This window comes from Ochotona princeps, chromosome 15 (genome assembly GCF_030435755.1).
Source record: "Ochotona princeps isolate mOchPri1 chromosome 15, mOchPri1.hap1, whole genome shotgun sequence".
NCBI classification, from domain to species: Eukaryota; Metazoa; Chordata; class Mammalia; order Lagomorpha; family Ochotonidae; genus Ochotona; species Ochotona princeps.
Genome location: NC_080846.1, coordinates 40,851,836 through 41,140,193, shown reverse-complemented (window position 1 = coordinate 41,140,193; position 288,358 = coordinate 40,851,836). Strand labels below are relative to the sequence as shown.

Sequence of the window (288,358 nt, the reverse complement as noted above, 5' to 3'; positions counted from 1 at the left end):
TGGTTACAACCACCATCTGTGATACCAGCATTCCATATGGGCATTGGTTCATGACCCAGCCACTCCACTTTGGATCCAGTTTCCTCCTAATGGCCTGGGAACAACAGTAGAAGGCGACCCAGCTGTTTGTGCTCCTAAAACACATATGGGAGACCTGAATGAAATGCTTGATTCCTGGCTTCAATTTGGCTTAGTCCTGGCTGTTGTGAACAACTGGAGAGTAAAACAGCAGATAAAATATTCTCTGTCTCCCTCTCTCTCTAATTTTAACATTCAAAATAAATAAATAAATCTTAAGAAAATCAAGCAATCCTCTGACTCAATCTAGTTTCTTACAGCTTTTGCAGGTTCATCAGCAGTCTATGCCCCTCTTTGGGATGAAAGCTAAGACCTCCTCTAAAACCCTCTGAAAGGAAAATGGTTTCACATTCTGTTTCCTTGTTCTTGTAACCCTCCCTTGCCTAAATCTCTTATCTTGGTTATAGTTGCTAGTATTTTCTTCCTTTAATACTCTGGGCAAATGAAGCAGAAAAAGAGTAATTCATAAATGGCCTACTGAAAACAATCTTGGGATTCAGCCTCAGCCTCATGTAGTATGGAGACTAACATATATTTAAGTGATAAACAAACACTATTTTCCTACATCTTCAAATGTAAAGTTGATTATTAACTTGATATGACCCGCCTTTTGCATTGATATAGTTACCTTTAAACTATATGGATTCATTTTATCATGTTGGTCTAAGTCAACCCTTTATTTTTGGTTACTATTTCATGTTTTATAGAAATCTCTGATTGAAGAGCAGTGATTGTATATGTTATAAACAAAATATTATTGATAAAATGTGATGTTCTGATATATTTTACAATATGGAATGATTAAATCAAGGTGATTAACAAATTCTTCCAAATGAAATTAGTAGATTTAGCCTTCATTTAGTTTATCAGTTAAAAGGATGTAGACAGGGCCAGCACGTTGGTTCAGCTAGCTAATTCTATACCTCCAAGTGCCAGCATCCCATATGGGCACCTGTTCATGTCATGGCTGCTCCACTTTCCATCCAGGTCCTTGCACCTGTGTGGGAGACCCAGAAGCGGCTCCTGGTTCCTGGCTTTGGAATGGCTCAGCTTTGGCCATTCCGGCCATTTGGGAAGTGAACCAGTGGACAGAAGAACTTTCTCTCTGGCTCTCCTTCTTTCTGCCTTTCCAATAAAAATAAAGCTTTAGAAAAAAAAATAGAAGAAAGTAGACAATTTAGGATGCCTTACCTCTGTTTCTCCATCTGTCTTGTCTCTCTATCTCATATAGCTGGGAGGATAATGGAAAACAAAAAGTAAAGAAGCTAAAGAAATAGCTTCAAATAATTACCACCATTCCTACCTTTTTTATTATTATTATTTTTAAGTGGAATATATTTAGATCTTTGTTCACGGAGAAGTTACACAGCCTCAAACCCTGTCAGGCCACAATATATTTAATCCAGTACAAATGTCTGAGCATACACAAAACTCCAATCCCATTAATGATCTGAATTTTAAAATAGACTTTATGTGATGGCTTTCTTTAATTAAGATTTCTTTTACAGAACTCAGGCTTATATAAATGTTATCGAGTTCCAAACAGCTTTTTTTCTAAACAAACATAATACTTTTTGGTGAATCATCATTAAAAACAAAACAAACAAAATAAAACAAGCAAAAAAAAAGTAGCCTGTAGAAGCTATTTCACATAACAGAATTTGAATTAGAAAGTCAATATACATTTAGTTCATAAAATAATTTGGTTTGGTACACATATATTTTCTTTGCTCACAATAATTATCTATGAAAGTTTGGATTTGACTTTTAATGTGTGACATAAAGTAATTTGCAGTGAAATTTAGAATCGAAAATGCCTGATGCTTGTTCAAGTTTAGCAATCTTGAAGTATTTCAAGGGTGTTTTCAGAAATTCAATTTGGTATCAAGCAAAAATTCACATACTTATGGGGTATTTGTTGCCAAAAGGAAAAGAAAAGAAAGCAATACTGGTACATCTCCATGGTTAAGGTGACAATTTCATCTAACATCCAGGTAGTTCAAAATCTTATTTAGCAAGTGATCCTGTTATAATAAATTATGAAGCTGTTTTAATTTCCTTCCATATTCATAAAATGAGTTAATAATCATACTTATTTTATAGGCTCTCATTAGTTGTGTTTTATTTATTTATTTATTTATTTATTTATTTATTTTACTTTGAGGTAGTTAATCATGCACACAATTAGGAATTGTGATGTCTCATACAACTCCAGTGATATCAATGGTGAGATGCTCAGGGTATCTGGGACACTGCCATCAGGACCCCTGTGCAACTGTAGAGTCGCATTCATTTTATTCACTCTTCCACATCTCCCAAACACTAAGCTGTGTATATAACTTTTTGTTTCACGGCCTAACTTTCAATACATAACTTTCTGATTGGTTTTGTTGTCCACTCAGCAAAATCTCCTGAAGGTTAATTTAGGTAGCGAATGATATCAAGAGCTATACTATTTAGCATTTCAGGGTATATAAATACCATTTAATCACCTGCTAAAAGATATCCATATTGCCTCTAGTAAAGAGCCAGATAATGCTTCTATATTAAGATTTTATACAAAAGTATGTTGTTATTTCTCTTGCACAAGTGGCCAGAATGCAATTTCTATTTTATACTGTCCCTGCTATTTATTTATTTATTTAATTAATTAATTTTTGAAAAATACTGGTCTCACAGCAGTTGTTACTTGCCAATTGCAATACATAAGCAACACATATTCTGAGCATCCTCACTGACATTTAGTGTTACTATTCTTTGATTAGTCATTCTGATAAATGTGTTGTAGCATCTGATGTAATATAAATTTGTATGTTCTTTGTTGCTAAAAATATCTTTTTAATTATTACTTTTGCATCAGTATATATTTTGGGGAAAATCTCTTTTCTGGTACCTAATCATCGTTTGGATTGTTTTGCACTGTTGAATATAGACAAATTTATAGAATATACTTTCTCTCTCTCACGCTCTCTATTTCTCTCTGTCTCTATTTTTATATAACACATAATACATATTTTGACACTAGTCCTTTGTGGTATACATGATCTACAGAAATTGTACCCAAATCTATACTTCATGTTTTTCATATTTCTAACAAGGTGTTCAGAGAACAATCTTATTATATTAATGAGATTCAATTGATGAATTTTCTTTGTTAGAGCTTACTTTTAGTGTCAAACTTCATACCTGTTTACCTAGGCCAAGATTCCTAATATTTCCCTTATTTACAAAAGTTAATTATTTCACATTTTTCCCTTTAGACCAAAATCCACTTGGAATTCAAAATGTTTTTCAATTTCTTTGAGATTTCCTATTTGTTTAATGGAGTATTTAGAAATATTTAGTTCAAAGAATTTGCAAAATTTCTTAGTATCCTTGATTCTACTGTATTCATAAAAAATTTTCTCACCTGCGCCGGTTTTAATCCCAGCAGCCCCACTTCCCATCCAGCACCCTGCTTGTGTCCTGGGAAAGCAGCTGAGGATGGTCCAAACCCTTGGGACCCTGCACCCACGTGGCAGACCTAGAAGTTCCTGGATCCTGGCTTCGGTTCGGCTCAGCACCGGCTGTTGCAGTCACTTGGGGAGTGAATTATTGGACAGATCTTCCTCTCTGTCTCTCCTCCTCTCTGTATATCTGACTTTCCAATAAAAATAAAATAAATCTTTTAAAAACAGACTGATTCTTTAAAAAAAGGCTTTGTCTGAATGTCTGTCTACTACAGAAACTCGCCTTTGAGTATTAATGTGCTAGAAATAGATGCAGTACTTCTTGAGATCTGTATTTATCCGGTACTCAAGTTAACAAACTTAATTCATTCATTCAAGAAATAATTATTTTTTTAAGATGTATTTTTTTATATTTGAAAGGCAGATTTACAAAGAGAAGGAAATACAGACTCTTCTATCCTCCAGCTCACTCCCCAAATGGCTATAACAGCCAGAGCTGAGGCGATCTAAAGCCAGGATCTGGGAGCATCCTGCAAATCTCTTAAGTGGGGTGCATGGTCTCAAGAACTACAACCATCTTTCACTGATTTTCCAGGACATAAGCAGGGAGCTGGATCAGAAGTGGAGAAACCTGGTCATGAACAAAGTTCTCAAACCAATGCCCATATGGGATGCTGGTGCTGGCAAGTGGATAATTAGTCCGCAGGCCCCTCATTCAAGAAATATTTATGAAGTGCTAATTACTTGGCTTGACCACATGGGTATAAATCAACCTCACCACTTTGATGAACAAGACAAGAAATAACAAACAGCCATGCTACTGACAAAAAGCAAAGACACATTCTCAGATGGACTGAAACTCAGTTTCCTGCTTTGTTTTGTTTGTTGTTGTAGTTTTTAAGATTTCATTTTTATTGGGAAGGTAGACATACTGAAATAAGGAGAGACAGAGAGAATGATCCTCTGCCTGCTGGTTCACTCCTTAAGGGCAGCAATGACCAGAGCTGACGCGATCTGAAGCCTGGAGCTAGGAGCCTCCTCTGGGTCTCCCATGTGGGTACAAAGTTCCAAGGCTTTGGACCATCCTCTGCCGCCCTCCCAGGCTGCAAGCAAGCAGCTGGATGGGAGGGAAAGCAGCCAGGACATGATCCAGGGCCCATATGGGACTCTGGTGTGTGCAACAGGAGGATTCAGCCACTAGGCCATCGTGCCAGGCCCCAGAATTTCAATTTTAAGACAGCAGAAAACAAAGAAGGTGCCCCTCATCAGAAAAATTCTGTTGAGCAGTTATCTGAAGAATAAGCAAGTGATACATTGTGCTACATCCAGCTTCAGAAGGATAAACCTGCCAACTTTCTCAAAGCAGGCACAAGATAGCTAACTATCATAAGGTGACTTGGATGGGAGGTGAGGGCCACTGTCGTAACACATTAAGCATCTCCCAGGGTTAGCTTCAGCCATTCGTAGCCTGCTTCCTCACACAAATCTCCAACAAGCATTTCCTTCCTATTTCTCTCATTTGGCCAAGAGTTAGCTCACATCCTATGGAGCAAGAGCTTTCGCTGCAGAGCACCCTTCAGTGGATCTAATATCTCATGAGCATTTCCTCCCTTCCACAGTTCCCCTGTTCTGAAACTGAAAAATGTCACATGTTTCCAAAAGTTAGGAAATCCATGTGATTTGTTTCCCTGGTTATGTGCAACTGCACATGATGGAGCAATATGGAACAAAGAAGGCAGAACAAACTTGTTGCATATGACATGCTGTTGGCAACAGGCTAGGCACTGGGATAAGAAGTTATGATCAGTAAAGAGGAAAAAACGTGCACAAGCATAGATCATTAGATTCAACCTCTGCTGTTTTCAAATTTCTCATATTTCTTCTTATTTCTCTTTCCACAATATGTTCTCACAAGCTTTTCTCGCCAAAGATGTTTGAGATACACTCATAGGTCTTGCTCAAGTAGTGTTTTTCTTGAAAAGCTTTTGGTTTCCAAAACAAACAAACAAACAAACAAACAAGATTTAACTGGGTTGGGACCTTTGATGTCAAACTGCAGAAGCTTTCCTTCAAAGGTGAAAGGAATTTTCATCTCAACTTCCATCTCTTCTTGCTCACAACATTCCAAGAAACTTGCCTGAAATTGAAATGGTACAGCCTTGGCCTTCTGAGATATGCTGCTTTTTTTTTTTTTATTTGTTCCACAGCCCATCTCTATTCTTCTTCCTCCAACACCTCACTTCAGAAAAAGTAAATTAAATTGGCTCAGCTATTTTTGAGTTATGAGAAAGTCAAAAATGCATGTTTCTTCCTTTTAAAAATTGCTTGAAGCTTTATTTGTGCTGGTTTAACTCAAAAGTAGATATAAACTTCACACTTGGCAGTATTACCAGAGAAAGAAAAAAAAATTGAGCCAATTTTTTAGAAAATCTTATATAATCTGAAATAAAACAAAAAAATGTTTTGTGCTGAATTTTTGTTGTACAAATACACTATGTACACTTTCATGCAGCTTTTAATAAATTATCATTGAACACCTGCTATATTGAACTCACTGAAAAACAAGGAGAAAATAAATTTAAGTCAGATTTAATCTGTGCTTTTAAAAGCATCTAAAATGGGAGCACAGGGCTATTGCAGTGCTAAGAGATATAAATAAGGTTAGGGGAGTTCAAAAGAGGACAGAACCTTGATCTGCCTGAAACCCCACCAGAACTACGTTATTCCAAGCAGCCGTAATCCACTTGCAGAGCAAAGCAGTGGTCTCCTGACTCCAAGTACTCAGATTGATTTTTCTTTTAGTGTAAATTCAATCACACCATTCCACTGTTTAAAATGCTGTAGCTGTGTCCTATTGCCCTTGGAATGCACTCTAAATTTGTCACTGCAATCTACAAGGGCTCACATGCCACGCTCTCTTGGTTATGTTAAGTTCCTTCTTGGACAGGGCTGTTTTCACTGCTGCCTGACTGACTTCCTTACATAACTTATGCCAAGGTGAGATTTGCCCATAAAGTGCCGAAAACAATACAGGACACATAGTAAAGCTATTAGTAGTGTTTGCTGTAGAAAATCAATCTCACATAGACTTTTTGCCACTTACTTAAAAAAAAGATATTATTCGGCATTCTCCTTCAAACATATATTTTTTTATTGGCCAACTTACTTTATTGAGCTCCCCCTTTTAGGGTATAAATTCAGTGGTGTGAAGTCTTGACTCACTTTGCTTTCAACTGAATTTCAGATCCCAGTACAGTGCCTGCTGTGACTTTGTAGAACAGACAGAACCGTGTTTTGATACATTTTCTATCCTAATAGTATGGGAAATTTATTCAATATGTATCTCATTAGGAAATTAATCTTTATTTTTTCAGTGAGCATACATTCAAAATACCCTAGGTAACTGTTTAGCTGTGTGCTAGAATATTTTATTGTTTGTGGTTGCCATATTGATTATAATATATACTCTTGGCTTCATGTCTTCAGAAAGTTAGTATACTATACTTTTGATAGAGAGTATACTATACTCTTTGCATTCTACAATAGGATCAAATTGTACTTGTATAGGTTCATTTATATACCCTCTATCATTTTTGTTATATTATTTGATGTATTTTACCTACACACCTTAAAATTCCAGTAAGCAAAGTTGTATATACTATATTTCAATAATCTTATCTACGTTTTTTAAAAGCTAAGGAAAAATTATTTTATATTTATTCACATATTTATGCTTATGGCCTTTAGTTTTTTTATTTAATTTCCCTTTAGCATGATTTCTCTTCCACCTAAAACGATTCCTTAGGAATGTTTTACAATGTAAATCATCTGTTGATGAATTCTCCAAACTTGCTTTTATCTAAAAGTTCTTTTATATAATGCCTTTGACCAATGTATTTATCTTCACTCTTGTTATATCTACTGATTATATATAGCTTACCACGTGCTAAATTCAAATTTTGGTACCCTAACACCTAGTGTAATTGTATATGGAATATGAAAGTAGTTAACATGAGACCATACAAGTAGGACTGTGATCCGAGAGGATTAGTGTCCTGAAAACACGAAACCACAGCATGCTCACTCACCTTCTGTCTCTCCAAGCTCATACCTCAAGTCCCCCTAAGACAGCATCTGTCTGCACTCTACCAGGGGAGCCCTCCCCACAAACAGCAGCACTCATGACACATTGATCCTGGCCTTCAGAATCTCCATTGTTTTAGTCACTCCGGTGTGACGAATTTCATTATGTTACTCTGAGTTGACCAATACAGTTCTGAATGCAGATTTCAGGATTCAACGTTTATTCCTTCCCTTCTGCTTCTCTTTCAGCACCTTACTCATGATCTGCTATCTCTTGGCTTCTACAGTTTTGCATGCTCTGGTAGGAATCATTAATGATTCAAATTCTTGATCTCCTGTAAATAATGAAGTACTTTTCTGCTGCTGTTTTCACATACTTATTTATCAACACTTGGTGATGTGGGTATCTGTGGTTTTCTTTGTACGTATTCTATTTGCAGCATACTAGCTTCTTGAAATTGTAAGTCTATAACTGACATCAAATTAGATAAGTTTTATGCTATTATTTCCTCAGTGGTTTATTCTGTTTCATTAGTTTTTCCTAGTAGTCTAATAAAGGAAAAGTATACTTTTTGATAATTCTAGTGCACCTTGGTAATCCTTCACTTTAAATTTTTTCTTTATTCTTTATGTAGGATAATTTTACAGTACAATACAGTTCAATATTTTACAGTTCAATATCAATAAGGAAAATTTACTTTGATGCCTCCATAAGCCTATCCAATTAATTTGTATTGCCTTTGCTGTTGTTAATATTCACTTGATTTCCTTTTAATTCCTACTTCTTCACTTATTGTGAGACTATCTTATTTTGCTGGATTCTGCAGGTCTTAACATCATTAAAAAACTCCCTTTATGTTTAATAAAATATCTAGATTACATTCATACTTGATATCCTATCATTTCTCTTGAGGAAGAGTTACTTTCCCATTTTTTCATATTGATAATTTGCTTGTTGTCAGTATATAGTGTTATGGATTCTGCCACACTTTTCCAAAAAGTCCTCGTTGCTTGTTTGAGCTGGCAAATGACTTAGCTAGATGCAAATTATAAAACCTATCTTTAAAGATGCCAAATTTCAGCCAGTTCTTTTACCTTAAATTGGAGTTTACTCATACAATTGTTGAGATTCAGGCAGAGTTTTGCCAGATTTGTACACTGGGTTTTAACAAATAAAATAACAAAATGCTTCTTAAACACATACCAATTGAGAGTAATGACATTAACAACGTGTATTAGCTATAACACCTTAGATTAGAGTGGCAGAGATGGTACACACGGACCAGACAGTGTTTTATTAACAATGGAGGGACTAGAATAAGACAACTGGAGATGCTGAGCTCTTCCTGTCTCTGGGAAAGCTGCCTTAGAGCCCAGGAAGCAATGCACACCTGCATGTGCACTGAGATGCTGATAGAGAATGTCTACAGGATGCTCCTTCCCTAAGAATCTTCCATACTGCAGCAGAAGATGATCAGGGATATAACAAGCAAAGCTTATAGGAGCTGCACTTGGCTTGGATTGAACAATATTAAAACTCATTCCTGGGACCGGCGTGGTAGCCTAGTGGCATAAGTCCTTGACTTGTAAGCACTGGGGTCCTATGTGGACAATGGTTCATGTCCCGGCTATTCTACTTTGCATCCAGTTTGTGGCCTGGGAGAGCAGTCAAAGATGGCCCAAAGCCTTGGGACCCTGCACCCACATGGGAGTCCTGGAAGAGGTTCAGGGCTCCTGGCTTTGGATCAGCTCAGTTCTGGCGTTGCAGCCACTAGGGGAGTGAATCACCAGGTGACGGTCTTCCTCTCTGTCTCTGCTCATATCTGCATATCTGCCTTTCCAATTAAAAAATAATAATATTTCTTTAAACAAAACAAAACCTCATTCCTAACACAGATTCCTACATTAAAACCTGGTGGAAGTCGAGGATAAAATGTTTTGAGTGGCTGGAATTTTAGATCGGTCATTCCGCACACTCTTGGTGATGAGAAATAATTATTTTACTTATTTACAAAATGAAGGTAATTGCATCTACCTTCAAGAGTTACTGTTAGGAAGAAATAAGATAACCTTTATCCTAAAAACTGAAATATAGACTTTTTTAATGCCAATATTTCTATCATAAAAAAATTTCACAGACAACAAAATGAACCCTGCTAAAAGACTGGTTTATAGCTAGGGCACGCACTTCTGCTATTGTTGAAACTTTCCTTTGTCATTCACTCATTCTCTCATCAACTATTGATTACTATTCCATTTCAGACACTGTGATTAGTACATGGGACAAAACAGAATCAAGTCAAACACAGTTTTAGCTCTTATGGACCTTATTTGATACAGCAGAACAGACAGTAAACAATAGATCAATAATCTTTTAATTAAAATTGTGAGAAGTATTGTCAAGGTCATGGAATACTGAATTTCAACCTGGGGCCCTTGGAATATTCACTGCTGAAGCCCTTAATTTTCCTGTAAATTTGAGCCAGTAACTGGAGAATATGGACAAATTTTGAAGCTATATAGAAAGAAGAATCCCAGCTAAGCCAATCTTCTACCTTGTTTCCAGCAAGATGGCAGGCAATTGAGGAAAGCCATTAGCATCCTGAAGACCAGACAGGCATTAACTGAGAGCAAATCCCTAGTTGATATTATATGACACCAAATTACTTAGTCAGATCTAACCAAATTCCTGTTCCAGTTGATGAGATACGTATCGGAAATGCAATCAGGCATTTTACCACTAAAACCTCAATACTGTGCTGAAGTCCATACATAATAAGGAAGATACTGAACAATGCTGACTGCAAGGAATTTACCCAGTTTTCTGCTTTTTTTCATTTTGGGTAGTAGTTGCAGATTTGATCAGGAATCAGTAAATGTGCCTAGGCAGTGAAGCAGGTACTTCAGAGACCACAAGGATGTTGCTGATAATTCCAGTTCTGCCCACACCTATACTGTGCAGCTTGGCAGAAATTACTGTGACTTATTAACACATAGTTTTCTCAACTGTAAAATGGGAATAATATCCATCTCCCAGGAATGATGGACCAGGAACTAATCAGAATATACATGCTACATTGAAAAGTAACCTAACGAGCAGCTTCCATCTGTCAAACTTCTGTTTTACTTTTACACACAATACATTAGCGGTGCTTTCAGAGTCAGTCTGAAATATAATTGCCTTCTAAAATACATGGTGATTTTGTAATAATTTTTCCCTCTGGGTAAATGCTCACCGAGGTGGCTTTGCTTGCTTTTTAATTGTACGTAGAGGGAGGGAAAAGCATTTTGCTTTGGAAAATAAAGAGCCTCATTTTTTTCCAAAGTGATTTGGCAGTTTAAAAATTCCATTTAAATAGTCACTAAGCAAAATAAGGAAAAGCGAATGCTCACACACTTTCATTAAAGTACTTTTAAATTAAACTCACAACATCAAGGATGACTTTCAGTCACTTTGCCACAAAGCTTTTAATAAAGATTTAAGGGTCTAATTTTGTTATGCAAAATTGATGGCTTGGGGAAATGCTTTTTATCATTTCCAGCAGAAAATTCAGATTATTTATTTATAAGCCACATAACATAAACTGCTTGCTCTATTGGGAACATAAAATGAAATGTATACCTATAAGATTTATGTATAATAAATTCTATAATTAAATTTATATAATTATTAATGCATTTACTGTATATTTCATGCTTACATATAATTTCATAAGATTTTATAGGGCTAAAGTTGGGTACTTCATTTTGTTACACTACTGCATTCAAGATGGAGCTCTGTGGTTAAAGTGTATTATAAAAATTGATTTCAAATACCCATTATTTTGCTAGCCTTTGGGTGAATATCAACGTTTTAAAAAATAACAATTCCATTATTTGTACCTCATTTTATTATTTTCTTGAAAATATGGTTTCTAGTACTTGCTAATACTACTCTTACTATTGCATGTATAGAAATATAACTATGCTATTAAATAATGGTTTTATACCCCTAAGGATTATGCTGCATTTATTTAAGACTTTAAAAAGAATGTACTTAATGAATACTTAAAATGTACTTATACTTGAAATGAAGGCATCAATTATGTTTATTGGACATTCTAATTTCTGTCCACCATGTGGGAGACCTGTACTCTTGAGTGGAGAGCGCAGGTTCAAGTCCTGCCTCTGCACACCAGATTCCACCTAACTACTAACACACGCCCTGGCAGGCAGGGTAGGATGGCTCAAGTAGCTGGGTCCAGTCACCCACAAGGGAAATGCAGACTGATATTGCAGTGTTGACCTGGTGCAGCAGCAGCAGCTGTTGCCATTGTTTGAGAGATGAACCAAAGGATGGGAGCTCTGCCTCTACTTCTTTCTCACTTTTTAAAGATTGAAACAAACTTTTTTGGAAAGTCAGCTGTACAGAAATGAAGAAAGACAGAGAGGAGGATGTTTCATCCTCCCCAAGTGGCCGCAAAGGCTGGAGCTGAGCTGATCTGAAGCTATGAACCAGAAGCCCATTCTGAATCTCTCATACAGGTGCAGGGTCCCAAGGCTTTTGGCTGTTCTCAACTGCTTTCCCAGGCCACCAGCAGGGAGCTGGATGGTTAGCGGGGCTGCCGGGATCAGAATTAGGGCACCCATATGGGATCCCAGCATGTGCAGGGCTAGGACTTAAGCTGCTAGGCTACTGCAATGGGTCCTCTGTCTTTGCTTCTCTCTCTCCTCCCTCCCTCTCCTCTACCTACAAAATAAATAAAATTAATAATGATGTAATGTTTTTAATAAGATAACCATGGTGGGCATCTTTGTGCAGTGGGTTAAGCTGCCACACCCATATTGCAGTGGCTGGTTTTGACCTGAGCTACTGTGCTGTGCTTCCAATTCTTCTTCCTGTTAACCTGAATACTAGGAGGCAGCATACGATGGTTCAAGAGGTTGACTTCCTTTCACCCATGTGGTAGACTAGGATAGATTCCAGAATCCTGGCTTTGACCTTATCTAGCCACAGGTGTTGCAGACCTTTTAGGGAGTGAATCACATAGGAAAGACCTTTCAACCACCTGTCTGTCTGTCTCTCTCTTTCTCCTCCCTCCCTTTTAAATAAATGAAAATAAATAAATAAATAAATATTAAGAAAAATCAATTCTTTTGTAAATTTTTTACACTTGATCTTAGCCAAAAGTCTAAGCAGCAATATCCAACTACGTTTGTTAGAGAGGAAAATGATGTGTCAATTGGAAAACTTTGAGAGATACTAATTTAATATGAAGGGACTTCACTTTTTGTGCTACCGAGGAAAGGGTCTATACAGGGTTTTTGATTCCTGGTATAACTCAGATGGAAGCTGCCACAGACTCAGAGCCCTGGATGTCCTGCAAATGAAGCAGGGGGAGTTCCTCAAGTTCCTTTCAGCAAGAACTCATCCAGGTGACATCAGCCATGACTTACAAGTGGAACAGGACATCTGAAAAACGAAAAGTGATGGCGTGATCTACATCATCTATGTGAAGAGGACCAGAAGCCAAGATAGCAGTAAGGGTGTAGGCAGGTTTAAACTGACAGTCTTTAGCCAGAGTGAAGCACAGAGGGCAGATTCCAGAAAATAATAGAGGCAGGCTGATGACAGAGGGTTGCCAGGAGACGCTTGGACACTGGAGAAGCAGCAGAGACAATGTAACAATGCTACAGTGACCAGATAACCCAGCAGTGGTCAGTAAGCAGTGGCCAAAGCTCTAGCAGCAACCAGGTGGGACAGGGACTTCACCGGGAGCTCAGGAAGTGAATGCAGGCAAAGAAGTGCCCATATTGCTGGTTTGTTTGATCTGATCACAAGCAGAGACAAAGTAGCAGACTCCAGGGGCAGTGTCAGAACAGGGTGGATCTCATAGCCCAGAACATCACCAGTACTGCATCAGGAGCCATTTTTTTTTTTTTTTTTTTTTTTTTTTGGTAATGGGGCACAGGCTGTGGGACTAGAGGGATGGGCAGCAGCAAGCTTGTTTCTGGCTCACGTCAGGTGCCATTTTGCATAGTGTGGCAAAGTGTGCGGTGGGGGAGGGGGCATGGGAAGGAGAGGGGAAGGACAGCAGTCAACTGCACATGCTCTAAGCTGGGAGTAAAATCACTTCAGGCTCAGTGCATGGCACTGGTCCCTCAGGGAAGACAGTACAGATGTAGTATCCTGCACATTCCAACAGATTCGGGTGGCCCTCAGAACTAAGAACCAGCAGGTTTCAGCAACATCAGCATTTCCCTACTGAACACTGAGTGCTCAGCCCCCCACCAAAGACTGCTCAAACCACCGAAGAGGTGAACAAGAATTGAGCAGTCCTAAGTTGCTCTTCACACTCTCTAAGGCAGAAATGGAAATAAGTTTGATGGAAAATAAACATCAGTTTTTAAAAGCCAAAGGAAAAATTAAGTGATCTCATAATTTTCATGGAAAAATCCATGTTATCTTGTAATTTCATTTATGCATGAATATTAAAGGAAACAAAAAGTGAAAATATCAGAACTACTTTATCAAGACAGAGCTCATAAAATGATCAAATGTGTTTGAAAACATCTTTATTAATATTTGTCTTGATCGATGATATATCTAAAAGATCACAATATTCTGGGCTCAGCATGGTAGCCTTGTGGCTATAGTTCATGCCTTGCATGTGCCAGGATCCCATATGGGTGCTGATTCTAATTCTGGTTCTTCCCATCCAGCTCCCTGCTTGTGGCCTGGGAAGGCAGTCAAGGACGGCCCAAAGCTTGGGACGCTGTACCCACATGGGAGACCCAGAAGAGGCTCCTGGTTCCTGGCTTCAGATCGATCCAGCTCCTTCTGTTGCGGCCAGCTGGGGAGTAAATCATCTGAGGGAAGACCTTCCTTTCTGTCTCTACTTCTCTCTGTATATTGTTTTTCCCATAAAAACAAATCTTAAAAAAAAAAACCCACACCACTGGCATACATTTGGCATGGGTCAGGGACAGACCAGTTCACCTCATCCACTGGCAAATCCGAACACCGGAGCACAGTGTGGGTCGAGCCAGTGTGGGTCACGACAAAAACCAGTCCACAATACGGAATGCCAGGGTGAGGTTGCCTGTACCAGATGTGACTGCAGCGCCCATCTAGCATGCGTGAGAACCAGGAAGGGAGGGGGCAGAGCCTGTGGGGGGAATAAGGGGTGCTTCCCTTGCTGGACAGCTACTCCCACTGGAGAGTGTGAGCTGGGATGGGGACAGACCAGACTAGGCAGGGCTACAGCACCTGTGCGCCTCATGTGGACCAGATCGGGGAAGAGCCAGGCTGGGCTGATTATTCCTACTGGTGCAATCTACAATTGGAGTGAGTGAGGGTTGTTGGGGCTTAGCCACAGCATCAGCTGGCAGAAGCTGGCACTGGGGGCTAGTTCTGTCAAGTCTAACCACAGGACCATCTGGAGAGTGCATAATCCGGGAGTGGGAGTGGCCTGGGAGGGAAATAGTGGGCTCCTCCCTCTTGGGTTACCACCCCACGGAAGGGCACAAAAACTAGGGTAGGGGCTGGGGTGACTTGAGAGATACCCAACAACATCCGTGAAGGCTGGATAGTTGAGCTGGTTAGATGGAACATGGTTTTAATACCCATTGACATGTATGAGAGCAGAAGGGGAAGTGGGACAGACTGGATTAGTCTGCTGCACATACTGGCAAACCAGGGTAGGGGGCGGGCCTGGTGGGAGTTATTATGGGTCGCTCCAACTAGGCTGCAGCCCACATTGGTTTGTGTGAGGGCTTTGTATGTGCTGGGCAGAACCAGGCTGGACTGCAAACACCCATTGGTTCCAGTAGAAGACAGGGATGGAAACAGAACCAACCCAGCAATTGCAACCACCAGCTGATCCGGGCAATGGACTGTGCCGGACCCTGCTAGTACATACAAGAATCTGGTCTGGGAACACCTCAGACAAAGTCTCTTTGGGGATCCCCCCAATCGAGCTTCTGGATTCAGAACCCTTACCATCAAAAGACAGAGGACAGAACAAGTCAATCAACCACCTCACCTATATGTTGGCAGGGAAAAACTGGGCAAATGGAGACTCTATGATGGACTATGTCAACTAGTGGATTCTTCAACGACCTCATCGTGCTTGGAGTGGTGAGAGTGGCAGCAATTCAGAACTGGTGAACTATCAAAACCACTTGAGCAAGACCCTTGGAGCATGCCCCACATCCGGGACCTGGGGTGGGTGGGAGACTGGGTGGGGCTTCTCCCTTAAAATCCCCTTTTACATCAGATATATTAAGGAAACAATATGGAACTAATTGTCTTGCCCATCTTCCTGTAGCGCTTGAACGTTTTTACCCTAATTATGTCAAGATTGTCAAAAAATAAATTAAAAAGACCACAATTTCTGATACATAACCGTGAAATATACACATCTTGCATTAAGAATTTTATTCACTGAGTCAATGTACTGTTATGACCATTGAGTGTGCATGCTGTTTGTGCAGGAGAAGTTAAAAGAATAGGGTCTTAAAGTTTAAATCAGGCATAATTGAGGAATTAAAGTTGGGACAAAAAGTTACTTAGGACATGAGAAAAGGAGTCACTACCACAAATAAGTTATCTTAGATTCTGGTTCTAAGTCCAGTTGTTTGTTTCTCCCATCTTTCTACACTCACACTTCCTTCATTTTTTTTTTAAATTTAAACAATGTGCCTAATCTGAGCAGTATCTAACGGCAAAGTTACTCTGTTTGCAGTACCTCTGTTGATTAATGCATCTGTTATGTGTAGAAGAAAAGCCTTCACTCAACTTGGTTCTTTCTCAAACTTCTCAACTTTGCACTGCACAGTGGCTCAACAGGCTAATCCTCCATCTTACATCTCCTGCATCCCGTATGAGTACCAACTATATTCCTGGCTGCTACACTTCCAATCCAGCTCTCTGCTTGGGGCTTGAGAAAGCAGCTGAGGATCGCTCAAGGCATTGGGATCCCTACACCCACATTGGAGATGCAGAAGAAACTCCTGGTTCCTGGTTTCACATTGACTCAGCTCTGGCCTTTGAGCCCATTGGCCAAGTGAAGCAGAGAATAAAAGATCACTCTGCTTGTATTGCCTTTTCTCTGTGAATCTATCTTTCAAATAAAAATAGATAAATCTTTTAAAAAATAGTCTAAAGGAAGATAAAAACCAAAATATACAAGGTAGATAGCACAATATCTTTTATGTTTCATGTCAAATTACATCTGTTGCCTGGTATGGAGATATTCATCTATGTACAAATTTTTCATAATATCAAACATTACAATACTAAGATCAAAAACAGAGAAACCTTGTAGTACAATCATTGCATACACACAGCTAAGGTTAAGTGTATTTAATTTTTATTTGTAGTTTATTTTATTCAACAGGCAGCGAGAGAAAGAAAAACTACCGTCTTTGGGTTCACTCTCCAAACACCCACCACAATCGAGGTTAGTTTGGGTGGATGTTAGGATCTGAAAACACTGAATTCAGGCCATCCATGTGGGTATCTGGCCCCAAATTTTATCTTGGAGGTTTCTTGGGGTGAACAGCAGCAGGAAACTGGAATCAGCCAGAAAAGCTCAAAATCCATCTGAGCCTTGTTTATAAGATGTAGGTGTCATAAGATTCTGACAGCTTCACAGTTCAGTAAAATGCCCCACCTCATCTATAAGTTCTCAAACTTAAAATGAATAACCTAGTATCTTCTATAACTCAAATATCAAATTAAGAATATACTTGTAGTATCTGTTATAGGATACTGTAATATTACTATGCAAAATATGATAAATTTTAAGGCATTTCCCTCAGGAAGCATATAGTCTACTCAAGGAAAAGGCTGGAAAAAAGTATTTGAAGAGTTAAATATAACGTACTAAGCACATTTCCATAACAGAAAGTAGTGCATGATGAAATGACTAATGACCCTGATGGCACAGGTAGCCTCCCCCCGAGTGTTTCACTAAAGTTTGACTGTGTTCCCCTACCAAAGCCCACTGCTTCAGTCCTCATCTGACTGCAGAACTCAAACAGGAAGTGTTCACGTGCTCCTCTCTCACCTTAACCTCTGCTGTGACTCTGTTGATTTAACCTGATCTTTCACAAAGAAATTCCTTTCAGAAACACCTTCCCACTGTGTCCTTTTGAGCTTTGCATCTGTGGTCAGTCCACCTCTTAAAATCCTTACTCTCTACTCTGATTCTTCTCTTCACATCAATGTTTTTACTGAAACTGAGATGTTCCCTGAGGTAATGGCTTCTCTTCATCAAATGCCATCAAAGCTGTTTTTCTTTTCACTCCTTTGCCATATTCCTCAGAGCCTCAGGGGAAGTGGACTTCCTCCCTGCTCTTCACTGATGATTTCCAAGCATAACAGCCTCTTTTTTCTGGAAATACCTTACCCTTTGGGTGCTTGCGCTATCAGGTTATATCACCCCTGCACCCTCACCTCATTGATGTCCTCACCAATCTCTTGTTAACCCTTCCATTCATTCCAAGCTTAAACTCTCACTTAATTGCTCGAGAACTCCCAGCATGATTTTTTTTCTCACTACTTTCTTATAGATCAGCTTTCATCTTTCCTTAATTTCTTTGTCTAACAAAGTTTTTATAATCCACATTAACAGAATAACATCAGTAGTTATTGTTTATTGCATATTTTCTGGATGCCAGGTATATTACTGTTTAATGTGATTTCCATTCAACTCACTACAGCCTTAAGAAATAAGTCCATTATCATCCTCATTTGGACAATGTTATGCAGTCAACAATTTGCATTTTTGATAGATCTTTTTATCTTTGCAAACTTCAAATTCCTAACCTCCGTCCTGCTTTTTTCTTGCCATTGCTCTTAACTTACACAATGCTCACTTTGGAATGGTTCAAAGAAGCCTTTTATTTGTACCCAAGTAGATAAATACTAGTGGAATAAAAAGTATAACTATTATACACACACACACACACACACACACATATATACACATATATACATATATATGTAATGTATAATATTGCAATTTGAAATTATGTTCTCACTGGGCTCCCAGAGACTACTGCCAGGCCTAATATAATTTCCTATTGGGCCTATTGGGCCCAGTTCTTACTCTTCAATAATTAACAGTAGTACATTATGTACTTTAAGACAACAACAGGAAAGAATTTTGAATATTTTCATTCTGAAGAAAAAAAAATATTTTAGGTATTGGATATACTTATCACTTGTATTTGATCATTAGACAACATAGATATATACTGAAATAACACATTGTACTCCATTAATACATGTAATTATTATGTGTCAATTGAAACCAAAATTTTAAAAGTAAGTTGTTAATCTTTTTATATATTAGGTACTCAAAAAATATTGGTTTTTTTGTACACAATCAAGTTTCATAAACATTTAGCAGTAACCATCCCTTCACAGGTCTCTTCTCACATCTCCTACTCCTTCCTCGTACCTCCCACTCAACTGATGATTTCATTACAATCATTTATAAGTGAAATACCATGCAGAGGAAACCTCACTTATTTTCTCACAAATAAATCTGTAAATAGTTCTACCCCATAGGCTCTGTCCTCCCATATTTGTTATTTGTTTTGTTTTGCCTTTTGTTTTTTTCTGTCTGATGCCAGATCCTACATGAAATTACCAAAAACAACAACAAAAGAAAACAAACAAACAAACAAAAAACCCAGTTATGGAATTGGCATTTAGCCCAGCACTTGAGAAATTTGATTTTCACCTGGGTTCAGGTCAGGTCCTGACTCTCGGCTCCAACTTCCTGGATGCAGACAGGAGCAGCTGTCAAGTGTCAAGCTGTCAGCACCTGGAGGCAGGTAATGGGTTAAGTCGCTAGGCTCTTGCCTCTAGTGGGGAGACCTGGACTTTATTCTCAGCTCTCAGCTTTAACTTAGTGGCCCACCTCCGGCTCTTTTGGTACTTGGGAGTAAGTCAGGGGTAGAGAGCTCTGTCTCTTTCTTTCCAATAAATTAAGTTTTTAAAAAGTACTTCTGTGACTTATATCCTGAAAGTAATAAGTTCAATACACTACACATCTCATCATCTTGCTAATGGGTTCCATATGACACTAACTTTGGTCATGACATAACCCTTCAAGAGGCTAAATTCACCGCCATGTTCTATCTCCTCTTTACATCTTTTCTGTCTTTGCTACAAGAGACATCTTTCTCTTGTTGAAGCAAGTGAGGCCTAGGATTTGAACAGATTATATGGAGACAGCCCAGCAAAAGCATTCACGGAAGGCCCTGAGGATTTCCTAAGATCTTGTTCGCTGGGACTGGGTTTTATGATCATGTTAGTTGCAGGGGAATCTTAATTTATTTTCATCTATATATTTAGCTTAATAAGTGCTCAAGATTTGATGGATTACTAAAACGGTTTTACCAACCAAGGGCTACTGATGAGAGGATAGAACCATTATGTCAACAAAAAAAGTACATACAATTTCCACATGAGGTTATACATTTATACTAATCTCATTTAAAAATGTCTAGGTTTATTGAGACTCGCAATATGGCCGACATAGGAGGATGGATGTGAGGGAGCTAACACACAGAGATGGACAGAACGCGACAAAAGCGTAAGTGGAGCAGCATAGAGCTGCAGGGAGAGGAACGTGAAGTTCCCTGGACAGTGTGGAGACAAAAAAATCCACACAACTCGGAAGAGCAACCAGGAAAAAACAAAACAAAATAAAACAAAAGGCAGGGAAGATGGCGTCCCGCTCCAGACCTGCTGAGTCACATTTAAGTGCAGCCGCCAGGAGCCGCAGTCGCCAGGAGCCGCAGTCGCCAGGAGCCGCAGCCGCGGCGAAGGTCCTCACCAGCAGCAGAGGCAGACTGCAAGAACCTGAGGTTTGAGTGAGCTGGGTAGGGGCAGCAGTGGGTCAGAGGCTCCCAGAGTTAACACTCCAGGGGCACGCACAGAGCCTGAACATCCTTGGTGCTCATCTCCCCACTTCTCCCTCCCCCCCGGAGATTTCAGCATCTGGGGACACAGGGCAAGTGTCTTGAAACTGCCAAAACTGTGTCTTGAAGGTGATGCACAGCAGTCCTGTGCGCTGAGGTAAAAGGCGCACTGAATACTCCCCCGTGCCTTGTGGACTGGCACACAGCTAGGCAGTACTGACCCACAGGAACCCGCGCATGCCTCTGGGCTGTGCGGACCGAGGCGCACCTCTGGGCTGGGCAGTCCCGTGCGAGCACTGGGGTGGGCGGTCCCCAGCAATGGGGTGGGCAGTCCTGCGCTGCTGGGGTGGGCGGACCTGCGCAGGAGGCGCTTCCAGAGAGCACCTGGAACACCCCACGCCCTACAGTCCCATGCTTGGGAGACGCACCAGGAGGGCACTGTGGACCTGCGTGCAGGAGGTGTTCCCAGAGAGCACCTGGAACCTCCATGCCCTGCAGTCCCTGGCACTGCGGACACACTGAGAAAGCATCTAGAATCCTCCGAGCCCTGTGATCCTGTGCACAGGGGGCGCACACAGAGAGTGCCTGCATTTCCCCACACCCTGTGGTCGCATATGTGTAGGGGACGAGCTCAGAGTGTGCTTTGAATCTGCTGGGCCTTGGAAGTGGCACCCTGAGGTCCAGTGTACTGGAGACGCACCAAAAGTGCCTTAAAAATTCCCACACCCTGCTACTCCATGCCTGCAGACTCCGATCTCTGCAGGATAGCGCTTGGAGACCCCTCAGCATGCTGGTGCCTGGGTCTCTCAAAAAGAAACACTAACACAATGGGAAGAAATACCAGAAAAGGTAATGATCCAGATGAGAGAGCCAGCACCCCACCAATAAAGGATCAAAAGCCAATGTCTATTTCGGAGATGCGAGATGAAGACATGGAAGATCTACCAGACAAGGAATTAAAAAAAATAATGTTAAAATCTGTCAGAGACAATGAGAAGAATTGGGAGGACTTCAAGGAATTCAAGAACCATATAGTCACAGAAATACAACAAATGAAAAGTAAAATTCTTGACTTAGAGCACAAAATGGAGAGCCTAACCAACAGAATAAATACAGCAGAAGAGAGGATCTCTGAAACGGAAGACAGGCAAAATGAACATACCCAGCTCATTAAACAGCTGGAGACAAGTCTGAACAAAGCCAATAAGACCATACAAGAAATGAAAGACAACCTCAGAAAATCGAATATTAGGATTATTGGCCTTCCTGAAGGAGCAGAAAGAGAGTGAGGAATGCAAATGGTACTCGACGAAATTATACAGGAAAACTTCCAAAACCTTGGAACATGAACCCTGCCCAAATCCAGGATGGTCAGAGGACTCCCAGCAGATATGACCCAAAGAGATCTTCACCCAGACATATGGTGCTCAAGTTCCACTCCAATGAAGACAAAGAAAGAATCCTGAGACAAGTATGAAGCAGAGAAAAGATCACATACTGGGGAAAACCAATCAGAATCACTGCTGACTTCTCTGAAGAGACCTTACAAGCAAGAAGAGAATGGACAAAGATCTTTCAAATCCTGAATCAGAACAACTGTCGACCAAGAATAATGTATCCAGCAAAGATCTCATTCGTATTTGAGAACGAAATCGGATACTTCCATAGCAAAGAGAAATTAGAAGAATATGCCTGCACAAAACCAGCTTTACAAAATCTCCTTAGAAATGCACCAAATCCAGAAAAAAAGGAAGCGAATCATAAGCAAAGATGGCAAACAGGAAGGTCTCCCCAGTAAAGTCCACACAAGGAGGGGCAATTACACAGATATCAACACCCACAAAAACACATACGTATGGTGGGGCAAAATCGCAACCTCTCAATTTTAACTCTTAACACAAATGGCCTAAACTCACCAATCAAGAGGCATAGATTAACGCAATGGATCATCAAACAGCACCCAACTACCTGTTGCCTACAAGAAACACATCTAACCAGAAAAAACTCCAAGAAGCTGAAATTGAAGGGGTGGAAAAAGATATATCATGCCAATGGACGAGAAAAAAAGGCAGGAGTAACTGTCTTAATTTCAGATGATATAGACTTCAATCTTACAAGCATCAAAAAGGACAGGGAAGGTCATTATATAGTGGTGAAGGGATTGATCCATCAGGAAGTAATTACCATCGTGAACATATATGCACCGAATCCTAACGTGCCTAGCTACGTGAAGCAGTTGCTTACAGACTTAAGGGGAGACATAGATATGCACACAATAATTGTGGGTGATCTTAACACCCCGCTAACAACAATAGACAGATCAACAAAACAAAAATTCAACAAAGAAACAACAGAGCTCATACAAACAATAGAACAATTGGACTTGGTAGACATTTATAGAACTTTTTATCCTAAGGCCACAGATTATACATTTTTTTCAGCAGTGCATGGCACCTTCTCCAGGATCGACCACATAAAAGGACACAAAGCAAATCTAAATAACTTCAAAAAGATAGGAATCATACCATGTACCCTCTCAGACCACCACGGAATGAAATTAGAAATCAGCAATTCAAAATGCCCCAGGAAATACAGAAACTCTTGGAGGCTGAACAATATGCTATTAAAACGAACAATGGATCAGAGAAGAAATTAAAGATGAGATCAAAAAATTTATGGAAACCAATGAAAACTCTGACACAACATTCTAAAATTTGTGGGACACTGCCAAAGCAGTGCTACGGGGTAAACTCATCGCAATTGTAGCTCATGTCAAGGCCCAAGAGAGGCGCCAAACAGAGGAACTAAACACACACCTCCAGGAATTGGAAAAACAACAGCAGAAGAGCCCCACACACAATAGGAAACAAGAAATCATCAAAACAAGGGAGGAAATTAATCAGATAGAAATAAAAAAAATGATACACAAAATCAATGAATCAAAAAGCTGGTTTTATGAGAAGATAAACAAAATAGATGCCCCACTGGCCCGAGTGACAAAGAAAAAACAAGAGAAAGCAAGAATTAACAGCATCAAAGATGAAAAAGGTAACATAACAACAGACACCGCAACCATTAAGAACATAATTAGAAATTACTACAAAGCACTGTACTCCAACAAATCAGAAGACCACCAAGAAATGGAAGAGTTCTTAGACTTCTACCACCTGCCAAAACTTAGCCCAGAGGCAACAAACGACCTGAACAAACCCATAACTGAAGCAGAGATTGAATCAGTGATTAAAGATCTCCCAACAAAGAAAAGCCCAGGCCCAGACGGCTTCACTACAGAATTCTACAAAACATTCCGAGCAGAACTAACCCCAATCCTCTACAAACTCTTCAAAACAATAGAAAAGGAAGCAACCCTTCCAAACTCATTCTATGAAGCCAACATTACCTTAATCCCAAAACCAGAGAACCAACAGAGAAGGAAAACTATAGACCTCTTTCATGAACATTGATGCTAAGATTCTCAACACAATCCTAGCCAATAGAATTCAAAAACACATCAGACAGATCATTCATCCTGATCAAGTAGGATTCATCCCTGAAATGCAGGGATGGTTCAACATAAGGAAATCCATAAAAGTGATACACCACATCCAAAAACTGAAAAACAAGAATCACATGATAGTATCAATAGATGCAGAAAAAGCTTTCGACAAAATCCAACACCGCTTCCTGTTAAAAACCCTAACCAAGGTAGGCATAGATGGAAAAATCCACAACATAATCAAAGCAATATATGAAAAACCCAACGCCAGCATCATACTGAATGGAGAAAAACTGGAACCCTTCCCACTGAGATCTGGAACAAGACAGGGATGTCCACTTTCTCCACTACTATTCAACATAGTCCTAGAGGTACTAGCTGAGGCCATAAGACAAGAAAAAGAAATCAGAGGAATCCAAATGGGAAACAAAGAAGTCAAGCTTTCACTATACGCAGATAACATGATTCTTTATGTAGAAGAGCCAAGAGACTCAATACAGAGACTGCTAGAACTTATACGAGAGTTTGGTAGAGTGGCAGGGTACAAAATTAATGAACAAAAATCAATAGCCATAGTGTATGCCAACAGCCCCAAGATGGAAAAAGATTTAACCAGCAAGATACCATTCAAAATAACAGAGAAAAGCATGACATATCTGGGAATAAATCTAACCAAAAATGTAGGAAACCTATTTGAAGAAAACGACAAACTACTTAAAAAAGAAATTGAACAAGACCTCAAAAGATGGAGTAACATCCCATGCTCCTGGATAGGTAAAATCAATATCATTAAAATGTCTATACTGCCAAAAGCAATATATACATTCAACGCAATCTCAATCAAATTGCCCAAAACATTCTTCATGGAAGTGGAAACAATGATCCAAAGGTTCATCTGGAACACAAAAAACCACGGATAGCTAGAACCATCCTGAAGAACAGGAAGTTAGCAGGGGGAATCACAGTTCCGGACCTCTGGACATACTATAGGGCAGTGGTTATCAAAACAGTGTGGTACTGGCACAAACATAGAGAGGAAGATCAATGGAGCAGAATAGAAACACCAGAAGGGAACTCACACAGATACAGCCAAATAATCTTTGATAAAAGGACAAACGACAATCCAGGCAAATGGGAAGGTCTGTTCAATAAATGCTGTTGGGACAACTGGTTAATAGCCTGCAGAAACAAAAAAAAAATAGACCCACATCTCTCACCATACACTAAGATCAGATCTAAATGGATAACAGATCTAAACCTACATCCAGAAACCTTCAAACTTTTGGAAGAAAATGTTGGAAATACTCTGCAAGATCAAGGGTAGGTCCCGACTTCCTAAAAAGGACACCAAAGGCAATAGAAATCAAGACCAGAATAAACAAATGGGACCTCATCAAACTAAGAAGCTTCTGTACAGCAAGGGACATAAGCAACAAAGTAAAAAAGCAACCCACAGAATGGGAGATCTTTGCGCACGACATAGGTGATAGAGGGCTAATCTCTAGAATATACAAAGAGCTACAAAACAACCAAAATGTCAAAACAAACAAGCCACTCAAGAAATGGGCACGGGAAATGGGCAGACATTTCACAAAGGAACAAACCCAAATGTCAAATAAACATATGAAAAAATGCTCAAGTTCCCTGGCAATAAGGGAAATCCAAATTAAAACATCAATGAGGTACCACCTAACGCCAGTAAGACTGGCCCACATGAATAAAAGCACCAACAACACTTGCTGGTGAGGTTGCGGGGGAAAAGGGAACCCTACTCCATTGCTGGTGGGGCTGCAGGCTGGTACAGCCTCTATGGAAATCAGTATGGAGAACATTCAAACAACTCAAAATCAACATACCATATGATCCAGCAATAGCACTCCTAGGAATATATCCAGAACACTTGTTTTATGAGAAACCAACATGCACTCCCATGTTCATAGCAGCACAATCAGTAATTGCAAAAACATGGAAGCAGCCAAAATGCCCATCAGCAGAGCATTGGATAAGAAAGCTATGGTTCAGGGCCCGGCGGCGTGGCCTAGCGGCTAGAGTCCTCGCCTTGAAAGCCCTGGGATCCCATATGGGCGCCGGTTCTCATCCCGGCAGCTCCACTTCCCATCTGGCTCCCTGCTTGTGGCCTGGGAAAGCAGTTGAGGACGGCCCAATGCATTGGGACCCTGCACCTGTTTGGGAGACCCGGAAGAGGTTCCAGGTTCCCGGCTTCGGATCGGCGTGCACCAGCCCGTTGCAGCTCACTTGGGGAGTGAAACATCGGATGAAAGATCTTCCTCTCTGTCTCTCCTCCTCTGTGTATATCTGGCTGTAATAAAATGAATAAATCTTAAAAAACAAGAAAAGAAAGCTATGGTTCATCTACTCCATGGAATACTACTCAGCTATTAAAAAAAAAACAAAATGCAGTTCTTTGTGGCCAAATGGGCCAAACTGGAAACCATAGTGCTAAGAGAAATGAGCCAATCCCAAAAGGTTAAATACCACATGTTTGCCTTAATTTAAGATGACACGATGTTATGTATAACATGTTTTGTTATGTATGTTATATGTTGTGTATAAACTAAGATTGAAATGTCAATGAGATGGTCACAGAAGGTGGTTAAGAACTCACATTTTTAACATATTGGTTACTCATTACTATGTCAATTAATTCCATAATGATGTAAATTTTTGCTGATGGTAGTTGGAGCTTTTAATTGATCGGGATGATACTCTGCTGGCTCTGTCTTCAAACCAGAGAGGGTATATCTAAGAAGCCGTTGAACTTGACTGGACAATAAGATGCTGGACTCTATGTTTGGTATATGCTTGCAATGAGGGAATCTCAACTGAACTTGAACTGTGGTTATGCAACAAGGTGGAGGACTCCACCATGGTGGGAGGGTTTGGGGAGGGGTGCGGAGAATCCCAGTACCTATGAAACTGTGTCACATAATACAATGTAATTAATGAATAAAAAAAAATTTAAAAAATGTCTAGGTTTGAGGTTTGCCTCATCTGTTAAATGAAAATGATAGTATCTTAAATGCTTCTCAAAAAGAAAGTGGATATGGTGTTTTCAAAGACTAAACCAGATGATACAAAACCAGTGTTTCTGAATTTTATATATGTATATATATATATATATTCATTTTGTTTATGGGAACTACAAAGATCGTAAATATGTCTACACAAGGAGAGTAATGTGATATTCATAATGCCATTGGTATTGGATTATGAATATTTACGACACACACAAAGTTCAGAAACCTTCAAAAACAAAATGTTACAGCTGCTAACATGACTACTTGGAGGAATTAAACCATTTTTATTCACAAGACAGCCCCTCCCTCTGTGCATGTGCACGCACACACACGCACGGCAAACCATGCAAACACCATTGTTGAATACTTGCAATATGCCAGAAGCAGTTCTACACCTTTTACAAACATTGCCTTATATCTCACCCAGTAACCTTAAAATATTAAACACGACTTAGTAATCACATATCAGGAAACCTGGGCAGAAAGGGTTAGATAATTTGCCTAACCTCGTAAAAGTAGTCAGTATCAGAATTGGGAAGGAAGACAGTCACCTTGGACTACTGCTCTAACCCTGCTCTCTGCCATTGAGGCTGTACTGCTCCCAATGCCAGTGGAATCAGCACAGGAATAAAATGTGTTTCCACATCAAACTAGTTTTTGAGTTCCATTTTTCATTTCTCTCTCTCTAACAAAGACAAACACTCGTTACTTTCAGGATCGTCGTGCAGAATTCACACGTGTATGTTCCTAACTATTGCTACTAATAACAGGCCTCCTTAAATCAATTCACTAGGGCCTGGAGCAAAGGTGTAGCAATATAATCTTCTGCCCAGAAATTCCATTTTTTAGCATTTTAGTTTGATCTTGGTAAATGCTGAGTTCTGTTACCTGTGCTTTGGTCTCCCTCTACATAAATAAAGTGTGAAAAATGAAAAAAAGCCCACAGTGAGGAACTTTGGTATTATATCCATCTCTCTTTTCCTATGGCACAAAAACCCTCCAGGTTTTCAAAAATGGCCAAATTTGGGATTTCAGTCTAAGAGCAAAACTCCTAGCCAGTGCAAGTCAGAGAGGGAGAAACACGAAATTGGAATGAGAAATGCTGGAGGTTGTTCCCTATGTTCTTCACGTGGAAGAAACAGAGATGACAGGGATTTAAGACTTCCTGGGAGGCACCACTGAACGTCCCATTAGCAAAGCACCAAGGCCTTCCATGCAATCACAGTCCTAATCTCTATTGCACCTTCGAGGTAAAACCTTGCCTGCTTGAGCAGATGCCTGCTTAGATCACATTGTTTTGCAGGTAGAAGATATTTTTCTTTCCTGGAAGGGTTGCTGGGGTACTTTAAAAGTTATTTTTGTGGTGGTGATGGAGGTGGTGAGGGTTGATAATGGAAGGGGTCTGAATCATCACTAGAAATCCAGAGAAGGCAGGAAAAGCAGATCAAGCACAGATGGCTTGGTGATTTGCTGGGTTCAGAGCATTATCTATAGGGCAACTGACTCTGAGACACATGAAGAACGAGTGTACTGTGTGGTATCAGAAACTGCAGATGGAAAGCAAATAGATTCCAGCAAAGATGACGTCTGCCACATGTTCAAAAGTGAGAGTAATCCCAGCTGCTAAAAATACAAGGTGAAGCAATTGACTTTCTCCTTAGAATCAACCTATCCAGAGCTAATAACTCTACTTCAGAATAATTCAACAGATTCAAGACACATAGATAAATATGAGGGTTGGAAACCAGGTCCTTTAATCTTACAATCTAAGAGAAAAGAGTTACTGATACATTAGTGCTAGAGAGTCCTATTCCTAATGTAGAGATTGATGGTTACCATCAAGATCAAGCTTTTTCCCTGTGTGATACTTGTAACATACTACCTCTTGACAGTTGTAACTAAACACAGGGATACAATTGCACCCCTGACCACTTAGACTCATCTTGCTAACATTCATACGTGATACATTATGATATTTCACCAGTTGACTCTTCCTGTTCCTCCCTTGTAAGCACCATGAAAAGAATTCCTTCAATTATCTTTGCGAACACTGTGTGCTCAAGTTTCCAATGGTCTCCTTTGCAGCCAGCACTGAGTAAACATGTTACTAACATCTAAGCATGCCAATCTGGAATCTAATAAATTTCATAAAGGAAGGGATAAGACCTGTATCACTGGCTATGTTATCTCCAACTACAGCTTTCTAAGTGATGAACGAAAGAGTGAGTGATTGAATGAATGCGGCTTCCATATACAAAGTGAGATAAAAATGAAGCTAGTGAAGAGCAAATTAGATTCATATTAATCAGTTTTTAAAATATTTATTTATTTTTATTTGAAAGGCAGATTTACAGAGAGAAGAAAAGACAGAGATATATCTTCCACCTGCGGGTTCACTCCCCAAATGACCACAATCACTGGAGTTTAGCCAATCCATAGCCAGGAGCCTGGAGCTTCTTCTAGTTTTCCCATTTACATGAAGGGGTCCAAGGGCTTGCGCCATCCTCCCCTGTCTTAACAGTCCATAAGAAAGGAGCTGGGTTAGAAGTGGAGCAGACATAAGTGAACTGTAGCCCTATGGGATGCTAATGCTGACAGAGGAGGATTAACCTGTTGAGTCACTGTGCCATTCCACGTTTGGGATTTTTCTAGAATCGAAATTTGGGAGTTACAAAGTTCAAGGTTCCTTGAGACGGCAAGGTTTTACAAAATTTTGGCTGATTTTATAGCTGAAAGTTCAAAGGGACACTGTTAATTACATTCCCCATTTGTGAGAAATTTTGTTAAACACACGAGAGATTCAACTGTCTTGATAAGAGGGTAGTGCCTGTAAGTCTCAGGCATTTCACAAAACGTTTTAGAGGCTAGTGAATTTGGTTTCAGGGATAACCTACTCCATTCAGAAAGCCTGAATGCACCCAGATGTCTATCACAAAACAGCTGGGTTCAAGTTTGGCTGCAGGGGTGCATGAGGCCTGTTTCAACAAGGCCCCCAAGCTGACTCCACAAAGACTATTTTGAATCAGTGCCTCTGTGCTTAATTTTCTTCTTTACCACAGCAGAATACAACATACGTGTGATTATCTTCTCAGCAGACATACTGTTGTAAGTGATAGAGTCAGCATCACTTGTCTGTTAAATACATCAGGCACATTCTTGTTTGAACAGGATTTTATGATCCAACCTGGGAATCCAACTCACAAGTAAAACATTGTTCCTGAGGAGACATGTATCCCAATTTTCAAACAACTGGTCTGCAAATGAACTTTCAGAACATGAACCATCTGTGTTCTGGGGACTGCCTGTCTTTAAATGTAATTTATTGAGTCATTTTTTTTCTCCCTCTCAAAGTTTCTGCTCACAGGATGTGTCTTAACATGTTGTGCTGAGCTTTTTCTTTCCCTTTGTTCCTTTTTTCCACTTTAAAATGAATCCTCTGACGGTCTTGGCCACGTGCCAAGGCTGTATTCACAAGGATCAAGGATCAGCAGGGCTGCTGTGCAGCAATTCAGAAATTGAGTACATCCTGTGGATTGGCAGCACATAGCATGCTATTGTGCAGGAGGCACCAGTGTTCCAGCAAAGACATGTTAAATTTAGCAGCTGTCTTGAATTTGTCACTGGGGATGGGTGGAGGCGGTTGGCTGTAATCTAGATCCATTTGGGAATGTAACTTGAAAGTTTACTTTAAAAGATTCCTCTGAAGAACATATTTCACCTACTCTTTTTCTCTGTAAATTGTATCAACTTTGCAATAAACACATATCACACACTGCACAACCCATGTTACCAACCCTTATAGTTGCTATCTTCTCTACTGTTTTAATTTTATATACCGGGCCACTCAATGAGAATCTGTGAAGGTTTTTACGGTTATTTATGCCACAATTTAGGTCAATTTATGACACCAATATAAGTCATTTATTTTATAAAAAAGTAGGAAAGAATGAGCAATGAATTAGTGCCATATACAGCACTGTGACAACATACAAAAGGGTCGGCTTTTTTTCTAATAGATATTTAGCAAGTTAATAATGACACCTAAACTCATTTGTTCTATATTCCTCCTTTCCCATCCATAGTTTAGCTATACGTAATACAGTAAAGTAGAATAGAATTCAGTCTTGGAAATCAGCTAGGCAATGCCCTCTTGTAAGTACATACAAAACTGTGGCTGAGAGAACAATGCAGAAAGTGGACAAAGACATTAATTATCTAAGTGGGAATAAGACATTTGATTGCCAGCCTAATAATAATTTTACCTTTCTAATACTATTTCACCATCACGGAGTAATGTTGAGTTTTATTTCACGTCTATCTGAAAATTGCATCTCTGGTTTTTGAAATCTGCAAAATGACAGCCAGAGTTTCTGGAGTTGGTTCTCACACATCCTTTTGCAGACCTTCCAATGGGAGAGAAAAAGATGTTGACTAATGACACTATTTCTTAGTGTTCAACCCTTTCGAAATCTATTCTACAATTTATATGCAAAGTGGTAAGAAAAGATATCAACACTTAGGGAAATAAAAAACAAAAATTTCAACTATGACCTGTTTTAATCCTGCTTTCTACTATGTGTTAAAAGGGTTTACGAAACAAAACAACTTGAAAATTTTAGTCTAGATTAATCCTCAGGTTGTTTTTGATAAAGATGAGCAGGTACTTTAACAAAGAAGTATAATATAACTGACTTTGCTTTCAATTTATGTGAATGACTTTTATGCTGAAAAACAAATGGGTCACATTGGTGGTAGAAGCAGTTAATACCACTCCACATACCTATAGATCACAAATTAGTCTAATTTCCTAGGAAAAGATCACATAGAAGCATAAGCTCTTATAAAATACATCTGTATTTGAACTTTAAGGGTAATTAAAGGAAGGGAGAATAATTTTGAAATGTAACCCAGGAACTTAGAAAAGACGAAGGATTATCCAGAGAGCACTGAGTACAGGAAAAAACAAAACAAAACGAAACAAAACAAAATTGTGTCCCCAAAGAGGACCTTGTAAATCTAGACCCAAGTACAAGTGATTTATTGAGTTTTTACAGATGCCAGTCATATAAGATGTCTACAATTTTTTCATATGGAAATGCTGAGGACTTCATCTATCTCATTTTCACTAACAAATGAGATAAAAAAGAAAGCAAGAGCCCGGCACAGGAGCCTCACCTTGTCTACACACTGGGATACCATATGAGTGCCGCTTCGCATCCCAGCAGCCCTGCTTCCCATCCAGCTCCCTGCTTGTGGCCTGGAAAGCAGTCACGGACAACCCAAAGCCTTGGGACCCTGCACCTGTGTGAGAGACCCAAAATAGGATCCTGGTTCCTGGCTTCTGATTGGCGCAGCTCTGGCCACTGTGACCACCTGGGGAATGAATCAGCAGAAGATCCTCCTCTCTGTCTCTCCTCCTCTCTGTATATCAGGCTTTCCAATAAAAATAAATACATCTTTTAAGAAAAGAAGAAGAGAAAACAATATGTTACTTGTTAAAATATGGGTGGGCCAGCCTAGTGATTCAGTGCATTAATCTCGGATCTGGAATGCTGGCATCTTTCATCTACTGGTTCACTCCCCAGTTGGCCGCAATGACCAGGGAGGTCAAGCTGAATCAGGGTCTGGGAGCTGGGAGCCTCATTTGGGTCTCCCAGAAGGTGGCAGGGTCCAAACACCTGAGCCATCTTTTGCTTTTTCCAGGCCTTCAATGGGGAGTTGGTTTGGAAGTGGAACAGCTAGGACTTCAACTGGCACTCATGGGATGCCAGTGTCACAGGCGGTGGCTTTAGGTGTACTCTACAACACTGGTCCCTCATTTCCTTTTTGAGTAAATGTTGACTAATCTAAATAAAATAAACATTTAAAATTATAGTTGAAAACATACCTTTTTATTCTAGTGTGAAATTTAGCTAAGACCTGATTACATGTTTCAAAATCCAATAAATATATTTAAAGTTCTAGTTTATTTTACAGAATTTCAATGTGTAATTCTCTTTAATCTTGTGTGAGGAAATATTTAACAAGTGTTTTGAAGCAAAAATGTGATCTGCTAAAATTCCATAAGCATACATGATCTGTGAGGTGAAATATGTGCCATCTCTCTTTCAGTGGCCTTACATTCTCCCTTTCATCATGTCAGTCTAAAGCTAATTTCCTAATTTTGGAGACTTTGAATGTGTGTTCTAATTTGGCACTTGCCATAGGGGGCAGCAGTAGACTGTTGTTGATCTGAAGTGTTCCATAGCTGGAATGCACACTAACCCTGCTGGGGAAGAACTGGATACGATTGTCAGGGGTCATCAAAGATAGACAGCAATCAGAATTCCAGTGTATCAGTATGAAGTATATAGTAAATTGTGATCAGTTTTGGAAGTTTCTATCATGAAAAAAGTTTAAAATAATCTTAACAAAGTCAATGTAACAAATTGTTAGAATATTGGGTGCACAAACATTACTGAATAATGTCTTTTTAAGATCAATTTCTTCTTTTTAGCTCAGAAAGATAGATCTAAAATTGAATTCCTTGAATTATAAACTGTATCATTAAATCAACATTTGAATTTCTACCACCTGCGGATCTGGTAAAAAAAGATCAATGCTTAAATAGTTCTTATCTATTTTTTAAAAATCTATTTAGTAGCAAAGATGGTCTTTGGCTGTCCTTTGGACAACCTGGCCTTTGTGTTTATTGTGCCTCAGAATGACATCATTTTGACAACATGACTTTTGGAAAGATGACCTTCATTTTAGTACACTTCATCATTTTAGGAAATCCCTACCCCCAATGCATTTATAACCACTTATACATTACTTCTATTTTTTTCTTTTTAAATAATAATCTCTTTTCCTCTTCATTTGGGATATGGAATAATAGATCCATCACACATCATTTTGATAAAGTTTCAGTCAAACGCAAAATGTGGTACAAATGGAGTTAAATAGGGATAGAGCGCAATAACATATTGAAACCAAGTAGTTAGAAAAATTTGTATGCAAGGCAGTTTCATTTATCTCCATCAATTTTCAGTGCAAACAAAATGTGCAACCCAGTCAAATGTACCATGAATATTCATGATGGATTGTCTGTATTTAGAATCCAGAGAACCATGAACATATTTTCACATAATGTTTCATTAACATATGTTTGTTTATATAATTTTGTTTTTTCTTTGAATACAAATAAATACGTGAATATGTTTCAAGGTTGATAAAAAGAATGGGAATAGTGATAAGACCCTATCAAAGGATCTATAAGGTTTCAAGTCTGGTTGAGGAAAACATTCTTAACATTTTCAAAAATTAAGAACTCCTCCTTAAAACCAGTGAAGATCTATGGAAAAGAAGTGCTGTCTCTTCTCTGAGTATGTGTAAAACAGCCTGCCTTCCTGATAAAGGCATATCAGATTCCCTTTCCAGTTTCAGGTTTTCAGAATCTCGTCATCCCTGCTGAACTCACCACAGTGTCAGGGGACCATGTGAATTACAAAATGAGCAAGTTAGTTGTAATCAAAGATCTTTCTCCTAATTTCCTAGATGGTTTACAAGCCAGGTTTTTCCCTCATTGTCATTTTATCCCTTCCCACTGCAGCACCTCCACCCTCCCACCCCCTGGAGAACACTTTCACAGGTTTAGGTGACCAAGGAACCAAAGGAGGAGCCCGGCAGCCCCACTATGCTGCCAGGCGGGGAGAACAAATCCGCAGTCACAGCAGCTACAGCCATGATGGCTCAACAGCAGGGTGAGGGGCCCCTCCTTCACACCATCAGCCACTCTTGACTCAATGCAGTAAAGAAAGCACAAAAACATCCAGTTTAGTACAATATCCAAAGTGGTGTGAGATACAATCAAGCTTGAGAAATGCTGTTTTAAAAAAATGACCCACTCATCCTGCCGTGGTCCTATTCCTATACAATAGTGCTAAACTGTAGTCGGATTTTCCAACTAAGGATCACCTGAGTTTCCTAGCTCCTGCATGGTGTGGTTGGCCTCCATAACATTTTACTTGGTAATGAATATTCAAATACCCTTACACATAATTTTTAAAAAATGTCATTTCTGGATTCTTTGCCTCTTTCTCCGATTGTAAAGGAACACGCTTGCCTCACCAGGTGCACATACATCACTTATCCATACCTAACTTGTATGGTTGGCTTTGCAAAAACACTATGGAAAACAAATCAGTAAAAATTAAATTTAATAATTGCATGAGACAAATATTAACAGGATGTTTGGTTTCTTTAGCTTTACCTATTTAAGTGAGATTTTAAGTGGAACAAAAAAGCTTCAGAAGAATGAGATATTATCCTTGATATTACTATTAATGGTGAATAACCATCTCTGTACATTTGTCCAAACCCACAGAATATGGTATGTAGTCAATGAATCCCTAATACAAAATATGGGTTATAACTAGTAGAAATAAATTTTTCAATTTGCTACACAATTAAAATGGTCACAGGCAGAAAAAAATTCTTTTTCTGGCATATTTCCTGCATTATATTCAAAAGTTCAGAAACAAAATTGAGGAGAAAGAATAAAAGTATGTAATAAGAAGTTGACAGTTCCTGATTTTTGTCACCTATTAATAGTGTGACATTGGCCATGATTCTGAGTACTTTAGTATAAATCTGAAACAAATACAATTTTTGTAGTTGTGGAGACAAGATGAAATAAGGTATAGTAAATTTTTTTATAAATTGTCAAGTTACATAAGGATAAAAACTAAATGGACAGTGGCTCTTGAATAATCATGTAATACAATCCTTAATGAAAAGAGGTTTTGGGTTGTGATGATTCAGTTTCTATTCTGTATTCAGTGTTTCTTCTGTATCAGCTTCTATGAAAAACTAAAAAAGTTAAATCGAAAAACATGCACATCTTGCCTTAATAGTACTTACTATGTATGGATGAAAACTCTATTTCAAGCATTTAATAAAATTGGGGAATATTTTTGATAATTTATTAGCAGAATCTCCAATTAATAATTTTAGTTGAATTTTGTCACAAACCAATATAAATTTTTCCAAAGTCAATTCTAGGGTATTGCCTAGAAAAGATTATCTTTAAATTGTATCATTCTGTAGGTTTCCTTTCAGGCTGCAAAAAATCCTTTCAGATGCTGCAGTAATTTCATTTGAATCTGTTTCGGAATTCTCTGTAGAAAAACATTGTTTATGATAATATATACAGAGAGCGAGGGTGTTGAAAATTTAAAAGGATACTGACTTAGGAAAATTGTATCTTCTCACTGTGCTGATGAAAGGCAATGTTTTCACCTAACTTTTCTAATTAGGTAGATGCTTCCTAAAGAAGAAAATAATCCAGTCATTTACTCATGTAATAACAATGTATTTCTTACAATACTTGATCTCCAAATCAATATGTTTTAGTCAGCTTTTGCCAAGGTGGCAAACAAACCACTGAATAAAAGTAATTTGTATGAACATTTGATTTCTCATGTTGAATGAAGTCTGAAGTTGGTTTGTGGCTTGTTTAGTTGTATTGGTTGATAAACATGGTGTGTTCTTCACATTTCATCCTGTGATCCAGACTGAAGGAATAGCTTCTATCTGACATATTTCACTCTCACAGTAAGTGGCCAAGGCATAAGACAGATCAACCTGAACTAACCCATTTGCATTCAACCACATGTTCATCCTTGGCAGTTTGTCATATTCACTTACAAGCCATGGATCAAAGTCCCATACACAAGCCTGATACCAATGCAATAAGTCAGAAAGGATAATTTAATGGAAAGGAAAACATAAGATAAATCCTATGAGAAGACAGAGTAAAAATGATGACTTAATTTTAAAGATGTACCAGTTCAAAACTGGAAATTAAGGGTTAGTACAGCAAAGTGGTTGTTTGCAAAAATAGACTGAGGGTACTACAGATTTGAATCTTTATCTTGACACTCCCACTTTCTAGCTCCATTATCTTTGGTGAATGAACTTTTCATCTTTAAAATGTGAATAATAATCCATACTTTAGAATAGGCATCAATTCTTGCTCAGATATATTATTAGGATACTTCACAACCTTTCTGAAATAGAATTAAAAATTAAGTGTTTTGGTAAAACAATTTTATTTTTAATTCATGCCTTGTTTTTGCATTTCCGTGAATTTTTTGAGATTCGCTTCATGTTTGAAGGGCTAAGCAGTGTCCTGTGTATAATGTTGACTTTCCTACAAGATCATTCCTCACAGTGGAAAGTGCTGTGCCAAAATTCAGAACTGATATTTCAGTGCAATATTTCAGAATATTTTTTTATTTTTATATGAAATTGCCATGTTCAAATAAGAGTTTACTCTTATGTGTAAGCTTGATCAGTATGAGACATGACCTTAAAAATGTATGTGGATTGTTCCTTGGGGAATATGGGAAATTTGTTCCACAACTGGTCTGTCTCATAAAAGTAGGAATAAGCAAAGATGTTACCACTATTTCATGCAATAATATACCTGTGACATCAAGAATCCCTAGGTAGATTATCATACTCCTTCATTTTTAGTAAGCTGGATTTACAGCAATCACTCAATAGCTTTAAATTTAGAGTGCCTGGGTTACAGTCTGTGCTCAACTTCTCACCCAGCTTCTTTCTAATGTGCCCTCTTAGAGGCAGCAAGTGAGGGTACACACCCATAGGTCCCTGCCATCTGCACATGACACTGGGATTAAGCTCTGGGTTTCTGTATTCACCTTACACAGTCCTGGCTGTATTATTCATTTGGGGAAAATTTTGCACTGGCAAACAATCTCTCTCTCTCTCTCTCTCTCTCTCTCTCTCTCTCTCTCTTCCAAATAAATAAGAAGCAAATAAACATAACCTTCAATGAACTAATGGAATTTGTCCCCTACATTGGTTTTCACTAAAGTAACACAATTTTGTTGAAAAAAGTGATTTTTAAAGAAATTCATCATTTCTCATCAACTATGCTTTTATTGTATGAATTGTACAAATCAGTAACTTGCTGTCAAATTATTTTAACATAATAATGAATAAATATACTAGATATCTGCAAAAACAACTACTTTGATATGTTAACAAAGCTATAATCAAAGCAAACCCATCCAATGGTTAGACATAATTTACATAAAAATTTTCATTATGATTAAATGTCTACCATGTTATACAGCTAATGTCCCCTTTTCAAAGACTTATCCACTTATTTAAAAGGCAGTGCTATAGAGAGAAAGAGAAAGACAAACAAATCTTCCATCCACTGGTTCAATCCCCAATGGCCACAACAGCAGATATTGGCCAGGCAAAAACGAAGAACTGGGAAGTCCATCCCAAATTTCCATACAGGTGGTACAGCCTTTTTAAAAGGATTTGTTTGTTTGTTTTTAGTTGGAAAGACAGATATACAGAGAGAAGGAGATACAGAGAGAAAGATCTTCTATCTGCTGGTTCACTCCCCCAAGTGGCTGTAATGGCCAAAGCTAAGCTGACCCAAAGCCAGGAGCTTCTTCTAGGTCTCCCACACGGGTTCAGGATCTAAAGGATTTGGGCTATTCTCTGCTGCTTTCCCAGACCCCAAGCAGAAGCCTGGATGGGAAGTACAGCAGCCAGGATGTGAAAGAGTGCCCATATGGGACCTGGTGAATATAAGGAGAAGATTTAGCTACTAGGCTACTGCAGCATGCCCTGGCAGGGACATTCCCCTGCCCACTTTTCAGATTCATTAGCACAGAGTTGAATTGGAAGTAGAACAGAAAAGACTGGAATCAGCACCCATATAGCATGTTGGCGTCCCTGGCAGTGGCTTAACATATTGTTATACCATGCCAATTCCATTTAAAGTCAGTTTAAAAACAAATATTCTTTCAACTTTTTAATGGATATCTGTAAAACCAAAGTAACCTGACAAAGAATGATATTATGTAGAGTTTTTTTTATTTTTCAATTAACTGAACTCATTCACTAATGTGATAATGGTTCATTATTCTTCCCCTGCATTTCCATCACCAAAATGTCAATATTTGTAAAAATAATTAAAATGAGAAAGTCTGTGGATAAATTGCTATAGAAAACTGAAAGAAAATAGAAAGCACTGCTTGGCTTAATTTAGGAAAACCAATGATAAAACGAGTCATTTAAACACACACACACACACACACACACACATATACACAAAAACCTTAAGGAGACATACCCAAAACATGACACAAAATGCAGTGTTTAAATGTGTTGCATTTGATTTTTAAAAATGGCATTTTGTTGGGTTAATTTAACAAGTACTTTTCCAATCCACCCACTTAGACTACTGCATTTTTTCACATTGCATGCTGCAATTTTAAAATAATTCATCATATTCCCCAAATAATTCATGCATTATGTAAATAGGCAGCTTCTGAAATGAAACACCCAGTACAGTCATGTAAAGTAACATCTTAAATCTGTTCTCAGTGCTATTACAGGGAAAGATATTGACCACAGGACCCTGTGCAATGGTTCAGTGGCTGAATCCTCACCTTGCATATGCTAGGATTCTATGTATGTACCAGTTCTTGCCCTGGATACTCCACTTGTCATCCAGCTCCCTGTTTGTGGCCTGGGAGAGGTGGGTTGTGGGGAATGGCTCGAAGCCTTGGGACCCTGCAGAGGGGCCTCCTGGCTTCAGATCTGCTGAGCTCCAGCCACTGCAGCTACTTGAATGGTGGGCAAGCGTAGGGAAGATCATTCTCTCTGTCTCTCCTTCGCTCTGCAAATTTGTCTTCCCAATGAAAATAAACAAATCTTTTTTGTTTAAATACTGTGTACATCATTTAATGACAAAAAGTTGCATATATAGTCTTTTACTTTAACAAACCTGAGAATCAAATTGGCTGGCTTAGATATCCATACTTAATTTTTTGAAATATTAAGATAGAATAATCTTACAAACAATGCTATATACAAATCACTTGGCTATATGTAGCAATATTGCTAGATATTTCTGATAATAAAAAATACTTCCCAGAAAAGTGAAACAGAAGATACTATGATGCAGAATCACAGGTATTCCATAAACTTGTCATTCTTCAGCAATAGCATTAAGTTCTTTATTAGTATTTGTTATAGAGGAGATTTCAAAGGAAGAGAAATAAGGACTATCATTTTTATTCTTTTAAATGATTTATTTATTTATTTCAAGTAGAGTTACAGAAAGGAGTGAGGGAGACACATACACATGAACAGAAAGGAAGAGAGAGGAGAGAACAGAAAGTTAAGCTAGAGATCCCATTTCCTAGTTCATTCCCTAAATGCCCACAAGGCCAAGACCGGGTTAGGCCAAACCCAAAAGTCAGGAATTTACCCCACATCTCCCATGTTGGAAGCAGGAAACCAACGGTGGAGTCATCACTCTGTCTCCAGAACCTGCTTTCTCAGGAAACTGGCATGAGGCGCCAAAGCCAGGATTCAAACTCAGGCAATCCAACATGGAACACTAGGCTGCATGGTCACCTCATGATAGCTCATGAATTAAGTCCCATCATGCTTGGGCAAGTTTATGAACACCTCAACCCCAAGTTCAGATGATTTTTTTCTATCGTGATTCTGCCTTTATACTTCTGAGTTCTGATTAATAATGTGATCACATGGTTATCTCCTAGACTCACCTGGACTGTGAGAGTACCTATGAGGGAAAATACAGCAAATTTCTTCTTTATTCATCTGCATCTTCAACAAACAGCAAAATGACAAGAACATGCTTAGGTGAAGACTAGAACACCATGAATATGTGACTTTTTTGAGGGCTTGACCTTTCATTGAATGGCTCCACACTGATAAGCTTAAACGCAATTATTGGTTTCTAAAAAAAAATCACAAAGGACTAGAGAAAAAGATGGGATCCTATTTATATCTAGCTATGTTTATGGAGAAAAAACAGAAGGGCATTAATATTTAGCATTGCTATGAATAGTAGTTTGAACATGTATGAGTAAGGTCATGTTACACGTGAGGATTCACTTGACAGCAGACTCCATATCCACTGGGGATCCCGTAAGATTATATAATTTGGTAACTTTCTAGTCATCCTAAGTTCATTGAATGATGTTCAGACAACAACCAAATCACATTATAACCAGTTTCTAAGAATGCATTCCTCTTGCTAAGCTATATTTAACTATAATTTGTAGCAAATTCTCATACTTCAGTTTCTTGAATCCTGAGGCTACTGTTAGCCAACATTAAACTTTTGTGTGATTTACACATAACTTTCCCTTTATACAGGAAGTCACAACTACACACAGCATAGATTGGACAGTAGGTTACTCCAGGTATCTTTCTTTTGGGAATGTAATGTTGTGTGAAACATTACATTCAAAGTATTTTACTGATGGAGAAAAAAATTTTTTTTCTGACTAGCTCCAAGCAAACTTGCAATTTTGTGAGTCATCCTACCTTGTATTTTTTTATAAAAAAATAGTGTATTTGACTTTTATTTGAAAGGCAAAATTACAAAGTTGAAACAAATATAGACAGAGAAATCTTCTATCGACTGATTCACTCCCTAAATGCTTGCCATGGAACTGGACATACCAAATCCAGGAGCTTCTTCTGGGTCTTCTACATAGGTGCAGAGGCCCAAACACTGGACTAATTTTAAAAACTTCACATAAATCATATTGTGAGTATCAAATGAAATTTTTTACATTTACTAAAAATGTTATTGTTGTTTTCTTCTGTAATGTTAAGTCCTAAGTAGAACTACAAAACATAGAATGTTAGAAGTGGTAAGAAAGGGAAAGAAAAAGAAATAATTGTCAAGGTTATGATTAGCTGAAAAACAGCCTAGATTCATTGAGTGTAAAACAAAATAACCTTTTACAGCTCAGTAACTCCTAAGGGATGATTGTCCTGCATCATAAAATAAGTTCAAATGATCCAGCCTGATGCTCTCTAACTAAAAATTCAAGAAAGCACATAACGTACGTTTCTATGTTATAATCTATTTTTATGTGACATTAGCACAGTTGTAATCATTTAATGTGACATTAATTTAGAATTATGTAGCATCTATCATATTATGAACATTAGGTTTTAAAATGCACAAGCCTGCAAGATTTCTATGACTATTTCACGCCCTAACCGCAATCTAACATTTGTTTCTAAAAGGTATCACTCTCCACCAAGACTAACAATGTTTCAGAAAACAGATGTGACCATGTCCATGAGAGCTCATTATACTTTGATGAGGAAGAAATGCAATTCCTAATGCAAGAGAAAATTATCTCCTTTAGGTGACAGCTTAATGAGACACCATTCTGCATCCTATAAATCCGGGTGGTTTCTACAAGTTAAGTAACTAAAGGTCTTAAATGAAATTTCTGCATGTCATTAAAAAGATAAAATTCTATTAAATGTTATCTTAAAGAACAATAACTGGTCTATAAGATGAACAGAATATATTTTATCAAAAGATGTTGATGTAAATCAGAGTTCAGTTAACATCTAATAAATATATATGCAATTTACAGATTTCTGGAATACAGGCAAACATCAAATTCTCTGTAATCTTATACACTTTCATGAAAGAGTTCACACTACTGACAGGTGAATTTTTAAAAAGATGTATTTATTTTGACGTGCAAGGCAAAGTTACAGAGAGAGAGACACACAGTGTAAGAGAACCACTTGATGGTTCACTCCCCAAGTGGCCACTATGGCCAGAGTTGGACCCAGCTGAAGCCAGGAGGCTGGAGCTTCTCTAGCATCTCCCAAGTGGGTGTGGGATCCGAGGGTTCTGGGACATACTTCACTGCTTTCCAGGCCATAAGCAAAGTACTGGATTAGGAGTGGAACAGCCAGGACTCTGGAGCTCATGTGGCATGCCAACATTGCAGGAAGAGGACTAACCTGTTATTGCCAGGCTGCTGGCCCTTACCATATGAATTTTAAAATCTTCACTTGTAGGGTGGGTTCTTTTTAAATGGTAGAAGGGACAGTGCAAAGATCAAACTGTGTCAATCTCTCCAAATCATACAGATTGCCTGGACCAGATCTTAGTTTTTCTCTAAACATCTTCACATATCTAGAGCTTGCTTTGTCAAACATTCTTTGACATCTTGGGACAGTCAGTTAACTGTTGAGGAAGAAACAGGGTTATGCTCTGTATTACAAGAAGTTTAACAGCAACCATGGCCCATCATGATGAGATGGTGAGATGCTGCTAACAGCCTTCCAGCAAGACATTCAGGAGTGCCTCCAGACATGACAAATGCACTCAGGGGAGAACTGGAATTTGCAAATCACTCCCCCTTACAGAACCTCAACCCTAGACATACACACTATTGCTTTTAATTATCCCTCACTGGAGAACCAATTTAATCTCTCCTTTGTGATCATTCACATTCAGCAGGAATCTGAGATGTTTATTAACTTTAAAAGAAGTAAATTATATGCATAATCAGCTACCCAGAGATAATTAAACACTGTTGGCATCTGGCATCTTCATTCTTATTTTCTCATGATTATTTATGTACAGTATAGACTTTTGCATGTACATTACTGAGTCTTATTTTTCAATGATAATACTTTAAAAACACAAGAATTAAGGGATGCTTATGATTTTAATTAAATTGCAAGCTTAATTCCTTGATTGGTTGTTAAATCTTACCATATAATTCCAATAATTTCAGAATTATGGCTATTTCAAAATTTTAGCTATTATATATAGCTCAAAGATAAATATTCTCATTAAGTTAAATTCCTCATACTTTCTGGAGAAAGCAAGCCTATAGAGGCCAAAAAATATTAATATCTTAACAATTTTATTATAAACTGTTAAAATATACTACAATTAGATAAACATTACTACAGTATCTAAAAACTCTACTTCCATCTTTTCTAAGAGGAAATTTAAACATAATGGAACAACGCTATCACTCATTTGGAAGGAATAATTTTAAAACTATATTCTGCACATATCTAAATTGCCAGCCAAATGTAACAGTGAAAGAACATGATTATTCGTGTAAAATAATAAATATTAAGCTCCTCACTTACACACACACCCCAAAAGGGTAATTGAGGGCAGCATTTCGGCACAGTCGGTAAAGCTGCTGCCTGTGACGCCAAATCCCATACCAGTACCACTTTGAATCTGGCTGCTCTATTTCTTATCCTGATAATAACCTGGGAAGGCTGCAAAGGATGGCCCACCTGTTGAGGTCCCTTCACCCATCTGGGAAACTTATGGCCCAGTCATGGCCACTGTGGCCATTTGGGAAGTGAAAAAAGAATATGTCTTTCCCTCTGTATCTCCCTCTCTCTGTATCTCCCTCTCTCTGTATCTCCCTCTCTGTGTAACTCTGCCATTCAATGAAATAAATCTTTTCTTTTTAAAGTACTTGATGAGAAGGAAGAAAATAAGAATGGAATGACAGAACACACACTGTCTAGGAGGAAAAGTCACAAACAGAGGAGAAAGAATTTCTCAGAAGGATGATCTCCTAGACAAATGTCCCTACAGGATTATGTTTTGTATGATGAGCAATTACATTCCAGGCAATTCAGTATTGCAAATGTGTTGTGCTACCCTGTCCCACCAGTTAGATTTCTTGCTTTTGTTCTCTCTTTCTTTCTTTTTAAGGTTTACTTAGTTTTTCGTTAAGGGCAGAGTTACAGGGAAGGAGAAAGAGATGGAGAGAGATCTTTCATCTGCTGGTTTATTCTCCAAGTGGCCATAGTGGCTAGAGTTGGGCAGGTCTGAAACTGGGAGCCAGGAGCTTTCTCAGATCTCCCAGGTAAGTGCAGGGACCCAATCGTGTGCACCATCTTCTGCTGGGGCAACATTTGCCAAAAGCTAGATCCAAGTGGAGCAGCTGGGACTCAAACAGGTGAACAGGTACCCATTTGGCATGTCAGTGCTGTATGTAGTGCCTTAACTGCTAAGCCACAGCACCAACCCTTTGGGGGTTCACTTCAAAGGGACTAATCCCACTCCCACGGGTCCCACGTTCATGAGTTTATTATCCCTTGAAGGCACTGATTCCTGATGCAGTCATGCTGAAGGTCACAGTTTCAATATAATGCATCTGGAGTTAGAGGTACATTTAGTTTATTGCACTTATGCAACACCTTCAAAGATTAAATGTGACACTACTATTCCTCCTAGTCCTACATTCATTTAAGATTTTGGAATATAAAAATAAAAAATATAAAACAATGTGACAGTATATATAGAAAAGAAGAGGATTAAGAAATTCTCTCCTTTTAAATTTCTATTAATATAAAGACAGATTTTATGCATTTCACAGATACAGTTCTAAGAAAACCATACTTCCTCCATCCCTCCCTTGATCCTGCTTTGGAAGTGGAGCAGCCAGGGATGCTGGTATAATGTGTCACTTGGTATACCACAGTACCAGTGCCAAGAAACTATATTCATAATTGAGTAAGGAGGGATATCTTCACAAAAGCAAATGAAAAGTTGGTAACAGAGTGCCTGCATTATTTTGATCATGATGTCCATTTCCAAGATAATAGATTAGAGTTGAAAAATAAGTCTTTAAATGGAAGATACTTTTGATTTGTCCTAGAGTAGTCAGGAATTATGAGTAAACATAGCAGTTTTTCAGTCTGCTGGGATGTCCCACGAGGGTGCATCATTTGGGTTTGTAAACCGTCAAGGAAGAAATATCATGCAGCATCTACTTTGGAGAAGCTAGTGGCATAATTAGTCTACTCTCTTCAGAATGTTGAAACTCATGGGTTCAGTACAGGACAATCAACTCTCACTTGTAGTGTAAGGTTTCACTTTGGAATGCAGTCCTGAGGTGCTGATACCGCCAGTCGGCTAGCTCTTTGAGAGAAATCCTTTATTCTCCTCTACAGTAAGACTGCCTCTGATTCTTTCTCTGGCTCATTTGCTTTGGCACAAGGGGATGTGAGCATTGTAGTGCTACATCATCCTAGTCAATTGAAATATACCAACTGGAGAATTCTAAGGAGTGGCTCAATCTACATCCTATGAGTAGAGTATGAGTCACTTCAGTTATGCCAATGATAAATGTCTGATAAGAATTCTAACTGGATTTAACTGCCTAGTATGTTTGCACAAGATTCTGTGTATGATTCCAGTATGCTTATATATGAATCAGAAGTAATGAATATCTTGAAGAAAGCAGCCTAAAATTTTCATCAAGAACTATATGTTTAATTATTCATTATTTGCTTCAGGATATATATAATGTTGCACATATCATTTTGGACATCCCAATTTAACTGAAAGTAACATCTCATTTTTCAAAGTAGGTCAAGTTTGTCAATATTCATTATCACACAGATAGATTTACCTTAATTGATTAATTATAAAGTTACCTATAAACACAAATCCTTACCTAAGGAACAATTTTGGAAGGTATAGGCATTTAGCAAGCAAATGTCTGCGTCATACTGGAGTAAACACTTTTTTTTTGTTTTACCATTTGGGAAGAGAATTTATTTTGTGGTGAAACTGAAGAGTCAGATAAAGCCACTATTTAAAAATAAGTAGCATTTATGGTGGCTGAAAGGCTAGGAACTAACAAAGGACCAGAAAACCCCATTACCGATTCTGACATAGATACTAAATAGTTCAGGAAGAAGTGGAGGATGACAGAGCTCAACATTATCATGGATCATCAGGAATCCTCCAATTCCCAGGGCTTTGCAATGAGACTATCACCACAGGTTACCTAACATGTTCTGATCCTGACCAACGGAAGATATTGTAGCAATCGCATCCATGTGATTCACATTAATGATATCTATTAAGCACATGAGAATGAAACATTGTCAAGAGGTCCTATACAACCCCGATCATTAACTTACTCCTAAGATTTACCTATGTGAAATGTTTTCTTGAAGAAGACATCAGAAGTTTCTCAGAGGATGCTTTAGGAAATGTTTATCTAATATTAATAATTGAGTTTTAAGAAGAAATATTGTAGCTACTTATTGACATAATTTAATAATACATCTACTGCAATAATAGACTGCTTGAAGGTACATTTTTGGACTAAAAAAGCATGGATGAGTAACTGTCTATTTCTTTCCATCCAATAGGAGATACTTTTTATTTAAAGTTGCAATATAGTATTTCCAGCTTTTTTTAGCTGACTTCTTCACAATTTTACTGCAAATTACAGAATTTCATTCTTTTGTACGATTGAACAGCCTTGCATTGTGTGTGTGTATCCATTCATTTAATGATGAATACCTTGTTTGATTATATGTGTATCTATTGTGAACAATGTTGCAATAAATATGGTGAAGTACATATCTCTGTGATACAATGACTTCATTTCCTTTGGATATACTCCCAGTAATGAGATAAGACTTGAATGGCTTAAGAGATATAAACATGAATGATAATACGTAAGAAATCTTAAAATCATCAGTAAAATGCTAAAGAGACAGAATGTGGGTCAGACAAAATAAACACTAAAAGGAAAACAAGGGAGAGTTACTTCAACACTGAAGGTTAGCCCCTCTAGAGATTCTAATTCAATGAGTCTTTGTTAAGACTGAAGGCTTTTAATTTTTTACAAACTACCAGGCGATACTGATGCTGCCTGTCAGAAACTGATATTCTGAGTGATATTAAATAAATAATAAGATACAAAGGTGAATATGTAGAAAAAATTAGGAGGGAATAAAGAATGACAAATGATAGCACTGGATGCATTTTTTGGACGGATTAGTTTCAGGTTTCATGGTCTAATCCCAATAATAAACATTAACATACTTAAGATCTCAGAATTTACTATACTTACTGATATCTTCTAAATCACTGTTTTTCATTGTTAGTCTCTGCTCTATATGCCAACATTGTGTAAAGCAAGTTTTCTTGGGTTTACTTGTGGGGAGTGGGAACTCACTGAAGGATGTTTAATGGATAGTTACACAGCAATAATTATATTTTCCTTGGCTCATTAAAGCAGCAGTGTAGAGAACAGATTGCTAAAATTAAATTTTTAAAAAAGCCACTTCACTTAAGCTACCACCCACAATATCATCACATCATGTAAGTACTGAGTAGCCTTAGCTGCTCTGCTTCTAATTGAATTTCCTGCTTAGGCATCTGGGAAGGTGGAAGGTGCTACTCCAAGTGCTTGAACCCTGTCACCTATGCCGCTCCTTTCCATAACTTTGCTTACTCAATAAGTAAGTTTTTTAAAACAGCATGTAAAAACTGCAACTGCTTCACTCACACCTAAGTAGTAAATTATGTTTGACCAAAACAAACAAACAAACAAATAAGCAAACAAACAAAAAGCCATTCGGAAAAGATGCACTTCTCAACAGAGAGAAAATATTTGGATATTTACATGGGAAAAATTGAACTATATACTTATTCAGAAATTAACTAGAAATAGATCAAATATTTAGTATAAAGAACCTAAACTACTAAATTTCTCAAAGAAAATATAGTATAAACTCTTTGTGCTATTTGTTAAGTAGAGAGATGTAAAGACAGAGAAAAATCACTGCTAAAAGAAAAGACATTTGCTGATATAAACTCCATATTCTTTTCGAAAGATACAACTGAAAAATGAAAAGGTATACCAGAGGGGGAATAAAACCTGCAAAATGACTTTTTTGACAAATGAGTTGTATTCAAAATGAGTGCTCAAACAATTCAATGATAAAAGAACCCATTTTAGAAAAGGCAAATTATTTGAACAAACACTTTACAAAGAAAGATATCTGAATGGTTAATAAGGTCATTAATCATCATCACTAGTCATAAGGGAAAAGCTATCCACCTACAAAAATTGTTAACATTAAAAGCAAAAGCAAAAACTGATAATTGCCTCCTAGAGATAATGTGGAACAATTAAAACACATTCATTCTTGATGAAATCCAAAGTGGTGCCCTTACTTTGACAAACAATTTGGCTGTTTCTTCTGAGCTAATCATGTTTTCCCAATAAATCTGGTACACTCTCTATTTTCTCAAAGCAATGGAAATATGTATCTACACAGATGTGTACATAGATTTTTAAAAGCAAAATTACGAACAACACAAAAATAAAGGCAAATCAATGTCCAACTACTCAATAAATAACATATATAGTTACTTATATATAATAATAAAAATAATATATAATAGACACAGCACATATTTTATATATTTAAATATTATTTATAAATTATAAATATGATAAATAATATACAATTTCATATAAACTTATGTGCATATATATATGGCACAGAATACTAATTCTGCTTTGTATCTGTAAGATGTTCAGGTGATTCTAAGATTGATCAAGGAAAATGTGTGACAAAGTGAAGCAGTAACACACAAAAACATTTATTGGGTCGGGGTTGGACAGTGTTGCTGAAAAAGGAGACATTTTCAGGGTATGAAAGTATTCTGAGGCATAATTCTAGGCCTACCATCTAGAAGCTGAACCCCTAGAGAAGGAGCTTGGAGGGGCCTTTTGCAGTCTAGCTAAAATTACTCAGCATCAAAGTAAAAGTCTGGGATCAACACAATCTGAAACACAATGGCCATAGCAGCTTGGGACCTTATCGTCATAAAGCAGAGATGTAGTCTGGTAGTTTCTTAAAGTGTGCAGAACAGTAAGGTCCTACATGATTTAAAAATGTGTATTTGTTTGCCAAATTTTAAAACAATAGTAGGCATAAGAATTTGAGTTTGTGCCAGAAAACTGTTAATCTTGACAGATCTCAAGGAATAAACTGAAGGACCAGTACACAAGGTCTATCTTAGCTCAATTATACAATAGTAGCTAAAAGGAAAGAATTGTGAGTACAATGGACAACATACCTACCCTGAAAAAGCACTATGAGTGAAATAAACACAGAAGGACATATAATGTCTAATTATACTTACAAGCAATGCTAGAAAAGAAAAGCCTTTGGTGGTAGAATGCAGATCACTGGTGCATAAACCAGTAGTTGAAGAGAAACAACTAATGTGAAAGAAACTATTTGGGTCAAGAGCAACATTACTTACATTCTGATTGTGACAATGGTTACACAATTGAAGGCACTTACTTAAGCTCATTGCACCTTGTTTCTGAATGGAAGGATTTATTGTTTGTTAGGAAATAAATCTAAAAGAATCATTAATGCTGGTGGCCAGCATGTGGCATAGCACACTAATCCTCTACCTGCAATGTTAGAATCCCATATGGGTACCAGTTTGTGTCCTGGAAGTTCTACTTTTGATGGAGCTCACTGCTTATGACTTGGGAAAGCAGTGGTAAATGATGGCTCAGTCCTTAGGCCTTTGTACCCATGCGGGAGATGTAGAGAAAACTTCTGGCTCCTGGCTCCTGGCTCCTGGTTTTGGATTGGCTCAGATCTGGCTGTTGTGGCCTTTGGGGAGTGAATCACTGGAAATTTGAAAGGAGGTCACCCTCTCTGTCTCTTTCTCTATGTAAAACTGCTTTTCAAATAAAAATTTTAAAAATTAAAAAAGCAATATTAATGATATGAAATCTTTTTGTTTAGAAATTATATCTCGAGGAAAGATAAGAAATAAAATTCACTTAAAATGTTTCTTGAAAGCCACTGTTGGCCCAGTCTGAAATCAAGACCTCAGAACTCCATCTGCATCTTCCCCATGGAGCACAGGGACCCAAGTATTTAAATCATTTGTTGCCTTCCAAGATGATTTAACAGGAAGCTGAAGTTCCATAAAAGTAGCCAGGAATCGTACTAACTCTCCAACATGAATGGATATATCCTAAGCAACAGTTTAGCCCATTGCAGAGCACCTTTCTGAAGATGCATTCTTTAACTATTTTCTTGTATTTATCTTTCCAAGTGCTTTGTTAACTCTTCAAACAATGGCAGGGATATGTTCATTGATGAATCAAATGTTACACGATGCATTTCTTTGAAATGCAGTCTAGGATAAGTAAATTTCAGAAAGATAGAAACGTATGTTTGCAGAAAAGCACCCTTTGTTCAGGCGAGATAGCAGGATACTATGGTAATTAGTGAGACTCATATATTTCTGGGGTCCATTGGCCTTGTTGATTGATTGCCTCTGAATATGCAGTACAATTTACCACAGATCCGATGATCAATGAAATGAGAAATCATAGAACACCAAAAGTGAAGCACATTTCATTACTCCCGGTACAGTACTTTACAGCATTACTTTTTCTTATTATTCCATCACTGTATTGTGATAAGAATATACAATCAGATCATCGTTATTCTAAAGATTCTATAAATTGTCTTTAGAATATAACTGTGAATGCAATTTGCTTGTCTGAGAAATTCTGTGCCTCTAAAATGATGAGGCTAATCTAAAACAACAAGAACAGGGAATCAGTTACCTTTACTTCTCTGTAGATATCACCCACTTCTCCTTGCACTCAAGTATATGCACTATTAGCCCGGGACTGGCACAGTTTTAAGCAGACCTGGGTCTTCTATACTTTCAGTGGATCATAGGCTTCTTAAATTGCCATCACAGGGAATCATCTAAGACAAACAGAAGAAGGCTTAGAGTATAAAAGATGTGAAAATACCTAGGAATTGCATTGTTTAGATTTAATGTACTTTTATTCCACTTTGGAAGAACTCCTGTACAAGAAGAGGAAATTGTGTAGGAGAAAGCAAATGCAGAACCTTGAGTATTTTTTGGAAATGCTGTACACAGGTGACAGAGTGTTCAAAATGATTTCACATCCGTACCGTCAATATTTCATTCATATTTACAAACTGATTTTTATCTACGATGATGTATTTCATATTATTTTGCATTTCTTTCTTCTTTATTGAGAATTCAAAAGTCATAGTTCACCTTGTTCTGTAACAGACATCTTAGTTCTCCCTGTTCGCATAGGATAGATAACATAAGCTAGAATGTCACTTTCTATTTTGCTATTCATGAAGTCAAGAGATTTGAATCTCATCTAGTTTCATGTAATCTTAGCTTATTCTCTTTTTCTCGAAACTCTAATGCCCTCATCCCTAAAATGAGACAAATGAGATCAGCTCTGTCTGCTTCACAGTAAGGTTATGAATATCAAGTGCTTTTCAAAGAGCTTTAAATACTGCAAAGCCATCTGTAAATAGGAGATGTGCTTAGCTCCAAAATAGAATAACAGTAAGCATACCATATAAAGTCATTTTTATTCATTTATGTATACAATAATGCAATCCTTTCCCCTCCCTTAAACAAACACCAAAAAACCTTCTGTCCAATGTGTTAAAGACAAAGAGACATGCAGGGCATTGTGTTATCCTCAGTGTATGTCGAGGAGAGAGATATGTGAGCAACTAATTAAAAAAAAAAGCCTCAATCCCCTCATTAGAAATGTTAAACATCCTTAGCAGAATGCTTAGGAAAAAGAACACAAGAAAAAATGCTTCACAAAATGTGATTAGAGCTGAGTTTTGAGAAGCTCATCTGGTTAGAAGTTTGACTTGTGGTAAAAGGAAATAGATAAATGTTGTGACCTAGGCTGCAATCTGGTTGAAGAAGGGCTGGTGGACCATTTGCCCTGAGGTTTTCTACAAAGAATACACAACTTAGTCAACATCATTAGAGAGAACTGAAGTTGAATAAATCAATAACAGTCACCAATAATGGGAATCTGAATGGTCCAGATAATAAATTCAGTTATGTTATTTTATACTTTTAGAAGTTGACTGGCAACAAATATCCTGAGGCCAGAAGATACAGGGTTCTGGAGTATTGCAAAAATAACCATGCATTCCAGCCTTTGAGAGATTCCCAGGCCTAAGTCAAGGCATTGACGAATTTCTAACCCATTGGAGACAGTTGATATTAGAGAGGCAAAGCTTTCCATGATGAATGCTGAATAACGGAGGTAAACAGAATGGTCTGCAGTGTCATTTACCTGTAGAATTGATTTGTGGCCACTTACACTGCCCACTGTCAGACCAAACAAAATTGTTTGTTTATCTGCTACTTGAGATATAGTTTTTGGAATCTAAATGTTAATATTTCTGACAAATTATGACAGGTTTTAATAAAATAAGTAAACTGAGCATTAATATCTGATAAATATCCTGGATTTCATCATATACACAATGAGGATATTGTCAGAAAGACAAACATTAAATCACTTTTCAAATTACAGTTCAAAGGAATATTCTGGAAATATCAAATAAAAAAGGAGATGAGGCTGCTGCTGACAATTGAAAAGAAGCATATAGGAACAATTTACTGAATTGGAGGCAACACCATGCATTGCGCACAGCAGTGGTACGAGTGACAACACCAACTGTGATCAAGGACTGTGCCTAGAATTGCTTCTACAGAAGCAGACAGACACTTATGAGGCCAGTGTGAAGAGGAGTGACCAGGAGTTAAGGATTCTGATTTGGGAGTCCATGTAGATGACAGTACCATTAATTAAGATGTGGCAAATCAAGTGGGATATGTGAGTTAGGGAATATGAATAGTGACATAGGAATTGAAATCATTGTAAAACAAAGATAACAAGATGATCTAGAATAGATTTATTTCAAATGAAAGATGGAAGGAATAAAAGAAGGAGAAGGAAATGGAAGCAGAGGTGGAGACAAAGAGGGAGGAGGAGAGAACAGCAAGGGTTGCTAGGGTGGAAGAGGGGAGAGAAGGCAAAGGAGAATGTAGAGGAAAGGACCGAGAAGCATAAAGGAGGGGGAGGGGAAGCTAGGAGGAGAAAGAGCAACAATACTGTCACCACCAGTTCCACACAACAAATTCACTTTTTAGATAGGACGAGGGCAGAGATTGTGAGAATGATGTAATAAGTTGGCTGGTTCATTGACAACTCAAGAAGGGATTCAAGGATGAGATCAGTAGAGAAACAAGGTTTATTTGCATACAACATGAAAGGACACATTCTAGAAGAAGTTCAGGCATGCTCAAAAGGGAAATGAAGTTAACACTATTTGGAACCATCCCTTCACATGAACTGGAGACAGCGGGGTGAAATCAAGGCATTAACCAAATATCCAAAGGAGCCAGCGTTTAGGGAGAACTTCAGTACCATTCCTTTCTTTGATCCTTTTGTTTTTAAGTTTAAAACTGTCATGACATCAGGTGATCACAGAGGTAGGTATATCAACCATGGTAATTTTGCTACAATTGTTTTGTAATAGGGTCGTGGCCATTGCAGTAGGTTCAGGTCCAAGCCGCTGTTTAGTGGAAGCTACCGTCTTATACTGCACAGATGAAGTTAATGGGGAGTGTAGTGGTTTGGAAAGTGCAGGCAGGATTTCATCACAGACCCATCCTCAATGAGGGTGTGGTAATCTAAGTTCCTCCTTGCTGGCTGCCTCTTTAAATAAAACATGAAGGAGTGGTGTGTCTTTCCCTAGAATTTGACTGTTGTAGAAGTGGTGGATAGATCCTAGCATCTTTAGAAATTGTCTCACCCATTGTCTACACATTTCAGTTATAAAACAAAAAGGCACACGAATAGATATCAGTTCAGATATATTTCACTTCCCAAAGGCCTATCCTTATTCCACTTGAAATTTTCCATTTTCAACTATTTTGTATAGATGTAAGTATTCTTTTATTTGAAAACAGATATAGATGAACAATGGAGAGATATTAAAAAGAAAATTATTAAAAGCAACGAATTTCCACATTATAGCATATAAAAGCTTGTTTAAGGTAAATTTCTTACTTCTAATGAAGATTTTAAATCTGGAATAAGAATTTTAAATGTTCAAATGGCTTCAAGTGATAACATATTCTATGTGATATAGTAAATGACATTTTTATGTCAATCAAAAACTTATTTTTTAAAGACTTATCTCAAAGGCAGAGTAGAAGAGAAGGAAGGAAATACAGAGGGATGGACACAGAGAAAGGTCTTTGATTGAGTTCATTTTCCAAATGTCTCTGATGGCAGGGGTTGGGACAAGCTGAAAACAGGAGACAGGAACTCCATCGGAGTCTCCTACATATGACAGAGCAAGTCAAGTACTTCAAGCAATATTTTCTATTTCCTAGAGACATTAGCAGGCCGCTGGATATGATGCTAAATAGCTGACACTTGCACCAGGCACACTGGCATGGGACACAGATAACCTAAGCAAGCAGCGGTTTAATTCACTGTACCACAAAGCTTGGTCTCCAAAAGTATTTTTAAGTGACTGGAATGACCACATTATTTTTTTTAAAAGTAATATCTGACCTGAATGTAGAAAATTGATATTTTAGTGATGAACTAGTTTCCATAATATGATATCAAGCTGATACAAAAATCCTGACATATAATAGGAACTGTTAAGTAAACTGAAACTCAGGTCTGTGAAACTTTTCCAATCAGCTGCATTGGAAAACACAAAACGCATATTTTATTCGACTGGCTTTGCACAGCACTTTCTCCCAACAAAGGAGGAAAAATGCTTCTTCACAAGCGCATTTCTATATTTTTCTTAGCAACTATTGGAGGTGGGGTGGAAAGAGAGGAGGGTATAGTGTAGTAGGCAACAAAAACTAAGGATAGGAAAACAAACACAGGTAACCAACTATTCAATTAAAACATGTTTTCTTTGTTTTGATATGCTGAATGATTCTATTGATATGCTGAATCTACTGATATGCTGAATGATTTTGTTAGGAAATATTGGACCAATACAAATGTAATTATTTCATTATTATTTTTTTAAAGATTTATTTATTTTTGCTGGAAAGTCAGATTTACAGAGAGAAGGAGAGGCAGAGAGGAAGAACTTTCATCTGCTGGTTCACTCCCCAAGTGGCCTCAACTGCCAGAGCTGAGCTGATCCAAAGCCAGGAGTCCAGAGCGTCTACTGGGTCTCCCATGTTGGGTGTAAGGTCCCAAGGCTTTTGACTATTCTTACTGCTTTCCCAGGCCACAAACAGGGAACTGGACAGGAAGTGGAGAAGCTGGGATAAGAACTGGTTCCCATATAGGATCCCAGCTTATGGAAGGCAAGAACTTCAGCCACTAGGCTACCACATCGGGCCCTATTTCATTACTCTTACCATTACTTAGCACATTCACATGTACTGCCAAAGCATTATTTTAATAGTGGAAGTTCTGTTCACTGCTAATTCTTGCCTTCCAATGAAACATTGCTCAGTTGCTCTGGAGGTATCAAAGGCAACAAAAGCCCAGATGACTAGAAGTCATGTAACAACTGCTTTCCAGTTGAAAAATGTTAAGATCTTTGTTTCCCGTGTGTCCTTTCTCTAAGCCTATGTTTTCAATTTGCGTTGTTTTCGGTGGTGTTTTGCTTTGAGAAGGAAAAAAAGATGTGAGCATTTAATTTTACTGTTGATCACTCCAGCATGGATGCTGATCACAGCTGTCCCTGTTCTCTAAACTCAGTTTCCAATGACGTGTTTAAAAGAAAAGGAAACAGATCCTTTTGTTTTTAGCTTGCAACTCCGCTACATTCATGTCTATTAGCAAAAAAGGCCTGGGCTATATTATTTCTTAGGGAAAAATACAGCATTCTTCTTCAGAGTGAGGTGTGGCTTAATCTTTTGGCACTCAGTATGGTTTAACTGATACAGTTTTGAAAAATATTTTTGTGGAGTCAGTATTTAACACATTACCTTTGATGTTTTAATCATAAAATTATGTACTCATCATTCCTGTGACTTCCCTGTGATGAACCAAAGAATATTTGTTACTTATTCACAAAGGTGAGGCACATGGATAGAATAGTTAGTAGCTTAAGCAGCACCAGAAAACCTAATAGATGGAAATACAAATATCACAAGAGACATGAAGCAGGTCTAGGGACGCATGCAGCAGGGAGTACAGGCGAGGATCCTTGAACCGGTTTCCCTTTGATGGATCAGATTTACCTTTTATTCAATCCTTATTACTCTAATGAAGAGACAAGTCTGAGCAGAAAGTGTGTAATTGGCCTCCATCAAGTAGCTTGTATACGGTGTAGCAAAGGCAGAGCAGTTCTGGCAGGCAGCACAAAACAGGAGAGATTATACCCCCAAGTCGGAAACTGTATAAACTGGAGCGACAGGAATAGTTACAGAAATATTGCCTTGGTTTTTGAAAACCAGAACTTAGTCATAGTTCATGGATAATAGTTCCCCATCACCACTGATGATTTTCAATAGGCGGTTTTGAGGCTATTTTCTTTCAAAACTATGTCAGTTTGAAAATCAACATAATTGTTAGTTTGATCCTTCCAAATCATAGCAAAATTGTCACCTTATTCTACTTTTGAATTTTGAGCTGAAATCTGTATCTGGGAAAGGAGAATAAAAGGCTCACAATTGCTAGATTGTACTTTATGTAAATAATAGATAGAAGGAAGTAAACATTTCTAATTCAGTCTAAGTGCTCAGAACTGTCAAACAGGATTTATTAATCAAATAAAGAAATGGAGCAGAATAACCACCTGTGAATAGCAAATTTTGACAGAACTGTTTTGTCTTGTAAAAACATTCTTTCTAGATTTGGTTCACAGGAGACAAATTAAAAATTTTGACATTTCTGATTATCCAATATCTATGTTTGTTATACAAGCTAAATAAAAATAAGATAGTGTGATTCTGTTTTCATGACTATATAAAACCACTGGAAATATCTATCGCACTAAAACATTTGAAATATATTATAAAGACAGTGAGAAACTTCACATTGGTTGTTAACAATTCCTGATGAAACACATAGGTTTGATAAATAGATTCTGAAATGAACTTATGTTTGATGACTTCTATTTGGAGAATTAAAAAGTACACCTATTTTCATGTTCCAGACTCAACTGTGCTTTGTAATCTCCAGAAAATGTTGCAATAAACAATATGTTTACCTTATACTCAAGATCTTATTTTAAGAATGTTAGGTGTTTATTTGTAGTTGTCAATAGTTATGTGCTCTGATTATATCAGATATTGGTAATGTATTATTTATTTTATTCATTTGCAGGTTTATTTGCTTCATAAATTAAGCAATATTCTTGTGCTTAGCATTTGGAGAAATAATTCCGGGAAATCTCTCAAGATGGTATACACTACAAAAGAAATTTTAAAGAACTTCGAATTTTAAGGCAAAACAATTGCCATTGTCTATTACGTCTGGATAAATGTTTGTACTATATAGTGGTTTCCTAGCATTCTCTCTTTTAAACAATGCCTTGTCTCAAAATCAGCATTGCACTCAACGATGCTTCTATTTTTGTTTTCTTGATCAGGGGAAGAGAACATAATGGAGCATTCAGAAAGACTTCTCAGGGTGACAGGAACTCAAGGGAAAGCTAATCATGTAATGATTTCAAGGCAGCTTAAATCCTTACTAGCCAGTTGACTTCTGTAAACAATTGGCGCCTGATGAATACCCGAAGGCCAAAATGACTGGCCGCACGTTTCTGCTACATATATGAGAATAAAAGCAGACACATGGTCAAAGCATGTGAGACACAGACTCCTTGAACTACTTGCCAGGACTCAGCTCAAAAAATAAAGAATTATACATGCATGCTTGCTTTTCTTTATAAAAGTAAGGCAATGTCCCATAGAAAAATGCACAGTGTGGTGTTGAATAAGGATATACTCTAGACTTGAAATATAAAACTGATTTGAAACTTTGGAAATAACCACTGACTGGAATATCCAAATTTTTATGGGAATTATGATTGTATAAGAAAAATCTAGAAGACTGAATAAGAATTGTCAAAGAAAAAGCAGAGCTGAGCAGCACTTAAATTGCTGAACATGGATTTTCAGTCAGGAAATACTTCAATAGGGAAAAAGAGACCATGGTATAGAATCAGGTTCAGTTCTGGAAACAACAAGGAAAAGTGGAGAATGGTAGCCAAAGAGTAGAGTGGGCAGTATGGAACACGAAAGAAAATATTATAAATTAGGAGACAATTCTGCTTAAACTGGCCTTACAGGATTCTGAAAGCAGTCAGAAGGATGAAATATTAAAGTTATGGGATTCATCAAGTCAGTCATTGAGGTCAAGGCTGGAATCCTCAAAACAACTAACCAGAGTTGGATCAAGAAAAATCTTAGCTAAGTAGCATTGAAAATGAAGTACATTTTTCTCTGCAAATATGGTAACTTGGAGTATGACAACTTCTCAAAGTTATTTATACAACTCCATTTGTTACCATTTTTTATGCTGTCTAGAATGCCTATATCTGTTGGTTTTTCACTGATAAAACATTTGAAGAGAATTTCCAGTCTCATGATTTCCTTACTCTTGGACCAAAAATTAAATGCCTTGGGAAAAATGTCTCGGTGGAGAGTCACTTAGCAAGGAGCTGCTCAAGGCCTTATTTAAAGAACCTTAATAATACCAGCAAACAGAATAATGTAAAAAAAAGAAAGAAAATCTGGACTAAGTATGGTTTAAAAATTAATTTAAGACATTATTTTCCCTCTTTGCTGCTTCTAACAAAGCATTAACAGTTGGGAGTCTGTCACATGGAATTGGCCTCAAGCAGTCCATGAATTACAGAGTGGAGAGAGAGAATTTAAGTCTAGATTGTTTCAAAGTCCTTTAAATATATTGTCCTTAAATTAAAATATGCAAATGAAAGACTTGAAAGATTAATTAAGGTAGTCAGGCTGTTGGGGAGAGAAATGCAAACAAACCTGAATAACAAAACAACGCTGAAAATATTTTAAAGTATAGCTTTTCAGTTTATCTTTTATCTGTACAAAGGGATTAAATTAAATGATTGTACTCTATGTACAACTAAAAGTTAAGGATTTTCTGTATAAAGAGAAGCATGCAATATATTCATCTTCCAAATTATATCTCTCCACATGACATTTATGGTATGTATGCACATTCACATGATACAATGTATATCTGATATGTATGTTATGTTTATTCAAATAGATCATACACATTTTCAAATATATATACATACATACATATATTTTACAAATATATTTTCCTAGGGCCCAGCACGGGAGCCTAAAGACTAAAGTCTTCACCTTGCATGCACCTGGATTCCATATAGGCGCTGGTTCATGTTCCAACTGACCCACTTTCCATCCGGCTCCCTGTTTCTGGCTTAGGACAGCAGTCAATCAAGGCCCAAAGCCTTGGGACCCTGCATCTAACCGGGAGACCCACAAAAATATCCTGGTTCCCTGCTTTGGATTGGCTTAGCTCTGGCCATTGCAGCCACTTGGGGAGTGAACCAGTGGACAGAATATCTTTTCTGTCTCTCCTCTCTATAATCTGCCTTTATGAAAAAAATAAAGAAATCTTTAAACACAAAACAAAACAACAACAACAAATATATTCTCCTTGTTATCCACATGGGAGATTCTAGTGAAGTTCCTGCCCTCCTCGCCTCAGTTTGTTTTTTTTTGCCTGGCTTTGCCAAGGCTGTTGCAGCCATGTTTGAGAAATGAACTACTGAATAAGATCTCTTCTCTCTCTTGTCTCTTTTTTGCAGCTCTCTACTGAATTTCAAAATAAATAAGCAATTTGTAACAGAAAATATTTATGTAACTGTAATTTAAAAGCACGAAGAAAAAATCTTTAAAATCCAAACATATGAGGACTCCTCAAAAAGTTCATGGAAAATGTATATTGGGTTAAAAAAAAAAACATGTCAAGTAAACATTTATTTTTCCATGAACTTCTGGAAGTTCATTTTTAAATATTTTTCTAAAGTAATTTCAGGATATGTTATACTCCACAATTCTGTTTCTGGGTCTAATTCTGCTTACATCTACAGATGTTATAAGATATGAGAAGAAATGGAAGTCTGATAGCAATAAGATTTGAGACCGGCACAGTAGCCTACCAGCTAAAGTCCTCACCTTGCATGTGCCAGGATTGCATATGGGTACCGGTTCGTATCCTGTCAGTCCCGCTTCCCATGCAGCTCCCTGCTTGTATCCTGGGAAAGCAATTCAGGATGCGACAAAACCTTGGGACCCTGCACCCCCTTGGGAGACCCAGAAAAGCTCCTGGCTTCAGATTGGCACACCTCTGGCCATTGCACACACTTAGGGAGTGAATCATTGGACAGAAGATCTTCCTCTCTGTTTCTCCTCCTCTCTGTATACCTGACTTTCCAATAAAAATAAATAAATCATTTTTAAAAAGATGTCTATTAAAAAAGTGTTGGGTTATTCTATAGATAATAAAGTGTGAATTTTCAGTCTTTAAATACTCAACATCTCTAAAATTCCCAGCAATAACAACAGTCAGCAGGGATGTATAATATATTACATACCAGATACTGTTCTGTAAACATATGTCAACATGTTTCCCATGTCAGGGTTGTGAAATATTATTCCTGCTCTCTTAAGTATAAAATGGCTGTCTGAATCTGAGATAATTCACACTGACACAAAACAGATTATCAGGAGAGAAACATACATATTTATTTAGTAAAAAGTTTTATGATACACAAGAGACCTGTATGAGGCAATGAAGACCCAAGACTTGGAAAAGTTTAACTATATTAATGCTAGTTTTGACAAGGAGAAGCAGTGGTTGAAAAGTAACTAACTTGTATAGCAATGTTAGTGAAAGACTAAATGATTTTAATAAGGACTATACATGATTATTTACTCTCAACTCTATCTGTGGTGATAAGCATACCACTTTCTTCCTGAATCAAGCAGGACATCTTTCACATTAATGTTGTATAACTAATAGGCATTTCAAACCTGATACAACCAAAACAAAACCAAAACAACTTCCAAACCTTGAAACTTTTTTCTTCCATTATCCAACCATCTAGTCACAATTTTCACCAACTCACAAATGCTACATTTTTATTAAGTTCTCAGACTTGACAATGTGGGGACAACTTTAGCTGTTCTTTAGATACTTTCTCCTATAAAATTCCTCTTTGTTCTGTTCCCAAAATATATCCAGATTCTGACTTCCTGCCATCATTGCATTATCACATGCAACAAAGTGTCCCACATGACAAACCAATGATGCCTCTTGATGGACTATTGTCATAAATTCCTGAACAACTTTACTGCTTTTTTTGTAGTTTTACTCTCTGTTTTGATGGTATAATATTTTAAAAGATCCAACATCACTGTAATCTGCTCAAAACCCTGAAATTGTAGCTACCCTTATGCAGTATGGGCCCATGCTCTTCCCATGTTGCCACTTTGACTTGTTCATTCTACCCCAAGTCAATGATCTCCTGGCTATTCCTCTAACTGAATTGGAAAATTACAACCTGGGGCTCTCAGCTGGGACTATTCCTTCCTAGAATGCTTGATGCCATCCAGGCTCCAGCTGCCTGACTCTTACACAGCTGTTGGATTAAATATCAGCCTTTTAAAGAGGCCTACATTGAGCACTTCATAATAAAATATAACATGTATTTTCTATTATTTCTCTGTCAGGCTTTATTTCGTAAATCACTTATCATCTTAAGATTCTAGGATTCAGGGACTGAAACCTACTGGAGGGAGTGGCACAAGCAACGGCAAACTAAGAATGAATGAGATCAGTGATGTCAACATGTAGACTTGTGGACAATACAGCTTAAGAAGCAAACCAATGAGAAGCCAAGGGTAAAAGAACACACATAGACACAATGAATAAGGTTACTGACACCTCCTTGTAAAGGGGCAAAATTCTATGTCAACCTCAGGGTTAACTGAAGAAGACATGTAGGAAATGCTGGATAATGATTTTAAAAATAATTATAAAGTTCTTATAAGCAACAAGAATCACATCCAGGAATTCAAGGAATATGTTAGACAGGAAATAGCAACACTGAAACAAAATCAAGCTGAATCATTATAAATAAAGCACACAATAGAACAAACCTAAAATTCAGTGGAAATCCTCAAAAACGGAATGAGTGAGGCAGAAGAAAGATTTCAGAAACTCAGCAAAGAAAAAAAAAAAAAAAACAGCTCATCCAGACAATAGGACAAATGGACTTAATTGATATCTACAGAAACTTTCATCCTACAGATGCAGAACATACTATTTTTCATCAGTACATGTACTTCTTCAGGACTGATCAAATTACAGGTGACCAGACAAGTCTCAGAAAACTAAAAAAAAAAAAAAAAAAAAAAGAAACTATACCATGCATCTTCTCAAACCATCATGGAGGAAAACTGGAGACCAACAAATCAAAATACTTCCAGAAGACATGCAAATACTTGGAGACTGAACAACATGCTGGTAAATGAACAGCTGGCTATAGAATAAATCAAAGAAAATATTCAAAAATTGCTTGAAATAAATGAAGGTGTCAACATAACATATCAAATCTTATGGCATCAAGGCTGTGTTAAGAGAAAAGCTCATTTCAATCATCCTTATGTTAAGAAATTAGAAAAGCACCACATAAATGAACTAACCATATCTCTGAAGGAACTGAAAAAAAAATAGCAGCAAACTAATTCCAAGATTAGCAGGAAAACTGAATAATCAAAACATGGAGGAAATAACTCAAACAGAAATGAAAATAACAATATGTAAGATTGACAAATCAAAGAACTGTTTCTTTGAGAAAGTCAATAAAATATATTTCCCGCTAGCACAACAAATCCAACAAAAGGGTGGGGGGAAAAGATATGAATCAACAGAATCAGAGATGATAAAGGAAATACAGCAATGGATACCCAGGACATCCATAGCATAATCCAGAACTGTTACAAGCAACAATATGCCAACAAGTCAGAAGATCTAGAAGAGATGGACAGATTTTTGGACACAATCTACTAAGATTGAATCATGAGGCAACTAATAATCTAAGCAGGCCTACAACTAAAGCAGAGACTGAATCAGTAATTGAATCCCTCCCAACCAAGAAAAGCCCTGGACCAGATGGTTTCACTATTAAATTCCACCACACGTTTCAAGAAGCACTTTCACGAATACTCCACAAGCTATCCCAAACAACAGAAATGGAGGCACTCCTTCCAAACTTTTTCTATGGAGCCAATATCATCTTAATATCAAACCCAGAGAGGGACACAACAGAGAAATATAACTACACAAAGATAGACACACAATGATTCTCAACAAAATACTAGCTAACAGGATCCAACAGCTCAGCAGGCAGATCATTTACTTGGACCAGGTGGGATTCATCCCTGTGATGCAGGGATGGCTTAACAACCCCAAACCAATAAATGTGATTCACCACATCAACAAATCAAAAAATAAAAACCATATGACCATCTCAGTAGATGCAGAGAAGGCATCTGATAAAACCCAATGTCACTTCACACTAAAAAGCCTCAACAAGATAGGCATAAAGGAACAATCTACAACACGATCACAGCAACATACAAAAAATCCAATGGCAGCCTCATACTAAGTGGGGAAAAGCTGGAAGCTTCTCCATTTAGAACTGGAACTAGACAATGATGTCCATTTTCGTCAGTACTATTTATCATAGCATTGGAAGTCCTTGGTAGAGATATTAGGCAAGGAAAAGAAATTGAAGGAAATCTAAACTGGAAACAGAATTAAAATCATTCCTGTTTGCAGATGACATGAATCTAAACACAGGTGAACCAAGACTCAATCAAGATACTACCAGAACTCATAAGAGAATTGGGCAGGAGAGCCATGTTGTAGAGAGTGAGAGATCACAACAGATATAAGTACAGGATAGTACGAGTAGTTACTTGCCAAGCATGGTGATGGCAACTCCTACTACACTCCAGAAACAACTGCATTGCCTGACCAAAGTCGAGAGTTTTTAAGTTCTTATTAACATATAGCAACCAGGGTTTTCAAATCAACTCAAGTGTTACAAATCAGTCAAATTGCATCTTAAGCCAATCAGTAAAGAAGCAGATAGCTTATGTTGAGCCACACTCAAATCCTAGTACTGCCTTGGGGAGCTATTAGCCAGCGGCACCCAACTATAGCAGGATACAAAATTAACGAATATCAATTGATGACCTCAGTATATACAAATAACTCCAGACTGAGAAAAAAAAACACCTAGTAAGTACAGTCCCCTTTAAAATAGAGAAGAATCTTAAATATCTTTAAATAAACCTAACCAAAGATAAGGAAGACCTCTATGATGAAAATAATACATTTTTAAAAGAAGTAGAAGCATTAAAAGGTGGAGAAGGTTATGATGTTCCTGAATTGGCAGGATCAACATCATCAGACTGTCCATATTAATGAGAGTAATCCCAATCCCAACCATCACATTCTTCTCAGAAATCGAAAAGATACAAAAGTTCATCTGGAAACAAAAGAGATCATGAATGGATAAATTATCCTGAAGAATAAAAATCAAGCTGCAGGAATTCCAATTCCAGACCTTAAGACATATTATGAGGCAGTGGTAATCAAAACAGATTGGTACAGAAACAAAGGTCAACAGAACAAAATGGAAATCTCAGAAGAGAACCCACATATGTACAGCCAACAAATCTTTGACAATAGACCTGAAAATAATCCATGGAAAAAGGTTGATCTCTTCAACAAATGCTGTTAGAACAACTGGAAAGCATCCTGCAGAAATAAGAAGCAATATTCAACCTCTCATCTTTAAAAAAAATCAGTTCTAAATTGATCAAGAGCATAATTTTCACCCCAAAGCAATCAAACTATTAGAGGAAGATATAGGAAGTACTCTATTGGATATAGGAACGGGGGAAGATTTAGAAAAGTTACCAATAGCTCAGACGCTCAAATTCAGAATAAACAAATTGGACTACACCAAACTAAAAAGCTTCTGTACAATCAAGGAAATGATCAACTAAATGAAAAACAACCTAGAGACTGCGAGTAAATCTTTGCAAACTGCACAACTGATAGGGGTCTAATATCCAAGACTTACAAAGAACTTCAGAAACTCAAAGACAGCAAAATAAACAACCCTGTGAAGAAACAGGCAAAGGAAATGAACAGACATTCCTCAAAAGAACAAACTCAAATGGCTAATAGACATATGAAAAAAAATGCTCTGACTCAGAAAGTGGATTTACCATATGACCCAGCTATCCATCCTCTGGTAATATATTCAAAGCAAATGGAATCTTCATATAAGAGAAATGACTTGTAATTCTATATTAAAACAGTACAATCCACAATAGCAAACACAAGGAAATATCCCTGATGGCTGTCAAAAGAGGAATGGATAAAGAAGCTGTGGTACATCTACTCTATGGATTACTATTCAGTCACTAGAGAAAATGAAATTTTATCATTTGCAACACACACACATATATAAATAAGTGCTATACATTTGATGTTCAATTCAGCCAATTGTTACTTCTTTCATTAGAAAATGCAGATCTTTGTATACTTATTAAACAGAAGTTTCAAATCCATCAGAATTTTTGGGAAACTTAATTAGGAGCCACTAGCATAAAACCTAAATGCATGAGCTTTGTAACTTACAGACTTGGTACTAGTTGTTAAACTATAACCATTAAATAATCACCCTATATTGGGATTGCCCTCAGTTTCTGGATTGTCTCTCTTTATCTCTAAAGAGACTGTGAAAAAAATTAGGCTTTTAGAGTAAAGGATCATTTCAATTTCATAATTGGATATCCATTCAATGACTGTTTAAATGAAGACACCTGAAGATATGGCATCCTCTAGGAGAGGTGAATTGGCTCAGATTCATATTAACGTACACAAGCTGCTTAATTAATGTAAAGTTGAAAAACTCTCATTGGACAATATTTATTTTTCACTTATAATAGCTTAGAATATTGGGGTGATCAGATTCTGATGGATATCCAGCAGGTCCTGATGCTCTGTTAAACCGAGGCTTTCCTGCATTATTGATCTAAGCCTCAAAATTAAATTTAATTTAAATTAAGAAAGATGACCTCAAGCTAAGGATGGTATCAAATGAAGTAAGATGACCATAACTACCATTCTATTTACTTGGATGTATCTGAAAATTACCAAGAATTTCTCTAGTGTTTGTATGAGATTCAAGTGTGTTGTGGGAAAATAATATATTTTCAACTCAGAGAATTTTCTTCTGGGCTCTTTGTAACTCTAAGAGGTGGTTCTGTTAAGCTGAGAAGATACTCCTATCCTTTTAATTTGATTTTTATCAATGAGTCATGCCTGATGTAGACCATGTTTATGACACAAAAACAAATATGAATGAACCATACTTACAGCATGAAAGAACTTGTAGTCTACAAAAAACTTCACCACAATATTTAACCGTATAGCAAATGCTTACCTAATTTGCTCTTCTAGAACTCATGAGCTCATCCTCTTGTATATATTTCCCAAACAAAAATGGGCTTTTAAATTTCATCTTTTTGTTGCCCCTGATGCAAAGTATGAATAACTCAGTAAATTATTTCATTCAACTTGATTCAAAATAAGAAAGTAAGAAGGCCTATCACAACAATGAAATTCTTATTCCCTGTTGTTTTCCAGCATGCTATTTTGATGAGTTTCTGAACTCACTCTCTTTAGTGCAAGTTAATTAATTTATATAATTAGTTATAATAAAGTCATTAATTTTGGAGCAAGAATTGTGAACTTATGACCACTATTTACTTCTGTATTCTTCAAAAGTAAGCATTTCCAAAACATCAGTTGCAATTTTAACTGTACTTTTAGACACAGAACTCTACAGGTAGCTCAGTTCTATTATAAAGTATTCATTGACCAGTCACTTAACAGTCACTCATTTATACATGGAGACAACAAAGAAGAATGATTATAAACATTACCTAGAAGACTTTGGTATCGTCAGCATCTAGAGAAACTAAGGCAGAAATAGACATATAATATTACAAGGATAAGAGCAAACTTGCTTCATTCCTTGTCAGATTATCTGAATACAAAAATAGTAAAAACTGGATTAAAATAAAAGTAGAAAGGCACAGCTAAAAAGCTTTATAATATCCTTATAATTTTAAGAGTAACGTATTTTCTTGCTTTATTGGGCCAAGTGTCATGAGAAAATGTCTTTAGTCATCTACCTTGAAAAGAAAACAAAATGTCATTTATCTTAAGATATATGTCTCCATTAGATGAACTTTCTCTGTGAATTTAGGTTTTGTTTCATTTTGTTTTGTTTTTTACATTTAGGATTTTTAGAAGTACTAGACATTTAAGAGGTATGGTTTATTTTCATGGTGAGTGCCTCCATGGCTAATTTTCTGTATTTCTCATTAAAGGCATAGCACAGACTGGTGCTTCCCACACACTGGGCTAGATGACCAACACTTGAGAAAATGAAAGCATGATTCTGCCTCATCCCTATCTCTTCAGAGGTGAGGCTGCACAGACAGGGTCAGTGAGTGAAGAGCATACAATTCAATACAACCTATCGGAACAGAACTATGTTTGAAAATGATAATCTGTAGCTCACATTTTGTACTGAACACCCATGATTCAACACCCTCTATCTACCAGGCACAGAGTCTGCAATCCCTAGTTCAACAGTCACTTCTCTGCTCCCATCAACTGTCCCAGAAACAGCAAAGCCGGGAATTGTGACTAGTCTTGATTTTTGCCAACAGATAATTTTTCTTCTGTAGCTTCCATGGATAAAAGGAAAATCAAGGATCACAGGCACTGTATTTTATCTAACTGAAAATTCCGTATAGTTATTTTAAATCTTTTTATGTAATGTGCAATATTTATATTTTGTAATTATTTCTTATCATTAAACTAGATTGTTGCCTCTCAATATCTTACATTGGAGTTAACAAATAAAGATAGGGCAGGTCATCCCAAAAGGTCTCTGAACACTGACTTAATTGTTGTGCCAATTAAAACCACTATGTACCATTTGTGCAATGAGCAACAAAACAAAAAAAATGAATATAAGTATCTGAAGCAAACAGTAAATAAAGTGCCCGTTTATTCTTTTGGGGAAAAAAAAACTGCTTCCCCTTATGCAGAAAAATCTCAGTATTTCAAAGACAATAAATTTGAAATTTGATCAAACTGTCCCAGGAAGATAAAGTATCATATATAAATGCTATTCTTCTGTGAACACCTTTGTTTAATCCCTTTGAAAAAAGCTAAGATTCTCATTATTTACTTTCACAGGGAATAAAAATAGAGCAATGTGGAAAGCACCATCGCTTTAATTAAGTTTTTCTTATTAGAAACCCAGAGTCGTGGAGCTCTGCTGACGTTAGTACTCTGATTTTAATGGTGTAGTTTTATCTAAGGGCAGAATACTCTGACATTGAACCCAATATATATTTGCCTAATTAGGATTCTGAAGGTGATGAGATGTGAGAGATCCCTTTAAATTGTTTGTCGAAAGCTATCTCCTTGCAGTTGTAATTCAAATTCTTCCATTCAGTAATGAAGATCTTATTTAGGATCTTCTGTTTTAAAGTCTATATCAAAAGACCAATAATGACAAATGACAACAAGAGTATAACATTTTGATTTTAACTGGAAAATTAATTGTTGCTATATTTTCTCCACAACGTGAATGTAACTTGAGAATAAAAAGATCAAGTAGATGTTGGCTTGAGTCTCTTACTAAGCATCATTAAAGCTAAAACTTGCTTAGCCTTAGTTACTTGAACAAACCGAAAATAAAAGGTACATCTAAATAAGTATACTCAGGATCCCCATCGGCTGCCATTTGGTCGTAAAGCTTTAAAATTTATTTGCCACCCTTGCCCCACTCTGGATGGTACTGGTCCAGAGTCACACTCAAGTCTCAGCTGTGCCAGGGTCAGTAATATGATGATGATGCTATTAGTGGGAAAGAGCACTTAACTCCGGTTCTGAGTTTTTAAACACACCCCTCAGTCACTAAAACCCCAGTCCCTCTGCTCACTCAACTGCACAGCAAATGGTCAGAGTTAGGGGTATATTTGTAAGCATTGATTAAATAGGGAAGGAACTCCTGATCCTCTGTTTGGTTATCCCTTTATCCTAACCAAACAAGAGCAGTCCAAGTGCTGTTCAATAAATTAAGAAAACACTAATTTATGCCCACGAAAAACTATTCAGAAGATTTTTGTTGTGGTCATATTTGCTCAGTCCAACATCCCAGGAAGAAATTTCTGAGGACTTTAAAAGTAAGGCATGGTGTGGGGGTTGGAGAAACATATTTTAATTATTTATTCTATTAAGTCCAAACTGTATTTCAGACATTTAAATGAAGTTGTGTCATAGGTAGTTAGTGATAATATGAAGGAAAGAAAGGCCTATGAAATATTAGAGAGGATTTGAACAGAATTGGGACATCTTCATCAGACATCTTACTTAACTGACATTTTTTGGAATACAAGTACCAAATACAAAGACTTTGTATGCTTACAAGAAGAATCTACCAAAAATAACCATTTGTCAGAACACAGAAAGGTCTAATTCAAAGATTTAAATGTAAAAAAACTTTGACCTATAAACTGCCTGTGGATTAAATATGAAATTAAAAATATATATGAAACAAAATATTTCCTAGATACCAAATACCACACTTGCAAATAAATCATGGTTTCAAAAGCCCCCCAAAATAGAGAAACATTTTTACTCAAAGACTATGAAAGTGCCACACATTAAAATTTAGTAGGTGCAGCTAAAACACTCCTTAGATATCTGTACATTCAAATGCCCTTATGAAAGAAAGGGATTTAAAATATTATCTTCATGTTTAAAAGCAAGCAAAATGTGGGCTAAGTAAGTTCAGAGTAAATAGGAAAAAATAAATAAGTGGTAAGAGGAGTAAATGAAAAATAGGGAAAGGCATTTGTCATAGTCATCAAAATAACACTTGGGATATCTGCATCAAGTCTTAGGAGTGTCTATGTGCTCTGGCTCTATGCCAATTTCATTTTCCTGCTAACGTGCTCTGTGAGAAGGAGCAGCCGTGTTTCGTGTGGGATGTAATGACTGTGGTCATGGCTCCTGGTCACACTCTCCAGCATTTGGGGAATGAACTGGTGGAAGGGATTTCTCTCTTCTTAACATCTGGCTAGAGTAGCCAGTGCTGGGCCAGGCTGACCGAGTCAGGAACTCAGCCCATGTTTTCCACTTGGTTGACAGAGGCACATCTGCTGCTTTCCCAGATACCTTAACAGAATGCTGAATCTGAAGCAAAGTAGCTAAGATTCAAGACAATATTCCAATACGGTATGACAACATTCTTACTAGCAGCTTAACCTACTGTACCACAACACCATCCCCTATAAATGCAGTGTGAATTAAGAAAAAAACAACTTATATTATTGGGATCAATGAAACAACTTAATCTTTATTGTTATTCTCTTCCCCCAATTCTAGTCCTTGTCTGTTTCAGAGGGTTATTTGTCAATGGACTAGATTGAAACATCTCATTTGAAATGACCTTAACTCCTGTAACCTTTCCATAAATTCAGTTCTCTCCTCTTCATTTTGTCAGTCTTGCCTGTGTGAAAGAACTCCATGAAGGAGTCAAAGAGAACCTTCCTCCCTGAGAATACTGTTTGCCTTTGTGGTAATTGCTTATCTGTGCAGGTCCTTGCTCTACAATTTCCAGCCAGGTAAGTCATTTGCTTTCTCTAGGCATGACATATATAGACACCAGGAATCTAAAAATGGTACCAGGACCATCATGTGGAAAGAGACAATTGGATCCTTAAGTCTAAATGGTGTGATCTGGAAACACTGATGGCTCATTTGAGATTTTAATCACACATTTGATGAACAACTGGAATGACTGTGTGTGTGTATGTGTGTGTGTGTGTGTTTCCCCATACATCTTCCTCTACTTGGAAGATTTAAAATTCCCCATTTGCCTATTTGCTTTGTCTATCAAGTGTCTTCAAACTAAGGTAGGAATGATATTATTTATGTCTTTAATCCTCAACAATGGATTGCGGATGCTAAAAATAAAAGCAAGTATATTTTACAGAATGGTTAGCTTTCAGTCAGAGAAAAGGGAAAGCAGGAATGATCAACATAGAAATTAAGAATCTGATGTCAAGAGTGGGTACAAGGTTAAGCCTTGGTGGGGTGACATAATCAGAAGCTGGTACAGCTTATACAGTTAGGATAAAAACAATTCCTGGGCTCAAATAAATAAAATAGATCATTATATAGCTATAATAATAAAAACTATTTATTGGTCTACGACAGTCAGTTTGGGTTCTGAATTCTTAATTTTTTCACTGAAAGATTTGAAACCATTATTCTCAAGGCAAACGTTGTTTAAGAAACTGAAGCTTACAGGAGAAGGAATGCAGAATACCTGGGTTAAATTCTCAGATTTAATGCCTGGCATAAATTCCTAAGTTTTTACTCCTGACTATAGCTGTCCACCAATGCAGACCTTGGAAGACATGCAATGGCTCAAAGGATTGTGTTTACACACCAATGCGGGAGATGTGGATTGGATTTCGGTACCTGAGACACTGCAAGCATGTGAGGAGTGAATCAGCAGGTGGCAGCTCTCTTTCTCCTCCTTCATCTCTCTCTCACACTTGCTCAAATAAAACAAAATTAATTTTTAAAAACAAATTAAATCTTCATAATGGATAGAAAGCATTTCCTCCAGGAATGTTGGAGTCATTTGTCAAAGGAGAACTTAATTTCTATGTTTTATAGAAAGGGTGGATAATAAATACATGAGCTAAGTATCTTATATGTGCTAACAATTGTCAGGTATAATTTAATGTGATTATGAAATATGATGGCACAACATTTCCAGATACTTTATCCCTACATCCAGAGAAAACTGGGGATCGGGGATACTGAAAGTTGTCTGTTTCAATTCAGCGACTAAATAACCCTTTCTTTACAATGTAGGAAACCATGAGCTTCTTATTTCTCAGAATTGATTGAAAAGAGATGTTGGTGTTAGGAGTATTCAATCAAAATTTCAATTCCTTAAAATGCATTTTGTTTTAGGGTTTATACAGTGTTTCCATGTATATTATCTTACATGATTTGTTTGTTTGTTTGTTTTGTTTTTAAAGATTTTATTATTATTGGAAAGCCGGATATGCAGAGAGGAGGAGAAAAAGAGAGGAAGATCTTCCATCCGATGTTTCACTCCCCAAGTGAGCCGCAACGGGCCGGTGCGCGCTGATCCGAAGCCGGGAACCTGGAATCTCTTCCGGGTCTCCCACGCGGGTGCAGGGTCCCAAAGCCTTGGGCTGTCCTCGACTGCTTTCCCAGGCCACAAGCAGGGAGCTGGCTGGGAAGTGGAGCTGCCGGGATTAGAACCGGCGCCCATATGGGATCCCGGGGCTTTCAAGGCGAGGACTTTAGCCACTAGGCCACTGCGCCGGGCCCATCTTACATGATTCTTGCAGTGGATCTTGTTCTTAACATTCACATTTATAAGTGTGTTTTCTAAAGAACAGTAAGCAAGTATTATATGATGTATTTTCAGCAGTAGTTAATCATAAATTGGTTTACTTCAAAGGCAGAAGGAAACAAGGACTGAAAATTTAAGGATTTTCTCTTGTGCTTTATTCCTCCAAATATTTACAAAGTTATTCAGGATGATCTAATGATTTTCCAAAGCTATACAAAATATAAAGTATGCAAATCAGCGTGTGCTTCCAGTTTAGTTAATGACAGAATTAACAAGGAAGTGTACCTAATGGAAAGACATATGTGGAACATCATAAATTAAGGTTATAGTGACACTTGACCCAGTTTCCTATCAAGGGGACCATATTAGCCTAGGAGTAAAATAATTTTACTTCACCTGTGCTAGATAATTTTTCCAATATTATTTAAAGAGAAATTGCATAACCACAATAAAATAAACAAAACTGGGAAACTGTCATACTAATACTAACTACATTGAATGTTATATTCAATTTTACCTCTCAAATATATATAAATGTTTTATTGCACGTATGTGCTACATTGCCTTTCAAAGATAAAAATAGATATATAAGTATTCTATTAAAGTCTTACTTATTTTTTGTGGATATTTTTTATCCCTTACACTTTTATTGAATTTTCAAGAGGTATCAATGTTTATATTTCAAATCAGGAGACATATAATTTTGGTTTAAAAATACCTTCCAGATTCAGATAAACGTATCAGAAAGTAACGTGTCCAAAGTAACAGGAAAAATGAGTAAACTTGAACTTCATTGTAGAGTTCTAAATTTTAAACCTCAAACTTTTGGTATTTCCATTATCTTTTAAAAAAACTTTATTGGATTCCTTCTCACTTTATCTACAACATGACTGAGATTTCTCATCTGAAAAACAACACATGTATTTCTGGTCATGCCAGTGGATTGAGATTTGTGTTTAACAACCATAAGAAGTGGATTTATTTTGAGTTCAACTTGAAATCCAAAAATTTAAAGAACACTATTTTTTATAAGTCCTTCGAACATTACTTCTTCTGATGATGGATTCTGTATCCTTCTTGATTTTAATAAATTTGATGAAAGACAAGACACACTTTTGCAAAAATGTTGAGAAAACTTCATTTTATCAAATTAATGACTCCCTTTTGGAAGATGCAATGTAAATAAAGCTGAAGCAATCTCATGCAATGAGATTGTGTATTTTATAAACTTTCTCACATAATATTCAAACACTAGGGACAAGTTTCATCTGGTAGATACCACAACTCTGCTTGAAACAAATATGTCCCTAAGTGATATGAAAAAAATGAAAGGCCACCTTCTCCAACCTCAGACAGAATTTAATATTCAAAGAAGTTCTTCCAGAGCAGTTATCAAAACTGGAATTTAGACAATTCAGTTATATCATAATTCTGTCAATGCCTTTATGATTTTAAGAAAAAAGATTAGGTTACTTGCATAATATTTCCGATCTTACTTTTTTTTTCTCTTTCATCTAAAACAACTTACTTAATGTATCTTTTCCAGTTCACTGGCACTTTGTAATCCCGATCATGAATGTCATTTATTCTCTTTTCATTTACTTTCCGTCATTTTCAAGTAGCAGATACATGTAAATGCAAAACTGCAGAGTGAAGTCTAGAGATTCTTATTATCACTGTCATGCTTATTGTTATGTTAGAAAAGAAGCTATGTTCACAACTAATGATATTGGCTATGATTTGTTTTTAGACTAACCAGTGAAGAAATATAAAATTAAAGACCATTTCTAACACAGTTTTCATTGGTAGACCAACTACTGAAAGTATTTTTTCTTAAAGGAAACATAACTTCTGAAGATGGTGAACTGGAAAACACTGAGTTATAAGTTTACAGAAACAAGTTTTATATCTAGTTCCATCATTTGTGATCTTTGCTAAGTTACTTCACTGTCCTAGCTCTGTGTAATGTCATGTAAGTAAGGAACCCCTTGGATTATAAAAAATATTTACAATGCTAACATTTATTCATGTCTCATTAATACATGCTTAATTCATGGGGTGTTTGATACATGAAAGTGAAGAAAAAGGAAACTGAGTGTCAGAAAATCCTTACTGTAGGATGCCAGTATTTCTACAGAAATGTTGAGTTAACTTGGATTGATAAGACTATGCAAAACTTCAAAAATTATGTAAAATTTAAAGTTGTAATTAAAAAAATACTTGCTCTAGTAAGTTCTTCTAGATTTTGAAAAATACTAATTAACTGAGTGTGTGAATTATTTCTCCCTTCTTAACAGCCAAATTAGATTGAACAAGCCAAATGATTATGTATTGACCAGCCACTATTATTGCCATTATTATAACAAGAATGCTCAATTATTCACAGTTTAATTTGGTCATGTCACAATGACAGCCATGAAATGAAAATGTTAGAAATAAAAGAAGATGAAAAACACTTCTATTTAATTGCTTAAATTAAATTTCAATAGGGAACATATATTGGAGAGACCAGGCAGAAGAAACAAGGATAAAAAATAGTGACTAAAAATATGAAAATTACTTCTCTATCTTTCAAAGAGTTGTCCATTTTGATATAATCAGGTTTGTTCTCTCCAAAAAAGACCCTATGATTTCTGTTAGTTTAACTTTTTAGAAAAATTACAGGGTTAATATTCATAAGTCCTAAAATATAGTAATAATCTACTTTCTCCTGTTGAGAATAAAAGGCTTTTATTACAAATAAGATTTTAAGGCCATAAAGAAAAAAATGTAATTATTAGTTGAGACTTTCTCTTTGAAGGCAGTTTGTCTCGTTATGCATATATTCAGGTTAAAAATCATACCAGGAGGGATCAATTATACTGACACCACAGATCAAACAAATGTATTCAAGACTGCATCTTACTGACTTTCCATAAACACATATGCCTATAAAATGGAGCAGCAAGTGTTCAATCCATGAAAAAGCTGCTGATTTCAAGTGGAGTCTAAAGATTTACTGAACTATCACCCACACAATCACATGGCAACAGAAAAAGGTTACTAATATGCCATCAGTGTGAGTCAAATACAACCCATAGAGTCTATAATCCATTTACGTAATTGACATCAAGCTCATTAGATCAAAAGTGAAATATATGACATAATTTTTAATGTGGATTTTAAACTAACAATTAAAATTAAAGATTCTTTTTGAAACAATAGCATGAATACAAATTTAGTAAAGCATAGTTTGGAGAGAAAACTGATTCCTACTCGAGAAAATTTAAGACATAGAAATGTGATGACACATGTTTTGCAGCTGTGCAGAAACTAGCTAAACTATTGCACCAATGGACATAGAACCTAAAGCATCCAACTGTATAACTGATTTTTACACTTTAATATTTAAAGTAATTAATGAAGCTGCTACTTAATGCAAAAGAATATTTCAGCTTTCCAAGGTACTCATGCTTTCTGATTTTATTTCCCTTTTTCCTAAAAACAAAAGCAAAAGATTAATCAATTAATTAATCAGAGAGCGCATTTGTATGTGTGTTTTAGGGGAGAGATTGATCTTCTATTTACTGATTGATTCCTTAGATACTTGTAACTGTCAGGAGTAGATCAGATCAAACCTAGAAGCAAGGACCCAGGACCTCCTTCAAGGTCTCTCATGTTGGTGGCAGGAGGTCAAATCCTTATGCTTTCATATGCTGTCTCCAACCTGCTCAGCAGGAAACTCAATCAGAAGCACAGAATAGGTCTCCAAATGGTCACTCCCATAGGCATTGGGGATGTTCCCAAAAGCAGTTTAACCTATTTCATTATGCCATTCCCTAACTTCGGTTTCTTTCGTGTATTGATTTTAAGCATATGATAAATTGTAATCTTTGTTGATTTGCAAAGTAGATTTCAATTCTCTTTAGCTTGTAATTCCTCTAATGTTTTAATCTTTTTGCATTCTGCCAGATGCATTCATCTGTTATTAGGACTGCAAAACAGAAAGCAGGGTAAGGTATTTTTTCAATCAAAATGCCAGCAAAGGGTTCATTGTCACCTACGTGGCAGCGCTCACCAGGTTCTAAGCTTCAGTCACCTTTTTCTGGCCACTATAGGAAACTGTGAAGTAAGCCAGTATATGGGAAGGTTCTGTCCTCTTTCACTAATAACAACAAGCACAAATTTTCAATAAAACCAAAACCCAATGGAATCTTTAAGAGGAAAACAATTTCCCTAACAATATAGATTGCAGTTCAGATCCCTGGTGTGAGATAAACTATTGTTTATTTTTTAATACACATTTTAAAATTTTATTTTCAGATAATACATTATTATTTTACATCATATTCAACAGCCTTCATGCTTCACTAAATAAAGAGTTCAAGGAATAAGAATAAAATATCAGAGTACAGCAGAAAAATATGCAGGAATATAAGTAATTATCAAATATTTTATTTTTTTTATCTTCAACAGAGATTGTTAAAATGTAATGAGTTGTTTTGGTGTTAAACTTTAGTATTTCTTTTTAAAAGACTACTTGTTTAAAATTATATGCAATACTTGGAATTCAGGTCTGGGGAGAAAGTCCATTTTCTGTAGCTATTTATATTTCTAAGACTCTTGTTAAGATATCATGGAAATTAGCAAACTACCACCAGCTCTGATTTACTGTAGGTAGAATTCAAGCACTATAATATCACTTAATTGTCATTTTGTAAGTTTGAATCATCTGTATATTTGATGTAATCTGTCTCTAATTATTACTAAATCAATGTTAGCCTCTATATTATTAAATACATTCCAGTTAATTCACACATTTGCCATTCCTAATGCAATTATAAATAATGAAATAAGAGAATTATAGAAAATATTTCTTTTCTGATAGATGAACAAGAAATGAAGAACTTCAAATTTGGCTCCAACGCTTAATAATAGAAGCAGTAACAAAACTAACGATAATAATACCCATTGCTTATTGGCGATTTATAATCTGCAAAGTGAGCTTGCTGCTGTGCTTTTCTTATTCATTCAAACCCAAATTTAGGTAGGTTCTGTATAAGCATATTATTTCAGAGTAGGTAAGTGAAACAAAGCAGAACTGGACCCAGTATTGCATAATTTCGGTGCCTATGCTCTTAAACTTTGCCCTGGTTTTCATTAGAATCGGGAAAGATCTTAAGTTAGAATTCAAAAGGGAGAGGAATGTTTATTCAATAGTATGGTTTTCCATTCCTCCCAAATAATGCTACAATTCATAAAGTGTCCATCATGGAAGGAGAGGCCCATGACATGATATCCCTAAACAGAATGGAGGTCAGATTTTTCATGACTGTTCTGGGTGTGTCACTAAACCGTGAACACAATGTGCTTTTTGACTTTCCTGGTCCGACATTAAAGGATGTTTTAAGACGCAAGTTTTCTTCCAAGTACGTTTTATTTGTATTGCTACAACATATTTCTCACTGCTTTCTCCTCACCACCCACATCAAGGTCAAAAATCTTCAACCCACTCCTGCGCTTTTGTCCCTGCCTGCGTTATTTCATTCATTCCTCCTACCTGCTTTCCCAGAGTCTCCTTTCATTTTAAGCATTACATCTCCACCTACCTGTACAAATAGCTGAAGATTTCTTCAGAGAATTCTAGGTGCTCTTTTGTAAAAGATACATTTTCACTGGCAAAGTTTCTCTAAGAAATAGCATATTTGCTACTTCTGTGAAGCACAGGTCTAATTTTTTTTTATATTCTTATTAATGCAAGGTTTCATTGGGTACAATTTCTTATCAAATCTTACCAATAAAATACAAATTCCTTCCTCACAGGAATTCACATGACTGTAATTCCTTGTACTTTTATTACAAATAATATTAATTGCACTACAGTATTTTGTACTAGCAGACTTTTTAAGTTTATGATTTTTTGCACTACCCATTCGATATCGAGCAATTAGGATATATTGAATTTTACACATTTTTATGCCATCCCACTTTATTTTTAAATAATATTTCAGTTAAAATCAAAATTATTGGCTTGATGCTGTGGCCTAGCGGCTAAAATCCCCTGCTTGAATGCTCCGGGATCCCATATGGGCACCAGTTCTAATCCCGGCGGCCCCGCTTCCCATCCAGCTCCCTGCTTGTGGCTTGGGAAAGCAGTCGAGGATGGCCCAAAGCCTTGGGACCCTGCACCCATGTGGGAGACCCGGAAGAGCTCCTGACTCCTGGCTTTGGATCGGCACAGCACTGGCCGCTGCAGTCACTTTGGGAGTGAGTCATCAGACAGAAGATATTTCTCTCTCTTCTCCTCTCTGTATATATTTGACTTCACAATAAAAATAAATAAATCTAAAAAAAATTATACAATACTTGTTTCAAAATTCAGTAAGTTAATCCTTTCAAAAATATTGTTTGATATCTATTCTGCGGTAAGCAATGTAGTACAAGAAGTTCAACGGTTTCTTGGGGAGACCACCTCGGGTCTGAAGGTCAGCTCTAGCTCTTTCATCCCCACTTAACTTACATAAATAAGTCATTAGAATATAGAGTTTGTTAACACTAACATCAAGGATCTGGACCAGTCAGGGTTCTTAACATGTGTTCCATGATATTCTAAAGAGTATGTGGTAAAATTCATGCAGTATACAAATTAGGTGAAACAATTTAAGCATTCATTTTTAAAAACCTATCACTGAAATTAGACATTTCCTTCCATTGTTATTAAACTCCAAGAGTATTGGTACTACCTGTAAACTTTTCACAAAGAGATATCAATCAGATATTTTAGTGCTATGTTTTAGTAGTTATATATATTACAAAGGATCATTTCTTTCCATAATATTAGACATTTCTGGAACTGTTAGATCTCAAGCAAGATCTGCATGAATAAGGAAGCACATATATTATTACTTTAATTGTACCATTTTATTATAATTTTCCTATAATACCTTATTTTGTGAAATAAAAGCAGGACATTATCAGAAAATGATTCTATGAAATAGAAGTATATGAATACAAAATAGAACATACATATTCTGTTTCAAAAATTTCATTCAGGAGGGTATTCAAATAGGAATGAGAGAATTTGGGACAGTGACTCATACGAAAAATGAGGGAGGAGGCTCGAGGGCAGGAAGACACTCCAACAAAAATCTATAAACAAGAAAGAACTTGGTGATCATTCATGAGGGAAAAAGAAGAGTGTGACAATGGAAGAGTTATGTATTTGGAGTTACACTTAGCCTTTTGGGTGATCAAAACAAACATGTGTATAGATAAAATTTAACCACTTCAGATTTCACTAAAAAGAGTGACAAACCAGGAATACTAATGGCTAATAATAATAAAGATCCTGTGCAATAAGCAACTTTAGAAGAAATATAGATATTGAAGGTGGAGACATATAGGAAGAATAGCAAAAGGATAATTTGATTCATACGTGTGAACTCTACTCTGTTGTAATATCACCAGGAAAACAATGGCTATATCCAGAGAATTATGTGATTCAAGACACTTTAGTGTTACTATTAAGTTACAACTAAGGTCATTAAGGCCAATAAGCTCACTTATCTCTCCAGTAAATTATTCCCTTTTCTGAGAGCAAAAGTTCACTGTATTATTCCCAGCCTTTACAATCATTTTGCACACACAAGGTGTTAAAAATTGAATAAGCGATTTTATGTGAGAGCCGAGTATAGGAAGTCCACCAGGTGGGTACAATTTTTAAAAGAAGGAAAGAGGATAGAGAACCCATACACTGTTATTTCTTAAATATGAACTACAGATGCTATTATAATTTCCATTATTGATAACTATACTTGCTATGCACCTATTCCAATTGAAACAGAAACAGGACAGATGCTACATTCCTATGTAAGCTGACACGTGTGAAAAGAATATTTTCAGAATACAAGATTCACATGTTTTTCTGAACAATAATTTGCAGGCACAACTGAACAAAGGCTATCAAAACTGAAACAATTAGTAAACTGTGGAAAAGCCTTGAGTGCAATTGAAGCATGCGAGGAAATCTCTGGAGTCATTGCCTTCTGAGGCAGACACTGTCCTTTCAACAATTAGTGCTATTAAGCAGTTAGTCAACTCAGCCATTCACTGAAAATACTGATTTCTTTTTCTATCAGCAATCCAGGAAAAAAGCAAACCAAAGCAATTAGAAATTCCAGGAAAAGTGAACTAAGAGTAGAATTTTATAATCCAAACAAAACGAAGCAAAATGTAAAATTATTTGGAGCAAATTAGTATTTTATTTCATAGGTATTACTTATTTCATTTTTATTTTTAAGGGAGTTTGGGAGAATGGAAGATAGTTTGAGAAAAAAAATATTTCATGGAGAAAAAATTTCACTTTGCTAGCAACAACTCCCAAAGGCTCACAACAACTGGGATTAGGCAAAACTCAAGTCAGGGGTCTATAAAGCTCAACCCAGGTCTACCACATGAGTGACAGAGATCCAAGCAGCTGAGCTGTCACTTAATGCTTTGTAGGGAGCCCAGTAATAGAAAGCTTGAACTGGAAGCCAAGACAGGACTCAGAACCACAGACTCCAACAGGAGGTGACTGTATAACCACTGCTGCAAAAACTTGCCCAAACTAGAATTTTTCTTTCTTTCTTTCTTTTCTTTTTTATTTTCTTTTCTTTTCTTTTTCTTCCTTTCCTTTCCTTTCCTTTCCTTTCCTTTCCTTTCCTTTCCTTTTTCTCTTCTCTTTTTTTCTTTTGATAATCTCACATAGTTGATTAGGGTACTAAGGGTCAAGGGCTACAGGAAAGTGGGTAAGACCATGATTTCCACACTAATATCATCAGTGAATGGTTTTAATGATTATAGCATTTCATTTAGGTAACACCAATTTAATACTGCAGAATTCTAAATAACTAATCCTAATTTTAATATTGCACCTCAAAGGCTGTCTGTTTCAAAATAATCAAAAGCTATTTACTTCTTCTCAAGTGTAGTATTGAACTTATCCCCCAGTATAACATTTTTGTCCTACTGTATTGGAGTTTCCTAGAGGAAAGAGATTCTTCCTTGCTAATTTATGCATGAACATCACCAACAGCAGTGTTTGCCTTGATGTGCAGTAGGCACCCAACAAATATTTATTTTTGTACCCAGAGTGTATATCTGCTGTTTGCTTTGACAGTTCAGAAAAGAGTACTGGAAGAAGAAAATGTGGAGAAATACTTTGTTGCACTTATTCCTTGGTAATAATAATAATTATAATAGTGGGTATGGCTCACAGCTTACCTGACCATGAGCTGAGGCACAGCTTACAGCTCTGCATGCAGAAGGTGACCTCTGACATGACTGGAGGGTCTAGCAGTACTCACATGCCTTCTAGCCAATCACAGTGTCTGGTGGGTACAGGGACTGTTGGGAGATTCTTTCCAGCCCTCCCCTTCCCTAGTCTTTATAAGCTTGGAACTTGTGCTTAATAAACAGATGTAGCACCTATCCTCATGGAATTCACAGGTCACCAAAGGCTATCTATAAATAACCATAAAACTGAAATGAGGCCAGATCTGAATGTTGGCATTCATAAATTAATTAATTAAGTAAGTAAGTAAGTAAATTTAGTTCACCAAAGGCGAGACACTGAGGAACAGACATCTGTGACAAGGCTTGACACCTCACAAATCTTCATGAATGACAACCTTTGAGGAGATCAGGGGTGAGATGCAGCAGAGAACAACACATTAAAAGGAAGAGAGAAGAATAGCTTAACTGAGCAACAGACTAGAGTGGAGAAAGATCTGGGCACCAAATTGAGGGGTAAATGGGGACAGAACCAACGTGTGGGAGAAGGAGGGGGTTCTGACCTTCCCTGGTGTCTTCTAAACAGGCACAATTTTCTAGAAATCTGTAAACTCAGAAATCTGTCGGGGAGATGGTACTAAGGAAAGAACACCTTGCAAATGAAGTTAAGACTTGTCTGGAATAAGAGTAATACAGGATATTTAGGCAATGATGGAAAGAATTACCTTTCTCAATACTGTACTTAAAGAGGAACAGTGCTATATATAAAGTTTCTTTTCTTTCAGCAAACCTTGACAAAATTACCACACACGTTTAACAAAGCCAAATTGTATAAGAAAGCTCTCATTAAGTATTAATGGCTATTAAAGCTCAATTTTATTCCATGTGTATCCTTAAATTTGTCTATAGATAAAAAATTATACTGAATCCATGTTTAATAGCTGTTCCTTCTAACCCACTATGATTTTAAAAATGCAAAAGTCATTACTAAGGAAGACAGACAGGAATGGAAGGAGGGAGAAAGGAAAGCTCCAAAAGGAAGGGAATGAGAGACAGGAATAGACAAGAAGGAAGACAACAAAAGGAGAAAGAAACTAATTAATGGACCAGCAATCTCTGCACTTGCTGCACTTAAGTGTTTATTGGCAGAACAGCTAATATGCATCGTGCTTGCTTTCATTTTCCTAAAGTGTAGCTTAATTAATGCTGTCACATACCTCCCGGTACAGGCTCACACCATAACCGTCCTCCCACGCCACAAGATCAATGGACCCCTGGAAGCTACAACAGAAAGAAATCAGAATGTGCATCAGATCTGTGAAACTCATAAAGAAAACACACTTGCCCTTTACGTATTTTTAAACAGACTTTTGCTTCATTTTATCTTACGAATGGTTTTTTCTGTTCAGTACAGCTGATAGAACTGAATTTTGGTGGTATTCCATTTTTTAGAATAACAGAATGCCATTCGGTTTCAGTAAGGGTTTGACTGCTGATGTTATTGTATTTAGATGCCTACTTATACTATGGGGACTTGATAATGTCTAAGAAAGAACGTGACATCTAAACTCACCTATTTGCCTCTTTCCCTTTCTCCTTTCTATCACTTAGGGAGGAAGTCTTCTTTTCAACAACAACAACAAATTAAACTTCTGATCAGCAATCTCACAGTCTGATGTTCACTACCTTACTGAATTATATAATAGGAAAAATAAATTGAAAAGCTAGAATGTGTTTTGGAAACTGCTTTCACAAGTCTACTCGTTTTTTGGCAACTGCAGAACTTCTAGGTGAAAATATTAGTTTGGGGAGTCATGATGTTTTAATAATTGATTTTAGCTACAAGATCAAACTCCCAACTCTAATGGAACTGAGTTTTATTTAAAAATAAAAATCACAAACATAGGGAAAAATGTTCATTTCTCTCATTTCAACTGCAGTAATTTATTTCATCAGCACATGTCTTTCAATTATCTACTATAGGGATTTGTTATTTGCTTTTCCAACATGGAATATTAGCTGAAAACTGAGATAATTCATTGTAAAGTTTTGGTTTTGCTTATTGATCTTACTATTTTGTTTTTGAAAAAACATATATTAGAAAACGGACAGCTTATATGAGAAAAATTTTTATGCTTTGACATCTTGAAAATAACATTTTTGGACACTCTTGAATTTTTTGAAAATTTAATTCAATGACAAAAAAATATAAACAGTGTGAAATTTGCAGTATCAAAAATTGTAAATAGTATTAAGAATTATCCCAAAAGCAACTGATAAGCTTATTTGATCATGACTGTTGATATGGGATTTCTTGATTTACATACATGACTAAGTATTACACCATTTTTCATATATGTTATAATAATTTAGCAATTGTACCACATTAAAAACTGCTCTTTAAAGCTTCTCAGATGTGTAAAACCTTGAGTTTTTCATTCAATGACTTGGATTTTTAATAATAGATTTTATGAGCTTGCATCTACATACTCTGCACAGACTATTAAACTAGTTTTAATTCATTCCTTCAATGCAATTTGAAAAGGAATGTGGTTCATTAACTTTCATATTACCAGTTTAAAATGAAGATTCCTTATTTCCCTTCTGTTCTAAGTAATGATGCACAACTTTAAGACAGTTTGGTAAAGCTATCTTCATTATATTGGAGGAACATTTTAAGTGTTTAGTGTCAGCATCCAACCTATTTATAACACATTCACCTTCTCTGCAACCTTGATGAATGTGTCAACATTTTTACCCAAGGTTTTAAAGTAATCACTATTAAAAATCAGTAAAAACAAAAAAAATGGGCCCGGCACAGTGGCCTAGTGGCTAAAGTCCTCACCTTGAACGCCCTGGGATCCCATATGGGCGCCGGTTCTAATCCCTGCAGCTCCACTTCCCATCCAGCTCCTTGCTTGTGGCCTGGGAAAGTGGTCAAGGATGGCCCAATGCTTTGGGATCCTGCACCCGTGTGGGAGACCCGGAGGAGGTTCCTGGTTCCTGGCTTCAGATTGGCACAGCACCGGCTGTTGCGCTCACTTGGGGAGTGATTCATCGGACGGAAGATCTTCCTCTCTGTCTCTCCTCCTCTCTGTATATCTGACTTTGTAATAAAAATAAATATATCTTTCAAACAAAATCAGTAAACAAAATATGTTCCTAATGAACCTGGTGTTCATTTAATGTGTGAAGTCAGTATTTTGTCAAAGCAATAAGTTTTTGAAGCTGAATGTGGATAAGAAAATGATATTAATAATGTAAAGAAAATTATATTCTGCCAAGGTGTTACACATTCACAAGATCACATTACTATTTACTGCAAGTAAAAAAAAAATTCATGCCCAAATATCCCAATGGATATAGAATGGAAATAGAATAACAACAAAACAGTATATAAATAAGTCTCTATTTTTATATTTTCTTATTATTTCACCAAAACTATTCATTATGTGTCATGAGATTTGCCACAAAAATTAGTCAATCTAAGGAGTTGCCTAAAAGTAAAAAAGGAATAACTTATAGCTAATGTTATAAAGATTTAAACTATTTTTTGGAGTAATTGCAAGCTAATCCAAATCTTAGAATTGCTTTAAATTCTATCAGGCAAATCACTGTCCTTATAAAGTAGACTAATTTAGAGAAAGTGATCCTGTGTTAATGGCAGCAAGGGCTACATCTGCCATACGTGCGCTCCTTATTAATTATTATCACTTTTCTGTCAACTTAATTGATTGATTAACTAAAAGGGCTTCCAGGAACTTTTTGTGAGTGTATGCATGCATGCATACATGCCAAAGATTTAGGTATTGGTACTAAATATTTTCAAGAATTTCACATAACAAAAAATATTCCTATAATCTATACTTATCAGGTACCACAGCAATTAGAGAGAACAGAGAAAGGAGACTATGGCAACACATAAAATGTTGTCTGTAATTGATGTGTAAATCACTTTTCCTTGCCTGTCAGAAATTCAAGGGAAATTTTCACCCATCAGATTTTTGAACAGGGGCCAGCATTGTGGTACAGTACATTAAGTTGCCCTTAGGGAACTAAGCATTATTGAGTCCTGGCTGCTCCATTTTCTACCCAGTCTCCTGCTATTGTGCCCAGGAAGGTAGCAGAAGATGGTCCTTCTTTGGCTCCTGTGACCTCTGTGGAAAACCCACACAAAGATCCAGGTCCCTGGCTTCAGCCAGACTCAGGCTTGGCTACTGCGAGCATTTGTGGGGGTGAACAAGCAGATGGAAGAGAGAGCTCTCCCTTGACAGCTGGTGCTTCTCCTTCTCATTAGCCTTTACCCCAACTCCCTGTCATTTTGCATTCCGAATAAATAAAGCATTTTAAAAATTTTGTAATAAACAGAAATGAAGGAAAGGCTAGAGAAGATAGGGAGATAAACTAGAAAATATTTACTGAAAAGTAAATAGCCAATCGTTTAGCATAATAGCTGCATTGACCAATAGTACTTATGAGAAAACGTATACCATATTCCAGGGACTTTTATACAGTTTTCCAATATTATCTCTTTTAATCCTCATAGCATTAGCATAGTAAATAATATGATTCTGTCCATTTTTCAGGTGAAAACATTGGCACACAGAACAGTTAAATATCTGTTTACAATGCCTGCAATACCATTTTTATTTGAAGGAATAAAATGTTCACCAAAATGTGTTTTACCCGTAGTGTTATACAAGAAGCAGACTTACCAAGACAACAAAAGTTAGAGAAAGGCATTAGGGGTAAATTTGTACAATAAACCTTCTGATTATTCTTAAATACATTATTTATGGTAGAAAATATTGTTATTTTATTTTTTAATTTTTCACAATGAAAATTTCATTGTAATATAAAATCTACCAAGCATACATATAAATCTACCAAATCAGTATAAGTTACTGGAATTTCTTCTTTCTATGTTTATGGTCTTTAAATTTATCATGGCAAAATATAATGTATCTTCTGTAACATTTTCAGCATCTTTTCATGAGGTAACTTTAAACACTAAAAATGACATATATATGTGTGTGTATATATATATATATATATATCCTATTAACATCTTTACATGTCTGTGTGACAATAGATAAATGAATAGTTTTATTTCATTAGAAACAGATTGATTTTTGTTGATAAGCAAACAACATCAAAAAATAGTGTTCAAATGCATTAATGAAGTTGAGGGAAGTTGAGTAAAAAATGGGCCCAATATATGTGAAGCACATTTCATTCTACCTTTAATCTTATGATCCAATTTTCAATGAAATTTGAGAACAATCTTTTCCTCCAGATTCTGATCGTCATTATTCCTCTAAATTCCACATGTAAGTGAGATCTTTGGGTGTTTGTTTCTCTAGGCCTGGTTTATTTCTCTGGTTTCTCTGGTTTATTGTTCTTAAAGTTCATGACTATTATTAATAAAATGCACCTATATGTTTTAAAATAGTTAAAAGAGTATATTTTCATTAGAAAGAAGCAGTAAAATATTTGAGGAAATGGATATTTTAAAAAGCCTAACTTGTTCATTATAAATTATAAAATGTATGCAAATATCAAAATATCTCCTGTGTCCCATAGATAAATATGATCAGTACTTGCCAAACGATATTCAAATAAAAGTTGCAAAAAGTTAGACAGGTTTTTTGGACAATGAAATTTAAAACAAGGTATACTCAAAAGACTTTGGAGAAATGAAGAATATTTAAAATATAGTCAAGCAAATAATACAGGCCTGGACTAACATGATATGTGGTAGAAAGTTCCCATAGATCTTAGGGAAGGGCAAACATTCCTACAAGGTGGCAGTGAAAGGAAACAGAAGAAATAACATGCCTACTGTGACAGGCAATCAATAAAGACTCGGCAAGCAAGGAGACTGAATTCCACATACCAAGATCTAATAACTTAACTATTTTCCATGGAGATCACTAGGGAACTATTGGAAGGACTGAGCTGGCTTGCCATGTTTTGAATTGTAAGTATTGCAGTGTTTGAAAAAGCAGTATACTTTTTCATGAATATGACCCTGTCTAAAATCAAGAAGTTAATATAAATAATTTACATTTAACTAAAAAGAATGACAAAAAGGTCTAGTTTTATTATGACATTACAGATTTAGTATTACTCACACTGCAATGGCTATTCAATGTCTCTTATGAGTTAAAACAAATTACCATGGTTTTATGGTTGCAAACATAAATCATGTATGTTAGAAATTAGTAAACTTTATGACAGTTTAAATAGGAAAACACATTCCAGTGATTATCAATAAAAAATGACAAATATTCCAGGAAAAACTTATTGTACTCTGTGTATGAAGGGGTACCACATTTAAAAATGTATCAAAAGAGGATGGAGCTCACAATACATTTTACCATGACTCTGACTTTAAGCAGTTTAAGAAATCCCATAATTTTGTGATTAATGATTAACATCACAATGTATTTGGTAATAGAGTTGGAAGATCTCTTTATTTTGAATTCAAAGTTCTATTCTTTGTTAGTGTATTTAAGCAATTATTTATAATTAGATTCAGACCATAATGTGAAAATTTGGAAATTATTTATTGAAAGTTTAAATGAGGATTTTCGCTCCTTCCCATTGCCTTTTAAATTTTATACAGTTGGAACTGCATACTTTAGTTAAGAACTCAGATGTTGAGACTAAAAAGTAGAGACTAGGATTTTATAGCTATGACCTTGCATTTCTCTATGAAAGTGCTTCTTTATGTGTTTTCAATATACTCTCAAATTTTTATAGCCCAATCTAATAACTGTCATAGAGGCTTAGAGAAAATATAGGCATATATAACCAACAATCTGGACTGCTCGCTTTGATTTTAAACGAGCATCAGACATTCTTGGGCTCACATGTAAGCACTCAGCAGTGCCTGATGTGCCTTCTCTCAGCTTCACATTCAGTACCCATAAACATTTACAATAGAACTCAATTACATCTAGAGCAGAAACAGTAAATTAAGCATCAAATAAAGAGTCAAAGGTTTCTCTTTGACTTAGTGCATCATCATTGAGTCTAATGTTAAATATATTCTTGGACAGAACTCAAAGGAGTGAGAGGTATAATTTTGTTGTACATGGATAGAATACTACCTAGCTATAAAAAAGAATGAAATCTTGCCAATTGAAAGAAAATGTTCCCAGTTGGAAACTATTATGCTCAGTGAAATAAGTCGGCCACAAAAGGATGAATATCATGTTTTGCTTGGTATAAGACAGCCATTATGCAAAATACTATATATATATGTATGTATGTATGTAAATATATATATATGAGTATATATTCCTACATTTACATAAATGAAGTGTGCAAAAAAGGCCAGCAGAAGAGGAAAAAAAATGTACTATGCAGGGTGTATCTGTACTCCCTAATGAAAGTAGGACTCCCGATGAAACTCATAAATATACCTCTACATTACAATACTAGGTTTTCTATATTTGCCTGTACTTATCAGGTCATGATACATTTAAATATCAGAAAATCAAACCTGTAACTTGTATTAAAGGACTATGCTATTGTGATAATAAGGAGGAAAATGGTGGGGGTGGTGAAATGAAGAATGAGGAAGAGGGGTAGGGAGAGAAGGAGTTCATATACCTACAAGACTATATTGTGGAAAACAGTAAATTTAAACAAAATTGTATTTCTCACACTCAAATGCTCAGGAATTATTTTTTTGAGGCATTTAGATGCCATCTCTCACTCGTCCTGCCATTCGATTTTTTTTTTTTTAAATCTGCCTGATATCCTTGGAAGATACAATATACGGTAGACAATCTGGCAAAAGTGAGGATGTAACACAGGTTATTGCACATGTAATGGTAATTATGAAAACTAAAAATAATGTCATAAAGAAATAAAGAGAAACATCAGAGGCATTGCATTCTTTGTGACATAAAATTACATATCATTATTCTAAAGGAAAAAAAATTCAGATAAGATAAAATGAATGAATCTGAATTTTAGTCTAACAGGTGCACTCTAAGTACGTTTTTACAGGACGCCATAAAGTAAGACAGTGTATTTGTGCAAGAGCCTAGCTTCTTCATCTTTGTCTGAGGCTGGAAGCTGAAAAAACATTTATACAGGAACATTATGCAGTAAAGTGCTGTAAGGACTGCGTGGCACCCACACACCCAACAGAAAATCTGAGTCCCAATTCATCACTCTTCACCTGAGGATAGTCGGATAGTAAGCAAGCAAAGCAAGCAGACAAGTGTTGTCAAGGATGAGAATAAAAGCTTAATTTTAAGCCTTGTTTTCTGAAAGAAATAGGACATTCAGAATAATTTTGTGTTCTTGGCAAGACAGAAAAAAAGACTGCCACGGAAAAATAAAAAAGAAATATGAATTAACAAATGGAGGCAGAGCTAAGAGTTAGTCATTCAGTAAATATCTATTGTTCAGTAGCAGATGAATTTAATCCCATAAATTATATAAGGAGTTAAGATACACATTTTTTGGTTCAATAGCACAGTTGAAGTTGAGGAAAAATTCAGAGAAAATGCAATGGCAAAAGAAAAAAAATCTAAAAACATGGAAAGAAATAGCAGTTTTAATCTAAATGCTGGAAAAATGTAACTGGAAAACAAAATGCAATCCTCAGATGGAAAAAGAAAAACAAAAAGAGAAGTCATCTGCATAAGGGAAAAAGATTACCAAATGAGAACATAATTAATGACTATATTGATAACTTTTATGGAACATAATTAATCACTCTATTGATATTTTTCTAATTTCAATGAAACAGTCTGAAATATCCTTTCATTTGAATCTGCATACCAATATCTATTCCTTCCTTAGATTGTCCTGGTTTGATTTCTTTACCATGTAGAGGAGGGATCTGAGGGCACAGGACATAAATAACAGGTTTAAATAGTTAATTAATGGTAGAACAGGGACTGGATGTTTGTTCTGAATGAACGACAGTTCAGAAATCCTTCCACAACATGCAATTCCTTCTTACTTTCTTACTACATTGCTGTTCAGCAAGCAATACAGCATGTGAAATCTACTTCAATCTTATTTTTCAAAATAAAGAAAAAAAATGATTGAAGAATGACTGTTAATAGACAGCTGAACAGGAATAAAGACATTTCATCCATCTCTGTGGTTTTATTCACTGACAGGTTTTCCCAGATAGCATAAATGGTGATTTTTATGTCTACTGTAAATACTCAGAAATGTTGAAATGACATGTTTCATTCATTGTAACATTTGGATCATGAAAATTATTGATTGGAAATCTGTGCTTGCCAGTTAATCTACTTCGTTAAAATACACACTATAAGATGCTCCATACTCCTGTAAATTGCTTTACAATAAATTTTTTTCTGAACACAGCAGAAGGAACATCAGTGAAGGATGTAAAATACATTACAAAAGGCATAAACTTCCCATCACAGTTCTTGGTAAGTAGCCCGTGATCAAAAATGATTTTGTGAGCGATGAGCATTTGGTGCAGCCACAGGAAGCTGCCTGGGTTGCTTTCATCTCAAACTGGAGAGCCTAGGTTCAAAATCAAGTCCCAGTTCTACTCCTGACTGCAGCTCCCTGCTGTTGCACTGGGAAATGCAATGCAGTGGCCATGGCTCAGATAACTGGGTCCTAATGACCCACAGAAGAGATCTGGATTGAATGTCCAGGTCTTTGGCTTGGTCCAGAACCAGTCAGTGTGGGCAGTATGGAAGAGAACCAGTCAACAAGGATGCTGTCTCTTTTCCTCTCTTCCTCTATCTTTTTCTGACTCGCTTTCAAATTTTAAAAAAAGTGCTTTTCTTTGCTTTTATTCATGTTTTCACAGACAAAATGCACTGGAATGTAATACTTCACTGCTAAAAATGTCCCTCCCCCCTTTGGGGGGAAATCTGGAGTGAGAACATCGAGACAAGCCTTTGGCAATAGTCTATTCTCATGTTCTTTTTTTAAAGGTAGTTATCATTTTTTTTATTATTATTATTAATTATTTTTATTGGAAAGGCAGATATGCAAAGAGGAGAGACAGAGATCTTCCGTCCGATGGTTCACTCCCCAAGCAGCCACAATGGCTGGAGGTAAGCCTATCAAAAGCCAGGAGCTTCCTCTGAGTCTCCATGTGGGTGAGGGTCCCAAACCTTTAGGCCATCCTCAACTTCCCCAGGCCGCAAGCAGAGACCTGATGGGAAGCAGTGCCTCTGGGGATAAGAACTGGTGTCCTATGAGATCCCAGGGCATTCAAGGGAAGGACTTTAGTCACTATGCTATCGTGCCAGGCCCCCCATATTCTAACAGAATGATATCCACTCATTTATTTTTATCCAGCTGGAGGGGAAATACGTAACAACGTACTATTGCTGTCTTACATATGAGCATAGTGGCAGGCCTCAAATAGTGTTATTTCAAGATATTTATTCCTCAGCTCTTCCTACATAGGTGATTAGAAAAGAATGACGTGATTTGTGATAAGAATGAGTAGAAACTGCCAGCTGTTTTTATGGATTTTTTTCATAAATATCTGTGTACTCTAATAAAGGTTAATTCCTTATTGAAGTAAAAGATAATAAGCATTTATTGTTACTCGATGACAGGTACATAAGACAAACAACAATTGGCTATTTGCCAACAGTTAGTTATTAAGTTCTTATTCCAGGATTCGGCTTTCTTTGGCTTATTGATGTCACATAAGGGATTTTATGCTAGCTGAATAGAAGAGAGGAAGTATTATTTAAAAAGATATGAACTTTTTTTTATCATTTTTATTGGGCTTTCGAGATCATGGTGATACTTTGTTTTACTAAAGCACCAGAAAGTTAAAAAAAAAAAACAGTAAAAATGAATTTAAAACATCTTTAAAGATGACATATAACTATCCCCAATATAAATTGTTTTTTAAAAGGCAGAATTAAGATGACTAGGTGCAATTGATCTAGCTTAAAAATAGGCAATGTGATGTATACACACATTTACATACATGTATTTGATTTTGCACTTGTGTTTTTGTACTAATAGGGTAATCTTTTTATTTATTCATTGATTTTGAAAATCAGAGTTACAGAAATAGAGGGAGAAGACAGAGAGATTCCTTTCATCTATTGGCTCATTCCCCAGGCCAAAGCCATTGAGCCAAGAGCTTCTTCCGGTTCTCTCACTTGAACAGCAGGGGACCAATCACTTGGGTCATCCTCCATGCTTTTCCTAGGTGACTGGCAGGAAGCTGGTTGGCAAGTGCAATAGCTGGAATATGAACCACACCCACTTCCCGCTGTGCCTTGTTAGCTCAAGGATAAGCTTGTTCAGTCACTTTTTACCCTTACCATCAAGACACCATGTTCACCTACTTTTCCTCATTCATCTCAGGTGCCTCTGCTCCTATGTCTTTTCCTAGTATCTACTTCTTCCTGTCCTTTAAACATCAAATTCAGAGCCCTGTTTTCGGATCTAATCTCATTTCAGTTATAGTCACTTCCTAGTGACTCCATTCAGCTGAATCTTTAAATAGCAACTATACGCTGACGATCCCCAGGTTCATATCTCCATTCCGGATCTATTTTATGACTTCAACAGCTAACTTATGTTTCACTTGAGGGACATACAATGTCAGAGTTCACAGACCTCAGTTGAATTCCCGATGTGTAAACCATCCCAAACTTTCTCTAATAGTTTTCTTATTTCATTTTCTGTTCCTCAGGCTTAAAAATCTGGAAGCATAATTGACTTCCCTCTTTGTTCCATAATCCATATCTGAATCTTCAGCTAATCCTACAGCGTTTACCTTCAAAGTGCATCCACATTTCAATCACTGTGGGCACTGCTAGTTGAAGCCCACAGCTTGCTTGAATTATTGCATATCTTTGTTGTCTCCCTGATTAACTGTTCCTTCCTCCCCGTCCCCAATTTCAGTCATCCTTTTTTCCAACACAGTCATGCCCCTTTAAAACTAAAGAGAACCTTATTGCACAATACACAATGCAAACATATCCAAACATCACATGGGTGCATATATTTGGGATACGGGTTGAAGTACCACTTTGGATAGTAGAATGTCTAACTTCAAAATCCTGGTCCCAATACCCACTCCAGTCACCAGCTCTTGCAAACCGCAGTTGGAGGTGACAGGGTTTGTGTGTGTATGGGGGGGGGGGAGCTGGCAACAATTCAAATAACCAGGTCTCTGATGCTCACCTGCAAAATTCAGAGTAAGTCCCTGCTTTCTCACTTCACCCAGTTGCAGACACTTGGAGGCTGAATCGGTAGACAGGAAATTTTTGCTTTCTTTTCCCTTTACCCTGCTTTTTAAATAAAGAAAAAAATGTTTTAAAATTATTGAAAGTTGCATGTTATTCCATTAACATGTACAATTTTATGTGTCTATTAAAACAAAAACAAGATATGGAGACAATTCTAAATTTCTCTATAAATCATCCAATATCTTGAAAAAAATCTGCCTTTGACTAAACACCAAGCCAGTTACTGTCGTATCTATACCCTTGCCCCTTCTAATGCCAAGTCTGGGAACTCAGTCACGTCCCTCTCCACTTTATGCACACAGTTCTCCTTGTTCTCCTTGCTGTTCTTAAACATGATAATCACATTATCAACTCAGACCATTTGCTCTTTATTTTTTTAAGATCTATTTATATTTATAGGAAATTCAGATATACAAAGAGGAGGAGAGACAGAGTGGGAGATCTTCTGTCTGATGGTTTACTCCCCAAGTGGCTGCAATGGCCAGACCTGAGCCAATCCGAAGCCAGGAGCTAGGAGCTTTTCTGGGTGTCCCATGCGGGTGCAGAGTCCCAAACTTTGGGTCATCTTTGAGTACTTTCCCAGGTTACAAGCAGGGAGCTGGATGGGAAATCAGGCCTCTGGGACACAAACAGGCACATGCATGTGATCCTCGCACGTACAAGGTGAAGACTTTCGCTACTTGGCTGCCACACCAGGCCCTGCTCTCTTTCCAGAAGTTTTCATGGTTAACAGTTCCTCTGTGAAATTGTCCCTGGCCACTTAATCTAAAATTTTGCTACATAGTACTCCAGAATTACATACTCCTGTCCTAAAGATGATTTTGTCCTCACCAATTATCTTTTTTTCTTGGCTTGTATTCTTTGTCCAAAAATATAAGCCTCACAAAGGCACATTTTTTAAAATTTAATTTGTATCCTCAGAGCCTGGAACAGCTCTCAGCATGCAGCAAGTACTCAACAAAGACTGAGTTATTTTCTGTAGGCAATGCAACTGGAAAAGTGAAAGGGGAATACTTCCAGAATTTTCTGGCATTATTCTGAAGAATAATATCATTGGTGAATACTATATTCCTTTCTTTACATGTTCCAATTATATAGTACAATACAAAATATCTGTCTGGTAAAGTTGGAAGAGCTAATAACATTTTCTAATAAAGCAGCAATTTGAAAATTTAGGATCTGGATATTAATGATTCTTGTCTGATTAAGGCACCATAGAGGCAAAAATGGGAAGCATTGTTAATTGCTAGGTAAAACCAACGACTTACTATTACAACTCAGGACAAGTTGGCAGATTTATTACTGAGAAAATGTAGCTTCTGGCTTGTATGGATGTCAGCCCATTTCTAAGTGGAGATTCCACCAATGCAGCAAGTCAGCAAGAAGTCCACATAAGAAGGAGCGCCAAAGGAATAGCAGCATAGAAAAGCCAGGCTACAATATTTATAATTCTAGGTAGAGTAGACAAAGATAGAGTGGAGAAAACTGCTGACCATAAATAATGGATTCTTGACTTTTGAAGTACAGCCTAATTGCTTCTGGATACAGTTACGGGAATCAGAGGAATATACTTGGATTCACAACTGCTATGGACAATGGCAGAAACTAGCAATGGGTTTCACCCATAAAATAGGATCCATTTGACTAGTGCATAAGCTGTGCGGCTAGCAGTACAACTGAATACCTCCTACACAGCCCAGTATTGAGAATGAGGGGGCACGGGTGTTGTAGCTTACCAGGTAAAGCTGTCACCTGTGAAGCCAGAGCCCCATATGACACCAGTTTGAGTCTGATCCAGCTCCCTGCTAATGGACTTGGAAAAGCAGCCAAAGATGGCCCAGTTATCTGGGTGCTGTCACCCTGGAAATCTGAATGAAGCACCGCCTCCTGGTTTTGGTCTGGTCTAATTCTGCCTGTTGTGACCACTTGGAGAGTGAATCAGCAGATAGAAAATCTTTCTATCTTTCCCTTTCTCTCCAAACTCTTTCTCATAAATAAATAAATCTTTAAATTTTTTTTTAAAAGTGCCTGAGAAGGAAGACACTGTGACAGAGGAGGTTAAGCCACACTTTGGTATGTGTATATAGTATTTCATAGTATCTTGTTGGAGTCCTGATTCCCGGCTACTCTGCAATTCCAGTTCATCTTGCTAATAATACAACATGAGGCAGCAGATAATACCCAAGTATTTGGGTTCTTGTCATATGTGTTAACGAACCAGACAGGGTTCCTGACTCTTGGTTTTAGCCTGGCCCAGCCCTGGTTATTATAGGTGCTTTGGAAGAAGACAGGAGGTGAACCAGAGAATATACTATATATATGAGAGAGAGAATATATATATATATATATATATATATATATATATATATATATAACACAAATCTCTCTATATATATAGTTCCAATACATATATACATTTTATTAACAAAGACCTTGAGATCTCTAGAATGTTTCATCCAGATGCTTGAGCACAAACCTCATTGATTATTCTTTCTATCTATAGTGGCCTGGCCCTCCCACAATGGGAAATGTCCTGTGATCACAGGAAGTTAATAAAGTAGTTGCGGTTTCCCACATTTTTTCACAGTAATAAACTGTGTAATTCATGTATTCAATCAATTGGTACTTGAACAGCTTTTTAAATGCCACTCTGAACTAAACATTGACAACAGGGCAATGCATAAGAAAGACTTAGCCCTTACCAATTTAGATTTCCACTTTTGTTGCGATATTTCTTTTCTTTTTTTTTTTTTAAAGATTTTATTATTATTGGAAAGCCGGATATACAGAGAGGAGGAGAGACAGAGAGGAAGATCTTCCATCTGATGTTTCACTCCCCAAGTGAGCCGCAATGGGCCGGTATGTGCCAATCTGATGCTGGGACCAGGAACCTCTTCCAGGTCTCCCACGCGGGTGCAAGGTCCCAAAGCCTTGGGCTGTCCTCGACTGCTTTCCCAGGCCACAAGCAGGGAGCTGGATGGGAAGTGGAGCTGCCGGGATTAGAACCGGCGCCCATATGGGATCCCGGGGCTTTCAAGGCGAGGACTTAAGCCGCTAGGCCACGCCGCCGGGCCCTGCGATATTTCTTTTAAATGTATTATCCTATATATGTAACAAAAAATTAAAATATTTCTTCTAGTTTAAAGTCTAGTTCTAGCCTTGATAAAGTCTTGCCTTTATATGCAAAGTTAAATCCTCTTGATTTCTCAATGAACTGAGGGAAATGTCTAATGATTAGAGAGATCCTTCTCTAGGTTAATAACAATGTGTAATAATTCATAGAGTTTGAGGACATATCCACCATTAAATCACCATAATTGTTAACATTTGGAAAGCAGGCTAGAAATTTTCTAGACTGGCCTCTTCACCTTATACATTGAGGAAGATAGAACATATGTTGAAATTTATGTGAAGGCTTGGATTAGTACAGAAGTATCCTGATACCATAAATTCATGGATTTTCCTCCATGAAGCTGCTTCTCAAGCTTCAGATAAAAGTTTTATCTCAGAGTTACTCTGTGCTTGCCAGTCATACTAGTACCCTGCCGTTCAAATTACAGGATTCAGTATATTTTTTAGAAAGGAAAAACATTGTCTTTTTTTTCTGTACGTAATACTATGTACCATATAAAAGAAATTCATGCCAAATAATGAGACCACTGAAACCTTTGAGAGGTTAAAAATAGTTATGCCATATATTTCAGCTGAAAAAAAAATCAAAGATTGTAGTTAGCCTATGTATATTACAATGCTTTGAAGTGATAGACCCTGCAACTTTTTTCATCAAAAAATTTTGGATAGAAAAATTTCTTGAATAAGATTTTTGCTGTGTTTGCAGGTATTTCCTTCTTCAATATTCATTTTCTCTTTGTCTTCAGTGCTTAGAACTTACATAAAGCAGCTATGAGAAAAATCAAAGTGTTTGACAAAGGGAACAGGAAAGAGACACCTCCTTTATTCACTGGTCATGAGTGGAACCCTCTCTTGGTTGGTTGGTGCAGTTGAGCCACTCTGCATATCTGGTAAGGATGAGTTCCATAGTAACCTGATTTTCCCTCTAAAAGCTGCGCAGCCAACACCTTGAGGAGAAGCCTCCTTGAGCCTACAGCTATCTTCCTGTAGAAGTGTCTTCCAGGCTTATGTCCACTGAGTCACAGGCCACTTTGTATCAATATCATTGATTTCATTTGAGAGAAACCTTCTTTACACTGGTCAACCTTCCAGTGCCTACAATCAGAACTCATGAGCCTTTCAGGAAGAACCCTGCTAACTTCTTTGGGAACTCACAATTGGACTACTGACCATGAACAAAGATGAAATCAATCAGATGACTGAATATTTGGATTTTGATCTGATGGTGCCATGAACATAAAAAGCTAGATTCTTCATGTGTTTTCAATAGTCTTATCCAATTGCTTGAAATGTAAAGTCCTTTATCACATCTAATTTTGTTATTTGCAGACACTGCATAAGTATTGTGAGTAACAGGAGAGCCATATAGCATGTCCCTGACAAAACACAAGCTGTAACTAATGTATTAAGGAGTTTCATTTTTATGGTATACAAATATTATTGTTTCTCGCTGAACTTATGCTATTGAATTCAAGTTCTGCTTCTCTTTTAATATGTTCTTGGGAAGATCTCATATTTTCCTTGCTCATTTTTATTTACTAAATGCTATTTCCTCCTAATTTAAAACTACTGAGTTGTTTTTGCTGTCATTATCCTGGAAAATATTTCTTGGAAGATTGCAACTTCTGGAGGGCAGACATCCCAATTCTGGTATGCTGTCAAGTTCTAATATGAAGTTTTAACCTGAAATTCTGCAGCATCCAAGTATAGAACCCCACAAATTGCCAAACAGATCTAATGCAATCTCTCATTGCATCAGCTTCCATTACCAGTGACATTTTATAGCTTCTCACTTGACACCAAGCCAGGTTGAGGAATACACACAAAACAACTCAAAGTCCCTAATCCTTACAGCGTTCTTTTATGGAAAACAACCACTCTATATGGTAAGATAACAGGTGAACTCAAGCTTGTCTTTCATTTTGTCTTTTTGATAAATTTCCTCTCTTTCAGTAGGAAAGAGCAGTCATACAAAGGAAAAAAAATGGCTATCTTGTCCTCCCCCTTCTTACACACACCCTCAACTTCTGATCCTGAGCACATGTGGCTTTGGAAGCAGGATGGAGAAGCACAGCATTCCTCCCCTTTCCCAGTCATCTCTTCTGATTCTTTAGACAGTGATTTGTTCATGCCCTGGCGTCTCCACTTCTGAATCAGCTCCTTGATAACAGGCTTGGAAAAGATGTGGAAGATGGCCCAAATGTTGCTGGTTCTCTGCCATCTGATGAGCCTCCTGGCTCCAGGCTTCAGTCTAACCCAGCCCTGGCTTTTGTTACCATCTAGAGAGAAAAAGAAATGAATGGACAATCTCTCCCACACCATGCCCCATAACTCTTTCAAATAAAGAAGTAAATCATTTATGGTGTTCTAGAGTAGCAATAATTCCCAATAAGTTTTCTTTACCGTAAACGGATATATATCAGGTAACAGCAAATATATAAAAAGAAAACAAGGTAATATAACAAGCTGAGACCCAAATGATTAGAAGGGCTGGGTGGGAAGCAGGCTCAGATAATTGCAGGCAAAAGGAATAAGGACTGAGGAAGCACAAAGTTCTTAGGCTGTGGGTGAAACTAGACTATAGAAAGAAGGGAAAATCAATGTGACTGCAGAAAAACTTCAGACTGCAATATCTTGTTATTAGTTGGAACTGATCAAAGGCTTAAAATAGGATAGAGTTGGTGCAATTGAATTGGGAAGGATTTCAAAGTACAGTTGCAAGTATGTGCTGGTTAATTGGACTTGGGTACAGCGGTGAAGGAAAGAAAATGGGAACAATATCCCACTCCACCAATTCCTTTTTTTCTTTTATTTTAACAACTCTCAGGAGGATGCTACCACTCACTAAAATGACAAAAACTAGAGAGAAAGACATGCTATCTTTATGTTTTGATCAGTCTCCCGGACCTGCTGTAACAAAGTTTCCAGAGTGAATATCTGAAACTACAGAAATATATTCTCAGGCAACTAAGTCCAAGATGAAGGATTTACAGAAATGTCTCCTCTCTCGTTAATTTAAATGTCCCTGTATCTTCATTGAATCTTCCCCTGTTCAGAGCCTGTGCTCCAAGTTACGTTCTGCAACAACATGTCACATAAGAACAACCTCAATGACCTTCTTGTTGTGACTTAATTTCCACTATAAGAAATCCATCAACTGTAGTCCTTCCAGGGGTTAAGAATTCAGTGGGAATTTTAGTGGGAACTAACTGTCATGGTCAATTTGAACATATTTTGGTGAGCAGAAGAAAAGCAATCAGCGATTTTTGTCTTGAAGTTTAAGGAAACTCAAGAAGAAATTTAAAAAGTAGCCATTTTAAATGGACACTTGATACAGCATATTTTGAATAGTGCTTTTATAGAAAACACTGCATTAGGCTTATGCCAATTATGAGTCCTGATTCGTACCAGTGTCTTACGTTTTGGGGTCACATTTTTTTCTGTCCTGAGAGTTTTAACACCTTTTAACATTTCTTTTGTCCAGTCTAGCTATTGAAATTACTATAGATTTTGCTGAATAGCAATGGAGGACAATATATCAACGTATTATTTTTATTTTTAAACATCTTGAACTCTTACAACCTCTAATTCCACCCCATTTGACTTCATTGTAAAAACACACAACTTCATTTATTTAGTAAACATTGGGCACATATACTGTATCATCTTCTTGGGAATTTCAAAGGCTAAGCAAAAACTGGCAACACAATTCCCTGCTGTCACAGAGCTCAGTTCTGAGAACAAAGGAGATAAGGAAAAATGCTATTACGCACAAAAGTTTTATTTATTTACTTATCTTGTCAAGTTAAGCAATAGTAGGTACACTGCTGAGTGCAAGAATTATTCTACTTGATCAACACGTATTAACTCATTTTCATCATCACATAACCTTAATAGTTACAACCTATTATCGTTCTTTATTTTACAGTTGCTAAAAAAACAAAACCAGGTACTAACAGATTAGCTAAGTTGCTGAAAACAACACAGCTGTATCAAAGCTGGGAATTCAATCAATCAGTTTAGTTTTAACATCTATTCAGTAACTGCACCAGGCCACGATTTCGGTAAGTACAATTACACAGGCACTTTACATGGTCATCTTTGAAATGATGTCTACATCCTAGAACCTATCCCAAAGAAAAGGAGCTATGTAATACTAAATAACATAAGCCGAGGTACCTCTTTCCACCGCCCAACAGTGGATTCAACCACATCCATACCCTTCCAATAATAGATCAGAAAAATAGTAGTCAGAAAAAGACACTGGGTTTTTTTTTTTTTGAGGTTTAGATTTTGGCAAATGTAACTGAAGAACATCCAATAAATTTGACTGGATTTTTTAAAATTAATAAACTCATGATATTCTCAAGAAATGCCATTTAATATCCTGGCCAAACACAGACTAGTGCCAGAAGCATGGCTGGCAGGGAAAGAGGGACACCAGAGAAGAAAGGTCAGAGGAGGCCTGAGGTCACCCTGCCTGACAAAAGCCTTAACCTCAGATTAGCCTCCACCTTTGCTTCCAAATTAAAATGCATTCCTTTGTCCCACAAGGTGAATTTCGTCTCCAATCCTCTGCTATCTTTATTCTGCAACAGCATTTGAAGTTAAAATTAAGTTTGGAAGCTATTAGGAAAGCATTTGGATTCAGACCAAGGAAAGTAAGAAAGTGAGTGAAAATCTTTTTGAAAACAGGTTCATAGAAAAAACTCTGGCACAGCCAACATGACATGCAGCATATCTGTCCTTTCCATCAAGAAATCAAATGCTTGCCATAACATTCTCTGTTTTACAACAGATTAGTAGTGTCTCTTTGCTACTAATGCTTTCCGGAAATTATTAATTGAGAGATAATTGTATCTTTACACTACGCCCTTAGGACTATGAGTGACAGATTTGAGTTGTACATTTGAGGTGGAATAACTGCAGGAAGAACACCAGGTGACATACATTTTGGAAGAGAAAGAATATTTAGCTAAGCAGCAAATAACGATCTAAGCAACAGCATGTACAAGGGACAAAGAAAAAATAACTGGATCAACATTAAGTAAATGGATCATTTGTGTCCTGAATGATCAGTTTAAGGAGGGTGACAGGCTTTGCGGAGTGTTGGGATATTGTGGAGTTTAAAGCACAGGGGAGGGTTAAAAAAAAAAAGACATGGGTTCTGAGCATGCAATTCTGCATTTCTCTAAACTTTACTGGTGAGAAATGCAAATACTCAAGCCCGTTAGCTTACTCCCACAGCTCCAGTATATCCATTTTTTTTTTTAACCTGAGTAAATTCAATGGGGTATTATGACACATTTACCACTTCTGCAAAATCATTAGCCATTGTTTTGATCACTACTGTTAGTAGTATTTGAAAAGGAACATGAGCTAAAATGTGAAGGTCTTGCAAATGTATGAACATGGATTTAAAATTAAAGATCGAACTACATTTGTGAACAAAATAATGCAGTTATTTCTGAGTAAAACGATATGATTTAATCTTATAGCACACTGAACCTAAATTCGGAAAGAATAAAAATATATTACTTTGATGTCTTGCCAGATATATGAATCTTGTTAGACTGTATAATTAGCAGGTGGAAAAACTTTTTTGACTTCTTTAGGAATATTAAATTTCTAATTTTCAATAATCTATTCATTTAAACTATTCCATTTCATTTTCCTTACTGTTTGGGCCAGCTTTCTAATTATGCATATCTTCAAAGCACAGAGTAGAAACTTAGAAAGGAGGCAGAACATGAATCAGATTTTTCTGCTTGCCTGGAGAAGGATGACACTATTGACCAACTCAGTGCTTCTCTGTGGCTCCCATTGTTTCTTAATAACCCTTAGTCCCTAACTGTACTTTATGGGATTACTTCTCCATGCTTTGGGATAAAGGACAGTGAGGGAAATAACCACACAATAGGCAATTATGCAATTTCAGAGCATAGCTCTCTGGTATATATTAAGTATTTTGCAGTTAATTTGTAGCTTGGTAGATCAAATTGAATATTATTCTAATTATGCAAAGCTGTATTGAAAATAAATGATGCATGTGTCTCATTAATTTCATAGGAATACTGCTAATTACTAAACGATGGCTCCATAATGTGCGACTGGGATAACCACCTACATAACATATTGTACTACATACACAGTCTATATCAATTCCAGGCAGCATATAACCACATATAATGTTCAGATCCACAGAATCTTATGTGATAAAATCATAACCTACACTAGGCAGAAAAATGGATTATTAGTTTATTAGTACTTCCATCATAACTAAGTTTTACTTTAATTAAAATTTGCTTCATACTATTTTTTTATTTTTGTGCAATTTGCAAAGCATAAGTACACACTTCATATCTGGTGCTTTAATACATACTTGCTAATGAGAGTTGTGAAAAAATTAAAGCCTCTAGCCTAACTCAGAAGTATCTGTTTTTTTCTTTGCTTTACTGCAATGTTATAGCAACCTGACAGGAAAACAGTTGATTTTTCTCTTATTACTTCATTTGTTTATATTTAGATCCATCAATTTTCATTCACAGCCATAAGGATATGGACAATCCCCCCCCCCTATATATATTGCAATCTTAATGGAGAGTACACATTTCACTGCTATCCTGCAAAAATGTAATGCATTTTAATTTGCAGAGATGGAATCAAAAGTAGGCGACAAAGACACTGGTTGACAGTAAAACATTTCTGTCTCTTCAGATATCTTAAGACTAAAACATACAAAAACTTATAACAACTGTTCTTACCTTTTCCCACCTCGCAGTGTCAGCCTGAGCATTTGCATTCTTAGATGGCATCAGTACAGACTGCGAGCACCTCTTTGAAATCAGATATTTCAGTGGCCTGTCAGATCCTGGGGAGGATGAAAAAAAGACAGAGTATTGAAGAATTGTGGGAAATGTAGTAGGATACAGTAACTTAGGAACAGTGCTACAATAAGAAAGATGCTAGCACTGGAGATGGAGATCTTAACACCTGCAGTTAATCTATGTCACTGCAGGGCTCCCATTGGAAAGGAAAACACAGGAAACAGGAAGAAATGTAAGATCACACAGAAAAGAATGTTACCATACATTTTTTGGAAAGCGATTTGAATGTAATTATGCTTCAGTCAATGATACCCGAACCTGGGCAAAACTTATCTTCCTAAGGTGTTGATTCTGTCTTGTCAATCCTGCTCAAAGTATTTCAGGAAAGATTAAAACTCTGGTGACCTCTGCTCCAGGTTCCTGGAGTATTTTCTGTTGCACTCATACTAAATATACATTAAAATTACGGCAACATGTATAAACTGAAATACAAAAGACAAATGTGTGGTTTCTAGCTTGTCTTAAACACCTGTACATTTAGCCACATGAACTCCAATGCTTCTTGCCATATTAGGATGAGATTGAGAGAGGGAAGGCTTATGCTTCCCACCAGCCCATCGGCCCTGTGTGTCTCCCTGACACTGGAGCAACTGTTGCTTTCACTGATGTTTAGCATTAACCTCATGACTTCTCTTTACAGAATTGTCTTCCTTTCTTCTTTTTTAATCTACTGTATTCTTTTTTTCTTTTTTCACTTTGAGAACTTAACATGAATTTTCACATTTGAAATCTGACTTTTTGATCCACACTTCATGGTCAAATACAAATTGTTTATTCTGATATATGCACACTTGATATTCTCCAATTGTGTCTCAGTCAGTCACTCAGGAATGTGCATTGACTGTCTAGAATGGTTCTCCACATTGACATAGTGGTGGTGCTGTTACTGGAAGGAAGTCAAGAGTGAAAAGGGCATGGTTACCACTCTCAAGAATCTGAAATTCTATGAGGAATAAGAATCTAAATAGAACTTTCATTCAATCTAACGATAAGGGGCTGCTCGTGAAGTGCTATTGCTATAAAAATGTGCAAATCAGTATAAGTTCAAAAGGCTGGAGAACATGGGCAGTTTTAATAGATGAAATACCACACGAACCATACTCTGAAGACCTTTAGGAAGATTTGCAGATACATATTTAGTATTAATGAATCAAATAACAAGCACGATTCTTCAGTACTGCTTTTGTTTGAAGCCATCTCTTACTTTTGTTATGGAAACCAACAGCAAGCCCGGGGAATCCCTTTCATTCCTTGAACCTCATCTTTCTCAGAATAAAAATTGCTGGTGATTCAGCAGTGCTTCCAATTTCCCTGTCTCCTTGAAACTCAGACAAATTTTGTGGAACTCAAATAATTGTAGCCGAGCTAGTCTATGAGCAAAATGCTCTAGTGCTGGTCGTTGTGGAATTATTTATCTAAAGATCAGGTTCTGCGTTCTGAGCAATAGGTTTCAATGATATATTTTAAGATGTGTCTATGTATGTTTAGAGGGCATATAAATACACAACGATAGAACATTGCTAAAGTATAAGGCACTTATGAGATTCTGATAAAAACAGGCATTGAAAAATCATTTGGAAATGCCAAGAATCGTTATTATTAACTAAGTTGTTTTCTTGTGGAATTACACCATTTTTAAAATTATATTATATTCTTCCAATTAATTTAGGAATGCTTATTTATCCTTAGTAACTTATAACACATGAAGGAATATTAATGTACCTTGTCTCATTTTTCTAAAAGATTCATTTATTTTTATTGGCAAGTCAGATATACAGAGAGGAGCAGCAACAGAGAGGAAGATCTTCCATCCATTGATTCACTCCCCAAACAGCCACAACAGCTAGAGCTGAGTCAATCCGAAGCCAACAAGCAGGAGCCTCTTCCGGGTCTCCCATGTGGGTGCAGCATCCCAAGGCTTTGGACCATTCTTGACTGCTTTCCTAAGCCACAAACAGGGAGCTGGATGGGAAGTAGGGCTGCCAGAATACGAACCAGCACACATATGGGATCCTGGCGCATTTGAGGGAAGGACTTCAGCTGATAGGCTATCGTTCCGGGCCCAGGTCATTTTTGTTTTAAACAATCTACATGTTTGTCTGAGAAGATACAGTATTAGCAGGGATAACTGACATAAAGATAGTGGTCAGCATTAGAGTTTGTAGGAGGCTCACCAAATTATCTTGCTGTGGAAACTATCTTTTGAGTTGAAGCAAACTCATTCCATCAAAGTGTACTCACTCACTATGACAATATTCAATATCAAATTCATAGTTTGATCAAAGGTAAGGAATATATATGTGAAATTTGTGTGTTTTTGGTCAGGAGAAAAAAATCCTAAATGAGCCCTATATCTATATATATTTATATCCTTAAGCATTGAACATGAACCACAAAGTACATAATTTTTTCTCAAAAAATATAAAAAATATTTGTATTATAGGTTTTTTCTATCCTTCTTATATTACATAATGTACCAAAACCTATTCCAAATTCACTACAGGTTCTTTACTGCTGTAAGAATAAATTTATACATCCTGGCATTTTTTAGCTGCATGGTTATACCTACTTTCTACAATAATTTAACTCTAATCAATGATGCTAACTAGCAAAAAGTAATGTAGTCTTAGTAAGGTACAAGTACAGTACAATTAATGTACTTACTTTTGAGCCCTAAATTGAAAGCTATCAATCAAAATACTGGAAGGAATTTTAGCTAAACCACTTTGAAACGAGACCAAAATTTAATAGAGGAAGATTGAGTGGACAGTTCCTTCCTTCTCCAGACTTGGACTGCTCCATAAATTACAATTTATAGCTGTCACCAATGATTTGGTAATTCAATGACCAGAAAATTCCAATTAGAGTGCTGTCTAAATTCTTCTGTTGTTCCCATTGGATTTCTTTGCATTTTGTATTGTTTCCTTGTTCGAACCCACTGTGGGGCAGAAATGTGTACCTTTTAAGTATCTGCTGTTGGAATATGAAATAGCCCTTGTTTATAAGGTATAAACCAAATGATTATTTGGGCCTGTGGAAAGAGGTATCTGAGGTTAAAAGTTAAAGAAGCAAATGGGAATTATTTTACAAGACTTGGAAGGGCTGTAAGAAACTGACTCAGAAAACATTAAAGACCAGACAACTTAGATGGGTTTTCTGGGGATTCATCATCTAGTGTCTTGATGTAATATGAAGCTGTTCTTGTATCAGGAGTTGACATCATATAAACAGGGTAAAATGATGAAACCATTTAGCAGGGTAGTAATTCTTTTGTTTTGTCTTGTTTGCTTTTTGGCCTTATAAACCAAAACGCTAACCAGCAGACTAGGGAAAGTTTGTAACTAGTCTGTGCATGTCAGTGGCAATGCATTAAGTAGGGTGCAACGGGCCCAAGCATAGGAATTTAAAGTTCAATGTATATCTCTGCCTAGCAGCTTTTTCATTTGGCAAATTGTGAGCACGTTCCAAGGATTCTACTAGAGTAAAAAGTGGCGAGTTTGTAAGACATGGCCTCTGCTGTCAATGATCTCACAGCTTCATGGATTACTTAAGCAGTTTTGCAGATTGCCATGTACAGAGAAGTAAATCACAGACTGACAAATGAAGCAGAGTTTGTGCAAGTTTTAACAAGAGGCAGATTATGATGAGAAGGCATCTAATTCATCCTGAGGAGTTGTGGTGTAATGGGAGAGCAAAAGTGTCCCAACTGAGAAAAACAAAATTAACAAAGACACCAAATGGGATGTGTTCAGGACCCAGCAGTGCTTCCCGCTTGGGTGAGCGTCAAATGGAAAGCAATGTGTGCTAAGTGCTGAAGCTGGTGGGACAGGCATGTTTCAAAAGAGAAGGGTCTATCATCTTACACTGATATTTCTGTCCTGTTCATGGTGACAGATTACAGAGCAGGACTTGAGCAGGTGTATTTGGTAATAAATTTACATTTTACTCGAATCATTTCTGCTACTAAGTAAATGATAGATAAGAGGAGTTAGAGCTGAGGGCAAAGTTTATACATTGATAGGATTACTGTGGTTCTTCTGAGAAATTATGGCATGACTCATCAGGACATATTGATTGAAAGAAGGATAGAGTGGGAAGCAAGTCAAGAAATTGAAGGAAAAAAAAACTATCTTACATGAAATAGTTTTAGCAAGAATAATGTTGCGTATTGAGCATATCTGCTCACTTTTCCTCCAGAGTTCAGTAAGAATCTATACTTTCCAGACGTCAGTGTTCAGGACAATATGGGCAGAGATATCATTTGCAATTTCTTTTCCTGTCTCATAGACTCTCACATGACCTTGTAGTAATTAGTCCCATTCCTCCATCTGGCTTTAAAGACTTTCAAGGATTACTAGGAGATCTTCACATGGAGCCAGCTCTTTATGAAAGCAGTGCAGATTATTATTATTATTATTTTCCATTAAAAAATTTTGCAAGCATAAGGATTCTTCCCTTTTCACCCGCAATCTCTTTCTCACCCTGCCACCCTGTACCCATGCACTGTCCTTGTGTTTTGTAGTAAAAGTCTTTCCGGTGTCGTCTTCATTCCAACTTCCTGCTTCTGAATATACCTAGACAACAAAACATTAAACTTTCTACCATTGTCTACACCAACAATATCATGTCCCACATAAAGAGTAGAAAGTTGGAGTCAAGACTACATATGAGGGACTGTTTTACTACAAAACACAGGAGTGCATATTCCAAACAAGCCAGCCTACAGAAGCTACAGGCATTGGTATTTATTGAATATTATTGCTTCAATTTGACATTTGTTTTCATTAAAGCAACAAACTTCAATGAATATATAGTAAAAAATGTACACCAAAAGAAACATGATTAGATAAGAGAAGTTTATTTTATTTTCTTGACATAGTAGATTTTAAATGAATAGCAAGTGATTAGCAGAGAAATACAACTATAAGAGAAGAAAGTTACTGAGAATAATGACTAATGACTACAAAAAAAAAGGACTTGAAGGGAGCTCAAAAGTTAGACTGGGAGCATCAAATCTTAGTCACCAGGGCCCAGCGCAATAGCATAGTGGTTAAAGTCCTCACCTTGCATGCGTGGGGAACCCATATGGGTGCTGGTTCTAATCCCGGCGACCCCGCTTCCCAAATTCCCTCCTCACAGGAATTCACATGACTGTAATTCCTTGTACTTTTATTACAAATAATATTAATTACACTACAGTATTTTGTACTGGCAGACTTTTCAAGTTGATAATTTTTGTGCTACCCATTTGTTATTGAGCAATTAGGATATATTGAATTTTACACATTTTTATGCCATCCCACTTTATTTTCAAATAATATTTTTAGTTAAATAAAAATTATTGGGCTTGATACCGTCACCTAGTGGCTAAAGTCCTCACCTTGAATGCACCAGGATCCCATATGGGCGCCAGTTCTATTCCCGGCAGCCCCGATTCCCATCCAGCTCCCTGCTTGTGGCCTGGGAAAGCAGTCAAGGACGGCCAAAGCCTTCAAACCCTTCACCCGCGTGGGAGACCTGGAAGAGTTGCTGGTTCCTGGCTTCAGATTGGCTCAGCTCCTGCCGTTGTGGGCGCTTCGGGAGTGAACCATAGAACAGAAGATCTTCCTCTCTGTCTCTCCTCCTCTCTGTATATCTGCCTTTCCAATAAAAACAAATAAATCTTGAAAAAAAAAAAGATGCTAAGGAATTAGAATTAAAAAAAAAAGTTAGTCACCAGAGAAAGAATAAATTGAGGTTACAGAGAGTTGGAGTCAAATGTTTAAACAGGGAATTTACTTGTGAGAAGAATGTTGCTTCTCATGTGAAAAGAAAAGGTAATGATGGATTTATTCTGATGATAATATCAGAATTTTATTATGTAAATCTTACAGGAGAAAATACAGACAAAACATGGGTGTGTGTTTAAACGCTTGGAGAAGAAACTCGGGGAGAGGGCTGGTGTTATTACGCAACTAGTAGAAATGCTACATGAACCACTGGCATCTCAGGCTTCATTTTCAAGCCCTGTCTGCTCTGCTTCTGATCCAACTCCCTGCTAATGTGACTGGGAAGGCAAGAGATGATGGCATAAGTGGTTGGACCTCTGCTACCCACTGAAGAGACCCATGCAGATTTTGTTATAAGATGAGATAAATCATTCCTGGGCAAGGAAAAGCAAAGACTGTAATGAAAACAAGCTTTGTGTAAATGTAAGCAAAGAAACTGGATTCTAGCTATAGGTTAAGTAATTTTTCTGTTGATTTTTTTTAGAATGGAAAATGTAAATATGGTTATATGCTATGCAAAAAAGTTGGAAAAGAAAGTAGGAAGAATATACAGGGAAAAGACAAATCTGAACTATTAGAATCAAAGCCCAAATTGGTTTAGTTCAGGAGGGGCATTTCAACATCAACTGCTATTGGAAGGCCCGGCACAATAACCTAGTGGCTAAATCCTCATCTTGCATGTTCCAGGATCCCATCTGGGCCCTGGTTCATGTCCTGGGTGCTCCGCTATCCACCCAGCTCCCTGCTTATTACCTGGGAGGATGGCCCAAAGCCTTGGGACCCTGCAAGTGGGCGACCCAGAAGATGCTCCTAGCTCCTAGCTTTAGATTGGCTCAGTTCCTGTCACTGAAGCTGCTCGGGCAGTGAACCAGCAGACGGAAGATCTTTCTCTCTGTAAATCTGCCCTTGTAACAAAAGTAAATAAAATCTTTTTTTAAAAAGATATGGAATTGTCTGCCGTAAATTTGGACACCATTATATGGACAGCAGTGCCCACCACTTCAAAAAAAAGTGAAAAGGACTTGGGACCAACAGCCTTATCAATGTCTGTAGGAATGAGTATCAGAAAACGATGACATAGATCAGACCTGACATCTTTTGAACTTTCAAAGAAAAATGAACATGGATATTGCACAAGGTATTGGGAAATGAATACACAAAATGGCTCTTCAGGGTATCACCAACATTGTAATCAGGGACAAGTGAAACTCCTTCTATTTAAGTAATACTGAATAGTATTCCTTTAAAATGAAGATGACTGAATACTAGAAATATAACTGGTATACCACTTCCAATTATTCATTTTAAAGATTAATTCAAATGCTAGATTTGTTTCTAAAACTGGCTGTTTTGAGAGATGTTAAAATTTAAATAAAAATGTGTTTGCTATGAATACTATCATTGCTGTTCAGCCTTTTTTACCGACCATTTATTTACAATAGCATTAATAAAAGCAAAATAACAGTAAACACATATTCAGATATGTGAGGGCCTTTTCCTGGCTTCAAGTTATGGGAAAACATACAGGATTTCATATCATTAGTAATTCTATTTATCTCTTCTCACATATCATCCTAGAAAAAACAATTCTTCTTGAAATAAAAAAAAAAAATAAACCAAAGACTATTGCTTTTCATTCATGGAAAAGTTTCATGAAATGTGATAGCTTACAAAATGAGTCTCACAAGACAAAAATCATGTCACTATGAAAACATTTTTAAAAATTACTTCTAGAAACTTTCCCAAAACATCTGCATTAGGCTGGAAGTTTCTCCTCAAACTCAGTCCAAACACATATTTGGCATAATATTCCTGGAGACTCACTCAGACTCCTCTGTCTAGTTCCTTGAGAATTGAGATGATAGCTTGCCCATCTCTAATTCCAGAATTTATCATATTCTACATCAACTGCATATAATCTGCAAATGCTACTTAATAAAATATCAAAAGTGCCTGAATTATTATTGTTTTAAATGAATCATTAAATAAATAAATAGAAGAATGTCCTCATAATTATAGAAAAGGCTTACTTCTTTGATTAAGTACAGGTTCATTGAGATAAAGCCATTGTTTGTTTTCTCAAAATCAGATATGGAAAAATCAAAAAGATAGCTTCTCGGCCTTTTAGCTAATATCAAGTGTAGAAAACTCAAAAAGAAAAAAAGTATTAAACTTTTCCACTGGTTTCAGAAAGGGCATGAATTAGAGCATATGTTTCACTTTGTAACTATACTAGTTACTGTGATATTATGTTTTTACTTGTTTAGAAATACTGGGGAAAATAGGAGACATACTAAGAATCAAAATGTGTGATTGCATTAAAAAGTACTGCTACACATTACAAGTGGCAAAAAACATTTCTGGCCTGGTGTTGAATTAATGCTCCGTATCACTGAGTGATAAGTTAGGACACAGGCCCCTCAGCAGTTGATGCTCTTACAAAGATTTCTTGTGCTTGCTAAGGGAAGAATAAACACAGAAAATCTTTCTGCAGATTCTTAAGGGTTTCCTAATGTTTACTTGGAGTTCAGCAGGACTTATTTTTCATGTTGAATTCAATTCAATCTTATGACAAAAAAATTGAATACTGATTTTATAGCAAAATCATCACATGTCATAAAATTATTAATCTCACAAAATGTATTTCCTTGTAAAGAAATTATGGCATCTACTAATTATTGCTATTATAAACACTTGATCTCTGACTAATATGAGTTAAAAGTAAATAGTGTCTTACAGGATTGAATATTCAGAGGTTATATTTATAGTCAACCTTGAAAAATTGCAAACTTTCCCCTAAATGGTGATTTTTAAAATAATTTCAAAATTATCAACAAGTTTAACATATAATAACTTAATTTTCCCCATTAATTCTGACTTTATAGCTATATTCAATTTTCAGAAAGAACATATGGTGTTAGTACTGCTAAATTTAATATGTCACAAAGAAACATTAAAATATTAAAATGCATTTTATAATAAACGCAGGCATAATGAAAGACTGTGCTTTTAGCTACTAATAGTAAAATAAAATAGTACAAATAAAATTAATACAAATAAAATCAACAAGAAATAAAACACACACACACACACACATCTGATTGCTTTTGTTTTGGGACCAGTCTGGTGGCATAGACTGTAAAGCTGCCATGGGTGCCTGTCACCCATAAGGGAGACCCAGATGGAGTTCTTGGCACCTGGTTTTAGGCCTGGCCCAACCCAGGTCATTGCACTCATCCCAGGAGTTAACCAGCACATGGAAGATGTCTCTGTCCTTACCATCTCTCTTTTCACTCTTTGTCCTTGTCTTTTATTCTTTCTCCTCTTATTTCCTCTTATTTTTCCCTCCTCCCCTCCCCTCTCCATCTCTTTTCTCTCCCTATTTGTCTCCATGACTATTTCTCTGCAGCCACACATTTCAAATAAATCTTAAAAGACTTTATCAACATTAAGTTAACAAACATATTACAAAAATAAAAATGAATCACAAGAGTGGTGAAAACGAGAACAGAAAACCTCGTCGGAATATAGGCTACTGCGTTACCCTTGTGGCGCTGAAGGAATTACAATTAAAACACGGACCTTCATTACTCGTGATACATAGCAAAACAGTGTTGAAATGGACATTTACAATCTCAAGTGTTTACGAGCAGTCCATATCTTACGGATGATCAATTAATGAATCGCAAGAATTTATTGGAAGAGATACAATCAACCAGGAAGTGCTAAAAGATAAGATTTACAGCAAAAACAATTGTATTTGACACTAACAAATTAAAACAATAAAGAGCCACTTTATAAGCAGATGAGCAAAACAACCCCTAGTGCTCACTGGTTCTGTATTATAGGGGATATATAATGGAAGTGTAGCATGACTGGCATGTTCAGACATAAGACAAAGTGCTGTGTGTCTACGCATACAGACCAGAGATGGACTCCCAGTGAAGGAACTGAATACACCCTTACAGTAAGATGATGGACTCGGACAATGTCCATGCCTACATTGTCAGGAAACACTTCAGTAATAGCAAGATGGACTTGTGACTGTTCATGAAGGACATCCATTGTAAAACTAGAGGGGAAATCAATGATGGGGGTGGGAGAGAGAACTTGGGGAATGGCACGGGCAACCCCAGAGTCTAAGGAATTACATCATAAAACACAATAAAACATTTTTAAATGTAAGTAAGACTTCTTTTATTTCAGCTAAATATTTTCAGTTTTACTTACCTTTCTCTTAAACATACATTATGTCAAGAGCAAATTAAATTTAAACATGAATAAATAGGCTACTTATTCAACCAGTAGTATTAACTTCTGGAGTGATACTAGTATACCCTATTAGTTTTAAGAGTGGAAAAGAGGATGGAGGAGGCGAGTTTGCAACACAGTGCACAGAGCTCAGTCACTGCCAGCATCCCATGTGGGCAACAGTTGGAGACCAAAGCTGCTCCACTCCTGATCCAGATTCCTGCTAATGTGCCTGGGAAAGCAGTGGACTATGGTCCAAGTCATTGAGACATGCACTGACACAGAAGGCCAGTAAAAGGCTACCAGCACCTGATTTTGGCTTAGCATAGTCACAGCCATTTAAAGAAGCAAAACAGCAGATGAAAGCTCTATCTCTCCTGCTGTAATTTAGTCTTTCAAATAAGCAAAAATGATTCTAAAAGAAAAAGGCTGAAAATAGGATTTCTCTTTTAAAATATTGTGAATTCCAATTATTTATTTTTGCTTTCATTTTCTGCTTATTTTTAGAGTACTATCCAAGTAATATTTGTCTATGTCTATGCCTTGCAGTGATTTCCTACAGTAATTGATGATTTATGGTCTTAGGTGTAAATCCTTGGTGCACAGTGAGTTGGTTTGTGTACAGGGCATAAAGTATGGGTCTTACTTGGTACTTTAGCATGTGGAAATTCAGTTTTCCTAGATCGTTTATCAAACAATACTTGGTTATTGATGCATTAGTTAATTTCTGGGGATTCTATTCTGTTACATTTTTACATACCTATTTTTTTGTGTCAGTACCCGGTAGTTTTGATTTAAAAAAACCCTCTAATATGTCTTGGCAACTGGTATTGTGATGGTATTATTTAGCTGTTGTGAATGGGAATGACTTTGTAATACTTTCTCGGCCAGAGTATTATAGGTATATATGGCTACTGATTTTCCTGTGCTGATTTACATCATGCAAATCTGCCCAATTGCTTTATGAGTTCCAACAGTGCCTTACAGTCTTTTGTTTCCCCTGTTTACAGGATCATGTCATCTGCAAGCAGGAGTAATTGGACTCTCTCCTTTCCAATAGGTAGCACTGTGATTTTTTTTTCCTTCTTGCCTAACGTCTCTGGCTAAAATTCCAGACTATTTTGAATAGTAACTGTGACAGTGGTCATTCTTGACGGATTCCAGATCTTCATGGAAATGCTTCCAGCTCTTCCATATTCAATACTATGCTGAGCGTGGATTTGTCATATATTGCCTTAATTGTATTGAGGTGAATTTCTTGTATGGCTAATTTGCTCAGGATGTTTATCATGAAAGGATGTTGTATTTTGTCAAATGCTTTTTCTGCATCAATTGACATAATTTATGCTTTTTTATCCTTTATTTTATTGAAGTGATATATCATGGCTATGCATTCCTGGGATAATTCCCACCTAAATATACAATGTTAGTGTGCTTTCACTGTGTACAAATACTGTTTTTGTTGTGGCTTCCTGTCTGCTTACCAGGTTGTCTGTTAATAAACATCAATTAGCACTTTCAGATATATCTTTACAAATGCAAACAAATTACTTGAAAGGCTGAAAAGTGTCCAACTTAAAGAGCATAATAAAGCAACATATTTCACTTTTGCAATATGATGGATGCAATATAATGCAAATATGATATATTTGAAAATAAACTTTTAACTGTGACTCATTAATTTTTGTGCTTTTTAATGATATTCTCTTAAAAGCTGGATGACGAAAGACAGATTACTTAATCCAATCGAGTTTCCAATGTGTCACATATAACTTTAAAGAATCAGAAAAATGAAACATTATGTCCCAAAATACTCCTTAGGTGAATGTAATGTGACCTTTTGTATGCTTAAATAATTTGTAGTTATCATGACTCATAGAAGATGAGAATAGTGTTATATGCCATTGTTGAGTATTCAATATTACTAGAAAAAGTACATCTCAAAATTATTTATAATTCTCTATCAGATAGACCCTTGCCTTTTAAAAGAAGATGATAAATCCATCTATTTCCAAAAGAAAGAGCTATTATTATATTCTCTGTTTTTTCTATTTAACAGGTATCACAATTACAAATGCAGAATTTAGTTCCCAAAGTATGTAAATGCTAACAAAGTACCTGTTCATCATTTCTTTTTTAATTTTTTTTCCTTTTAAGTTAGCCTTTTCACTGTATTTGCTGTACAGTTACTCCACCTCTTCTGAGAGAAAAGACTGAAGCAGTTTATAAATGGTAAGATCTTCAAACTGCAAAGTTGATGAGTGAGGATATTTCAGTATCTTCCCCATGCATCAACAAATTCATAGTTCCTATTGACATCAATGAAAATTACAGATAAGACAATAGCAAAAGGATATTTCACAAATAATACAAAATTTCTTCCCACTCTCATATTACGCTGTCAATTGTTAATTTCATTTTGAAAGGAGAATTAAATAGAAACCTGATTTACAGAACAAAAGAATCTAACACTCTTGTACTCGGAATGACTAGCAGTGTACTAATAATACTTTCCTTCTGACATATTATGAAAACGTCATTGAGGTTCTTCACTTTGATTATTCAGATCTAGAAAAGCCCAACATCATTATCCAGTCATTACTGCTAGCATGAATAATAGAATTTATAAGTTATATAATATATAACAATGTGCAATAAATGTATATATAAACATATATATGATATATACATGTATATAAATATTGTATAAAATATATAAAATATGTAAACGTGATATTTACTTTATATATATATATATGTATATTAATTTCAGAAACAAACAACGCTCCCAATTGCTCTTGCATCTCCAAGCATCCACAGAAGCTGGGGGACAGGCTAAAGCCAAAAGCCAGGACGTTAATCTGGGTGGCAGGGACCCCATTATTTGAGCTGCCATTTCTGCCTCCTAGTATGTACAGCTGGCTAATAGGGCCACTGGGTAGTAAACCAGGAAGAGGAAGACCTCTCTCTTTTCTTTTCCTTTCCCTTTCTATAAATTCTGCCTTTCAAATAAATACATAATTTGAAAACAGTTAAAGTAACACATATCTGAAGCAGTATAGTTTTAGAATCATAGATTTAAAAAAAATTATTGGTCAATTTGAAAGTCAAGAGTTACAGATTGAGAGGGAGAGGCAGAGAGAGATAAAAGTTGGCCATTTGCTGGTTCATTCCCCAAATGAACACATCAGCTAGCACTGAACCCAACTGGTGACAGCAGCCAGGAGCCAGTAGACTTATCCAGAGTCTCCCATGTGGGTAGCAAGGGTCCAAGTACCTGGGCCATGCTGCGCTGCTTTCCAAAGGCTATTATCAGGGAGCTGAATCAAAAGTGGAGAAGTTGGGACATGAATCATCACAGGCTATGGCTTTATCCACCATGTCAGAACATGCCCTTAATCACATTTTTGTTTTGTTTTGTTTTTTTCAGCAAAGGAATCTCAATGACAACATTTTCTTTAAAAAAAAATTACATCTAGGAACAGCACAGAAAGCTAATACTGTCAAATAGTTTTGTGAGGTTTTAAAACCATAAATTAGATAAAATGAGACCGGGAAGGGCATTCGTACTCTCCTACCCTCCAGTCCTTTGCAATCCTTCAAGCAGGTACTTATTCCTTAGCTACAAACGCATGATAATTTTAAGCCTGAAATATATGAGAAAAGGAAGCTAATGGATACTTTCCTGTTCTATTAGTCATCTTGCAATTGCTGCTAGTTGAGGGTTAGGAGAGAAAAAACAATGTTCCTAGGATTAAATTGAATATGAATTTAAAAAACAAGACCAGTGAATATTCCCACACATGTCAATCATTTTCTCAATCATCCTGTCTGTTCAGCAATTAAACAATGCATGTGAAATGACTAATCATAATGTAACTTCTTATATGAATGTAAGAATGTTGTATAATAAATAACTAAATATAACAGACTTAATTACCCAGAGTTTTGAAACTCAAAGATGTGTACAAAGCAAAACTCATGACACAAATAAAAGCAGGTCCACAGTAATGAATAAATTAAAAAAAAATTTCCTAAGTGATATGATTAGTAAGGAACCCTCAATTTCTACATTTCATTTAATTAATTTTAAGGACTTTATTCCAAATAAATTTAGAATATTTTATTTTTGTTTCTTCTTTCATTTTTTATTAATTTAATTTAATGTGCTTGTTTTTCTTTTTCAGAATAAAACATCTGTTTGAAACCTCCTACATTAAAAACAGAGAATTCAAGTTTTGTGATTCAAGTTACATCAATTTTAATTTCATTTAGTGTTTGTATGCTTCATACCAAAATATCTGCCTTGTCAAATAATTTAACAAAATCAACTTGAAAATTTTACAATTGTGGGCTTTCTTTTGGAGAGATGCAGTATATCACTCCACAAAATAATCTTACAGAAATATCGTCAAGAATTGCGAATTATGACTTACTGATTTTAATGCAAATCTACAGAGATTTAAAGAGACCAGTGACAATATGAGCACCAGACTCTAACATGTGAGGAAAACAAGGTGTTTAGGCATGGAAATAATAGAACGCTATGGTTTCTTTTAACTTTAATGAAATATCTAAGTATACTATTTTCCAACATACCCAAAGTATCTGAAATATGGTGGGAAAAAACAAAACAGGAATATTTTTGAAGAACACTTTTATTCAAATTTAATGGTGGAAGAAAAATTTCCCTAGAGAGATGCTAACAAAATTGTGTAAACTTTAGAAGAAAAAGTGTTTTTCCACCGTGTTTGTTTCTCACTTGAAGCCAAAAACACTGCCTTGTTTATTATGGCTGCATGCCTCTGTAAAGCACTCTTAGGATGTCTTTGGAAACCTTCCCTTTGAGTATTGTTTTTCTTAGTTGAAATTATAAAAATACAGAGGACAAATATGCTTTTATTTTTTTATTTTGAAGCAAATAATGTTTGGAATAAAAATGCTTAGTCTTTATTCTCTTAGCACTTTTGCTCTAGTTTTGTCTATGATTAGCATCAAATTCATTCATTTTACTTTCAACTGAATGGAATATTATTAACAGTCAATCATTAATATTTATCCTCAATTTTGAAAGGAAATTTTCTATAATCATGTTGTATATTTAGTTCAGTTAATTTTAAATAAAGGTGGTTTTTAATCAATGTAAGTACTTAAATCATAAGACAGCATGCTAAAATTCCTTGGGTTTACAATCTAATTTTAATTTATTACTTCGTAAGAATAATTACTTGGCAAGCAAGCCAAACTACATGCATTACAATGAACTTTCCACCAGTCTTTATAGTTCAATTGTTCATTTTTATTTTAAATGTTCCCAACTTTATTGCAATAGCCTTTTCCCTTTCACTGTGAATGAAAAAATTAACAATAATTGCTTAGAAGTACATTGTGGTGTGTTTCACTACAGTTGGCTCATAATAAAACAGGATGTTACTGAGTCACCGATTAAAAATGATTAGTACATCATCATGCAAAACAATACTAAATTTACTAGGTTGTATGAAATGGCCATTAACTATATAATGACATATTCTACCAAAAGCCCAGAGGCAAGGTAATTATTGAACCACATATAATTTGAATCCAATACTTAATTATCCATGATAATCAGTCTTATACAGAATTTTCTGACTCAATGACACCTAAAAGTTCTTTATAAAAAGGAAAATGCACCTATTACAGTGTTTTGTGAGATAGTCAAGTAGAAAATAACACAACATTCAGGAGAGAACACTATATATTTATTCAACAACACAGAAAAGCTAATCATCAGTCTCTAGCTTGCCATGGTGTCAGAAGGAGCACTGTTGATTGATACAAGTTGTTACTCATGATAACCAAGAGCTGAGGACTTATTTCTTGAATACATTCCTATTGTTACAAACTTCTTTTTGAAAATAAATGAAAAGTTATAACAATTACAGAATTCTTGATTGAAGCAAGGACAGTCATGCAGCATTTAGAAATTCAGATAACATCTGTATTGCTATCTTCCCCCCCTTTGTACGTTAGAGCTCTAACACTCAATAAATGAGTACAACATTGACTTTCAAACGATTAGGTACCAGAAACGACCTAGAGAGTGTGAGAAAATCAGTTACCACATCCTAAAAAAATTCTGACTCAACAGATCTGGAGTTGATTCTAAGAAATTCCATACATAAAAGTGACTTGATGCTGCTGTTGCTCATTGGAGGAACACACTTGAAGTATTCAGGTGAAGAACACACACAGGGGTCACACTGCAGAGCCTTTCTTTGACTAGAGCTGTGAGTATTACAGAACATTTATATGCATTCCATTTGCTACCACTGGAACAGAGTGAAACTGAGAAATATGACTTTATGTTATGTCCAGTGAGAAGATCAAGTGGATGTTGCTAAATAACAAGCTAATCTTTGGTTTTTGCAACAGGTGAAGTGATCATCAATTCAAGTGATATATTTTAACTTACATAGTCTCATCAGCAGAATAGTGAATCCCTTTATTTATTTATCATCTGTCCATCATATATATTTCTTTCTTTCTAAGTGTGTATATAATTCCTGTCCCTGCCATAACAAAAGGGGGGGGGTAAATAATTATAAAACTTAATGAAAAGTCTTCAAACAAAATGAGTATCTTTGATTTCCTATGAAGCACAGTTTCAATTCTGAATCAAATCTGAGAAACTAAAGGATTGTTATGATAAAGGTATTCTGACCAGAACACAAATTCTGCATATTCAGAGTTATTTGTAAATTCAAACATCTGAAAAAAACCAAAATGACCATCAGTAAGGACACTGGCTAAATAAATTACATGAAATACAGAAATGTATGTCAAAATTTCTTTTCCAATTTGATACTTGTGACAATCTTCCTTATAGATTCTAGAAAGTTTGCTCTTAACATACTCTTTGTTGTGGAGCAGGATCTTCGGAAGAATGAGTGACCAGTCATGCACTAGTGAAATGATTAAGCACCTAGCTCAGCTATCTCTATTCCCATGAGCACGTTCCTAAATGAAGTTTAGTTCCTTTCCATGGTAGATGTGAATCAGGGAGGTTGATTTACAGACTCATTAAAATTGAAGTGTGTAACCAGAATGTCAATTAAGTATTTTTCAGAAATGCAATTTTTTAAGGGGAGCAGATGTTGGGATCAGCCCACCTGCTCTATTCTCCTCTTGAGAATCACAAATTAGGAAATTTCTGAACTGCAATCTACAAAAAAGTTATTAGCATCATTATTTTTCCTATTGTATGAAGAACTATCTTTTAGTATTACTAGTTTCTGCTTAGTTCTTAAATTTCTTCTCATTAGTATTTATATGATATAAAAATATTCTTTATAAATTTTTCCATTTTTTTCTCTAATGTGGCTTTTCCCCTTAATTAGTATAATATATTTATTTGTAGTATAATACTAGATAAAATTTTCCTATGTTTGGTTTTGAGCATTTTCTGGTTAGTAAGTCCACTATAATCCTTATTTGATTCAATTTTTTGTTGTATGATGTTGCATACTTTTTCACATTTACACACCGTGTGTTCTTTGTAAGTAGGTTTTTTAATCTATAACTAAACAGATTGTTTAACTGAAAAAACTTACTACACTGACTTTTTTTTATCATGATACAAACAAAGCATTTAGTCTCCTGTCCACCAGCATGTTCATAATAGACAGGCAGTGGATGAACATGAACTATCTAATCGAAGTCCTAGGCACAACACTGACTAGTTCCTGATCTTGCGCAAATGAAGCTCTCCAGGTGTCAGCATCATTTGGGGATTTAAATTAATTGGTGTGTGTTAAGCATTTAGAATAGAATCTTATTATGTACTATATAATTTAACTATTACCATTATCATATTTTGTTTCTACATTTCATTCTTGTTTGACATGTTTACAACTATTATATGGTGCTCCCTCTTCAGATCTTGACTTACTTTGAATTGCATTATGCGAGCCTTTCTTCACTAAATCAGTTCATACTATTGGGATATTTGATATTGCATCTAATTCTCAAGTTGCTGCTTATAAATTATGAAAAGGTTTTCTACTGAGTTACACCTAAGCTTAAAAAAAAAATTCAGGATGCTACTACTCCCCTCCCACAACCATGCTGACCATGATTAAAAAATTAGAGTCAAATAACTGTTACTAAATTATTCAACTATTTCACATTGCTGTTCTAGTTTCCAAAAGAATCGCTTCCATCTATTATATAATCATGCATATTCATAATCTACATTGATTGATCATATTAATAAAGGCAAAAGTTTAATTAAATCTTTAGTTATTTTTATTTGCAGATAAATGCACATTAACAGAGAGTTGTACAAAATTACAGAGAGAAATATTAGGTACTCTTAACCAAGTCTCATTGTTTGAAACATTTTGGAGAGCTACAGTACAATGTTACAACCAAGATATTGATAATGAATAATCAAGACACAGAAAGTTTTTATCACTGCAAGTTTTCCTTGTATACTCCTTTTAGAGACATTCACTTTCCTTCCACTGCACCCTCTTTTTGCTCCATGAATATGACTCATCTATTCTTATTTCTATATACATTATGTCATAATATGATGTAATCAAATGTTATATAATGTTTTGAGACTGGCTTTTTCCACTCTAGATAACACGACAGGTATATCCACCTTCCTGCATCCTATAGCTATTGAACTGTTCACTTGGAGAACATCTGGATTAGTTTGGTAGCTATTATGAAAAATGCTACTATAAATATTTGTGTACAGTTTTCCCTGTGAGCATACATTTTCAATTCTCTGGGAAAATGCCCTTGAGTACAATTACTGTATTGCATGATATTTGCATGTTTAGCTTTTTAACAAACTGCCAAACTTTTCTGGAGTAAAATCTTATCATTTTATAGTCCCACCAGTAATGTATGGGCAACTTAATTTTACATATACTGGCTAGCATTTAGTGTTACCACAATTTTTGTTTTGTTTTCTTTCATTCATTGTAATAGGAATATAGTGATAACACATCGTAGTCTTAACATACAAATCTCTAGCAGCTAATAATTCTTCAGATATTTTATGAGCTTATTTTTATATTCTGTTATCTGTATATGAGATCTCCCTACTCTCTCCTATGAAATGCTGCATTAAATCTTTCTCCCAGTTTATGACTGGATTAATTATTTATACTGCTGATTTTTGAGAAGCTTTCTATATTACAGATTCTAGTTGTTGCTCGATATGTGCTTTGCAAATTTTGCCCTTAATTATATGGCTTACTTTTTATCATACTTTTAAGAGAATCTTTTTCCAGAACTAAAATGTTTAATTTTCATGAAGCTCAAGGCTAACTGATTTTTCCTGTTACAGATTATTCTCTTGTGTTCAGTCTCATAGGCAAGAACCTTACCTATGTCTCAGCTCATGCTTTGCCTAAGATAACTAATTGCTCTGGGAAAATTTGTAGGAAAAGTCTGTCGCTTCTCTTGCATTTATTGTGCTTTTGTCTGAGATATGGTTAAATTGTTTTTAGATTAATTTATTATTTTTATTGGAAAGGCAGATTACAGAAAAAAAGGAGAGATGGAAAGGGAAAAATCTGTCTGCCAGCTCCTTCCCCAAGAAGCTGCAATGGCCGTAAGTGGGCTGATCCAAAACCTGAAGCTAGCAGTTTTTTGCAGGTCTCTGACATGGGTGCAGGATCCCAAGGCCTTGGACCATCCTCTACTGCTTTCCCAGGCCACAAGCAGGGAGCTGCATGGCTGTGAACAAATGACAATATTGGATCTTGAAGCATGCCTGGCAAGGATTTAGCTACTAGGCTACCGTGCCAAGCCCTTAAGTATAAGGTACTTTAAAAGTTCATAGAAAAAATAAATTCAAAGCGAAGTTTTAGTAAAAAAAAAAAAAAATGAAATTCACACTCAGGAGCTTGCACCCGAATGGGTGATCCACTAGGCTACTATGCTGGGCCCTTAATCTGCTCTTTTAAAGTGGCAGATAAGATTGCTGATTTGAGTCATTCCCTCTTTCCTAACATATGAATTTGTAAATTTCCCTCTCAGTACAGTTGTATGTTTCACACATATTTCGATGTGATGGATGTTCATTTTCCTCTAGTTCACTGCACTTCTAAAATTTCATTTGAAATCTAGTCTTTGATCCATAAATTAGTTTAAAATGAACGTTTTTGTGTCCAAGGGTTTTTTTTTTAATGTATGATGTTGACTACTTCACTTTGATGAAGATGCAAAGTATTTTTTATCAAATAAAATTGATTTTCTTCATACTTATTTTCTTCTTTTATCAAACAAGGATGATTTTTTAAACATACATATATTAATTAATGTACTTTTAAAAGATTTGTTTATTTATTTATTTATTTATTTATTGAAAACTTACAGAGAGGAGAAAAAGAAAGATCTTCCATTTGCTGGTTCACTGCTTCCAAGTGGCTGCAGTGGCTGGAGCTAAGCTGAGCTGGAAGCCAGGGCCAGGAACTTCCTCCAGATTTTCCACATGGCTGCAGGGTCCCAAGGCTTTGGGCTAAACTCTATTGATTTTCCAGGCCACAAGCAGGGAGCTGGATGGGCAGTGGAGCATTCTGGAAATGAACCTGTGTCCATACGCTATCCCGGTACATGCAAGGCGAGGATATAGACACTAGGGTATTTCACTACGTCCAATGTATGCACTTTTTAAAAATACTTATTTTTTATGTATTGGAAAGCCAAAGTTATAGAAGAAGACCAAGAGAAAGAGAGGTGCTTTTGTTTGTTTGTGCTGTTTTGTTCCCATCTGTTGGTTCGCTCCCCAGTAGCTCCAATAGTCAGGATTGGGCCAGACATAAGCCAGGAAACAGAACTTCATCCAGGTGTTCCACAAAGGTGGCGATGGCCTAAACACTTATACTATCTTCCAATTATTTTCACAGACCTTAAGCAAGGATCTGGATATTAAGCAGAGCAGCTGAGACAGGACTCATCAGGGATGTTGAAGTCTCAGGTAGTAGCTTTCCCCTCCTTACTATCATGCTGACCACTGAATTTATGTTTTCTGCTATAGATATAACATCCATATTTTATGGTGTGCTCACCACTAATGCATACACTGGTAATCAGAGTACTAACTATGTTACCAGATAACAACTTTAACACAAACAAAACACTCAATGAAGATTAGGGATCATTAGGTAATAGAGATGAAAGGAATAATATACTTTTTAAAACCTGTAAATCATGCAATAATTCATATTTAACAATGACATGTTTATTCTTTTTCTGTCTGAGCCACTGAATTATGAGAATTATGTTTTGCTTCGTTTTTCATTGTAAAACTTTTGTGTGGCCACACTTTCATTTGGTAGTTTTTAAGAAAATCTGATTGTCTCTTAGCAACCTATGGTGATGATATCAATGAAGAAACATTTTATCTGTTCCATTCTCAGATCTCCTCTTTCATTACTGAAACAATATAATATAATTATGGTCTTTGCCTGAGATCCAAAATGATATCAGAAAACAGAATGGCTGCAAATTGTCCTTGGATACGATGACTTGTTCTTAGTGTACACATCATCTCCTGTTTGAGCAGAGACACAATGATCTGAATTGTTGTCTCTACCACCTAGGATAAAGAATCCTGAAACTGTATAACTTGTTCTTGCCTTTGGATAAATACTGAAAATAAATAAAGAATAGGAGGATGGAAAAGAGGAAGGAAGGAAAGGAAGGCAAAGGAAAGAGAAAGAAGGGAGGGAAGAACAGAGGGAAGGGACAATGATTTAGCTTTCATTGGCGATGACTTAGTTATATATGTAAAGCAAAAGTTTACTTCCAAAATACTGAATTATTTAAAAATTTAATATTGTTGAAATCAGAATATTTGAGTTTGGTTTTCTGGGAGCAAAAAATAATTACATTGAATAATAAAATGGAATTGATGTGCTCCTTTTTAATTCAGTGTGAAAACTCAGAAAGCTAATATGCTAAAAAACAATGGGTCACTTTTGCAATAAAGAGGACTCACATTTAAGCACCTCATTCTCTGTGTTTTTTTAAATAGTTGATCAGGAAATGAAGAGTCGGATGTCTTTTGCTCCTTCTTTGAAAATCCCAAGCAAGCATTCATGAACTAAACCTATATTTATTTTACTTCCAGGATCCATTAATACACGTGAGAAGCCTGCGATTACAATGGAACCTAAAGGAAGCAGTTACTAAAGTAGGTTTTTGACAAAGTGCCAGCTGAGCACTCTGCCTTTTCTAAGTGCAACTACTCTTTGAATTAAATTATTTCCACAGTAATTTAACAGCATGAGCATTTGGGGGGGGGGACTTCTCTAAAATAACTGTTATTATGCACATCCACAGAAATAGTGAGTCAAGATGAGACAAGGTTTTACTGAGATTTGAAATACTGATTCAAGTTCAGAAGCATAGAGTCAGAAAATAATGATGAAATGCAAAAACAGATTGTCTCACCCTGATTTCTTCATAGGTAATGCCTCGCCATCATGACACTGTGGATTCTATTAAGTTCCAGATGTCTTATAGACAACAACACCTTAAGCTTGGATGCAAATTTCTTTTTTCTTTTAAAGATTATTTTTATTGGAAAGTCAGATATACACAGAGGAGGAGAGAAAGAGAGGAAGATCTTTCACCCACTGATTCACTCCCCAAGCGGACAATAAGGCCGGAGTTGCATGGATCCAAAGCTAGGAGCCAGGATATTTTCCAGGATCTCCCATGTGGGTGCAGGGTCCCACGGCTTTGGGCCATCCTTGACTGCTTTCCCAGGCCACAAGCAGGGAGGTGGATGGAAAGCAGGGCTGCAAGGATTAGAAATGGCACCCATATGGGATCCCAGTGTTTGCAAGGTGAGGACTTTAGCTGCTAGACTACCACTCTGGGCCCTGGAGGGAAATTTCAAAGTTTTCTTTCCATAGCTGTAGTCATTATGGGAAATGTAACTGATTTTTCTAATTATGTTATTTCCGTTTTTTTTAAGTATTCTTTTACACTACTTTTTAAACTCCTTAGTATTTGATAAAATATTACTATAGGGAATAGTTTCACTTATGGCTTTCATTATATTTTTATTATTCACTTATTTGAAAGCAAATTTACAGTATGAAAGAGAGACAGAGAGGATAGCTTCCATCAGCTGATTCACTCCCCAAATGACGAGAACAGTCAGGGCTGGGCTAGGTCAAAGCCAGGACATTGGAACTCCATTGAGATCTCCTGTGACTCTTCTGCTGCTTTCCCAGACCAAAAGCCTTGGTGGGGAGCTGGGGCAGCACAGCACAGCTGAGATTCAAATGAGTGCTCAAATGGGATGCTGGCATTGAAGTGGCAGCTTAACTTCACGAGCCACATGCCAGTCCCCAACTTAGTCATTATACTACATAATTTAGTTTACATATATGATATCTAGCTACCTTTCTCATCTTTGTTAAAAAAAAATTCAGGTTTAGGATAACTTAGTATAAAAAGTTTTTTTTTGAATGCATGAAACTGGGCTAAAGGCTACTAAATAGCTGTAGATATTTTTTTGAATGCCTCCAAGTTGTCTAGAAGTCCAATGCACTATCCATTGCGCCACAGAGCCAAGCTAGATATTTTTTTAAACATCACTAAAATTAGGGGACCTTTCTGAAATGTAGGTAGAAAGCTGCTAAATTAAGTACTGTGATTCCATTACATTCACTAAGAATCTAATCGGAAAAGTTTTAACAACATTAAGTATCTTAATGATTAATAAAGGTGGAAGCAAACATACATAAAGGTAAGTAAAAAATGAGAAGTAGATGATAAACAAGTTGATAGATGATAATTAAGACAGACACCAATATGCTTACAAAGGATCATATATTTTGCCTTTCAAATTATTTTTCTGCAGACAGCCTTCCTTTTAATGGAACTGCCATTTTCCAGAACACACAGCCCAAGAATTTCTGATCTGACACGAGCATAGCCAGATGTTTTACGTTTTTAACTAATCTCCAGCTAACGATCATGATGCTGGTCCAGGAATCTAACTTTTAGAACCACTGATTTTTATACGTCAAAACATTAATGCAGTTTTGCCTCTTGTCAGTATGCAATGATTATATATTTTTTTTATTTTGTTGTCTTTCTTTAACACTTTCATTCCAAATGACTTATTCCGTTGCTTTCAGGTGCATTTACGTTTTTAGTTAACAAGTTCTTCAAAATACTGTACATTCTCATTTAGGAAACTTCAGTGGTTCTCTAATTTTTATTCATTTATAATTATGTTCTTGGGTAGACTGGTGGTACGGTGATTTGGTCATCACTTTGTTATACTAGTATCTTGTGTGGAGGCCTATTATAAACCTCAGCTGCTAATGTAAACCCTGACTCTACCAGGTGATGGTTCCAGAACTAGGGTCCATGTTATCTACACAGAAGATTCCGAGGGACAACTTGGCTCTTGGCTTCAGCTTAGACCAGGTGTGGCTGTTGCAGGCATTTGGACAGTGATTCAGGAACTGGCTCTCTCGCCCTATTTATCTCTGCCTCTTTACCTTACAAACAAAATGAAAAAAACAACAAAAGTATTTTCTCAATGTGTAGTATATACTATTGCTAATTTTGTCAGCAAACATGTGAAAGAATATAGAAGATAAAAGATTCTATATTCTTACTGAGTTTACATTTTAGTGGGGAAATAAAAATAAACAACATTACATGAGTTCAATGCATAGAAGGCAGATGATGCAGCTATTAGAGGAAAATACATGACGTGGGAAAGGGTTTAAGTCTTCAGATAGAATGGCTGTGATAGAAATACTGGGAGATGCTACTTGAGTTAAAACTGGAAGCAAAATCAATTATGTTGAAGGCTGAGCAACTGAAAAAGCCCTGTGGTGGAAGCATGCTTAATGTTTTTGTAACAGGAAAGCCAGCATGGGTATCTACTGAGCAGTAATTGAGTACAAATAGTTCATAAAATATCTTCTTAGCCTGAAAGTCAGTCATCCAGTCTTATCCTCCTGCAGTAACACATTATAGCAGGTAAATGATTCTTTTCATACTTGAAATCCCATGAGTATTCTCATCCAGATTTATCCTTGTCCTTCTTCTTAACCACTGCATTCTTTTTCTATAACTGAGTAAACAGTGTAAACTGTATGGGAAATACTTGGACCCTATGCCATTTCCTCCATGCCAACCCATAATGAATTTTATTTTCCGTAAATATCTTAACACACCTTAATATGAACATAATGCATTTCTATTTTTATATCTCTAGATCTAAAATTATAAACTGAGAAATTGCAAACTACCTTAATAGCTTTCTGTTTCTTATAGCAACCAGAGTACCTTTAAGTGAAGTCAAAAAACAGATTTAGTCATGCTTGTGTGTAAGACTGAAATTTTAGAAAATTGAGTGATTTGCTCTTTCATTTGACAACCATGTGTTGTATACTTCATAAATATTGCACTAAGGACAGGAGAGACAAAACCTGATCCCAAAGACGAAAATATATCACAGTCTGTGTAGAAAACCAACTAGAAAATGGAGGAGTATAGTACAGCACAGCACAATTGGGTGTCCAGTTGGCGATGCACACCGGGGTTTGCAGGGATTACTCCTGTATTATCTGAGAAGCAGATACTAAGACAGGACTAAAAGTATGAGGATACTCTTTGGAGAAATGCCTGTGAGAGTACATCAGGATAAACTGGATAAGTTTAAAAAGCAGACATATTAGGAAAAAAAATCTTCTGATCTTGAGTGAAGAGAGGAGGACAGTGAGAGTGAATGTGTACCAGCCTACCTGGTATTCCCTGAAGAAAAGTCAGAGTCCCTGAAGAAAAGTCAGAATCATAAATGTCCCTTGTCTCCTGGGTGTTTGGGGCTCACCACAGTTCGCCACTGACTAGTTACAGCCTAGGAGAGGTGTGGCATTTTAGAGTATGGTCATGGATGCTCCTCATAGTAGAGCTCCCTGTGGGAGTTGCTATTCCCAGACTAGTCAAGGAAGCAGTAGAGCAAGCAGGGCTTGAAGTGAATTGTGGATATCTCCTAGGAATCAGTTTCACAAAGAAATGGGTGAATAAATAGCCTGCAAAGGTGTTACCTCATGATGTGCATTACAGCTTGAGGAAATACACAGTACATGACCTGAGCACACAATGTATAGGGCATATGTGAGCAAACCGAGAAGGAAAGCCTGGCCTACAGAGGGAAAGGCATAAGAGCTCAAAGAAAACCACATGAATACTCTTCAAGTAGAGTAGCTAGAGAAGGATGATGAACATGATAATTACATGACTGCAGGATGTCAATGTTATTAGAGAGCAGAAAGTAATCCTGCTACCAATGCAGAGCCAGCCAGATTTACAATTTACTATGAAATAGAAATTTGAAGAAGATAAAAATGATAATGTTTTAATACTTGTTTTTAGCCATTTGACAAATCAATAAATCTCTGTATACACCCAGATTCTAAAAGACAAGACTTCTTTAAAAAGGCATTTATAATTATAAAATTGAGATTGTCAAATTACAAAATTGAAGGGCCAAGGTATAGATTGTCCAATTGACATGGTTCTTATGGCATGTCATCAAATCCTGATCTGGAAAACAAACATAAATCAGTTGAGATCTGTATCTGTACAGTTCAGATAAACAGAACCACCTGCCTTGCATGTACATACTGCACAGTTATTTTTTGCCTGATATGTATCATTATCATTAGCTAAATACACCAATAAAAGTAAAAGTCATTTTAGTTTCAGTGCAGAAAAGGCAGCAACAGTGTGGTGGAAATTTCACTCATGCTTCTGGGGAGAAGGTGACTCTACAAGGAATCACTTCATCTGAAGTGGCACATACCCTGGACCAATTTCTATTGTTTGCTAAGCAATCGATTTATGCAAATGATTTACTATAGTAAAACACATTAATTATTTACTGTACCATAATTCCTAGTATATTTACATACAGCACTTACTAAATTAAAGTAATAATAGTGTCTATATATGATGCATATGCATACATACTACTCCCAGTCGACATATAAGATGTTGACAAAGCAATTCATTAGTTTATCCAACACTTTGCAGCCCATAAGCAGGATGGTTTATGATTTCTATAACTTACAAGCCTTATGATTCCTGGTTGTTTTCCCTTTGGTATTGTTGGTATAGTCTTCTGTACTTAATTCTGAAACCATTTTCCAAATGTATTTCTATTTCAATGAATTTTTGCTTTCCCCCCAACAATATTCCATATTCTCTTCTAGCTAATGAATCTAATTATATTTACTTCTGTTTTCATCACTATTGAGGCTTCTGATTCTTTTTCCTCACAATACCATCCTTTATTAGATTATATTTTTTATTTAAGATGAACAAATTTCATGTATTTCACAGTACAGATTTAGGAGCATAGCAATAACTCCCACCCTACCCACCCTGCTATTGTGTTCCTTCTCCATCCAGTTTTTTTTTTTAATGTTTAAAATGATATGCCTTTACTTTCTTTATAACCACAGCCATAACACTATATTAAGTAAAAAAGTTAAATAGCAAGTATGAAAATAAGTTACTGGTATGACTGTTTCCAGCTACAGTATGGACAGTTAAATCTGCTGGTCTCACCCCTGACCCATCAATTTTTACTTTTGTTTCCTTCTTATCTGATACGATTATTTTGTCCTCTCATTTTTTAAAGATTTATTTATTTTTATTGGAAAGTCAGATACACAGAGAGAAGCAGCAACAGAGAAGCTCTTCCACCTACTTATTCACTCTCCAGGTGGCCACAATGGACGGAGCTGAGCCGAACCAAAGCCAAGAGACTGGAGCCTCTTTCAGGTCCCCCACATGGGTGCAGGATCCCAGGCTTTAGGCCATTCTCAACCTTCTCAGAAGCAGGGAGCTGGATGGGAAGCAGGGCTGCCGGGGTTAGAACCAGCACCCATATGGGATCCTGGCATGTACAAGGCAAGGACTTCAGATGCTAGACTACCATGCCAGGCCCTTGTCCTCTTATTTTACACTTGATCTTAGCCAAAAGGCCAAGAAACGATTGTCCTCTTATTTTAAAACTTTGGCTTTTTATGTGAGTCTGTCTTTGAACCACTTTAGCTGTAAATCATTAACTTATTCATTTCTTTTTCTCAATGTATATTAATACAGACATCCATTTTTATCCATCAGATTTGTGAATCATCAACACAAATGTGGTAAATATTATTTACAAGGTAAGAATTATTTAGCAAACAAAAATCAAAGAGTAATCCTTGAGAAAGGCTTACTTTTGAAGGGCGGTCAGACGCATTTTCAATGGAAGAAGATTTTGATCATTAATTTTATGTCAGTTTGGCTACTTTACACACTATCAGTCATTTGATCAAATACCAGTATAGATATTTCTGTGAAAGATAATGGAATAGGGCCCGGTGCGATAGCGTACCAGCTGAAGTCCTCGCCTTGAACACAGCGGGATCCCATATGGTTACCGGTTCTAATCCCAGTCGACCCAACTTCCCATACAGCTCCCTGCCTGTACCCTAGGAAAGCAGTTGAGGAAGGCCCAAAGCTTTGGAACTCTGCACCCACGTTAGAGACCCGGAATAAGTTCCTGGCTCCTGACTTTGGTTCAGCTCAGCTCCAGCCATTGCAGTTGTTTGGGGAGTAAACCATCAGACGGAAGATACTGCTCTCTGTCTCTCCTCTTCTCTGTATATCTGACTTTCCAAATACACATAAATAAACCTTAAAAAAAGAGATAATAGAATACCTGAGTGGCTCTACATTTGGAGGCTGAGAAGTCCAAAAATGTGAGATCAGCAAGGACTTTGTGCTGTTTTGATTAATCGTGGCATGCAGAAAAGAAGCAGGAATGTTGTACATGAGATACAACTCAACAGATGTCTCTGCTTCATAACCTAGTCCCACACGTAGCTAATCTAGTCCACTGCAAGTGAGAATTCACTAATTCAGGAGGGCATTCGTACAATCCTAAGAGCTCTGTCCCCATGACCTAGGCATCTCGTATGCATTTGGCTCCAGCTAACAACACTGCCCCAAATGGCAATCAGGGTTCAGCATGAGCATCAGAAGGCAACAATCCATATTCAAACCTCATCAGAAGCTCTACGGTCTTTAAGAAAAATAACTCAAGAGATGGGTTCAGAGAATGGCAAAGAGAACCAGAGATTCAAACACATGAGTGATGCATGGGGAGCAGCCCTTTCAAATACCAGCAGCTGGTTAAGCTACTGCTTCTTCTGTGGACCAGATAATTAAGATGAAAGACACAGAGTATTCTTTCAGTACCATGCTTCCTGGCAGTAGTATGAAATTTCTGAAATGTAAGAAATGGCAAAATAATTGTATAGGTGAAAAAGGTATATAATACCCAATCATTGAAGTAAGTGAGCTGACTGGTAATTCTATTTATTTAAGTAATTCTATTTATTTATTATGAGGCAAGGAAAAACAGAACAACCAGCACATGAAAAGACCATTCCTCTTGTGCTTCACGTGACAGCTAGAACTGAGCTGGACAGAAGCCAGAAGCTAGCAAGCTGATTATGGTCTCTCATGTGCATTACAGATAGAGATACTTGAGCCATCAATGATGTCTTCCAGGACGTGCACTGACAGAAAGCTGGAATTGGGAACAGAGCTGAAATTTGATCCCAAGCACTCCAAAATGAGCTGTAGGTAACCCAAGAGGCTTCTTAACTATGGTGCCAAATGCCTGATCCTGTGCATTAATTTAAGCAGAATCTGTATTGATCTTTCAGCCTTATTAGCTTTGATTTGATTATAATTCTTAGTAATTCCTTAAGGAGAAAAAGTAAAGAGATACCATATATTAGTATGATAATAGAGTACGACATTACATATTATAAACTAGTCTTTTATACTGCAAAGAGATTATGTCTATATTTCATTGATATTGAAATATAGGGAATCACAGAATAAAAACTCTGGTGGTTGTAATCATTTGGAGAGTAAGCGTGCAGATGAAAGATCTCACTCTCTCTCTCTCTTTCTCCTCTCTGTCTTTCCCTCCCTCTCCCTCTGTAATTTTTTCAAATGATCATCACATCTTTGAAAAAAATCACAGATTAAAACTATATTGGTATGTGATTCTTAAACTTTGGTTTACAAAGATTTAACACAAAGGCTGACAAAGCAATATTTGCAACAATATTAATACATGCAGGCATGTTTTTTTTACATTATTTTGAGCTTTGGATATTTTAAAAATTTTAGCTTTCCCATATAAAAAACAACAGAAAGTTAAACACCAAAACAAACAAAAAACAACACAGTCACAAAATGGGCAAAAGACCACAAAAAGGTATGCCCTCCAAAAATACAAATCAGAAAATATATGAAAAATGTTCATTATCACTGCCATCATAGAAATGTAAATCAAAACCACATGAAATTTGCCTCATTTCAGAACAGCTGTTATCTAGAAGACTATGTAACAAACCTGGTGATGATTCAGAGAAAAAGGAACTTGTACACACCTTTTATGAGAATGTATGTTAGAGAAGCCATCATAGAAAACAGAATGGAGAATTCTTTTTCTAAAGATTTACTTAATATTTATTTGAAAGTCAAGCTAAGAGAAAGGGAGACACATAAACATACACACACATAAACACACACACACATACACACACACACACACACACACACACACACCCCATCTTGCATGCACTGGCTCACGCCCCAGATGGCCACAATGACCAGGGCTGGTTCAAGTGAAAGCCAAAAGCCAGGAATTAATCTCATCTCTCATACAGGTTGGAGGGGAACAAACATATGCACCATTTTCTGCTCTTTTCTCCAGGCCAATAGCAGGCAGCTTGACTGCAAGTGGAACACATGGACTTGAACCATGAGATATTTGGGATGCCAACATTGAAGGTGGTACTTTTACACAATACACCACAATGGAGGTCCCAACAGGAGATTTTTCAAAAACTAGAAACAGGCTTGCCATATGAAACAATACTCTAATTACTGGGTTTGTATACAAAAGATATGAACACAATTATTAATGAAATAACTGTAACCTTATGTTTATAACACGTCAGAATAGCCAAAACATAGAATCAACCAAAGAGCCTATCTGAAGATGGATAAAAAAATCTTTCATCTGCTGGTTTACATTCCAAGTGGCCTCAACAGCTGGATTTAAGCCGATCCGAAGCCAGCTGCCAGGAGCATCCTCCATGTCCCCTGCATGGGGGCAGGGTCTTCTGGCTTTGGGCCATCCTCAGTTGCTTTCCTAGGCCACAAGCAGGGAGGTGAATAGAAAGCAGAGTAGCCAGGACATGAACTAATGCCCATATGATCCCAGTGCTTGCAACAGCAGCACTGATCAACTGATCTATTGTTTTGGGCCCATATACCACATATTTTCCCTTTTTGGTGGAGGTTAGCCATAAATTTTAACACAGATGTCTGCAATTATTTGATCAATGCTAAGAAATTTCACTTACTATAAATCACTCCAAGCATTCAGTGGAACGTTTCTGATTCAAAATGTCTTCATTGAGGGCTCCCTCTGGATCTGTTCTTAGTGTTGAATACACAATGCTACCACATGCCGACTTTTATGAGACTAGCTATACCAGCAAGCATGCAGACATACAGAAATTTATTGGTGGTTGAGAAAACTATTTTTAAAGATTTATTGATTTTATATGAAAGTCAGTTACAGAGAGAGAAAGAGAGAGAGAGAGAGAGAGAGAGAGAGAGAGAGAGAGAAACCTTCCATCTGCTAAATGGTCGCAATGACCAGAACTGGATCTGGTCCAAGCTGGGGGCCAGGAGCTCCTTCCAGATCTCCCACATGGGGGTAGTTGCCCAAGCAGTTAGACAATCTCTGCACTTTCCCAAACAATCAGCTTGGAACTTGATTAGAAGTGGAACAGCCTGGACTTAAAATGGAACCCATAGAGGATGCCAAGTACCACAGGCATATACCACCATGCCATCCCCTTGAGAAAATTTTCAAACACACAAATTTATGCTTAATAGCAAAATGTCTTCCTTACTGAGTTTAGCTGAATGAGAGGACTCAACCATACACTTTGGTAAATAATTATCCCATAATTCATTAAGGTCTCAAAATAAGAAACACAATTGGGCAATAAATATATAAAAAATGCACAACATCACTAGTACTCTTGGAAATGAAAAGCCACATTGAGAAATCATCTCACCCCTGATAGACTGGCTATTATCCACAATACAATGACAATAGCAACCATGTGGTGAAAGGGAGAATCCGATCTACTCTTGATGGGAATATAAACTAGCACAAGTGCTGTGAAGAATACTGAAACATCTTTAAAAACAAAGCAAAACAAAAACACTTACAAGTAGACTTGTAATGTGAGCCAGCAGCCCCATTGCTGGGTATATGAGCAAAAGAAATGAATTTATTATATCAAAGAAATACACTTGTTAGCATCAGGACTGTTCACAATAGCAAAATACAGAGTTAACCAAAGTGTCAATGATCAGATGAATCGATAAAGAAAATGTGATACTTATTCAATGGAACTCTACTTAGTTATAAAACACAGAAAATAAAATTCTAAACAAAAAACATAACATTTGCCTCAAAATAAAAGCAGTTAGGAGACATCATGTTGAATGCAATAAGCAAGACACACAAAGACAATTTTCATGTTTTCCCTTATATATGAAGCTAAAATTTTGTTTGAAAAAGGAATAATGTTGTGCCAAATTTTGTTTTGAATCTCTGTTAGAGAAACTGCGAGGAATCATGCACTATTACAGTTTTGATAATCCATAACTATCTGGAAGTTTACTCTGTACTGGTAAAATTGACATATTTTCATTTAATTCTCCTGGATCTTTCTTGGCAAAGCCTTCGCTGTTTTTGAGTATTATCTCCGGTATGAAGATAAGCAGTATCGGTTAAGGAGTCTTTCTTTCATGTATCAAAATCTGCCTACATCAACTCTGAAATTTTTATGCCTTTGTGTAGACTCTGTACAGCCTTCTCTTAAACTTATTAGTTTTAATAGAATCTTTTTTCTTCTTTTAAAAAATATATTCATTTATTTTGAAAACCAGAGTCACAGAAAAAGAGGGAAAAAAAAGCAGAGAGACAAGGAGATAGACAGAGGGAGAATCTTCTATCTAACGCTTCACTCCCCAGATGGTCACAATAACTGGGTCTGGAGTTGGCAGAAGCCAGGAGACAGAAGTTTGTTTCAGGTCTCCAATGTGGTGGCAGAGACCCAGGTATCTGAGCCATCCCCTGGTGCTTTTCCCAGTTCATTAGTAGGGAGCTGGATCATATGTGGAGCATTGGGGGACTCAAACCGATGTCCATGAGACACTGGTGTCACAGATGCTGGCTTTAAACACCATGCCACACCAGGAGACCCTGCAATCTACATTTTCAGGTACCACAGAACTCTCACACCCTCTCCTTCCATACTGTTAATATGACGGGAATTCAGAAAGTCTAAACATGGTTAAATTCTATTATCCAAAGAAATCTTTAATTTCACATGGCTTTCTTTAAATGAATATAGAATCCATGTCTTTAAAGAGAGTTAAACATGGTCACGCTGCTACAAAGAGTTTACTGACATTGACTCGCAAACAATGAAGAATCGGGAGCTGTTACTCATCTTTTTCAAACATACTGCTTGAGTTAAGCCAATTTAAACTAGTTCTGCAGCATTAGTCATACCTCTAAGCTTAACATGCTGCATTGTTTAATAGTTTCCACTGCTGTGAAGGTAAACAGAGTCATTAATCCGAAAATCTTGGCAATGGCAGTGTTGCTGTACAAAACTTGATCACCAAGACTCTGGTGAATAGGAAATCTTGAAGTTCAATGTTTTAGGAAAATGGATAATAATGTTCTCGAAACATACTGCATTAGACATGTATTCTGTAAATCATCATAATCATATAAATAAGAGCTTAGAATTTTAAAATATTTATTGAAATATTCTAAAATAACCTCTTACAATCCAATTTTATTTCCCAGAAATCACAAGAATCACATCATCTTTTTAGTAAAACACTATTTTTCACAGCAAGGAATAGTGTTATAGTCATTTATTTTTTCATTATATTTCACATATTTTTCATTATATTCATTTTAAGTGAATGCTTTTGAGAATAAGCCAACTACAAAAGCCAATTCATTTTTTTTACAGCAAGAAAATCAAATAAAGAAGTTTGTCTTTCTCTTCTTTTAAAAGTCTTAAAAATCATATTTGTAATAGTAATTACTTGTTTAGACAATTAACACAGTGTAAACTTAGCTCACAATATAATTATTTCCATTTTAATGATTCCTATGCTTTATCTGAAAATTTTCATTTGCTAAATTTTTATCATGCCATATTTATAGTACACTTGCTTTCTTGTTATTGTTCAAAGATTTATCCAGAATGACCACTAAAGAGTGTCCTTGATGGTTCAGCTGATGATCACAGGGGAAAAAGTACTTTGAGGGTTGGGCATTGTGGCATTATAAATTAAGCCTGTAATGCTGACATCCATATGGGCCTGAGTAGGAGCCTTGGTTGTGCCACTTCTGATCTGGCTCCTTGCTAATGCACCTGGGAAAGCAAGAGAAGATGGCCCAAGTGCTCCCGGTTGCTGGCTCCTGACTGTGGCTAGCTCAGCCATGGCTGTTGCAACCATTTGGCATTTGAATCAGCCAATAAGACCTTGCTTTTCTCTTTCCCTATTTATCCTTCTGTTTCTCATTAATTCTACTTTTCAAATAAGTAAAATGAATCCTAAAAATGAAAGTGTATTTTCAGAACAGCTATTTAATGTGTCATGTTTTCTGAGTCCATACATTAAAATGAGTTTCCAACTCCAGTTTGAACAAGTGATTAAAAAAATATGAAATGTATAACGGAGTTTTATATGGCCAGTTTCCTTTTGATGCAACTCACCTAGCACATACATGTCAAAAATTCTTCAATGCAAAACTAAGCACTTTTTCAGATCTCCTCCCTGTCCATTTTTTACATGTCAGTAAGTGTCTGAGCTGTACCAAAGTGCCAGTCGTACAGAGTATGTGATATCAGCCTGAATCTTTCAAGTATCCTGCCTTGTATATAAAAATTTAGCTTATACATTCTATTGAGGATAATGAATTTTGGGGGAACTCTTAAAACATCCTTTAATAACAAAAGTAATATGTTATATGCTGTAGATACGATCTGAGGAAACAGAAGTTGAATTCACTAGGCTCACTGGATTCTTCCATTTACAGTGTATACATGTGCAGCAGTCGTCATGATGACATTGAAACTCATACTTCCAAATCTATTAATGTTGCTTAATATCTAAGACTGAAGGCAAAGAACAAAGAGCAAACCATCATCAAATAAACAATGTACTACTTTTTCTCATCAACTGACTTCTGGATTTTGTTCCTTTACAGTGAATACCCAGGCTGGGGGTGATAGGCAATAGAATAACATCATAATACCTTGCTCACCCTGAATTCCTCTTTGTCTTAATTATACATTGAAGATTATATTATACATATGAGGATTATATCAAAGATTTTTTCTAACATATAACATCAAAACAATCACTATTCCATTGTCAAGGATTTGAAAAATGGACAAGTTAAAATGAAGTATTAACTAATGACAGAATTTTTCAAAAATTAAAACACACCAAAAGGAGGAGAGATAAGTAGACAGAAAAATCAAATGGGAGATACTCCTGACTCAGTGAATTTCATGATGCTATATTAGTATAATTTATTAGCAGTATAATTTATAAATATAATGTATTTTCTTACAAGTCTAAAGACCAGGAAGTTCAAGATAAAAGTGATGCAGGTTCAAGTCTCTTGAGGAATGCTCCCCTCTTCCAAGGTGATGTCCTCTTGCTACATCCTCTTCCATCATATGTTGTGTGCTCATATGATGGAAGACAGATGGACAAGTGAGCCTAACACCACACTGGGAGAAGTCTCTTCTGTAAGGACATTAATTCTATTACTGAGAGAAGGAGCATACATAAACTCATAACCCCCCAAAAAGGTTCTCCATTTCAATATTATCGTGCTGGTCACTAAGCTCCAGTGCTGAAAATATGAATTAACATCTAAAGAATACTCAGGGCAAATGTATTAAAATTATATTCTAAACAAGAACTGCTGTCACAAACAAGAACTTCAGTCACACAAAATAGAAAACTTTTAAAATGTGTAACTATAAAAAAAAATCTCCAGGAAGGTCTACATGAAGGTGTAATTCAGGGAAATACAAAATTAAAAACATGGCATGAATCAGTGGGAAAAATTTAAAAAGAAAAGAACATTGAATTGAGATAAGGATATCATTTGATGTTAATAATTATACAACTGCTTGCAAAGCAATATATGTTTTAAATTCATAAGTAAAAGTCAATATATTTTAAAATCACAGAAAGCCAAAATTATCCTAACATTGAAAGAGTTGGCTTGAAAAGGATGTAATGGGTCTTTATCTTTCATAGCAGATAATTAAAACATGGCATTTCATGTCTGTAGCAGATAACTAAGAAATTAATTCTTATATAACATAATTCAAAGATGTAAGAACACTTTTAGAAAAAGCAATGAAGAGACAGCCAAATATCCAATAAAGTTCCAAAAGCAGTAAGTGAGAGTTTCACCTAACCAAACTAAAATTTATTCTAAAAGTTTCCAAGTAAGTAAAATTAACTATAAAAGAACAGTAATCTGAACATATTATTGGTTTTCAGCAACATAATTTGATATAAAAAAGAAACAACTTCAATATTAGGACAAATAGTTCTAAATTTAGGTCTCTATATTTATAGGCTGATTTATTTTTGAAAAATGTTTACATCTTCCTAACAGGATTATATGTCCTGATACAGATGTACCACAATTTTTTTGTTCATTCATCCTTCAAAGGGTATCTGGATTGTTTCCATGTTTTTACTACTGTGGGTTGTGCTTCTGTAAATATTGTGTGTCATGTCACTTTCTTATACGTGGTTTTCACATCATTTAGATAGATTCCCAAAAGCGGGATAGCTGTGTCATGTGGTAGATCAACTTTCGGTTTTCTGAACACTCTCTGTACTGATTACCTTAGTGGCTGCACTTCAAACAACAGTGAAGTAGAGTACCTTTCCCCAACACACAAAGTAAGTGAATAACTGAATGATGGCTATTCTCAGTGGAGTTAGGTGGACATCAATGTGGCCTTTATTTGCATTTCCCTAATAGATGGGGGACTGAGCATTTCTTCATATGCCAACTCCATGGAATAATACACAGTCTTCAAGAAGAATGAAATTCTGCAGTTGCACCAAAATGGTTCCAATGAGAGACCATTATGCTCAGCGAAATAAGCCAATCTCAAAAGAACAAATATCACAGGTTTTTGTTGATATAAGAAAATATTCTAGCAAAACAGAAAACAAATAGATTTACAGGTGAACAAGTATATTTGTATATTCTCATAGAAGAACTGTATAATGGTTATCAGCAAATTGGGAAATAAAGATACACCGCAGTAGGTATATCTAAATCTAAAATAACATGAAGACTACCAGTGAAACAATTAAATATGTTATCAATATGGTACTACATTTTCTATTTTTTTATTACCTACAATGCCATGATGAACTTAAAACAGCTGAATGTTAATGTTTTAGCTATTACTAAAGGATTAAACTATAATAATATAGGTGAAAATGGTGTGGGGAGTCACGGGGAGGAAGAAGGCTGAAGGAAATGGGGGTGACTGCAAAAATTTCTCTCAGAAAGTAATAAAATATTAGCTTTAGAAAATAAAAATAAAATGAATACAGGATTATATGTCTGTGTAAACCGACCTGGGGTTCGCAAGTGATTATGCTTCACGGCACTCACTACAGGTTTTGAACGGGCAACATCCCTCGGCAACTCAGACGTTACCAGATGTATTTTCCAGATTTAAACAGGAAGTGCTAAAAGTTGTTTCATCGTTTGACTTGACATCATACTTGCATTATTATCCTCTGCTGTGAAAATACACTTCCCAGACCGGAGCCACACTGTGAGCCTGCATCTTGGAATAAAAAACTACAGAATCGAGCTGAGTTATGCTGGTTCAAGCACTTCTGCAACTCATCCACAGCTATCATGTAATGTGAGCCAGAAATAAAAATGTTGTTGTAAGTCACCGAGAAGTGGGGAGTGTTTATTACCACAGCAAACCTGAAATTACGGACATGAAAATGACTGAGAACCTCTGTAGGGAATTTATTATATTATATCTTCAGCATTCATTTCCCCCTTTGTTCTCAGGTCAGAACAGAGATTTTCATTTGGAAACTCCTCCTTTATCAAATCCCACTCAAGTAGTCAGTTTGATGCAAAGCACAGCTCCTAATTGATGAATATTAGCCTGTCATGAAACACTCAACACATCACCCTCATTGGCTCCTGCTGATTGGATCAGAAGCACATACATAATCCCTTTCAGCCATGAGAGGCATGCTCAGTACGTTTTATGCAGTGGTGTGCTTTAATAACATGGAGGAAAGCTTTCTCTGGATTTACGCCCAGACAGATGTATATTCAGATCCTTCATAACAAACTACAATGAACAGTCACAAAAATTATTCCTGTAAAGGAATCCGTATTCAATAGGATCAGACTGTGGAACGATTTATACATTAGGACATGGTCAAAACAACAATAGCACAAACAGTAAGCAATTAGCAGAGCCTGATGCTGGCAGTGCCACCAAGAGAGGAGAACAATACAGAATGAACAAGGTAAGAATCAAAGAAAGCTCTGGGAGAGCACTGTAATTCCTAGTCATTCCTGAGTGTGCATATGCTCAAGTCTAGGTCCTAGTAAAGAATGACTTCACAGGCTTCAGACGATGAATAGATTCCATTAAAACACCTAACCACACCACTTATCAAGTCAATAAGCAAGCAACAGCAACAATAAATCCTGAAAGCAATCAATATCCAGAATATCTGAGTAGATGAGTAAATTATCTAAAAATGCCAATTTCCAACAAAAGAATTTGAAACGAGCAAACAAATTTGAAATACAGAGGATAATGATGGTTGTGGGTGGCAGGGAAAGGGGGACGGAGAACAGGGAGGTAAAGAGGGGAATTCCTATATCTACAAAATCATATCATGGAAAATAATAGCAACAATTAAAATTTTAAAAAATCATTAAAAAAAGAAATCAGAAGCAAAGAGAGAGTTAGGTGTGAAAGAATCCAGCTGTCTGACTTCAGAGACTAAGTCTTCCAAAGAACCACTATATGTTCAATGAACTAAAGGGAATTACACTTCAATGAACTAAAGGGAATTACACTTCAAGAAATGGAGTTCCACTTGTGCTGAGAATATGACGGTTTCTTTGGACCTATTCCTCAGGAAACATGAAAATCATAAAAGGACAGTCCTTTAAATGTCTACACTCTAAGTAAAATACTAAATTTAAGTACATGTTGTATTCATTTGTTCATATAAAACTCTGGAAAATTAAAACTACTTTAAGGTGACAGAAAGCTGGTAGAGTAGTAGTTTTACCAAGATGGGAGGAGGTAGGAGCTTGGCAGGTGTGATGGAGGAGTCACATGGGTTAGTGGGAACCTTTTGGGAGTGACTGAAACACAAATCCTTTTCCTACTGATTGCTAAGCAGGTATATATATGTTTATTCCTATACCTTGAATGCACATTAATTTATTTTATATACATAAATAGAGTTCTCTAAAATTTCTGACAAAAATACAACAAGGAAGCATTAACAAACAATAAGTAGGAATCACAATTCATTGGAGTTTTATCACAACAGCATTGGGCTCAAGAGTCTTCAGAATCTGCAATTCCATGAGAGGCACTCAACAACATCAACTCAAAAACTGTTGACATTTTCAAAACTTACATATGATTAACACTAAAATATCACTGAATTAATGCTGTACACTGAAACATTTTGAATCTACCGATCCTTCTCCTTTGATATGAACTGAGTTTTAATCTAAGGGCAAAGTAGTATGAATACTTGAACATCTGCAAAAAGCAATTTAGTTGATTTTTTTCAGAGTAATGCTTATCAAACTTCAATGTGCACTTGTTACACATATAGGGTAAAATGATATATGTGGAAAATGTGGATAATTGGAAGTTTTTCAGTAGTTATTTAGTTTAGGTTAGATTGTTGCTTTAGAAATACGAATGCAATCAAAATAAAAGCATGAAGTAAAACCAAACATCTACATAGTAAGAATTATGAATGTGGTAAAATCAACAATGTGGTATATTCAGGGTATATTATCACAGTCATTCATGATTTTTACATCTTAAAGAGAGATCATGGAAACCCAAATGTACAGTAGATAAACAACTATGTTAGAATGTCACAGCTGCCATAACAAAATACCACTGACTGATGCTAAAAGAAACAAAATTGACTTTCTCTAATTTCTAGAGGATGAGGTGTCCAAAATCAGGAGGTCTTGAGTGTTGATTCTGGTGAGTCGTTCCTTCCTTGTAGATGTCCACTTTCACATTGTGTCACACTGCATCTTCTTGAACATGTGGCAAGAGAGACATGAGTGGTGTCTTTTCCTCTGCTCATAAATACATCAGAACTATCACACTGCAACCTCAACCTCACGGCCATATTCAACCTTAACTACCTGCCTCCAACAACATCTCCTTAAGGATCAGAGCTTCAGCATTGGCATCTGGGGACAACACAATGCAACCTAATCAGTGATGTAAGTTTAAGTTTCAGCAACCCATTTTTTCTTGCACCTTCAATAATACGAAAAATGGTATGTTTACTAATAACTTAAGCAGCATAATTGGACATTACTAAACCTAGATTTCAGAGATGCAGTGGACTCTACTCACAGAACTGTGTATTATACTAATTTATTAGCATTTCCACTTGCAGTGATGGACACTGCTTTGGGAATGAAAACCACATCAGCTGTTAACTAGCACTGCCTCACAAATCTCTTGAAACTTCAGTAGCATATCGAAACAGAGCATTTAATTATTTTCTCATTGCCTTCTAGGGATTCCTCTAACATTTCTCCTGGGCTCATTCATGAAGCTGCATTCAGGTGGTGGGTTAGCAGGGAGCCTTGGGGTGGGGAAGACTGCATATCATTTTCAAACAAACAGTGCTGATTTTCATGAGAGATGGCTCCACATAGTTTTTCATGTTTCAAGGAATAATTTTATTGAAAATGCTGAAATACAGAGTTACAAGCAGAGATAGAGAGAGAGAGAGAAAGAGACTTTCATCTTCTGATTCACTACTTTAATGACTGCTAAGCCAGCTTGAAGATATAAGGATGGAACCCCACTCAGGTCCCACAAGTCGATGTCGTGGATCCAATTACGTGGGCCATCTTCTGCTCCTTTCCCAGTTCTATGAATTGGGAGACGGATCAAAAGTGGAGCAGCCAACATTCAAACCAGCACTCACATGGGGTGCTGGCATCACAGGCAGTGATTTAAGCTGCTGTGATACAATGTTGACTCCCTGCCAGAACTCTTGATAAGCTTCTGATAGTATGTTAAGGGTAGCCAACAGTAATAGCTGTATACATTTGTATAAGACCAAGTTGTAGAAAATATTTTGTTGTCAAAACAAAACACAAAACCAAGTTCATGTGGTAGCAGAAAAAAAGCGTGAGTCCTGTGATGTACAAAAAGTTTGTAGCCATATTTGATCTACCGTGTTCTATCCTTTAGCCTTAAATATGTGGTTCCCTTCCATATGGAAAATCTCCACTACCTCATGGTATCAAATGCAGAGGCCATTATGCACAGATCTACAGATAGCGTAGGTGTAGTTAAGGCTCTTTGAGTGCAATTCCTTGATTCATAGACTTGTGAACAAAAGAGAAAAGTTGTACCAACAACTTTTTGTACCCCTCCCACACATACAAATGACTCAATACGAACCAGAACAGACATTTCCATTCAAAATGAAAGAAATATGCCAGGCAGGACACAATGTTCTCTTAATGTTATAATGCTGAAAATAAGCTAATTAAATGTCACTAGCTTTGCCTATTCTGTAAAGATGTACCTTGCTCAAGTCTCATTCTTGAGTGTGATTACTTCATCATTTGTTCTCCTTTCCTTTTAGCTCCACTCTCAGGTCTTGGGTCTGCTCTCTGAAATATCCTTATTTAATAACAAAATAGCTCTCATCTTCCCAGCTAAGGAACTCCAGCCTACTCCCTGCCCATTAAAAGCTGGGGGCTTGGGACTCTATCACTTGAACAATCTGTGATCTTTTCAGCTCAAGATGGCAGTGTTTCATTGAAACTGCTCTCTTAAAACTGCTACTTTCAAAAGAGTTATTAATAAAATTCATTTCCTATTTCAAAGTCACATCAAAAATTAATTTTTTTACAGTAATTCCCTAACTTTGGTCTATGATTAGGATTGATGAGGATAATGACCTCAAGAATCTCTAGACATTCTTCTGGTGAACTAAGAATGTGAGACTAATTTAAATGAGATGCTAATTTAATCTTTCAGCCTTAACAAAGACTCCATATTTGATCTCAGTTCTCAGTACTCATTTTATGTTGAGTATGTTTTACTTTCAGTTCAACATGCTGAGACATTTTTTTTTTAACTGCGGGGCCAAACACTTGCCCCACGTTATCAATTTTTTTTATTAATTATTTTGCATTATGTGACAGTTTCATAGGCTCTGGGTTTCCCCCCCACCCCTCCCCATTCCCCTCCCCCACGGTGGGCCCCCCCACCCTGTTGCAGCATTACAGTTCAAGATTCTTCCCTTGCAAACAGATGCTAAGCACATAGTCCAGCTGTTCATTGTCCAGATGGAATGTACAGCTTCTTGGGGAGACTATTTAGCTGCGATCAACCCCTAGTGGTTTTAATATTTCTCTAGTTATGAATCACTGCCGGTCTTGCCACTCCCAGTTCGATGAGGTCGTTGTAGAGTTCACTGGTTGACACTGTCCATCATAGAGTCTTCATTCGCCCGGTTTTTGCTGCCAACATATATCTGAGATGGTTGATTGACCCGTTCTGTCCTCTGTCTTTTCTTGGCTAGGGTTCTGAGTCCAGCTGGTCATTGCCACAATCAGCTTGTAGGTGCAATTCCTGGGCTGGTTTGTTTTCGGACTGGAGTTGCTCTGGAACCAGTGGGTGTTACAGACTAGGTTGGTTCTGCCTAGCACGTACTTGGCACTTGCGTCAGCCAGTAGGGGCTGCGGCCCAGTCGGGGCGACCCACAATAACCCCCACCAGGCCCACCCCCTATCCTGGTTTGCCTGTGTGTATAGCAGACTAGTCCAGTCTGTCCCACATCCCATTTAGCTCTTGTATTTGATCCTGGGTTTTAAAGCTTAGTTCTGACTAACCAGCTCGGCCATCCAGCCCCCACAGATGTTGTTGAGTTCCTCTCTGTCTAGCCACCCCAGCCCCCTTCCAAGTTATCATGTCCTCCCGCGGGAGCAGTGACCCAGGAGGGGGGAACCCATTGTTTTCCTCCTGGGTCGTTCACTGTCCCGGTTTATGCACTTTTCAGGTGGTTCCGCGCTTTGACTTGACAGAATTAGTCCCCAGAGCCAGCTTCTGCCAGCTGGTGTAGCGGCTAAGTCCTTACACCCCTCATCCATTCTAATTTATGCTTGCCCCAGTAGGGGATAATTTGCTCAGTCTGATTTTTCCCTAGTCTAGTTCCCATGCGGCACACAGGTGTTGTAGCCCTGCTTAGCCTCTGTTCCTGGACACTGCGAGGAATCCTGTCTCCCCTATACCAAAGTTGGGCCTATTGATGGGTGTCCCCAAATAGCTTTCCATATCGTAAAAATCTCTGAGCTCGCCGCCGGGCAGCCAGCAGGCAGAGCCTGGCACCACCTGGTGCACTGGCCGCCCAGAACAGAGGACTTGCCCTCCATGCTGAGACATTTTTTGTATTTTCTAAGCCCTAAAGCAAACCACTTCCTAGTTGAGCTCATCTTTTCCCTGCCTTATCTTATGCAAATAGTTGAAGCCAACTGTATCCTCAACATTCTGTCCATAGTGTCTTCAATCAGTCCCAGTTCATTACGTGTATTTTCAAGCTCAAGCAGTCAATATTTTTATTTGTTCTGAAGATACATTACATTGATTACCCTGTTTCTAAGACTATGTTCCTAGCCTTTGCTAACACTGTTTTCACATATTCTCTGGCGATTTGGTAACAAAGTCAATGAACCAATTTTTTTAAGGTTTTGCTCAAGTAGAAACTACTAGGTACAAATTCCTGTGCCTGTAAACTTCTGGCAAGACAAACTATACCAAAATTCTGTACTTTAAAAATTGATTTTTTTCTCAAGACCTTATGCAGTAGAGCAGGCGACCCTCCTACAAACTTGCCCAGATTCTGGCATACGGCTTTTGGAAGGTAAACTGCACTGTAATGAACAAGTTGGCCTCTTCTCTCTGAAAGCTTACTTGAAAAAGTAGTCTCTACTTTAGTATACTGGAGAAATTTCCCTACACAGTGAACTAAGAATCTCATTCCCATATTTACTAGGAAAATACCTGTTTCTAGAATCCACAAGTCCTGAACTTACACAACAAAATTTCCAGCACATTCTATCTGCGAAATTTGCCACAAAGCCAGTCAAGATTCAAGATCTAAGGAACCAACAATCATCTTTAGATGCTAATAATGCTAGTTACTCCAAAGAACTTGTGTTCCTATTTATTCTAAGACTAATACAATCATAAATATATATGGAAACAGTGTGACTCATTAATTTGAATCTAAAAAATGCACTAAAAACAAAAAAAAAATGTACAAAGACATTTCAAACAGTTTTTGGAAAAAACAGTGAAGAATGCACTTATTTGGGGGCAAGCATTTTTGAAACTCATTCATAACTTTCACAGTATATCTTTTTAACATATTTTTGAAGTTGTTTACACAGACCTAAAAAGAGTAATTAATTTCTAAAAAAAAAAAGAGTCGATGTCCATGTTTCCTTTTTACTTGATGTTTTGATTTTCTTAACTTTTTACAGGAAAGCCCTGAGAGAGCAGAAAACATATAGCTTTCCTGGGATTTTTCATTGAACATGTTTGCTCCGTGTTAATGAAAACAGCATTGGTAACTGGATACGTCACCCAAAATTACTTGGTCTACATACATACAATTATGACAGAATGCTTTAAAATTAATTTGATATTCTGTCTTATACTCCACTGAAAAGTAGTTTTCTTTTCTTCATCTAGAGTCACTATCACTGTTGTATACCCTTCCTTAATGTGAAAGTATTAACAGCCATTTTAAAAATTACTATTACATTTGTGAAATTTCTGCACATTAACAAGGAAATATTAGTTGATTTGTGCAGTTGTTTCAGAGTGCCTATTCTTATAACATATTGCTTATCTACTCCTTCATTTAATGTATTTCATCACTGCTTTAATATTTTATTTATATCTTCACAGGTACATGCACAAAATTTTGTCAAGAAGTGGAAACGCTGACCTATAAGATAAGAACATTTTCATATAATGCAGTACTAACAAAATTTCCCCCCAAATGATTTATAATTGACATGTTAAATGTAAATTATATGTATCTGTGTGTGTATCATATCATTTCTGATAGTCAATATTGCTCAGTATTTTTACTTTTAGTGTAAATATGTGAGCTGTCTTTTTCGTGGTTTTTAGTAAAAATTCTCTTATGACAAGTATGCTTCATTCACCAGCTTTTTACTTGTTGATTTATATCTCATTAATAACTCATTGTTCATTATTTATGCTACACTAGCCTTTGCCTGTGCTTTTCATATCAACCCCAGGTTCTTTGACTCCTCTGCAAAGAAAACTGATAAGGAGTCAATGTGCAACCAAGACTAGTTAAAGTGAGGGCTTATCCTAGAAAACAGGGAAAATATGGTTGTAAGAGGCTCCATGACTGGCTTCTGGTAGGAGCTGAATAATTCATTTTATTTTAAGCCAAATTGGAGGGCCGTTACTGTACCCTCTTTGTCACTGGTTAAATCTCCTTTGGTCACTGACACACAGAACGTTGATTTATTCCCAGCTGCTCTGGACAGGTACAGATGCTGTTTTTTCTGCATTAGAAATACCCAAACAGTGCTGGTAATCACTGCTTTCTCACCAGAAAGCTCATATATTATTTTTATGAGGCTACTCTGATCACATGTGTAGCCTGGAAAAGTTCCCCTTTGGTTTCTCGGGGGTTCTGGTGGCTAGGGTATGGGCAGCCCTTACTCTTGATTGCCTTGGAGATAGAAATGGATACGTGGCTGGCAAGTAAGTCTGGAGAGGGTTTATTTAGTGATACTACTCAGTCATTAAAGAGAATAAATTCTTCCATTTGCATGAAAATGGTCCCAACTACAGACCATTTTGTTCAGTGAAATAATCTATTCCCAAACTGACAAATATCATATGTTCTGATATAAGGCAACTTTCATGCAAAATACGAGATCAGTAGATACATGGGAAAATATGTATATACATATATTTATCTACAGGAAACGTATAATGGAGGCAAGTATGCTGTAAAGATACATTGCAGTATACAGCTCTACTTCTGAATAAAAGATCAACAAATGAAACTGCTAAATATACCTTGAAAATAGAATGTTGGACTTTTTACCATTGACTATACCTATAATTCATGATGCACATAAATAACATGATAGACTTGTGAATATTTTCGAAGGACTATACTACTGTAATAATACAGGGAAAATCATTGGGGTGGGGTAGTAGGGATGTGGATGGTGGGAAGAGAAATACCTGAGCCTAAGGAAATGTATCATGAAAAAAAATCATAAATCCGTACTATTTATCTTTTAAAGAGAACAAAGGAAAAAGGAGATAATGTTTGAGTGTTTCACAATCACATTTATTATTTCAATCCCTTTTCTTACTTATAGCTAAGTATAAGTCCACCTTTTGCTTGATTTTTACTTGTATACATGTGTGTACATATATATGTGTGCATATGTGTGTATATGTATAATTTTATATTACTTTTGCTTTCTTTGGGGAAGGAAAGGTAAGTCTGAAGCTATAGCTTGGATAGATCAATCTTCCACACATAAAGCTAAAATAAATTTTAAATTGTTCATGGAATCATAGTTAAGATGCAATTTATTAGGATAATTAATAGATAAAAAGGTTTGGTGCAAAAGTTTTCTGAAGTCTTTGTCTTTAAATCTAAAAGAACTTAAAGCTGTTAAATTGCTTACTATGAGAGTTAAGAAACATAAAATTTCACTTTGATTACACAAATGTTAAAGCCATGCTATACAGGTCTGTAATTTTAAAAAGCACTAAGGGAACTCAAAACACTATATTTACATATAATAACTATTTAATACAGCCTCAAATCTCTCAAAATTTACCTACTCATTATTTTAAGCATGATATATTTTGTCTGGTTGGAAGACATGAGCTGACTTAAAAGACAGGGGAATCCCACCCCCACCTCCACAGAGTATATCTATATTCTTTTCAGACACGCAAAAACATGATACCAGAATGCCTTGAGTTCTATTGAGAAATTATGTGTGTGACTTCTGTTCTCCCTAAAACTTTACTTCCTGTATCCTCAATTCCTCAGCAACCCAGTTTGGTGGTAAGAATATTAAACCAGCAAGAAAACATAACAAAGAATAATAATTTTCCACAATATCTCATTACTTAATCAAATACAACTCATTTGGATAAAAACTAATGTTATTTGTAGCACTGAACACATTTTCTGTTTTCTTTTATATTGAAGTGTGCAGTAAACAAATATTTGGTAACCATATGCTCAAGACCTGCAGAGAGTATTGCTAGGTTTCATTATCTAAAGCAACTAGTTAACTAAGTCTTAGTGAGATACTTCCCTAAAATTAAATTACAGGCAATAGCTCCTTCTCTGTTATACCACTGAAAAGATTCTTATGAAAACAATAAACAGCCTCCAAGAAACAATTCTGAAAAACAAATCTCTTGATCAAGTATTTTGCCCAGCTATTAAGATGATGTTTAGGATGTCCACATCCTATATCAAAGGGCCTGATTTTTAATCATGGCTCTGTCTCCTGACAATGTACACATGGCCTCCACCTTCAATTTCAGCTTTCTGTTTAAGTGCACTCTGGGCAGCAGCATGTCAGTCCCTGCACCAACGTGGAGGATTGAGTTCAGTGTGGTGGATCTGGCCTGTTGGAGGCATTCTGGAATACAGGCTATTGGATTCTCTTGATTTCTCCTCAGCACTGCCTCAAAACCATTCCTCCACATTTTTGTATTTGTATTTCACATTGGATTTCAGCAGCAAAATATATTTTAAAGGATCATATTTGGCATATAAATTAAATGCACCTCTTTTGGTTAATAATGAAGAATAGCTTGGACATCTAACTTCTAAAAAAGGAAAATCCAATTAAGCCTCAAAAATTCATAGTGTAATAGGAGGAAAACATTTAGGGTTTCATTTGTTATTAGTAATTAGTAAAGAATTTAATCAGGGTCAAATTATACCAAAGAATTCAAGAAAGTGCAGATTGTGTAATTCAAGGCCTAATAGGTATAAAATTGTTTTGCATCCGGTTTTCAAGTTGTTTCTCTGAAGATTGGATTGCCATTCCAATTATTGCCAAATTTAAATTCATCATTGCTCCTTTTCCAGATTTGGCAGACCTAACTTGCATGGGGAGTAGAGCTTGTCAGAATGAGAGAAGGTTTATTGCTGAACAAATATCCTGGCCTCAAAATAATAAATATGTATAATAAAAGGGAGAACCAAAACACTCTGGGAGTAGAGGAACACAACTGGGACATGGGCTAGCTATAAAATATATCCATTTCAGAGGTAATATAACAAATAATTCTTTTTCATTTTAAGTGAGAATAAAAGATTTATGAAATAAAAGATCTGCTTGGCCCAAGATCAGAAAACAGAATAATGGCAGACAGTGTTGTAAGTTGCGTATCTAGGATAAGGGGAGAGCTTTACATTAAACAGTACAATAATCATGTATTGATTGTAGTTATCTATCAAAATTTAATCTTATTAAATCATCTTATTCAAGTAACCATCCAAAGGAATATAACTCCTTTCTCCCCGCCACTACCTTAGTAAGTAAAAGTGAACAAAATTTGAGGTTAACCAAAAGCAGTGTTCATGTGTTCAACACATTTTGCATTAGTTTTTTAAGAGGTGTTAAAAAGATGTAAAATATATTTTATAATGTGAGCAAATTCATCCAAGAGTATAAAAATAAGGGAATTTGAAAATAAGTAATTTTGAGCATTTGAGTCCAAGAATTACATTCTCTTTTAAATATCCAAATTAAAATATATTTGATTTTCATTAATGAAGTGTATTTTAACTTTCCTGAGTGGAATTATTTAAGTTCAAAGATTTGCTTCAGAGCAATCTAAAACAGGTTTTCTGTGCAGCAGCTGGGTATAGAAAAGGAACAAGATTGTTGATGAATTCACTCCGTCATATCATTTTGTCTCATTAAACAAATCTACCTTCATAAAAACCAGCTAAAAATCTTATAATTCCCTATGTCTTTTAATACTTACTGAGCTAATTGTATCCAAATACTAGAAAACTACAAAGAATCACATTAAAACAGGAAAAGTTCAGCTAGCATTACATCTTCTTAACTGCCTTCCCCAAATAGCAGGCTTTATTTATCATCTACCTCTCAAAATGCTATTCAACACAAAGATGACATTAACGTCTTCTTATTTATGTATTTTTTTTTAGCTTTGCAGCTTTTCAAATAGGAAGCAAGTGTTACATGTCCTACTTGTACTTAAAAGGATGGAGGAGGCAGAGACATAGTGAAAATGCAAATATTTTCTATCCCGAAAGCATTAAAAAATGTCATGGTCAATCATCAGTATAATGAGAATGATGATGAAGACGACAACAAACGCTGTAATTTGGTTCTCTTGTCTTTCATTATGCACAATGTTATTTGTAATTAAGGTTGGTACCTCAGTGTTCATGTTCATCAATTTTTTATTGCAAAGTAGTAAATCAGTGGAATTTTGATGTTGGCCTCCTTCTGTGAACACTGGCAAGCTCAAGATCCTCACCTGAATATATTTTATTATATGTAGCTTACATTTTTTGAAAAAGGAAAACACCATTAAAGTATACTTTAAATCATATATATATATGTGTATATATATATATATATATACACATACATATATATAAGATTTTAAGTCTTTGGGTGAATTGAGATTTCAAAGATTCTCAATGAAATATTATCATGCATATAAATCAAGAGATATAATATTAATTTTCACTTTATTTTCTATTTCAGAGAAACAGAAAGACAACGGCAGACAGATCTTCCATCTTCTTGTTCCTTCTCAATATGACTGGAACTAGTTCTGAGCAAGTCTGCAGCCAGGAACTCTTAATCTCCCACATGTATGGCAAGGCTAGGTACATTGTCTACCATGGGCTTTCTTCCCAGTTGCCTTAACAGAAACCTGGAGTGGAAATAGAGTAGCCATCATTCAAACTGGTACTCTTGTATTAGTCAGTGTTGAAAGGGAGGTTTACTCAACAAATGCCAGCACCTCTATTTTAGTTCTTATTCTCATGAATGCAAATACCAATTTTTAATGGTTTCCTGTATTTTGTTCTAAGAAAATTTTCTAGGTTGCTTGATTGATGTAGATATGTTTGCGTATGGTCCCCAAAAGTTTATGGGTTGGAAGCTTGGTCCTCACTGTGGTGATGGTGAGATGGTGGGACGTTTTAGAAGTTGGGCTTCATGTGAAGTAGCTAGGTCACTAAAGTCGCTGTCCTACAGAAGAATCGATATAGTTCTCATGGGAACCTGACTAGTGCTCAAGAAAACATGGCCATAGAAGCGTAAGTCTGGCCTTACCTGTGTCTCTCACTGGTTTCCTGTCTCACCATGTGGTCTTTCCCCTCAAAGGCACGTCAGCTAGTGTGATGTTACGTGTCAGTGAACACTCACTAGAGCACACAGCTGTCTGATTCACTTGACAGATAATGATTACTTCCTAAAAGCTAATAGAAATGCTTTTGTCTTGTAGTTTTTTCATTCCCTTTCTATGCAAATACATTAAAAAACACAAACGTCTTGCAAAATACAAAACAGGTACATAAGTGAACAAGCATATACATATATTTTAATAGAGGAACCGTATAATGGAGACCAGAATACCAGAAAATGAAGATACGTTTCAGTATGCATTTCCACTTACAAATAAAAGGAGGACCACCACAGTTAAATACACCTTAATATGATTCTAGGTTTTCTACCTTTGCTATATCTAAAATGTCATGACGCACTTAAATAGAAGAATGTTGGGCCCGGCGCGATAGCATAGTGGTTAAGGTCCTCACCTTGAACGCCCGGGATCCTATATGGGCACCAATTCTAATCCCGGCAGCTGCACTTCCCATCCAGCTCCCTGATTGTGGCCTGGGAAAGCAGCCAAGGACGGCCCAAAGTCTTCAGACCCTGTACCCACGTGGGAGACCTGGAAGAGCTCCTGGCTCCTGGCTTTGGATTGGCTAAACTCCAGCCGTTGTGGCCACTTGGGGAGTGAACCATTGGACGGAAGATCTTCCTCTCTGTCTCTCCTCCTCTCTGTATATCTGCCTTTCCAATAAAAAAATAAATCTTTAATAAATAAAGAAAGAAATAAATGTTAAGCTAGTAACTTGCTAAAGACTTGTAACATGGAGTGCGGGAAATGATGTAAGGGGAAAAATGGTGAGAAAAAAAAGAAAAGAAAAGGGGGAAATCCCTATGTCTAAAAATCTGTATTATGGAAAATAATAATAATAAAAAAATACATTGAAGTATTCCCATATGCAACATAAAAGAGGTGGGCTTCTTTACTTATGTTAACTTTTATTATATTTGTATCTCATATTGAGAAATCAAATACTGCTAAAAGCAACTCTTGTCACCATCTCATTATTTTGCCACTCCAGACATAAGAACAATTGCAATCAGTGTGCATCCTTCCTGTATTTGTTTTTGTGTTCCTACCACATGTATCTGCACCTTTTACAACTGATATATAGTGCACTTTAAATTTTGCATAAATCAGTTTGCTATATGGCATTTCACTTCAAGTTTGCTCAAATCATAAGTAAAGTCACAAAAATTTGGATGACATATTTAGCTACCTTAAATTTTAGAGTTTTTGTTCTTAGAAAGCATTCCTTCTGCTGTCAACTATTCATCAAAATATATGAGAATATGAAACATAAAAAGTCAATATAAATATTCAACATCCGTGGCACATACTATATCCAAATTTTACTATCTTTCACAATCCAGTAAGATCTTACTTATTCCTTGGCTATGTCTCTTCTTAAGTAATATGAATGCAAAAAAAGTGCAAAAGGATGAAAAATTATTAGTATCCAAAAGAATACAAAGAGTCAAGTTAGAAACTTGGCATCATTAAATCCATTTCTTTATTCTATGAATTGGCAATATGGGGAAATGTGAATTCCATACCAGCTTCATTCAATTTCATTATATTACGGGAAAAAAAGACAGCAGGGAAACGAGCTTACCAATTACAACTTGATGTGATGCAATGTTTTGTTAGAAGTGCCTGATTTGAAATTTGGCAGATATTTTCCATAGACTCATTGTTATGCATATGACTATTCTTCAGTCATCCCAGGAAACTCTACTAAAGTTATCATGAGTCCCAGATTTAGCGTTGTGTTCAGAGTATAGGAGTGTTAGCAGAAAAGCAAATATAAGATATCCAGCTTGAGTTTCCTGGTGCATTTACACCGATGTAACAACAGACCAAGAACTTCTATCTCAAATTCTCTGTCTCTGCCAAGCACCACTAATAGGATATGTTCAGACACCAAATGTTTATTGTACTTGGGATGAAGGATTCTGCGGGTAATTTGAGATTTAGGAACTGAGGTGGCAAAGGAAGATAAAAGAAGACTCAAGGAACATGGAAGCAAACTTTGGAGAGAGTTTGTGTGTGTGTGAGTGTGTGTGTGTGTGTGAGGGAGGGAGGGAGGGAAAAATAGGGAGGAAGGGGGAGAGGAGGAGAGAGAAACTATTTTAGACAAAGATTAAGGAATTATGAATCAGAGATTCTATTAACAGCTACCACCATCTTGGACTAGATTACTAGTCACACCCTTTTTGAAACCTGATGGTCTCACTTTTATATTTACACTTCTTTCTAAAAAAAGTGGTTCCCATTCTTTCTTTCACTAGAGTAAAGACATCCAATTTCATGGCTCATTTTCGGGGTCATAATCAGAGACTATTTGGACCAATCTTCCAAGAAGGAAGGACTTCACAGCTTAACTTTCACTTTTATCATCAATTAAGTTTAAGCCTCTAGTCACTAGTATACTTCATTTAACTGCCCAATTTCAACATTTAAGCTATATCATAACACTAACAATACTCTATTGCTTTATTGGTTTTTAAGATGCCTGGATTTCAAAAGCATGTCTATAGCTTCATCAAATCCAGACTCAAGCATTCCCAAAGACAAAAATAACTGTTGGGCGTTCCTTTGTGGTAATAGTTCTCATTCTCCTTGCAGTGGTTTTCAATAGAAGACTCAATTTAAAGGCAAATTCTTACCGTGGAAGTTAGTGGATCTCTGCAGCTGGCAAAGGGATCACCACCTGAGTGTGCTTCTCTGACTGAGGGCAGACACTGCTCTCACACACTTCTACACTTAGTACTCCAAGAAGACAAAGATAATAAATTAGTAAGTAAGTTGATCTGAATCTCTAATATCTGACTTCGATTTAGCAGCTAAGAAATAATCACAAAGAACTACTAGAATGAATCTTTGAGTAGTCAAGTGACTAAACATGTAATTGTTCATAAGAACAAGGGGAAAATAGGGTCCCTGTCTCTGCTAGGGCATTGTATCAAGTAAACTGAGTATGAAAGAATGTAGGATAAAGAATAAAGCTGGAATGATTAGAAGTGAACTGAGAAAAAGTAGTTTATTGGGCATCACTGATGCTATTTTGAGAATACAAATGGAGATCTTAAAAATACTTCAGTATTTTTGTGTCTATATCATTTCTGTTGTAAAACTGACAGAGCACTGTGTAATATTAGAATGACAGAAAGCATAAGAAAGTAGGGACTGCTCAGATACAGGAATAAAAAAAAACTTCAAACAGAAATTCTGAAGAGAGAAGAATTAGGAGCAATTACTCATAGATTTTTGTTGTTGTTGTTCATGAACGGCACATAGTTAATAATGAGCACCTTGGCTGCGTTAGGATCCATAAACTTATTCTTTGTGAAATCGTACACATCGTCTAAATAGAATCCACTATGTGTGCTTGTCATGCTCACCCTAGAAGTTGAAATTAAGGTAGATGTTCATTGTAGCAGACAAGCCTCTGCTTGGATACCTCTGTAGCCAACATCGGAGCGCCAAGTGACTCCCAAAGCCAGTTTTCTAAAATTCATTCCCTAAGGAGAAGCAAGGGATGGTTTAAGAGCCACGAACCCTACCAATAACAACGAAGATCCAGAGTGAGTTCCGTTAGGCACAGTTCTGTCTGTTGTGGTCATTTGGGAAAAGTGAAGCATCTAATGAAATGTTTTTCTCACTGCCTGTGTCTCCTCCTTTTATATAAATTAAAAATAAGAAAAAAAACTGAAAGTAAGTTATCCTGGGACATATTCCTGTTGATTGGTGATCTTGTGTAAAGGAAAAGAAATCCTTGACACACAAAGTTTTTCTTGTTGTCTCCTTGTATCATATGAGCACTGAAATTTCTGGCAATTTCTATTACTGATACATAGAACATACCCCAACGGATAGATACGTTTCTGATTTTGTAATTTCAGAAAAGTAAATTAATTTAACATAAATATAAAGTCCCATCTGCTCAAATAGATTCACAACACTCCCACAGTGTTTGTTAACAACGAAATTTGTGGCTAGGTAGCATTCTGCATGAAATTTCAGAAACAGCACACTGCGGTAGCTCAGTGGTTAAAGTCTTCACCTTGCATGTGCCAGGATCCCATATGGGAGCCAGTTCTAATACCAGCAGACCTGCTTCCCAACCAGCTCCCTGTTGGTCGGTCGCCTGGGAAAGCAAATGAGGATGGCCCAAGGCTTTGGGACCCTGCACCTGTGTGGGGGATCTGGAAGAGGCTCAAGGATCCTAGCTTCTGATTGGCTCAGCTCCGGCTGTTGCAGCCACTTGGAAAGTAAATCAACAGACAGAAGATCTTCCTCTGTCTCTCCTCCTTTCTGTATATCTGACTTTGCAATTAAAAGAAATGTCAGAAACCTTGGTTTGATAAATTCTGAGGAATCTTATTTATTAACCCCAAAATCACACTGCAGGTAATCTCCTTTAACTAACCAGAATTGGAAGCAATCAATTTGCTTCATGAAAGAGGTCTTTCTGATTTAAACCTTGGTATGCTTTCCATCTCTTCACCTAATTTCACTGGCTTGTATTTAATAATATGAATGAAACTAACTACAAGATAGACTGGGGAATGTAATCTAAAATTGATTCTATGAGCACATAGCAGTCTTCGTTAGATTTTACTACAAGATTACACTTTGCTGTGAACTTTTGCAAATAAGCTAGTGTTTCTCATTTACTGTATATAACAAGTGAAATAAAATACGATCTCTATTGTATATATATATATGAAAATTGTTGAAGGATGTCTGTACTTAGCCAAATATGACCAGCTAGAAAACGTTAGAGTCAGAATTTGTAGCCTCGTTCAAAACCTAGCCTTTAAATCAATGGATCCCAAAGGCTAGTCCAAGGACAGCTGCAATAAAATTATTCAGAGAGCATGTTTAAATATAACTTGATGAAAATAACCCCTGGAGATTCTTATTCAATAGCTTTCAGTTAAAGTCTGGTAATATATGTTTTTAAAATCCTCCCTAGATGGCTCTATGTATGAACAGAATTGTAAGCAGCTGCTCTAAGTTTTATGGAAATTGACCAGTGAATGGACACTCCAGGGGCATTGAAATTAGCAGTAATCAATTGGTTTCTTAGGGCAAGCAACAGCAGTAGACCATAGCCTCTTCTATCAATCTTTCACGAAACATGAAGACAGTATTGAGGTATTCAACAACATCTCAGGACAGGCTGCTAACATGTTGGTGATGGTTTGAATGGTTGCATTTGTCTGCAGGGGAGTGAATGAAAGGATATAGTAATTTCAAATGACATTATTCACCAAGCAACCATGATACACTAAGTTTGGTAATGACAACCAGATCATTACTCAGTTGGGTGACATTGAATTGGCATCCTAAAAGGCTCCCACTGCTTTATTTCTAAAGCTTTCTTAAAACACAGACAATTAGTGTGACTGGAAACGATAATGGTTAGACAGAATTTTCCTAATTTTCCTAATTTCTCCAAGCTAAAAGTGTACACTATACTTTGCCATCTGAAATTCTTGGAGAAACACAGAAACTTAATTGAAATAACATTTTCTCTTCTGAGCTCTTTAATACTAGTATACATTTTCATTTTTTAAGATATGCTTTATTTTTATTGGAAAAGCAGATATACAGAGAGAAGGAAAGACAGAGAGAAAGACACGTCCACTGGTTTACTCCCTAAGATACAACAATGACTGGAGGCTGAGCCGATCTGAAGCCAGCAGCCAAGAGCTTCCTCTGGGTCTCCCACACAGAGGCAGGGTCCCAAGGCTTTGGGTCACCTTGGACTGCTTTCCCAAACCACAAGCAGGGAGCTGGATGGGAATTTGAGCAGCCAGGAGATGAACCGGTACCCAAATGGAATCCCAGCGTTTGCAAGGCAAGGATTAGCCACTAACTTGTCACAGCAGGCCTTACTCTTTCACTACTAACCTTCAAATTACATTTAAACTTTAAATTTCATATTTTTTTCTGTTGTAAGTCAAATAACAAAATGTCCCAGAGAAGATTCTGTGGTTTGTAAACTATGTTGAAACATAAACAAAAAGGTACATCTTAAATTTAAATATTTTGCCAATTAAAAATCATACTTAAAAGCTTTATGAGAAATTTGTATATGAAAAAATTATGTAAGGGTTTCTAAGATTTTTGGCACCAAAATAAATTTACCTTTTAATTCCATTTCTCATTAATTTTTTGAAATGTCCATAAACACACATAAATGCATATACACATATGAACTCCAAATTTCCCAAACATAAATAAACTAGTGGAGAGTGTACATACCTTATGATCAGTAGCTTTAACTTAGTGTATCCATTTATTGGATTATAAATCACCAAGATCAGGGTAATGTACATAGTTCTACCCATGTAATTTCCAAAGGATTCAGGAGACTTGATATTTGCTAAAACCATATCCAGTCACATACTTGGATGGGTACATCTGCACAATACTTAATACAATCCATTCTTTGAAATCACAGATAGATCATTTAATACAAGTGCAAAATCCACCGTTCTTTTGCCTTTTAAAAATTATTTCCATGTGTTGTAATTTAACATGGTATAATTTATTTGGAAAATTAAAGTAATAAAACCTTAGCTTATTGTGTGTCTGAATGGTGGCAATGATTGTCTCAGTGGGTGGCTGAAAATAGAGAAGTCATTGTCAAGATATACAGTCAAAATAAATACAATTTACTACGAGCAAATGTATAAGAACTAATAATAGGCATATTGTGCATGAAAAAAAAATCTCCCTAGGAGAGCTTGGAACAATTTGCGTCAAGCCAGTTAGTTTACATATGCTTTCCTTCTAAACCTAAAATAGCTTTCTGGAGAAATAAAAAATTCAGAGCCATCTTCGTTTTGTCATCCTTCTGGGTTGCATTATCAGGGTTTACGTGGTAGAGAAGGAAGTCAGCAATAATGAATGATGATTACAATTGTTGGATTATTAATATTTTAGTGGCATGATGAAATTATTGTAATCATGAGAAGTACTGTAAGCACATGTAATTGTGATAATTCTGACTATTATTTTGCAATTTAGAAAATTGTGCCTAAGAAGAGATCGGTAAAGGACAATTTCAGAATGAGTGTATGAGTAGCTGTGTAGGAAGAGAACCATTAAATGGTAAAGTTAATCTGCTAAACAAGAAACCTTCTAGAACTATTGGATCCCATACCTTCTTCTGCATGGAATTTGACAGCTTTCCTCATGACATCCCCTAAAAGAGGACAATATTTTGCAAGGAACTAGACCGGATCTACAAAGTTCCAATTGCAAAGACTCAGAAAACTTCCCTGAAGACATTTCACTCCAAGATTTAAAATATCATTTTTAAAAAGTCCTGATAAAGATGTGGTAATTTGACTAAAACACACTGGTGTGTGTGTGTGTGTGTGTGTGTGTGTGTGCGCGCGCGCGCACACGTTTTACTGTCATGGATTCTTTCAAAATACAGATGAATTCTTTTTTTGTTTGTTTGTTTTATGAGAAGTTCATCAACTTGGATCCTAATAAATGGCAGACTCTGAAGAGAACTTGAATTTGATTTTGCTAAATAATTCTATATTGGTATGAGTTCAGTTGTGTAATGAAACTGATTTTAATGAAGAGAAGAGACCCAGGGTTAGGAAGAACCTTGTCCTTAGATGCACAGGTAACAAGGAGCAAAGCTGTTATCAAGTTAAGGATGACTGACTCCAGAGTTCAAACTCAAAGTCACCTTTATGGATAATGAAGCATCAGGTGAATTTTAAAGTTTTCGACTGTTTGTTTTGTGTAAATCAGAGTGTAAAATAAAAACTCAGAAATGGAATCAACCATATCAACAAAAACTTGTGAAATGCAAACTCTCGTTATGGTAGAAGAGAATTAGTGATAGAAGATTTGCAGCACATATAAAAGCTGAACTCTTAGCAAGGAGGAAGCAAGGACAAAATGAAGAAATGGATGAACACTCATGGAAGAGGAAACTAAATAATAGTACAAAGTGCTTAGAGCATAACTAGTGTGGCAGCAGTCATTCTGGTGAAGTGGTATTCTTGGTAATGCACAGGTGGTTTAAGAGCTTTGTGAAGCATTAAAATAACAAGTAATTAAAATTGGAAAATCTTGGAATGTTGTGCTCATTATGGATCTTCTCCTAAATTTACTCTTGATATTTCATACTTCAAAATATAACAGGTGCATAAAGTGGAAGGATAAAACGTATGACTGTTGAATGGCTTAATAATAACAGAAAGATTTGACTTAGAAGGGAATTAACATTTTGCCATTGAAAGGCACACAAGAATCTGGGAAATTATGAATAAATTGGTAATATGCAGCTATTACCACTGTGAACCTATTTGTATTAATTAATTAATTAATCATTTTATTTTCCCTTCATTTCACCTTTTTAATGGAAAACTGTACCTCCATTTGTTATGTATGCTCTGTATCCTTGTGTATGAGTCTATCCTTATATGAATATTCTTCCCCTTTCTCCCAGATGATCTGTGCTCCTTTTGTTTATAATTGCAGTTCAAGCTGATTTGTCTTTTGCCTGCCTTAATTTAAATAGCAACATCGGGGCAGGCATGCAGTGTAGGGATTAAAACACCTGGTAGGACACTAGCGATCCTTAGTGGAGTGCGTCCGTTGAAGTCCCAGGTCCTGCTCCTGTGCATCCTCAGAGGCAATGGTGGTTACTCAAATGTTTGGGTGACAGTCATCCACAAAGAAGTCCTGTATAACTTCCTAACTCTAGCGCTAGTTGTAGAATTAAGAAGCCAACGTTTCTGTCTGTATGCATCTGAGATAAATTAGAAATTTTCAAAAAAGCAAATATTAACATCAAACAATTGCTTAGAAAATACAGATTTGTATGGCATAGCTGTTCAACTGAAATATAAGCCTTTAAGAGTTAGTAACACTTGGCTCATTTTATACATACATATAAACTGATGTACCATCCATTGGATAACTTTATTTATTAAATACAAAATGCCAGTTTTTAGATGCTTAAATTGTACATAAATAAACAATAATAAAATACATGTATAGCTCTTCTCTTAACTATCTCATTAGACAAGTCAGAAAAGCCTAGGTTTTATATGCCTACCAAATCCTAGATCCTTATGAACAAAACAATTTCTATGTCTCACACAGTCTGTTTACATTAAGCTAGACTCTGCTCCATGGGCTTCCCTCCAAAACTTAGAAAGACAAACAGGATATCTGAACATATGGTAGATATTTTCCTGAACTGTGATAACTAATATACAGAGAACAAAGCTGCAACTGTTGTTGAAGGTCTATACTATTGTAATAATATAGGGGCAATCAGTGTGTGAGATGGGTAGAAGGGAAAATCCCTGAGCCTGTGGAACTGTATCATAAAACATTAAAAATGATACAAAATTGTAAAAAGAAGAAACAAACAAAAATGCAATCTGTTTGAGTGAGATTAACATTTTGATATTTGTTTATTGTTTACAACATTTGTCCATATTCTTAAGGGACATTAGTTTGTTGTTGTTATTGTTGTTGTTCCTACTTGCAAGTTAGTGCATTCACTCCTAATGGAGTGTTAGGCTTGTGACTGTAAAGTGAACTGATAGTATGCCATAGTAAAAATTAAAAAAAAAGAAAGAAAGAAGGCAGGAGAAGGGTGTGTGGGAAGCAACACTATGCTCCTGAATCTGTACAGTAAAACAGGTGAAATGTGTTCCCTTTATGTAAATAAGTTTAAAAATAAATAAATAAGTAAATAAATAAACAAAAAAACAGCAACCTATGTACTGAATCTAATGTTCCACCAACAGGGTATGCACAATTTTTAGCAAAAGCAATCTATAATTTGCATTCCTTATTTCCATAGAGTTAGGATATAATTCTCCAGGGGGAATGATTGGTGAATTATAGTGCAATTTACCTCATACAGAAAGACATACAATAAATTAGTGATAATTGCAGGCATAATGGTGCTCACAGTGTCCCTCAGTAAGGGTATTAAATCACACAGTATCCATGTCAGAGAGAAATTAACGGTCATCTAATCCAGTCTACTCTTGATGGTCAATAAATGATTGTTAGTACGGGTTAACAGAAATATGAAATGCACTAACCACATGCTAATACCATGGAATAAGTTTCTCCAGATAAAGTTTGTGAACATAAGAAATGATTTGCACAAAATAATCTGTGTCAGACAATCATTTACGCATTCTGTTCATATGCTGTATGGAATGCACACCGTGAACTTCTTTTAACCCAAAGCATTATGTTGGACCACGTTCCCATCTACAATTACCCTGACAAATAGAGCAGTGGTAATGTAACGATTGAGCCAACGCATAAAGTGGACTTTTAAGAAATCATCAGTACCTTTCTAATGGCAAATTCAACGTATATAACGAAATCTGAGGATCCATATTCAGCATTATTATCACTCACCTAAAAATAAGCATTATTATCTGTATGTTAAATCAAGCTATGCTCTTCACCTGTTGTCTTTAAAATGCTAATCATGTATTTAGAAGATGTTTTCTATTAACTTGCAAATATTTATGCAATAAAATATTATAAATTCTAAGAAGAATGAAAAACATCCTTCCTTTTGTAATATTTCTTTGTGAAGGATAACTTGTTCTTATAGAGTAAAAAGATCTATATTATAATAAAAACTAATGATGTATCTTTCAATTAGATTTTCCTATAGAATTATTACAATTAGTTTTAAAAATATGAATTTCCAGCCATAAAAATGATCAAGTATGCACAGAAAATGCAATCTGGAAGATAATGATCATTTTATGGATTTTTTGCCCCAAGACTGGTTTCCATGAACAAATGAATGAATATCTCAATGCTTTGTGGTACAACATATCCACCATTTTGTTGCTTATGACATTTGTTGTGGTAAGATTTTGTCTTTATATTGTATTTGGTTTGTCTGTAAGATGAGAGAAAAAGAGCTGTTACATTTATTTCAAAGGTTGGATTAATTGTATCATCAATAATTCATTACTCAGAAATAATAATTTAGTTTAAGAAATGCTTATGAAACATTTTGTCAGTTTGTATAAAAACTGCATAAATTTGCAGGCTTAATGGAAAAGGAAATATGCATATTTTTGATCAATTAAATTTTGTTACTATGCTTTCCATTAACAGCATCGCATTAGGTTAATTCTCTGCTTCTTGCTTGGAGAATAATGGGGCTTGAACACTTTATTGAACTATTCAAAATCATCTATTTACCAAGTGCTAAATAAAGTTGCATTTGAAATTCAAATGCCTCTGGCTTCATGCTTTTTATGTTCTCACATGTCATGGTAGCCAAGCTATTTTAATCTCATTTGAACCCCACATTTATATAAATGCATGTCACCAATTCCAGTGCCTTCTTAATTATATATTTAAATCTACATATTTTCTTATAGATTACACAAGGTTATTAAGTGAATCCCAGATGACTGAGCTGACAAATTTTGACTCAAACTGTCATGCAACATAAGCCTCTACTGTTTAGAACTTACTGAAAAGAGGGTGGAAAGGAAGGGGAAAGACTGGCAGCAGGGGAGCAAAGGATGTGCCACTGTCTTCTAAGCAAATATTAAATCCATTCCATTTATAATCGTAAAAATAATAAATAAACAAACAAAAGCACTTAAAAACGTTCAGGACAAAAACCCAAAATATGAGCATTTTCACTGTAACAATAGTGTTGAAACACTGAAGAGAAAGTCTTCCTTATCTCTGATTAAATCTTGTAACAGAATTTGTAATATATATATAACATATATACATGTAACTATATCTATGCACGCATATATACACATGAAAATAGACATTTCTTTGGGATTGCTTTTAGATTTCAAACCTTAACTTTGGGAGGAATATATTTGCTTTAGCAATTAACACAGTCCTTAAGAAGCTTGCATTCCATACTGGAGTTCCGGAGTTGGAGTCCTGGCTCTACTCCCAGCTCAAGCTTCCTGTTGATATGCACTTTACGATACAACAGGGGCTATCTAAAAGTAAGCAGGTCCCTGCCAGGAAGTGTGAAGTCAAAATTCAATCAGCGGCCCCTGGCTTCTGCCTGGCCTAGCCCCAGGCATGTGAAGCATTGAATGTTGAGAACTCTGTATCTGTCAGTCTCTCTATATTTATCTGTTTCTTTCAATATCTTTTTTCTAAAAGATTTATTTATTTTTATTGCAAAGTCAGATATACAGAGAGGAGCAGAGGCAGAGAGGAAGATCTTCCATCCAATGATTCATTCCCCAAGTGAGCCCAATGACCCGTGCTGCGCCAATCCGGAGCCAGGAGCAAGGAACTTCCTCCAGGTCTCCCACATGGGTGCAGGGTTCCAAGGCTTTGGGCCGTCCTCCACTGCTTTCCCAGGCCACAAACAGGGAGCTGGATGGGAGGTGGAGCTGCCTGGATTAGAATCGGTTTCCATATGGGATCCCAGGCGTTCAAGGCAAGGACTTTGGCCGCTAAACCACCGTGCCGGGCCCCATGTTTCTTTCAATATCTTTTACACAAAATAAAAGAAATGAATTGATCTGGGCCATCTTCTACTGCCCTCCCAGGCCATAAACAGGGAGCTGGATGGGAGATAGAGCCACCAGAACATGAACTAGCAGCCATAAAGGATGTTGGCGCTTGAAGGTGGAGGATTAGCCTATTGACTAATGGTGCTGTCACTTTTCCTAAAATTTTTACTTGTATTGTAATTTGTTTTCATTATTTTTTAAAAGAAATATAGAAAGTAGATATAAAGCTGTATTTCTCATCAGTAATACAATACCATTAGGGGACTGATTCCAGGGCTCCAAGAAATAATAAAATTCATAGATGTTCAGATCCTTTTATACAATTGTATAGTATCAGGAATAGTATTGTGGCATAAAGAGTAAATCTACTGCCTGCAATACTGGTATCTCATTTGAACACTGGTTCAAGTCCTAGCTGCTCCACGTACAATTCAGCTGCATGCTAATCCCGGGGAAAAGCAAGAGAAAGTGCCCCTACATGAGAGATCCGAACGAAGCTCCTGTATCTGACTTTGGACTAACCTACAAGTGGCTGTTGTGGCCATCTGGAAAGTGAACCAGAGGATGGAAGATTCTCTCTCTCTCTCTCTCTGTTTTTCTCTTGCTCTGGCTGTGAAAAAAACCCAAGGGTATTTTTTTAAATGCATAGCATTTACATATAATCTACATATAACCTCCAAAATAATACTGTAAATGATTTCTAGGTTATTTATAATATAGAATACATGCAATGTGAACATTTGTTATTATGTGTCTTCTTTAGGAGAACATGTCTAAAATGTTCAGATTAGAGACAGTTTTTTTTTTAAATGCTTTCAATACAAGTTGGTTGAATCCCTAAATACAAAATCCATCAATACGGAGGGTTGGCTATATATTAAAATCTAAAATCAGGTCATTATCTCCAAGACTTCACTTCACCTTCATGCCCTAGTCTTCTTCACTGAAAAAAAAATGTCTTGGATGTGTGACCCATGATTGAGCCAAGCATGAAACCAAGCACGGCACAATAGCAAGCATATTATTAAAACTTTCTATGCTTTTATATTTCAGACCTGTATTCATTGGTGGTAATCCCTGAACTACAGAGTAAAATCTAAGTATTACACATAGTTCTCTAATGTCTTAGCTTTTTATCCAGAAAGCTTTTGCCCTCTGTGCACACTTTGTATTTCAGTAATCTTTAGAAACATTAAAACACATAAACTCTCTTGAGTTTTATTCCTCCAAAATAAACTATCTTTTAATTTCATTTTCCATCCGCTTTTGAAGGAGCTTCACATAGCTACAACCACAGATTTCAGATCACAGCACCTAGACAATTCTGTAAAGGCATGAGACGTGAGGGTGTTTCTCTGACCACAGAAGAACTGCAGGACTGGCCTACTGACTACGACTCCGACTTACACAGGAATACCCCTAGGATTTGGGCTTAGCAATAACACTATCCATGGGTAAGAGTTGGTGCTCTCCCAACCAATAAAGATGAAGATAAAACAGTAACAGAGACCGAGATTTTTCCATTGCATACTTCCACAAACAAACTTGTCTATCAGCCATCTTCATGTAGCTCAAACCATCGAAGTCATGGGACTTCTTTGCTTGAAAAGAACCTCTTACTCTGCTAAGCTGCTTCACTGTAAATTTCCACAAATGTGACAGATGCGGAGTGTGCATAACTTCTCTAATCTTGTTATATGGTTTGATGAAAAATACCTTTCCCTTTACCATGATTTGATCAGTAGGTCTATGGATGAAAAATAACCACTTAACTAATATTTTAATATGTATCATTTTGCATATTATATAAACCATTTTGCAAATTTAGTATTTCATCAAATATTTTATCACAACAATTTATACTTGGGTCTGGCATGACAGCCTAGTGGTTAAATTCTTGCCTTCCATATGCCAGTATGCCATACGAAAGCCAGTTTGTATCCTTGAAGCTCCACTTTCCATTCAGCTCCTTGCTTGTGGCCTGGGAAAGCAGTCAAGGCTGGCCCAAAGCCTTGGTACCCTGTACCTACGTAAGAGACCCAGAAGAAGTTCCTGGCTTTGGATCAGCTCAGCTCCAGCTTTTGTGGCCTATTGAGGAGTGAATCAGCAGATGGAAGATCTTTCTTTTTGTGTCTTCTTCTCTCTGTATATCTGCCTTTCTAATTAAAATATAAATAATATGTATTTAAAAAGAATTTTACACTTAATTTTAAGCTGGAAAATACCTCCAGTTTTTTTTTTCAAAAATAATTTCACTTTATTTAAGGCCTTAGAGTAAATGTACACACTGAAAATGAAAGTATTTTTAATTTAAAATATTTAGGCACATAAGATTGAAAATGAAAAATTATTGTGACCTTCTCTCCTATTAAATACTGAAGTTCTCCTGATTCTCAACAAATATGTAACTTTTAGAATACTGATAAGAAAATCAGCAATACTTTTCCATACACATTGGTATGAAGAACATAAATAGAACAGTAGGATTGCGGGTCAGATGCTTCATCCATGCTTTCAGGTCTGAAATTTGTGTCACTTCATGAAAATGACCTAGGGCAAGTTTGACGTTTGACTCTATGGAGAAATCTAGGGTATGCAGACATGAAAAATAAGCCCATTTTTTTAACCTTCTAAAGATTTTTTGTTATCTAGAATTTGCTGAGACCACTGTCTTCAACTAGTCTTTTTTTTTTTACATTGAGAAAGCTATATGATTTTTGCTTCATTAGCATAGCAATTTAAGTTGGGACTTTTAATATAACTCGTCAGGATTTTTTTTTTTCCTGTTGAGATCTATGGAGAAAAATCTAATTACTCCAGAGCATAACAAAGAATAAAAGTTGACAGATGCTAAGGAACAGGACATAAGAGCAAATGATTTTATACTGGTCCAAATCAGGTAAGCTTCCTAGACAAAGCATTATTTAAACTGTGTCTTGAAGAGAACTATTTAAATAGGTAGATACACAGAAAAAGGATAGTCTCTGAATCAAAATGCATATAAAAAGTGCAGCCATTTTTCATGACTTGTTTTATGTTTGTAAAATGATACAAGCAGCCAAGTCGGGGATGGGCATTTGGCACAGTTGGTTCACTGCCCGCAGAACATCAGCATCTCATGTCAAAGTGCCTGCCTTCCAGTCCTGGCTTGTTCTCCATTCCAACTCCCTGCTATTGTGCAACCTGGGAGGCAGCAGGTGAGGGAAGGCTCTCTCCTTCTCTCTATAAATCTGTGTTTCAAATAAAAAATAAAAACATCTTCAAAAAATATAAAAACTTATCAACAGAAGAAGGTTGAGTGGCAATGCTGATCCTGCCAATATTAGACAGGATTTTAGGAAAGTTCTTTTTTTTTAAGATTTGCTTTTTATTTTTCCTGAAAAGTCAGATAAACAAAGAGGTGGAGAGACAGAGAGGAAGATTTCTGTCCACAGATTCATTCCCCAATGGCCCCAGCAGCTGGAGCTGAGTCAATACGAAGCCAGGAGCCTGGAGCTTCTTTCGGGTCTCCCACGCAGGTGCAGCGTCCCAAGGCTTTGGCCTTCCACCACTGCTTTCCCAGGCCACAAGCAGGGAGCTGGATGGGAATCGGGGCCGCCGGGATTAGAACCGGCGCCGATATGGGATCCGGTGCATGCAAGAAGAAAACTTTAGCCACTAGGCTACCATGCCCAGCCCTAGAAAAGTTTTTACAGCTGAAACAGAGATATCAACTTGCTGTGAATGCAAAAATAATAGATTTGGGCAATTTTATTTTTTTAGAAATTGTCAGATGGACTTCAAATCACAATGGAGATGAAAGAGAAAAAAAATCAACCAAAAGAAGATCCCGTCAATAGGTGTTACACAATTTAAACAAATTAGAAAAAAACATCAGATACAAAAGACTTCAGAAAATATCTAAATGCCTGGTACATGTGAAATTTGAGTTAAAAAACAAACAAAACAGAACAGACTTAATATTTTTAAAAATGGCCAAAACATTCTCCATTTGGCAAAACAAATAAATTTATGTATTTAACCAATTGTCAAAATAAATAAAAAGTAAATCCTGTAACTTACATTAAGTAAGACAACACAAAAAATAGTATACTTGATAAATACTTCTACAAGGTTACAAAATCATTTGAAGGAATTCAAACAGTTGTACGGTAGAATAATTCAGACAAGAACGAAAGTCACCAAGTTATATGTCAGAGTTGTGCACAACTAAAATATACAAAGTAACAGGTAAATTATTCTGTTGTTTTTAAATTCAGCTTAATATGAGTTAAGAAAATTAAAGATACAGGATATATTAATATTACTGGTAATGTGAAGAGTGCTCACAGAAATTGAATCAGAATATATAGTCATATATATGAAATTAAGGTCATGATTTTGTTATTACTTAGCAGGAATGAGGCTAAGTGAAGTAAGCCAACTTTTTTTTTGTAAGCTACAATTTCACATATTTCTTCTGAAGCACATAAATCTAACTCACAAAACAGTCAAATTTCTAAAGCATGTAACCTTTGTGTCACACAGAGAAACTGTAACTAAACAATCAATTCAAAATCCTGTTTATCAAATGGCATGAGGGGAATTCTAGCTTCAGACTACAGTAAACTTTGAATTGGCACAAGTATTCAATTTAGCAATATTAAACTTTACTTGTACTATGAGAAATTTAAAGATATAAATTAAAAATTCTGTAAAAGAGAAGAATAAAGATTTCAACCCTAGGAATTATTTTATCTTTGCTGTGAACTGGAATTCAATTCACAAGCATCAACTCATCAAGGAGAAACGTTAGCACCGGTATTTCTACTGGTCTTACTTACACTGAGACTCTCTGAAGGTCCTTCATCAACAGCATCACCAACAAGCAGCACAGAACAGAGGAAACTGATGATGGATTGTTCTGTAGAGGAAATGCCCACGGGTTATTTAAGGAATTTGGAATCTTATATTTCACTTTAAGTTATTCCACACTTTCCACAACCATTTATTATGTTTGGGAGTACTTGCTGCCTTATGAAGAGAGAAGGAGTTCCTCTCAGGTTTTGGTTATCACAGGAGAACCAAGAAACAGGAATGAATGAAATAAGTCAATTTGATGTCCATGAGAATTATCTGTGGAAAATCTTCTGTGAGCCGCTACAATTATCTTCCGACTAAAAGGAAAAATGTCTGGATTCTATGAGACAACCTAAGACAATTAAGCACCAAGAGGTAGATTTTTGGAAATATGTTAGATAATCTGTAAGAGACCAGAGAGGGTATACCTAAGAAGCCGTTGAACTTATCTGGACAATAAGATGCTGGACTCTATGTTTGGTATATGCTTGCAATGGGGGAATCTCAACTGAACTTGAACTGTGGTTATGCAACAAGGTGGAGGAATCCACCATGGTGGGAGGGTTAGGGGAGGGGTGGGGAGAATCCCAGTACCTATGAAACTGTGTCACATAATACAATGTAATTAATGAATTTAAAATAAAATTAAAAAAAAAAAAAAAAAAGAGTGTGCAAATATCTCCCCAGTAAGAACAGACACATTAGCAAACATATTGAGTTCCCACAATTTGAAGTTGAGGAGTTCACACACCATGTTACTTATATCATAAAACAAAAGGTTATTCTAGATTATTCTAGAATGCTAGATGACTTGAAACTATGACAGCTTTCTTTTCATCAGAAAACAAGCCTAACTTTTTAGATTATTTTTAAATGTTAATTGGTCAATTAAAATTATAATACGTATTTTATCTCATGAATAACAAAAAAGCTCATATAAAAGGAATAACAAATGTCTTGCATTTTGTATATCAATAAGCAAGGTTTAATGCATTAACATGCTATTTTCATTCTTTAAAAAAAATGTTTACTTGACAAGAAGAGTTACACAGAGAAAGCAGAGAAAAACACACAGAGAAAGCAGAGAAAAACACAGAGAGAGATACTCTATCCAGGAGCCCATTCCGCAAATGGCTCAACAATCAAGGCTGTGGAGGATTCAGAAGCTTCAGTAGGAACTCCAGAGTGAGTGGCAGGGGACCAAGTACTCAGGCCAGAGCCATCCTCCATTGCTGTTCCAGGCACAGTAGCTGGAAACTGGGTCACAAATCAGCACCCCTTTCGGATTCCAGCATGGCGGGTGACAACTTAATCCATTAATCCACACAATTGTACCTCCTTTATTTCCATGCCTGATAGAGTCACCAATGTTAGCAGTGTACGAAGCAAGCAAGATGATCAAGTGACTAAAACTAGAATTATGCTTAGGTGGATAGATTCTTGAGCTCAAAGAAAAACTATCCCAGGAATCAAAACATGAATAAACATAATGATGAAGAAAAATCAGCAAAAAATCAAACACTTTGAAGAACTATCTAGAGAATAAAAAAATAAATAAATTGATGAATTGAGGGAAAATAATACAGATTAAATATTTACACTTTTCTTGTTTGAAATTTCCTTGCTACTTTTTCAATTGCAAATTAGGCTAAAAGTAAATTCAGGATGTATATATGATTGAAAATGGGAATCTTATTGGCACTTCTTTAAAACAGGGAAAAGATCATGCAAATCTACACATATAAAAAGAGTCAAAAATTGGGCCTTTTTCTTCTTGAGAAACATGTATTTTGGCAGTTGCATCCTCATCTTATATTCAATTATGCTGGGTGACTGTTATTACACATGCCATATTTCCTCTTTTCTATCCCCTTGTTTCTAATACATCTGTTTACAAAAAGTTTCCATAGGAAAAGCTGTCTTTAACATATTTACTTTTTCTCTTAAGTACTTCACGCTCTTTAAATGCTTATTTTAAAGTAGACTTACTCTACTTTTATTCTTAAAAGGCAGAGTTGGAGATAAAGCAAGAGTGAGAGAGCTTTCCATCCGCTGGTTCACTCCCCAACTAGACTCAATTGCTGGGACAGCGCCAATGCAGAAGACTAAAGATAACACTTTCTCTGGGTCTCCCACGTGGGTTCAGGGCCCAAGGACTTCAGCCATCTTCTGTTGATTTCCCAGGCCATAAACAGAAATGAGACACCATAATGCCAACATGAGCCAGTATGGGATGCTGGTGCCACAGGTGGAGGTTCAGCAAGCCACACCATGACAAATACCCCTACAAATTATCTTTGTATTGAGACTGAGCTTAGTTCAAGGTCTGATCCTTAAGCTAATCTTTGTTAACATAATAGCAGAACCAAAAAACCTTACCTCCCTTAAAACCTATAGAAAAATTTAAAAACCATGAATAAAATTGCATTTTGATGTCAAGATACTCTGTTGTGTAGTGCCATAATTATCCCTGTTTTTTTTCTTCCAGAAGATACTACAAAAATAAAAATTTTATGGCTGTGGAACAATCAAGTCATTCAAAATCCCTAATTATAATTGATTTGTTAGACAGTGGAAATAGAAATCCAAAATAGACTGACCTATTAACTGTCAAATTTTAAAATGTTTGGCCTTAAAGGTACTTTATCAACTGATTCGGTGGAGGAAAGGATAGGAATGCTAAGATGCAGGTCACAAAGCCTGGTATTACTACTTTGTGACTCCAGCTTCCACATCCATAAAAGACAAAAATGAAGAAAATGACCGAAAGTGATCATTTCACCCCAAAGTTTAATATTCATTATTACAACCAAATTACTTACGGTTTCTAGATATTTTCATTCCCCTACATCATCAAAATGGCATAGCTCTTACACTAGTGTGGTATTGGAACCATTACATTTATTCCAGCTTGTATTCAACTAGGAAACTTTTGAATAATACTGTGATTGCATTAACAATCTTCTTCCAACGCATAAAAAATGTTAGTTAAATACATACTGAAGTTAATTTTAGTAGTACAGCTAAGACAAGGTAAAATGTCAGCTCTATGGAGATGGGTGAAAGACTATAACAATTTCGTCATTCAAGGTAATGCTGCCTTGTGCTTACTGAGTATGAAATAATTGAAAAAGCAGAGCTCTCTTCTGTGTTCGACTTGTGGGATGACATTGTGGAGTGAAGTGCTTTCTGGTTGGCTCCAACTGTTTGAATTTAATTTTATTGGATAGGTATCAAGAGAAATGAACTGAAAAAAACCAATAACTTATATATGAATGTTGTAAAGTCACAGGGAAATTTCAGGACCTCGTCAGCTTTATGTAAGTCACATAGCTTACATTGTAAAAGCATTGCTAGTTTTCCTAATTTAAAAGTATCAATTTCATAGGAATGTGCTCTTCTACCTCTCTTTTTTTTTTATTTATGGGGGGCAGCAACTGGCTCAGTCACAATCTCGTTAGTCTACACTGTAATAAAAACTGCCTTTAAATATTACTTAGCTATAAAAAACAATGAAATCCTGCATTTTCAATGAAATAGATGCCACTGAAGACCAGTCTTCTTACTGAAATAAGCCAAAGCACAAAGCACAAATAAGTTTTATCTGATAAATGGTAATATACAGAGTACAAAAATGTATGAGATGAAATGATATCTTTTTATCTGATTACTCTATAGCCTTTGTCTATATTCCAATGGAATACACCTTTTACATGCTGAACATTATGGTTAGTCGTGCATTAAGCCTCTGATTATTAAGGAAATTAAAACTGTTTTATTGCAATTTATTAAAGGAGAAAACAGAAAGAAAGCAAGGAGAGAGGATTAAAACAAGGGTGGAAGACATGGTTACCTTCTCAACTCTAGGAAATTCATAAACTAGATTCTTTATCGGAACAAACCTTTTAAAATAAATTTTATTTTTATTTTTTTCTTTTTTTGTTTGATTTAAGTTTAAAAAGAACTCATAAAGAAGCTAATTTATTAACTTTTCTTGAAAGGCAGAATGACACAGACAAAGCAAGAGACAAGCAGATAGAGTATCTATACACTGGCTTACTCCTGCAATATCGGGCCAATCAGGCTGAAGAAAGGAATCAGAAACTCATCCATGTCTCACCCACGGATGGCAGGAATCCAAATACCTGAACTGTTCTCTCATGCTTCCCAGGCATATTACCAAGAAGCTGTATCAGAAGCACAGATTAGCCAAGACTCAAACTAAACACTCTGATATACAGAATTTCAGTGTCCCATGTGGCATCTTAACTCACTGAACAAACACACATGTCCTAATGTACCTTTTTAATGGGAAAAAAGATGGGATCTGAAATCGTGGTGCAGCAGGTAGAGACATTGCTTGGGATCCCCATATCCCATATCTGAGTGCAGGTTGAAGTGAAAGACCCAGCTTCCTGTTGTGTTCCTGGGAAACAGCAGATCATGATTGAAGTGAGTTCTTTTTTTTTTTTTTTTTTTTTTTAAGGGTTTGAAACATCATACATTTATTAACTGCCAGTTTCTGTAGGTCAAAGGTTGAACACAGTTTAACAGTCTTCAGTTCAGAGCACATGAAGTTATAGTCCAGGTTATCAACAATGCTATGGTCTTTTCTCAAATTCTAAGACCTCTTCTAAGCTCACATGCTTGTTGGCAGAATACAGCTCCGTTTGGCTCTAAGCCCGACACCCAGTTTCTTGCTGCCTTTGCTTATGGAGGATCCCACATCTCTTCCACATGGAAGAGCTCTTAAATATTTGTTGAGACAGCATTTTACAGAGCGTGACATAGATGTGCAAGTGATGATGCCATCACCTTTGTTGTACTATATTCACTACAGCAAGTCAGATTCCCCTCCCGTTCAGAAGTGGATTATGCTTGGATGTGATTCATTGGGAATATCTTTTTTTGTTTTTTTTTTTTGTTTTTTTTTTTTTTTAAATATTCATTTATTCATTAATTACATTGCATTACATGACACAATTTCATAGGTACTGGGATTCCCCCCCCCTTCACCCCAAACCCTTCCCCCATCATGAATTCCTTCACCTTGATGCATAACCACAGCTCAAGTTCCGTTGAGATTCCCTAATTAAAAGTTTACACTATACAGAGTCCAGCATCCCCTGAACAAAATGGAGGAATCAAAAAAAGATGGAAAATGAAGTGAGTTCTTGCCACTCATGTGGGAGACTGAAATTCCTGATTTCAGACTAAGGCAGCCCCAGTTGTGCAGGTATCTGAAGAGGGAACTAGCAAATAGAAAATCAATCCCTCTCTCTTTTTCCTGAAGTTAATATTTTTTAATAAGCAAGAAAAAATGCATGGCATCTTCATCAATGAAATGTGTATGAGTATAGAAATTATTGCACATAAATGACTCTGCCCTGATTCACTTTTATCTTGTGCCATTTTTGCACAACTCCTTATGTTGTTGGGAAGGTAATAGCAGGATTCACAGTCTTGGCTGAGACACTGTTGGACAGCTCCCGGCAAACCATGCAGCAAGATGGGTCACTGACAGTTTCAAATTACTGTTGGACAGCTCCCACTGACACATCTGGCAACACAAGTTGTGAATGACAGTTCCAGGAAGATAGGTGGCTTCACAGCCATGACCAACTCAACATGGGACAACTGCAGCCTGGCTTGAATAATAGCGCCTTTCTATACACAATCCTGGCATCACCAAGCCCTGCTGAACAACATCTTGTTCTCCCATTTATTAAAAGTTCCATTTGTTGCAGATTTGGAATTAGTAATAGCATAAAATAGTGAATATAGTTGCAAGATGTGTGTCTCAATAATCTTTAGTTCATTCTAAGAAAATCACCATGACACTTTCACTCCCATGAGGCAACTGACTTCATGACACTTCACATATTTCCCAAGATGGAAACAGAAATGGGCTGCTTTGAATTCTTCACAAACTCTTCACCTTTGATCCTTTATATATTTATTCATACAATAAATACTCAGAGAGTACCAAGTATATGCCAGACCTCTTTACTCAATCAAGATACAATGACACAAGCACAGGTACTACCTCATATTTCATTTGGATAAAATTTGGGTGTTTTAAAAATAAAGATGTTACCTTTGCAGAGGACTAGGTTTTTTAATTTACTAGGACAAGGTAATGCAATGGAGAAAAAAAAATGGAATTAGAATGAAGAGGATTCTGTTGGTTACATCTGTCAGGAAAACCCTCCCTGTAGAAGACATAACTGAAGAGAAATGATCCATGAGAATACATGAAGCATGGCAGTTCTAACACATGTCTGCCCAGCTGGTTTCATTCTTCCCTTATCCAGGCTAACTGATGCATTACTCAAGGAACAGTTCAGATGTTTTCTTGACAGATATGACTGTACTGTGTTCAACTGTTTTCTCAAATTTAGCATTGTGCTTCAGTAAATTTTAGTTTCCTGATCACTTAGTACCTAGTTTGAAATTGGATAAAGACTTTGCTTCAAGAGTATCACTTATATTTAGCAAGTAAATATTGACCAATTACTAATGCAAAAATTACCAGCTGATGATGGGATTATGCAGCAATGATTAAGCCACTGCTTTGGCTATCAGGTACTCCATAATGGAGTGCCTTGTTCAAAGTTCTAGCTATTCTGCTTTGGGTCCAGTGCTGACTAATGAGTCTAGGAAACAGCAGGTGGTTTTTCAAATGCTTGGGTACCTACTGTGACTGTGAAAGTGAGATTTTTGGCACCTGACTTTGGCCTGGCAGATATTCGGGCTATTGTAAGCATTTGTATTTGGGGATGACCCATCTCTCTTTTTCTCCTCTCCCCATTCCATTCTCCACCGTCCCCCCTCTCTGTGTAACTCTGTCTTTCAAATAAATGAATAAACAAATCTAAAAAATAAAAGATTTCCTAGCTCAAACTCTTAAGAATCTCTATGCTAGGATGTGCCTGATTGCTCATTGTGTATGCTAACCAGGCATGCTATGTGATCTAATCATGAACTGATATTGCATTAGTGTGTTTTGCACATAAATCTACAGAGTAGGGATTCAGGTCTATGAGTCAGACCCAACATTTGTAGATGACATTGTATATGTTTTCCATAATTTCTGATAGTATTAGCAGGTAGTATTTGGGGGAAGTCATTAGCTCATGAGGGACTGGGATCATTACCCTTACAAGGTAGAGACATAAGCCAAATCCCTCTTCCCCTCTTAATACAGTCAAACTAAATATGTTCAATCATGATGATAAAGTCGTGATTATGTGAATGCTGACATTTCTTAACCAGTATAGACAGGAATAAGCAGGCGAAGGCAATAACTTTGAATGGCATCACCATCACTATAAGCTTTTATCAGCATTATGGCATTACCCTGGCTTGTTCACTACTTCTTCTGATTTCATTTCTCTAGTATGGGCCACAAGCTGAATCATCAACCACGAAAACATCTCAAGAGTATGAGTAATGCTATACATTGTGCTATGACTTCTCTAAATTTTTTTGTCTGTGTTCGCTAGATCTTGCCACTTACTGCTTTCAAAACTCCCCCATTATATTCCTTAACACTGCTAAAGAGAAACCCTGAAGTGGCACCTGTTTACCACTCTGCTGTACAGTACACCACCATTTTTGCATAGGCTTTCTTTTTTAATAAAGATTCATTTACTTATAATGGAAAGGCAGATATACAGAGGGGAGGAGAGAGAGAGGAAGATGTTCCACCTGATGGTTCACTCCCCAAGCAGCTGCAACGGCTCATGCTGAGCCAATCTGAAGTCAGGAACCTCTTCCAGGTCTCCCATGCAGGTGCAGGGTCTCAAAGCTTTGGGCCGTCCTTGACTGCTTTCCCAGGCCACAGGCAGGGAGCTGGATGGGAAGTGGAGTTGCTGGGATTAGAACCGGCGCCCATATGGGATCCCACTACATCCAAGGCAAGGACTTTAACCACTACGCTATCATACTAGGCCCTGCATAGGCTTTCCTTATCACAAACCCAGGACATATCTGAGTGTTTGAAGACAACCAAAAATCTGTTCAAAATCCTAAAAATATACATCTAATTTCGCTAACAAGTAAGAAATCACTCCATCCCCTAAAGCCCGTTCTCAAGCCTTATCTTCATCTCCACTCCTGCTTTGCCATACATTTCATTTTTCATCCTCAAACTTATGCTATCCTCAACTGTGCTCCTCAGGAGAAGGCAAATCTTAAAATTCTGCTCAAAATCGCTAACATTATATTCATCATGGAAATATTTTGTTATTCTGTGATTCTTAAATTCTTTTGAAATTTTCATCAACCTTAGAGAAATAAACATGTCTTCATGGAGGTATGGAAGTTTAAATAAATGTATTGTGAGGTCTCAATTTTTTTAAGTCTCCTGATTAAGCCTAAATAAAAAATGCATCTAGATTTCAATTTTATTTTACAATGCCAACTAGACTTCTTCTTGAAATGTAGCAACAATCTTTAAAACTATGATGAACAGAAACAAAACAAACAGCCAGCGAGCATAGTGAGTGAGCTCATTTTACAATGTTTGGTGCCATCAGGGGTAGGAAATCAATTCAATTGAGGAAGATACTGCTATTTACATTGTTAAAATGAGGCTTTTAGTTATAAACATGAAAACATGTTTTCGAAATGACAGCAGTTGTAAAATTGTAGCCTTTAGGGGCTACATTCTCATCAATGCAAAAGAGAAATGTTTCTGTTGATTGTCAGGGTTTTATCTCTGCATCTCATATTCCACTTAACAAATGTTTATTATAAAAAATACATAATTAGACTTGACTTGGAAATAGTGTATTTACTTGTATGGGTTGTTTCAACAGTTGCTGAGACTGAGATTAGACTGAAAAGCCTGAGAAAGGCTGTGAGTTATGATCCTTACCTCACCCAGACAGGTGAACTAAGAATGAGCTCGGGTCCATGGATTTAACACAGAAGAATCTTCACTGACCCAGATTTTTAATGTTCCACACATATTGTTATTGTTGAACACACCATCTTCCAATGCAGTATTAAGTCCCTGTAACCCTATCTTGACTAGCTTCCCCATTCTCCCCAACTAGGACTGCCATATAGTACTGCTGTAGACAATAAGACATAAGAAGATCTATGTTGGCTGAGTTGTTCCAGGATGTATTTGTTATGCTGGTATAAGAGACAGAAGTTACCATTTCCATTTTCTCTTTCTTAAATGTAGGTATTTTATTCAATCTGAGATCACCATTAACATCATGTGAAAGTCAAGGAACCACAAAATTGACACGCTTGATATTTTTGAGCCACTGACAAAATAATGGCATCCTCCTATTTATAAGACCTCTCCTATTCATGGGCAATGCAGATACTCAGTCTAATAGTCTAGAAATAATTTTGTCTTGGACAGAGCTTCAAACAATTACACTGGACTGCTTCTTGAGAAAGCTAAATTCATGCATCTGAGTCTTGTGGGCCTTGATACCAAAACCCATCTGGAAATACAAATTTTTGTGACACTCAAAATGGTATAAGGAAGTGGTACAGAGTACAGAGGAGCAGATTAGAGCCTCAGTAGAATATTATCCAATGGGAGGAGTGTAAAAGGATGGAGGCTCGAGAGCCCTGGTGTAGGAGATTAAGATCGCCTGTGATGCCGGCATCCTGTATGGGTGACAATGGAGATCTAGCTGCTCCGCTTCCAATCTAGCTCCAGCTTATTGCACCAAGGAAGGCAATGGAGGATGTGACAGGTACTTGGGCCCCGGTACCCATGTGGAAGACCCCAAAGACAACAGGTTCTTGGCTTCGAATTGGCCTAGCTCTGGCCATTGAGGTCATTTGGGGAGTGAACCAGTAGATGGAAGATCTCCCTATGCCTCTCCTTTAATTCCTGTACATGTACCCCTTTCAAATAAAAATAAATACATTTTTTCAAAATATCATATAAAGTTGGAAATGAGCTGGCATGTTTTTGCATTAACTGATTTAGCACTGAGGAATTGCAACCAATCTTTTCATGCTTCTGTTATCCTTTATGTCTAAAACACTGGTAAAATATTGCTGAATGCTTAGGAATTAATTAGACTATGATGAAATAAGAACATTAATAGATGTAATACTTATGGGCATTAAAGTCATAGGTAATAAGAACAGTCAAAGCCTGGAATATATGAATGTAAATCAGTGTAGTTGCTAACTGTAGGTATGTTATAACTGCAGTCTCTGAAATACATGAGGGCAACACAAGTCTTTTGATGAGATTAAAATGTGTATCACATACATAATCACCCAAAGAGACAAGATTTTAAGATACTGCTCTTTTTCACAAATGAAAAAAAGAACATCTTTTTTATTTACGAGAAAATGTCAGGGTCTGGCCTGATGGCTCAGTGACAAAATCCTTGTCTTGCGCAAACCAGGCTCCCATGTGGGCGCTGGTTCGTGTCCCAGCTGCTCTACTTTCCTTCCAGCTCCCTGGGAAACCAGTAGAGGATGATCCAAAGCCTTGAGATCCTGCACCCACATGGGAGATCCGAGGAAGCTCCTGGCTCCTGGCTTGGGATTGACTCAGCTCTGGCCGTTGTGGCTACTTGGGAAGTGAACCAGTAGATAGAAGATATTTCTCTTTGTATCTCCTTCTCTGTAAATCTGCCTTTCTGACAGAAAATAAATGAACCTAAAAAAATCTTTAAAACTAATTTAACTAAAAATTCAACGTTTCTATGTGCATGCACAGTGCTTAAAACCAAAAGGCCACATCATGAAAATGCCCTTTCATGGAATCACATTAGATAAAAATGAAAAAATGAATTACAACTCTTCAAAAGTCTTTATATGATAGCTCCCATATCATAAATGATGAGAAGATGAAACATATTTTATGGTGAACTGTAAAAAATAAAACTGATTATCTGAAAAATTGAATAAATAAAGGAAAATGGAATAAATAAAGAAAAATGGATAGTCAAGAAAGTCATTGTTGTAAGTTCTGGCATCTCAAGGCTAGTGCATCTGAACCTTTTATATTCAAAAAGAAGAAAAATCTTGTCCCCATTCCAGGAAGGGCCCAAAATACCTGTAAAGCAATAAATCTGTGTGTGTACTGCATGCTCCAAGTTCATTGGGTGGACTAGTTGCTAGAAGTTTTTCCACACTGGCACTCAAAATAAAGCTTTGTCTGATTTCCAGGAATTGGTTCTGCTTAACACAAAGCAATTTTCCTTTGTGAAATCGAAAATGCCTTAATCCCTTCCCTAGAATACAGCATGCTACACCTTACATTCAACCTTTTTTTTTTCCTTCCAGGGCAACTGTATTTCTCACAATATTGGTTTCAGGATTTTAATGTTGTTGCATTTCAGACTTTTTAATCTTTCTGAATTAAATAGTCAGAGATCACATCTAATACAAAATTCTTTTTGTAATGCAATAAACGAATATTTCATGGATCCTCTGGACAACTACTTTTTTCTTACGGGCATTTTAGACATTAGAGTGGATTGGGGCCCGGCGGCGTGGCCTAGCAGCTAAAGTCCTAGCCTTGAACGCGCCGGGATCCCATATGGGCGCTGGTTCTAATCCCGGCAGCTCCACTTCCCATCCAGCTCCCTGCTTGTGGCCTGGGAAAGCAGTCGAGGACGGCCCAATGCCTTGGGACCCTGCACCCGCGTGGGAGACCCGGAAGAGGTTCCTGGTTCCCGGCTTTGGATTGGCGCGCACTGGCCTGTTGCGGCTCACTTGGGGAGTGAAACAACAGACGGAAGATCTTCCTCTCTGTCTCTCCTCCTCTCTGTATATCTGACTTTGTAATAAAAATAAATCTTAAAAAAAAAAAAAAAAAGAAATTAGAGTGGATCAAGGATTTTTACTATCCCATTGCTGTTTTCGTTTTCATCACATACAGAGTCGCAGGAAACTCACAGTGTTGAAGATACCCTAATTTATCTAAATAACTCAGCGTTTTACAGTTTCATTTATTTATTTGATTGGCAGAGAGGGAAGGAGAGAGAGAGAGAGAGAGAGAGAGAGAGAGAGAGCGCGACAGAGAGATCTTCCATTTTCTGGTCCTCTCCTCTAATGGCCACACCATCCATGACTGGGTCAGACAAAGTCAGCAGCAAGCAACTCCTTCAGGGTTTGTTAGGTGGGCAGAAAAGACCCAACCGCTTGAAGCTCCTTTCACTGCCTTCCTGAGTGCACAACAGCAGGAAGCTGGACTTGAAGTAGAGGTGTAATTTCAACTGAGATTCTGATAAGGGATGCAAATGTCTCAAGTAGTATATTAATTCCTTTGCCACAACTCCTGCCCCAAAATTCATTCAGTTGGGTCTGTGACACCTATGTAAGAGACAATATAGAAATTTTGGATCCTGACTTTGACCTGTGGGCAAATGATTCTCAATATCTCACTCGCTCTCTCGCTTGCACCCTTGCTCTGTGCTTCTCCCCTCTATCTCTGTTACTCTGACAATCAAATAAGTGAATGAATAAATCCTTATATTCTATTGCTCAGCACAAAATGCAGTTTCTATTAATAGCAAAAAATTATTTATTTAGAATAAAGAATAAATGCATGTTTTTACAATTTTTTAAATGGACAGAATTTTTTTTTAAAATCCACTGAATTAACTGCTGATGGGAAGGTAAACAACGAATAAGAAATACTAGTTGGAGCAATTTCTCTTTTTCACATGATAAAAGTGCATTTTAAGGAAAATTATAAGAACTGTGTGAACTTTTGCAGATCGATTGCCACAATTCACCGAGTGGTAAGTTATGAGGATATTGCGATGATTTGGAATTATGAATATCCTTCGTTATCTTCAGTACTTTCATTAATTTTTCAAGTTAACTGTTCAAGTCTCCATGTTCTAATTCACATTCTCAACTAAAAATGTACTTTTAAATAATACTTTAAAAATGGAAGGGTCTTGCATTGTTGAGCAGCACCTTAGGCACAGCTTGCATTGCTGGCATCCCGTAATAGAACACCAGTTCTAGTTCCGGCTGCTCCACTTCCTATCCAGCTCTCACTTAATGTTCCTAGGAAAACCATATGGAAGATGGCCCAAATATTTGGATCACAGCCATCCATAAACAAGATCCAGATGGGGTATCTGGCTCCCGGTTTGGGTCTTGCCTAGTCCTGACTGATGTGGCCATTTGGAGAGTGGCCAGTAGCTGGAGGACATCTCTTGCTTCTGCTTCTCCCATTTTCTCTCACTCTGCCTTTCAAGTAAATATAAACATATATTAAAAGCTTAAAAGCAGAATGTAACTTTAATATATGATTCTTCCTTATTACCTTTTTAAATCATTATTTCCCTGTTATTATAATTTCCTTTAAAGTAGAAAAGTAGTTTTCCTTCATCTAGCAGGCCTAAAAGGTTTTTCTTCGCTCACTGTCCTAGGGGGCAGGCTGTAAATTACAATCAGACTGTGAAATGACAATTACCACAAAGATTTAACTCAAAGCCACAGTAACTTCTGAGAGTCTCTGGCATCTGCTCTCAGAGACTATTGAAACATTTCAACTTATGACATAATATCCCAATCTAACAAGTTCATTATCCTGATCTTTTTAAAAAAGTTAGCACTAATTCCTATTTCTATGTCTTAACTATATTACTCACTACTCTCACTACTGGATTTTTTTGCATAAATGAGTCTTTCTCCTCCCTCAATGTGCATTCTGAAATAATTAATTATTCCATTAACTCCCCATATTCCTCCCTGTTTTCTCTATCTCCCATGATCATTTCTCTTGTTGATTTTCTTTGAAAGTAATAGTTGTACTCATTACTTTCAGTACCAGTAATATTTTTCACATAGTTATAAGACTATTTCTCAAAGTAGAATTACAACGATGGCTGAGTAAGAGGCTTTGGAGCCCATTTCCCAAAAAGACCTCAGACACCTTCACAAGTGTGGTGAAAGCCAAGTGAGTGACCACAGTGCATTCTTTTGTTGTAATCAAAAGAAAAGATTAAATCAGGAAAGCAAAAACAGTTTCCCAATCACCACTTCTCCAAGACCCAAGGAGTGCAGTGAAGAGATGCTTGGTGTTTGGAAGAGTGAACGTGAACTGAATCTAATGTCAGTTCTACAAGGAAACAGTTCAGTCAGATTGAGTCCCAATATCTACCCTAAAGCCTGCCAGTAAAAACAGTAGTTGGAGCTCCCACAGTCATATGGCCACTGCCAACCCACTAATCCAACCCATAGCAGAAGACCAAACCCCAGTGGTTCAGGAAGACCAGAAGACCGAGCCCAAGGCTGCATCACAGAGCAGAGTGCTCAACCCACTGTATTGTGATCTGGCACCTAATAAAGAGCAAAGACCTTGAATGTCCAGCAGGTACTCACAGACCCAGCACAGAGATCTAGAACCCAGGGAACTGATCTCATTTTCGGTACATGAGACTGCTGGAATCTAGTGGACTTGGGAGGCATTTTGGAGACTTTGCAGAGGGGTCTAAGGATGAGATAAAGAGGTATTAATAGCTTATGGCCAGTCTGGTGACCAGATAGCTGCCTTTACATCTTTCCTCCAATCTTGGACACAAAGCAGAATGCAGTAGACAGTACTGTGCCTAACAGTTTCCATCCTGAAGGAAGCATATGTGAACAATCTCTGAGCTTGCCTAAGTATCAGGTGAAAATCTATATCCTAATGAAACAGACTTATTCAGCTGTAAATCACCACCTGGATAATTGGTAGGCACAAAGGTAATCCATGTATGGCCTTCCTGGGTAGATAAGGGTCCACCCATTTCTTACCATGTACAACCTCAGTTAGACAACTAGGATTAATAGGGAAGTTTTGGGGTTCAGTGCCAGACTGAAAAAAAAAACAGCAGATCCTATTTACACTCCTTTTTCCTGTATCACTGCCTCCAAGCATGGCTTCCAGGTCTGCCTCAAGACCCATAAAATTCACTGCTTTGGAGGGGTGAGAGTTCAAGATGTGATCCACTATCACGGTATTTGTAGACACAGAACAAGGAGTCTGTGCCTCCTATACTGTAGTTATCACTAGGTAACATGTCACAGTCAGATGTGGGATGAAGTTGAGCCTGGGGGATATTGCAAGTGTCAATCAGCAAATTTAATCAACTGTGAACCTCGAGTAAACTGATTTTGCATGTTATCTAGTGCTGAAATAGGGAAAGTGCTCATGGCTCAGAAAAAATACAAACTGTTTTGAATTTCTGGAAAACCAGCTACCAACTAGTCCAGATTACTAGAATCCTTCAATGTGCAAAAGATGTCCACCAACAAGGATCAAGGACTTCCAGAGAACCACAACTACACTGGAAAAAACAAAAGATTCCAGAAACTATCCATCTAGGAAATGAGATTTCCAAAAGGATTATTTCAAAAGGATTATTTTTCAAAAAACAAAACTGAAGAGAACACAAATGTTCCAATATTCTAACGAAGAGATTGATAGATGGAATTAAAATGTAGCAGACATCCTTCTACCAAAAATACATCAAGTCATATTAAAACCATGACAGAGAGAAACAACACTTCAAAAAAAAACCAGTGAACTTGAAGACAAGTGCTCAAAAGTATGCAGGCAAATTAAAATAAGAAGCGGAATGAAGAAAGCTCATGGAAAATATGGCATAATATGAACAGAAATATACTTGGATTATTGGCACTCAAGAGGTATGTGATAATACCCAAGGGTTAGAAATTACATTTAAAGAGACAATGGTAGAAAATTTCTCAAACCCAGATGAAGATATGAGTAGCCAGGTTCAAAAAAGTCACCTTTCAAAATTAAGGCAAATAAATCCAAATAGAAATTACAGTTAATTTCTCTAAGGTTAAAGATAAACACAGGATTCTAAAAGCTTTCAGGAAAAAGAAGCAAATATATACAAATGAGTTCCATTTCATATGTCTTAGCAAAAATCTTTCAGGTGTGGAGGGAGTAGGATTATATAAGGATCCTGCTGTGATAATATATAGTCTGGGTCATCTCTCTGTTGGAAAGAGAGCAGGGTGAACCTCTTTAAAAGTGTACAAGATGTCTACTGCTATCCAGAAGGTGATTTTAACAAGAAAAACATGCTATCCTACCCGTCTGAGCTTACAGTTTTATGATGAGAATGGAAAGAAGTTACTAGTCACACCACTATAATGACTTTTTGTTTCATCCTGAACAACCTAGACCGTATTACAATTCTGTCCATCTGATGGGTTTTAAACCCATCCTCTTAATTGTAAGGAATTCTTCTGCTCACCTAAATTGTGATTAAAGTCACCACTTCTATCAATTTTCCTGGATCTTTGTTGAAATTCTCCCTATTGATGCTACGATAGGAGACTTCCACTTTTAATATTTTCAATAAATGTTTCTTTGCCCACTAAAATTATCCACATGACAATTTGTTTGCATAATATAGGAACCAGGATGTCTCTCTCTCTGTCTCTCTCTCTCTCTTCCTTCATCTCTCTCTCTCTCTCTCTTTCTCTCCTCTGTGTGAAATTATCTGCAACAAATGAGATTTGTACTGAAGGAAAAAAAATTTCCTACCAAGAATATTCTATCAAGCAAAACTGTGTTCAGGTAAAGGGAGAGATAAAGACATTTCCACCCAAGCAAAAGCTGACAGATTTTGCCCCCACCTGACTTATAAGACACAATAAAGGGTGTTCTTCAAACTAAAACAAGAGACAATTACAGGGACATCAGAATTTAGAACACTCACAATACTACTCACAGCACTAAGCCAATACATTCAGAATTTTATATTATAAACATGACATGCAAACTGTTTATATACTTACCACGAAAGCTAAAACAAATTATGACTATAAATCCAAATATTAGATAACACTGTAATAGCTCAACTGTGATCTAAAATACTCAAAAGGTAATTCTTTATTGGAATTCCTATCTTGAAAATCAATGTTAGTTGTTATCATTTCAAGTTAGCTCCTTGCAGTCAAAATAAGGACTTTGTTTTTTCAGTTTTGTATTGCCTTATTTTGTGAAGCGAGTAAGCCTTCTTATAATCACAAAAGAGAAGTATTATCAAAGCCTTAGCAAAAGTGAAAATTAATGAAACAAATTGTATCACTGGAGAAAAACCACTTATCCACAATAAATATTACAAGAAAAGGTGAAAGGAACTGCAATTAAAATGTGAAACAAATATCGAAATGGCAATAATAGGAACTATCAATGATTACCTTAAACATTAGTGTACTAAATTATCCAATTAAAAGATATGGAGTGACTGCAGGAATCAAAAAAAAAAAAAAAGAAAAGAAAAAACAGGACGCCCAACTAAGGCTTGCTTGTCAAAACTTAGAGGATATCCATATGGAAAATAATGTTGCTACACCCCTACCTATCACCATGTGTGAATAAAGAAAAAAATGGAATAGTGACATAAATGTAAGTCAAAAAATCTGGAGGTTTTGTTTGTTTTAAAGATTCATTCATTTTTATTGGAAAGGAAGATTTACAGAGACAGGAGAGACAAAAAGATCTTCTACCCACGGATTCACTCTCCAGACTGTCTCAATGGCTGAAACTGAGCTGATCTGAAGCCAGGATCTGGGAGCCTCTTTAAGGTTTCACAACTGGGAACAGGGTCCCAAGGCTTTGGGCCATCCTCTACTGCTTTCCCAGGCCACAGGCAGGGAACTGGATGGGATGTGGAGCAGCTGGGATACGAACACGCACCCATATGGGATGCCAGCACTTGCAGCTAGACCATTAGCCAGTTGAGCCCAGGTCGAGGAATTTTGAAAGTATCAGAAAATAGCATGAGAAACACACTTCAGGACCTTGGAGTGGGCAAGGATTTTTACAGACCAAATATGAAATGCACAAGAAATTTTATAAAACTGAAGAGCTTTAGCAGAACAAAGGAAAAACAAAAGTAAAGAAACAACCGACATAATGTAAGAAAACATTTGCAAGAAACACATCTGACACATGCCTAATACTCAGATAACAAAAGAGACTCAAGCAACTCAAGAGCAAAAAAGACTCCAAATAATCTAGTTTTAAAGAAAGAACAGATGCAGGCATTTCCCAAAGGAATATCAACAGGCACATGAAAAAATGCTCAACATTACTATCCATCAGTCAAATAAAAATAAAAGTCACAATGGAGTATAATCTCACTCCAGTAAGATATATAGTTACCAAAAAGGCAAAAAAAACACAAAACAAACAAAAAAACCCACAAACAAAAAAGCCCCACACAATTAAGTGTTTAAGTAGATGGAGAAAAGAGAACTCTTGCACACTGATTGGCGGGGATGAAAACTAGACAATATGGCTCCTAAAACTGTTCACCTAAACTGTTGACATATGTCTTGATAGAGTTATAGAGTTAAACTACCAGAAAAACAGCCAGGTTCAGCAAAATCATGCTTCAACACTGTGAGCTGCTGAATACTGAAGTCAAAGTAGACATGAGACAGCTGAATAGTAATCTATAGCCATTTTAAGGTCTTTAGCACCCGGTTGTATATAAGCTAATAATTGAAATGTCAATGTAGAAGTCACAGGATGTGGCTCAGAACTTGCATTCTTTTTTTTTTCCTCTTTTAACATATTGGTTACTCAATACCATGTCAACCAATTCCATAACGTTATAAATTGTTACTGATGTAATGTCGGGGCTTTTAATTGATCGGGATGATACTCTGCCAGCTCTACCTTCAGACCGGAGAAGGTCTCCCCAAGAAATCGTTGAACTTATCTGGACAATATGATGCTGGACTTTATGCTTGGTATATGCTTGCAATGAAATAATCTCAACTGAAATAGAATTGTGGTAAAGCAACAGAGTGGAGGAATCCACCATGGGGGGTTGGGGGAGGGGTGGAGGGAATCCCAGTGCCTATAATACTGTGTCACATAATGCAATGTAATCAACAATAAAAAAATATTTTTTTAAATAAAAAAAAAGAAGACAATATGGCAAAGCCTTGATAGCCTCTAGGTTACTGTGCCGGGCCCACTATTTACCACTTTTAAATGAATCATATTCCATAGCTGATGCCCAACAAAAGTAATTTAATTAAATTTCCACAACTTATAAGTGCATTGTCACTCTGCTTTTAAATATCTGGGTGTTTTTTTTTTTCTTTTCAAAAAAATTTCTACTCTTTCCTGGTCCATAGTCTCCCATCAAAGGACTAATAAATCAGGGGAAGAAAACTTCACACTTTCCTTTTTTAAAAACATATGCTGTCATGCAATAGCATTCAAAATATTAAAAACCTCTACCCAAGCAAGCATCAATATCTCTGATAGTAAAAACAATGTCCTTAAAATCCCAGTGGCAGGGCCTAATGTGGTGCCTAGTGGTTAAAGTCCTTGCCTTGCACATGCTGGGATAGTGTATGGGTGCTGGTCCTAATCCTGGTGGCCCTACTTCCCATCCAGCTCCCTACTTATGACCTGGGAAAGCAGCTGAGAACAGCCTAAAGCCCTGGGACTCAGAACGCACATGGGAAACCCAGAAGGAATTCGGGGCTCCTGGCTTTGGATCAGCTCAGCACTGGCCATTGGAGACACTTGTGGAGTGAGTCAGTGGATGGAAGATTTTCCTGTCTGTCTCTCCTCCTCTCCGTATATCTGACTTTCCAAAAATAAATAAATAAATAAACCTTAAAAAAAAAATCTCTGGGGCCACTTTGAACATTGCTGTTGTAAACCACTGTCTTACAACGTTAGAGCTGGAATAAGATGAAATGATGGAATTAGACATACGCCAGTAATTCCTCACTTCATCACTCTTTGTTGACTCCAAATCAGGTTTAGTAATGGTTTTTCAATAAAGTTCAAACCTCCAAACATGGATTTTGAGTTTCTTCTTTAATTGTTTCCTTAACCCATCTTTTTACTTTCATTTTTCACTTGTGACTGATTGTTCAGAGCCCAGAAAATCTGGCTTAACTGTGCAGAAGAAAATTCACTTGAGGAAAATTTCCTTCAAAACCTTGGAGTCTTAAGGACCTTTGCCTACTTCCTGAGCGTGCCATGATCCTAAAAAAAAGACATATTTTGTCTGTAACCCAAATATTGTCCTCGTGGAGTAAAGACAATCCAATTCCCATGCCAGTAATTTGTTCATAGAAGAGCATACAGCTCAATTTCTTCTAATGATATACTTGCTGCAATGGGGAAAATGATTTGAATAATTTTCCTCATCACTAAGGCTAGTGTACCTGTGCTCTGTTCTTCCATTTTCCTATTGCCACAAAAGGAATCCCTATAACCACCTTGTTAGCAGCCGGAGTAAGGAGGAATACAGATAGGAGAGAAGACTGAATCACTGAATACTTAAAACAATCTAAATCCTAATTCATCTCTTAAGTTCCTCTGCGTGAGATGACACATTTCCCTTTATAAGAAAGTTTTAGTGGAGCTTTGGTTTCTTGAAGCGGAGGTTATCTAAATGATACACATGAGATAAGTATTTAGCTGAGAGTAAACAGTGTTTTTGCTTAGCAATTTTTCCATATAATGTAGCTCTGCTAAATAAATGATTTCTAAGTAGTGAAATAAGTTTGCATTTCACCAGCCCAATCCAGTGCAAGGTGATTAGAAGAAACATAATACGTGAGTGTATGCATTTCTCTGTGCTGCGTCATCCACCAATACATTTAGTGTTTGGCAACAGTTTTAACTCAAAAACATGCTATTCAGGGCTTCAAACTACATTACTGGGAGCAGAAAGGGCTGGTTGGAAAGTTCTTTTGCAGCAATATTTTGGTGACATATGAAATAGAAACATATGGATTAAATTTCCCATGCTTTATTGTTGAAGTAATGAATCATAGAATATTAGTTTTACCAAAAAAGGAGAAAAACTGAACTATTACTGAAGATATTTTCAGCTTTTTTGTGTCTTTGTTATAATCAATTCACACTTAAAATTTTAAAAACCACACTGAAACGAAGGTCCCCAAATGTGGGTAAAAAATCTGGGCAAGTCACATCAAAATGCAGAATGAGCATAATGGCCTGAGTGGTGAATAATACATCTTTTCATGCTCAAAATTAAACCTGAACTGCCTCAGGACTCCCCTGTGACTCACAAATCTGGAATGTTGCTTTCTTGAAATGTTTGTTCAAAAAGAAACACTAATTGTTGCAACTTTTAAATGTTAAGGACCTTGCTTTAATTCTCTGGAGACACATTCCATGAGAACAATAAGCTAGAGATAATCTATTGCTCTCAGGATATCCTCTCAATGTAGACTGGCATTTTGCAGTTCATATCCCAAGCATAACAGCAGAAACAAGATGGAGTATAGTTATTTGTAGAAAGAGTTGCCAAAAAGATAATTTTCTTTTTTTTTCACTACGACATTTAGTTTTGCCATCAAACTTAAACTTATTTCTTTTGCTGAATTCAGACTGGAAATTACCCCCATGGAGGTTTCTTAGGATCCAAACAAGAATAATCTGAAAAATTCATTTTTTTAGTATTACTAATTCAATTATGTCCAAATTTCATTAATTTATTCAATTCTTTGACTTTAACTTTTTAAACTCTTAAAAATCTCTGAAAAACTCTTTTAAACATGTGCTCAATGTGGAATACATGATGCAATCAAATAGATCCAAAGCCTTCTCTTTCTCTATTTTCAGTCTTTGAAGAAGCAGAAAAATAAACAAATCATAATCCAATATATGTTTAGGCCGCAATACAGGAAATTCGAGGTCTAGGAGAATCACAGAGCAAGGGTACCAAGCAAGTTCAAAAAAGGTCAAGGAACACTCCACAGAGGAAATGATATTTAAGTGGTGTTTTTCAAATTGGAGGTTTTAAATTCAATTTAGTAAACTGAGTACAAAAGAATAGAAGCTATGAGATTATAATGCACATAAAGTATGCATATTGCTTCAAAAATACTTTTGTTCAGATGTGTTTGTGTGTGAGAAAAAATGATCTGCGTTTTGACACAGAATGCCCTTAACATGGGTCATGACCAAACTTGTGTTGATCTGCCAAAGTTAAAAAATAAAAGAGTCGAACAAGTGATAAATATGAGCAATAATAATTTTCCTGGCCAGAAAAAGCATTCACAAGTGCTTAGAGATAAGAAAAATTTTACAGTTCTCCAAGCTGAAAATTTAGAATTGCTGGAGAGTTCGGTGAAGCCATGTGTTTGTGAAACAAGCAGGGTAGCAGTGAGTGACCACCGAAAGCAATAAATACTTGGATAAATTCAAGGCATACGGTGATTATAAAGCATGCTGTTAGCCATATCAAGAAGATGGAGTCATATTTTGAAAAAAATAATAATTAACTGCTAGAAGGTCAGAAGCAGGATGATGTGATTATGTTTCCACATTAAAAGAATACCTTTGATTACATTTTACAAATGGTAGGAAAAATCATTATTGGAGACAAGAGTCTTGGAGTAATTTGGTTGACCTGGTCAAGCAGAATGATTTGCAGGAACTACACAAGAGCCTGAACTAGAATGGCTTTTTTCAGAGATGAAAAATAGTAAGACTAGTGTCTGGCTATGGGAGGGAAGGTAAATGCAGGTGTCTCACATCCCTACCCACATAGATGTTATTCAATGCATAGAGTTGATTCTGAGATGGAAAACTATGCAAAGTAAATTGGTTCAGTGCAATACAGATTTCAGTTATACTGTTTGTCAAATCAGTCACAGTGAAGAAAATGCAAAGGATTTCTGCCATGGGTCAGTTCATGCTAAAATTTGACTTTTTATCTGTGAAGCTTAACTTTCCATCTTTTACGTATTTCAGTTATCACCTGGTCTTACAATAGTTCAATAGTGACTGATAAGTAAAGGGTCCACATACTAGTCTTTCAAAATTTTACTTCATTTTCAAATAAAAATTCAAGTTTTTCTTTAGAAAAACTTAGGAGATCATGATGTTAAGTATAGTAAGATAGATATAGAAAGACAGATATTGTATTTTCTTCTTTTTTAGTGGAAGCTTAAAAATTCTGAACACAGAATGGTGATTACAGGAGGCTGGGAGGAGTTAGGGTAGGATAAAGAATTTGAATACTGGGAAACATATCAGAGTTGGACTGAAGAAATAAGTTCCTATTTTCACACAACACAGCCGGGACACTGCAGTTCACAGCTGCCTAGTGTATATTTTATGAACAGAAAAATGCCCCCAAGATTTTAATCACAAAGTACTGTCAAAAAAGGAATGTAGGTTCATTATCCTCTTTGATGAGTACACATTGTATATATTATTTTAAATGCCATAATGTAGTCCATAAATATACAGAATTACTGTTAATAAAAACTTTAATTTTTTTAATTATTTGAAAAGCAGAGTGACAGAGGGAGGGGGGAGACACACAGAGTTATTCCATCTGCTGGTATACTCACTAAATGGCCACAACCACCTAGTCTGGGCCAGACTAAAGGCAGAAATCAGCAACTCCACCTGCGAATGTCATGTGAGTATCAGGGACCCTCAAGTTTTCAGGTCATCTCCTGCCACTTTCACAAAGCAGTTAGTGGGGAACTGGGTCATAATCCCAGAAAGTGCAAAGGTAATCAGCACACCAATATGAGATGCCAGCACGGCAGGGGGAGCTTAATGTGCCACACCATAATGCCAGCCTCATAAAAAAACTTCATGACAAGATCAAATCCATATCACTAAGTGGGCATTATATATAATTAAACACTAAGTAATATATGAATACATTTTGGATACATTTTGAGGAGAAAAATAGGGTGGGAAGTGTCACTATGCTTTTAAATTGCTATTGTGAAGTACGTAAAAGTTGTTCACCTTATAAAAATAAAAGTAACAAAAACTGTATAATCTATGGTGTATGTGCATGTATATGTGTGTGTTTATGTGTCTGAGACACATGCCTGCTAAGCCCTGATTGTGTATATGCCTGGACAGCTTGTGCACTGTATGTGGAAACTGTATGTGATTGTTATAATATTTGATTTTTTTATTTTGTTTAAATTTTTCCTCATAAAAGCACATTGCAGAAAACTTTTGACTTTCAATATTACAGCTACTGCCTCAATTACTTACTTCTTATTTTGCAAAATCGGGACATCAGCTCTCCTACTGCTCTATGATGGCCTCTGAGGTTTTGTGGGAAGGGATCTTATGAAGAACCAGGAAACTGCTTCATCCTGCCACACTAGCATGGTTGTGGCAAACATAATGAAAATCAATTGTCACTATCCATCAAGGAGTTTCACAAAATCCCATTTGCTCAGTAATTTGATTTATCAAAATTCGTTAAATTTTCACAAAGAAGCTTATGGTTTACAAAAAATATAACAATGCATTTATTTGTAGTGTGACTTAAAATTATTTATTAATTAAAATATAAACTGCTAAAAGGGTCTTTCCTTGTGTAAACGCACAATCCATGTTATTATTCAAACTCTGAATATAGAAAACATTTAAGAAAATAACATGTCTATAAACTGATAAGTGTGAAAATATTTACCCATAAATATTGCAAATATTTACCCATAAATATTGCAGATATTGCGAATGAAGAAAATTCCTGTTGATTCCATTTTTGTCAGAACTCCATTTTTATCAATTTTGTAACCGTTACCTTTATGGCTGCTATTGTAGGCTTGTTTTTTTGTTAACATTTAAAAGCAGAAATTTGTCACTGTTGTAGTGAAATGTGCTTCAGCAATACAATTCATTTTCTTTCTCTAAAATTCAGCTCTCTGGTACAGAATGTTTTCATTCATTCAGTAATTTAAATGGCTTGCTCCAAAGATTTTCAATAACCAGCATTTCCATATCTGGATTCAAGCCTAGACATTCAACTTGATATACTAGAACAGTTGTTGAGATGGAAGGACATCAATCCTTGTTGAAAACAATTCATGAGTTCATTTTACATCCAGGATGTTACCTTTGTCCCACAATAGACAAATGTTCTCTCTTGCCTACTTCATTTTTTTTTATCAACATAAAACCTGTTTTGTGATCTCCCAAAGCTGTAGTCCAATCAGACACATGCAGTAATTCCCTGTTTCTTTGTCCAGCTCAGAATAAAATGTAGATGATACTGGCTTCCCAGAGGCAAGCTTAGAAAACCTTTATCTTTCGTAATAGAATCAGGGAACACATATCTTAAGATTGAAACCCACTCATCAATAAACAGAAATGACATAGCTGATACTGACTTGGAAAAATACAACCTCAGCTTACCATTTCATAGCCTACAGTAGATTGAAAGGAGTTAAAAAATAGTTTTTTTGAACATATAATTTCCTGTGACTGATAATGGCTGTTAATCTTTTTGTCTTAGTCTTTATAATTGCTTTGCTTTTGTTTTTTGAACCCCCTTGTCATTTATTCAACAGCCACATAAGGGTGAAAATGGGTGGTGATGCACAATCATTTACAGGTGCAGTTTCATTAAAGATAAAAACCTTCTGGGACAATGTCTTTAAGAGACAGATAAATGGTTTTATTCTCCCCTCCAACTTCCTTCTTCTACACCTCTGAAGTTCCATATACCTTCACAAAAAAGGTAGGAGTCCACAATGTACATAAAGAAGCCTGAAACATGATTACTGCGTTTGCAAAGCTATTTCTGGGAATTAAATAAATTGATTTGTGCCTGCGTCCTCACACCCTACAAATTGCAGACAGGTAATCTAAAGGGAATTGTGGAGTTTTCAACACACTGTCAGCTGCTGGAGTTACGTGGGATCAAAAAGCTATAAGAGATTAGTTAGTTTCTGCAAGGAAAGCAGAATTCATCCTGTTTATATGGAAGCTGCTTAAAAGTCACCCTGAGCCAAAAGATGAGAGAAACAATCTGGTGTCTCTTGGGTGAGGAAAGGTGTAGAGGATTTGAAACCCACAGCCTGAGGTTTGAACGAATATCTGCTCAATGTCTTTTTTTTTCTTTTCATTTTTTGTCTTTTCTTTTTTCTTTTGCTTTTTTTGAGGACAGGGGATTAGCTTTCAGTATAGTATTTTTTATTTTTAATTTACATAATGTAAGTAGATTTCACATTTTTCACAACAGAAATTTAGAAGCACAGGAGTTCACCTCTTATATCTCACTCTCCTCCTTCCAACTCCCCCTCCATACTATCTTCCCAAACTATTACAGTGCCATATTCATTCACTTTTTTTTAACATACTGGTTACTCAAAACTGGTTACTTTTTATGTTCTCCCTTATATGTGGCAACTAATACACAGGGGAGAAAAAAATGCATACTCTCTGTAAGTGAGATTAGCGTCCTGGGAATTAACTGCTGTATACAGTAAGTGCCTATAGTAGGTTTTCCATGGTGGTTTCAGTTTACTTTGATTATATGTTCTATTTCTTGAGAGGTTCTTCACGTAGAAATTCTGAGCCTCAGTTTCCTCACAGATCAAAGGAAGGACTGACCCTGTCTCCTGACATTACATCATAAATTCCACAGAACTGCAGAATGGGGGACAAATGAGAACATCTTAAAACAATGGCAGTGCAGCTGCATAAACAAGGGGACATTTCACATCACCCAAGGATGGCTCATTAAGTCATTTCACTGAAGTGACAGTTTGCATATTTGGATTGAAAAATTTGGAACCATGGCTTATACCTTTCACAACAATAAAATGCAGTATATTCGAAATTTAAACCTATGTACCTGAACACAAAATGTACCAGAATAAAATATCTTCATGCATGCTTATGCAGCTCAAGTAAAAAAAAAATTCCTATATCGGAAATTAAGCGTAAAAGCCTGAAAGAAAATACTTGCAATATCTAACAATTTTAATATGCATATATTTTCAAATACAGTATCCATTTTGCAGAATTATTTTATAAATGGATATGTATAAATGTGCATATGTTCTTGGAAAACCAAAGAAAGCAAGCATCTCAAGTAAAAATAGGCAGATACTTAAACAGACATTTCATAGGAAAGGAAATATGATATTTTACAAATACATTTTATTGAAGTTTGAAACTTAACTGTATCAGTTGGGAATGAGACTGCAATTCACCAGTACATCTGTATCATTCTGGGAGAGCATATCTGGCTAAGTCACTACTAAGGACAGTTTGACACTACAAAATTTGAATGCCATTTGTTACTATCTGTAGAAATATTCATATATGCTTCAGGAAGAGTGTATATGGGTGAACACAACATCCTATGGACCAGGGTAAAATACTTGGAAGAACTGAAACACTTACCAAAAAGAAAAATGAAGATTTCACCTATCTTGTTGTAAAAAGATGGAATGTTATACAGTGTGTAAAACAAGAGTTATTCCCACAGATGCCAATAACAGAAATAGGCAGAAGTTGTATTACTGAGTGAAAAAGCCAAATATCTGAATGACATGCCTAGAAAGACACAACTGTATCAAACATTGCATAGCAAGATAACTGAAGTGAGCCGTAGACTAGCCTTGGATTAGTGCAGACAAGACCTAGGGAAGAAGCAGCCAAAATGGCTCTAGCAGACTTGCTGAATTGAAGCAACAAAAACTGAGGTCCCGGGAGAGCCAGGAAGTTTGATCATAGAGCAGGGTGAGGTGACCAAGACTGGAAGCAGACCAGACTGACTCCATCCTGTAGTTCCTGGCCAGAACATACAGAGAATGGTAGCCACTTGTAACAAAGACTTGTCAATAGATACAGGTTTCCAAAACAAAATCCAGGTTTTGATTTAAAAAATAAAAGTAGCTAGAAATGGATCCACTGAGACTGCTTCACATTCTCCACCATGTTTACAGTAACTAATACATAAACACTACCTTTGTTCCTTGGAGAAAACATGGTAAAGACGTACAAATACTCATAGACTGTGAGAACTCAATGACATAGTATCTCTCTTTCTACCAGCCCCTCCAAACAATCTGTTAGGAAATTCTCTTTCTCTTACTCAAATAAAACTTCAATTCTTTTCTTTCAACATTGTGTCTTATTAAACTACAACTAATGTCATATCTGATATTAAAAGACTGAATATTTTCCTTCCAGGATCATAAATATGACAGTATGTTCACCTTGAAAGTTTTACTCAACACTAAGTAGGATGATCTAGCTTTGCAATAAAACATGGAAAAAGAAATAAATACTATTCACATAACAAAATAAGTAAAACAACCATTATTCACATGAAGCATAATCTATGTATAAAGTCTAATGAAATCTATATAGTTAATATAACTCATGAGTGAGAACAGAAACATTGAAGGACACAGAACACTATACAAAAATCACTGCATTTCTATATATTAGAAGTGAGATATGAGGGCATGGTGCAGTAGTCTAGCAGCTGGGGTCCTTGCCTTGGATATGTTGGGATTCCGTGTGGGTACCAGTTCATGTCCCAGCTGTCCTGGTTTCCATCCAGCTGCCTGCTTGTGGTCTGGGAAAGCAGTCGAGGATGGCCCAAGGCCTTGGAACCCTTTGCCCATGTTGGGGCCCAGGGGTTGGGGAAGCTCCTGACTCCTGGCTTCAGATCGGTTCAGCTCTGGCTGTTGCAGCCACTTGGAGAGTGAATCATCTGACAGAAGATATTCTTCTCTGTATCTCCTCCTCTCTGTATATATGCTTTCCCAATGAATAATAAATAAATCTTAAAACATATGCATGCCTTTTAAAAAATAAATGAGATATGACAAATGGAATTGAATAATATAATTCACAACAGTACACTATAAACTAAATACACAGGAATACAATCCATCTACTAAAACTACACTGAAAGCCGCAATTGTATTCCTGGTAGAAATTAATGAAAACAAAAATAAACAGGGATGCATTTCCTATTACTAATGTATATCAATTCATCACATACTGATCTAGAGATTCAGTATGACTCGAATTATTCCAAATAACTTTCCAGAACTGAATGTAACTTACACATGGAAAGGAAAAATCCTAGAATAGTGCACAAAATTTTTAGAATAAATTCAATGTCCATTTTTCAATTTACTATAATGATTAAAACAGTTCAGATATTCAAATGAGTAACTGAAATGAAGATTCATTTTGATATATTTTTATAGAGTTAACAGCACTTCCAGGAAACTGGAAGTCAATAAGAACGATTGTTCATATATATGTATATAAAATATGTATTGCTTTTAATTTGCTTTCATTTCAGAATAACTTTATCAAAGTATAATTAAGATACAAATCAATACATATTTAGTGAGTACAACTTGACACATTAGTACATTTACCATACTCATGAATCGCAATCAAGGTAATAGAAATATCCAAAATCTCTCCAAGTTTTCTTACGTGCCTTGGTTTTTGTGTTTTGTTTGTTTAGTTATCTGCTTTCTTGGTTTGCCTTGGTTTATTTATGTATTTGCTTATTTGCTTATTTATTCATGGCAAGAACACTTAGTGTAAGATCCCATCGGTTATACTCATCAGAGCAAACCTGTCAGTGCAGTGGTGTAAAATGGACTAAGGTCAAATAAAAACTACAAAAGCAGTTGAAAAAAGTTAGCCTTTTGGGCAGGACATATTAAAGATAGGTCTTTTTCTTGACTGATGGCTTCTAGAACTATATCTAACAACAATGATAAAAGTGGTCCTCCTTTTCTGGCTCTGGATCTTAGTAGAATGACTCCATTTTTTTTCCCTTAAATATTTACTTTATTTATGTAAAAGGCAGAATTAGAAAGAGAGAGATACAAAGAGAGACAAAGAGAGGTCTTCCATCCTCTGGTTCATGCCCACAATGGTCACAGCTGCCATAACTGGCCAGGTTGAAAGCAGGATCTACTTATTTAGATCTCTCAGGTGGAGGCAGGAACCCAAGCACTTGGACCATCATCTGCTTTCCCAGGTTCATTAGCCAGTAGCTGGATCACAAGAGCAGCTGGGACTTGAACCAGCATCCATATACAATGCCAGTGTCTGAGGCAATGGCTTACTTTGCAACACCACAGTATTGGCACCTGTATTTCCAAAATTTGGCCAATTCAATATGATGCTGGTTGTGAGTTTGTCATATACAATACCTTGATTATTCTGAGAATTGTTTTCTAAAGTAATATTTTTTAAAAAGTTTTTTGTCAAAGGTGAGGAGAAAGTCAAAAATCTCTACTCTGTTGGCAGATGACATGATCCTATAAATGGGAGAATCAAAATACTCCACTAAGAGATGCAGATGGCATGACCCTATATATACGGAAAACAACAGAGTTCGTTCACTAAAAGACCACTGTTAACTCATAAGGGAGTTTGGTAAAATTATAGGAATACACAAATATCAATAGCTTTTGTATAAACAACAATGTCGTAAGAACGAACTAAGATCACTATCATTTACAATAGTGACAAAAAATTTAAATGCATTGTACTAAAGTAAATAAGAATGTAAAAGATCTCTACAATGAAAATTTTAAAAAGAAGACACCAAAAATGTAAATATTTTCCATGTTCATTGGGTGGAAATTTTAATGTATCAATTTCTCCATACTACACAAAGCAATTTCTAGATTTTTGCATATTTCATGTGATCCATCAAAACACTGAGGAAATTCTTCTCAAATCTAGAAAAACAAAGGTAAAAGTCCTATGAAACAGAAGAGATCCCAAATAGCTAAAGGAATCTTTAAAAAAAAAAAAAGCTGGTGCCATGACAATACCAGACTTCAAGACATACCACAGGGAAGCTATAATCAAAACAACTTCACATTGGCCCAGAAATAGACATGTAGATCAATGGAACAGAACAGAAAGGACAGAAATTAATTCTTGCAGCTACAACCAACTAATTTTGACAATTACTGTCTGAAGAAAGGAAAAATTTCTTCAATATGTGCCTTCGGTAAAACTGGATCTACATATGCAGAAGTATGAAATCTTACAACTTATAAAAAAATGAACTCACAATAAACCAAAAATCAAACTATGACCTATACAATCAAATTATTAGAGGAAAATGTTTGGGACACTCTACAGCATATTGGCATGGGCGAAGACTGCATGGAAAAGACCCTTACAGGCACAGATAATAAGAGCAAAAGGAAACAGTTAACAAAGAAGCAACCACAGAATGGAAAAAAGTATTTCCAAATCGTGTTACTGATAAAGGATTAATATCCAGGATTTATAAACAGCTCAAATAATTCACCAATAACAAAACAAACCATTGCATTAAGAAATGGACAAAGGAGAAAAACAAGTATTTTTCCAAGGTCAACTACCGATGACCAAGGCACATGAATAAATGCTTAGGATCACTATCAATTCAGTAAGTCCACAACAAGTGTTCACACACACACACACACACACACACACACACACAATGAGTTTTTGTCTCTCCACAGTTAGAATAACTATCATCCAAAAATAAATAAATTAATAAAAGTGAGGATATGCAATAAAAGGTACCCTAATACACTACTGGTGGGGATATAGCTAGTTCTACCACTACAGCAGACAGAATGAAGATTCTTCAGAAATTTAAAACCAGATCTATTATATGATCCAGCCTTGCCACTCTTTGGAATTTACCAATACAAAATAAAATCAATGTATGAGTCAGTTATCTGTACCTCATGTTTATTGCACCTCAATTCAAACATCTGAGAAATGGAATCAAGCTAGAGATCAATCAACTGATGGCTGGAAAAGAAAATGTGGTATACATACACTATGGGAATACAACTCAGTCATATGAAAAGCGATATCCTGGTTTTTGTTACAAACTGAAAACCAACTTATTTGGTGCAATAAGACAGTCCCCAAAACACAAATATCATGCTTTCTCTAATGTATGGTAGTTAATATAGAATACAAAAATAAGAGTAGGAATGAAATGTACATCTTTTGATTTAATGGTGGTTTTAGCCATGGTTATATGGCTTATATGGCTGTGGAACTGTGGTCTTTTTATTTTTTTCTTGATAAATATTAATACTGGGGTATTAAACCTGTGAGTATAGAGTGGAACGAAATCATGGTTTTTTTTAACTTTTTTATGTATTTTACTTTTTAAAAAATATTTATTCATTTTTATTGCAAAGTCAGAGACATACAGAGAGGAGGAGAGAGAGAGGAAGATCTTCTGTCCGATGATTCACTCCCCAAGTGACCTCAATGACCAGTACTTTGCCGATCCGGAGCCAGGAGCCAGGAACTTCTTCCAGGTTACCCACATGGGTGCAGGAACTCAAGGCTTTGGGCTGTCCATGACTGCTTTCCCAGGCCACAAGCAGGGAGCTGGATGGGAAGTGGGGCTGCTGGGATTAGAGTCGGCGCCCATATGGGATCCCCGTGTGTTCAAGGCGAGGACTTCAGCCGCTAGGTCACTGTGCCGGACCCAGTATTTTACTTTTTTCTTGCTGGATACTATGATCAGTGGTACGTTAAACGTGTTACTGTAGAATGCACTGAAATTACGTTTTTGGGAAAATTAAAGAGAAAAGGAAAGATCAGATGATGGAGATTGGGCAACAGAGAAGGGTAGAGAGAGAACTATGCAAAATCGCAGATATGAAATACAAAAAACCTTTTCACTTTATTAATAAAAATATATTCTGAAATAAATAGAGTAAAAATCTGTCTTAGAACTCATCTAATATGCTAAAAAGCCCAATCTTTCATACATTTTTTTCATTCTATGTTTGTCCTTATTTATGAACACAGCAAGTGGAGAAAAAAAGTGAGGCTCCTTGTCTTCATTCTTTATTGCTATTTATGTTTTCTATTTATTGAAAACTGTCAACTGGAAGACAAATTATTTTAAATAGGTTTTTGGCAAAATCTTTAAGCTTTATGATCCACACTAAAACTGAAGTCTCATCTGGATTATGAGAACCCCAGTTTCTCATTTCGTTTTGATCAGTAAATGAGATCTGCTCTCTCCTTCACTCATACATAGGTTAAAACATACAGATGGATTATAGAAGTAGATACAGATACAGAGAGACAGAGAATACAGATACAGACATAGATATATAGATAGAGATTGTTTTCTCTCTTCCTTTCTCATTTCCAGCAGCTCAACAGTAATAATTTCCTAAAAGCACTTATGGAACCCCAACTTGCCTCCCACACTAAGCTCCTTCTTTTCCTTTCCTCACAGAGTTTTGTACCTGCTAACAACCAGCACTGATCTCATTTCACTGAAAAACAAGTCTATTTGTGTATCTTTCTCTTCTAACAGTCATGAACTTCTCAGTGACCAGGACCTTTGCCTGTTGCTTTCGTTTCTACGTAGAAGAATGCTTCATTCATAACAGTTATTCAGTTCATGTTCTGTCAACAAGTGTGCCATCTTTAATCATTTCTGTCAAGACTGCATTTGCTTCTAGGCACAATATAAGATACTATAGAATTTACATTTGTAGCATGTGTCATGGAAGCAGAGCCAGATGAAAGGAGTTTGTGAAATAAATACACACCACTCCCTCAAGAAGCTATTACTCTTCAATGGAAACATACTGTTGGCAAAGGAATTTTAGCAAAGATAACTCAGTAGTGAAAAATACAGTGCTGACAACTCTGGAAGGTCAAGGAAGGCCATACAAAAAGGATGTTTGTTAAACCTGCTAGAAAAAAAAAGCAATATAAAATACCCAACAATGTTCCATTAAGATACTGTTTTTCTTGTATTAATAACAATTACCCAAAGTTTAAAAATTTAGCAAGCTGTTATAAAATATTATTAAATGAAATTACATTGTACAAGTTAAGCTTTAATCATCAATTCTCATTTTATTTAAAAAAAAATACAGATACAGAGACAGAGACTGACAAAGAAATGAAGATTTTTCCATCTCCTGATTTACTTCCAAATGCCTTCAGTTGCCAATGTTGCATTAGTTCAAAGTCCAGAGTCAGGAACTCCCAGTCCAGGTTTGCACATGGGTGGCAAGGACTCAAAAATTTAAATCATGACTTTTTGTCTCCCAATGTCTGCAAAAATTTAAAAGCAGATATGCATATGCCCAATATACTTTCACAGAAATAAAAAGTATATTATTAAGTATGCGTTTTAAATGTCAACTGTTGATTTTGTCTCTGTACTTTCAGTGGGTAAAGAGCATGTGTGGAACACACCCCTTTCTGAGCTCTACGGTGGACAAAGAAGCAGGGAAAGAGAAAAAAGTTTATAGACAAGAATAAAAGTAGATGTTCCTGGAGTTTGGTAATCAAGTACCCCATAAATATATAAAATTAACATAAATCCTAGAGGCCTGGAGAGCTCTGTTTATTTTACGCATATAATGTTTTCACTTCCCAGAGGACACATTACACATTACCTATAGCTTCCTCATATATGAAAACCTAAGTCCTAGATTTTTCTTTTTTTGACAATAAAGCTATTGAATGTTTGATCTGCAAACAGATTAAAACCCATGACACTGCTTTTTTTGGATACTTAACAGTCAATATAAGTTGGGAAGAAAAAGCTACCAACCAAAACTAAAAGGAAAAAAAGTGAGAATGTGCTACTGAAAGAACTTTTACCACTCTGAATCATGAATCCTCTGTGGATGCAGGTCAAAGGGAGCATTTAGTTGCAAGAAAGGAAACAGTAAATCATCCAAAGTCTTCCTAAACCACAGCCTGAATCACCTTGGAGACAGTCTGTATTCCATCATGGGGAATTGGATAAATAGAACATGTCATCCTAGCACGGTAGACTAGTGGCGAAAGTCTTCACCTTGCATGTGCTGGGATCCCATACGGGCACCAGTTCATGTTCTGGCTATTCCACTTCCCATCCAGTTCCCTGCTTTGGTCCTGGGAAAGCAGTGGACTACAGCCCAAAGTCTTGGGACTCTGCAACCATGTGGGAGACCCAGAAGAAGCTCCTGGCTCTTGGCTTATGATCGGCTCAGCTACAGCCATTGTGGCCACTTGGGAAGTGAAATTAGTGGGTGGAATATCTCTCTTACTGTCTCTCCTTCCCTCTGCAGATCTGACTTTGCAATAAAAATTGGATAAATATTATTTTAAAAATTTAGAACATGTCAAGTACCTAGTGATCTCTATTAGAAAACATTCAAATCCTGAGCCTGACATAAAGTAAGCATTTTACCCATTTTAATAATTATAAAAACAATAAAATTGAGTAATGCTAATGATTTTGAACACTGATAATTTCACAAAACAATAAGAACCACCCAAGAGGAATATTTTGAAAGTGTAGCCTGGATAAAATCTCAGTATACTTACAAAACAAGTGTGTATATATATGTGTGTATATATATATATATATATAGAGAGAGAGAGAGAGAGAGAGAACAGACACACACACATATATATCCCAGTCATTATATTAGACTCAGGCCTGTGAGAAGATTTTTATAAGTATTTTATGTTGAAAAAACTGAAGACCCCGACAGTTTAGTACTTTGTTCACCCTTAGTTGTTAGTTCTCATACAGTAGAATCAGGTTATATATATTTACTACTGCTAGTATACAAACAATCCAAGTACTAACTTTTGTACATAGCCATTACATGCTATAGGAAATTGCTATCTTAAATTTGCTACCATGTCACGGATGAAAAAACTAGCAAAGAACAATAAGGACTGCCATTGATTGGACTGAATTTTATATTAAATAAGTATGTGTACATAACTATTTTGATAGTGTGCAAAAAACTTGTTACTATGTTGTCAGTCCTTTGAAAATAATTGAACATCACCTGAAACCCTTTGTAAAATTAACACTATCCAAAGCTCTAAGGTTTCTACTGCTCTGGACACAAATATTCATTATCACTTACTAAATATGAAGCAAAAACTTAAGCATTTTATGTATATTAACTCAGCTAATCTGCACAGTTCCCTTACGATGGAGATCCTATCATTATTACCAAATCCCCCACGAAACAGTGAAGGGAGAGGAAGGTAAAACAATTTGACAACTTCACACAGCAAGCAACTGGTAAAGTTTGGATGGTTACTCAGGCAGTTAAACATCAGAGAAAATGCTCTAATCAAGAACACATTTCTGTATCTTATTTCATATTTCCCTTCCTGCATGTTCCTATTTCATTAATTATCCTAGTCAATGACCCTCAGCGTGTGTGACTGGGGAAGGCTCTCCATCATCTCTTCTCCATTTCTTCTTTTACTGATTTTCAAAGGAAATCCCATCACGTTCAATCTTCCTCATTTTGATTCTCTGGCAAATGGATTCCAATAGTGAAGAAAGCAGGACAGAGTATGAGCAAATTAAACTGCTCTGCGGGAGTCACAAAATCCTCAGTTGATGGATCCCTGGGCCAGCCATGAAATGAGATGATTCTTCGGGAATGGGCTTGAATGAAGCTTTATGCTGTCTGCATTAACAATGAATGCAGAATGCTCCCAGAAGTTAGTGTAGATTTGAATGAGAAAAACCTTTCCCTGTATGCGCACAGCAAACCAACAGTAAGCAACATTCCTGGAAAATGAAGTCTAGGACCCTAGACTACGAAGGGGGGAATGCATGACAACTCTCAATATTCCGGACAAAGGCCTGTCTTATTTTCCAACATTCCCTGAAGATTGGATTGTTGGACACAAAATTTCTAGGAGATTTTTGTATCATTTCCTCAATTCTTGTCCTTTTTCACTTTTTCATTTTCTATCCCTGCCTTGCTCATTCTCTTTCCTCCCCTCTGCCCAACAAGCAAACACCTACTCTTCCTACTAGAGCTCTTTACAGGCTCAGGGAGAAAAAGGTCCCAAAGAAGAAAGCACATTTGAAGCAGTACCTTCAACCATTTCTGTCAAGACTACGTTTGAATCTTCCTGTTCTGTACTTGTCAGTTGCCACAAATGCTGTAATTTACAGCTTCTGCCAATCAGGTAAGGTAAGTGAACAAGTGCCACAAGCATCAAAGATGAGATAATAGATCTAATTTCCCTCTAAGATGTTTGGTGCCGGAATGAGTCGCTCCCTCTTCGGCCATCTCTGCCATTGCCATACTTGCTTATCTTCACAGCATAAAACAGAAAAGAACTGAATTTTCTTCAGCGTGCTTTTCATATCTTAATAGTTGACTTGTCTCCTAAATGTGATTTCACAAGAATACAGAATTCAAAAATATGCTAAAATATTTAATTTTGTGTTTCAATATGCTTTGGCTAATTGGTTTTGATTTTTCTCATTTTTTTTCATAAATCTTCCCTTATTTTTTCCTCACACATATTTATTAAGCAATGCTAAAATGAGATAAAGTTTGGATTTTTTTTTCAGAATCACATTGTTAGTGAAAGACTTAACACAAAATCACAGTCTGCCGCTTAAAAGTTTTGGATTAAACTGGGTTTAAAACTGGCCTTTGCCATCTGTGGCAAAGGGATTGACAACTTTTAAGCAAATATATGTATCTGTTTTTCCTTGTCTTTTAATTCTAGTGGAATACATGACATGCAATTTCTAAATGCCCTGTTATCTGTAATAACTATTAACTCAAATCCTTAAGTGCATTAAACTCGGTACTTGCTTAATGTGGTAAAGAAACCTACAGTATCATGTCTGGAAGAGAGTAAGGAATTCACTGTCACATTATGCTTTTATGCTTTTCAACTGCACACCTATGTCCAGTCAGCAGTATTTTGTTATTGATATTTAACTTCTTAGTTTCATTTCTTTATTCAATATCTTATTTATTTGAATAGCACAGTGTCAGAGATAGAGTCCCCAAATGGGTACAATGGCAAGCTCTGGGCCAGTGTGAGTAAACTCCATCCTGATCTCCCACGCAGAAAGCAGGGACCCAAACACTTACGTTATTCTCCCTACAGCTACAGGCATGTGAGGCATTAAGTTGGATTAGAAGAAGATCACTTGAGTGTGCAGTCTCCAACTGGGATGCTGGTGTTACAAGTGACTGCATAACCCACTTGATCATAATGTCAAGTATACTACATTATTTATTCATCAATACATCAATACACATCTGGGTTGCTTTAATATTATTTCTTCCAATGCATCAACATAAAAGGTCTGTCCATATTCTGGCCTCTTTCTCAATTTGTCAGTTTTACAATTTTTATTGTAAGGATCTTACACATAATTGGTTAAATTCATTGCAAGGAATTTTTATAGCTGTCATAAATTGAAGTGCTCTTATATTTTTTCTCATTGACTTTATTGTTAGCACATAAAATGCTATTCATCTCTGTGTGCTAAATTTATACCAAAACTTTCTTCAACTTACAAGTTCTAACAGTCTCCTGATGTAGTCCTTAGATTCCTCTGTATATAGAATTATGTCACTTGAAAACAGGGATAATCTGACTTCCTCTTTCCTATTCTTACAACTTGTACACCTTTCTCTTTTGGGAAGTTCTGATTAAAATCGAGTAGGCACTTTGCCAGTTTTATTAAGAGGTTACCTGAAGATTAAATTCAATACAAAATTGATGTAATTATTTTAAATTTGAATTTAAAATATTTTAAATTCAAAATGTAAAACATCTCTGTACAATGTCTTTTCTTTTAAAAATTGAACATAAAATATTTTCTGTTTTGAACAAACTACTTTAAGACACACTATGAAGAGCGCAGCATGATAGTGCAGCAGTTAGATTCTCGCCTTGCATACACCAGGTGCCCATATGTGAGCCAGCTCTAAGCCCGGCAGCCCCACTTCCCATCCAGCTCCCTGCCAGCCTGGGAAAGCAGTAGAGGATGGACCAAAGTCTTGGGACCTTGCACCTGTGTGGGAGACCTGGAAGAAGTTTGTGGTTGCTGGATTCGTATCAGTTCAGGTCCAGCCATTTTGGTCACTTGGGGAGTGAACTACCAGACAGAAGATCTTTCTCTCTTTCTCTCCTTCTCTCTGTATATTTGCTTTCCAATAAAAATTAATAAATCTTATAAAAGCACACAATATGAAAGTGTACTCCATGTTAACACTAAAACCAATCAAGAAGTTCGCAGCTATCATGAAATGAAAGACAAAGTTGCAGAAAAAGAAGAGGTAAGTGGGAGAATTTTAAAGTGTAGTCATTATCTTACAGATAATTGAGGGAGGTTCCAATGCCATATTTGTAAAAAAAAAAAAAAATACCTATGTCACTTTGTATAGTTAGGAGAAAGCATACTTAACCGGTAGTATATCTCCTTGTTTAATACACCTGAAAACCTTCCTGTTTCTTTAACCACTCTTCCTTCTTCTTTTTTGTCTTCAAGCCATTATATTACTTTTTCTTCTTGGTGTTTCTCTCCCATCATATGACAACAACATTCATAGCACCTAAACTTTCATAACTATATTATCAGACACATTTTAGCTGCTTGTTCTTCCTTCAATGTAAGGATACCCCAGTAAATTAAAGCAATGACCAAATGTTTCCATGAAAAAATCAAATAGCAAGTTTAAGAAGGGTCTACACTTAGCAATTCACTTCCTCATCACTGTTTTTGGTATGAGAAGGCTTCATGAAGCAAAGTTTAAACCCATTGCAAAGTAAAATAATAGTCTGAAAACCACAGAAATTCTTTTTATTACTGAAAAATAGCCAATTGAATCATTTACCTTGTTGATTAATATTTATCGAAAATTTACTTCAGAACAAAAATGTGTTGTTTTGTTGTTGTGTTGTTGTTGTTTAGTGTTTATGCATGTAAACATAGTTCATCTTCTTAGCAGCCTTCCCAGGTAAGTACTTTTATAATTCCATTTTAAGGTAAGTATAAGGAAGCCCCAAAGCCTGGGCATAATGTCCAAGTCAGTACAGCTAGGGAGTGGTGGAAGAGCATTCCAACCCAGATTGTCTGACTCAAATTCCTCAGCTGCTCCTCAATATACTATATGGCCTCTTACTCCCATGTTATTATGTGAAACCACACAGAAAAATAATCCTGAAAAGACTGCTCAAATACAGCTGCTGAACATTCTGTAGCCTTGTAGAAAGTGTTTGCTAGTATGTTATTTGTAGACTTCAATTAAGCGCTTTACATTGAGACTGATGTTTAAATAAACATTTCTGTCATTTTATCTTTCTACATGAATACAAAGCAGGGAGCATTCCTGTTTGTGTTTAGAATAAATCTATTTTCCGCTCAGTAAGTCTTCTTTAAAAAAGAAAATGATGATTTGCATCTGGAATTGCTGTATACTATCCAGGTGCTTTGTAAGGTTGGGCTTCACATTAACAAAACATTTGCCATGGAAACATCTGCAAAACAGATCAAGGACACAATATTTTACACAAGGGAATCCATTTAGTTTATTCACTCTTTCTCAAAATGGGCACCCTGTTCATGCCAATAGTCTGCATTTAAAAGCACATGAGTTAAAGAAAGTCTCATGTTTAAGTCACCAGCTTTCCATTATTCTTAGATATTTTATTTTCTCCCTAAAATTATACCCCACAATCAAGACTTTTCAATTTCCTGTCAGCTCTGCTCTGAGTAAATCATGACTAGGAGTTCCCTTCCCATTTGCCATGAAAGAAGTAGCTTAACGGAAGGGAGAACTTAATACATGGTAAGGAATAAAATCCAGAAAGTACCTTGTTATTTTACTGAATGGTGATCTGAAAAGAATGACGAAGGTGGATCTACTGTGGTATTTCTTACTTGATAATGTATGGGATAGCTTTAAAAGACTCTGCCTCTGTCTCTCCAGTGTGGAAGAGACCTGATAAATAAGTATTTTCAAAAGCTTCCCAGGGGATTATATTGTAGACTCCTAGTGGAAAACATTTCTATAACTGTTTCCAAACATTGCTTAATGATAAAAGTGGATCAGGCTGCTTGTTAAAAGTACAGGCTGCCAGAGCTTTCTTCTGGAGGATCTCAATTAAATAAATGAGAGGCTAAGGTGAGAGTTCATTTTCTCTTTAGAGAATTTTCAAAAACACTGAAGTTTATCTTATTAAACTTCCCTGGAAAATGCATTGCAAGGAAATGGTTTCCTGGTCAGCCACTGAAAACAAAAATCCTCTCCTTGGAGATTCCCAAACACAGATCAGCACAATAATTTTTTTTAAAGTTCACTGATAGTAAAGGAAGTTAATACTGCCAGACTTATTATTTTTCACTACAAAATGCTATTTCTCAAGTGAATGCCTTAATATTTCTGAACAACTAATGCTCTAAATACTTTGGGAACTCATTCTAGCTCATAAGATGTATTTACATGACTTCACTGAACTTTTAACTACAGCTAGTACATTGAATTGAACTGTACAAAATAGAAACAGACATTCCATTTGGGTGGAGAATTGAAATAAGAATTTTATTAAGATTTTCTTTTCCAAGCATTAGAATTACTAAAGACATTTCTTCCACTGGGATTTTTGGCTTCTCATTATCCAGAGTGTGTGTGTAACCTGCACAACGGTTGGTCTCTAGTGAACATGTTTAGTTTCCCTGAAACAGGAAGGCCTCAAAAAAGAGTATTTTCTTTTGGTTACAATTTCAGGACTGTGACATTATCCCTGAGACTGAGTCAAGAATATCATGGAAACAGGCAAGAATTAAGTAGCAACTATAAAAATGTGAGATCATCAATAGACACACATCTGAGTATGTATATATGTATGAATATATATACACATATATATCTGAGTCTGTATATATATATATATGTATGAAATATGTATATATCAGACAAATGTACAGCTGTCAGATTTTATCCCACTAAACGAACAGGAAGAAGTACAAGTTGTCAATTAGGATATGCTACTTGTTTAGAAATTACTTGTCTCCAAATATTTTTTTCTTCCCTTTTCAATGGTAATAGAGTCCTCAATATTTAGCTGTGTCAATGATCAGCTATAACAAACTTCTCATATCCCCGTTTCCTTTGCTTGAAATGCAGAGTTTAACACTCTTGTTGCCAATGACTCACAAATGAAGTGTATGCGTAACCTGTAGACAACATTCTTAATGTGAGACAAAGCATTTTTAAATATCCTTTTTCTTCAAGGTACCAGGTAAAATACATGTGAATGTCTTTAGCAACATTAGATGCCTTAAAAGATGAAGTAGATTTGAAAATTAAGGTTCTAGGCTATGGATTAAAGGAGAAAAGACCCTGGTGATGCCATAGAAAGCCATACCACTTGTCTCTGGACTACCCAACTCCAAAATTACTATAAGAGGCAAGTAAGCTTCTATTATTCTTAGGGCGCAATTATGTGTTTGTTTTTCTTGTATCACACCAAATCTAATCTTTTGAAATTCAATATGTAAGATCAATGTGTAAAATCACAATAAATTAAATTTTTTTAAAAAATTGTTTATTGATGGTTTCTCCTTTCAATAAGAGTTCTACTGGAAATGTCAGTCTGGTCCTGTAATTCTATTTACATTTAAAATATTTTTAAAATTATTTTTCATGAAAGAGTTCCATAGGCACAGAGATTTTCCCTTTCTTCCTCCCAATGCCATCCCTACTGTTTCCTCCCATATTACGTTAATAGGAAGACCCTCAGCAAAAGTCACAAGTCTGTCATTCTTCTATTTAAATGTCCTATGACATTGTAGACAAACACAATGGTAGAAAGTCCAGCATCCTAATGTTAAGACACATTTAAGTTTCATTGGGAGTCCTCCTTTTATTGGGAGAGTATGGATACTACAACACATCTTCACTTCTGAGTATGCTAAAGGCAAAGTGTAAACCTCAGTAAGTATCTAAGATTCATCAGGACCCTATATTCAGAAAAAAGTGACCTACAATTTGATTCCAACTTTACATTTGGATAGCTCCTTTTTATCAACTAACACTAAGATATCTCTGTAGTAAGATTTCTTTTTAGGCTATGGATTTATGCTCTGAAATGTTGTAAAACAGAATCAAGACCCTTGGTTCACACTGAAAACACTTTTACCTTGAAAGAAAGCAGCAGGCAGAAATAATCTCTTACAATGTATGTAGTGTGATAAGCACCAACATAGATTTAACTAAATAAAATAAAAACATGTTTTAAGAGGCAGGGGGTGTGCAGGGAGAGAATGGGAGAGCACTCTTTTTTGCTGGTTCATATCCCAAATGCCCTCAGGCCTGAATTGGGCTTGGGGCAAGGATGAGAGTCAGAAACACATTCCAGTCTACCAGATCAATGCTAACAGCCTTGGTACTAGAACCACTGCCACTGTCTATTAATATCTCTACTTTCAACAAACCAGTGTGAGTACTTGGAGCTAGGAATTAAATCATAGTACTCCAATACTGGATGGAAATGCCTCAATTGTTAGGCTAAACGCTTGCTCCAAGTTATTTTTCATTCTTTATCAGACATATTTGACAATAAAGAATCCTTAGATTTTTGGCCCAACAGAAACAGTCTGCAGGATCATATTTTCTATTATTTAATGCTAGAAAACATTTAACAGTATATGTTTATATGTTTACAAAAATATATTAATGTAAATATTTTATGATATGTAAATTCTATACTTCAGCACCCCTGTGACCTGGGAACATGTTGCACTGACACAATATCATACATTTGAACATAGTTGATTAAAGGATATCCAACGTGAGGCAATGAGACACATTTCCTAGAGTTTTTGAATTTCTGACCAGAGAAAGTATTAATCATTTCTTGTCCCTTTCATTAAAACTGTGGATTGTAAAACTGAAGACAACTGAAGCATGTATTAGTCTCACAATGTGAAGAAAACCAGTTTGTAGTGAGAGGAAATAACACTAAATAGAAAAAAAGTAGGAAAGAAAAGAATGGAGAGTCTGAGATTTAGAGGCGAAAGGTTTTCAACCCCTTTTTCTTACTCTTCTGAAAACCCTGAATATGTCACTGTCCTTCCTGTGGTTCAACAATCCAAAACCTCCTTGAAATCAACAGATGGTCAATATCTACTTGTGTTGAAGCTTCCTTGAATTGCACTTGAATCAATCAATTAGGTTACATTCATGATCAAGTAACAAACAACCCTAAATTGTAACTCTTTAACATATTTTATTTCAACCAGGGATTGGCAGGAAAGTACCTCAGCCATTTGGAAGCTCTAGTAAATGATCCAGCCAGATTTCATGCAAGAGAGAAGAGAATGAGCTTTTGAAAGTTTCACAGTAGCAATTAAATGCTTTAAACCCAAGCCAGAAAGTGACACACGTAATTTCCATTCCAAACCCGTTTTCCAGAACTGGTAATACTACCAAAATTAACAGCAAGAGAACAAGTCTTAATCTGTCTGGCCATATAAACATGAAAGAGAATGGGAAATAATGCATTAGCAATGAATCCTACTTAATACAGCAGTTAAAGTCTTTCTTAACCAAGACAAGCCAGGCAAGCACAACAAAATGATCCAGATCACAATCTGTTGCAGTGGTCACTTGTGGTTATGGTTCAATTACAATTCCAAATTTCATTTCATGTGGCAGAAACTTGGAATTTTTCATAATACTCATAGCCACTTAGAATTACAAAAAGTGGACAGAGTTTAGATTCTCAGGTTCATAGAGGTACTGCAATGGCAGCATAAGATACAGTAAGATCCTTCACCCCTAAGAAAACTTACAATCCATTTAGCATTGATAATTTGGTCTCTGGCTATACATTACTTAAACACTGCAGATGACATGCTAAATCACTTACTGCACGGGTAGGAGTGATCTGCAGAATGAATTACCAATGCCATCAATATAAAGGACTTATGCCTTCTTCCCTGAACATCCTTTAGTGTGTGCCCCTTATTGCTTAGTATAACTCTAGCCATTACACCATTATGACAGACAGGAAATTTATTCATTAGGACAGTCTTTCATGAAAGTTCATATGTCACATATTCGTTAGTTTACTGACCAACACTTTACAACAAGAGTTCATGTGAGATGAGAATTTTAGCTCATTCTCAACAACGATAATTTCAAACTACCTTACTTTTACAAAATTATTTATGCAAATGTTGAAACAAATTTACTTGGAAGTTAAGGAATAGAAGTAAATTACTTTTAAGTCACAAGTTACCCTTGGGGAGGGAAACCATAAGCGTTGTCCAAGAAACTAGAATTAGAAATATTTTCCATATCAGGACATTTTTATTTTAGTAAGTTGACATTTGACACTATTAGAATAAAGAATTATTTAAAATCAATAAAAGGAATTGATGTTGCGTTAGTGGGTAAAAGCCATACCTGAAGTGGCAGCATCAGGTAACTGCAGCTTCATTTCCTATCCAGCACCTTGCTAATGTGCCTGGAAAAAACAGTAGGACTCTCTCTCTCTCTCTCTCTTTCTCTCTCTCTCTCTCTCCCTCTCTCTCTCTCTGTAAGTCTACCTTTTAAAAACTCTTTAAATTTCAAAAAATAAAGACAAATGTATACACAAATAACTCCATGGCTGCGAAAGAACTTGCAGGTACAATCCACTTTAAAATCGTGGAGAACTCTAAATAAACCTAACAAAACATATGGAAGATCTCTATGATAAAAATTATAAAACATTTTCAAAAGCAGAGGAAAACATTAAAGATGGAAGTAGGCTCTATGAAAGGTAAATATCATTGTTATATACATTATTTCACTTCGTGTTTACTATAAACAGCTTTGACTATCCTGAAATCCCGCAAAAGTATGAAATCCCTTGTTTTTATCTTACCTAAGATCAAAACATTCTGATCAGCAGTCATCATTTTCTATGGAGCTAAAATTTAAATTACTTGCCCCATCACCCTCCCTGCCTTTTACTTTTGATTAAGTGGTTGATTCTTGTAAGAACTTTGCTACTGCTGGTAAATATCAGATATTGAAAAAGAGGGGAATTAGAAAAAATATTCCTTATTTCTCTATGAGCATAAAGGTTAGGGCTGTAATTTTTTATCATCAGCTTCATGTAAAAACTAATGCTGTTTATTTTATTTGAGCTATATTCCGAGGAATTAAATATTGCTATATTTCCACAAAATATCATTTAAAAAGAAATATTTAATACATAAGTAAGAAATTCTTTAAAATATTCCTAATTAAACTGATTATAATTAATTAAAATTATTTATATTAAACTGAAAAAATATAGGAATTCAGAGCTAAATATTTCACTAACAGGGAATAAACCAATTTAGCCTTATCACAATAAAAATATATTTGTATAGATTCACTGAGTATGTAGATATATTTAATGATCAAATTCAAATTCAGATTCTTAACCTGTGGATTTGTATGAGTAATAAATAATCTTTCTCATGTCTTTCAGTTTTTTAGCATGACTCAGACTCCCCTGGTGATACCACATGAATAATTTTAATCTATTGTTTGTAAAAAATGGAGTGAATAATGAATGCAAAAACATTAAATGTGAGCCACAGGACACAGAGAGAACTGTAAAAGTTCCTTTATTTCTACCATGTGAAAATCAGTGAGTTACAGAGCAGAGGAGAGAGTAGCAGAAACAACTGATGATAAATTAGTAATACAGATTAGGACCTCGCTATTGTGGCTCCTGCTTGTTCCTGGACTAATAAAATATCAATGCATTTGCCTGTATCTGTACTAAATGTGGTCTTTTCTATGCCCTAAAGATACTCTTTTTATTGTTTTATTTTTTTTTATTAAATTTATTCATTAATTACATTGTGTTGTAATTACATAGAATCTGGGATTCTCCCCCCACCCTCCCCCCATGGTGGGTTCCTCCACCTTGTTGTATAACCATAGTTCAAGTTCAGTTGAAATTCCCTCTTTGCAAGTATATGCCAAGCATAGAGTCCAACATCTTATAGTCCAGTCAAGTCCAACTACTTATTGGGTAGACCCTCTCTGGTCTGAGGGCAGAGACAGCAGAGTATCAATTCAATTAATATAAAGACAAAAGGTTTTATCTGTCTCATATTACTTGTTCTCCTAATGTACCTCTCTTTTTTATCTTCATTAGTTTTTGCAAAGACATAGTCCCAACAGTCAAGGCTCAACTTGCCACTGATAACATTCAACAAGTAAAAACTAGGACAACCACATTTTCACTGAATTAAACATGCATGTACACTGCAAATATACTGCATGCTTTTTACCTAGTCATCAGTTGACGGACATGTGGTTTGATTCCAAATTTTAGCTACTGTGAATTGAATTACAATAAAAATAGAAGTGCAGATAACTCTGACAAGCTGATTGCAGTTTACTTGGGTAAATTCCCAGGAGTGGATAGCTGGGTCATATGGTGATGTATTTTCAAATCTCTAAGGTTAGGACTTCCATAATTGTTACACCAGTTTACAACTGCCACCAACAGTACATTCTTCCACGTATTTTCTTTGTCTTATTCTCTTTTTTGGACTGCATAACTTTGTTTGGTTCACAGGTTTTCTGTTTTATCCTCTCAGAGCTGGATGCTATTTGTGCAGCATCTGTTCAAATTTGCTTTCATGCCCAGTGTTGATCTGCATTCTACCTGTACCATTACAAATTTGCTCTAAAGCAATGGTAAAGTTATATTCTCTAAGATCTGCGGTTCTTGATACATATGTTTCAGGTAGCCTACAACTTTAATGATTAGTAATAAATTCCTGATCTTTGAATCTTATAGGACCCAATCAATTTAGAGAGATATGGCACTTTACTGGGGGAAAAAAAGTCACAAAAAGGTACTGACCACCAAAAATTCTTTTTCAATTAATATGATAATTGAACAGTTAAACAGGTGCCAAGGGTCTTGGAAAATAGGCTGATGCATCCTACATGAGTTTGTAAAAGATTTCTCCCTTATAAGCACAGTGCTTCATTTTTAAATGATATGTTGGGTGAGAGTCATATATCAGAAGTATCTATGTAACTGTGTCACATAATACAATGTAATTACTGAAGTTAAATAATAAATAATTAAAAAAAAAAAAAAAAGAGAACATTGGTTCTCTATGCAGTATATTCATCATGTTCTTGGCACCAATAGCTCTTTAGTCCACTAAACACTATCTATGAACAGAATCCACCAATCAATACATATATCCTTCTTTCAGAAATTTCCTTTCCCAATTCTGAAAGAATTTTCTCTATGCTTATTAATACACTAATAGTCTGGACAAGCAGGAAGTTCAAATTCTGAAATTATTAAGACTTTTTTTTAAAAAAAGTGAGACTTTCCAGAAAATCAGATTTTCACAAACGCAAACTGAAATGAACACACAGTTATAGAAGTAAATACAAAAATAATTCACCAAACCTTACATAGGAGTAAAGGAAAAATTTCAAGAGACTTGAAGAGCAGGTGAATAAAAACAGCCCAATCCTCCAGATATATTAAATTGAGAATAAATCCTGCTCCAAAGAGAAACATTTGCCCAAACGGAACTTTTAATTTTAAATAGGTCTGTATACAGAATCACACTGCCTATAATATTTACACTATTTATTCTGTTGGCTGTTTTGCTTCACTTTCCTCAGTGTTCCCGAAATGGAAGATTTTCATGATGAGTGTTACAGAATATTTTCATTTTAAATTAATCTCCTATTCCAAAAATTCAGTAATATAAATTAATTCATAAGAAGCTTTGTTTGCTTTGTTTGTTCAAGGAAAATTGTTTTATTCCTCTTTTTATATTGTATAACATCAGCATCCCTGTGCTAGGAAAAATATACCAAAATACTCTGTTGGCTGACTTACAGGAGCAATCCCATCTTTTACTATTCAGCATGAAAAACTTTAAAGCCGTTGGAAAAGCTTTTAAAAATTTCTAAAGAGACAAAGAAGGATTTAAAAATAAAAATATCGGGCCCGGCTGCGTGGCCTAGCGGCTAAAGTCCTCGCCTTGAACACACGGGGATCCCATATGGGCGCCGACTCTAATCCCAGCAGCCCCACTTCCCATCCAGCGCCCTGCTTGTGGCCTGGGAAAGCAGTGGAGGATGGCCCAAAGCCTTGGGACACTGCACCCGCGTGGGAGACCTGGAAGAGGTTCCTGGTTCCCGGCTTTGGATCGGCACGCACCGGCCCATTGCGGCTCACTTGGGGAGTGAATCATCGGATGGAAGATATTTCTCTTGTCTCTCCTCCTCTCTGTATGTTTGCCTTTGTGATAAATAAATAAATAAATAAATCTTTAAAAAAAAAAAGACTCCTAATGAAATGAAACACTTAAACATATCTTGACAATGCTGTACCTTCAGCCATTGTTCACACCTACAAAGTAAGGATACGCTTAAATAGAAGAATAATGGACTTAATGACTGTTTATGAAAGATTACATCATTATAATGATACAGGGGAATCAGTGTGTGGGGGGTGGGGATTTGATGAAGTGGGGAAGGGAAATCCCAGAGCCTATGGAATTGTATCATAAAATAATAAAATAAATGAACTTAATAAAAGGAATGAATAACTGCAATGTCCTATACATTAGATATATTTAATTCATATCTTTGAAAAAATAATTTCTTCTGCAGAAGAAGGCAATAAGGAGAGAAGCAAAGATTAAATTAAATGATCTTCTATTACCAAAACACTATTACACTAGAAATGTAAGTCAAGGGAGACAGCAAGTTTCCATTTGCTTAGAAATATCCTCCAAACACTTAAGAACATAAAAGTGATTTCTGAAGGGTTGAAGGCAATCTTGTTGAGATGTTTGTCAATAGCACTTCAGGGACTCCATGAGATGTATTAAGTGACTTCCTGTTTTCTACACTAGCACCACTCCTCCACAGATCCAATTTAATCAAGGGCCTTAAGGAGTATATCTATAATATCACACAAATAATAAAGATTATATTTAGAGATTATAGCCTAATAAACTGTTTTCATTTTCCAAATCTATTACTGACATATGTGATTTGACTTAAGATTACTACACATAATCATTATTTTATAATTTAAGACTATGGGACCATTTTAACTAATGGCTTTGATCATTTTTCTTGAACTTATATAATCTTCAATTTCTCTTGAAATAATGAAAATATTTATGTATACAAAAAATACTTTTTAGTCTAATGGGAGATACAGTCAGAAGTTTTTTCTCCTTCAATTATTTGTGTTTGACATGCCTAGGAACATAATCATGGTGGTATTCATTACTGGATGAAGGGTCAGAATTGTGCAATATAGTAGAGGACTTCAAAAAGTTCATACAAGGTGCCAGTGCAGTGGCATAGCAAGATAATTTTCTACCTGCTAAAGCTGGCATCCCATCTGTGCACATCTGAGCTAATCTACTTCTGTTCCAGTTCTGTTAATGACCTGAGAAAACAGTGCAGGATTAGGTTTAGCTCTTGCCATTGTGGCCACTTGGAAGACCGTCTCTATCTCTCCTTCTTCCTCTTAAACTTGCCTTTCAAATAAAAGTAAGTGAGTATATACATGTATTTTTTTAATTCATGGAAAATGCAACTGAACAATAAATTTTCCTTGGTGCCAAAAATGCCTGAAATTGTGTATTTTTTGTAATACGTATTTTCCATAAGCTTTCTGAAGTGTCCTCATATTTGCAAGTTGAATTCTTATTTGATATACGGAATGAAAATTCTCCAGTCCGTATATAGTTATCCTGAAAATTAGACTGTGTAATCTTCAAGCTCACACCATTGTAAGAGTAAGAAATAAAACAGTGGTGTAGGAAGAGGACAGCTACATCTCCATGCCATAGCCCTTCTAAACATGTCAAATAGATTAATGGGAAGCCTACAGTAAAAAGAGATTCTGCTTACCATCCCATCTTATACCTGGAGAGAAAACTACAATGATGGCACATCCTAAATGTGGAGGATGTTGCCTCAGCCAAGGGTGTGTTTGGATCAGTGGTTATGAGGCATCATTCCTTGATCTTTCTGGCCTGCAGACAGCAGAAATATCACCCTTCAGTAAGGGAAACCAAAGTCCTAAAAAATCCAATGGATCAGGCTAAAGGTACCAAACTGTACAGGTACTTTTTGCCAATGCTAGTGCTAAGATCTAGCTTCCTGAAACTTTAAGACTGAGTGAATAATACCCAATGGTCATCCGTTAGACAACAGCTTCCCACTGCTGCTCCAGCAAAAGAGCAGAAACTTAATATACTGAAAACTATAAGTGATCTTAATATACTGAAAACTGCAAGTGGATCTTCTAGTTCTGCAGGTATCACTAAGTTCAAATAATCAGCAGAGTTGCATCACTTTGGAAGGATGAATGAAAATCCATTTTCTGGCCTACTCCTGCTTCAAGAAACTCTAGAGTCTTTGCCTCACCGGTTCCTTCCAAAACCAGTCTGCCACAGTGGGTGGAGCCATTGACAGTGGATATTTCTCACCCTGGATACTTACGATTTCGTATTTAACTTAAACGAACCATAATGATTACCCTGGACACCCACATAATCCTAAATAAACCTCTCTATTTCAATGTTGGCTGATTATGAAGTATAAATCTTTATGCAACTATAATTCTTCCTAATGTGACCCAATATATTCATAGCTTCTGGAAATTGGATGAAGTTAACTTGAGGGCTTATTATTATACCTACCATGTAGTTGATACAGTTTTTGCCTCTCTAAATCAACCTACTTATGCAAACAGCATCTCAGAACCAAACTGAAAAAGAGGAAGCATTGTAAAAAAAAAACCAAAACAAAACACAGCCTTTGTCAGAAAGACAATGCCATGACAGGGAGACTACTTCAAACTTTAGAGAAATAACACTATTTGCTTTGCTTAGAATTTATCTCCCATTTGCATCCACCTCTACTTTCCAGTCACCTTGTAACAGGATGAAGACTCTTTTTTTACAAGATTTAATTATTTGTTTATTTGAAATTCAGAGTGACAGGGAGAGAGAAGAAAGATCTTCCTGCCACTGCTGGGATTGGGCAAGGCTCAAACTACAGGTCACAAACCCTGTCCTCATCTTCCACACTGACTGCAGGAGCTCAAGCACATGAGCCATCATCTCCTGCCTTTCCAGACACACTAAGAGGGAACTGGATTGGAAGCTGAGTAAGCAGGGGAAACTGACAATCTCACACAGAATTTGAGCGTTTCAAGTGGTGGCATTATCCGCAGCACTACAACAGCTCCCAGGATGCAATTATGGAGGAATATCCATAGTAACACTCAAAAAGAAGTTCCTTTACTTTGCATATTTGAGGAATATAGGAGTTGAAATTTTGAACCTGACTCATCGATAATCATAATAACGACCCCTATAACTATTTTACTTGCTGCAATACAGACCTTCCAAGAAGCCATCTAATCATTGCCACTGGACCAGTGCTATGGCTTGACTGGCCAGTACCCGCCAGTACTAGCATCCATGTCCTGGCTGCCCCATTTCCCCATCCAGCTCCAGGTTTGTGGGCTGGAAAAAAAAAGCTTACACATGTTGACAGATATGACCCTAATAGTAAACAACAGAGGAATCTGGAGGAGTCAGAAATTAGGACAAAATCTCAAGCTCCTGTAACTCAGTGCTTGATCCTGAGTAAAAGCTGCTAATGCATTAATTTCCCAAGGACTTATTACATGTTACAGTAAGTGCTACTGTTAAGCTTTTTTTTTTTTTCTGGTCACTTTGTTAACCAAAACAGATAGAGAATTTAATGTTGATCTATTACATAGCTTGCTGCCTAGGCCCTCCATAGATGCTGGCATAAATGTGTTTATGAAACTACTAAGCAGAAAAAGCAATTTAAGATCTAAATACATCACCAAACAATGACAGAAGAGGCACACAGAAGGAAAATAAGACAGACTGGAGGTGTTGGCACTTTTGTAAAGTATTGAGAGTGGAAAAAAAAAAAATATATTTCAGAAAATGACATGGAAAATTTTAAGGCATTAAATGTCACTGGACTGTGAAACTAAGGGGAAAGTATTCCAAGAGTACATAATAGAGTCAAAGTGGCAGTAATTGGGGCTTATCATTACCCAGGTGAGTACCTAAGTACATTCAGTTGATGAAAAGGGTAGCTGCACAGCGGCTGTGGTGCTGGTACTGCAGAAAAGATAAATCGCCTTTTTCTTTAACTCACAAATCAATGACAAGAAAGGAAATAAGGTCATCCATTTTTAAATCACTTTCCTTCACAACAAGAGAACTTTTGCTGAAGGATGGCAATACATTCAGGAATATAAATCAGGAGTCAGAAGCAACAGATAAGCAGCCAGCTGAGACACCTGCATACCTCATTGGAGAACCTGGCCCAGGTCCAGGCTCTGCTTCCCAATTCAGAAGCATGTCAGGAGATACTCTTGAAGGCAGAAGGAAATGCCTCAAATTCCTGGGTCCCTGCCACCCATGGAGCACACCTGAATTGATTTCCTGGCTCCTGGCTTTGGCTGGACCCAACTGTACCTATTGCAGGCATTAAGGAATGAACCAGTAAATGAGATTCTCTTTCTTCTCGGTCTCTTTCTTTTGCCAAATAAAAATAAATACATATAAATAAAACAGGACCCAATTCATTAAGACAAGGTAAATATAATCAGGAGGAAAGATCTTGATAATGTTAACATCAAAATCAAAACACAAGTATTCTGAGTCACAGGATGAGAACTATAGCCTATCATAGAACCTCTGAGGTCAAACCAAAAAAATAAAAATTAAAAGTTAAAAAAAATAAGAAAAGAAAAAATCCTAAGCATGTTTGACCAGGTAGTGGTACTCTATAATGTGACTTACAAAGCGTGGCTTTTCTAAGGTTTTCCTTCCCCTTACTATTTAACAAACCTGTGTGTACTGTGTGTACTGGCTTGACCAAGTTATTACAGAAAGCACCACCCAGTTTTCATGTAATTGCTTCCTGACAAACTGGGGAGTTGAGTACTCCAGAATTTTCCACATAGTGGGGTCACTATAACCAACCAATCAACCAATTTTACTTACGTACAATAGCTCACTGCACACACTTTGTCCTGATTTTTGCTTATTCTGTTTTAGGAGCATTTCGAGTTGAAATGATACATGTTTATAATCACCCTTTGTTGTTTTTATTAACACAGTTTGACCAAGTGAAGAAAATATGCTAAACACAATTATTACAGGAACAGAGGTTTCAAATTGAAAGCCAATATAGTAAATAAAAACAATTTCATACATCATTTATTTAAAAAGTTCTTAAGGTCTTTTTTCTTATGATATTCATAAACACATATTGATACTTAATATTTCTTTAAAAGAATCAGAGGGTTTGGCACACTGGCACAGCGAGTGAATTCACAGCATGCCATGTCAGCACACCAAAAGGTGCTGGCTACTCCACTTCTACACCAATTCCCTACTAGTGCACCTGGGAAGGCAATCTAAGATAACCCGAGTATGTGACCCCCTGCTGGTTCGAGCCTGGCCTAGCTTTGGTTATGCAGCTATCTGGGAGTGGCCCAGAGAGTGGAAGATTCTTTCTCTGTCTCTGCGCTCCCTCTCTGTGTGCAACTTTTGCAGATAAGTAAAGACATCTTAAAAAAAAAAAAAGAATCGGAATATGTTGTTAAGTATCCACTGACACACATGTATATGGACACACACAACACACACATGCAACAGTGTTCTCACAGAGGGTTCAGGAGGAAAGTGTACTTAAGCAGAGTCTTGAACAAGGTTGTTATGTAAGGCACATGGAAAAACAGCTGCTAGCTCACTGCTGCGGGTCAAGAAAGGCATAATTTCTTAACCACTGGCTCTCTTAACTCAGTCAGGGGATCTCTCTCTCTCTCTCTCTCTCTCTCTCTCTCTTTGGAAAACACCCCCCACACACAGTTTTTAAGACTTTTAGCTACATATAATAGGAACTGTCTATTATCGAACTCATAAATGCTACAAGATGCAACTGCACAATATATAATGATGTTTAAAAAGTCTGTGGAAAAAATGTTGAATTTCATAAGATCTTTCATGGATTCAAAACAAATTTGTACAAACATGAATTTATCTTGCAATCTCATTTTCCACGAACTTTTTGAGACTCCCTTATCTACAAAATATGTGGTGAGACCAATCTAAAATACAAACTCCCTCTATTATTATACTAGTACAGTCCTTTAGTAACAATTACAAGTTTACCATTCTGCTGTTTATCTACATCTTGGAACTGTAGGCAGAGACAGTGAGAGAAAATCTAATATCATACTGTTCAGGTATATTTAAGAGTTTCACTGGGAATCTTCATTTTATTTGGGAATAAAGATACTTTCTGTGACCTATCTCCATTTCCCAGTATGCTAGTCTTCATTACACAGTGCATCTATGAGAATATATGCATGTACTTGTTCACCCATATATTTATTTATTTAGTCTTTTGCATGAGTGTTCCCTTCTATCAGAGAGAAAACATATTTGTCCTTTTGCGAGTAGCTTGTTCCATTGAGCACAATAGTCTCCATTTGGGATCATTTCTTGCAAATGGTAGGATTTCATTTTTTTAAGTGGCTGTGTAGTATGCTATGGAATACTTATATCACTGCTTCTTTATCACCCCTCATTGCATGGGTATCAGGGTTTTTCTTATGTCTTTGCTATTGCAGATTATCTGCTGTAAATATAGGACTGCATGTCATTTTCTCGTAAGCAGGTTTCATCTTCTTTGGCGATATTCTCAGGAGTGGGAAAACTGGGTCACAGAGTAGATAATTTTTCAGTTGTTTCAGCACTCTCCATAGTGACACAGATAATGACTACACTAGCCTACACCCCTACCTACAGTAGATTAGAGTAACTTACTTCCCACATCAAACACCCCACAGGTGTTGTTAGTCTATTCTCAATGGAGTTATGTGGATCCTCGGTGCGCTTTTTATTTGTGTTTCTTTAATATCTAGGTAGCCTGAGCATTTTTCACGTCTATTAGCCATTTGAATTTGTTCTTATGAAAAATGGCTGTTCATTTCTTTTATACATCTATTCACAAAGCTATTGCTTCCCAATGCTGAGTTTCTGAAGCTCTTTGTAAATCCTGGATATTAATCCTCTATCAGTTGTGTAGTGTGCAAAGATTTTCTTGCATTCTGTTGGTTGCTTCTTTCCTTTGCTGATCATCTCCTTTGTCGTACAGAAGCTTCTTAATTGGATGTAGTCTCATTTGTTCATTTTGCCTTGAACTATCATGTTTTTGGGGGGCGGGAGCAACTTTTCTAAGAAGTCTTTACCAATTCCTATGTCTTGGAAAGTGTTTCCTAGGCTTTCCTCTAACAGTTTCATGGTTTCTGGATGCAGATTTAGGTCCTTGATCCACTTAGAGCTGATTTTTACATGACAGGTGAGGCTCTTGCTTCTTATTTCTGTAGGCTCCGAACCAACTCTCCCAACATTTGTTCAAGAGACCAAACTAAACCGTAGATTTTTTTTTTTTTCAGTTTTCCCGTCTAAAATTAGTCAGCTTTACATGTTGGACTCTCCTGGTGTTTTTATTCTGTTACATTAATCTTCTTCTCTGTTTCTATACTAGTATCACGGCCCTCTAGTATGGCTTGGAGCCTGGAATTTTGAATCCTCCAGCTTGATTTTTTACTCTTCAGAATAGTTGGCTATTTCTGGTCTCTTATGTTTCCAGATGATCTTTTGTATTATTATTATTTTTATTTCTGAAAACAATGTTGTAGGGATTTTGATCGGGATTACGTTGAATCTGTAATATGCATTTGGTAATAAGGACATTTTGATGATGATGGTCCTGCCAATTGAAGAACATGGTAAATTTTCCCATTTTTAATGTCTTCTATTTCTTTTTCATGTTTTGTAATTTGCACCATAGAAGTCTACTAAGTCTCTGGTTTACTTTATTCCACAAAATTTTATGTTATTCACTATTGTTTTAAAGATTTATTTATTTTTATTGGAAAGTTAGATATACAGCGAGGAGAAGAGACAGAGAGGAAGATCTTTCATCCGATGGATCACTCCCCATACTAGACCCATCAAATTATGTTCATTTATTTTGTATCCTGATACCTTTCTAAAGGAGACTAAACGAACTTCTGTATTATATTAGCCAGCATTTTGCTGAATGTTTTTGTATCTATGTTCATCATGGATATGGGTCTGTAGTTTTCTTTCTGTGCCTTTAACTAACCTGGGTGTTAGGTAATATTGGCTTCATAAAGTTTGGAAGGTTTATCTCACTTTCTATTGTTTTAATAGCTTGTGAAGGATTGGTGTAAGCTCCTCTTGAAATATTTGCTAGAATTCAGCAATGAAGGCAATCTAGTCCCTGGCTTTTCTTTGTTGGGGTTTGAGATAGTATTTAATTACTGATTTGATCTCTGTCTTGGGCATAAGTCTATTTAGATTTTAATTACCTTATGATTAAGCTTTGATAATTGGTATGTGTGCAGAAATCTATCCACTCCTTCTAGGTCTTTTGATTTGGGGGCATATAATTGCTTGTACTAGTTCTTGATTATTCTTAGTGTGTCCAAAGTAACCATTGTTATATTTCCTTTTTTGCTTCTGAGTCTATTCATTTATGTCTTCTCCATTTTTTTTAAATTAGTTGGGCTATGGTGTATCTATTTTATTTTCTTTAAATAACCAGCTCTTTGATTAACTGATTTTATGTATTATTATTTTGTCCTCTATTTGGCTTATATTCTCCCTTATTTTGATTATTTCTCTTTTTTCTGTTAATCTTGGGATTATTTTGCTGCCATTTATTTTTAACTTCTTCATATATATATAGGATAGCTCATTTATCTGATGGCATTCTAGTTTCCCGACATACACACTAAGTACAACGAATTTTCCTTTCAGTACTGCCTTGGTTGTGTCTCACAAATTTTGATATGATAAACTGATGCCTTCATTCATTTCAAATGATTTTTTAAATTTCCTCTTTAATTTCTTCTATAACCCATTGTTCATTCAGCAACATACTGTTCAGTTTCCAAATATTTGCATACCTTCTGGGGTATTTTGACTTGCTGGCCTCTAGTTTCACTCCATGATGGTGTGAGAAAATAAATGTTATGATTTAAACTTCTTAAAATCTGCTGAGGCTTGATTTATGTTCTATAATATGATCAATCCTTAAGAAGTTTCCTTGTACTAGCAAAAAAAGTATATTCTCTGTCTTGAGCATGAAAGGTTATGTAGATATCAACTAAATCAATTTGTTCTATTGTCTGGATGAACTCGGTTTTGTTTCCTTGCTGAGCTTCTGTCTTGTCAATCTATCCAATAAAGTTAGTGGGGTGTTAAGGTCCTCACTAGTATTGTTTTGGGAATCTATATTTCAATTTAAATCCAATAATACTTGCTTCATGTAGCTATGTGTTTTAGCATTTGGTGCATACACCTTTATTATCATTTTTTCTGCCTGCTGAGTGGATCTCTTATGTATTATTTGGTATCCTCCTTCATCTCTTCTAATGTTTTTTTCATTACATTATCTGATATTAGAATGGCTGCACCATTGTAACAATTCTCCATGTGAGGCAATCCTACCCATCTGCTTTTTGAGATAGAGAAATGAAATACAGGGCATTACATAATTTGGCCAATGTCATGTAGCTGGTATGTTAGAGCACTGTAATGTAAACCAGAGTTTGAGTTATCAACCAAGATGAAGATGGTCCTTTTACATGAGTTTATAGTAAAGCAACAATTCTCAAAGTGTGTGATAGTGTTCACCAGCATCAACAGTGATTTACAAACTCCTCCAAAATTAGGTTGGCTCTCACTTTTTCAGTGGTGGGAATCATCCCAACATTACGCAAAATAAGGACTGTGAAATTCTATGGTTTGGCCCTGCCAATTCAAATGCAGGTTGGACTTGAAATCAGAAAACTATAAAGCAGGCTAACTTTGAAAATGATGCTTTTGTATGATCTACAAATGATGTTACACATGTCAAAATGGCCATTGGTAGAACAGAATGTCCCTCACCCCTGCCAATATTGAATCTTACACTCTTTGGCCAAGATTAGCAAGATATATGAGTTTTTCAGACAACTTCTCAAAGTGACTCTGGTTCTTGTTGAAGTTCATGAATCCCTGTGTTAAAGCAACCTACAGGTCTATAGGTCTCACAAATGGAAAATTATTAAGGAAATTAAGATATATCACCAACAATAATTAAGATATACCCACCAACAATATTCTTACCCATTTGACTCAAACTATTAAACTAAGTGAGACTCACAAACTGATTCACAAATCAGTATGTTTTCTGGGGAATGCTGGCACTGAGTGGGCAGAATGTTCAGAAAGAGAACATTAAAAGAAAAGCTTCTGAAAGAATGAAAATGGAACTAACGGTAGGAGCTGTAGGTACTACAAAGGGAATATGCTACATAAAATCTATTCTCTTTTTCATAAGAATTCCAGTCCTTAGGAGATTCAGGAAATTATTTCTAGCTTTGATATGACTGTCCAAAGTACACAAGTATAAAAGTAAATCATTTCCAATAAAAAATTTGCATTCACTACTTGAATGTGATCTAGTAGTAATGAAAGATGGCAGCAAGCAGGGGAAAGAGATATGAGGACTTACCCAGTGCATTTCCTTCAAGTTCTATCACAAATTCCAAAAGCAATCAGCATACTAAGTACACCAAAATGTGAACTGCAACATGGTGAAGGGTGACAGTGCTGTGAAGTCAAGCATAGATTATATATATATATATATATCTGACTAACTGTTCTGCAAGCTAGATACACCAAGACTGAAGCCTAGCTTTTGCACTGGCACTGTAAGTTATTGAATTACACATATGTGTTTGGTTTTATAGAGCCAAAACACTACCAGAATCTGTTTCCGATGATTCACAGTGAGTATGCATTGTGCAGAGGAAAGGAAAGCAAAAGGGAAATTCTTCATGGAGTCTTCTATTATTTAACAGTAAATCAAACACTTCCAGTGTCTGAAATGACACACAAATTGCCCTGCTTCCAATCCTTTTATTCTGCTTTGTGTGTATATTTGTTTTTGCTGATGTTGTTAAAGGCTAAAACATGAAGGAGATGGAGAGAGACTTCGCATTCCCTTGACCCCACTTTGTATCACTTAGAGAAATGAATTTTAAATAGATTTATAATGGAAATAGTCAACAGATATCTTCTTCAGTACAAGCACCATGCTTCTCTTTAACCTTTGCAAATCCTTACAGGGTATGAGTAAATATTCTAGCCAAAGAGATAACAGCTCAACACAAAAGGTTTTTGTATTGGATTTAATCCCACTTTGTCTCAAACACCCATGAGGTTTAATTTCTGCTCCCTGCAGTCCTTCTTCTAGCACAGATTCATCTTATTTGTGGTATAATACAAATCAGTAGAAGCCACTGCATCTTCTTTTTTAAAAAATATTTATTTATTTTATTACAAAGTCAGATATACAGAGGAGGAGAGACAGAGAGGAAGATCTTCCGTCCGATGATTCACTCCCCAAGTGAGCCGCAATGGCCGGTGCTGTGCCGATCCGAAGCCAGAAGCCAGGAACCTCTTCCGGGTCTCCCACGTGGGTGCAGTATCCCAAAGCATTGGGCTGTCCTCGACTGCTTTCCCAGGCCACAAGCAGGGAGCTGGATGGGAAGTGGAGCTGCCGGGATTAGAACCGGCACCCATATGAGATCCCAGGGCGTTCAAGGCGAGGACTTTAGCCGCCAGGCCACGCAGCCGGGCCCTCACTGCATCTTCTTTAGAAGTCAAGGCTTTTAATGAAATACATGAAAAAGAGTCCAGTTTGTATTGGCAATTCCACATGGTCTATTATTCTCTCCTTGTCAACCATGTTTAAATAGGTTAAGAGAAGCATTTTGAATCTTACTCTTTACTCATTACTTAGGAAGCATCATTGAGTTCTATAAAATTGTTTGCTCTTTTAGAATATGCCCTCACATGCTCCTAGGAACAGTGTCCATCATTGATGAAGAAATTGAAGCCCTGGAATTTTGGGTGATTTGCTGAAGACTTGTAGCATGACAACAATCACAATGAATTTTGGAACCAAGAGCAGAATAGGAGTTTCTGCTGCTCTATTCACAATGTCACATCAACATCCAGGGGAAAGAATCTAACATTGATATTCAAATCACATTTTCAGTTCCTCAAGTATCAAAATTATTGGCCTTCATGTCACTGAAATCAAACACGATTTCTGCACATCAGGCGCTGTTTCAATTAGCTAACTTCCCATTACTTCTTAATGGGATTACATATATTTTTTTCTACTTAAGATTGATGCAACTTTGCCTATTTTTCTAGGACAGAATATGTATGTGTGGGGAGTTTGGAAATGTTGGTATTTCTCTTTCTAAAAATGTGTCCATCCTGGAATTTACTGATCCAACTATACTTGCTATCAGCTGAGAGAAAATTATTTTGGAGAAGAAAATATAAAGTACTACAGCACGCCTTCAGATAAGCAGACTTGAATTCAAAGTTTCTACTGACTATAACAATATGGACAAGAGCTTCAGATTCATCATGTGTAAATAATCTTATAAAAGTCTTCTCATCTATCTACTATTTTAAATGGGTGTTATAAATAGGTATAAAGGAGTTCTAAAAGCTGAAAATGGACTGAAACTTAGAGACTTAACTTTAAACATATTATCAGCGTGCCATTGTTTCAGATGTTTTTGCTACTTAAAAAAATCTATTGTATATTCAAGCATACAAAACTAGAAAAGAAAATAACAAGTACCAAAAATTCATGTACATACCATCTAGCTCACTAGACACCCTAACATAACACAGACACACACACACACACACACACACATGTGCGACTGTAGTCCCCTGAAAGTCATTTTTAATCTAATTCCTTTGTTATACTCTCCAGATATGACCCCTATCATGGAGTTGAGGACTATTATTCCCATGAACATCCTCAAATCCATTTTAAATATGCTCATGTGTAATTCCAGCTTCTAATTATTATAATTAATATTGCAGTGAATTTTTCAGTACAACTTCCCTCGTATGCCTGGCAAGAGTAAATTTTCTAGTCATGGTACGGTTTATGCACTAGCCTAAATCCCAACAACTGAAAACATGTTAGAAACACAGATTATCAAACCTCACTCAAGTTTTCTTCAAAAAAAAAAAAACGTTTGAACAAGATCCTCAGGTGATTCACAAGCACATTTAAATTTGAGAAGTGTTGTTTTAGGATAACGAAGACATACATTTACTGAGAAGAGTATGCACTTCCTCAGATCTTTAGACAGTTCCAAATTGCTCCACAAAGCAATTCTCTTATTATACAGTCCTACCAGAAATCAGATTTGCTCATTCATTTTTGAAGGGCAGTTGGATACAAAATGCCATGTCATTGTCACTTTGATTTTTGCATTTCCCTCATTTTTTTAGGAGGTTGGACATGTCTTTACACATTCATTATATATAGTTGTCTTCAGTGAATTCCTGGTCACATTTTATGTCAATTTTCTGCTGGTTTCTGAATTTACATTCTGTTTCTTATGTCAACTCATAGCACACTAAAGAAGCTTTTTTATCACTCTTCATTTCTCCTTTTCTATTTAACAAGGGTTTGGGGGTAATTCCCATGTATTATTCCCACAATATTAAATTGCACAGTCATTAACAAAGCACTTTCAACAAAATGGAACAATAATATAATTGCTTGTTTGTAAGGGAAAATGATTTACACAAGGGCCTGCTTAAATTCAAGGCCCAAGTTCAAAGGTTCTTCCAAATTCTAACTGTTCCTTGACATTAAACTATGAATTTTACATTAAACCTGATTGCTACTTTCATTATTCCAATATACATTAATACATAATACTGCTATATATAATGCAATATCTACATTGCCTATAATATATATGGGTGTGTGTACTGACATGTAACATACAACATTATATAACACACAGCCATATATATATAGTGTGTACTGTATTTATATATAAAAGGTAACAGTATAATGGTTGTATAACATCACTATGTTGGGGTTCAAAGCTTACCTCTGAAATAGTCTACAATAATCAGTCGAGGAAGACATAACTAGTTACAAAGTTTTTCATAATGTTTGTTAAACATTTCTAATTACAGCAATTTATTTAAAAAAATTAATAAGGGTTATGTGTGATACATACTAAATAAACATAGGTTATCTGCTCAAGAAACTGTTGACAGAGGTGGGGGAAGACACTAATATTTGGATGCTGAATGTCCCACGATGGTCCGTGAATTAAGTCTGATTTCTAGTCTGGTGCTACTGAGAAGGCGAAAACGTAGGAAATGTGGCTGGGTGAAGTCTTTGAGGATCATTCATCAGAAGTTATTTTTTGTAAGATCTCTTAAGATTTCCAACACAGTGGATATTAATGCCAGAATATTCCCACTCACTCTGATTCCTGGATGTCCTCAGATCCTAGTGGAAACGCTCTACTATCAATCATGGTGTTTTTTCCAAAGGCCTGTATCATACCCCTAAAATGGCGAGGCTAATGAACCTAATGTTCCACTAGAAGTAGTTTGCCTCACTTATTGCATTGTACTTACAAAAAGCTAACTAGTACAAGTGTATCTCACACTTTATATCAGCTCATGCTCAGTTGCATACGGACAAAACATGACTAAGACATCTGATAGAAACAGCACAATGATGCATACATTTTGGAAAGAACAGTTGGTCAGTCTTGCTTAGAGAGGAAATATTTTCCCATGGCCCACAGTGCTAAGAGGCAATTACATTAAGACCCATTTACATAAACACTGTGCAGCTTATTGTCTTTACTCAAGGCACAGATAAAGTTCTGACTTGCTTTATGATCTCTTCCAGCCCAGCTGCCACCTTACTTACATCTGTATGACCTCTAAGCTAACGGCAGATAAGGCTTCAAGCTAACAGCCCTACAATCCGGCAACTCCTCAGAGCTACATCCACATTTTAATTCAGCCTCAGCCTGTGCTGCTCTTTCAGTTCTAACATACTGATAACATTTTACGCACATGTGTAAATGTGTGCCTTATTCTTCACTTTAATGCTATGAGATGCCTATTCTGGAAAACACAAAATTTTAAAGAAGCAGCAAATCAGATCTGATGTGACAGATGAAAGCCATTGCAGAGTATATTATAATTATTCTAGTTTGGAAGGATTGTTTTTATTGCCAATAAGAAACTTTCTCAATTTGGACAAAAGTACAAACATGAGGTGTTCTTGATAAGTGCTTTTCTTCACAGAAACCAAAAATAGTTTACAAATAGTTCACCAAGTAATAACACTGTTAAAAGCTATCATTCCTTAGCAAGGGTAAAGATAAAGGAGTTGCTTTTAAAAGAACGGACACACAAATACAGAAAGACCAAGAACAACGGGTTTCAAAATATAAATCCATTGTTTCCAATTAATCTAGCAGTAAATATCCATTCACAAACAAAACAAAGCCACTGAAATAGCTTCTGAAAGAAAAAAATGGAAGATAATGAATATGTTAATGGTTTGACCTCATATGTTGTTAGAATTAAATGAGTTAATACATTTGTTGTTTTGATTAATTATTTTCTTCTAAGAAGCTTAAGGCTTATACATTTAAAGGTGTCTATTAATCTCCTGTAACATTAAGAGCAGATTTCTCATTTTCATAATTTCTTTTTGCATTTCTAGCAGCCAGCTTAGGGCGTGATCCATAAATATCTGTAGATTCCAACTGAAGACAACGTATATTATACCACAAATCATTATTAGATGCAATCAATTCTATAGAAAGGTGATACTGTGATTTTATCCCTAACCCTCAGGAGATATTTAGCAATATCTGGGAGACTTGTGAAGTTGTTGCAGCTTGGGGAAGAGATTACTTCTGCTGGCTAGTTGGAGAAGGCTTCTGGAACTGCTAAACATTCCAGCATACACATTTATCCTCCCAGAACAAAGAATTTTAAAGACCAAAATAACAATAATGCCAAGGATAGTTAAAGTCTAACATTTCAAGGATGCCAGACAAGAGTGAGAAGCTAAGAGAGAAATATTAAAGGTATGAAAATTCAGGAAAAAAATGCTCAAGGAACAGTGAGGACCTCTTAGTATTTTTCTACCCATGTCTGTATTTACTCTGCCTTTTCTTACATTTGTTTTCTGCCCTGGGGAATTTTCTTGGGCATCAAGCCATATGAGTCTGGTCTCAAATATGACACCGTCTCCAAATCCATTTACTCTTGGGAAATTGCGATTTTCTTCCTTCTGGTTTCTATAAATATTACAGTTCAGGAATTATTAGAGACAATCCCATCTTCCTGTCTGAACGCTTTATTTGATATAAATGAGTAATTCTGCTTCTCTTTAAATTACCTGTCCACTAATTAAGAGGAAAGTAACTTCATACATCTAATATACTACAAATCGTCCACTGAACCCATTTCAATAAATCCTCTGCAGTTAAAGGTGGTTGATCATAGCGATAATCTGAACTTCAGAAAACTTTACTTTCAGCCATATAGACTGATCCAGAACAAAACAGTGTCAATTATCTCAACATATTAGTAACCATACATTTCTTCAAACATTTCATAAATTTTGTGTTTTCTCTGCACAAGTGGTAAAAACTCTCAGATCTCACTCCCATATTTTGGAATTCTCACTTAATAATAATTTAATGCAATGGAAACCAAATAATTAATTTCATTACTAGGAACTCATTTTTACTGTGAATGTTTCTCATATTAAAGAACATTTACCCTTAAAGACTGTCCTCAACAAGGAAAATACTTCAAAGAGAAAGTTTTTTATGAATTCATAAGATTTAAAGAGTGAAAGCTAAAGGTGACTTCCAAACTCATATCCCTTAGTATTTTGCATGTTTTGCCTGTTTGAAACAGCTCTGAGATAAGTCACATTTTATGTACATATTGTTATTTTAATAGTATAGGCAACTTCATGCACATCCAACAGAGAAGCTAGACCGAAGAACTCAAAGAACATGAAAAAAATGTCTAGCAGCTGTTCAATTATAACAACCTCAAGGCAAAGAAGTTGGTCAAGAATACAATTCTTTAGTTTACTTTTAATTTCCTTCTGGCTTTTAAAAATATAACTTGTGTTCATATAAATCCTACATCAAAGCAGTCATAATAAATAATTACAGTGTTATCAAAGACCGTTTTGTTCTTCCAGCTGCTAGGACTGTTTTATTTACATACTATTGTGAAGCAATTCAAAAACAGCTGCTATTTTATGCAAGCTATTCCATGATTTGATTTGAAATGCTTTCCACCAGTATACCCAGTGGCATTTTAAGAGCAATGACAGATCCATGACAAAACAATTTTGGACTTCTTGCATCTCAAAAGAAAATAACTTCAACCAATACATGAGTGTTGTGAATAGAAAAACTTTTACAAAGTAAAAATTCAATCAAAACTGCATGCTTTCAGACTGAGTGTGCAACTGACATAAGTGAAGAAGATGTATAAGGGTCAGACACTAGCAAGATTTTCCCAGAAACATATGCTGCTGCAGGAAGCAGAAAATTCACTTGTAAATTGGACTCACCTGTGGAGTTATGCATCCTGACACTGCATAAACAGAGAAAAGACTATGCTACACACAGGTGTAAACTTTTCTAGAAAAAAAAGTACCATAAATACAGCAAGCCAAAACAAAGTGCAGAAGCTACAGCAAAGGAAGAACAATCAAGGCAGGCAGACAAAAAGGAACAAAAGGAGAAGAGAGCAAATGAAAGATTCATAATGCAGATTGCTTCATTGTTTTTCACAGGCACTGTGGCAAAGTGTCTTAGTTGCCTTGAGTTGGTGCTCCATGCCTGAGTTGTTGAACAATTCTCAATTCCTCTCCACTTCTAGAAAAAGTGGAAACTCTTCCTTGTTTTTCTAAGAGAAAGGACACACAGGGAGGGAGTCATTTCAGTAGCATTTGGCCATAGCTAAGGCCAGTTATGAGCTAGTGTGACCCTGAACATGGAACCTCAGAATAAGTCACTATCTAACGAAATTGCTTATTTGCTTACTGATGGGCAAATTCAATCTCATTATGCATTTAGTGATGGGATCCCAAGTCTTTAGTCTACATGTCTAATCATTATTTCCTAGTCAGCTTGTCTCAAATTTATTATTGATACCATTTGTGAAGTCATAGCATCTTCACATTTAAATTTTCTTGCCAACAGTTTGTTTCTTCTGGCTCTCTCAGAATATTTTTTTTATTGGGAAATGAGACAAAAGGCAAAGAACACATAAACTATAAATATTGCCCATGTCACATAACTGTATTAAATGTGTTATTTAGTCTTATGGGTACATGTCTGCAGGAAATAAGTGAAGTATGATTTTTATAGTTTCTTTTTTTTCACTAAATCCTTACGTGCTTGATTTCACTCTTTCCATATTATTTTTATATTTTACTAATATTTACTTAAGACAAACACTTAAATAAAATTTCTACCTTTCTAAATAAGAGCAGTAAGGCGAATACAGTGACTAACAGACACAATTTAAGAAAACAACGACTCAAAAGCAAAAAGTAGGTACCAGATCCGCAGCACTTGGTTTGCTTAACCACAACCATCATGTTAATGATATATTAAAAGCTTGAACTATTTTTCTTTTTTTAGAAAGTTACATTGTGTATGCCTTGGTTATGGAATACATTTTTTAAAGCTGTCTTAAAGTGAATCAATTAATTGTCTGAAATTATCTGCCAGTGAATTTGCTAAACCAAAGAAAACTATTTTATCTAGCTCTCTGATTTAATGGGTCTTTGCTTGCTTGTTCTTACTGTGAAAGAGTATCATGTCCAGCTGCCAAATAAACTCAATTCTGTGAGACACTAAATGATTTTGTCATGCTGAAGACATTACAGAAAAATGCCTGAAGCGTCTCTTAATCTTCTGATCCCCCTCGGTGAACTTCCTCAATGTCATAAATCTGGAGTTTATCTCTTAGGCAATGATAGCATATTTCCCCTTTGAATTTTCCATTTCTGTCTTGACTCTAATCTGCATGATTCAGAAACTGACAATCTCTAAGTTGATAACAGGTCAGGAAAATCCACCTATTTATACCAATATTACTTTAATAAAGTTTAATACATAAATTATAAATTCCATCCCAATTAAAAAACTCAAGCAATAATTATTTTAGTTATTTTTTAAAAAGTCATATATCAATGATATATTAAATAATATATTGTATTCACATTGATAATTTTTCTATTATTTAGTGGTGTTTTGTTATATAAACTATAGTACTTACATGTTTCTGGAATATTAACATATTACTAAATATAATCAGCTTTTATAATAACTCCCTAAAACTAGATATCATATCTAGATATATCTAAAACTAAGATACCAGCTAAGCTTCACAAATCGCTACAAACATTGGTGACAGTGTAATAACCTATACATTCATAGTTTTAAAAATATTATGTTATGTATTGATCATTTCACTGAGATTGATATTTACTATGAAATTCTCATCCTAGCATTATCTACAAAAGAAGCAGTCTATTGGTATCTAGTTTTCAAAATATTTGATTATTTTTGCCTGCAACATCTTATGAACTTTCTAATTCTGTAGTATAATGATGTTATAATTCTATGTTGAAACTAACAGAAGTTTAGCCAACTTTCCAAAGTGTTTTAGAAAAATGTTTCAATTATTTTTAGTTAAAAAAAATTAAGGAAAAGTATATCATCACATTTCAATGAGTGCTGAGCATACTGTAGTGGTGACAATTCAGGGCATAGTCAGGCCTTAGCTGTGTTAATGTATTCTTTGAAATCACAATAACTCATTTACATATTTTCATCATGTATTTCCCAACTGCAAAATAAGTCAGAAATATTAGTCTCCCTTTTTGAGAAGACAAAAGAAATTGCTTAAGGAAAGTAAACTACTGTAACCAAAATGAATACCTAGAAGTCAAAGTACTGAAACAAATAAAAAAGTACCACAGTATAATCAGATATATCAAGTGAAAACAGTTCACATGACTCCAAGTACAATGTGTGATCCACGATAATTGATGGTACTTCAACATTGACTGAGCATGACAACTATAGTTCACAGTGTGGACTGATACCTCAGGATAAGACAGTATGGAAAAATGAAAACATTCTTACAGTCACAGAATCCACAGAAAGGCAACTGAATGATTTATCAAGTGCCATTTTACAGTCTGACGTAAGTATTACAAATAAAAGGAGCAGGATTTCCTAAGAAAATGCAAGGAAATTTCCTAATTTTGTTGGAAGAAAACAGGTTTTTGAAGCCATTTAAAAGAAGGTGATAGAAGAGCAGACAAAACATTTTACAGGAGAAACAGAATGTACGTATTTTACATCTGCAATATCTTATGAGATCTCAAATTCTGTGGTGATGGCTCCAATGTTTGCATTTCTGCTGCCTGCCTTTGATATCTGGGCTGAGTTTATAGCTGCAGAGTGGCCACCGCATTGCCAGCTGCTGTGGGCATCTGGGGAGTGAAACAGTGGAGGTGAGCATGCCATTTACCCTCTGTCTACTGTCGATCATATGTTATCGCTACATCATTGTGTATCTCAAGCGAATACATACAATTTTAAATAAAAAGAATAAATTACAAGTTAACCTTGGTACCTAGTAAAAATATAGAGGAAACTGTAGTACTGATTTTGATGGAGATAAAAGGGGGCTGTACTCAAGAGTTTGTTGTTATAAAAATACTAACAAGATCTGCTGATATGTTGGACATGCAGGGACGAAACAAAGAAATGTCCACAGTGATACCAAACTTTCTGCCCCTCCGAAGATAATTTCAGACGTAATTGGGGACCCGGTGTGACAGTGTAGTGGTTAAAGTCCTCGCCTTACACACCCCTGGGATCCCATATGGTCGCCGGTTCTAATCCCAGCAGCCCAGCTCCCCATCCAGCTCCCTGCTTGTAGCCTGGGAAAGCAGTCGAGGACAGCCCAAAGCCTTGGGCTACTACACCCGCATGGGAGACCTGGAAGAGCTCCTGGCTCCTGGCTTCGGATTGGCTTAGCTCTAGCCGTTGCTGCCACTTGGGGAGTGAACCATTGGACAGAAGATCTTCCTCTCTGTATATCTGCCTTTCCAATAAAAATAAATAAATCTTTTAAAAAAGACATAATTGAACTTTTTAGCTGCATGTGTACTGTTGAGGGTAAAGCATCTATTTTATAAATAAAACAGATGTCTGCATTCAGGCAATGCTTACTATGTAAAAGCACTAATTCAAAACCTTTGTATTCATACTAGTCTTTCAAAAGCTCTAGGAGTTGGTTAACTGTCCCCACTTTAAAATAAGGAGACAAATATACCTTGTTTAAGAATGTACAGCTAAGGGCCCGGCGGCGTGGCCTAGCGGCTAAAGTCCTAGCCTTGAAAGCCCCGGGATCCCATATGGGCGCCGGTTCTAATCCCGGCAGCTCCACTTCCCATCCAGCTCCCTGCCTGTGGCCTGGGAAAGCAGTTGAGGACGGCCCAATGCCTTGGGACCCTGCACCCGCGTGGGAGACCCGGAGGAGGTTCCAGGTTCCCGGCATCGGATCGGCGTGCATTGGCCCGTTGTGGCTCACTTGGGGAGTGAATCATTGGACGGAAGATCTTCCTCTCTGTCCCTCCTCCTCTGTGTATATCTGGCTGTAATAAAATGAATAAATAAATCTTTAAAAAAAAAAGAATGTACAGCTAAGAGACAGAGGCTGAAATTTGAAATTTTGCAGGCAACTCCACACTTTTTTGTTAACTGGTACATAAACTGCCCTTTTACACTAATCACATTTTCAGAATAACTTATTTCCAATGTCACTTCGTGATGCCAACTGTAAACGTGTGTACCAATAAAACATTGCTTTATATTGGGAAAGACTGCATTGTGCCTAGACAAAAAATAAATTCACCTTAGCTCAATAATAGCTGAATCTGCCAGAATAGTTACATGTTGAGTAGCAGTCAATAGGATTTTTACATATTGAATGTATTGTTACCATTCTGATTACATCAGCTACAAATAGTCTAAATTACATTAAGATCAAATCCTCAATTATAGCATTAAACTGTAGTTACAGTTTCAAATTTGGTTTGCTGAGCATCAGACAATACACTGAGTTCTGCTCTGTGTGTACCTTAAGTCAGGTTGGAACACATCAATCAGCGACTTTTCTGAATAATCACTGGGTGGTATCGCAACTATAATCAACCCATAAAGATTTCTTACTTTTTCTTTCATAAATTCTCTATGGAGATTTAAAGGCAAACCTAGAAAACCTACACTAGAGAATAAAGCAATTGACAATTTACAATTCAAATCATAAAAGCTATTTTGACAGCAGCTTCTTCTCTCTCCTTTTATATGTATGTTTGTGTGTTTGGATAACTTTAAACTCTATGGGTTTTCTGTTGTTACTTGTTTTTAAGGAAATTTTCAGCATAACTACACATTTATACTCCTGTAAGTGACAACACCTCCTTTTTGTTATTTCTTACAATAAATATTATGATCCCAGGAAAAGGACCTTATCAGACAGATAAGTAAGAATTAAGATTAAAGAGTTTATTTTTGCTAATAAAAAATGATTTATTTGATTTATTATTCCAAAGAAAATGCTAAATTTTCTTTTTTTTTTTTTTTAAAGATTTATTCATTTTATTACAGCCAGATATACACAGAGGAGGAGGGACAGAGAGGAAGATCTTCCGTCCAATGATTCACTCCCCAAGTGAGCTACAACGGGCCGGTGCGCGCCGATCCGATGCCGGGAACCTGGAACCTCTTCCGGGTCTCCCATGCGGGTGCAGTGTCCCAAAGCATTGGGCCGTCCTCGACTGCTTTCCCAGGCCACAAGCAGGGAGCTGGATGGGAAGTGGAGCTGCCGGGATTAGAACCGGCGCCCATATGGGATCCCGGGGCTTTCAAGGATAGGACTTTAGCCGCTAGGCCACGCCGCCGGGCCCAGAAAATGCTAAATTTTCAAGAGGAAATCTTTATTAGTTTTTATCATACAATTCATCTCGAAAGCTTTTGTTTTAGAAAATACAATAATGACAAATCTTTGTGTTTTAAAACCTACTAAGTGACAAATGTGTCTGATTGTAAAAGCATTTCCCTATAATGGGAATTTTAATATATATTTTTAAGTTAACTCTTGAGACATATTAGTACTCTTTCATTTCTAAAATATAAAGCAATTAAACTTAAAAAAAAAAAACCTGAACATCCATAAGTGTTGAGACATGGAGCCAGAAATAAAAACTGTGCCCCAGCTGTCTTTAGAACTATCCTATATAATGAACATACTATACCATGAGAAAGCCAAAAACCTTCCAGATGCACTCAATTCTAAGACTGACATTTTGCAACCTTTAACAGTTTTAAAAATATTGCAGAATTTTAAAATTATGGCACATTTTACAATTGATTTCCAAATAAATCTACCAGTAAGATTAGCAGTAGAATCTAACCTTCAGATCCTTTGCCCATGCATAAACTTGGCCATGTGTCACTTAGCAAATCAAATTATTTGAACTTTAGAATAACATAACCTTCTAATGTAATGTATAGGTGTTACTTAGACCTATTAAAGTGTCTTTCAGGAGACTGCATTGAAATGAACCACTACAATGAGAATGCATTTGGTACACTGAGATTGCATATCCCATTTCAGCCAAAGTATTTAAAGGCAATAGAAATTTCCAAAAATTTCAGCACATTCTAGAAGTTCATATCTAAGAGTTTGTTGAGTTATGCATTGTGAAAGCCTAGTATTGATATACTGATTATCTATGTGACAAAAGCTGATTTCAAAAAAAACTATTGTCTCCTTGGGTGCCTAGTCTAATTAAAGAAAATAAAAGTATAAATGTACTGAATAAAACAGAGAAATCTCAAATTCTTTTTAATCTGACTTGAAACTGAGTGTATCTACTCTTATGAGTCACGTAATGTAAGCATATAATTAGGGTCTCAAACAATATAGAGCAGGCTTTTCAGAATAAACAATGGATAAACGAAGAATTTAAAGCTTAAAAACATTTCTCACGTTCATCTGCAGAAATCTTCTACAGGCTTACTGTTGTATTTCCGTATGGCATAATTTGACTTTAAACAGAAACAGTGAATAGGTACTTGATTTTTGAGCACTTCAAATGTAGAATCTAAGATAATCTTTTATGGGATTGACTTCAAGGATTTTACAAACTTTATAAGAGCTCATACTGAATCTAAAACCCACAGAGCTCAGTATTTCTCCTTTTAGCTTAAACATAAAATACAGGAGAAGAATACAAATAATAGCACAGAGATATCCTTTTCTAATTCTGCAGCTTCTCCCAAAGAATGTGCTGGAAAAAGTTTGAGCATATGATCATCACAAATCAGTGTTTTAGTTACCAAACAGGTACACAAACGGGAATGATGGGTGGATGCTAGAAGACAGTAACTAATGGTGTGTACACTGAACTGGTCCATGTGCGGATGCTAGTGCACTCAGCACTATGCAGTTGCTGAGAGGTCCAAGGATGAGATCTCAAATAATGCCAAATTTTTCTGGTGATGATTTACTTGTTTTTCTCTTTAATATCTGAACACATTAGGAGGCTTTTTAGTTATTAGTTCTTAAATATTCAGATAGTTAAATGTTGAATCAACACACACAACAATGTTCAAAATTGAAAAAAAAATCTGCCAACTAGGTGTAACTCGATTTCTGCTATTTGAAAAGATAGAATGGGAAACTGGGATGGGTGGGGGGGTAATAATTACTGACTTATTGAAAGGCAAAAAAAGTGATTACTTCAAGACTATAGCTCAGAAACTGACATTTCATATGAGGATTTGGTGTATACAGAATTATAAACAAAGATAAAATCAAATCTTTTTTCAGAACATGGAGGTGGAAGGCAGCTGGGAGAGCCTAGCGGAAGACTGCAGAAATTTCAGGCTAAGACATGTGTGTAAGGGACCTGAATATTCCATAATCAGGCAAGAAGGATGAGCAAAAAACACTGTTAACGCGGTCTAGAAAAAAAAATCAAGAAAAAAAATGTCGTTTCATACTAAACTATTGTAATTGCATACAAAGTAAGAGCTTAGGAAAGACTTACTGCCATACGTAATATTGTTTGGCACAAAGCTGCTAAGAAACACATCAGTTAACAGCATTACTTAGGATTCCACTATTCCAACCCAGTACACATTCATGAAAATGTATCACTGTGCCTGGTAGTGCAGCCACTAAAAGGAAGCCATGTGGGCTGTCTTGGAGGAATGTAAATCCTGGTTCTTCCTATTTCCAAAAAATTCCCTCAGAGAAAAACATACTGAATTCTACTCTGTTGAGAGTAATTTCCTCTCTTCCTAAAGGCTGTTGTCTCTTCTCTACTGTCGTTAGCCTCCCCTAACATGCTTTGAAACAGGCAAAAAACATCAAATCCATGTGGCTCTGATTCCTCTGACTACCTCATAGTGTATTCGGGACAACTCAACTCATAGTTTAAGATTTATAACAACAAAATATGCTGATGACTTCCAGATGTTCCATTTAAAAACAAAATTGATTCAGACACCATGAGGATTATAGACACTAGAAATGAGGTGAATGCCCAGAAAGCTAGAATAAATGCCCTCTCTCCCAGTTTCTTTATAAAATGAAATTCTTTTGTTAACAAAAGTAATGCTTGCTAGTTATATATTACCCACATAGACATTTCTCCAATGAAGATGGACAAATAGCCAGCTTATGCTTGAAAACATGCTCACCACAATTAACATCAGAATTATTCAAATCAATACCACAATAAGACATTATATCATACCTGTTATAATAATAATTATTTTTTTAAAAGAAGAAAATAAGAGTTCTGATACATGTAGAGAATCTGAAACCTTGTTCACATTGTAAGAATATAAAATGATGCAACCATGATGAAAACCAGTCTAAAGATTCCTAAAAACAAACAAAAACCACAAAACAAAGCAAAAAAAAAAAAAAAAACCAACTACCTTGTCATCTTCTGTCTCACATTTGGATATGCACCCAGAGTAACTGCAATCTGGATCTCAAAGTGAGAATTGCAGCATCTTATTCATTCAGCATTCTTCACAATAGCCAAAATATGAAAACAATTCTAACAGTTCATAAACACATTAATGGAAAAAGTATGGAATATACTTATAACTGAATATTATTCAACCTTTAAAAACCAAGAAATATTAACATTGTGTCATTGTGAATGAACCCAGACAACATCAGGCTAATTGAAATGAATCAATAACAGGAAAAGAAATACTGCATGACTTCATTCAGATGAGATATTTAAAACAATCAAGTCATATAGGTAGAGAATAGAATAGCAGTTGCCAGAGGCTGAAGAAATGGGAAGTTGTTGCTCAGTGGATATAAAACTTCAGTCCTGCAAGACATTCTAGAGATACCTTAACACCACAACTGTACTTAGCCATATATTATTGTGCACTATACAATATGCTAAGAAGATGATTTCATGTTGAGCCTTACCACAGACATGTATACATACAGAAACACAAGGAAATTTTTGGAAGTTATAGACATATTTAATATCTTAATGATATTTGTGACATCACGGTTGTGTACAGATATTTTGCTCATGAAAACATATGCACTAAATATGTGTATGTGTCCTTTTATATCAATTCACCTCATTAGAACTAAAAAGTATTTAAACTAGACTTAACTATATGAAAGTCCACTTTAGTGTCTTTCTCTGCACAGACTCCTCAAACTATATCTCCACATTTAGATAAGTACATAGTACATAACACCTTGGCATATCCACCTCCAAATGTATGTGTGTGGTATACTTCCTCTTGCCTATATTACATATTTAGATAGATGATAAATATATCATTAGATGGATAAAAAGACATGTAAAGGGTTTGTAAATTAATATTGTATCACTCACATTTGTCATTTTACTATTTTCACTTCAGTAACATTGACATTCGTGATTTTTTTCCAATCATAATGTCTGCATTGATTCTACTATATGAAAAATTCATAAATGATTCAACCAATCCCCTATGGACAAACATTTGACCTTTTAGCCACAAAATGAGAGAGAAAAGAAACTTCTTTTACAACTGATTTGAAATTTCACTTTAAAAAGTGTACATTTATGGGTATAACACATTATTGTTTAAAGTATTTGACTATTTTTAAGTATTTTTCTCTATTGAATGGTTTCTATTTAGACTTTTTTGAAATATCTAAATGTTCAGTTGTGAACTTTTGTTGAGTCTTATAATCTTGCTATAAGTTAGTAATTCGATTTTAACATACCTTTTTTCTCAAACATATATCATAAAATTCAATTAAAGTCTATTTTAAAATGCGCGCAATTAAATGAAAACTGCTATTAAGGATAAAAAATAAAATAGATATTCACAAGAAGTCTCCTGGTTGACAAGTTATTAATGACATAATAGTGACTAATCCCCTGCTGTTGCAGCAGGAAAACAGAAGAGGAAGCAGATAACTATAATCTTAAAGTTAATTCTATGTTCTATGTGTTTAACTTTAGATTTTGGAGAAAGCATAATGTTCCATTTTTAAAATATGATTTTTTGTTGCAGCTTATTTTTCTAGTAAAATTCTGAAACTTTTTTTAAAAAACAAAGATCAGGCAACCTGTTTTTATTATTATTATCAGGGCTTAAATGATCTAGTTTTGTTCTTTTAATTGGAATGTGTTCTGTCAAACCAACTTATTTATAAAGTCTACAATCAACCACAATACAGAGAAAAAGCATAAATATCCTCTGGAAGCAATGTCGTACCTTAGTTGGTAAAGCCCTGTGTGCTGGTACGTGTTTTGGTTTCTCCACTTCAGATCCAGCTCCCTTCAAATTACTGAAAAAAGGCAGTATAAGATGGCCCCAATGCTTGAACATCTGCCGCCCACATGAGAGAGCCACACGAATTTCCTGGCTCTCGGCTTAGGCATGCCCTAATCTTGGCTATTTTGGTCATACGGGCAATGAACCAGCGGATGGAACCCACTTTGCAAATAACTGATTTTTCAAGTAAGTAAACAAATCTCTTAAAATTATGTATTTTCTGAAACTCAGAGATGCTCACATTTGGCTTGGCAGTAGGATGACTATTAGGATACTTGGATCCAACATCAGGGTGCCCAGGTTCAAAATCTGTCTCTCCTCCAAATAGCAGCTTTCTGTTGATTAGCCACCCAAGAGGCAGCACATAATCACTTAGGTAGTAGGATTTCTACCAAATTGGAGACATTAATTGAATTTCTGACCCCAAACTTTCCCCTTATCCATCCCTAAGCATTATGGAATCTAGGAAAAAATGGGAGTTCTACCTGTATGCTGCTCAGATTCTTAAATAGCTAAGTAAAAAGATTAGGAAAAGGTCTATCTTTTCATCTGAAAACAGAGTAAAATAGACTTATCACTATTTCTATGTGCATAAATAAAATTTGTATTTTATGTATTAAGTAAATAAATATTTTTATTATTCAACATATTAAGACAAATGTTCTATAACATACATGTGGTGTTTCTCAAAAAGGCTAAGAATTATATTAGTGAAGTAAACAATTACTGATAGTCTGCAACAGTAATCTCTAAATCAGTGACAGAACTAATCTAAAACTCAATTTTACAGAAAGTATATACAATATCATGAAACTCAAGAGTGGTGCTGGTGCCTACATACCTATAGGCAATGAAAAAGTTCTAGGCTTAATGCAAAAACAAATTCAAACTAAAGGGCATAACTTAAAAGTGTAAAGCTACAAAACTTAAAAAAAAAATAATCAAATGTCTCTTGAATAAAGATCCAGGTAAGGAATTCTTATTTTGTCACCAGAGTATAACACAAGCAAATTTTAAAAATTCCCTGAACCTCATAAAAACTTCTCAAGTGGGAAAAGACCCTTTTAGAAAAAAAAAGGGCAATTTACAGAGGGGAAGAAAATACCTGCAAAATGAGTATTTGGAAAAGAAATAACATCTAGAACATTCAAATGTTCCAAACAGTGAACATAAAAAAAAAAATTTAGTTGGAAAATAGGTAAAAGACATAAAGACATATTTCCTCAGAAGATACACAGATGGTAAAGAAGCTCATTAGAAGGCTTTGAGCATCATTAGTCATGGGAGAAATTAAAATTGTAACTAATGAGTAATCACTACTCACACATCTCAATGGCTAAAACAACAACAACAACAAAAAAAAAACAGTGAAAACATCAAACGCTGGACAAGACAGCAGAGAAATTATATCAATTATGCGGCACTTGTAGGAGTGTAAAATAAAGAAAACTACTCCGGAAATAGTTTCTTAAAAACAAAATACGTAACTACATATGACACTACAATTGTACTTCTGGGCAATCCATTTAGGGAAATAAAATTTTGTGTTCATACAAAATCTGTTTCTCAGTATTATAGCAGCCTTATCAGTAATAGCCCAAACCTGAAAGAAGTCCAGATACCCTTCAGTAGAGGTAATGACAAAACAAACTGGGATACCTTCATGCTATGAAATGCTACTAGTCAATAAAAGTAGCGAATTGCTGATAGACATAACAATAAGAGAAATCTCCCAAGAACTGTAGTCAATGGAAATCCCCAATCCCTGGGACGGTGTTGCAGCAGGTTAAGCTGCCACTTGCGATGCTCATCTCCAATCCTAGAGCACCCAGGAAGAGTCAAACCTCACTATCTAGTGCAATTTCCTGCTCATACTCCTAGAGTTGGCAGATGACATTCTAAGTACTTGGGTCCCTGATACCCAGCAGGGAAAACCAGACAGAGATCCTTGCTCTTGGTTCATAACCTTGACCTGGCCCAGCCTTGCTGTTCATATTTAGAGAATGAATCAGCAAAACAAAGTACTCTCACGCTCTGTCTCCCCTAGAATGCCAGGTATAGACTGTTCCTAAAACTAGGACTTGCACTTGTTTAAACTTTCTGAACTGACAATGCTGAAGAAACTGAGAACATATGCAGAAGTTAAGGTGAGAGCAGAGATGGGAAATAAGAGAGTGTTACCAAAAAAAAAAAAAAAAAACCCAAACAAAAAAACAAATACAACTTGAGGGACACAGTGCTGATGAAAATGTTCAGCATCTCAACTGAGCCACTGCCAACATTTTACTCAGGGTCCTGGAATTTGGGTATATTTGGAAGATGCCAGAATTGGGGGAAAGCATGAGATTTTCCAATATTTTTATTAAGTATGAATACACAAACATATTTAGATAGGAGTTTATATAAAATAGACAATGCCATCAGTAGAACTGCCATATCTGACCTGTCCTGATCTTAGCATGATACTTTGAGAAGAAAATACAACTGAACTTCAAATGACAAATTTAATGGACTATTAAAATTCAGGAAACCAGTATATGTTTGTCAGTCTTTTTTTTTTTTTAAGTTTACTTGGGGGAGAGGGTATGTGGCTCAACTGGCCAATCCTTGGCCTGCCAGTGCTGGCATCCCATATGGATGTTGGTTCTTGTCCCAGCAGCTCCACTTCCAATCTGGTTCCCTACTTGTGGCTTGGAAAAGCATGGAGGAGGCTCAAAGCCTTGGGACCCCACACCTCGGTGGGAGAACTAGAAGAGGCTCCTGGATTCACATCAGTAAGGTGAGGATTTAGCCAGTGAGCCATCACTATGGGCCCAACATGATAACTTCCATGCCAAATGCCAGCCTCTGGTTTCCACTCTTGGTCTAATTGACTGAAAACAGAATTGCGATTTTTCTAATGTCACTAGAAATAGCGGCATTTCATAAGTCTTGCAGAACAATCCTGTGTTAACTAAGATTGATATTCCTGACTGTTTTAATTTAAATAAGAATTACTGCTATTTTAAACACTACTTTTCTTCACATTCCTTTCGGATGATTCTGCCACTAGAAAGACTGCAACTCTGATGTAAACCTCATGCTTCTTGGTTCAGTGTGCACTCATGCAGTGGCTCAACAAAGACTTCTGATGCATTGAGAGTGCAGACCAACTCCATCTGGCCCACCCCTGCGATCCTTAAATAAGAGTGATATTTATTCTAATTTTCTCACTTGGCTAAAATATCAGGGCACTGAAATGAAGTTGATTTTGATATTGCAGCTCTGAGAAAATAAGGCATGGCGTTTCCAGGGGAAAATATTACATATAAGCACAAACATGCTCATGCACATTTACTTTCAAAAACGTTTTTTTGCAAATGTTAGTGGAAAATACACTTGGAAATGTCAATTATGAAATATTAAGAATAAAAGTAGTTTCATGTAGTTTATAAAGCTTAAATTTATTTATTAATATGCTATAGATTAAATTGTGTTCAGTTCAAAGACGGTATGCAAATTAATGTTTCTGTCTCCTAAACAGACAAGGGTTCTCTCTTTAATGAACTCTTACAAAACATGAAGTTGATTTCAGTATTGCACCCCTGAGAAAATAAGGAATGATGTTTCTAGAGGAGACAGAGAGAGAGATCCATCTTCCATATGCCAGTTCACTTATCAAATGGGCACAACCCCTGGCTCAAGATGAAACTAACCGTCTGAAATTCCAGCCAGTCTCCAGTGTTGGGGTCAGGGGTCCAAGCTCCCTGATGATGATCTGTTGCTTTCCTAAGATCATCACCAAGCAGCTGTATTGAAAGTGGTATAACCAGGACTCAAACCTGTGATCTGCTGCAGTGTTACAAGCTGTGGCTTAAGCAGTTAGACCACAAAGCTATACCCTATTTTTTCCTCTTTAATTCATCAAAACATTAAGACTCCTAAAAAGAAATGGAGTTTCATATATAACCATGAATATATTCAGAAAACATATTTCAATGTAGAAAATATGTAAGATCTTCCAAATTACACAGAAAAAAAAGTTTAGCCTTGACAAAGCTATCTTCCCCCTACCCCGACAATAAAAAATGTATATATTAAACAATGCCATTCATATATCTGAGAGCAGGTTACTCAAGACCATGATTCCTAAGACAAAGGAAACAAGCAGGGCGATTCATATGCTGACAATATACTGCTGTATCCAGTTTGTAGAACAAGGCATGGGTAAGAATATATGAACAGCGACAAGGATTCTTCCTGAAGAAAGAGAAACCACAACTCAGTCTGGTATGTCGAAAAGGAGAGTGCTTCCGAAGGAGAGCTGTAGAAATAGGGAGAGAAGACCCAACAAGCCACTGTTCCATACTCTTGTACACAGTTGCAAGAAAACCCTAAGGTCAAAGAAAATACTAGAAAAGAAATTGTCTATTCTTGGAGTTTACAGAAGGGCTGGGAAAAGCTTACATTCTCACCTAGTCATGAGGCCAGTCCTAGCATTGGCGCTAAATCAGCCCTAGACCAAAGATGTTCTGAACTACATCTCAGATTCACTCACTTCTGCAAAGTTGAACTGGATGTCTCAACAAAATACATAACTGTATCAACAAATACACAAAGAAAATGAGGAGCAGATTATGTAAAATTACAAATGTCCTACACTTCATAAATTAACAAGGAAGAACAACATGCAAAGATGACCTAAAACCACAGGAATTAACAATTAGCAAAATAAAAAGTTAAACTTAATGGGTAAAGAAATTAAGAGTTGCTTGAAAAATAACTTCTTCCTGAGGGTACTACAAAAAATTTGCAGAAAAACAGAATAAAAACATAAATATACTCTCATGCAAAAATATTAGCAACAATGCAGTTTTCTCATAATAGGCATTTTCTGCAAATTCCTGTAATATTCTTATGTGTTTGAGAATACAGGGGAAAATGTGTGTGTAAGAACAAAAACAGAAGATTTAAGATAATGAAAATGTAATGTCTGGGGATGAGAAAAATAACATCTGATATGAAAAGTATTTTTGATGAGATTAGGGACAGACTCAACACTCTAGGAGAAGGACTGTTGGGAATCAAATAAAACTATCCAAAATGAAACACACAGAAAAGACTGAAAACAAATAAAAAAATTCAAGCCTTGAGAGGCAATATCAGAGGCTAGCAGATTTATAAGACAAATTATTTTACCAGAAAAGGGGGGATTGAAAGTTTATAAAAGCTATTTAAAAAAAATGACATTCACAATTTTTTGAAATTTGAATAAAATTATGTATAGACATACTCAAGAAAATCAACAAATTTCAACCGGAAAAACAATCACAAAGAAAATCGTACAAGGATATATCATAATCAGAAATGCTTAAGTTTTACTGATAAAGAGATAATCTTTCAAAATCCAGACAAAATATGCATTTCATACGTTTAATAGAGGAACAGAAATCATAACCATGGTAGACTTAATCAGATATTATGTAAAGTAGATGAAAATACTTGAACATCTTAAAATATTAGAGAGGGCAAATAACTGATATTAAAAGGTTAATTATTCAGTGAAGCCTCTTTAAAAACATGAAATAAAGACAACTACACAAATACATATCAGCAAATATTAAATTATGAAAACTATATTTTCAGGAAAAAAATATGAATAAGCCACAAATTACTGATAGAAGGATATCAGAAAATTTCTAAATACTTAAAAATTAAAATCCCATTTAATAACCCATGTAAACAAAAAGGCAAAAGGGAGAAATTAATAAATATTTTATTTTAATGAAATCATGATGAAATATATGTGACTTTTTAAAAACAGCATTTACAAGAACAGTAAGACTTAAAATATTTGTAAAAATACATCTTGAACTCATAACTGAATTTATTTAATATCATTACAATGAAAAAATGATAAAGAAATATCTCAAATCAATAATATAAGTGTCTTTTTTAAAAACTGGGAAAAGAAGAAAAAAGTAAGTTGGAAGGAGCTAGAAGTATCGTAGGAGAGACCCTTGGCTAGATGTGGTTCATGGTCTTTCCTCCACAAGTGAAATAATGCAAGAAGGAGATGCAGGTAAAATGAAAAGAAAAACAAGAGGAAAGAAAAAAGACAGGGAATGTGGTCAACCTCACAAGAGAGCTATAATTTTGGGTCGTCCTTTTATAAGACATGGGTGGTGCCTGGGAGAGCATTTCACTGAATATCTAGTTGAAAGGAATCTAGGGAAGGGCTCAAGTGGCAGCTGCTCTCATTTTTCAGAAATCTTGAAAATAAAATGGTAAGTAGTTTTTGCTGGAGAGTGGGATGCAGTTACTCATTACAGGATGGATGTGCTGAGCCTACAACCATGTTAGGTATTCCTAGCAGGCGTACTCTCAAGCAGCAAAATCCTGGAGGTGGCTTGCTCAGGAGGAAATGGGGCTTAGGATGATGCATGAACAGCCATGTCCCAGGTATTGGCAGTTCTTAGTTCCTAACTACCCCCCTGCCTACAACAAGAACGATAAAATAAAAGGGAAAATCAAAGAAATTACAAGTAGATACAAAGTATATTAAGAATAATTATTGCATATACTGTAAGAAGTAATTCCCCTATATATTTTGGACCAGGAAGCATCCACCTAAACTGATGCATTTTAATGTTAAATAAATGCTCATATAATCGCCATTGCTGATAAGAACGATATGACTTGAATAGATTTCTTTTGCAGAACAGCAGGGAAGCCAGGAACCTTTTAATATAAATATGATTTATTAGGTTGTTATTTAGTTAGTTAGTTAGTTAGTTATTTTGCTATAACAAAACACCTGAGACAGGAAAACTGTTTAAACAAAAGTGGCTTATTTATCTGTTATCAAGGCTGAAGGACACAGCACCAGCATTAGTTGAATTCTGATGAGGACCACATGGCAGATGGTAGCTCAAGGCAAGTGCAGCAGGATCAACAGAGAACATCTTGAGACACAAAACTGAGTCTTGGAAGGAGCCAGGCTTGTTTTAAAAAAATCTTCTCATGAGGACACATTCCTGTTTCAGGAGAACTACCTTAATCTCTTCTAAGGGCTCATGCTGAAAGACCTCCCACTAGCTCCACTTCTCAAAGGTCTTCCACCCCCAACAATGCCTGCACGTAAACCCGGAGAGTACAATCCATACGCAAACCATCACAGATGGAATTTGTGTGCTAACTTCCATGGGGGGGCGGAATCAAAGAACACTTGACTCACATTGTAAAGATAGCACCTTTTAACACAGGAAATTTAAGGGGAAAAAATACAAAATCAAAAAATTCTGAAGAGTTGTACTGAATTTGCTTCTGTGTTAAACAGATACAAAGAATTTCTAAAAAGTTTCAGGGTTGAGTTGACATGGACATCCTATTCTAATCACTGCAATGATGCACTCCATTGACTCTTATCCAACTTCTGAGAAAATGCTATTCATCTTTAAGATGCAATCAAATGTGACTTCTGATGTGATATTTTTCTGAAATAGATATAATTATCCTAATTTCTCAAATCAAAAGAATTCTCATTATCTGTGTTCTATAACCACCTTTGCCTAGCAAATTATTCTCTCTTCATGTTACTACTAATATATGGTCACACTGGGAAATGCACACCTTGAAATATTTTATTTCATCAGATACAGGCATGTGATCCTAACAGAGTGCTTCCCAAGTTATTCATTTATTTATAAAAGACGAACAGCAGAGAGAGGACACACACCTATCTGCATACACAGAGTGGAAGAAAAGCCAAGTTCACTCTTGCACGGCTCTCAAAGTTATCTCAGAACTCTGTCCAGAGCTCCAACTGGCAGGAACCCAAGTCTTTGAGCTGACATGTTTCACCCAATAGGCCTATCAGGAAAAAAAACGAACGGGAAAGGCCCAGTGTGGTAGCCTAGCAGCTAAAGTCCTCGCCTTGCATGTGTCAGGATCTCATATGGGCTCCATTTCTAATTGTGGTGGTCCCACTTCCCAACCAGCTACCTGCTTCCGGCCTGAGAAAGCAGGAGAGGATGGGCCAAAGCCTTGGGACCCTACATCCACGTGGGAGACCTAGAAGAGGTTCCAGGCTCCTGGCTTTAGCTCAATGCAGCTCTGGCCATTGGGGCCACTTGGGGAGTGAATCAACAGATGGAAGATCTTCCTCTGTCTCTCTCTCTGTATATCTGACTTTGCAATAAAAATAAATAAATCTAAAAAAAAGACCACCAACAACAAAAAAAAAACAAAAACAAGTAAAACAACAACAACAAAAATGGAATGCAGAACAGCTAGCATTCAAACGAGCACTTCAAAATGTGATGAAGGTTTCCTAAGAACAGGTTTAACCTGCTATGCCATAATGTGCTATTGTGAGATGTGACTTTTAAGCTGGAAGAAATAGATCTGGTTAAAACTGAAATCTAAAGTAATACAATGCAGGCATTGGGAAACAGCCCAGCAGGCGGGTGATCTCTGTCTGCCTGTCTCCTAGTCTGTCTTCCTTGCAAATAAATGAAAAATAAGTTATTGAAGTATATAAAGGATTATAATTTTCATGAAGCTATGCTTTTAGAAATGTGCTATGTGACCAGAAGAGTTTCTAAAATGAATGTTTTTATATTGGTTCTTTCTAAGATACACCCATTAGTGTGGAAATCAAAATTAGAGAGGAAGGGGTACATACAGAGAGAATCTTAGATCCCCTGTATCACCCTTCCTGAAAGTGGCCAAAGCAGCCATGGCTAGGCAAGCCAAAGTCAGCAGAAAGCAGCACCATCAGGGTTTCCCATGTGGGGGCAGGAGCCCAAACACTTGAGCCATCTTCCACTGCTTTCCTAGGCCAGTAGCAAGTAGCTTGATCAGAAATGAAGGAGTTGGGATTAGAAACAAGGTCCACATGGATGCCAGACTCAAAGACAATAGCATTTACTGCTACACCACAATACCAGTACTGGTTCTTTAAACAAGGAAGACTACATTACTTACAGAGATAAATAAGTAACTCAGGTAAGTGGGAATAATGGATAATTTCACAGGAAGAGGTTTTTTCTTTGGTTTTTGTTTTATTTGTTTGTTTTAGCTAAAAGGCTAGAAAGCGCCCCACTTAACCTAAGTGCCAAATGGGATTGTATTATATATTTTTAAAAATATTTTGACATGCAGAAATAGTGCTGGTTCATTTCCAGGAACCTACAATGGCCATAATTAGAGCAGGCTCAAGCCAGGAGACAGGATTTCCATCCAGGTATTCCATGTATGTGGCATGCCATGTGGGTGACAGAAATGCAATTATCTGGACCACCTTCTGCTGCTTTTCCCAGGTTTATTAATAGGGAATTTGATAAGAAGTACAATGTCCCAAGCAGCTTGGCCCCGGGCCGCCATGCGGCCCGGGTGCGAGGGTCCCCGCCACGATTCCAGCCTAACACAGCCAAGCTTTCCACCACCTGCGCAGGTACATGGGGTGCGAGGCTCTCGGGCAGCTTTCCGATTTGCCGGGGTCCTGGTCTGATGGCCTCCTTCTGGGCGGGAAGGTTGTCCCAGGACCCTGAGAAGCGGGTTGGGAACGCCTCTGAGCCGCCATGCCAGGGGCTGGAGTGGGGGTGGAGCTAGCTAGCACGATCCAGGCGGGGGCCCAAGCAGCTTGGCCCCGGGCCGCCATGCGGCCCGGGTGCGAGGGTCCCCGCCACGATTCCAGCCTAACACAGCCAAGCTTTCCACCACCTGCGCAGGTACATGGGGTGCGAGGCTCTCGGGCAGCTTTCCGATTTGCCGGGGTCCTGGTCTGATGGCCTCCTTCTGGGCGGGAAGGTTGTCCCAGGACCCTGAGAAGCGGGTTGGGAACGCCTCTGAGCCGCCATGCCAGGGGCTGGAGTGGGGGTGGAGCTAGCTAGCACGATCCAGGCGGGGGCCCAAGCAGCTTGGCCCCGGGCCGCCATGCGGCCCGGGTGCGAGGGTCCCCGCCACGATTCCAGCCTAACACAGCCAAGCTTTCCACCACCTGCGCAGGTACATGGGGTGCGAGGCTCTCGGGCAGCTTTCCGATTTGCCGGGGTCCTGGTCTGATGGCCTCCTTCTGGGCGGGAAGGTTGTCCCAGGACCCTGAGAAGCGGGTTGGGAACGCCTCTGAGCCGCCATGCCAGGGGCTGGAGTGGGGGTGGAGCTAGCTAGCACGATCCAGGCGGGGGCCCAAGCAGCTTGGCCCCGGGCCGCCATGCGGCCCGGGTGCGAGGGTCCCCGCCACGATTCCAGCCTAACACAGCCAAGCTTTCCACCACCTGCGCAGGTACATGGGGTGCGAGGCTCTCGGGCAGCTTTCCGATTTGCCGGGGTCCTGGTCTGATGGCCTCCTTCTGGGCGGGAAGGTTGTCCCAGGACCCTGAGAAGCGGGTTGGGAACGCCTCTGAGCCGCCATGCCAGGGGCTGGAGTGGGGGTGGAGCTAGCTAGCACGATCCAGGCGGGGGCCCAAGCAGCTTGGCCCCGGGCCGCCATGCGGCCCGGGTGCGAGGGTCCCCGCCACGATTCCAGCCTAACACAGCCAAGCTTTCCACCACCTGCGCAGGTACATGGGGTGCGAGGCTCTCGGGCAGCTTTCCGATTTGCCGGGGTCCTGGTCTGATGGCCTCCTTCTGGGCGGGAAGGTTGTCCCAGGACCCTGAGAAGCGGGTTGGGAACGCCTCTGAGCCGCCATGCCAGGGGCTGGAGTGGGGGTGGAGCTAGCTAGCACGATCCAGGCGGGGGCCCAAGCAGCTTGGCCCCGGGCCGCCATGCGGCCCGGGTGCGAGGGTCCCCGCCACGATTCCAGCCTAACACAGCCAAGCTTTCCACCACCTGCGCAGGTACATGGGGTGCGAGGCTCTCGGGCAGCTTTCCGATTTGCCGGGGTCCTGGTCTGATGGCCTCCTTCTGGGCGGGAAGGTTGTCCCAGGACCCTGAGAAGCGGGTTGGGAACGCCTCTGAGCCGCCATGCCAGGGGCTGGAGTGGGGGTGGAGCTAGCTAGCACGATCCAGGCGGGGGCCCAAGCAGCTTGGCCCCGGGCCGCCATGCGGCCCGGGTGCGAGGGTCCCCGCCACGATTCCAGCCTAACACAGCCAAGCTTTCCACCACCTGCGCAGGTACATGGGGTGCGAGGCTCTCGGGCAGCTTTCCGATTTGCCGGGGTCCTGGTCTGATGGCCTCCTTCTGGGCGGGAAGGTTGTCCCAGGACCCTGAGAAGCGGGTTGGGAACGCCTCTGAGCCGCCATGCCAGGGGCTGGAGTGGGGGTGGAGCTAGCTAGCACGATCCAGGCGGGGGCCCAAGCAGCTTGGCCCCGGGCCGCCATGCGGCCCGGGTGCGAGGGTCCCCGCCACGATTCCAGCCTAACACAGCCAAGCTTTCCACCACCTGCGCAGGTACATGGGGTGCGAGGCTCTCGGGCAGCTTTCCGATTTGCCGGGGTCCTGGTCTGATGGCCTCCTTCTGGGCGGGAAGGTTGTCCCAGGACCCTGAGAAGCGGGTTGGGAACGCCTCTGAGCCGCCATGCCAGGGGCTGGAGTGGGGGTGGAGCTAGCTAGCACGATCCAGGCGGGGGCCCAAGCAGCTTGGCCCCGGGCCGCCATGCGGCCCGGGTGCGAGGGTCCCCGCCACGATTCCAGCCTAACACAGCCAAGCTTTCCACCACCTGCGCAGGTACATGGGGTGCGAGGCTCTCGGGCAGCTTTCCGATTTGCCGGGGTCCTGGTCTGATGGCCTCCTTCTGGGCGGGAAGGTTGTCCCAGGACCCTGAGAAGCGGGTTGGGAACGCCTCTGAGCCGCCATGCCAGGGGCTGGAGTGGGGGTGGAGCTAGCTAGCACGATCCAGGCGGGGGCCCAAGCAGCTTGGCCCCGGGCCGCCATGCGGCCCGGGTGCGAGGGTCCCCGCCACGATTCCAGCCTAACACAGCCAAGCTTTCCACCACCTGCGCAGGTACATGGGGTGCGAGGCTCTCGGGCAGCTTTCCGATTTGCCGGGGTCCTGGTCTGATGGCCTCCTTCTGGGCGGGAAGGTTGTCCCAGGACCCTGAGAAGCGGGTTGGGAACGCCTCTGAGCCGCCATGCCAGGGGCTGGAGTGGGGGTGGAGCTAGCTAGCACGATCCAGGCGGGGGCCCAAGCAGCTTGGCCCCGGGCCGCCATGCGGCCCGGGTGCGAGGGTCCCCGCCACGATTCCAGCCTAACACAGCCAAGCTTTCCACCACCTGCGCAGGTACATGGGGTGCGAGGCTCTCGGGCAGCTTTCCGATTTGCCGGGGTCCTGGTCTGATGGCCTCCTTCTGGGCGGGAAGGTTGTCCCAGGACCCTGAGAAGCGGGTTGGGAACGCCTCTGAGCCGCCATGCCAGGGGCTGGAGTGGGGGTGGAGCTAGCTAGCACGATCCAGGCGGGGGCCCAAGCAGCTTGGCCCCGGGCCGCCATGCGGCCCGGGTGCGAGGGTCCCCGCCACGATTCCAGCCTAACACAGCCAAGCTTTCCACCACCTGCGCAGGTACATGGGGTGCGAGGCTCTCGGGCAGCTTTCCGATTTGCCGGGGTCCTGGTCTGATGGCCTCCTTCTGGGCGGGAAGGTTGTCCCAGGACCCTGAGAAGCGGGTTGGGAACGCCTCTGAGCCGCCATGCCAGGGGCTGGAGTGGGGGTGGAGCTAGCTAGCACGATCCAGGCGGGGGCCCAAGCAGCTTGGCCCCGGGCCGCCATGCGGCCCGGGTGCGAGGGTCCCCGCCACGATTCCAGCCTAACACAGCCAAGCTTTCCACCACCTGCGCAGGTACATGGGGTGCGAGGCTCTCGGGCAGCTTTCCGATTTGCCGGGGTCCTGGTCTGATGGCCTCCTTCTGGGCGGGAAGGTTGTCCCAGGACCCTGAGAAGCGGGTTGGGAACGCCTCTGAGCCGCCATGCCAGGGGCTGGAGTGGGGGTGGAGCTAGCTAGCACGATCCAGGCGGGGGCCCAAGCAGCTTGGCCCCGGGCCGCCATGCGGCCCGGGTGCGAGGGTCCCCGCCACGATTCCAGCCTAACACAGCCAAGCTTTCCACCACCTGCGCAGGTACATGGGGTGCGAGGCTCTCGGGCAGCTTTCCGATTTGCCGGGGTCCTGGTCTGATGGCCTCCTTCTGGGCGGGAAGGTTGTCCCAGGACCCTGAGAAGCGGGTTGGGAACGCCTCTGAGCCGCCATGCCAGGGGCTGGAGTGGGGGTGGAGCTAGCTAGCACGATCCAGGCGGGGGCCCAAGCAGCTTGGCCCCGGGCCGCCATGCGGCCCGGGTGCGAGGGTCCCCGCCACGATTCCAGCCTAACACAGCCAAGCTTTCCACCACCTGCGCAGGTACATGGGGTGCGAGGCTCTCGGGCAGCTTTCCGATTTGCCGGGGTCCTGGTCTGATGGCCTCCTTCTGGGCGGGAAGGTTGTCCCAGGACCCTGAGAAGCGGGTTGGGAACGCCTCTGAGCCGCCATGCCAGGGGCTGGAGTGGGGGTGGAGCTAGCTAGCACGATCCAGGCGGGGGCCCAAGCAGCTTGGCCCCGGGCCGCCATGCGGCCCGGGTGCGAGGGTCCCCGCCACGATTCCAGCCTAACACAGCCAAGCTTTCCACCACCTGCGCAGGTACATGGGGTGCGAGGCTCTCGGGCAGCTTTCCGATTTGCCGGGGTCCTGGTCTGATGGCCTCCTTCTGGGCGGGAAGGTTGTCCCAGGACCCTGAGAAGCGGGTTGGGAACGCCTCTGAGCCGCCATGCCAGGGGCTGGAGTGGGGGTGGAGCTAGCTAGCACGATCCAGGCGGGGGCCCAAGCAGCTTGGCCCCGGGCCGCCATGCGGCCCGGGTGCGAGGGTCCCCGCCACGATTCCAGCCTAACACAGCCAAGCTTTCCACCACCTGCGCAGGTACATGGGGTGCGAGGCTCTCGGGCAGCTTTCCGATTTGCCGGGGTCCTGGTCTGATGGCCTCCTTCTGGGCGGGAAGGTTGTCCCAGGACCCTGAGAAGCGGGTTGGGAACGCCTCTGAGCCGCCATGCCAGGGGCTGGAGTGGGGGTGGAGCTAGCTAGCACGATCCAGGCGGGGGCCCAAGCAGCTTGGCCCCGGGCCGCCATGCGGCCCGGGTGCGAGGGTCCCCGCCACGATTCCAGCCTAACACAGCCAAGCTTTCCACCACCTGCGCAGGTACATGGGGTGCGAGGCTCTCGGGCAGCTTTCCGATTTGCCGGGGTCCTGGTCTGATGGCCTCCTTCTGGGCGGGAAGGTTGTCCCAGGACCCTGAGAAGCGGGTTGGGAACGCCTCTGAGCCGCCATGCCAGGGGCTGGAGTGGGGGTGGAGCTAGCTAGCACGATCCAGGCGGGGGCCCAAGCAGCTTGGCCCCGGGCCGCCATGCGGCCCGGGTGCGAGGGTCCCCGCCACGATTCCAGCCTAACACAGCCAAGCTTTCCACCACCTGCGCAGGTACATGGGGTGCGAGGCTCTCGGGCAGCTTTCCGATTTGCCGGGGTCCTGGTCTGATGGCCTCCTTCTGGGCGGGAAGGTTGTCCCAGGACCCTGAGAAGCGGGTTGGGAACGCCTCTGAGCCGCCATGCCAGGGGCTGGAGTGGGGGTGGAGCTAGCTAGCACGATCCAGGCGGGGGCCCAAGCAGCTTGGCCCCGGGCCGCCATGCGGCCCGGGTGCGAGGGTCCCCGCCACGATTCCAGCCTAACACAGCCAAGCTTTCCACCACCTGCGCAGGTACATGGGGTGCGAGGCTCTCGGGCAGCTTTCCGATTTGCCGGGGTCCTGGTCTGATGGCCTCCTTCTGGGCGGGAAGGTTGTCCCAGGACCCTGAGAAGCGGGTTGGGAACGCCTCTGAGCCGCCATGCCAGGGGCTGGAGTGGGGGTGGAGCTAGCTAGCACGATCCAGGCGGGGGCCCAAGCAGCTTGGCCCCGGGCCGCCATGCGGCCCGGGTGCGAGGGTCCCCGCCACGATTCCAGCCTAACACAGCCAAGCTTTCCACCACCTGCGCAGGTACATGGGGTGCGAGGCTCTCGGGCAGCTTTCCGATTTGCCGGGGTCCTGGTCTGATGGCCTCCTTCTGGGCGGGAAGGTTGTCCCAGGACCCTGAGAAGCGGGTTGGGAACGCCTCTGAGCCGCCATGCCAGGGGCTGGAGTGGGGGTGGAGCTAGCTAGCACGATCCAGGCGGGGGCCCAAGCAGCTTGGCCCCGGGCCGCCATGCGGCCCGGGTGCGAGGGTCCCCGCCACGATTCCAGCCTAACACAGCCAAGCTTTCCACCACCTGCGCAGGTACATGGGGTGCGAGGCTCTCGGGCAGCTTTCCGATTTGCCGGGGTCCTGGTCTGATGGCCTCCTTCTGGGCGGGAAGGTTGTCCCAGGACCCTGAGAAGCGGGTTGGGAACGCCTCTGAGCCGCCATGCCAGGGGCTGGAGTGGGGGTGGAGCTAGCTAGCACGATCCAGGCGGGGGCCCAAGCAGCTTGGCCCCGGGCCGCCATGCGGCCCGGGTGCGAGGGTCCCCGCCACGATTCCAGCCTAACACAGCCAAGCTTTCCACCACCTGCGCAGGTACATGGGGTGCGAGGCTCTCGGGCAGCTTTCCGATTTGCCGGGGTCCTGGTCTGATGGCCTCCTTCTGGGCGGGAAGGTTGTCCCAGGACCCTGAGAAGCGGGTTGGGAACGCCTCTGAGCCGCCATGCCAGGGGCTGGAGTGGGGGTGGAGCTAGCTAGCACGATCCAGGCGGGGGCCCAAGCAGCTTGGCCCCGGGCCGCCATGCGGCCCGGGTGCGAGGGTCCCCGCCACGATTCCAGCCTAACACAGCCAAGCTTTCCACCACCTGCGCAGGTACATGGGGTGCGAGGCTCTCGGGCGGCCAGTGCGCCATTTGGCGCCAGGCTTCGCCTGCTGGCCGCCCGGCCAGGAAGTTCTGGAATTTGGTTTCTCTGATATGCTGCATGAGACGCTCCGTGCTGAACCCACAGTACTCTGAGAATATGTATTAGTCCTTAAGCTTTTCAAAGGCATTTAATCTTCCTCTGAAGAACCTGTAGTCACTTTCTAGTGCCGATCGCCAACATCAGCTCACTTAAAAGGCACAATTCCGGGCTTTTCCAGCAGGATGCCCCATTACCTGATAGGATGAGGAATCAGCAGAAGGGTCACAGAAGGCATTACTATGACACTTACTGGCATTCAAGAACCATACTCGGGGCTAGAATGTGTAAGGCATACGTGGACCAATGCCCTGACACTCTGACCCCATTGGACGGTTTAGAAGGGCCGGTGGAGTCTATGCAGGAGGCATGACAGTCTATAGGACGCTCTGGGCTGACCAGAGCAACCTCTGGCATAGTTAACACTGGCTGGCAACAGGCCTGGTTGGAGAGCGTGGTGGAGGCCTTGGCTGCGTGGAGCCTACCACTAAGGGGCACAGGAACTGGAGGGAGGCTGAGTTCTGGTCGGGTCACAGTTGTAATCCCTTGGCACAAATATCAATTCGGCTTTGACGCACCATGCCGGATTAGACCACAGCACAGTTTGGGCTCTGGAGGACCAGGATAGACGTTGGACGGGCTCGGCTAGGCCTCAACCCCATCTGAGCCATATATGAGATATGCGTGGGTATGGACGAGCCGTGGCTGGGCTGAAACTCTCAACAGCAGGAACCAGAATGGATTGAAGAGCGGTGCTGGCCGAAGGACCTGCTGGAATGCGTGAAGCCCGACACCATGAAGGAGTCGGAGGGAGGAACCTGAACAGATCCTCTGACAGGACACTGACTCTACAAATAAACGCAAGAAGCATGGAGGTAAATAACCCAGAAGAGGCTTTGGAATGTGACCCACTGGAATACACTTGGCTCGGGTTGGGGCAGACCAGGCTGAGTCGGTTCACGTCATCCACTGGCAAGCCCAAGTGCTGAAACTGTGTGGGGGCCTGGCCGTGTTTGGTTGCGATAAAAAAAAAAAAAAAAAAAAAAACAGTACAAAACACAAAATGCCAAGGTGAAATGGCCTGTGCTAGCAGGGAATGCAACACCCGACCAGCACTCCTCCCACTGGTTTAGGTGAGGGACAAGAGTGTGATGGGCAGAGCCGGGGAGAGATGCGATACTCATTGGTTCCAATAGAGGTCGGGGCTCAGAAGAGAACCAACCCAGGGGTTAAAACCATCAGCTGATCGGAGTGATGGATGGTGGCGGGCACTGTGCTTACTAGTAGTACATGTAGGAGCCTGGACTGGGAATGCCTCAAAGTTTTTTTTAGGGGGATTCCCCTGAACAAAATGGAGGAATCAAAGCATTAATCAAAAAAAGATGGAAAATGGAGTAGATCAATCAACCACCTCAGCTTTATGCTTGCAGCGGAAAACTGGACAAGGGGAAACCCTAAGACGGACTATGTCAATCAGTGGACTCTGCACCAGCCTCATCATACCTGGACTGTTGCTGATGATATGTTGGAGCTTCTAATTGATCGGGGTGACGCTCTGCTGGCTCTGCCTACAAACCTGAGAGGGCCTCCCTAAGAGGCGGTTGAACTTGAACTGGACAAGTGGGATGCTGGACTCTGTATGGTGTAAACTTTTAATTAGGGAATCTCAACGGAACTTGAGCTGTGGTTATGCATCAAGGTGAAGGAATTCATGATGGGGGAAGGGTTTGGGGTGAAGGGGGGGGAATCCCAGTACCTATGAAATTGTGTCATGTAATGCAATGTAATTAATGAATAAATGAATATTAAAAAAAAAAAAGAAGTACAATGTCTGGGACTTGAACTGATATCCACATGGGATGCCAGTATCAGATAGTGGCTTCATCTGCTGTACCACAATGCCATCTCCTATCCTTTTATTATTAGGGTTCATATTCTGCTTCTATTCTTTCTTGTTATGTGGCAATGAGAAAGAAATTCCACCTCTGAAACTCATTTTCTCATTTATGCAGGAAAATAGTAACTCTATAGAACACGTGTACAATATTTATGCTCCAAATATTAAATTGAGTAGGTTTCCATTAGTTAGCTGGAACTTCACCAGATCCATTCAGATGTATGTCTCAACAGAAGCTTTTTGGACTAAGCATCATTATTTTCTTAAGAAAAATAATGCTTAAGTTTTACAGAAAATTCCGTATAAACTGAAACGATAGAATGTAGAAAAATAATCTATAATTTTAAAATTCAGAGAAAATACAGTCAGATGACTTACTACTTCTTTATAAAAACATACCTGTTTTAAAGGTATTGATTGAAAAGGAAAGAGCTGATGTAGTGTCAACATACTTTAAGAAATTGGGGAACCAGAGTAGATTTGACATACAGGAGATGAACTGAATTTTACGTTCCAGAATCTGAGAGGGATTTTATCCTTCTGTTGTTGCAGTTTTATTTTTTGTTGCTGTAGGTTTTTATTATTAATTTTATTATCACTTTTATTATCATCATCGTTATTCCAAGGAATTACAGATCAATTTGTTTGGTTCCTACAGGAACTACTAGTCATCTTTTGGGATAAGTTAAATTCATTCACAAGCAAGTGTGTGTATGTGTGTAATAAGCCCATATACATAGCTTATGTAACTCAATTGATATGTAATTTGAGATACTTTTCTTGTTTACCCTCCCAACTTTATCACTGCCCTAGCAGAAGGTACCTAAGTACGCAAAAACTTACTAAGTACACTCAACATGCCCATATACTTCTTTTTTGTTTGTTTGTTTGGTTGGTTGGTTTTTTTAATCAATGTTATATGATCAGGTAATGCACAGAGAATCCAGGTGCTCACCAAGGGTTGCAGAATACCTAGATCAGTGTTTTACGAGGAGAGCACATCAAAAGAAAAACTGTATTTGCAACAGAACATGTATCCCTATGAACAAAGGATCTGAGCACATATAAACACATACACACACACATGCTTGCATGCTCTCGTGTGCAATGAAAACAAAAGAGAAGCTGAAAAATGAATATGTTGGCCCAGCGAACAATAAACTTCTGAAATGGAAGTGCACAAATCCTTAAGGAACACATAGAAAATGACATCAGATTGGTAGGGAGGCATGTATTCGGTTAAACTGAGCCAGAACATTGCTGGACTTTTGAGGGAGTGAAGGGGCAAAGCAGAAGTGAAGAAAAGAAAAAAGACCTTTGGTCTGTCTTTTTAAATATAAGATAATTAAGCCACCAGACTACGATGTCAGCAAGGCTAATGGAAAGAGTAAATCATACACATGGAACACACACACAAGGCCATGATTAATGGGAGCCACTGCCTGACCGAGCTGCAGGGATGGGAAACCACAGGAAGAACCAAGGGGGCTATTTCATTAGAAAGATAAACAGTTTTTCAAAATGAAACTGAACATGATGGAGAGTTTCCTGACCTCAAAGCAGGAACTGTTCGATTACTTTATTTTTTTTTATAGTATAACTACTTTTATTTCATAAAAGAAAACGGTAAGAATTAGCACAAAAAAAATAGGTCAAACTTCTATCTATACTCTGATTGCTTCATATTTATCTCCTATGAATGTTTGTACTTAAACTCATTAAAAAGCTGATACACACACAAGTGTACACCTTTTAGAAAGCAGCCATGAACTTACAGAACTGGGCATTCAGAAGAATGTCATGCAATTATGACGTGATTGAGTAAATAAAATGTGCCTCTGCAATTACTGTGGGAACAACTGGTAGAAAAACCTAATTATCTGAATCTCAGGATGGCCCTTCCTACAGCAGCTGTGTCACACACCAATACCTTCTTAACCCCCCTTCGCATCTTTAAACAAAACAAAAATTGTACTGTAAGTTTTCACACTTAGTATTAACAGTCAACAAGTGATTTCTTTTTTAAAAAAATTTCTATTAGTATTATTTTATGATACAGTTCCATAGACTTCTGAGAGTTTCCTTATCCCCTCCCCAGTTTCTCTCCCCAAGTTCCCATATATCATTACTCAAGTATAGTTCTCAATACAAAGTCATATGTTCATCAGTGCGGGCATGGACAATGGCAGAGAGTCCAGCATCATATTGTCAAGGTATAGTAAACAGTTTCATTTTAAGTCCATCTTTGTCTGGAAGTAGAAATGCATACTGCATTGTAACCTCACATCTGGATATGTTAGTCTCCATTTCACAGTTACTGTACTTCCACTTAAATGAAAAGCCACAATACAAAATCAACAACAGGAAGAAAAATAGAAATTTACAATGCTATGAAGTTGAATAACATTACTAGATATGACAGTCTCCATTACACAGCCATTATACATCCCCTTAAATGAAAAGCCACAAAACAATATCAACATCAGGAAGAAAAAAGAAATTAACCACACCATGAAGTTAAATAACATGCTACTGACTGATTAATGTGTCACTGAAGAAATGAAAAAGAAAATCAAGAACCTTCTTGAAGAAAATGATGCTACTGTATGATCTATGAGTCACTGAATAATTTAATCCGAAGAAACTGCTTTGAAGAGATAAAACTAACAAAAACAAAAACATCAAAATCCATGAGATATAGGTTCCACTGATTTTTGTTGGTGAAATGTGTCTCTTCTAGACAATAGATGGGTTTTGCTTTTTAATCCAGTCTACTAAATCTATGACGTTTGAGCTTAAGTCAATTACTTTCAGGGTTTATATGTATGGGTGGTAATTTGGTTCTGTCATTTTAGGAATGGGTTGCTCATTCATTTAGTCTTCTGCTGTCATTTTACTGGGATGTTCTTCATATTTGCCTTTGGTTTTGGTAGGTGCTATTCCTCTTCTCTGTCAAGAAAAAATCTTGAGGTATCATTTGTAGGGCAGGTTTGGAAGAAGTAAATTCTTGTAACTTTTCTCTACTGTGGAAGAATTTTATTTCATTTTCAAAGACAAAAGAAAGCTTTGCTGGATATGTTATCCTAGGCCGACAATTTTTTTCTTTAGAATCTGGAATATGTCACTCCATTCTCTTCTTGCCTGTAGTTTCCTGTGAGAGATCTCCTGTGAGTTTAATTGGCATTCCTTTATACGTCAATCGATTTTTTTCACGTGCACATTTAAGGATCTTTTCTTTATGTTCAATTGAAGAGAGCTTGATGACCATGTGTCTTGGTGAAGATCGTTTTTGGTCAAGTCTGTTGGGAGTTCTGTACCCCTCCTGGATCTTGTTTCCCAATTCTTTCTCTAGATTATTCTTTCTCTTATTATTACATTAAATACCTTTATAAATCCAGTTTCTCTTTCTGCACCTTCTGGGACTCCCATTACTCTTACATTTGGTCTCTTGATTGTGTCTTTCAATTCTTGAATACTTTTTCTTGGCCTGATCCAGCTCTGCTTCCGACTTTTTGTTTGGTTCCCCCTGGTGACAGGAAATATCTTCCAATCCTGAGATTCTTTCTTCTGCTTGCTTCATTCTACTTTGGAGACTCTCCTCTCTACTTTTAATTTGTTCTACTGGGTTCTTAATTTCTGATATATCAGCCTTGATTTGCTTTATTGCTGCTATTGCTTGTGTAACATGCCACTTAAATTCTTTGAACTCATGTATGTGCTTCTCATTGTTGATCAAAAGCTTTATAATGAGTTTTCTGAATGCTGTGCCCCCATTTTATTTATGTCTTCCTCAGTTAACTCTGAGGTTGGCACAGGGTTTTGCTCCTTTGAAGGGGGAGTCTTCAGTAATATTCATTTTGCCTTTGTGTCTTCTTTTGCTCTTGATCATTGTACTTCTAGTTATAAGATTCTTCTCTTTAGGGCAGATTTCTAAGCTGTGTCACCCACAGGTCTACAGTTCAATTTTGGTACACAGCTCTTTACTTGCAGTAAATTGTGCCACTCCCTCCAGCAAGTTCCAGGTCTGGGTTCTTATGTTAGATTTCCACCGTGATCTCATCACTCTTCACCTCCTGTGATACTGTGCTGAGGTTGCACTATTGTCTCTACAACCTTTCTCCCTATTCCGACTGGAGCAGGTGCCAGGATTAGGGAGACAACAGGTGTCCTATACAGCTAGATTGTTGATGGTGCTGATCTTGTTGGAACCTGCTGGACATTAGGTCTGGGTGCCACACGGACCTATTTTGACCTGTACGATGCCACAGTCGGTATTATTTTCCTGTGGAACGTGTGCAATTCACTGAACTCAGTGAGTTCTCATGAGCTCAGCACATATGCAATTCACTGTTGTCCCCTGCAAACCTAAGCTTTTGCCACAGTGTGCAAAATGGAGCCTGACGTGCCTCTACTACAGTTCTTGATCTGTTGGCCGTCAGGTCTGAGGGCTACCCAGACCCATCTTGGGTGGAACCTGTAGAATATCCTGTTACTGCAGTTCACTGAGTCAGAAATGAGTTCACTCCCAGCTCAGCGTATGTTCAGTCCTTTCCCTTACCATTGCCACTGTAGGCAAAATGGCGCCCAATTCGGCCTGGAGCTGTGAAATCCACCCTGTGCTAGCACTGTCCGTCTGGGATCTGCTGCTCTTTCTCTGCTCCTGGTCAAATGAAACAGACCAGCAAGATGAACAGTTCTTTGTCTGGGTTTACCTCCCAAGCTCCCAGTTAAAGTCCCTTCCCACCTGGTTGCTGGTAGAGTTCCGGCAGCTGGTGGAGTTCAGATTGCCATTAGCTGAATTTGCTGGAGTATCAGTCACTGCAACAGCACACCACTGTGTCCGCTGCTTTCCTGTGTCTGTCAGTCTCCAGTTACCCCTCTACTGTTGTTCTGTCCTCTCCTATTTCCTGGAATGTGTCCTCTTAGCTTCATCCTGATTAAATGTTTCTCCGTCAGTCTGAACGTGTCCTTACCCTATTCCGCCATCTTCATTCTCTAACAAGTGATTTCCACATAATCAGCAAATACAGCCACCACCATCTCTTATATTAAATAATATCCTGACACCTAATAGCAAAATAAGAAAACCATAAGGGCCAAGCGTGGTAGCCTAGCATCTAAAGTCCTCACTTTGCATGAGCCAGAATATCATACAGGCGTTCGAATCCCAGTGACTAAGCTTCCTATCCGGCTCCCTGCTGTGGCCTGGAAAAGCAGTCCAGGACGGCCCAAATTCTTGGACTCTTCACACCACGTGGGAAACCTGGATGAAGCTCCCGGCTCCTGGCTTTGCATCAGCGCAGCTCTGGCCATTGCAGCTGCTTGGGGAGTGAATCAACATACACAAGATCCTCTCTGTCTTTCCTTCTCTCTGTACATCAGCTCCATCCATTGTGGCCACTTGGGGAATGAACTAGCAGACATAAGATCATTCTCTATGTCTCTCCTTCTCTCTGCACATATGCCTCTCCAATTAAAAAAAATTTTAAAAAAAAGAGTTTTCTCATAAAAAAAGTGGTACATATATTCCATGGAGTACTACTTAGGAATTAAAAAGAATGAAATTCTATCATTTGTAACAAAATGGTCCTAACTAGAGACCATTATTCTCAGTGAAATAAGCTATTTCTCAGAGAACAACTATCATATTTTCTCTCTGCTATAAGGCAACCTTCATGTCAAATTTAAGATATCTCTCCCTATGTATATCATATACAGATAATTTACATATGATATATCCATTATACAGATCATATACATGCCATATGTATCATATATCATATATATCATGTGTGTCATATATATAATATATATCACAAATATATATATGATCTGTATAATGGAGGCAAATATACCATAAACTGGAGATACGCTGCAATATGCATCTCCACTTCTGAATCAGATGGTCTCCCAATGGAACTTTTACATATAACTTGACAATAGAACGCTGGACTTTATACCATTGTTCATCCAACAACATCAGGATACACTTAAATAGCAGTAATACAGACTTGTGATTGCTGTTCAGGGACTAAACTATTGTTACAATATACAGGAAACCAGATGGAGAGAAGAAGGGGAGGGCAGTAGGGGAAACTCCTGAGCCTTAGGAACCACATCATGAAAAATACAGAATTTAAATTTATAAAGATAAGAAAATATGATATAGGGGCTTAAACTGATACCAAAAAATGGAGACAAGTATAACAGTAAGTTGATAAGAGCAATGATGAATTTCATAGTGACAGAAAAAGCACATTAAGTGTCAAAATAAAGACTTCAGAGACACATCCACATATACATAAAAATTTGACTATCAAGGCCCATTACAGAACAATGTAAAAATGCTGGCTTATTAATAATAATTTTATATATAATAAAAACCAAAACAACCAGATACAAACTAAATATCAACACAGAAATTAATTCTGACAGATAATTGCCCAACATATGAAAAGCAACACTGTAAAACTTCTGCAGAAATTGTTTCCCTTATTTTAGAATAAAACATTTTATACTAAAAATAAGTCATAAACCCTCGAAATTACAAGGCAATTCTTTTGGAGTTGCGGTGCAGAGAGTCAAACTATCACTAGGAATATAGGCATCTCCATTCAGAACACTGCCCAGAGTTCTAGCTCCTATGCTTCAAACTCCACTTGATGACAATGCCTCCAGGAAAGCAGGAGAGTATGGATCAAGTGCCTAGGATCCTGTCACCCATGTGGGAGACCAGAGCCAGTGTGTGGATGCTATGGTGCTCTGTCACTTCCTTATTCTCTTTTGTCACTCTCTCTCTCAAATAAACAGGTAAATCAAAAAGATAGAAAAGAAATACTATGGTTATCAAGAAACTCCCTTTAATGATTGAGGAGTCTATCCACAGGGAACATTCCCAAGACATTTAGCAAAAGATGAATTTTTATTTACATATTGTGTGTATGTATGTATGCATACATATGTATATATGTACACTCATAGAATTAAGTAAACATATTTATGTATATGTATAAATGTGTTTATATACCTTGTTAAGATAAAGAAAAGCAGTTTAATAGTAACAAATACTAAGAACAGCAACTAGAGTGAAGTGGCAATAAGATGTCTGAAGAGGGAAAGGATGTGCTGACTTTGAGCAGGGAAAGCCAAAAGAAAAGCGGAGGAAGTGCATTCCAAGGGGACAACTGGAGAGAATTTTGCAGAGGAAATTCTTCAAAAAGCACAAGGACATCATGGAGTAGCACAAATAGTGTAATTATGCAGCAGCAAGCAGACCCATGCCAGCCAGGGACTGGAGAAGAAGACGACTGATAAGAAGAGAAATGTGAAAGCAGATGTCACAGCCAGAGTCACTAAAGCCTATGCCCAGGACAGGGTTCTAACAGATCCACATGGGCAGGAGTACATTTTCTTCATCCCCACATAGAAGCTGGAGCCACCGTGGGCTAGTCCCAAGTGCTGATTACCTTGAAAGACAGTAGATAAGGATGTGATTATACAGTCATGTTCACTGCCTCCTCATACTGACAAAAAATGAGATCTACCAGGTCCAAACTTAGTGTCACCTGGATTCTCTTCCCATTCTCAAACATTATCACAGCACAATGGTTTCATCCACTGCACATTTCTGCATATTGATTGGAGGAGTAGTCATTCCACCACATTACAGAGGCACAGTTAAAAACAAAACAAAACAAAACAAAACAAAACAGGGCCTGGTGTGGTAATTTAATACTTCATTGTTAAATATTATCATTTATATCAGATTACTCCTTCAAATATAGATTTAGTTAAAATTCTGACCATGAAAATATTTTTGAAGAGAGGGAAGAGAATGAGAAATAATGTGAGAGAAGCAATGGAAAGGGAAAAACTGGCTGTCTTCTGAATCAGTGCTTATCGATGTACAAATTTGTTATCTTTAAAAAATATGTAAAACAATCTAACTAAAATATAGTAATTTTTAAAATAAATACTATAAATTTGTCATGCAACTGAAGACATTCAAAGAATTGATGCTGATATAAGAAAACTTTTAATTCCCATATCTGTTTCTATTTTTTTTCAGAACCTATATTATGAAGAGCCAGTTCTCAGTCCAACATTAAGACTGATTTACATATAGATTTGTTCAAATATATGCTTCTAAAGCACATCTCTGCCCCTACCCTAGAGTAAGTCATAAAACCTGTTCATGGCAGAGGTGTCCTCTTATACCCAGAGGAAATTAATTGAAGACACACAAGGAACAATTCAAACAACAAATCTTAGTATTTCCCTTCATTTCGCCCAATTTATTTCCATTGCACATCCCCTTTCTCACAAGTTCCCCATCGCTGCTTTCTATCAAACCTAAGTATAACTAACACTCGCTCCTCTGCTTTTGACTTCATTTCTGAATTCTCCCATGTCATGTTAAACACATGAAATAATTTTTATACTTTTCTCTTGATAACTTACTTTTTGGTACAAAAAACCTCAGATAAGAAATCGACAATGAGAAGGGAAGCCATTTCTTTCTCCTACACTGAGTCATACTTCATTTTTCTGTTTCTAAGAAATAACCCCAGTGCTGCAAAGTTTGTCCTCAAGTCGTGGTATCCACCTGTATTTATATCACTGAATAGTAAAAATCTCCCCATCAGTCTTAAATGCAGTGCAAAACGTCAAACTCGTAAAATACAGGATTGGATTACTGCAAAATTACAGAAATGACCTGAGTGTATCTGCTGGGAGGACAGGTGTCAATTTAAAACAGGTTACAATGGGACTCTGGTTATTGCACAATTTCACTCAATCTCATGTTCCAACATGGATTTAGAGAACCATTGCTGATCTGAGCTGCAAGAGACCTCATGGAACACTTTGGATGAGATCCACAGTGCCGACATATGGATAGCAAGTTATTTCAGACAGATGCTTTTTAAATGGCCATCCTTGGAATCTTTTCCAAGTTTTCTATGTTCTACCTAGTAATACAGAGTTCTCCAGTTGAAGACTTTTTTTTTGCACTTGCAGTACCAAATGAATTTTTAAAAAATCATTTTCCTTGTATGCAACTTCTAGTCCTCAATACAATTTGGTGTAGACTAGGAAACAATGCAATTGATTTTTTCAAAAAATTCTTTAGAAGCTGAATAATTTAAAATTAGATAGAGCAAGCATTTGATTGCAGTGCGGAATCATCTAGCAGCAGGGAGGCTAGTCAGGGTAATAATAAGGAAGGAAGAAATAATGTCTCTCTATGTTTAGAATTAACCCAAATCTTGACGACTCTTAGTTTCAGTCCTGATTCAAACTGCCTTTTGGAGTTTGTATATTCCCAGGCAGTCATGACTTCCTGTCTCTTCAACAGGAGAACGAGTCTCATACAATCTTAAAATTGTGTGTTAAAGGTTTGGAAGATTTATTTCTGTCTTGGAACACTTTCGATGAGTTAAAGCAGTTACAATCATAGATTAAAATTGATTTTGATCTGTTTAGATCCACAATCTAGAACTAAAAAGATTCTGTGCAGCAATGTAAAGTACTGAGAGCTTACCAAAATGTATGCAGAACTCAATCTCAAAAATTGACAGACGTATTCTGATGTCAATATCTGGCATGCACATTCTACATCTCAAACGTATTTGATTCCTAACATTCATTACACATCGTTTAACTATTTAAAAAATAGAGACAACACCTTTTGCTCAGAACTGGACCATATGCTCCATCAGGAAAGTGGACTGTCTATATTATTAATAAATCTATTTCTGGATGAGTACATAGCATCCAAGGAATTTATAGAGCCTTTTTTACTATTCTTACAGACAGCTTTATCTTTGAAAATATAGCATTATTCTTAATATCCATGACATTCAAATCAACTCAAAAGCAATCAAAGATCCAAGTATTATAGCTAGAACAGTAAGTTCCTATAAGAAAATGTTAAGTTTATATTTCTAAGATCTTTGCTATGATAATTTCTCAAATATCATTTCTCATTTCATCAAAATTAAATATTTTGTGCTTCAAAATACATCATCACCAAACTCAAGTCATTTATCCTAACTATAGCCATTTGCCATTTCCCCATCCCTCCTTGGTACTCTAGTGCATAGTAGAATGTCACTGTTCCGCAGCGATGGACTTGGTGCACGGAGTGGATAATAACACACGTGGACCCTGACTGATGGTCAAAGCCGAAGTTTATTAGTGGCATCAGACTTTATACACTGAGGGTCACATGGGATAAGGGAGGAAGTATTGAGCTTATCAACAAAACCTATCAATGTTTTTGTTTGGAACTCCTTTTGCCTTGTATATTCCACCAGGAGTTCTCATACACATACTGTCCACTCAATTGTTCTTATGCAAATGTTATCCAAACAGGTATACAAAAGGTAGCTCTCACGCAAATATTATCCAATCAACTGTAATCCTGTGCTCACTGATCTTCTAGGGTCACAATGTCCTCCTACAGTAGAAGACTACAGATAGAGATAATATACTGTTGATTTCAGAGGAAATTTTTGAATGTTTTCACCAGAGGGAAATGATAGATGCTTGAAAACATAGATATGTTTATTCTGATTTAACATACCACAATGTAAACAGGTATCAAAATATCACATACACTTAAAGTGTGTTTGTAAATATACTTAATTTTAGGGCTGTTAAAACTAAACTAAAATGTGAAGCAAATTCACATTGTTGTATATATGAGTGAGTTATTCATGTGAATCACATTCTAAGAAAGTTATGAAAACAAATGATAGGAATTCACTTTTAAAAATAAGATGTGTATTATGAGTACCTGAAGCAATGAAGGAACATGAAATGATGTAATACATAAAATACTGAAGAGGTAATAGTTTTAAGATGCCAATTCATGGGAAACCGGAAGAGCCAAACAATTTAGAAAGCAAAAATAAAATGGGAGGCATATAACGAACTGCCCTCAAAACATACACTGAATCACCAGTAATTAAGGATCATATTTATTTAAAGTTAAGAAAATGATCTTTTGATGGAACACAGTCCAGAAATAAGCTCATATATCTACAACCTCTTAATTTTGAAAAAAGCCATAAAGACCATTTTCCAAAACAACAAAAAAATAGTTCAAGTGTTGGAACAATTATATATAAAAATAAAATGACATTTGATGCTTAATTTGCACGTAAATCATCATTACATTTAAATGAATGTTTATTCTAAATGTTTCATTTAAAGTTGCATATCACTAGAAGAAAACACAGAACTTGATTCCACAGTTAGGAAAAATGAAAGAAAGATTTCATAAATGATTTTATCCAAATTAAAAGCCTCCTTTTCGAAGACAGGGAAGGGGAAATACTTAGAAATATCATTTAAAAATAATGTTTTTAAAGACTCGTTTTTTTTTTTTTTTATTGGAAAGTCAGATTTACAGAGAAGAGAAGAGACAGGAAGATCCTCTATCCACTGATTTCATTCCATTTCCCAAGCTTTCATTATACTTTAATTACTACCCATATATTTCAGACTTCATGTGTTACACAAAACATTTTTCATGAAACTTAATATGTAAAACTTCTGTGAGGTTTATCCATGAGTCTGCGTTTGTAATTAATGGACACGTGAACTTGAATAAAGATAACAGAACTCTTATTTTCCTAGCTCTGTGTATTAAGAAATATAGAGAAGATATAATTTATGAAGAAGTAAAAGAACACAGCAGAATGTATTCTGAATCAAGCCCTTGATCCCTACCTAAATCTGCTGAGTAGCAAGGCTTGTAATTATGCTTTGTCTGAAAAAAAAAAATAAAAGTCCAGGGACAGGTTTATAATTTTACTTTAATCAAAAGCTTTCTTCTTAGGGAGATAATTTTCTCTTATTTTTTTTTTAAATCCCTTTCTCCTCAAAAATAGAAAAGCTACTTTTCTGAGTTATATTTATGAAATGTTCACACCATGTATATTTGTGTATTCTTATGTTGATAAATTTAACATTTCTTAACTTTCACATGTTTTGAAATCCATGTGTATGTAGACCTTCAATTGGATATGTTATAGCATTTATAAGCTATTTGTCTGAAAATTATGGTTTTAATCCAAGAATCCTATACTTAAAGATTATTTTCAATAGATTTTGATTTGTATTATTTGTCTGGTTTATTAGATTGTATAACATCAGACTTTTCCTTGCAATTAACCAGTGGTGACTACTCAGATGGATCTCAAAGACATGCTAAAAGAAAGAAGCACTAATACCAACACAAAATATAACATATATGTAATATATGTATGACATGTTTTTATTATTTTCTTCAGATGACGTGCTGAAATTGCTGGAGCTGATGCTTAATGACAGTTTGTCAGCAACAGCTTAGCAATGAGAATGAGAGGGTGACTGATCTCAAAGTGACCGGGAAGATTTTTCATGAAGGATGAAAATATACCTTGATGTGAGTATTGACTATGAGGATTAATAAATTTATCAAAATCAATTCAGCTGTCTTCTAAAATGTATATACTCTATATTGAAAATAAATTCTACCTTGATAAAGTTAACTAATAAGTAAAACTACTAGTAAACATGAAAAAAATGCTCAGGCTCCCTAGCTATCAGGGAAATACAAATCAAAACCACATTGAGATTCCACCTAATTCCTGGGAGATTGGTCTAAACTACTAACAATATCTGCTGGTGTGGATGTGGGGAGAAAAGTTGTCCTCTTTCACTGTTGATGGGAGTGTATGCTATTACAGCCACTATGGAAGTCAGAATGGAAAGTACTAGGAGAACTCAAAAATGACCTGCTATGTGATCCAGCTGTCTCATTTCTGGGAATATATACAAATGAAATGAAATCTGCATATGAGAAAGTGACTCGTAACCCTATATTTACAGCAGCACAATCTACAATAGCAAAGACATGAAAACAACCCAAAAACCCATCAAAAGAATGATAAAGAAACTGTGGTACATCTACTCTATGGAATAATACTCAGACATTATAAAGAATGAAATTCTGCCATTTGCAACCAAATAGTCCCCACTAGAGACCATTTTGCTCAATGAAACAACTCAATCCCAAAAGGACAAATATTTGATATAAGACTATCTTCCTTCAAAATACAAGATCAATAGATACATAGTAAATTTCATTTATACATATATTCATCTAGATGAAGTGTGTAATGGACACTAGCATACTGGTAAGTGAAGACACAGTACAGTATGTGTCTCTACTGCCAAACAGAAGATGGGCTCCCATAAAGCTGTTAAACACATGGTGACAAGAGGATATAGGGTTTTCTAACATTGTCTATATCTACAATGTCAGGATATACTTAAATAACAGAATGATGGACTTGTGTCTGTTGTCGAAGGACTACACTATTGAATAATATAGGGAAAATAGTGGGTGGAAAGGGAAAATGGGGAGAGAGGAGGGAAAAATCTGTATCATGGAACTGCATCATGAAAAAAGTGTGAGTTGCAATTCTCTGAATTCTCTGAATTCCATCTTGACTGTACTTAAAAATTTTGGATTAACATGTGATTTGTACAGTCGTAACAGGTACAGTGTGCTCCACACCACTTAAAATGATCAAACAATTACCTATTACATTTTCCCGTGATCTAGTCCTTCCTTTACTCTTCATATACTACAGTATCGTGAACTACAGCTATGTCATTGTGCTGTGGAACAATAAATCTTACTACCACCTAAAAAAAATTAAATACAAAAAAAAAAAACCCACCAAATCTACATTCACGTATAAACATCGAAATATGTCCTCTATATAAATTAAAAGCAAGTCAATCCTAACTGTATTTTAAATTAGTCCACCATAATGAGCTGATTTATTCTAAGACTGTAGGGGAAGTTCAACATTTAAAAATCTACTAACACTTTTCTTAAAATTAATAGTTTGAACTAAAAAAATAAACGTTATAATTTGTAAGGTTTCTAAAAAAGGCAAATAATAGACTGCATCATTAATTTTGATTTTAAAATGTTTTACTGAATTAGAAATCGAAGACTACATTATACTCACTACTTTCAGAAGTATGACCCATTATAGAAAATCTAAGATTTCTACAAGGACAAAGTCTCTAGAAGAAACAGTACTCCGCTCCAATGTCTTAGGTAAGTTACTAGATATCTCTTTAAAAATAATTAGTTGCTCTTTGTATCAGCTATTATTTATTTGGAAAAATAACCTTAATGAGTCCAAACTTTGAAGCATTTAAGAATAAGTTAATATTATCTGGGACCTAGATAAAGAAAACTGAAAAACTCCATTTGTTTTCATTAAAGAAAACAAAAGTAAGAGAAAAAATAGGTGACACTGAATTATTTTTTCAAGTTAGTTATTATTAGATTTTTCTTGATCATGCACTAAAAACCTGTTTCTGACATTGTTTCTGCTTGTAACACTTGTTCTTTCTGAGGGAACATCTATGAATACTCAAAAACTTTGGAAAACTGGAATTGAGGCAAGTTCATTTGAGCGAAAAAGTTTTTTTTTATATCTGCACAGTTTTTATAGTATGCATTTTCCACGGATTTTTTGAAGACCCCTAATTTGTATTCTCAAAATAAATCACAAACTTCTTTGTATGTTTGTCATTACAGTTTCAGATATTTTTAAATTCTTTGTCCAACATCTCAGTTTAATGTTGTCTTCTGTTTACAGAGCTTATTGTCTGAGCCCAGCACATAATAGTTAGATATAATTAATATTTACTTGCTGATTATGATTTAGCTCCTGAATCCACATTAAAGTTTTCTCAAGTATAATTTGTAGGCATACTTCCCTGTTTATTTAAATATTTTTCTTGAAATACTTGAAATGCAAAACAAATTACACTATAATTAAATACAAAACTTTTAACTACGTAGATTTCATATTGACTGTGTACTTCTCAATTAAACTGAATTGTTTAGTAATTCCCCAGATTAAAACAAGCTACTCTGTTCACCTGCATTTGGGCACAAAATGTAAGTCAATTCTTGGCTTAATTTCTTCATTTGCTTGGCCGGCTTCCTCCTTCAGAAAACTATTTTCTCTTGATGTTTATGCTTTATTGTTCTATAGTTTCTGACTCCTGAGAATGTGATGGTGCCAATATACCCACATCTCAATATATTCATTGAGTCTTAGAATTAAAACTGCAACTGACTATATGCAGCTAATAGCTGAGTTAGCCGAAGCCGTGATGGACAACTGAAACTGCTCTCTTCAGGGTGTTTTCTTGTCTACCTTGAGCATTTCTGAATCAGGGGAAGTTCACATGAAGGGATTCACAACTGCCCAACATGGGAGCAACTCTAAACAGTGTTTAGTTTCCCCAAGGGATAAATCTACGCCACAATTCACGTGATTTCTAGCATTGCCTTGAACATCACTCTGCTTCATAATGATCATTTTCCATTCCATCTCATTGACTCCATTCTTTCTCACACCCACTTCCGTGAATCACTTCCCCAACACATGATCTAAAGCTCCTGACTTGGTGAATGAATCAGCTTTGTTTCTTTAGTTGCTTTCTTTGGATTACAGGAATTTAACATTTTCTCTAGGAAATTAAAAACATTTTGTCTTTGTTTCCATTCTATTCCAGGAAGTTGCATGAGCCCATCTTGCCACAGACCTCTGCAGGCATTTTGCCTGTTCAGTCTACAAAATTTCTTCTCTGTGACAGTATTTTGGTCAGAATTTAAACTTTAAAAGGAATACTAAATACTTAAAGTCAGATAAAGCAGTTCAAGCACAAAAAAACCCTCAATCATCTCTCTCAACATTTTTGTGTTTGCAAGCAAGATCACGTCAAATATGACCTTTAAACTTAAACTACTATTAGTTTTCATAACTCTTGACAAATATAATCATTTATAGAAAAACAAAGTATAAATTTGCTACATCCATATATACATATTTTGTATACATTACTGAAAAAGTTCCAAATGCTCTCATTGCAAGAATCAGTCCATTGAACTCATCAGAGTTGAAATACTTAAAACATTATTGACTGACTTTTGTAATCTTTAATCTTAAGTTTTTTCTTCAAATTAAATATAATACAAATTTCCCACTTTAAAACTTCATTTTTCTGAATATTTAAAATTTCTGTAATTTTAATTATGAGAATTTATAAATGCACATAAATATATTCTTGAAGAACCTTTGACAGTTCTTAAATTTTTCATATTATAAGCTTCTAATAATTAATATGAGCAATATTCTAACAATTGCCTTCCTGCTATTATAAATGCTTCAACTCAATAGCAAAACATAATACACTACTGATTTTCAGAGTTAAATTTCCTGCTACTTAAGAATAGCAAACTGTTCTAAAATCCAGTGTTCTTAAAAATCTAGGAGTTAAAATTTTTCTAAGCATTCAAAAGTATCACAGATTAAACTTAAGGATATTATATTTTCTCTTAAATTACCATCTATTTTGGACATGTTCCTTTAAATCAGCCAGAAAAAAGAACAAAATAAATCTAACAGCAACCAAATTAGCAATGCTGGGTCAGTTTTATGGGGAAAACATATTTTTTCTATATTAATCAATAATAAAAGTTTCAGAGATTATAACTTTTAATTAAAACTTGGATGAGGTATTTTTCACATTCAGCAAGATTTTGTATTTTCTTTTCTTATATTTTCACTTTGTCTTGGTCATATTATCTGCTGAGTGTTCAGCTTCATAGCCTTCCCAAACAAACATGTTCAAAAAGATTACCCTAATGAAAAATTAAGAACTGTGCTTTCTAATAATGTTTAGAAACATTATTCCTCATCATGTTTTCTAATAAATATGTGTTCATACTTTTAAATTTTATTGACATCATGGGTCAGTTCAAGGTAAACTGACCTTATTTATAGCCAGAGAAAATTCATTTCAAAATATAGGCATGAATGAAGAATTCTATTCTCTGAAATATTTGCTCTGATTCTTCCAAACACAGTGTTACAAAGTTGAAATATGGTGTTTTTATAAACACTTAAATGGGAAGTCTTAAATATTCAAGTACACAATTTTGGAAGAAAATGAGTATCAACATCACCATCAAATATATGTTCTCTTTGAGTCACATAATAGTTGATAATTGAAAGAAAAACAACTTGACCAAGAATCTACTTAACGTAGAAAATAATTCCTTTTAATTTTTCTTAAGCACATGATTCAAATGTGTACAACTTCAGAGCAATTCTCTTTCATTGGATGCCAACAGGTAGGAATCTCTTTGGGTAAGGCTATCTTTTCATCTTCAAATAATTTCAGATATGACAAGATCTTATGTAATAAGTCATTTTTTACTCTCTAAGAGAAGGAGGGGAAGGTTTTTAGCAAAAAAGAGCTGAACAGCTAAAAAGACAAGAATGCAGGACATGGCGTAAAAACAGTGGTCCCACTCCTGGTGCGTCCCTTCCTACATATGCTTTAAGACCCAGCAACACCTGTGAGGTTCTTTGAATTTCCTTCCAGTACCATCCTGTCTGTCTCATGCCTGGGGATTTGATCCAAGGCTAATTACTCACTTACCACTGATGTTGGTTGGAAATGCAAAGAGAAGTTTCAGGATAAACAGACATTTTTTTTATCTTTAAACTCAAAATTTTAGATTCCTGCAATTTCTGTGTTAAGACAAAATCCATTCTTGCTGTGTTAAGAGTTAATATTTTGTTCAAGACTGTCCAGTGTGTTTGCCAATTTTATACTAAGAAACAAGCTAATTTGATTTTGGAACTTACTAATGACTTTTGAAAGGTGTTTGAATTCACATACATAATGTAAAGCCACATAATTTATATTGCTAGGGATTAAAAGAATCAAAGAAAGAAAATTATCTCAAGGTGAAAGCTTAACTACCATGTTTCAACCTAGAGGTACTTTTAATCACCAACTCTTTTTTTTTTTAACATTTTTAACTATTTTTATTTATTTGAAAGGTCTAAAGGTGAAGTGACACTGTGGTGTCACAAGTTAAGTCACCACCTGCAGCAGATTAAGCATCCTTTCCCTATCTGTTTTTTTTATTATTATTTTTCTTTTTTTTAACATAGATTTTTATTGCATTTCGTTTTTTAAAACTAATTACATTGCATTATGTGATACATTTTTTTATGCACTGGGATTCTCCCTGCTCTTCCCAAAACCCTCCCCCCACGGTGGATTGCTCCACCTTGTTGTATTTCCATAGTTCAAATTCAGTTGACATTCTTTCATTGGAGGTATTTACCAAGCATAAAGTCCAGCATCTTATTGTCCTGGTAAGTTCAATGGTTTCTTGGTGAGACCATCTCTGGTCTGAAGGTAGAGCCGGCAGCGTATCATCCCAATCAATTAAAAGTCCCAACATAATATTTCCAACCATTTACAACATTATGGCATTAATTGACATGTTATTGATTAACCAATATGTTAATAGGAAATGCAGGTTCTCAACCACAACCTGTGACTTCTACATTGACATTTCAATTTTGGTTTACATTCAACCGTGTTCTATACACCTTAAAATGGCTTAGATTGCTATTCAGCTGTCTCATGCCTATTTTAATTTTAGTCTTTAGCAGTTGGCAGTTAACTGGGGTATGGAAGATTTCTCTGCACACCCCTCCGAAACATGCTCACCTAAACTGTTGACATATATCCTGTTAGAATTATAGAGTTAGACCACCCGAAAAACAGCCAGGTTCAGCGAAATCATGCTTCAATGCTATAATCACTAACTCTAATGGATCACTAACAATTATGTTAGGAACAAAGTTGTCTTAACTCAGGAGAGTACCTACTAAATTAAAGAGAACACAACTAATTGCATGGTAAATGCTTTATACACAATACCTGAAACATGGCATTAGTTGTTATGGAGGATGACAGAAAGGCCTTGATAGTTATGCTCACTTTAGCACTGCAATTGAAAAGGAGGAGTCAATGAATTCTTACATTTTCATTTTAATAATCTCATCACAGCATTTAATGAGTTTTTCTATTTTATCCTATTTTACATATTTTTTACCTCTTGCAAATAATAAACCAGGGGAGGGTAATAACTTAAAAGCAAATATTAAAGACTATTCTGAAAGGTTTTGTTTTGTACTCAAGTGAGTAGATAAGGAGAGTAGTCCCGATTTACTCAAACAGGAACCTCATGATGATAAGATCTATTAAAGTGGATGACTCATGTTCCATTACAATTCTTTCTGGACTTGGAGGGAATAGCTTACTGGATTGCTTATTGTCACTTTTTCCTCCGTGTATGAAAGAATTTAGAGGTGGAGACATAAACTTATATAGGAAACATGATTTATTTAGAGTAAAACAGAAGTATAAGCCTAGTGATTGGTCACCTGTTACCCACGAGACCAACCTAGAAGAAGCTCCTGGCTCTGCCTAGGCCATTGGAGCCATCTGGGGAGTGAAACAGTGAATGGAAGATTCTCTCTTTATCCCTCTCTCCTTCTCTCTCCCTCTCTCTTATTCTTTCAATAAAATAAGTAAACCTTTAAGAAAAGATTTACTTAATTGTATTTTAAATGTAGGGAGACAGATATCTTATGTCCACAGATTCACTCCCAAAGTGCCCACAGTTCCCTTGGAATGTCTTGGGCTTTGATATCAGGATAAGGCTGACCTCAAAGGAAGATCTTGGGAGTGCTCTTTCCTGTCCAATTTTTGGAAGACTTTCGAAGAGGATTGGAGTAAACTCTTACACATGTTTGTAGGTGATAGAAGGAAATCATATGATGCTCAGCTTTTTTAAATTTAGAGGGTTTGAGATATTAAATATTAATCTGTTAATATTTCCTTTTTCTTCCTGGTTCAGTTGGGCAGACTTTGTATTTCTAAGAATTTGTTACTTATTCTAGGTTCTCCAATTTTTTAGCATATAATACTTACAGCACCCTATTACAACTCTCTTACTTCCATGCTATTGCTCTACAGCATTCCTTTGGTAAGACTCTTGAAAGTTATTGAGAGAATGTTTCATTTTTCCTTTTATTTGCGTCCTCATTCTTTTTCTATACTTCATATAAACTTCTTGATTTTGCTGATATTTTTCAATAACTCCTTCTTCATATTACTGATTTTTAAAATTCTCTACTCAGTTTACTACTATTTAAATCTTTATTGTTTTCTCCCTCATGCTAGCTTTGGGTTTACTCTATAATTTTCTAGTATCTTAAATTGTAAAGTTAGATTGATGATTTGAGATATTTATTCTCATGTCATATATTCATTCAAAGCCATAAAACTGCTTCCCATATAACTTTCACTGATCCCGTAAGCTATTTTGATGAAATGAAAATAAAAACAAAAATATCAAAACACATGAGTTACAGCAAAAACAGTATTGAAAGGGTTATTGATCTTATAATTTGCATGAAAATTGCCTTATTTCAAAGAGAACATATGATATTTGTCCTTTGGGGATTGACTTATTTCACTGAGCATAATGACCTATATATGAGGTTATTTGGTTGCAAATGGTAGAATTTCACTCCTTCTTGTTTTAAGATTTATTTTATTTTTTTTGGAAAGGCAGATATACAGAAAGGAGGAGAGACATAGAGGAAGATCTTCCATCTGATGGTTCACTCCGCAAGCAGTCGTAACGGCTAGAGCTGAGGCAATCCGAAGCCAGGAACTGAGAGCTTCCTCCAGGTCTCCCACGTGAGTGCAGGTTCCCAAGGCTTTGGGCCATCCCGGACTGCATTCCCAGGCCACAAGCATGGAGCTTTATTGGAAGTGGGACTGCTGGGATAAGAACCAGAGCCCATACGGGATCCTGGTGCATTAAAGGTGAGGACTTTATCCTCTAGGCTATTACCCCTGGCCTGATTTTCATTCTTTCTAATG

At 37.0% G+C, this 288,358-nt stretch overlaps 1 long non-coding RNA gene across 1 annotated transcript; it reads right to left on the bottom strand.

Annotated features, from left to right (window-relative positions):
• Positions 1–51,414: 51,414 nt before the first annotated feature.
• On the bottom strand, positions 51,415–173,193 carry LOC131482140 (uncharacterized). The gene is made up of 4 exons (XR_009246776.1): positions 173,112–173,193; positions 104,593–104,699; positions 83,666–83,729; positions 51,415–51,512 (listed from the first exon to the last, which is right to left on the bottom strand). It is a non-coding gene; the product is annotated as an uncharacterized LOC131482140 (long non-coding RNA).
• Positions 173,194–288,358: the final 115,165 nt, after the last annotated feature.